This window comes from Letharia lupina, assembly GCF_014066315.1.
Source record: "Letharia lupina isolate WasteWater1 chromosome Unknown contig_24, whole genome shotgun sequence".
NCBI classification, from domain to species: domain Eukaryota; kingdom Fungi; phylum Ascomycota; class Lecanoromycetes; order Lecanorales; family Parmeliaceae; genus Letharia; species Letharia lupina.
The window spans coordinates 475033-703031 of NW_023502993.1; the positions used below are offsets into that span (position 1 = coordinate 475033).

At 46.8% G+C, this 227999-nt stretch overlaps 64 protein-coding genes across 64 annotated transcripts; 31 read left to right on the top strand and 33 right to left on the bottom strand.

The window, feature by feature from the left end:
• Positions 1-406: 406 nt before the first annotated feature.
• On the top strand, positions 407-2165 carry HO133_006374 (uncharacterized protein; the record flags this gene model as incomplete). The annotated part of the gene is made up of 3 exons (XM_037297272.1): positions 407-608; positions 666-778; positions 828-2165. The coding sequence occupies 3 exons, from the start codon at positions 407-409 to the stop codon at positions 2163-2165; spliced, it is 1653 nt and encodes a 550-aa protein (XP_037147397.1).
• A 3900-nt stretch (positions 2166-6065) lies between these two features.
• HO133_006375 (uncharacterized protein) lies at positions 6066-6674 on the top strand (the record flags this gene model as incomplete). Its single annotated transcript, XM_037297273.1, has 1 exon — positions 6066-6674. The coding sequence occupies one exon, from the start codon at positions 6066-6068 to the stop codon at positions 6672-6674; it is 609 nt and encodes a 202-aa protein (XP_037147398.1).
• Positions 6675-8398: 1724 nt separating this feature from the next.
• Positions 8399-11731, bottom strand: HO133_006376 (uncharacterized protein; the record flags this gene model as incomplete). Its single annotated transcript, XM_037297274.1, has 4 exons — positions 8399-8588; positions 8655-9479; positions 9534-10347; positions 11404-11731. 4 exons carry the CDS (start codon positions 11729-11731, stop codon positions 8399-8401), a joined length of 2157 nt encoding a protein of 718 aa, XP_037147399.1.
• A 4824-nt stretch (positions 11732-16555) lies between these two features.
• HO133_006377 (uncharacterized protein) lies at positions 16556-17733 on the top strand (the record flags this gene model as incomplete). The annotated part of the gene is made up of 3 exons (XM_037297275.1): positions 16556-17509; positions 17580-17631; positions 17720-17733. 3 exons carry the CDS (start codon positions 16556-16558, stop codon positions 17731-17733), a joined length of 1020 nt encoding a protein of 339 aa, XP_037147400.1.
• A 625-nt stretch (positions 17734-18358) lies between these two features.
• HO133_006378 (uncharacterized protein) lies at positions 18359-19019 on the top strand (the record flags this gene model as incomplete). The annotated part of the gene is made up of 5 exons (XM_037297276.1): positions 18359-18565; positions 18637-18723; positions 18801-18849; positions 18899-18932; positions 18995-19019. 5 exons carry the CDS (start codon positions 18359-18361, stop codon positions 19017-19019), a joined length of 402 nt encoding a protein of 133 aa, XP_037147401.1.
• A 971-nt stretch (positions 19020-19990) lies between these two features.
• On the bottom strand, positions 19991-20584 carry HO133_006379 (uncharacterized protein; the record flags this gene model as incomplete). Its single annotated transcript, XM_037297277.1, has 1 exon — positions 19991-20584. The coding sequence occupies one exon, from the start codon at positions 20582-20584 to the stop codon at positions 19991-19993; it is 594 nt and encodes a 197-aa protein (XP_037147402.1).
• Positions 20585-21011: 427 nt separating this feature from the next.
• Positions 21012-22479, bottom strand: HO133_006380 (uncharacterized protein; the record flags this gene model as incomplete). Its single annotated transcript, XM_037297278.1, has 2 exons — positions 21012-21511; positions 22269-22479. 2 exons carry the CDS (start codon positions 22477-22479, stop codon positions 21012-21014), a joined length of 711 nt encoding a protein of 236 aa, XP_037147403.1.
• A 1053-nt stretch (positions 22480-23532) lies between these two features.
• Positions 23533-24575, bottom strand: HO133_006381 (uncharacterized protein; the record flags this gene model as incomplete). The annotated part of the gene is made up of 2 exons (XM_037297279.1): positions 23533-24080; positions 24398-24575. 2 exons carry the CDS (start codon positions 24573-24575, stop codon positions 23533-23535), a joined length of 726 nt encoding a protein of 241 aa, XP_037147404.1.
• Positions 24576-29628: 5053 nt separating this feature from the next.
• On the top strand, positions 29629-32155 carry HO133_006382 (uncharacterized protein; the record flags this gene model as incomplete). The annotated part of the gene is made up of 2 exons (XM_037297280.1): positions 29629-29831; positions 30157-32155. 2 exons carry the CDS (start codon positions 29629-29631, stop codon positions 32153-32155), a joined length of 2202 nt encoding a protein of 733 aa, XP_037147405.1.
• Positions 32156-32625: 470 nt separating this feature from the next.
• HO133_006383 (uncharacterized protein) lies at positions 32626-35039 on the top strand (the record flags this gene model as incomplete). Its single annotated transcript, XM_037297281.1, has 5 exons — positions 32626-33311; positions 33361-33664; positions 33723-34307; positions 34356-34466; positions 34590-35039. 5 exons carry the CDS (start codon positions 32626-32628, stop codon positions 35037-35039), a joined length of 2136 nt encoding a protein of 711 aa, XP_037147406.1.
• A 1845-nt stretch (positions 35040-36884) lies between these two features.
• Positions 36885-37793, top strand: HO133_006384 (uncharacterized protein; the record flags this gene model as incomplete). Its single annotated transcript, XM_037297282.1, has 2 exons — positions 36885-37299; positions 37708-37793. The coding sequence occupies 2 exons, from the start codon at positions 36885-36887 to the stop codon at positions 37791-37793; spliced, it is 501 nt and encodes a 166-aa protein (XP_037147407.1).
• Positions 37794-38549: 756 nt separating this feature from the next.
• HO133_006385 (uncharacterized protein) lies at positions 38550-39965 on the bottom strand (the record flags this gene model as incomplete). The annotated part of the gene is made up of 5 exons (XM_037297283.1): positions 38550-38866; positions 38932-39383; positions 39437-39560; positions 39608-39734; positions 39801-39965. 5 exons carry the CDS (start codon positions 39963-39965, stop codon positions 38550-38552), a joined length of 1185 nt encoding a protein of 394 aa, XP_037147408.1.
• Positions 39966-40515: 550 nt separating this feature from the next.
• HO133_006386 (uncharacterized protein) lies at positions 40516-41263 on the top strand (the record flags this gene model as incomplete). The annotated part of the gene is made up of 2 exons (XM_037297284.1): positions 40516-40564; positions 40662-41263. The coding sequence occupies 2 exons, from the start codon at positions 40516-40518 to the stop codon at positions 41261-41263; spliced, it is 651 nt and encodes a 216-aa protein (XP_037147409.1).
• Positions 41264-41789: 526 nt separating this feature from the next.
• On the bottom strand, positions 41790-42702 carry HO133_006387 (uncharacterized protein; the record flags this gene model as incomplete). The annotated part of the gene is made up of 2 exons (XM_037297285.1): positions 41790-42400; positions 42462-42702. The coding sequence occupies 2 exons, from the start codon at positions 42700-42702 to the stop codon at positions 41790-41792; spliced, it is 852 nt and encodes a 283-aa protein (XP_037147410.1).
• A 4248-nt stretch (positions 42703-46950) lies between these two features.
• On the top strand, positions 46951-49642 carry HO133_006388 (uncharacterized protein; the record flags this gene model as incomplete). Its single annotated transcript, XM_037297286.1, has 3 exons — positions 46951-49072; positions 49135-49544; positions 49595-49642. 3 exons carry the CDS (start codon positions 46951-46953, stop codon positions 49640-49642), a joined length of 2580 nt encoding a protein of 859 aa, XP_037147411.1.
• A 1506-nt stretch (positions 49643-51148) lies between these two features.
• Positions 51149-51811, bottom strand: HO133_006389 (uncharacterized protein; the record flags this gene model as incomplete). The annotated part of the gene is made up of 1 exon (XM_037297287.1): positions 51149-51811. The coding sequence occupies one exon, from the start codon at positions 51809-51811 to the stop codon at positions 51149-51151; it is 663 nt and encodes a 220-aa protein (XP_037147412.1).
• A 3866-nt stretch (positions 51812-55677) lies between these two features.
• Positions 55678-58221, top strand: HO133_006390 (uncharacterized protein; the record flags this gene model as incomplete). The annotated part of the gene is made up of 5 exons (XM_037297288.1): positions 55678-55802; positions 55859-56231; positions 56296-56436; positions 56486-57055; positions 57115-58221. 5 exons carry the CDS (start codon positions 55678-55680, stop codon positions 58219-58221), a joined length of 2316 nt encoding a protein of 771 aa, XP_037147413.1.
• A 743-nt stretch (positions 58222-58964) lies between these two features.
• HO133_006391 (uncharacterized protein) lies at positions 58965-60893 on the bottom strand (the record flags this gene model as incomplete). Its single annotated transcript, XM_037297289.1, has 1 exon — positions 58965-60893. The coding sequence occupies one exon, from the start codon at positions 60891-60893 to the stop codon at positions 58965-58967; it is 1929 nt and encodes a 642-aa protein (XP_037147414.1).
• A 1104-nt stretch (positions 60894-61997) lies between these two features.
• HO133_006392 (uncharacterized protein) lies at positions 61998-64795 on the top strand (the record flags this gene model as incomplete). The annotated part of the gene is made up of 4 exons (XM_037297290.1): positions 61998-62289; positions 62346-63160; positions 63266-63709; positions 63773-64795. The coding sequence occupies 4 exons, from the start codon at positions 61998-62000 to the stop codon at positions 64793-64795; spliced, it is 2574 nt and encodes an 857-aa protein (XP_037147415.1).
• A 513-nt stretch (positions 64796-65308) lies between these two features.
• On the bottom strand, positions 65309-67094 carry HO133_006393 (uncharacterized protein; the record flags this gene model as incomplete). The annotated part of the gene is made up of 2 exons (XM_037297291.1): positions 65309-66874; positions 66930-67094. 2 exons carry the CDS (start codon positions 67092-67094, stop codon positions 65309-65311), a joined length of 1731 nt encoding a protein of 576 aa, XP_037147416.1.
• Positions 67095-70652: 3558 nt separating this feature from the next.
• HO133_006394 (uncharacterized protein) lies at positions 70653-74230 on the top strand (the record flags this gene model as incomplete). Its single annotated transcript, XM_037297292.1, has 6 exons — positions 70653-70655; positions 70709-70761; positions 70811-71120; positions 71191-71644; positions 71889-72551; positions 72603-74230. 6 exons carry the CDS (start codon positions 70653-70655, stop codon positions 74228-74230), a joined length of 3111 nt encoding a protein of 1036 aa, XP_037147417.1.
• A 4822-nt stretch (positions 74231-79052) lies between these two features.
• HO133_006395 (uncharacterized protein) lies at positions 79053-79976 on the top strand (the record flags this gene model as incomplete). The annotated part of the gene is made up of 4 exons (XM_037297293.1): positions 79053-79367; positions 79423-79545; positions 79606-79683; positions 79746-79976. 4 exons carry the CDS (start codon positions 79053-79055, stop codon positions 79974-79976), a joined length of 747 nt encoding a protein of 248 aa, XP_037147418.1.
• A 1674-nt stretch (positions 79977-81650) lies between these two features.
• Positions 81651-83533, bottom strand: HO133_006396 (uncharacterized protein; the record flags this gene model as incomplete). Its single annotated transcript, XM_037297294.1, has 3 exons — positions 81651-81925; positions 81991-83119; positions 83177-83533. The coding sequence occupies 3 exons, from the start codon at positions 83531-83533 to the stop codon at positions 81651-81653; spliced, it is 1761 nt and encodes a 586-aa protein (XP_037147419.1).
• A 3273-nt stretch (positions 83534-86806) lies between these two features.
• HO133_006397 (uncharacterized protein) lies at positions 86807-88213 on the top strand (the record flags this gene model as incomplete). The annotated part of the gene is made up of 1 exon (XM_037297295.1): positions 86807-88213. The coding sequence occupies one exon, from the start codon at positions 86807-86809 to the stop codon at positions 88211-88213; it is 1407 nt and encodes a 468-aa protein (XP_037147420.1).
• Positions 88214-89514: 1301 nt separating this feature from the next.
• HO133_006398 (uncharacterized protein) lies at positions 89515-90862 on the bottom strand (the record flags this gene model as incomplete). Its single annotated transcript, XM_037297296.1, has 4 exons — positions 89515-89817; positions 89891-90190; positions 90253-90653; positions 90715-90862. The coding sequence occupies 4 exons, from the start codon at positions 90860-90862 to the stop codon at positions 89515-89517; spliced, it is 1152 nt and encodes a 383-aa protein (XP_037147421.1).
• A 5472-nt stretch (positions 90863-96334) lies between these two features.
• HO133_006399 (uncharacterized protein) lies at positions 96335-97759 on the top strand (the record flags this gene model as incomplete). The annotated part of the gene is made up of 6 exons (XM_037297297.1): positions 96335-96499; positions 96563-96941; positions 96996-97113; positions 97167-97234; positions 97294-97324; positions 97384-97759. The coding sequence occupies 6 exons, from the start codon at positions 96335-96337 to the stop codon at positions 97757-97759; spliced, it is 1137 nt and encodes a 378-aa protein (XP_037147422.1).
• Positions 97760-99475: 1716 nt separating this feature from the next.
• On the top strand, positions 99476-101605 carry HO133_006400 (uncharacterized protein; the record flags this gene model as incomplete). The annotated part of the gene is made up of 3 exons (XM_037297298.1): positions 99476-100124; positions 100189-100797; positions 101472-101605. The coding sequence occupies 3 exons, from the start codon at positions 99476-99478 to the stop codon at positions 101603-101605; spliced, it is 1392 nt and encodes a 463-aa protein (XP_037147423.1).
• A 909-nt stretch (positions 101606-102514) lies between these two features.
• Positions 102515-103387, top strand: HO133_006401 (uncharacterized protein; the record flags this gene model as incomplete). The annotated part of the gene is made up of 1 exon (XM_037297299.1): positions 102515-103387. One exon carries the CDS (start codon positions 102515-102517, stop codon positions 103385-103387), a length of 873 nt encoding a protein of 290 aa, XP_037147424.1.
• A 624-nt stretch (positions 103388-104011) lies between these two features.
• HO133_006402 (uncharacterized protein) lies at positions 104012-105155 on the bottom strand (the record flags this gene model as incomplete). Its single annotated transcript, XM_037297300.1, has 5 exons — positions 104012-104064; positions 104126-104263; positions 104343-104537; positions 104600-104749; positions 104831-105155. 5 exons carry the CDS (start codon positions 105153-105155, stop codon positions 104012-104014), a joined length of 861 nt encoding a protein of 286 aa, XP_037147425.1.
• An 836-nt stretch (positions 105156-105991) lies between these two features.
• On the top strand, positions 105992-106321 carry HO133_006403 (uncharacterized protein; the record flags this gene model as incomplete). Its single annotated transcript, XM_037297301.1, has 2 exons — positions 105992-106074; positions 106114-106321. The coding sequence occupies 2 exons, from the start codon at positions 105992-105994 to the stop codon at positions 106319-106321; spliced, it is 291 nt and encodes a 96-aa protein (XP_037147426.1).
• Positions 106322-106337: 16 nt separating this feature from the next.
• Positions 106338-106823, bottom strand: HO133_006404 (uncharacterized protein; the record flags this gene model as incomplete). Its single annotated transcript, XM_037297302.1, has 2 exons — positions 106338-106520; positions 106587-106823. 2 exons carry the CDS (start codon positions 106821-106823, stop codon positions 106338-106340), a joined length of 420 nt encoding a protein of 139 aa, XP_037147427.1.
• A 730-nt stretch (positions 106824-107553) lies between these two features.
• On the top strand, positions 107554-109576 carry HO133_006405 (uncharacterized protein; the record flags this gene model as incomplete). The annotated part of the gene is made up of 4 exons (XM_037297303.1): positions 107554-107605; positions 107669-107773; positions 107953-108733; positions 108790-109576. 4 exons carry the CDS (start codon positions 107554-107556, stop codon positions 109574-109576), a joined length of 1725 nt encoding a protein of 574 aa, XP_037147428.1.
• Positions 109577-110316: 740 nt separating this feature from the next.
• Positions 110317-110934, top strand: HO133_006406 (uncharacterized protein; the record flags this gene model as incomplete). Its single annotated transcript, XM_037297304.1, has 1 exon — positions 110317-110934. The coding sequence occupies one exon, from the start codon at positions 110317-110319 to the stop codon at positions 110932-110934; it is 618 nt and encodes a 205-aa protein (XP_037147429.1).
• A 209-nt stretch (positions 110935-111143) lies between these two features.
• HO133_006407 (uncharacterized protein) lies at positions 111144-112768 on the top strand (the record flags this gene model as incomplete). Its single annotated transcript, XM_037297305.1, has 2 exons — positions 111144-111670; positions 111721-112768. The coding sequence occupies 2 exons, from the start codon at positions 111144-111146 to the stop codon at positions 112766-112768; spliced, it is 1575 nt and encodes a 524-aa protein (XP_037147430.1).
• Positions 112769-114069: 1301 nt separating this feature from the next.
• Positions 114070-114627, bottom strand: HO133_006408 (uncharacterized protein; the record flags this gene model as incomplete). The annotated part of the gene is made up of 1 exon (XM_037297306.1): positions 114070-114627. The coding sequence occupies one exon, from the start codon at positions 114625-114627 to the stop codon at positions 114070-114072; it is 558 nt and encodes a 185-aa protein (XP_037147431.1).
• Positions 114628-115942: 1315 nt separating this feature from the next.
• On the bottom strand, positions 115943-116740 carry HO133_006409 (uncharacterized protein; the record flags this gene model as incomplete). The annotated part of the gene is made up of 1 exon (XM_037297307.1): positions 115943-116740. The coding sequence occupies one exon, from the start codon at positions 116738-116740 to the stop codon at positions 115943-115945; it is 798 nt and encodes a 265-aa protein (XP_037147432.1).
• A 758-nt stretch (positions 116741-117498) lies between these two features.
• On the top strand, positions 117499-118482 carry HO133_006410 (uncharacterized protein; the record flags this gene model as incomplete). Its single annotated transcript, XM_037297308.1, has 1 exon — positions 117499-118482. One exon carries the CDS (start codon positions 117499-117501, stop codon positions 118480-118482), a length of 984 nt encoding a protein of 327 aa, XP_037147433.1.
• A 166-nt stretch (positions 118483-118648) lies between these two features.
• HO133_006411 (uncharacterized protein) lies at positions 118649-123102 on the bottom strand (the record flags this gene model as incomplete). Its single annotated transcript, XM_037297309.1, has 7 exons — positions 118649-121829; positions 121883-122063; positions 122111-122285; positions 122332-122625; positions 122677-122736; positions 122780-123020; positions 123095-123102. 7 exons carry the CDS (start codon positions 123100-123102, stop codon positions 118649-118651), a joined length of 4140 nt encoding a protein of 1379 aa, XP_037147434.1.
• A 1634-nt stretch (positions 123103-124736) lies between these two features.
• Positions 124737-125228, bottom strand: HO133_006412 (uncharacterized protein; the record flags this gene model as incomplete). The annotated part of the gene is made up of 2 exons (XM_037297310.1): positions 124737-125202; positions 125224-125228. 2 exons carry the CDS (start codon positions 125226-125228, stop codon positions 124737-124739), a joined length of 471 nt encoding a protein of 156 aa, XP_037147435.1.
• A 17784-nt stretch (positions 125229-143012) lies between these two features.
• On the top strand, positions 143013-143924 carry HO133_006413 (uncharacterized protein; the record flags this gene model as incomplete). The annotated part of the gene is made up of 3 exons (XM_037297311.1): positions 143013-143046; positions 143102-143157; positions 143208-143924. 3 exons carry the CDS (start codon positions 143013-143015, stop codon positions 143922-143924), a joined length of 807 nt encoding a protein of 268 aa, XP_037147436.1.
• Positions 143925-145042: 1118 nt separating this feature from the next.
• HO133_006414 (uncharacterized protein) lies at positions 145043-145640 on the top strand (the record flags this gene model as incomplete). The annotated part of the gene is made up of 2 exons (XM_037297312.1): positions 145043-145337; positions 145438-145640. 2 exons carry the CDS (start codon positions 145043-145045, stop codon positions 145638-145640), a joined length of 498 nt encoding a protein of 165 aa, XP_037147437.1.
• Positions 145641-147775: 2135 nt separating this feature from the next.
• Positions 147776-148459, top strand: HO133_006415 (uncharacterized protein; the record flags this gene model as incomplete). Its single annotated transcript, XM_037297313.1, has 1 exon — positions 147776-148459. The coding sequence occupies one exon, from the start codon at positions 147776-147778 to the stop codon at positions 148457-148459; it is 684 nt and encodes a 227-aa protein (XP_037147438.1).
• Positions 148460-153926: 5467 nt separating this feature from the next.
• Positions 153927-154654, top strand: HO133_006416 (uncharacterized protein; the record flags this gene model as incomplete). The annotated part of the gene is made up of 2 exons (XM_037297314.1): positions 153927-154077; positions 154152-154654. The coding sequence occupies 2 exons, from the start codon at positions 153927-153929 to the stop codon at positions 154652-154654; spliced, it is 654 nt and encodes a 217-aa protein (XP_037147439.1).
• A 1182-nt stretch (positions 154655-155836) lies between these two features.
• Positions 155837-156946, bottom strand: HO133_006417 (uncharacterized protein; the record flags this gene model as incomplete). The annotated part of the gene is made up of 1 exon (XM_037297315.1): positions 155837-156946. One exon carries the CDS (start codon positions 156944-156946, stop codon positions 155837-155839), a length of 1110 nt encoding a protein of 369 aa, XP_037147440.1.
• A 1790-nt stretch (positions 156947-158736) lies between these two features.
• On the top strand, positions 158737-160407 carry HO133_006418 (uncharacterized protein; the record flags this gene model as incomplete). Its single annotated transcript, XM_037297316.1, has 1 exon — positions 158737-160407. One exon carries the CDS (start codon positions 158737-158739, stop codon positions 160405-160407), a length of 1671 nt encoding a protein of 556 aa, XP_037147441.1.
• Positions 160408-161071: 664 nt separating this feature from the next.
• HO133_006419 (uncharacterized protein) lies at positions 161072-162406 on the bottom strand (the record flags this gene model as incomplete). The annotated part of the gene is made up of 4 exons (XM_037297317.1): positions 161072-161366; positions 161658-162037; positions 162100-162170; positions 162217-162406. 4 exons carry the CDS (start codon positions 162404-162406, stop codon positions 161072-161074), a joined length of 936 nt encoding a protein of 311 aa, XP_037147442.1.
• A 1403-nt stretch (positions 162407-163809) lies between these two features.
• On the bottom strand, positions 163810-165080 carry HO133_006420 (uncharacterized protein; the record flags this gene model as incomplete). Its single annotated transcript, XM_037297318.1, has 5 exons — positions 163810-164054; positions 164113-164135; positions 164263-164512; positions 164601-164960; positions 165068-165080. The coding sequence occupies 5 exons, from the start codon at positions 165078-165080 to the stop codon at positions 163810-163812; spliced, it is 891 nt and encodes a 296-aa protein (XP_037147443.1).
• Positions 165081-165522: 442 nt separating this feature from the next.
• HO133_006421 (uncharacterized protein) lies at positions 165523-166147 on the bottom strand (the record flags this gene model as incomplete). The annotated part of the gene is made up of 2 exons (XM_037297319.1): positions 165523-165921; positions 166118-166147. 2 exons carry the CDS (start codon positions 166145-166147, stop codon positions 165523-165525), a joined length of 429 nt encoding a protein of 142 aa, XP_037147444.1.
• Positions 166148-167767: 1620 nt separating this feature from the next.
• HO133_006422 (uncharacterized protein) lies at positions 167768-169668 on the bottom strand (the record flags this gene model as incomplete). Its single annotated transcript, XM_037297320.1, has 5 exons — positions 167768-167956; positions 168015-168140; positions 168197-168636; positions 168692-169121; positions 169180-169668. 5 exons carry the CDS (start codon positions 169666-169668, stop codon positions 167768-167770), a joined length of 1674 nt encoding a protein of 557 aa, XP_037147445.1.
• A 2473-nt stretch (positions 169669-172141) lies between these two features.
• Positions 172142-173067, top strand: HO133_006423 (uncharacterized protein; the record flags this gene model as incomplete). The annotated part of the gene is made up of 3 exons (XM_037297321.1): positions 172142-172180; positions 172379-172861; positions 172885-173067. The coding sequence occupies 3 exons, from the start codon at positions 172142-172144 to the stop codon at positions 173065-173067; spliced, it is 705 nt and encodes a 234-aa protein (XP_037147446.1).
• Positions 173068-178892: 5825 nt separating this feature from the next.
• On the top strand, positions 178893-179660 carry HO133_006424 (uncharacterized protein; the record flags this gene model as incomplete). Its single annotated transcript, XM_037297322.1, has 1 exon — positions 178893-179660. One exon carries the CDS (start codon positions 178893-178895, stop codon positions 179658-179660), a length of 768 nt encoding a protein of 255 aa, XP_037147447.1.
• Positions 179661-180366: 706 nt separating this feature from the next.
• On the bottom strand, positions 180367-182567 carry HO133_006425 (uncharacterized protein; the record flags this gene model as incomplete). Its single annotated transcript, XM_037297323.1, has 2 exons — positions 180367-181374; positions 181425-182567. 2 exons carry the CDS (start codon positions 182565-182567, stop codon positions 180367-180369), a joined length of 2151 nt encoding a protein of 716 aa, XP_037147448.1.
• A 2111-nt stretch (positions 182568-184678) lies between these two features.
• On the bottom strand, positions 184679-186733 carry HO133_006426 (uncharacterized protein; the record flags this gene model as incomplete). The annotated part of the gene is made up of 5 exons (XM_037297324.1): positions 184679-184752; positions 184815-185967; positions 186024-186226; positions 186281-186521; positions 186575-186733. 5 exons carry the CDS (start codon positions 186731-186733, stop codon positions 184679-184681), a joined length of 1830 nt encoding a protein of 609 aa, XP_037147449.1.
• Positions 186734-188196: 1463 nt separating this feature from the next.
• HO133_006427 (uncharacterized protein) lies at positions 188197-190280 on the bottom strand (the record flags this gene model as incomplete). Its single annotated transcript, XM_037297325.1, has 3 exons — positions 188197-189996; positions 190192-190199; positions 190256-190280. The coding sequence occupies 3 exons, from the start codon at positions 190278-190280 to the stop codon at positions 188197-188199; spliced, it is 1833 nt and encodes a 610-aa protein (XP_037147450.1).
• An 821-nt stretch (positions 190281-191101) lies between these two features.
• Positions 191102-195190, bottom strand: HO133_006428 (uncharacterized protein; the record flags this gene model as incomplete). Its single annotated transcript, XM_037297326.1, has 1 exon — positions 191102-195190. One exon carries the CDS (start codon positions 195188-195190, stop codon positions 191102-191104), a length of 4089 nt encoding a protein of 1362 aa, XP_037147451.1.
• A 1073-nt stretch (positions 195191-196263) lies between these two features.
• Positions 196264-197877, bottom strand: HO133_006429 (uncharacterized protein; the record flags this gene model as incomplete). Its single annotated transcript, XM_037297327.1, has 1 exon — positions 196264-197877. One exon carries the CDS (start codon positions 197875-197877, stop codon positions 196264-196266), a length of 1614 nt encoding a protein of 537 aa, XP_037147452.1.
• A 2226-nt stretch (positions 197878-200103) lies between these two features.
• On the bottom strand, positions 200104-200874 carry HO133_006430 (uncharacterized protein; the record flags this gene model as incomplete). The annotated part of the gene is made up of 2 exons (XM_037297328.1): positions 200104-200739; positions 200866-200874. The coding sequence occupies 2 exons, from the start codon at positions 200872-200874 to the stop codon at positions 200104-200106; spliced, it is 645 nt and encodes a 214-aa protein (XP_037147453.1).
• Positions 200875-203745: 2871 nt separating this feature from the next.
• Positions 203746-204572, bottom strand: HO133_006431 (uncharacterized protein; the record flags this gene model as incomplete). The annotated part of the gene is made up of 2 exons (XM_037297329.1): positions 203746-204442; positions 204493-204572. 2 exons carry the CDS (start codon positions 204570-204572, stop codon positions 203746-203748), a joined length of 777 nt encoding a protein of 258 aa, XP_037147454.1.
• A 595-nt stretch (positions 204573-205167) lies between these two features.
• HO133_006432 (uncharacterized protein) lies at positions 205168-206726 on the bottom strand (the record flags this gene model as incomplete). The annotated part of the gene is made up of 7 exons (XM_037297330.1): positions 205168-205187; positions 205291-205736; positions 205791-205828; positions 205877-206066; positions 206128-206264; positions 206395-206507; positions 206717-206726. The coding sequence occupies 7 exons, from the start codon at positions 206724-206726 to the stop codon at positions 205168-205170; spliced, it is 954 nt and encodes a 317-aa protein (XP_037147455.1).
• Positions 206727-206929: 203 nt separating this feature from the next.
• HO133_006433 (uncharacterized protein) lies at positions 206930-207907 on the top strand (the record flags this gene model as incomplete). The annotated part of the gene is made up of 4 exons (XM_037297331.1): positions 206930-206932; positions 207096-207309; positions 207480-207667; positions 207749-207907. 4 exons carry the CDS (start codon positions 206930-206932, stop codon positions 207905-207907), a joined length of 564 nt encoding a protein of 187 aa, XP_037147456.1.
• Positions 207908-208700: 793 nt separating this feature from the next.
• Positions 208701-211460, bottom strand: HO133_006434 (uncharacterized protein; the record flags this gene model as incomplete). Its single annotated transcript, XM_037297332.1, has 3 exons — positions 208701-210667; positions 210727-210837; positions 210893-211460. The coding sequence occupies 3 exons, from the start codon at positions 211458-211460 to the stop codon at positions 208701-208703; spliced, it is 2646 nt and encodes an 881-aa protein (XP_037147457.1).
• A 167-nt stretch (positions 211461-211627) lies between these two features.
• Positions 211628-212911, bottom strand: HO133_006435 (uncharacterized protein; the record flags this gene model as incomplete). The annotated part of the gene is made up of 1 exon (XM_037297333.1): positions 211628-212911. One exon carries the CDS (start codon positions 212909-212911, stop codon positions 211628-211630), a length of 1284 nt encoding a protein of 427 aa, XP_037147458.1.
• A 1132-nt stretch (positions 212912-214043) lies between these two features.
• Positions 214044-214862, bottom strand: HO133_006436 (uncharacterized protein; the record flags this gene model as incomplete). Its single annotated transcript, XM_037297334.1, has 1 exon — positions 214044-214862. One exon carries the CDS (start codon positions 214860-214862, stop codon positions 214044-214046), a length of 819 nt encoding a protein of 272 aa, XP_037147459.1.
• Positions 214863-214908: 46 nt separating this feature from the next.
• On the top strand, positions 214909-217007 carry HO133_006437 (uncharacterized protein; the record flags this gene model as incomplete). Its single annotated transcript, XM_037297335.1, has 6 exons — positions 214909-215213; positions 215763-215899; positions 215992-216097; positions 216155-216320; positions 216379-216469; positions 216529-217007. 6 exons carry the CDS (start codon positions 214909-214911, stop codon positions 217005-217007), a joined length of 1284 nt encoding a protein of 427 aa, XP_037147460.1.
• Positions 217008-227999: the final 10992 nt, after the last annotated feature.

Sequence of the window (227999 nt, forward strand, 5' to 3'; positions counted from 1 at the left end):
CGGATGCTAGCGGAAGTAAGATATCTTACCTACTTTACATTATAAGATGGTCCCAGGTTCACATTCGTAATTAATCATCTGGAGAACGTGACTTCAACTTTTGCTAATCCATCATGGAATCACGGGAATGTTATCATGAATTGTATCCGTGCCGCAAAGAGCCGTTGCTAAGAGATGGATTCCGTATTACGGAATACGTCATTTCCCCAGGAAAACGGCACGGATCTCGCGGTTTTCATAAGTTCCACTCTCCGCTCTCCACTCTCCATTCTCCACTCTCTTCACCCTCCACATTTCCATACTCGCCACAACAACCCCAAAATTCAACTCCCATGAGAAGAGCAACCACTCACTCCAACGAGCAGAATTCTTAGACAGACGTTAAAGCAACATCACGTAGCCCATTATGGGGCTCTTGTCGCGATCCAAACATACGGAAAACGCCGATTCGTTGGAGGATAACAGGAATGCAGGCATCCAGGTATCCCCGGACCCGGAGAAGGAGGCCGGAGTGTACGATGATTCACCCGTCAAGTTCTTGAGCATGCGATCTTTTGCCATGGGTATCTTAGTGTCTATGGGTGGCTTCATTTTTGGCTACGATACCGGTATGAGCTTTTGAGCGAAACCCCAGGGCAGAACGCAGGCTCAACAAACGACTGCAGGTCAAATTTCCGGCTTTCTTCAAATGCAAAACTTTCTCCAACGTTTCGGCGAGGACCAGGGAAACGGCAATTACAGTTTTAGTAACGTCCGCTCTGGCTTGATTGTTGGCCTGGTCAGTCTTTCCCCTTAGATTCACGGTAGATCGTGCTAAGACCTGTCAGCTCTCCATTGGCACCTTGGCCGGTGCTCTCGCTGTCGCTCCGATTGCGGATCGCATCGGCCGAAAGTTCTCCATGTGTGTTTGGTGTATCGTCTTTAGTATCGGCGTCATCATACAAATGGCCTCGGAGACCTCTTGGGTACAAATCGCTATTGGCAGGTTGATTGCGGGTGCCGGGGTCGGCGCACTCTCAATCATGGTACCCATGTACACCAGCGAAACCGGTCCTCGACAAGTGCGCGGAGCGCTCGTGAGTACTTACCAGCTTTTCATCACAGCGGGAATCTTCACCGCGGACGCCATCAATTTCGGTACCGAAAAACGCCCCAATTCTGGCTCCTGGCGTATACCCATGGGCGTCGGTTTCATCTGGCCTCTCATCCTCGGCTTAGGAATCCTCTTCTTCCCCGAATCTCCCCGCTATGCCTATCGCAAAGGCCGCGTGGAGGAAGCCAGGACAACAATGGCCAAATTTTACGGGGTCTCCGAAAACCACCGCGAAGTCCAGCGTGAAATCGGCGAAATCAAAGAAAAGCACGATTTAGAAGTCTCCCTCGGTAAACGTCCCTGGATCGAATTGATCACCGGCCCGCGAATGGCCTATCGAACCGCTCTCGGCATCGTCCTCCAAGCACTACAGCAGCTCACAGGCGCCAACTTCTTCTTCTACTACGGCACCACCATCTTCAAGGCCACAGGCATCAAAAACAGCTTCGTGACAGCCATGATCCTCGGCGGTGTCAATTTCGGCATGACCTTCTTCGGTCTCTACGTCGTCGAGCGTTTCGGTCGTCGCAAGGCTCTAATCGTTGGCGGTATCGGCATGACGGTCAATTTCCTAATCTTCGCTTCCGTCGGCGCCTTCGCACTCAATAACGCGGATCCCACCGCCACTCCTGCCGCCGGCACGGCTATGATCGTCTTCGCTTGCCTCTTCATTGCCTTTTATGCCACAACATGGGGTCCCATCATCTGGTGCATCGTTGGCGAGCTCTTCCCATCCCACTACCGCGCTCGCAGCATGGCATTAGTTACCTCTTCCAACTGGACATGGAACTTCCTCATCGCCTTCTTTACGCCCTTCATCATTGGTGATATTGGATTCAAATACGGATATGTCTTTGCGTCGTGCAATTTCGCGGCCGTGCTGATTGTATATTTCTTCGTCTGCGAGACGCAGGGGAGGACGTTGGAGGAGATTGACACCATGTATATCAGTAAGGTGAAGCCCTGGAAGAGTAGTAAGTGGGTGCCGCCTACCACGGGCGAGGAGGCCGTGGTTGACAGGATGGCTTATGGAGACGGGGTCGCGGACGGTATTGTGAATGGGGGCATGTAGGATCGGATGTCCCGTTTTGTTCTTTCAGGAGAGCATATATATACACAGTATAACCCTTCGACCTACCTATCTCGAATACTCCCCTCTCTCCGCTCACGTTCCAACACCGAACACCAAGCCACTTCCCCCAGGTCCATAAGGTGCACATCCAACACAGTAATCCACATTTCATAAGGCAGGCAGGCAGGCAGGCAGGCCTCCATTCCTCACCATCAACCAGTGCCTACCCGTCCACCATGTATCAACTCCCCAGCTCCCTCCCTCCCTATCCACAACCCCCATGCTTCAGCCAAACATCCACCCATTCCGACACGAGTACTCTGTCAAAACTCCCCAAGATCCTCCTCCCCACGATCATGACCAAGACATGCTCAAGCCATCGACGTGGGACTAGTAAGCCCGTGCACGCACTCCGACGAACACCAGTCCAGGACTGTAATCTGAAGGCGATGCGCATGACATCGGACATGGTCTCGTGATGCACAAGTCCAGGTCCAAGTCCCCCACTTCCCAAGCCACAGCCACGAGACTCCACTCCGAGCCTTTGTTCGTTCGGCTCCTTATCATTTTACCAACCCTTCTTCTGCAAAAAGTCGCACGTACGTACACACACACACACACACACACACACACACACACACACGCACACACACACATACATACATACGAAACCCATAACGTGCGTCCTCCCACACGGACCCTCCCCCGACTCCAGAATTCCCCAGCCCCGTCTCGGCACGATGGAAACCCCCTGCGCGGATTCGTTTCCGATTTTCCCTCAGAAGTCCGGATGCAGGTGATGGGGTGGATGGCGTCGCGTTTTTCTTTCTTTCTTTCTTTCGCACGAAGGGAGGCTGAGCGTTTGCGTCCACCAGCTTCGACCAGACGACCGAGTCGTCGTTGACCGGCGTACGAGTAGAATGGGAAGTCTTGGTATGAGTGACTTGTGTTGTAGATGGGTAGGGAGGATAGGGTTTACGGCTGAGCAAGCTGTGCTTGTACCTAGGTAGAGAAACCCTCGAACGGCGCTTATCTTTCGGGGCTGGAGTAGTGGCTGCAGGAGTGTGGCGTGGATATTTTGAGGTGATAGCCTCCGGCTTAGTATCTGGTGATCAGGTAACCATGTATATCCTTCCTTATTCTCCGCGGATCCGTGCTGTTTGTCAACGTAGATCCGCCAGACATCAGTTGCTGCTGTTTTTCTTGGCAGTCTATAGAGGATTTTCCCGCGCCAGTCTCGTGTCGTAGGGTTTTGTACAGATTGAAAGCTACTACCATATACATTCGCCTAGAAAGTGGGAGTGTCAGGCCTGGAGCTCGCTCGAAGACATCACCACGGGTTGTTTGTATGGCCCCGTGGTGCCTTCGCTTGGTCTGGCCTCAAATGCCTAGCTGGCAATGAATTTGGGCTGTTCATAGAGAATCAGGAACGTAAATAACGCTAGTCGGGTAAGAAGATCGGGATTCACCATATTCTTGCATTCTAGCGACGGAGGAGGAACGACGCAACTATACTGTCAAGAGGTAGGAATGATGATTCATCTTCGGTCGATAAGCTGTCGTCTTCGCTTATGACCGCTTCCTGATCGTTTCAACATCCCCTCGGAAAGTACTGTGTTAAGCTTCGCCGCAAAACTGCGTCTTACAAAGTAAGGGTCTCGCTGCTGCTTCCCTAGATTCCGCTTTGTAACCTCAAACCTCCTCCACTTCGACTGTTTCTACACTGTGGCAATCCCACGACTCACTGCAAGCTCCCCGCCTGTCATGGCTTCTATTTCAGGTGTTCATGACATGCCAAATCTATGAGTACTGCCTGTAGAGATCAAGCTCGAAATCATCTCGTTTCTCGATACTACAACCTTGACAGACCTGCGTCTCACGCATACATCCTTCGTACACATCATCTCCAAAGCTGACATGCAGCGAAGCCGGCTTATTCGGACAGAGACGAGTTATTCGTATACCTTTTCCACGCTCGCATTATGCTTGTTTCAAATGCTCAAGGTGGTTACCAGCGCATAATTCCTGTGATGACTCAAACACTGGAAAGAAAGGCACAGGCGGAATTTCTATGAAGAAAAGGTTCTGTTCGGAATGCGGCGTCGAGAAGAGATTGTACCCGAAAGACAACCCAGTCCCTATTTGTGGTCGATATAGAGCACCATGTCAGCAGTGCGGGCACTTCTTTCTTGGCCGTGAGAACGAGATGTGTACTCCTGATTGTCCCGAACATGTGCAGCGGAAGGCACTTCGACATGCCAAAAAGTGGTGATGGAGAAGTCGGCGCCAATGGTAACTCTTGCTGCAGTAGCGTCGTTCCGAGAGGTCGATTCAGCATTGTCACATCATCGGCTCTCCAAATATGCCGTATATTCACGTTGACCCTTGCTCAGAGCGCTGAATTTGTTGTCCCTGAGCGTTAGCAGAGGTCACGAAGAGTACTAGACGCCCAGTCCTAACGTATTAAACAACAAATTGCCACCAACTTCAGTGTCAAAAACAAATAGACGGCCTACCACCCCTTCCAGCGTAACCTACAGAGCTGAAGCCGCATATGGTCCTGTATCTCACTCATGACAAGTTGCAAAATCTTGCTTGCCTCCGCAAGACGCACACATTGTTTTGGGACATCGTTCCCAAGTCGATCATTCCCAAGTCGATCATTCACTCCGAGCCTCTACCCTTCCTTCTTCGCAGCCAGCTTCTCGACTCCGAGTTGAATCATTCCTACCTCCTACTACCCCCCCATTATCCTTGCTCCAGATGCAACGTTATGCTACGCTCCTAGGACTTCCATCCCTAGATGGTGCGATGCCGTATTGTCATTGGGGAAGCTGCGCGTACAACAGACTCTGCTACCGCTGCGGATCCAAAGGAACATTCGTGCAGAAGATGATTGGAGAGAAAAGGACCAGAAACGAGTAGCTTCGTAGCCACGTCCAGCAAAGCGCACACGCTTCAACCCTCTGGTCTTCGATGACTACTATCTAAACGGATTATGATCCGCTTCGTGAATAGGTAAAGTGCGCCTCATAACCCTTGTATCATCGATGTGAGCTCCGCCTCCGTCTCCGTGAGTAGTTGACTGTGCCCCCCAGTGGTTGCTTTGAGACTAGACGGGATCCTATGAAGCTGGAATGTGCTATGAGGATCTTCGGGAAGGGCGGTCGGTGAAGACTGTGCGGATGACGGAATCATTGCGAAAAATCGTGTTCCGTGCGCTGGCAGTAAGAGCACAAGTGAGAGAGATTGCGAAAATTAGAGACGGTTCGTATTAAGATCTTGTATTTGAGGAACCAATATATATCTCTCATTCATGGCCTCCACTTCCCTTGATGTATTTGTGTCACTCCCAAACTGTTCGTCAGCAAGAGCAGTCCGGCTCGTCGTAGCAGCCTCACCTTTTTCCCAATAATATGGAAGAATGTAGGATATTGAAGATAGCTGTGTATTCATATAAGGCACACGGTCATCATTCCCGAGTCCCAAAAGACGGCTGCTACTGAAAATCCTGCGCATGGTAGACATAGGGGCGAATTTTCAATGACAAGGGAAGAAGTTGGGGAAAAAGAGGCATTTTAAAATAGCACAAACAAATTTTGAGTCTGAAGCTAGTCCCAATATAGCATTCCTCATACTAGCGTGACTCACTTAGCCCTACAGAGCTGGATTTATAGTTCCTGCTGACGGACAGCAGAACCATCCTCCTACACCTCTGTGTTCTCTCCAAAGATCTCATAGTACGCTAAATAGAGTCTCATAAATCGAACCCCATTCTCTCGGGTACCTACTGAGACTACGAAACTGATTCCTCGAATCTACAACACTACAAGGACCCTCTGTGACACCAGTAGTCTCGCAAGCTAGAAGAGAAGCCTCTCCCATCTGGCAGCTCAAAGGATGGATCCTCCATCAAAACTCGTCGAACAAAAGCTACCGCCTCTCCTCGCATTACCCGTCGAGCTCAAATGGCAGATCATCTCCCACCTCGATCATGATGAATATCCATCGCTGGCGTGTTTACGTCGCACACACTCCTCTTTCCTCAATGTAATCCCCAAAGCTCAGATCCGCTCCGAACTGTCTGACACCGAGCTCTCCAACCAACTCCTCAAAACCGAACTAGATTACGCATACCTTTTGCCCGTCGTCCATTACCCTTGCTACATCTGCGCAAGAGTGCTGCCTATATGGGAATTCGCCACCACACCTTGTCGCCGCTCGGACCGCCTTGACGATGAACCGTATTGGGGTCGCCGCTCTTGCGAGGACTGCTGCATGCTGAAGACGAGTAGCTACAGGAGGTCTTTTATCGAATCGCTCGTTTGGATCGGAACCACGCTCGAGGAACTCCCTACGCCACCCTTACGCCCTCGATTACGTTCAGGCAATGAGACTTCCGTGAAGGTGATGACGGAGGATCTATTTGAGCACATGCGGAACCTCAGGCAGCAGGCGCAGGATCACGGAGCCGAGACCTCATTGAGGCTAGCGAGGCGTGATTCATAAGTATCCTGGGTTTGAAACGTAGCCTTTGATTGTATCCAGCTCATATCATCGGAAGGGCCAGTAGCGTCGGGACAGCGAACATTAGTGGGCAGTCGAGGGTTTTTTGTCGGGCACTCTAATCTTGTATGGAAAATTCGCAACAGTGGGACTGTGGGTTAGTGGGTCCATTATGAGGCCATAGCGTTGGTGGTTGTTTGATCCACCGTTCCATCATTATGCGATATGCGATAGTAGGGAGACAGGTGGCCATGGCGAGTACTATTTGTATGGCCACTGCACCAGTAGTGGGCTCTTCATTCGAATTGTTCTCTTTCAGAGCCATATCAATGTTCTCCCTCCCACCCACACCTATATATAGCTTCATTTTCACTCCAGGGCATGTCGCTCAGACATGGGAGTTTTTCTAGCGCTGGGGGGCCTTTCTGGGCTATTTGCATGTCCAGAAAGGTCTTAGCTGCCCCAGTGTTGGATATGCCCAATCATATATCTGCATATCTACTTGTGCATGCGTCGTTTCTGTATGGCCTCACTGTTTGCGAGCACTAATGTACAGCATAATGCTGGGGAACCCTAAATGGAATGAGCCTATCGCAAATAAGCGATCTGGAACAGGGATATGAAAGCTTTTGTGAGCAGAATACAGTCTATTTGCTAATGCGAGACAAAATCTTCAGTACACGAGTGCTTAAAACACCACCAACCACTTGGTACTACCTATATTATTGCTGCATTCCCGCGAAAATCATTTCGCTCGTTAATATTCGCAAAATATCGATGAGAAGAAGTTCCCTCCAATTCATGCTGTCATGCCTCTCTCAACTATCCACACCCGAAGACTAAGGGTACAACACATCGCACCTCCACCCCCCTCTTGACTGTTCGGAAAACACCTCATATTATTTAGCAGACAGGGTCTTCCCTCGAGCATTGCGTCTCTCGATGCTGTCTTGATGCCGAGCAATGGCCCTCTATTACGTCGAGAGAACCACACGGCTCTCAGCTCTGCAGGATCCGGTCTTCCAGAGACGTGTCTAGAGTTTCCTTCGCGTGCATCTAGATATCTCGGCGTGTATGGGCACTCCATCCTCTTATCTGGAAGATGTCCCATGAAGCCTTCCCATGAAGCCTCCTCGCACAACCCTTCTGCATCCGTAAGAAGAATCCATTTCACCTGGAACCGGCGGAGTGGGTCCTTGTACGCAGAGATCGCTGGGCTTGGAGGCATCGCTGATGTTCGTATACCGCGAGTTGGGGATCGAAGATAGTCCCTGCAGGTTTGAGGTGGCCGTATTTTCCTTTGCTTTTTGGCATGCGAATTCGTTGGAAACGGGCACGACTATCATGCTCTAGGGACATGACGTGTCTGGCACTGAGGCTAGGATGTGGGAAATAGAGAATAGCGCATGAGTCGAGCGGCTGCAGATAGTAGAGTCAAGAATCTCCCCTCATTATGTCAATTAGAACACCATCCTTGTCTCGTTTCTCATTCCGACTTTCTCTGCGCCTTGACTTAAAGCGCCAACCAGTTTCTCATGTCAAGCCATCATGTTTTTCTGTTCAAAGACAGCGTTGGAGGAGGACTGGTGTTGGTCTGTTCGTTCAGCATGGAGTCTCCATGCTGTGACCTGTTGTCAAAGCGGGAACCACGTAGAGCGGCATGACCCTCGCACACTTTTCCATCATTTCGCCGGATCAGGTAGACCTTGAGGATCATATTATACGTCCTACGGATATCCCTCGCCTTTCTCGTATTTGTGTTGTGGATACTTCACCTCAGAATGGACCATGAGCGAGAGATTAAATAACTTGTTGGCCCTCTTGTTCACAGCGTAGTACCTTGTGCCGAAATTCTTTCCATGGCTTGCACATTTCATCATCTCTCCTTCGATGACCTGAGTTAACGCGTCCGCACGACTGTCATCCTTCAGTACGAGCACGAAATTCAAGAAGACGGGTTCAGGGGAAGCTCCTCGTACTCACCACATCTCATGCAACATCGTAGCGAACATCCCTTCGAGCGGCTGCCTGTACTTGCACAGGATCGTGTCCGCATTCAGGTTTATTGCACACTTGCTTTCGCCCAAGTATACGGTGGAGCCCCATGTAGTACACCGATGTTCAGACCAATCTGGCAGCCAGCGGACACAAACGTGACCTCGAAGCCGACCACGGAAGAAGACAATGTCAAGGTCGCAGAATGCTTTGATGATGAGATCAGGACCCCAGGAACCACCACGCCCTGCAGCTATTGCTTTTTGAAGGCGCGCAATGGCTTCCATTTCCAAATTGCCTGGTTTTCTGCGCGAGGTATTGTGGTTGTATATGTCCAAACATGCTTGCCTTGGGGAGACGAATGGTCCGTCGTTGAGTTGAGGGAACCATTTCTTTCCACATGCCTCGCGACCTTCACGGCTGTCTGTCGGGCACTCTCGTCGAGCTAATGCTCCGGTCACATCTAGATCACTTTGTGTGCATTCAAAATTGGTTCCTGAATCTCGGAAGACTTGTCTGAACGCATCGTCGTAGCGTCCTTTTGGAGACTTGGGAGAGGCTGCTGCTCTGCTTGGATTCAGAGGAAAGGGTTGGTGGGGAGGAGACTGCTTTGGAGCTGGACGAGGGTCGTCGCCAAGGGCATACTCGTGGCGGGGGTATGGCACGTCGTCCCCCTTCAAGTTAAGCAGCTCCTTCGCTCTTCTATTTACAGCATGGATCATCGTGCCGAAGTTTTTGCCATGGCCACCAGGTTTACCCGCCTGCCATCCTGCAGGGCCAGAGTCCAGAGCTCGAACTTGCTGGTAAGCGTGGCTGTCGTGATTCAGTAGTGAACTTGGTTAACTCTCTTGAAGACAGAAAGCTTACCACATCTCATGCAGTAGAGTAGCGAACATCTGATTGAGATACGAGTAGTAAACAGGATGAAAGAATATGTTGTCGGCATTCAACTCGATCACACACTTCCCGCCCCCCAGGTAAATAGTGTGTCCTAAGAGGTGTTTTGCGAAGAAGCGATCGGGTTGCCATGTCAAGCAGACATGTCCTCTGAGCCTGCCGCAGAAAAAAACCTCGTCGAGATCACAAAAAGTCTTGATAGCTAGATCTGGGCCCCAAAATTTCTGGCCAGCCATTTTGAACCCAGTAATCAGACGACTGATGGCCTCACTTTCAGCAACCGACGGCGTTCTTGTCGGATCATTATGGTCAAAGACTTCTTGTGCTGCTATTCTGATATTGCAAAACGGCCCGTTGTTTGCTTGAGCAAACCATGGTCTCTTGTCTTTTGAATTGCGTGCGCTCGAGGCCCTGTACCAGTTGACTCCTCCAGAAGCATCCAGCTCTGTTTGCGTGCACGGATAGGATGTCCCAGTTTCTGAAGTAATTTTGTAGAAGGCCTCCTCGATTAGGTCCTTGGCGCTTCTTTCAACAACCTGGAGCATATCTTGTTCCTGGGATGGGTAGCTAGTGCGTGGACCGTGTAAGTCTGGAGGTTTCTTGCTGCTATTGACAGGTTTGGCAGGATCAGAGTCTTGTATGTGAGCCTTCTTGGGAGGCCGTCGATCAGAGCCGTAAGACCGGTGTCTTCTTGTGGGATCAGAGGAAGATTGGTACGACTCCGATCCATGCGCCACTATCTTGCTCGTTCCGCGAGCACGCGAAAAGTGGCCCATGGATTCCCCTGTAGAGTACTGCTGTTAAAATTCGAAGATGAGAGAATTTTTTAGGGGGCGTGTATTGGTAGAGATCCCGTGGTAGCACGGAAAAGGCGAAGGTGTAGTTCTAATATTTGTAGAGAAGATGAGAAGCAGCACAGAAGAACCCGTAGTAATTGAGACCAGAAGTGCCAAGGATTTGCTACCATGTCAGGCGAAACCTGCCTCCTGAGTCTCATTGGCTGCCAAATGCCGTGAAACGGATGAATGAAACAAATCACCATTACTCAGCAAATAACACTTTCTCACTTTTAATCTCGCTGAGCAGTGTAGACCAGTCGTTTGAAAACCATTGCCTGTCTCAGCTCTCCGAAAAGTAGGTCTCTGCTATATTCGAGAAACCAATCGAATGACCGCGATGCAGGCGGCAACTGCCAGCTATGGAAGAATGAGTAGATGGGGAAGTAGGTAGGGAGTCTTAACCGGTCTGGAAGGAAGAGAAGCCGGATGGCGCAGCTAAGGAGACAATTCGAGCAATTTGTGTTTGATTCGTCAAGCAGCCACAAAACAGACCTCGTTGTTTATTTTTCAGCATGCACGCTTTCGCCGTGCCAACGAAACGGCACGTCAAACTTTGCCCCGTATTTAGAATGACCATTTTGTCTGTTGTGGTAAGGAAGGGTGGAATCTGTCATGACAAAAGAGTGATTCTGTAGAAAATTGCAGTCCCAATGAACCCGAGGGACGCCCGTCAGTAGTAGCATCGAGCAACCCCACAGAACTACCTTGATCGAGTTCATGAAAAAGAATAAGCATCGAAACCCTGGCCTCTATGCATCGCTCCCTGGTGTATCTCCCTCCGTGCTCTTTCGTGTACTGCCCAAATTTTGGTGCCAAAATGTAGGCCGTGCGCGTTTTCTTCCCTATTGGGCTTTGCAACCCGAATGATTTCATAAGCATGGCTGCCACTTGTTAGCATAAAAAAGACATAGGTAATCCCAAGGTAGTCCCTCCTGAGGCTACTGACCACATTTCGTGCAGCATGGTGCGCCACATCTCCTTCCAAGTGGTCAGTTGGGTACTAGCAAATATAGCATCGACGTTCAGATGTATGACAGCTTTTCCGCCGCCTAGAGGATTTGTCAAGCCGAAGGTCAGGCTGCGTGGGAGTGGCGGAGGAAAGTAGGAAGCAGGTTTCCACTGGACGTAGACCTGGCCTCGAAGAAACCCATCAAAGAACACAAGATCCAGGTCACAAAAAGCTTTGATAATGAGATCAGGACTCCACTCCCGGCGGCGAGCGACAACTTCAAGTACGATGTTTTCAAGGCGGATAACAGCATCGTACTCTTCAAAGCTGAGGTTCCTTCCTAGGGCGTTATGGGCGAAGACATCGCGAGATGCTTGCATGGCGCTTACGTAGCTCCTTTGATGCTGACTGTTGAGAGTGGTCGCATCACGCAGTTCATTTTCAGTACATGGATAGGCTGTCCCACGGTTTAGTCGAACGGGCTGGAGGGCTAGGGTGCGTACGGGGTGCGTGGTCTATGGACGGGCATGGCTGCGTGAATATCAGGGTGTGCCTGGATGGTAACAACTGTGGTTGGAATCGGGAATCAAGAATAAATAGAATGGAAGACAGATTCTAGCATGAAGTTAGGAACCGCGCAATTAGGTAGAACCATGACAGAAAAGACATCCCGCAGTATTGCTACTTTGGCCACATACACAACAACGCTAACACATAGTGCTATGCCCCAACATCACATCATCTGAGCTTGGGGCCCAGGTTTTGACGCACTGTTTTACGTAGTTCCAGTAATGGTTCCTATCGCATCGGAAGGTGGGATCTCGTGGCGCCTAGGGAGTGACGAGGTCTTTCTGGCCCAAAAAGGATTCCTTTCGACTGCAGTCCGGCATGGCCTGCGTTCAGATTCAATGTACTCTCGCAGCGGCCCTGGTGATCCGTGGACGAAAGCAAAGCCGTAGGAGCGTAAGCCAATCTTTCCTGCATCTCGGGTCTGCTCGTACTCATAGTGAGCTGTTATGTTATTGTGTTAATGGTCGAGAGGGTCACGGTCATGGGATGATGAGAAGGGCATTTTGGTCCAATAGATGACTTTCTATGTCTCAACCGGCCCACAGCAGATTTGTATGGTGGCCTGATAGGTTCTGAGTACTATCATCCCGCTCCTGCTTGATTGGCTTTGATCGCCCAAGATGCGCAGTGAGCTTGACCATGTCGCAATTTCCAAGGAGGGGATTTCTGCAGATGCTTTGATCAGATACAAGAGCCGATAGGCTCGGCACTGGGCAGGTCTTCGTGTGTTGGATTGCTTGCGAGGAGTCCATATCTCGCGCAGTCCCATCTCAAGACGACCGACCAGTGATTGAGGCGGGAAGCATACGATCAGATGACAGCGGAAACGAAGAAACTATCTTTAACACATTTCGGTTTCAGCCGAAGGTTGTGCAGCTCATTTCACTTTGCATCGTGTGAATGTGTTAATGTTCAAACACTAGAGAGCCTCTTGGCCAGCTGATCCTAGGGCGTAAGCGGTTATAGGGTACCATGATTCGGATCTGGGCTGAACACCCTAACACGTGATTGCGGCTCCTTAGAGAAAATTGGGCGACGACGGCCTCCGTTACTGGACCTTTTCATGAGTTGTTCACTACACGGAGAAAAGTATCATTTACTGCGTGATGTGACTTATCATAAGCCGAGCGGGCAGCTTCCTTCATAAAGATTGCATGGTTATCAGGGGAAGTGGGGCTGCTTGGTATCACAGAAGATATGTCGCACGGCTTTGTCATCAGGGCTTTTAGCGTATTCAAAAACGTCTGGAATGCTTGGCACCGGAGATCTTTGAAAAAGATGAAGTTATATTGAAGTCTTGACATGTTCTTTAGCCTCTTAATCGCTATGCCTGTTTCCCTTAGTACTTCTACTCAGGCGAAGGCTAAGTATCTTCTTTATTTCTATTGAAAGCCTTCGCAAGTAGTTAAGCGTTATTGATGCGTTTAGAAGGTATAGCTGAGGTTTGTATAGCTTGTAGATTGCGACTATTTGCGATGTGGCTACTTGATTTGAATGATTTTGCGGAAAGATTTCTATGCTACAGTACGAATTTGGGTGTGTGGTGTGAAAGATCTCCGGTGCCAAGCATTCCAGACGTTTTTGAATACGCTAGTTGGAGATCTTCTGTGATACCAAGCAGCCCTGATGACGAAGCCGTGCGATATAGACTTGCTTAGGAGCAACACTACGCTTCGGCTGAAGAGTTTGGCCTTCCGATACTCTCTGTCTGGTCTTTCCGGAACGTGCGCGGAAATAAGTATGGAAGCCACAGTCATGATGAACAGCCGACCTTGAACTGTCTGATCCAACGCCTTGTAAGATATCTGAACGCCGTATCTACAGCTAATGTTCAAACGACCTTCGCCAAATCTCCAATTGCTCGGTTCTCACACTGAGGCACACTCACAGTATCGATTTGCCGTTGCTGAGACGAAGCAAAGTAGCTCGAAGCGACATTGAAGGTTACAGATACTCGGCATCTAGCTCAATTCACCAAAACAGATGACGCGCCCTCTGAGTACACTCTACCTTTACTGATATCTGCAACGATCAAGCGCCATGCTGATTACCTACACCGAGCCGTTTGACAGACACGGAATATCTCACATGGCCACACATTGAGAAGGGACGCAAGATCGGCCAGATAGAATTGTTCCAGGTCCTCTGTCTACCGCTCGCTCTGGATCTCAAATTGAAGCAGCATCATTCCTCCTACCTTCAGACATTACACCCAACATCCTACCAAACACTCGTCACACCTCCCTCGTCATCCCTGGACCTGCGCTATCCTGGGGGGCTCCGCAGGGCAAATTTACTGGACAACACCCTATCTTGACAAGCACCCAACAAGTCCTTCTACCTCAATAACTTTTTTATCACATTCGCGTCATATGGTGCTTGACGGATCAGGATACCTTCAAAACAGATCCAAAGGGACATAGTCCGGAGGCGAGCATACTACAGCCGCGTGAGCTATGGTGATGGGCGAGTGAATGAACAGAGAGATATCCTCAGGGAGTGGGTGGCGAATAGAGGCATGGTGATGTGTCCTACACTTATTCGTTCAAATAAATATGGTGATACGCTGAGCACTAGCAACAACCTACATTGTACACCTGCGGGAACTCCACTCACATACAGCGATCCCACGAAGTAGGATCTGGAGAAGCTGGCGAACAAGAAATGTCTAAATGGTGAGCAGCACCAGAGAGCCAAAGTAAGTGGTTGCTGGGCGCCAGAAATTGCGAGGCTGACGGCAAAGTTGAGAAGATTTATTTAGGGTCCTATCCTTCGATATTGGACTTTAGCAGACTGATGATCAACTTTCCTCCGAGGTCTGTGAGGAAATTATAGGGCGATAATAGTACAAGAAGTCTGGACCAGGGACCTCTATGGTAATCGAAGTTTGTCATGATTATTGGGCATGCAGCCGAGGAAACCCAAGCTCCGGGATTATACAATTGGTTGCAGCAGGATGCTGCGGCAGTATCGAGAGTGTCAGATGGGGCAGACCTGTCGCGGCGTCTACCAACCATTTTCGGATAACGAATGGCATGGAGGGCATGTTTGAAGGCAATTTTATAGGTTTGAGGGCGAGGCCTTCTCTGGCTGATCTTGTAGGGATCAATGTGTGTTGGGACAGCGCACGCAGGTGTTTGATATACAATTGACATGCAAACGCGCAAGAGCGGCATCGATTCCAGATTACCGAGATGGGAGTTGAGTGTCAAAGGGCATGGAGGATTTGAGCCAGATGTTTTAGATGTGGTATAGAGCTCAGCAAGTTGCTACCGATTCTCTCGAACGAGTTTTAACCACGTTCCACGGATAGTGCATGAGAAAAGCAAGATCTGACAGGCTCATCAAGATCTGGAGAAGCTAGTAGCCCTACAAGGCTGGGGTCGCGACGCCAAAAGTCGCCCCCAATTGCTGTGTCGCGATGTACATCTTTCTGCAACGTCATAGCGTACCATTCTCTGCGTCAATGCTGCTCCACCAATCATCAAGAATGATCTGTAACTCTTGACCAAGCTCTCCGGCTGTGGCCGCCAGTTGCACGTTTTTCCTTCAACACACTATACGAAACCTCAAAAAGATATTGGAGAGAATTCGCCCCTCGGTATGTTGTATTTCAACGCTTTTCAGGGGGCCTCGGGGCTTGGACAATGTCGGGTATGACAAGGCCTGTATGCGGTAGGCCCACTGACTGACCCACTTTTCAAGTGGTCCCGGGATATTGTGAGTAAATCTCTGAGGAATCAGTCTCCGAGCAGGAACGATGGCCGTCCGAATCAGCATGCTACGTGCAATGGCCATTGTTAGTGCTACCGGTTTGTTACTTTCTTCCCATGACTACTCAGATTTGTCAAGCAACATCAAAACGGTACTGACGTATGATGTAACGCAGTGTAGGTCTCCTTTGCCCCTGGCAAGAAAAGTGTCACAAACTCATTAAATGTAGGCCGTAGGCGGTATGACGACCGCCGTTCTTGGCGCGGGAGGTAGGTCTATCATTCGGGGGAATTTCCTCTCGTACTAAAAGCCATTCATTCTTCGGCACAAAAGGCCTTCCCTTTATCGTCAGCGCCGCTCTCGCTCTTGGTGGCGGCAAGGCGGTGTACTATGGTTTATGCCTCAATCAAGCACTGCTAGCACTAGATAATTATCCCAGTCTCATGCTCCTGAATTTAGATGGGAAATAGCCAACGCATAGGTAGAACATGGGCCGCGTGAGGGCTCTTTTAGACGGGAGGGATCATGGGTGGATTAGGAAGAGTATGCTTGTCACTGCCTGGCAGAGTGCTCGGCCGGGGTTAGATGTGAGTAGCCTGGATCGTAGAAGCTGGCTGATTCTCTTGCAGGAGGTCCACGCTCAGAAAGAGAATGCGATTGTAGCGGGTATTGTTCAGCAGACAACCCGCAAGTCTGGGGTAGAAGAAAATGATTTGATCTGATTGCTCAGCATTTGTACCCCCTCATCGATCGTGAGGGATAAACACGAAACAGAAGCGCATATTTCGCATATCGCTTGCGTTTCGACATAGTTCAATTGTCCATCCGCTATCTCGACCTTCAAAACATCCGCCAGACGAAGATGAGATTCTGCAGACTGCTATTCTCCAGCTGGACTGTCAGTGGAAGCCTCGCTTGTCATGAAGATATCGTTTGTTTGTTTCCTCGCCCTGTCTACTCTATCATTTAGCCGAGCTCTAACAGCCGCAACTGCTCTCACCCTAGGCAGTGATTCCTCCACTCCCATCGCTCCAACGGCTGGAATGAGCAATTCTACGCTCGGCATCCCTATACCACCGCAAAGCTTTGGCCTGACGTACGAGATAGGAGGGCCCAAGCTTCGCATAACGTCATGTCTAGTGAACACCGTAGCCGCGCTAAAGGAACTAGCACTTAGAGACTGGGACGACAAGATTATTGACGGGACAGAATACGAGCTTGACGACTATCCAGAAGTAAGGATTATTATCACAACTCCCAAGCGCAAACGCAACGTACAAGTGCGCTTCGTGTTGTGGGCTGCCTGCCTAGGAGTCTACGACATGATTTTGAAGAGGAAGTTCGAGTTTGCGCAATTTGAGATGTCGTGGGAGAGACAAGTGCTTGGATGGGTGCAAGTCGTCAACCATCCAACCAGTGCAAGCTTAACAACAGAAAAAAGGCAGGTCAACGGGACTCTAGATGTGGGGAATATATCAGCGACTTTGCTAAGTACGGACCGCACAATCGGACTAGAGCCCATCAGCATCACGAATATCGTCACCATGGACAACGCAAATGATCCAGCCGAAGCGCGCCTGAATGTGACCATCACTCCTTACGGCGACACCCTCGGCGTCTACGACGTCTTCGTCCCGATCATGAGTGGATTGACCGACATGGCGCAGTTCCCCAGCACTCACCAGGTGGCTGGTTTGATCATAGGTCTCGAAGGCTTCAAAGGTTTCATCTGCATTGTGCCTGCAATACCCTTGCGTACTAGCCCACCATTCATGGAGTATGCGTGGCTGATTAGAGCGATTGCACGGATTCCGACCTACATGCTGGAGAAGGGTCGCTTCGGCGAGGTCAATATTAGAATTGAGGTTGATGGAGTAAGTGTGGGCTTCGGCAGGCTAAGTACGAGGCCAGACTGCGATCCTGATGCAATGCTCCCGGCATCAGTCTCTGTATCAGAGAGCTAAAGAGCTATGGATCTATGAGGATGAGAACAAGGGTAATCGACACCTTCCTAGGTAACCACGTACATGAGTGCGAGCAGATGATGAGGAGTCAAAGCTGATACATGGTATTGTGAGTCGTAGGAACCCCATTATAGATCAGGCATCCTTCTCCAAGAGTTTTGACTCCGTGGTCGTCAGCCATTGATCTAACGAAACGCCTGTAGTTTTGTACCGCAGTACACAAATCAATTGCCCGTCTTATTTCGTTAGGCATTGTTCAGTACCTGCCACAGCGCTATTACTGTCAATCTCGTTTGCCGCCCACATGAGCGGTCAATCGCGTTCCAAACCTGCTTCATTGCCAGCGAAGTACAGGTACCATTGTTATCAAGTTTTTGCTGGGAGAATGGCAGGAAATCTCATATATTTGACTCCTTTAGTGGGACGATTTCACAATGTTACCATATACATATAACAATGGTTGGCGTTCGCGGCTTCTGGCGATAGTCAAGCCCACTCGTAGTCTGGGCTTGGCCTCTTAGCTAATTCGTTTCTCTCTTTTGCTTCATTATTCACTCATATTCTCGCAAAATTATTTTCGACCTTCACAGACTCACATTGTGCTCCGCAAACTTTAATACCTCAACTCGTCACTTCCTTGTATCACTTTCAGAGTCTATCTTCTCACTGCTCCTGCAAAATAACGTTCACTCATCAACATCATCTATTTCGAATATATCTCTACCCCCAGGCTTCCGTAAACCTTGAAAGAAAGTGAGCATGTTCCGAACTCCTTACTACGAAGGATGGGAGGAGGATATCATCTGGCAGTTAGCGGAGCTCTTCGAGTCTGCGATTGGAGCTCCAAAGATCCTCGACGCCCGGCGAGCTCTTGCAAGTTACCCACCTGTCCAGATCATCTACGCGACGCCTCGATTCTCCCAGTGCCGAGACCTCGTGGACTGGAACAGCGTGCGTCCAGAGCTGGTATGTACTTCTGGACATCAGAGCTGCTTGTGTGGAGATCTGGACTTCATCCGAGCTAATGCATACCTTAGATGCACCTCTTTGAGAACCACGGAGATGTTTACCTCGAGTTCGGTGGGCACGACGAGTATCGAAACACCTGGTTCCATTGCTTGAGGGTAAGTACGCCCTTCTGCTATGGCTTGGTATTCATGGCTCACGTAAAGCAGAAGCATAACGTGATCCGTGGCGACAGGGTTCAGAAACAGTTGGCAGCCATATTTCTCGTCACTGGGTCTTCACAGGTATGCTTGCCACTCCATGATGCGAAACAGAGACTGACGTCGAGGCAAGCCAAGAAGCAGGCTGTAAAGTCTATGGCAGATGGGTATGGAATAAGGCAATCGCGTCTAGTATTTGGAATGCTTTGCGAAATCAGAATCGGAATAGGACGGGCAAACGCAATCCATTGTAGAGGCGGAAATTATCAGATAGTCACACCAGGACACAGTTGCTAGATTACACGAATTATGAGGTTCAATGCAATCAAATTATACGCCAGACAGGTCCAGTGCAGAGGACGGGTCTGAATATGGGTCCTAGTTGAATCAGTCAACAATATAGGTCTATCAGAAGAACGCTGATGTCTATCGCATTGAAGGCCCAATCTGGTTGTTAGCAAGTTAGCAGCGCATCAACGTAACGTAGTGGTAACGGCAGCGCCCACTACGTTACGCAGTGGAAAAGGTGAGGCCAATCTCAGAATACTACGGTGCAACGAGACAAACCCTTTTCATGCGAGCTCGCAAGAAACGAATGGCTCAGATGGATGAGTGCCGTGCAAAGACTTTGTATTACCTAGCAATGAACGCTGGAGTTGTTGATACGGTTCAGGAATGCTCCGGGAAGCTCACGACAAACGGGGACGTTCAAAGCAGAACAGGACTCACTTAGTATGGTAGGTTTCTCCACATCTGTCCTTGTAGAAAGGCTCAATACGAAAGGTTGAATGGTCACTAGACAATCAGCTTTTCGTAGAAAGGTACGAAGTTTTGTCATCCACGGATTTGATCCTCGAATCATTGACATCAAGCTCTTGCTAACAAATCCTCACTCTCCTCGAACGAAGCCTTCGTTCTTCAGCTCGAATCGTGTACTAATATCACCAATTTCAATATGCTGGATGAGGCCACAGTCAGGTCATGGACTCGGAAGACTGGTAGTGCTGATAAGACGACTACTCCTTGTCCTCTTTTTCCGTCTTCTCATCCTATTTTTTTCAAGTTGACAAGCACCGCGCTCTGTTGTGGATGAAACTTGAGGTGCATGCCGTTCTCGTCTTCACACCACACTGCACTGCCCAACGTCTGCTCCAATACGCCTGCAGCCCATTCGTACCCCAAAATATCATCCTCATCAATCTCACAGTGCATGTCTAGGTACATATCACGGTCCCGATCCGGCTATGATTGATCCGTGAAGGCCGTCATCATTGTGGGCGTCCTGGTCAGCGTTCACAGCGATCGCCAGCGTCATCTTCTGCAGGGCCACGAGGGTTTTGATGGCCGTGATAATCTCTGGTTCGTAATGGTAGGCAGGTCCAAAGTCAAGGCGAATCTTGCATGTCTTCAGGTTTGTCATGGATGCGCTAAAGCGCGGCAGCCATGTGTTCAAATAACCGATACAAGAAGTATCGTGGTATTTGACGGTTTGTACCCGGAGCTCAAGATTTTGTATGATACCCCAAGGCACTCGGCTCGGACAGATATCAAATGGCAAGTAGCAGTTGAATGCGAGACGGCAAACAGCATGTTCGCAGGACTTGTCGAACGCTTCCTCGTTAGTGGCTCGAGAAGTGCGGAGGACGGCCGATTGGCCTCGCTCTATGAGGAGGCGGTAGATTTTGAGGCGTAGTTCGATAGGTATGATGATGAGCGTGCCGAATGGTGTAGGTGCAGGGAAGCTTCGAGCCTGCGGTGGATGCATCTCGTTGCCGTGTTGTCCACCTGCTGTGGCAGCTGATGTTGCAACATGAAGCATTTAACTCGCAGAGGATGAAGACGTTGTAATTTGTTTAGCGTTGGGACTGGTGTGAAGCATTCAAGGAAGATGGCATGTCGGAAGTATCCGGAAAGGGGATGCTATTACTCAAGTGTTGATAGATTCGTGTTGGGAGTGAATTTTCAAGCGAGACATATCCTACATGCACGTAACGCATGACGATGCTGCATGCCCCATTCATGCAGGAAAGGGGAAAAGTTCGGGTAATGTCTCATGCTGGCGACTTTGATACGAAAGTGCGGCTAACAGATTGTAATAGTACGCTGCTTGCACGCAACTGTCAGCAGAGACAGAGAATCAAATCCCCTGCAATCATTGCCGGGAAGCAAAAAGCAAAAAGTATATGATCCATCTCCAAAGTACTCCGAGAACCCGCAATGGTAGTCCTTTTGTAACCGCGTTTCCACTACTGCGCCCATTCTGCTTCCTCCTTCTTCGCTCTCCTCTTCTCCTTCCTCCTTCGAAGCCTCTCTTCTCGGTGGCTATCGGTTTCCTTGGCCAGATACTTTCGATACTCGGCTTTTCGGTGACCTTTTGGCTGCTTTGCCCGCCATTGGTGCTGATACGCAGCCAAGTATTTTCTTCTCTCCTGTCGCTGGCTGTCAGCCCCACTGGCTTGATATTTCTCGTGAGCTGGAGTCTTTTTCGACTTGCGGATAGATGCAGCAGGCTTGTCGGTACCGGGAGCACTGATTTCGACCAAGGTCAAAGCAGCCTCGATATCGTCCATAGTCAGATTGATGCCCGCTTGGGTATTGATTAAGGATAGGACGGCTTTCAGGTCTTCCTCACTTAGAGACTCGATGGCGTCAGCGGTAGCTGCGGTAAACGAAGCAGCAGTCATACCGTTGCGTTTTACTGAGTCGTAAGGAGCCTCTCTTTGGTGTCGTAGCTCTGCTGTAGTGGCTGATAGGTTTTAGTACTATCGTGGGTTGGAAAAATCAGAGAACGTCAGAGAACGTAAAACAGGAGGAGCTTTTGGTGCGATTTGGAAGATCCGGGAGTGTATAGTCGATAGGAACCAACCACTGTTGACGCAGGGTTCTTATTCGTTTCCCTGGACGCAACAATGAACCCGAAGACGCGAGAATTTCACGCACAATGAACCCAGACTTTGCCAGTGTTCGCAAAGTGTTCGCAAAAGTGTTACACATGGGAGACCATACAATGTCTGGCCCTCTGTGGGCTAGCATCCCTTTCAGAACTCAATGCATTGTGTCTCAAGATTGGGCTTGTTTATGTAATCGATGACTAGGGGTGCTCCTACCAGGTTGCGATGCTAAGATGGGCAACCGGCTCGTCAGGTGGATGAATTTTGAGTATATTTGGTAAGAATTACGATTGAGAGATGGAGAAAATGCGGGAGAGCGAACTTTGAGGTCTCTTCAAAAGGCATGCTAACGACGCTTTCCACTTTCGTGACGCCCGTATGCTGTATCGACGTCTTACTCGCTTTGAGGCCTAGTCTTAGCGACTTCCGAGATTTCTTCTGTCCGTAGTAAGATGAGGTCGTTCCCACGTCTCATTTCCACCCCAAACTGAGGAAGTTCCTAATCCTCATGAGTCGCCGAGCCCATCTATGTGGAAAAGGATTTTTCCCGTGTATTCGGATTCTCAAGCTTCAAACCCTTAAGAGTGTTCTTCCGATCTCTCAGGTACAAACTCCAGTTTTTGTCGCTGGACTCCCAAATCTCCATTTCGCCCCGCCGCTTTTCCAACAGCCGTTTGTTCCCTTCAAGCGCTGTGTCAGCGCGCTCAACCATAATTCGAAGCTGGTGGGCTTTGCGCTCTTTTTGTTTCTTTTCTTCCTCCTCAGTCATAACAGACTTCTTGATGCACCCCTCCAGGTCTGACCACTTCTGTGTGTAGTCCATTGCTGCGACCGAGTGATTTGCGATACCCGAAATATTATGTCAGGCACGCGTTGATTGCAGATGGATCGGATGTTGAGGGTGTGTTGCAGTAAAAATGGCTCGGGCATGGATTATATGTATGCTTTGCGGTGCAACAAAGAGCGAGAATGTGCGAGAATGCGCACAATGACCCAGGGCCTTGGTCATTGTTCTAACTGTTGCCCATAGTTGGGAGCCCTTTGTCTAGTCGTCCGTGAATAGAAAATTGTCATTCTGAGATCAATGCCTTTGTGTCCTGAGATTGGGTGTCTTGTCGTAGAAGGCAAATGTCGTCTGGTTATTGCAGATGAGTTGATTGTCTTCCGGATTTTCAACACGTGCGAGCCCCAGACAAATACGGCGATGTACTCCATATTCACCGACCGTGAAGAATTCGGGTCTTTTACGTTCGCATAAGTCCCGAGCCCCTAACGGAGTATGGTGTCTTGACTAGAGCCGTTGGCGTGGGGAATTCAAAGAACGTTTGAAGCTTTGGGGTACTGAAATCTGAGTCAATTTCAGGCTATTCGAAGTGCGATTCCCTCGAAAATGTCGTCTATGCGATTGCGACCTGGCACATCTGGTGATGGCTTTACCATTAACGCAACAGGAGTACCTACACTGTAGGTAAGATTGCAACATAGTAACAGCAGAGCAGGATAATCATAAAGGAAACTTACGACGTTACAAGTAGCTCCATATTTTAGAAACCCAATCAGACCCCTCTGATTAATACGAGGTGCAAGAGCTCATTCTGTCGCGATTTGCCCCATTGCTCTTCTGTACAAAAGGATAAGAAACATCCATTATGAACCCGTACGTTACCGGACATACTCATGCAACGCTCATGGAAGTCTGATAGAAGGCGAACTGTACCAAATCTCTAGGTCACCTTCGGTAGCCACCACTTTTTTATTCGAGTACAGCTCGAGCCATCCTCTCGCAGTACTTGAATGTTCCGTGGTTTCCATGGTCATCTCCTCGAAATTGCGCTTCGTCCTGGCAATGTCGCTGTTATAGCCAGAGAGCTGCTTTTCACTCCTCGTACGACGTAAGGCAACCAAGCTTGAAGGCAACGTCGTAATGTTGCCTCAAGATCCCGTTGTCCCATCGATCCTTACGTTCCACCACCGTAGCGTTGTAGTCATCACCGTCCTCATCATACTCGGCCGGCGTAAGAACTCTGGGCTCATCATCGTCGATCTCCTCGAAATCTTTCTGATCTGTGAGGAATTCCGGGAACCTGGAACTCTTCCGTTCCGGTACTACTTGAATCGTCTCCCAATTTATGATACCTGTAATTTCGTAAGTGTGGGGATTAACTGAGATCTTTGCGAGGCTCATATTGTGATGATACAGAACGTAGGGAGAAACGTTTTTGGCAGCTGGGAAGACCCAAGGTAGCACGTCTTGATAGTCGCTAGATAACTTTTCCATGTCTGGATCTTCTCCATCGCAGTCACTGCCCCAGTCGTCATCGTCGAAATCTGCGTGATTCGTCGATGCCTTAAACATGGGACCAGTCTTGACCCAGCTCATTTGAAGCCACTGCCATCCACTCACGTGAAGTTCTGAATGGCCCTCTGTTCCCAGGCAAGTATTGGTGACGATAGAGAAAGAAGAGTGGGTCAAGCAGCGGGCCAACGATATAGCGATTCTGTTCGCACCATTCTCCTGTCGTGGAGTCTTCTGACTTCTCAGCAAAGATTTTCGTTTGGGTGTGATTAACATCGTTTGCCGATGTAGTGCTCAGAGTTCCCATGTCTAATTCCGGAGGCGAATGTTGCTTTAGGGCGACTACGTCGGCTAGCTCCACAACTGTGCCTTCGCTAGCTAGTCGCTCATGTTAATCACCGTGTTTTTCATGGTTGCTTCTTGAGGCAATTTATAGGCTATCGACTCGAAAGACTATGGGCTAGTGAGGCAGCTTTAGACTGCTTTTCAGGATCTGGACGTCTTTCACGACCCTTGAAGTAGAGGTTGCCGACGCGGTCGAATTTGTAATCTCGCAACTGCCCTAGGAGCGCTGCGAGCGCGGTGACAATCTCGAGTTTTGGTCCCACGGCGCTTTCCGCCATACATCGTAAAGAGTGACAACTTCTATCTTTTCCAGAAGTGCCCACTCGAACCCCAGGCCGATCACCGCTGATAAATCCCAAGCAATGACACAGGCAACGGGATTGCTCACATTTTTCATAAGGTAAGACAGGACCGCTGCTTCACTTTCAACCCTGTAGTACGGTACGAGACGGTAGAGCCTCACGGAGCAGATAACTCTTAGAGTATCCAGAATACGAGATGGGGTATAGCTTGTTGAAGCCACCTTGAACAAAGATCCGACTTCAAGCCCGTTGAGGTTCAGACTGGCTGGCAGCTCGGAAGCAAGGGGTTTCATCGCGAGCGACTTCATGATGATGATGATGGCAATATCTGGTTCCATGGGCCCGAGGGCGCTTCGATTGTAGTAGCCGCCAGCACATTTCAAGGAGTTCAATCGCGGTAACAAAGCCGCCATCTTGGAGTGTACCAGTGTAAAAATAAAGGATGTGTTAGTGGAAGTGAAGCCTGAAGGTGATGGCTTTGAGATTACAGGTTTAGTCTTTGGGGGTATTCGGCTTTTAAGTACCGAGAACTTGTGAAGCAACGCGGTATGAGGTGGATGCTTCAACGGAGTGTTGCGCGATGTTGACATGTGATTTTGTTCCTTCCGTGTGTTGCGTTTACGTTGTTTGTCAACTTGTTATCAGCGTTGGTCCCAGTTCTGGATTCTGGCTTGGCGGTAAGATAATATAGCAAACGTCGTGCATAAAGGGCGAAAACCTTTGATGAGACTATAGAAGTCCTGAGCAGCGCCCCAAAAACGTGATGGTTTTCGCCAAATTCCCCTCAAAACTGTCATACACCTACGGCAAAAGCCCTCTATAGATTTACAGAAGCCCCACAGTTCGGACGCAGTATCATAAAAAAGCGATAATTTCCACGGACCCTTCCTAAAAACTCGTTATTCGATCTGTAAGGAACTTTCTTGGTACGTTTAATCCTACCTATTCAATATCCTCCAACAAAAAGAGTTATCTCGTTTGAATTGATACCTACAAAAAGTTAATGCGTAAATGAAAAGAGAGAGAGATTTCTCCTATTGTGAATTGAGAGTCTCTCCATGCATGACTTTGCCACTTTCTCTTACCTGATCATCACATGCAGAATGACAGAGCCTGGAAATACGAGATCATCGAGGCACAATTCAAAATGCATAATGTATTGGAAGATTCTCCCTGATAGTAGCGACCATAGTAATCTTTCTTAGACATGGACCGAGAAGGATTTAGCTGGTAAAAAGCGTAGCATTGAACGCTTTAGCTATTCGTAGTTCTTGCCTAGCCTAGCCACGCCGGGATGCGGCTGCCATGATACACGTATGGCAATAGTCTCCACGGAGGCGTTCTTCCATGATGGATTATCTCCCCACGAATATTCTCTGAACGTAAGAGTAAGCCATGTTCCCATGACAAAGTTCGGCTCGCGAAGGAAGGAGGCCTTGGGAAAATTCGTTGTGTAAGATCTTAGCCCCTCTGCTTGTTCCCGGGCGAATATCAATCGGGATGTTGTACCCTCTCCCTCTTGGGCTCCATGGCCACGAAACTAATGTGTAGGCAGTCGTGGATTACGTTTCAGACCCTCGCCAAACGTTGCCCAAGCTCTGGACATTTTGCACTTCCTTACGAACACGTGTCTTCTACTCGATTCCACCTCGAGCTCACAGCCCACCATCGAGGCAGACTCGATCTCTACCACCACGCAGCACTCACCTGCCACATCTCCCACGCCCTAATGCTGAACTTCCCAACCCGAGGTAATTGCCCTGCATGGAGTGAGGCGTCAGTGTCTGCGAGGAGGAGTCGATATGTGGCGCGTGTAAGTGGTAGAGATTGGAGTTCGTTAGGACGGCCTCTATATGCGAATTTGACTTGCAATTCCTAGGATCGCGATCGGGGATTGCCATAGCATGCGCGACGTATGACATTTCCTTGAGTCATCTAGGCAGTCAGCGTAGCTCAGCTAGCTTCCTGAGCGGTACGAGCTCCTCCGTGCAAGCGCTCTAAAATGGTTGGCTGTCCCAAAAAGCTTGACGGTATCCTGAACACCAAATCTGCATGAATAGCGAAAAGTATGAGTACAAATTGACTGCGGGGTACATGTTTGGACTTTGGACGTCACCAAAGTCACCACCTAGGAGCAAGGGTGGAAAAGCACAAATAGCTGCGATGGCACGTCCAGGACAATGTGATCGTTCATATAGTTGTCCTTGTATAGCATCATCTTCCTACAGGGTATCTCTACTTACATCAACCATAGCCACACAAATGCAACATGATGCCTTTAGTCTCCGCCTTCTTGCTGATCGCTTTGTCCGTCGCCGCAGTCAAAGCCACAAACATCACCGGTGACCCTACCAACCTCGCCAATTGGCCCCCATGTGCTGTCAGCAAGATTCATCCCCGACCTGACTATCATGTGTCAACTAAAATACCCTTGCGAACAGCAAAAATGCATCCCCCTCGGCCTCACAGCCCCAGCTTCCTGCAACAGCCTCTCAAACTTAACCTGCATCTGCCAAAATCCAACCTTCAGCGTCTCGATTGCCGGCTGCGAAAGAACTTCATGCAGCACCGACGAGCTCAAGCGTAATCAAGCTCCATCTCAGCTGAATCAAAAGCCTCAATCACTGATAATTATCTCCAGAGATTGAGAACCTAAGCATCCCCCTCTGCGCCCCTGTTGGCGGCCAACCTGCAAGCGTCTTATCAGCCATAAGCTCCTATTATGTCACTGCCTCACTGACGGCATCTGGCTTGCCGACATACCCAGCTGATGCCACGGCGAGCACAGCTGTGAGTGCCGTCCTGGCGACTGCTACTCCGCAGCCTAATTTTGGGAATCCAACCAACATCTTGACTTATCCGCTGTGTGCTGTAAGTGTATAATAGGATGATTCCCATACTTCCTCTTTATTCACCTCTCTCTTGTTGCCTTCACAGTGCGGCCGCTAAAAATGGGAATAGCAAACCTGCGCGAATGAAAGCGTCATCAATGCCGGTTGCGATACCAGCAACGTCGACTGTGCTTGCGGGACTGTGTATCGTAGTATAACAGCAGCTTGCGAGGAAATTAGCTGTAGTGCTGGAGATAGGGCGAGTAAGGAACCCCCGGATCAAACTTTCGCCGTGCCATTCCATGTAGTAGTATTACTGATTCCAAGCCAACAGCCACATCTCTCCTAGCCCAAGAACTCTGCGGTCCCGTCTACCACAACATGCCCTCTCTCGGTTCGGCGGTCTCGTCAGCCATTGCATCAGCGACGTCTGTCGCCGCAGCTGTTGCGTCCAAGGACCCGACGAAGAGTGAAAGCTACCCGCTATGTGCCGTAAGTCATCCTGCCTCTCGTCCGTGCTAACAAAATGTAGCCAGCTTTAGCAGAATTAGATCCAAGGAACTGACAACGATCACCAATCAGCAAAAATGCCAAAATACATCCATTCCCTCTTCCGGCTGCGGCAGCCTTTCAAATCAGACCTGCATCTGCAAGTCGTCGAGCCTTAGCGACCTCAATTCCTGTGAATTAAAGACGTGCAGTGCCTCTGACTTTCAAAGTATGATGAACTCCTATTTCTTCTGTTCCTTTCGGCTCGAGTAAGCTACATCGATCCCCAAGTACTAATCCTTTGCCGGGATAGTCACCTCGGATCTCTCATACACCCTCTGTAACCCCGTCGGCGGCATCGGGAATAACGTGTCCAATGCGTCGTATGTCGCTACGGCTAGCACGCCTGCGCCGACTGTCTTTACTGGAGGTGCGGCTGCCGTGGTGAAGAGGTTGGTTGGCTGGAGTGTGGTTGGGCTAGTTGGGGCGCTAGGCTGGCAGGTTTTGTTGTGACGTTGCCATGCTCGAGCGGCGCTGGCCCCATTTACCTGCTCTCGCCCGCCTTGAGTAGGCAGCAGCTGTTGTGGTAACTGGACGTAATAATCGATGATTTCCAGGCAGCATGCCATGATACGTCTAGGTATGAAACAACGATAATGACCTTGGCTTCTGGAATGTCATGGCCAGAACACTCCACGACCAGCAATTGATTCTTGAAGCGTGTTCGTGGAATGGCACGAATTCAGTGGCGGTGCATCGGATCCATCTATGAACTCCTTCATGATCCTTCCCTTTTCCAGAACTCCTTCTCTCATCGAACAATCGCTTGCATTCATTCACGCGGTCTTCTTCGATGACGTAGATGGGTCCGTCCAACTCTATCTCCACAACTATGCACCTGATGAAGTCAAAGACTACACCATCGCTTTGGGATAATGGTATGAATCACATCGTAGATATCGAGGAAGGATGGAGCATGTGGCTCCCAAATTTACCAGTCTTTAGCGAGGCCGCGCGCTAGTCCGAAGCGATCTTGTCAGATAATATTGACCAATCAATCATATCGTTGATATCCTTGGCATTTCGGATATTGGAGACCTAGAATCAACCTCCTTCTCATCCCATCTTCCTACCACAGTCAAGGTCACAAAGTTTCCTACACAACGCGTCAGAACCAAGATGTTTTACTCAGAGAAAATCCCATTGGTCAGGATGGCGATACTAGACTACTCCTTAGCGCACAGAAGGATTTTGGTGTATAGTATAAATAGTACGCGCCGCTTTGCCTCACTGCCTGCTGTACTGCTACTACCGAGGTACGCTGGGATCTCGCAATATCGGGTCCTTCTTTGACCAGCTAGCTCTGCAATCTCTCAGCTCTTCTTCCTTCGTCGCTCTTCTTTCTCTTCTACCATGTCCTCTGTGCTCTCGGTCGGTCGGGCTCTGAGTTGGTGTAATGGCTTTCCTTTGGAGTTTGCGCTTGGTGCTTTTCTCACTCATAACCATCCAAGTGGGCTTTACCTCAGGTTGGTTGACCCTTTTTGATATCTCAAAACATGCGCCGTGAACCTATCGGATCTGAAATGCCCGCTGCGATCAGATTATTGGTGTTCTTCTTCTTTAATGGACACAAAGGCGGCTGGCTGTTTCTCTTCATTGCCCGGCCTTGTTTACGAGAATTTCTTTTCTGGTGTCATTTGCATGCCGATATGTTCGAGGCGTACAAAGTTTTCGAGATCTACATGCTGACCGATTTCGTGCGTCTTAGCGATGACGAAGCCATTCCCTACAAACACGACTTACATAGCCAATTCAACTCACGCTCTGTATTCACAGACGAGCGCTTGGGTGAACCCTTGGGCTTCAGGCCCATGCTACGCTCCTGGAACCGTTGCCTCAACATTCTGCTCATGTTCAAAATTATATAATGCTCTTGCGGAATTGCAGACAGTGACCACGACTGGGACTGCCCCCGACAGTGGTTCGGTTTGGACGGACACCTTTATGATGTCCACCATCACAGAAAAGTTGTACGAACCCCCAACGGAGTGCTGCTCGAAGACTTGCGAAATTTATGCTTCCAGCGTCCAAATAATATACTGGCATGTGGATCTTAATACTATGAATTCATCTGTTACTGCTGCACCAGTGTCGAGTCACTACAGTACTGTTGCCGGCAACTTCACATTGCAAGTTCCACCCTGATCATCTTTCAGCATCTTCTAACGGTTCTACAGCATCTCTCCTTCGGTCTATGTAGCCTATCACGGTCTGAATGCCCATTACGACTGCGGCTACTTCTCGAGCTTCACGACAGGTGCTATTTACGATACCACAATTGCCTATCCATCAGATGCGCTCTCAACTTATGTTGGTCCGTTGTGGATGCAAGCGCAGACAGGCCCAGAGCCAGCCTCAATGTTCCAAGCCATCAATTACACAGAATTTCAGGAGTACGAAGCTAACACTGCAAACGAGGGTTACTCAAAAAACCTCAAAATTCCGAGTGACCTGGGAGGGATTGATCCAGCATGGAGCACGTGCACTCCTGGCATGTATGGGTCCTGGGATCCCCCTCGAGTACTAACCGCGGCGCGGAATATGGTAGCTCCAACGCCCGCACAGCCGGACTTGGACCCATCAGCGACCGCAGCTCCAGCGGCTGGGATAGCTCCGACACATATTCCAGCTTCGCCCACACCACCTCCTAAAGGCTCTGCGAATGGACCATTGCAAACGAATCCTCCGACTGCGTCAGCAGATCTCGGCTCTGAATCAAAAGAAACGCAATCGGATGGAAACAATGATCCAGCTTGGTCCGTTGGCCAGGCAGATAATGCTTCAAAGGGTGGCAATGTTGGAGAGAGCCCAACGCCAGCCCCAAAGCCAAGCCAAGATTCCGGTCCAGTAGACCAACAAGACAACTCCCAAAAATCTCCGCCAAATCAAAGTTCACCTGGAGCCTCCAACAATTCTCCGCCTGGCGGTGGCAGTGGTGGCGACAACAACAAAAATAACAATGGAGCGGGAGCCCCAAGTTTGAACTTCGATCCGCCAGACTCAAGTCACAGTCCCCAAAGTTCTCTGAGGGTCGCTGAGTTGCCTTTGCCATTCATTTCAGTAGTGCTTGCCTCGCCAACCCCACTGATTGTTGGCGGCAGTACCATCGAAAAAGCCTTGAACGGTGGAGCTGCCATTGGAAAATCAACATATACAGCAGGCTATGAAGGGCAGATTTCCAATATGCCAATTTCGGTTGGGGTAGACAAGATTGTAATAGGCAGTAGCACACATGCACTTCCGACTTCGACACCTGTCCTTGTTGGCGGACAGTTGATGGTCAAAGCTGCAAACGGGGGTGTGATTATAGGTACATCCACATACCCGCCTGGCAGTCAGGCGCAGATTTCGGGCAAATTTCTGTTCGTGGGGTCCGATAGTGTTGTCGTGGGGGGGAATCCATATGCCATTCCAACCCCTGGCACGGCTGATACAGTCTTCATCGACAGCCAATCTGTCAGCAGAGCGCCCAATGGCGGCGCGATATTCAAAAGTGGTGCCATCAGCCTTGGAAGTCAAAGTGACATTGATGGCCATGCCATATCGGTCGGGTCTTCTACCATCGTTGTCGACGGCACATCTTACGCTCTTCCAAGCAGCGCTGGAGCAATCCTGCAATCCCCACGCCCGCAATCTAACGTACCGATCACCCTTGCCAACGGTGCCATTCTCACCCCAGGCGGAAACGCAGCAACAATATCTGGGACTACGTACGCCATTCCGTCCGATGACAGTGTGCTCGTCGTAGACGGTCAACCTGTCCCTTTCCCCACACAAACCGCTCTGCAATCAGTCTTCACGGTAGGTGGTCAGATCTTTACCGCTGCACCGACTGGATTTGCCGTTGGTGGACAGAGCGTGACGCTCGATGGGACTGCAGCGACGCTCGATGGGACTGCAGCGACGCTTGATGGAACTGTGGTCTCGCTGGGACCTTCGGGGGTACAGGTTGGGTCGAAGACGATCCCGTTGACGAGCGCGCAGACAACTGAGGCGGGATTGGGTGGATTGATCATGAGTGCTTTTGGCAGCGGTGGCGAGCCTGGAGCGACCGTGGGAGCTGGCAATGGGTCGAGCGTTGTGGCATTCACAGGGGGAAGCAGCAGGGTGGAAAGAAGATTAGGGATTGTTCTTTTGGGATTCTGCGTATGGTCATGGGAGTCATTACACTACTAGTGTAACCAATGGAGGGTTCTGCGGTGCATAATGGGTATATATTGTGTGTATATTGACTTGTATATATTGATGAAAGGAGCGATGATCGAGGCAATGATAAAGAACAAAGCCCTGGTCTCGAGGGTCTCTTAGATGTCAAATGATTGGTCGGACGCGGGCCGTTCCCGATCAGGCTACCTAAAGTACCTTAAGGTATCCCGGGATTCAGCCCTACCGGCCAAGACAACTTGGACCCCAGGCTCCAGCAAGTAAATAGCCAGTTAACCCGACTTGAGCTTCGCCACAAGTAAAGTATCGCAGTGTCACGTATGCTGACGGCACCAGCAATGATGCGCAAAGCATGCCTGGAGTTTTATCTGGGTCACCACGGTAGCACATAGTTTATTGTTGCCAGCTGCATGATAAGAAGTCAAGTATGAAACGTCTCGAGCTGGAGCCTGGCCTGACCGCGTCGGCCAGTCCCTTGTATGATGACGGAACCAATACGATCCAGTGACGTTCTCTACAACATTTTGGATGTCTTGCAGCGCATCGAAGTGAAGCTGGAAGGGCACGAAGATCGGTTCAAGAGCTTGGAATACCACACGCAGACCAGCAATGGAGGGAGAAAAGCAGAAGGACTCGGTGGCAATGCCGATACCTCAAGCGAGACTTCTCGGACTGCAGAGATATTCAACACCTCTGCCGAAAACTTGCGGTCTTCGAGGAAGGGGACACCTACGAGCGATGACTTGCCAGAAGACATCAGCACTGCGCTCAAAATTCCCTATAGTCAATGGAGCATCAACCAATTAGACCGCTTCTTCAACCTATCCCTTTCAAATTTACTTGAAGCCCGTCTCGGGGACTGCTGGAAGATGCCCGACGATGACCGTCTACCCCTGAAATTTTTCAAAACCAATATTCTGAAGAGCAGTGGTCCTTTCCGAGTACCGATAGACAGCTACCCTACATCCAGACAACCTTTTGAGCGGGATCTTGAATTTCTTTGTCAGTTCGACAATGAACTGAGGGCCCACCCAGGCAATGATTTCATGGTGGTTGATTTCGACGCGGCGGACGGCACGAGACTATACAGGCTAGGTGAACAGGCTTTTGGATCAGAGCTACAAGTCGAAGCTCAAGGCTCAAAGATTGCGCCATGGTCGAGGTTGATGTAGGTCGCAAAGATTTCGCCCTCGGTGGCTTTCGCTGACTTGTTCTAGATTGTATCAAGGGGCTACTACTGGCGAAAGCATCTACCCGACCGAAAAGAGGGCCCCGCGACAGCCTATACCATACTTTACGAGCACAGACAAGATACTGGGATTATGGGATCACTTGGATTACCACTTGCAGACCAAGCGGAGAGGTACCACAACGAATCCCTATGCAAACGCTTGGAACGGTTTTCACACCAATTTTTACGAAATACGTGAAGTCACAGAATGGCAGGTCAAGGAGTTTTGGAAGCATGGTCCTCTATACGGACATCCTCTCGGCTGGCATTTCCGCAAATGCGCTTACACGGTGAGTTGATGTTTCTATGTCGAATGTCATTGAAGCACTGACTAACCACCTTGACCAGATATACTCGCCAGTGGCTGTGGATGCGGTACAACATCCTGATCATGTTCTTAGCAAGACCAACCAATATTGGACTTTGCTTGTGCTTGCGCCAGATCGCTTCTTCAACGACAAAAATACATCTTTTCCTATGGGTCCTTCATCGCCTGGCAAAGCGCAAGCCTTAGGCTACGCCCTGGGTAGACTCACTCAGCCGGGCGCTGAGCTGAATCTTATTGGTCAGGGACTAGAGAGAATAACTGATCGTTGGGCGGAGTTTCTATCCTACTTTGACTATATACTTGATGGTGGCGACTCTCTTATGAAGCCAGCAGAGCACGACAACCTACTATTCGATGACGGCGCGTTCTCGAGGTCAAGACGTTACTTCTGGGCCATCGACTGCTTGTCCGAGTTCGAACTCAGTATCACGGACAACATCACCCAATGGGAGCTGTATAAGGCTGCTCGACTACCTTGGGTGAAAGATCTGCCCGAGCATGACCAGCGTCAATTAGCTTTTGCGGAAAGGCAGTACCGCGTTTTGCAGAACCAACGGGAATCGTTTAGGCAAAAGCTTGCATCGACGAAAGCCTTGAGGGACGCTGTATGTACCTTAGCTCTATATATGGGGCTGAAGCTAACAAGTACCAAGCTGTTTAACGCTAGCGCTGTAATCGAAAGTAGGGCGTCAACAAGGCTGGGTGAGAATGTCAAGCTGCTCACATTCGTCAGCATCTTCTTTCTTCCGCTTGCATTCACCACCGTAAGTCTGTCTTTCTCAATTCGTGCCTGCTCCATATTGATCACAAAGTCGGACTCTGGGCCACGAAGTACACGTCAAGGCGTGCAGAAGATACGAGCCGTTTTCGTACTGATAAAGCTTTAGTCTCTTTGGAGCGTCAACGATCAGTTCTCCATGACAGCACTCATATACGTTGTAATAATAGTCGCGTTAGTGACCTATTTCATCATGTTTAACATCAACAGCTTGGCTCAAGGCTTTGGCCGGGTATACGACAACAAGAAAAAGTATATTGTACGCGCAATGAAACGTGACCGCAAGCAAGCCTGGAAGCAGCGCGGTCAAAGATTCGAGGTCTTCCGTCCGAAGCACGAGAGTCCAGAGCCGTCTGAGTGGTACATACCGTTCTACGCCCTGCTGCATCCTGCAGTCGCGTTAGGTTTGGATCGCAGGGAAGGATTAACTAACAGCCGTCCGACGACTGAAATTGAGAAAGTATATGAACCGTCAAAGGGTGGTCTTGCTAGACTGTTTGGAAGACGGAAACGCCCGACCGAAGAGGAGGTGAACGATCAGCCTTGGGTCATTGAATAGACTATGGGTAATATGCCACAACGACATGAAAGAAGCTGTTCCAGATACGACCGCATCCAGACATTCACTGCGAGCGAGCATCCTTTTTCAGCAAGAGCATTTCTGGTGTGTTGCCAGCTATGGACGGACGAGGCCTATCGCTGAGAGCCACATCGGTGGGACTTCCGATGCGCAGCAGAAGTATGAGCTGAATACACAAGAGCTAAGCCGCAGCGGGCTCGGCTATAGAATACAAGCCACGAGTGGGGTGGGCGCATAAGCGACGAGAATGTCGCTGTACAATTCGCGCACTGGCACGTGGAGGCCGCACAATGAAAGCCGTTGAAATTCTGGCACGCACGTTTGGACAAGGCTACAGTCAGCCTATCTATCCTAGGTTTCTCACTGCCTTGATGTTATACTCAGGCTTCTAGATTGCAGGATTCTGATTCGATGACTTTCTCGAACGGTTGTGGTTGTGATTGTGGCGCAGCAAGGTCTACCCACGAGGTCGCAAAACTGCTCCCGAAAAGCCTTGCTGCGGATGCTACCCTCCATTCTCGATAGGCGCTGGCTCAAGACGTTGTTGAGTTGGCCAGTATAGATTATGGGGTCTATGTGCTGTTGTAGGAAGTGTGCGACGTCTAATGTCAAGTACGAATCCTTTCATGAGCTTCACACATCGTTCAGTTGATCTCTGTCTCTGCGTTGCCAGCGTGTCCAACGCCAAAGTCGGCCCTCCACCATCCAATCAACACCTCGACGTCTCAACGATGACCTCCCCAACCTCCAGCCCTGTCTACCCTAGCCCAACACACATACTAGGAGCCAAACCACCTGGCTACGTCGAAGCGACTGTACTAGAGGCACAACCCACAGATTCCGACGCTTCTTTACCAGTGTACTCACCACCCAGGCCATCTGTGCCATGGCCTGGACAGTCCGAAGCCGCTCTCTTCAATGTCGAGCGTACTATCCGACGAGCTCGCCTTGGCGAACGAAGAAACAGAACGCTAGCTTGCTTTATGCTGTTGGCTTGTTTGCTCATTGCGATATTCATCGTGGTGGTGATCATTGAGGTCGTTGGTCATCTGGATCAGTGAGAGGAATCGAAACGGGTTTCGGGTGCTGCAACACGACAGAACCTACATTCGAAGACTCTGACCTTGTCGAAGGAACCCCACAAGCTGGTCATCCCGCCTTTTTTCTCTCGAGAACTGCAACGAAGATTTCTCGAATCCACCATCCTAAAATAGATCATTTCTTTACTCCCGACCACCCATAATAGCTTCATCGAATCCACGCCGAGTCGACGACAAAAGAGGAAGCATTGGGAGACTCATTGCCGAAGTCAGGCCTTCCGCGACCATCTGTGGACCGTCGCGATAATTCTTCATGTGTTGATAGACCGCAGTCGCGACACTTCAATTCCAATACGATATGGATATAGACCTCTTTTTCACAACAAGCAGCGTTCTGGACTTTGATTGCGCCAAGTACTACCGCAATGCTGCACAAGGGCTTTGTTTCAAGCTAAAGGATTCCAGGCTGAGAATCCTAGGGCTGAGATATTTGGGGCAAAGGATCGTGAGTGGTGGCTTAGCCGAAGCTCGAAACACCCAGGAGAACGATGACTATCAATAGTGAGGCTTATGTTGAGCGATATTAATTTTACCGTATTCATTGCTGACTCTACATCCGTCATTCTGTTATATACCTGTCATGCTTACGCCTGATTTCCTTCTCCAGATATTCTTCGCATTGCAATCCATAAATTTTGATATCCTCAACGCTCGCTAGAAGCTTTCCCCGTCACAACTCAACATTGAATTACCTACCCTCGCCCCCACTCTTCTCAAACCCACCATGGCAATCTTCCCCCTTCCCCCCGGCCTCGCCGCCCGCCTCAACATCCCGCCAACCTACCAAACCGCGACCGAAGACACCGCACCACCCGCTTACATCGCGCCCCTGAACCGCATCTCCACCTTCCGCCCCGAATCAATCCCGCTCCCCCCGTCACCCGCACCAGCACCATCAACGCAACAAATCCCACCCCCGGAATACTCCCCCTCGGTCTACTCGCAACAACGCCTCTCGCACCACCTACCCGACCCGGACCCCGCCGCCCTGGGCTTCCCCAGCTCGCCCCGACGGCCGTCCGCGGGCAAAGTGGAGCAGCAGCATGCGGGCCACTTCAAGGAGAGCTGGACGGATCTTTCGATGCGGGTGGATCTGGAAGCTGGTCGGGAGGGGGCGAAGGGGGAGCCTGGGAAGAGAAGTGTCTTTAGGCTGTATCCGCCGGTGGAGGAGGGGGAGGTGGAGCGGCTTTATTGGAAGAGGGCGGTGGTGGCTTTGGGGATTTCGATGGTGGTTGCGGTGGTGGTGGTGGTGGCGGTGTGTGTGGGTTTGAGGGGGAGGAGGTCGTGATGGAGTAGGTAAGAGAGGGGGGTGATGATTGCAACAGGTGTTTGGATTCTGATCTTTGGGTACGGCGAGAGGTACATGTTGCGTGCACGTCGTCAGTGATGTACATATGAAAGCGTGGCGTTGAGGGCGTTCCGTTCGGTATGGGAGGGCCGGAATTATTTGGCGTTTGTGTAGGACTGTCTTTCTTCTCAATGTAAAAATGTATACCTTTCGAATGCAGCATCTGGTGATTCAGTCGTTCCAGTATTGCTACCATCAGGGATTCAGATTCGAGTAGGATCGCTTGCCTCCGACATCTGCGTCGGACGTTTTGAAAACCAGATCGTTGGTTCCTCCCCTCGGTAGTTGTCAGGAAGCCGGTAACTCAGTCGCGTTCCGTCACGGAAGCGGTGTAGTTCAGCAAGGCTGCTGCTCTCACGGCCGAGAACCGCTCCATCGATCGAACCTGTTTCTGTCGAGCCCAACGGTATCAATTCTCGAGTATCGAATCCTTGTGCCAAATCAGGAGAGTCGGGATCGATTGGGTCAGCGTAGCGTCATAGGACGTCTCCTACGACCTTTTGGTGACTCTTTTGGCCATTGGTCCTTTACCCGTAGACGGACGGCAAGCTTGTCGTAGACCACACAACCTAGAACATTCGTTAATGTGACGATGAAGATACACTTCACCGCCCAATGATCTTAAATCTCGCAACAGAGTGGCGAAGAGTGAGTTGTCAGCCGTCTCGATGGCCACTTCTGGCTTTGTAGCGCGGTCGCTGATTCCTATTTCTCGAGATGACTTAAACCTATGCTAGGTAGTGGCCGATCTCGACCAATAGAAGTATTCGTGGGATAGGAGGGAGATGAGATTGATGGGATGAAACACAAAATTTGGGACCAAACTGGGGGTCAATCAAATGTTACCTGGAGATAGATGAAGCTTGTTTCGATAGTAGGAGTTCGCTTTGGAGTGGAGCCGGCTAGGCTCTGAAATCTGTGGAGCGTCAAGGGGACACGGATGGCAGATTCGTAAATCTGCGACTAATACCGCAGACGTACAAGAGCTTGAAAATCATAATGCTAGGCGTGGTCTCCACCCAGCCCCAATGTCACTATTGCCTACACCTTCCTTACAGCCTCAATCAAACCCTCGACCTCCTTACCGAGGCTGTGGAATTTGACAATCTCCAAACCCACAGATCCTAGCAGCTCCTTCCACTGCGTCTGCGTACGTTCAATGCCAGAAAGCACGATTATCATCTGGATGTCCATGAGAGCCGGGAGGAGGGGACTGCCGGTATCGGGCAAGACCCAGTCATTGATCAGGATCTTGGAATAGCCTGGCTCCATGGCAGCGACCGTGTTGCTAAGGAGCTCGCGACATTTGTCGTCAGACCAGTCGTGGCAGATGGAGCGAAAGTAGTAAGCTCGAGCTCCTGTAGACTTCAGTCTCTGGGTACAGCTTTCATGATAAACGTAAAGTCTCCAGTCGAGTGCTTACCTTTGACTGGCTGCTCAGTAAAGAAGTCATACTTCATTCGAACGATATCTGGATGGAGCTCTATGACATTATCAATAATGGAAGGCTGGTCCTGTAGCACAAGACGTCCGGTCTGATTCGGGAAGCGATCTTTGAAGGTCTGGATGTCGTATCCAAAGCCACCAGCGACGTCCACAAGCAGGGCAGAATCATGATACTCTTCTTTGGCTCCTTTAAAGAGCGAGTCTTCAATGGGAAATATCTCGAACCACTGAGCCCTGCCAGCACGCCAACCCTCCAGCATCGTAAGAAAGTTGTTGATCTTTGCAGGATTCTGCATCAACCATGGGAAGAATTGTAGCTCAGTGTTTTCAGCGTGTTGGAAAACGCCCATAGGACCTTCGGGATTCTTGTAATCAGTCTGAGCGAGGAACTCGGGCATCTTATTGCAGCAGAGGGCCCCTTCATCGTGCCTGCAGGACAAACTCAGCTCCTGTACAGAAGTTTGGATGGGTGCAAGACTGACAGGAATTTGAAGCCTCCCGATAGCGCGGGAATGGCCAATGCTTTGGAGACGGCCCCGGCTACGTAAGTCTCATATCCAGTCTCGATGACCATATGCGTGGCAGCCAATGGCCTCAGGATGCGGACTGGAGAAAATGAGCTGCCAAAATCCAGGACAACATTGAAATATTACCAATAAGCAGCTTGTCACCGCCAGTGATACTCGCCAGCTCGGTGGCTGTCCTGGGGCTTTCGCTCTTGTTCAGAGCATCAATTAAACCCATTTCAATGGCAGTCCTGATAGAGGCACTCAGATGTGGCTTATCGTTGGTAGAATAATGAGTAACTTGTGCTCAATGTAAGGTTCGAGACATGAAGGGATGTACCTGCAAGAGGAGCTTCCAAATAGTCTCGGAAGCGGTCTCGAGCATAGCTGTCGCTTGCTGAGTCACACCAACAAGTCTCTGGCGTGCTGGTTCATCGTTGGCTACATCTTTTGATAAAGCTTGGAGCTCTTTCTCAACAGCATCGATGCGAGCTTGGACGCTCATTTTTGCTTTATGGGAAATTTGCGAATCGACTCTGCTTACGAAGACGTAGATATAAGGAAAGTGGAAAGCAAAGAGACAGAACCGGTAGAGAAGCGATTTCTATGCTTTCTATGTGCCCCAAATCTAACAAAGCAGAGAGACGGAGTAGATCAGGGCGGATACAGATTCGTGACGAGTAGAAGTACGCCACTCGTCTTTACCTGCCTCAAGGCTCCCCGGCCGTCCTCCGCAGCCGACAGTTGAGTCTCCCATTACGCGATCAGACCGATGTTACGTTGGTAGAGAGATAAACATACCGATGTAACTCTGACCGGCGCTGAGAAAGAAAAGACTGGTCTTGAGCTTCTCGGATTCAGCCCTACACATCTTCCGGCTGACTTCGGGCCTACTGTAGCCCTGTTCAGATACGCAAACCCTGTTCAGATACGCATGCCCTTCAAGTCGTCAACATGTTTTCACGATGATAATTGAGGCATGCTGCCTCTCTATCTACCGTGCCTTGAGCAGCTGCCCCTGCGCAGATCTTCCATAACCACATTTCCCAACCAGGATGTACCACCTAGCCAAAAGCGTGTACTTTTGGGCCACGTCTAAAGAAGGTATGTATCCCCCCCTCCTTCCCTCCTCAGCGCAATCAATTCCACTGGAACCCCTCGTCTTCCCTTACCATCATCCCCGCTCACAGGACGCGTTCAGAGTACTCCATCCTGCTCCTCGGCCTCGACAACGCCGGCAAAACCACCCTCCTCTCCACCATCAAATCCCTCTACAACGACACCCCGGCGCCCGCCAAACCCACCGTCCCCACCGTCGGCCAAAACGTCGCCACCGTCTCCCTCGACGACATGTACCTCAAGATCTGGGACGTGGGCGGCCAGCACGCCCTGCGCTCCATGTGGACGAGCTACTACTCCGTCTGCCACGCCATCGTCTTCGTCGTCGACGGCTGCGACATCGGCGACGACCTCGGCGGCGGCGGCGGCGAGGGGGCGGGACCGGTCGGGCGGCTGGAGGAGTGCCGGCGGACGCTCGAGTCGGTGCTGTCGCATCCGAGCACGGCGTCGATCCCGCTGCTGGTGCTGGCGAACAAGCAGGATCGGGAGGACTGCGTGGAGACGGTGCGGATCAAGGAGGGGCTCGTGCGGAGGGTGTTTGAGGGCGAGAGGGGCGGTGGGGTGAGGGACAGTAGGGTGCTGCCGGTCAGTGCGCTGAAGGGGGAGGGGGTGAGGGAGGCGGTGGAGTGGGTTCGGAGCCGGGTGAGGTGGAATAAGGAGGGGAGGGGGCCGGTGATGCGCTAGGGTGCGGTTCTGGTCGGGCGGCTTGTGGATGAGGATCTCCATCGCACCGTCGAGAGGGCTTAAGCGCACCTCGGGCGTTGAGAGGGCGAGGCTGGGGAGGGAGGAAAAGCGTCGGTGTGATAGAGGTCTTTTGGATAATGTGTTATTTATGATACAAATAGATACCGACCCCAAACACAGATTTGAGCTGCCTTTGCAGTCATTACCCCTATATAATTACATTGAAAGAACGGATAGAACGTTCATTCACAGAGGAATCAATGACACGCCGCCCTGCTCCTCGCCAAATTGTTCATGGTCGCTGAACTGTAGACAACAAAAGAATAATTTCTCAAGATAGCGTCGTAAAGTCTGACTCCAGACCACATACCCAGACAAGACCTTCCTCTACGGAATGCCTTGCGCTCTCATCCGGGCAAAGTCAATGGCTCAGGATACCGCCTTATCAATTGGCTCATGATTGTAGGTGCGCCGGCAACCGGGCTTCGGTTCATGAAGGAAGCCTACGGAGCCAGTAATTCCAGCACTAGTATCTCGGTGCCTCCAGCTCCCCTATTGTCTGCCTTGGCACCGGAACGCTATCCTTTTCATGCACCTTCGCATCACCCGGCATCTCCGACCACCCCGGTTTACTTGTAGCATATCCCGGGGCGTTTGGATGAGGCGTAGCAAGATTCTGATCGCCTCGATGAGATATGCCATTCTCCGTTCGTCTTGTACTTGAATTTCTCCGCCGTCGGAGCATGAAGAAGCCAGCAGCAGCGGCGATCAAGGCCAGAACTCCCAGTGCCACTCCAACCCCCAGGCCTATCTTTGCGCCTTGACTGAGGCCATTGCTCCCGCTAGCTTCTGCACCGGCTGTAGATTTGGGAGAAGTTGTGGAGGATGCTGTCGATGGTGGATTCGTGCTGGCGCTCGGACCGGTATCCGCAGTCGATGAAATTCCGGTGTTCTGGCTCCAAGTCACAGGCTTAGCGTTGCTTTCAACGGCGACATTGAAAGTTCCACTCAGGGCGTACGGAGGTCCCAACCCTACGGCTGGCTGGCGGGAGAGCTCAAAGTGGCAGCTGAACGGGTCGAGCGCATAGTTGAGGGGGAAGTCCAGACTACCTGTTGCAGGCGCTGTTTGATTATACACTGTTATGTGGGTGTTAGGTCTCGAATGTTGGGGCAAAAAGGAAACAGGAGTGGCTCATACGTTCGCCTAGCACTGGAGAAGAAGAATTGCCATTGATGACACCGCAGTAGAGATGGAGCCATGGTGTGGAAAAGTCCGACGTCCAGGAGGCGTTCAATGTGTCGAGGTAGTTAAAAGTGGGGGTTGTGCTAGGATCTGGATACAGCCAGGTGCCATTGGCACCAGAGTCCGCGCTTGCTATTCTCGCAATGATAGCGAGCGAGGAGACCAGAGCACAATGCGGACACAGAGAAAACATCATCCTTAAAGAGGTGAAAGATATGCAGATGTTGGTAGAAAGCGAAGGGAGTCATGGAGTCAGATCAAAACGTTGAGACCGGCGCTCTTGGCATGTGAGGCTGAGATTTCTAAAACCTGAAGGATCCCGCCGCCTGCGCCCGAAGGCAGTGTCTTCGAGCAAGCGAGCCACTTGCAACATGCCAGACAGGTGGAATGGCACGATTCTGTCGTGCCAAAATCTGACTGGCTACCTTTCATATTTCTTACACGATTATTGAATATTGATACTCGAATGTACTTTAAGTAGCCAGTTGACGACGTTGGAGGAGGCGCGCGGCTCTCAAGAACCACGCCTCGAGCAGAATCGGATTTCGGGTCAGACTTGTGTGGGACAAGGAGCTTTCGAGATCTGGGCAGAAGATGAGATCCCGGCTCGTATAGAAACTGTACACTTTACACCACTCTCAAGTCTAACATCACCGGCCCGAAAAGGAGTGAATGACAGCAGGGTAACTTGAATTTATGCCAGAATGATGCCAAGTGACGCGTGCCCAAGCTCGGTCGAGTTGGTGTCTTGGTGACGAGACTCACGGGGGTGTCAGAAGTCATTACCCCCGGGGTTTACCCGGCTACTGCTGGCTTCCCACCAAATACATACATTTCTACCTCCCAAATACATACATTTCTACCACAGCTTAGACTTAATAAGCTTGGTGTGATTGCCCTCTCGTAGCATTCTACATCGCCAAGGCATTTCAGCAATTCGGGCCTGAATTTCACTAAATTTAATTCGATCTTATTCCTTCTAAATCATCGTACGATATTTATATTAATCATTTTATTGCCGTTAATAAACCTATTCATTTAGAAGATTTTAAATAATCTTAATTAAATTGAGATTAGATAATTATATAGGGTGTTCTAGAGTCTCAATCCAATTATCGAATTTCAGCTGTGTGGCGATGTTTTCCATATTAACCTTAATATCCTTTTTACTCCGAATTATTTCATAATTTAAATTATTATCTTTTTATAGAATACTATAACTATATCTAATTTATAGTTAATTTATACTCTCGCAGTAGTCCGGAAGCTGATATTTAGTATAATACTTTATTATTATACTATTTCTAGTTAACTAAATATTAGGATTATAGAAAAGATTCGCTTTTTACTAACGGATACGCTTTTTAATATTCTTCTTCGTTATTATTCTTTGAACGACGATATAGTTTTAAGAGTTTTTCGATTATAATTTGAGGTTAATTAAGCTCGTTATAATAGAATTATAGCTTGCCTTTATAATACTATAAGATATCCGCGGATATATAAATTAAGATATCTTACTTTGGGGGTATAGACTATATATTTTAAGGGTTCTCAGCGATATCAGTATCTCGAAATATACGATCTTACTATGTAAATTTAACGTTTTAATACTTTTCGTTCATCTATATAATAAAATATCAGAAATTATTCATCGTATAATGCTCTCGACTATATTTATACCCATATTCTAATCTTTTCTCTATATTCGACTTTAAGACTTTTTTTAGTTGGCTATTACTTATATATCTAAGTATTCTAAATATATTTAAAAGCGTATCGTTATAGCGTATGAAAGGCGATTAAAATAGTATAATATTAAAGCTGGCGTTTAAACTTCTAATTATATATAGAATTATTAACACCGCGTAGAGTATCATATATAGATTAATCAATCTTAAAAAGACGTTTAAAACGCTATTTCCCATATCGTCTAGTACCGGGGAAACCTAAATACTATCTCATTTTCACCTAATATTTACCCGTATTATATACAATATCCTTTTCTATACTGATATCTTTCATTGTTTTTCCGCTGTCCTTCCGGGTATCAATAGCTTCATAGAATTTGGCTTTCTTACGAGTAGTAGCTTCCTGACGACGAGGCCTATGAGTAGGCGTATGTGGGGGTGTATTATGCTCCATGATGGACTATTTAGGAGTGTTTACAGTAGTGTTTTGGTGGGGAAGTCAGCAGTAGCCGGGTAAACCTCGGGGGTAATGACTTCTGACACCCCCGTGACTTCCCCTACGGATTGGTACCCGAAGATTGCCGAGGCTTGGCACTTTCGGTGGCACCAGTCCAGCATGGCATGAATGGTATCAGATACGTCGCCAAGCAACCCTTAAGGGAAACTGTAAGTTGCTATGCTGCAGTCTCGAGACCCGAGGACTGGGTGCTTGTAGTAGGTTGGTGCTACAATATAAATGGCAAGTGCCAATGGTGATGACCACAGGCACTGTCTTATCAGTTGAGACTATTCATGCATAAATTCAGATAAGAGTGCATGCGGTCCAACGTCTTTGGACCCGAATGACCGTGCATGAGGGGGATTCAGCAGATCTTCCGCTATCCAGTCATAAATGCATGAATGGGTCCCGACACTGCAGCTTCAGGGTAGAGAAAATTTATTGGTTGAAGTGCCCCCCGCATTTATTGATCATGTTCAATGTATGGAGTACATACAGATGAGAAATGTCATAATGCGGGAGTGGCGGATAGCAAATATGCGTACATGGTAGCTTTAGGTAGGTATATGAAGTCTAAGGTATGGATGGATGAAAGGAACGTGAGACACTTAGGTATAGGAATTGCAGGAAAGACCTCGGACTTCTAGACCCTCACCGAATCTTGCGGCTACCGCGCGCGAGAGAAGCATCACGACCACCAAAAGCTTTATGAGAGGCTTCATGAAGTGGACCCTGTGAGCCAGGAGATATTTGCATCGAGGAGGCGAGGGACAAAGTATCAAGATTTGAGATCTTAGCTTCCTTGATGCGAAATTGAGCCAACAAGGGTTGCTCTCCTGTACTCTAGGTAGGTACCAGTCGTCTGTAGCAGTTGTCGAGATTGCTTGTTTCGAAAGATGGTGCCAATTAGTGGTGGGTGGGGGAGAAGCTTGCATAAGTTTTGTACGCGGGCGGTCTGTGCGGCTCAGACTCACTGTACTCTAGAGACAGTGGGGTATAAAATGAAAAATAAAAAATAAAAATCAAAATAAAAATAACAGCGGTTTGAAGAATTCTGTGTAAGCAAGCTGAGGCCTCCAACAGGGTCATAATCCTGTAGGCTGTACATGACATTTTACTAGATAGGTAGATCCATCGGGAGTTTCATGTACGGGAGAAGAGAATTGTCGAGGTGTGGACAGTGGCTTGCAGGTCTGAGGTATCAAAGGCTGTACTTGCTGTAAATGAGGCCAACGAGCGAAAGTTGTGCGCCAAAATGAAAACGCGTCTTACCACTTTAAAGCAAGATTCACCATACTTGAAGCAGTCTAATCCCTGTCCATGCTGTGCTCTCAATCCCGGCACCGCCAATCAGCGATTCCTACAACCGACCCATGACTTTGGGCGCCCTGTTATTTTGCTTCAACTTCTCTCAATCTCGACCGAGTTATCTTGCTCTCCTCATATCTGACAGACGTGACGTGCAAGTCATTCAACGCTGACAGCGACTTCACACTCCACACTTTGTTCCTTTCCATCGACTCCTAATTCGCGTTTTCCATTCCAGTTCCAATTCTGTTTTCCGCTACGGGTAACTCGTAACCGTAATCTGTACGCTCCAGGGGTACCAACTAACTCAACCCTCCTCCACCATCTCTACGAATACCTCAAACAACTTCTCGACTTGCCAATCAGCTAGTCGAGATGATGAATGAATGATTGAGTCTTCTTCCTGTCCGAAGAGCAATTCATCTCGCCCATTCCTTGCCCTTTGCCTGGCCTGGCACATACCTCAACGATTTTTAATCTACCGCCGAAGAACACGGTACAGTCAGTATCTTTTCCATTCTTTTGACCAACCAAACGGCCTCATCGACCTTCACGACCTTCACGATCACGGCCGCTTCCATCCACGCCTTATCATAGTAGTCTCATGCCTTGCTATAACACAACGCTCCTTCAGTGATCACTTTGCCACCGCTCGTGTACGTGCACCCTCACCCAGAGAAATTATTCGAAACCCCTTGAAGCACATTCCCGACTTCCATTTCCACAATTGCACAGCGTCTACATGACTTGAGACTTCAAAGAGTATTTGGCTCGACAACTAGACTGCCATTGCTGACGCCTGCTCGTGTCTCAGACATATTCGACGACCCGTCCCCTTATTCACAACCAAATCCTCTACTCCTCAGCCAAGATACCTCTACATCGTCCTGTCAAGCTTTCATTGCTGTCATAGAGATCTCGAACGTCGTTACGGGTGTTGTACATGATGGCTGCTATGGTGCAGGCTTATCCTTCGCCAACATCGACGATGACGATGCTCCAAACGCGCCCTTCATCTTCGGAAGCGTTTCAGAGTGGGTCACAAGGCCAGCAACATCAACGAAACTCCCAAATGCCTAGAAACATCTACAACACTTCGGTCGGTGGAATGGCAGCTGGGAGCTATAGAGGACATACATCGACCTCGCCGGTGTCCCCATATGGCTTCTCCAGTCCATCACTACTGCCTAACGGTTCCAATCCACTCCGGCAGCACCCTACAGCTGTACCACCTCCACGGCTTGAGTACAGAACGGCATCTGCACCATCAGTACCTCTTGCTCAGCAAGCGTCACAACAGAGCCCCTCCATTTCTAATCGACCTCGCCCACCAGTACTCACCACAGCCTCCACACCATTGAGTGCTCCTAATAGCAACAACTCACGCCAGCAGACCCTCTCCGACGGCAACGCTCCAGCCATTACCTCTGTTCCGCCACAACTGGCCTCTAGGCCTCTCTCCACGGCTGATCTCAGCCTTCCGCCTCTACAAACAGCTTCTTATGCCACTGTGGCCAAATCGTCGCCAGATCGCTATCGACGGAATCACCGGCGTGCGGAGACATCCGGACCATTGACCACATCTAATCAAGGCCAAGGTGGATCTGCATTGCCGTCGGGTTCGGGCATGGCAACTGTCGGTCACCTCTATACACATCCTACACAGACAAGCAGTACTCCATCTTTAACATCGTACCCATCGTACCGTGGCGCTCAAACCGCTTCATCGCCTACTGTGAATGACTACAACGTTGGAGCACCGCCAAGGCTCGTTAGTAAAGATGATCTGAATTTGCAAAGGGAGCGCCAAGCTTCGGCAGACCTGGCAAAGAGATACCGAAGAAGGAGCATCAGCAGCATGGAAGCTAAAGACTTTGCAATCCCACTGTCAGAAGCAGGGCCACCACAGCAACAAGGCCCGACAAAGTCTTATGCAGCAATGCTTGCTGGTCCATCACCACAGGAACGGAAGGAAGTTCGAACAACACCTGCAGTAGAGAGACCGACCTCATCCCATGGTCGTAGTGGCAGCAATGAGAGTTCTGTTTCGGGTCGCTCTGCCCCGAAGTCATCAGGGGCTAAGCGATTCGAACTACCATCTTCTGCTCCTACCACAGCACAAGAAGCTACTCCGATTGCAAGGAACGAAGCCAAGGTCGTAACCATCCCTGCGCGAGGATCGTCTGAAGCAAACAAGAGGCTCACCAGCCCTTCACCTCTTTCGAAGCCGATGGCAACGAGCCCTGAGGTGCCCTCCTCTGAGCATACTTTTGCCGCTCCAGAACCACTGCTGCCAGCGGCACCGATCGTCGCCCAAACTAGCACGACTCCCACTGGAATACCTCAGAGTGCTGCAGCCCAGCACTTGGCTGCGCTCAATAAGAAAGAGGGAAAGAAGGAAGGCAAATCGTCGAGGTTACGGCGAGCCTTTTCTTTTGGTAGTGCGGCTGAACTTCGAAAGGCATCTGCCGAGAACAGTGCTGCCGCTGCCTCAAATGAGCGTGCTAAGCTACGGAAAGATCGTTACGCGGACGAACAAGAAGCTCTGCAAGCAGCTGAGATTCAGAAACAAGAGGCAGCTGGCCTTGGAGAAGGCATCTATTCCGGGCAAGGGCATTTTTTCACTGGATCGACAGATAACTTGTCGATATCCTCGACTGCTTCTTCAGCATCAGTAATGATCAGAAAAATGGGCAAGGGCATGAAAAAAGGCTCTCGCTCGTTGGTCGGGTTGTTCAGACCAAAGTCTGTTGTGGGCGTACCCGCTGCAGACTCGGCTGTGCCAGAAGTCAGCATGGCTCAAGTTTCGATGGTAACAGTCGAGGCTGAGCGAGAGAAGGTCAATGTCAACGCCGACCCACATGACCAAGCTGGAGGTGGTACTGGATTTCCAAAATTGGAGAGAAACTCCATGGATGCTGCACACATGGCTTCAGAGCCGAGGACCTCCTTCAGTGACCGACCAGGCAGTTCACGACCGGACAGCTCACGGGGAAGGCGTAGCCTCGTTGGGGGAGAAGAGGAGCGTGCAAAGGTTTTGGCGGCGGTCAAGAAAGGCATCCTTAAACGTAAGCTCAAGCTCTACCATTCCAATAAAACATACAGAAAATTGCTGACATGTCATCGGCAGGCACGGACTCAGGCCAGGCTTCTCCTGTCGCAAGACCTGTTGATACAAAGACCCCCGACTTCAATCTCCCTCAGATTCCTCACTTTAACGACAGTCCTCACTCTAGCGCTCCAACCACGCCCATCGATGAACATGCTCCACGGTCCGGACACAGAAAGACCGATTCAGTCAATATAGAAGGAGAAGAGTATTTTCTGTCTTTAGCGAACTTCACCAGTAGTGATTCGAAAAGCTTGCCCGGCACGCCACGCAGTCTTGCAGCCCGCAATATCAGCTTCAGCCCTCGCATACAATTCCACGACACCTGGCCACCAGGGGAGTATGATAGACGAGGTGAGATTGCTACATGCAATCGCTTGACGCCCCTCCTTGCTCAACAGATCAAGGAGGAGCTGAACACTTTCAAGATGGTATGTATCCTTAGCATGCTGATCATTTGCCATTGCTTACCTTACTTCAGGAAATGGAAGTACACGCCGAGTCTAAAGTCTACACACACTTCTTCTGATGAATGCATCACCTCTGGCACGGTTTTTCGAGCATGCTATTCGTATTCCTGAGGTTGGAACGCACTCGTCTGTTCCGTGCAATCACCACTTGACCTTTCATACAGCAACCAGGGCGACACTTTATATCTAGATGAGAACCGAAGGCCAATGTCACGTAATGCCACACAACAACCTCCACGTCCTCCACTTCGCAAGGACCGGGCTGGTCACGGCTCCTTGCTCTAAGATCAGCCATCTAAGGTCTGACGACTCCACACTATACACCTTTCCATCTCTCTACCCTATGCATCGATACGACATGCACTGGAGTTCGGATCATAGATTTGGTCGAAGCTACCGGCGGTACACTACCATATTCGCTCGTCGCTCTCGCACAAAAAGCTCGCTCGCATCTTTTCCTTTTTCTATCGAGCGTTTAGGGAATGCATAAGGTCTCCTCAATTCTTCTCCAAGCAAGCAAGCAAGCAAGTCAGGTCGTGTTATTACAGGGAAAGGTATTGAAATGAAGCAAGCGAGCTAGCGTGTCTTTGACGTGTGAGAGTTTCACATTTACATTTAGGGTGACGAGATGCGATGGTCCTTCAGGTCCGGAAGTAGGGAAGGAATTAATGGAAATGAAACATGACTTTTGAGCAATCCAATAAGCGTGCCAGAACGATTCGATTGTCATTTCTATGCCTGCAGTTTGCGAGTACGGGGCCACACTCGTGATTGCAAGTCCGGTCGTCTCGTGGGGAACGATCTTTCCTCGATGCACTCTTTACTGCTACAAGGATCCTCATTCGCTGCCAGATCTGGTTCACTTTCACCTCCGATGAGCAAAGCCTCCTCACCTTTCCCTCTCCCCTTCCTCTCCTTTCTCGCAGATGCCCTCTTCCACCTCCCTTCACTCGACGCAGACTCTCCTCCTCCGGCCCTCCCCATCCATTTGCCCTATCAACTGCCGTCCTCGTCCCCTACACCTTCCAACCCCCGCTATGCTACGAGAAGATGCCCATCCCATGAGCAGCGGCTCGGTTTTTCCTCTCCTCTACAATTTTCAAGCTAGGGGGTTTATGCTGTTCGGGCGCCCGTCCTACCCTTCTCGGCTGGATCTCTCGTGTGTGTCTTTTTTTTTTTTTTTTTTTGATTTTTTTGAGAGGTTGAGGCGGGCGGCTTGTGCACTGGGGTTTGAGATTGGGAGATGTGGCGGGGTGGGTGGATGGTGATGGGGGTGGGGGTGGGGCTGGGGTTGGGGGGCCAGAGGTGCGGATTTCTCTTTTTGCGGTCATCGATCGGTTCTGCAGGCATGCGCTATTTGGAGCACGCGGTAGAGAGAGGGGAGAGAGGGAGAGAGAGAGGGAGAGAGAGAGAGAGGGAGGGGAGAGAGAGAGAGAGAGAGAGATGGAGAGAGAGAGAGAGAGAGAGAGAGAGAGAGAGAGAGAGGGAGAGCTTGGGATGGTCGAAGAGGGTGGGGTTGGGCGTGTGAGTTGGGGGGGTTGTCCGTTTGGGAGGGATGGTTGGGTCTATGGATTACCAAGGGGGTTTTGGGAATGAGGGATGCAGGTCTTCTCCTCGACATCTGCGCCCTCAGTTCCCTGTGGAGCCATCCCAGATTCCTTATCCAAGCGCTTCTCAATCTCCACGACCTTGTTGTATATATGACGCTGAGTCGTCGTCATGGTGTTCCAATTCAGGGCCGTCTGCTTCCCGGCTTTCTCACCCGCCGCTACAATCGCCGGCGCTATATAGTAAAACAGATAAAGCAAAGAGCCACCCTTCACAACCCACCGGGCATAATCCGCCCAGCTCGGCATAGCGACGCGAGATGAGTGTTTCCCCCACGCCTCATCCTGCTTGTCGAGATATAGCAGCAGGAGTTCGCGATCGTTCAGATGGCTGTAGCGGTGATAGGCTTCGCTGACGCGCTGCTCGACGGGCTTCGCGCTGCCGGATGGCCAGAGGGAGAGGGAGGCACGTCGGGCACGCTGGGGTTCGGCAAGGGGGGTTGTGTTGAGGAGGAGAGGGCGTCTGGTTGCGTTTCCAGTGATGCGTGGGAGAGACGGGCTGCCTGGAGCGAGACGATGAAGGTTCGAGAGCGGAGATGAGCCACCGTGAGTGAAAAGGCGCGGTTTTGTCTCGTACGCCCTTCTGAAGGGAGAGGTGGGAAAGCTGGCGCGACTGAGCATTGTGAATAGGAGAAGCGGCTTAGATATGGTGAATGGCAGTACTATTGGCTTTATTGTTATTGAACCTGAAATTTAATGGAAATGCTTGGGTTCGAGGCAGAGAGATATAAGAAGGCGAAGTCAAGGGTGCGGTATGCAAGGGAACGCGTGAGATATGCATGTCTCGGCGCTTCCGATGCCCTCAATGATGGCATGAAATGCGCGGTCTTATTGTCGTCAGTGAAGCCAGTGCCCCAAAATTTTACAGTCACTGGATAGAGGCATCCGGGTTGAGTAGCTTGGAGGCAGATATAGCGGTGACACATGTTCCAGGCAGCTTCCGTGCATCTTCTGCTGAGATGAGGCTTTTTCTAGACAATCCCCGGAGACCAAGAATCAGAATGATGTACTCATCTTTATCAGATGTCATCGCAAAGTCTTGAAAAGGCTTGATTGGAGAATGAGGCGACTTTCAGAATTTACTGAGTGTGCCTTGGGCAAACTTGTGTCCGTGGCGGATCTGCTTTAGGGCTCAGCTGCTGTAATGCGAGTGGACTGACTGTTGTCTGGTTAGTGATAGATTAAGGTTTTGGGTGGGTATTTTAGACGTGGACATTCGACCTTTGGACACGCGGAGGGTGCAATGAAGTCAATATCTCTGATTTTCTGTGGGATGAAGAAACGTCGGGGATCATGGTAGAGTCCACGTAGTTCCTGTTCGAGCGCCTCCGATGGGCAAACCACCTCCGTGTCGATTGCGGATTGCAGCTGGAGGTTATTGAAATCATCTCCACATTCAAAATTGCATTCGACCAGCTGTTCGATGATGCTATAACATCTTAGGCCTACATACATATAGTATGATCGGGATAGTCTCCTAGCGATGAAGAACTCGGTGTAACTTTCTTGGCCGTTGATGAGATTGGTGGGTTGCTACAAGCTTGCTAAAGCTGATGAGTAGCCGAATCCAAGGAAGACAACGGCGAGACTGAATAGCAGACTATTCCGGGCGAGTTTGGGCAAGGGATCAGTGTAAGTGTTTGGTTGTTGTCCGGTTTGGCCTCTGACCTTCACGCTGAGATGGGGTGACGAAGTCAATTCCCATGGCTGGAGCAACTACATGCTCTCCGGTCCGAAAAAGTACAAGCTGTCGCTCCTTCAAGACATACTGAGCCAAGGTGTTGCATGGTACTGAAGTACTGCGATTGCTAGTGTCTTCGCAAGACAAATCGGTCGGTAGAGGAAAGTTTGGCCAGTTGCGCTTTGTTTTGACATAGATGATATAAGCTGGCTAAGCGTGGTAGTACAGCGACCTTGAGACCAAGACACGGGCGAAGAGGGATACACGAGAGTTTTGCAGCTTCCTGTCTGCTCCATCAAGCCCACAAATAATCGAATTGACCACGAACCATACAGGATCACCCTGATCTGCGCAGCTGGCTACGTTCAGACCACTGAAAGCAAAGTGGAACCCAATCTGTGAGCTTTTGTCCCAATCCAAGGCTGCTTGTACAGATTCGACGCAGAATTGTGCTTGGTATTCAATGTCCGGAGTACTGTCAAGCTCTGCTCCAGTCGCGATGATCCTGCGAAGTTGAAAAGGAAATTTTTGCCGACACGAGCTCTCCAATCCTTATCCCCACTGGAATTTTTACGTCTGAGTTGCCATGTCATTGGCCGGTGCCCTGTTCAGATTGCTGGGTTCTAACTGGCGTTCCGGGTCGATAGATGCCCCAAGCTCTTCGATCTCCTGCACTATTCCTTTCGGCCGTGTTCCTGTGATCCGAAAATGTTCCATACTGCGCTGCGTCCATTCTCACTTGCTTGGGACGGCAAGTCATCTGAAGCATTTGATCAAGGTGAAGGGACATTCAAGGACAGGATCTCCGTCGGGCCTGCGAAGGGGAGGGAGAGTGCTGGGCTCCAGTGTACGGTCAGGATCTGGAAGGAAAAGATGGGCACTCTTCTCGGGCACCGCAAGCAGGAAGCTAGGCAGGGTCTGGCCTCGGTTCAGAGCATCCGTGGAATACATATCGAGTGGAAGGAACAAATCTCCGCTCTCACGGCGCGGCACGTAGTGGTCAGGGCTAATCTAGACACGATATCACAAGTTGAGAAGGTTGCGACTGGATTTCCCCAGATTGGAGGATAATCTGCGTTATATCTGTTCTTATTTGACTGTCATGAAATAGTGAGGAAGGCTTCTAGAGTCTTTGTCAGTACCTATACTATATTAGCAAACCGATCGGTTTCTACACCAAGTATACTGCCTTCTTAGAGCCTTCTTAGAACCTTGAGACCACCACGCAGAAGTAAAGTATGTCCCCGTAAATTTTATTGCATTGGTGAAGACATTTGTTGCTACGCCGAAAGTCATTGCCATTTCGCACTCAGCCTTCTTCAAGATCGATGAAATCTGAACATCTATGACTCTACTATTCTTTCCCTATTCGTTATGGACTTGCATGTGCTTCGTGTTAAACGCTGGGAGAGACAATGTCGCAGCAGCGACCAAACATCTCCCCTAAGTTAGAAAGTGATTTCGATCAAGTTTAAGCCAGACTTCACGGGCAAACGAGACTAAAATGACAGTCAACAGCCTTGTTGCGAGACTTTGCTTGTTTGAGTCAGTCGTGCGGCGCAGCAGAGAGCGGTATGAGACACAGCAAACAGTCCGGTACAAGAACGTTCGAAAAGTGCAATTGAGCTATGATACCAAAGACAGCGTCAGCCTCGAGGGACAACACGATCTTCGAACAGCAAGTTCTATGGTCAAGGACACCGTCGGCCTGGCCGGTGGGCACGGACGTCTTTAGCAAGCAGAGTTGCATCAATCCCGATGAAAGTATTCGGCTAAGGAAATTGCGTCAGCTTCGCAGGATTTATTGGTCTCGTCAGTGGTCACGGCTTGATTCAGAAAGCCGTTCTGTGTCGATATCACAGCAGCTCATCGGTACCGAAGTTGACCTTAGTCTCGAAGGATGGCTTCGGACTCGTGAGATGAAGCCATCTCGTGATGGGCTTTTGGTTTGTGGAGAATCGTATCAGCCCCGAAGGTCCATCTCGGTCTCGAAGGACGGACTCGGTCTCGTAAGAGAAAAATCATCTCGAGATGGGTTTTCGGGTTGTGGAGAATGGCATCAGCCGTAAAAGGTACATAAAGCCTCAAAGGAAAACATGGTCCCGAAGTGGAAGGTCAAATTAGAAGGATTACATCGGTCTCGGCTATGGAGGCTTCTCAGTTTCAGATTTCCCAGTCCCAATGCCAGTTACAATTGAGAGGATTTCGACAGCGTTCATTGATGAGTATTTTGAAGGTAGAACAAGTCGTGGTTGTGCGGAATCTGGAGTCTTGATAATGATGCGCAAGAACATGCAGGGCTGAAGAATGCCAAGTTTCACTAACGTCTGACCAGCTTTTGGTGAAGTTTCAGATATTCTTGTCTCCCATGCGAGCACGCTAGTGTATGATACGGTATTGCGCTAGAATTCAGGGGCTGGAGGCTGGAACGGCACCTGCCTGGCGAACAGACTACCAACCGACCGCGTAAGCACGAGATTCTAACTCTACGAGATTACGGTACGAGAACAGCAAAGACTAAGGATAGCCGGCCTACTTTTCCTTACCTTAGATACGAACTGCACTATGTTTAATCTGACACTAATATTTCCCGTGCCTCTCTTGGCGTTGGCGCTTTTGCCGACTGTTGCTACGACTTGTTGCTACCTGGGAAGCAGTGCCGAAGGAAGCACTCTTTCGCCTCTACCAACATCTCTCTAATACTCTTCCTATCCTATTATTCTGTCTGTCTTTATACTTGCCCCTCAATGTTTCAATCTCACTCCTTTGTATATTGGATCTTTTTTACTGTCATTTGCAGACAATAATGTTGCGCTCATCTTTGTCAAGTACTGTGGCGGGATGGAGTCCCGCCTATGCTGCCGCACTCGCTCTCGTCGCAATCCAGGTTGGCATTGGAATAGTTTATAAGATAGCACAGAAGGGTGGAAGGTTAGTACTTCCGAGAATGGAACAATCGTGTGAGCGGCCTGCTGACCAGCCCACAGCTATACCTTTTCAACCTCATCCTCCATCACCATATCCGAGTTCCTCAAATGTGCCTTATCAACATTCCTGTTCTATCGAGAATGCCGGAGGCGGCATGCTGCTAGGGGTTTTGCGTACCAGGTGGCAGCGGCCACGCCGGAGCGATTATCGCTGGAAGAGAAGGATGACTCGAGGACTTTCAGTGAGACATCTACTTTGGAGGAGGGAAAAGAAGGAAGCGAGGACCATGTCAAGATCCCACTGTCGCCAGATGCTAGAGGGGGAGAATTGACACTGGAGGAGTTCTGGAATTATTGCAAAATTGAAGTGCCTGTGGATACCAAATACGGCTTTTTCACGCTGGCTCTGCTATATGCTTTGATCAACAATACGGTATGCAACCTACAGGCAATATTAGAGACCGAGAAGGAGCGTCTGCTGACGTTGTGATATGCAGATATTCGTGGCCTACAAGCTCGCAGATCCCGGAACCATTCAACTCTTAAAGTCCGGAATCACATTGGTCACAGCGCTGGTCATGCTCTTTGCTCTCGGAACCAGAATTGTCAAACTCCAATGGATCGCCATAATTATACAGGCAGGTGCCCCACAAGCATTCACAGAATCATCCACTAACGGAGCGACAGATCTGTGGCCTCATGGTGACCCAGTATCACCCTGACACTGGTGCCTCATATCCACTCTCAACCTATACGCTACTCATCTTTCAGACATTCCTCAGTGCATCCGCGGGTGTCTATAATCAGAGTCTTTGTAAGAGGGGAACTGCGTCTTTGCACGGGGATAACCAGACTCTGTACGCCTCAGGAGCCGCCATCAACCTAGTCATCCACATAATCATGAAGATCCTGAAGCCGGAAGAACCGTCCTTCTTCACCGGCTACAACAGCATTGGAGCCATCATGGTGGTGCTCAGCAATGTCTTCATTGGCCTTGCTATCACTGCAGTTTACAAGTATGCGGATGCGATCATTAAATGCTTCGCTACTGCTGTATCAACAGGAATCCTTCTATATCTCTCCCCCATCCTGTTCGGAGCTGAGATGTCTTTTTTGGTTCTGCCAGGGACTCTTGTTGTCTTTATCTCTACGTGGCTTTATATGGAAGCGGCACCTCCAAAACCATCGCCACATTCGATTCCGGAGCAGACTCCTCCAACAATGCTAAGCCAAGCCTCTGAAAGGGTCTCCGCAAAGGTACGTCTTCTCTAATGAGTACAACATACTTAAACCTGATACTGACTGCGCGATGTCAGCATTGGAACCGCCATATCACCACAGGCTTCTCCACCTTCTTAACGATCATCATTATCGTTTGGCTCTCTCTTGGCAACTCACAAATGCCTGACAAGGGTGCGTCCAAGGCACCAGAAGTGGATGCCCTCAATTCCAATTCGACTGTATCAAAGTTGGAATCACCTTTTAAGAACAGCATGGCCTTCATTCGAATCAACGGAGATCGCCCGGAGCGAATACCGACGGTAATGGGCTACGAACCATTCTTCCGAGAGACACACATCAGCATGCCAAATCTCACTCCAAATAAGCACCAGTTAAACCTTACCCACGACTCCTTCGAGCAAACTTTCACCGCATACAAGGCCCTTGGAGACACAATGAAGCTGATACTGGACGCACCTGCTAACGACAGCGCCTCCAAAATAGACGGCATCTTTTTCTTCCATTTCGACATTTGGCTCGACCCCATGGCTTTCGCTCACGAGGACTTTGAGAACATATGGCTCCCTGACATGGATGGCCCGAGATACCTCTGCATGACCGAGAAAACTAGGGACAAGATCATGGGCGACTGGTTCTGGTTTGACCAAGGAGCCCAACGCCCAGCCATCGACGCCGCCCGCGAAGTCCACGACCGCTTCGGCCAGGATTTCAGAATGAAAGGCGACGAGTTCTGCGCCGGCTGGGCAGATCTCTACTACATTCCCCGCCGCTTTTTCGCTGAATGGATCATTCTCTCCACAATCTACGCTTCCCACGATGTCTTTCACGAAATAGCAGTTGCAAGCATGGCGCGCATTATCGATGTTTCTCGACGCAGTCACCCGACGCTGCCTGTTATGACCCATTTCGGAGACTGCTGGGGTGGATGCTGCAGTGGGTATCCAGAAGGGCCGGAGATCCTGTGGAAAAGGTGTGGGCATCATCTGAACTATCTGAACCAGGAGCATGTGAAGACGCAGTATGGGCGCTTAGAGCGGGAAGCTAAGATGCTGGGGAGTAACATAACGGAGATAGTGAGGGGCAAAGAAGATGACCGGAGGATGTTGAAGGAGTTGGGAGGTCTGATGGAGGCTGTGGGTGGGGACACAGGGACTGGCGACTCGTGGTCGAAACACTGGTGATCGCAATGGGGAACTGCTCACCCGCCGGTCGGACCATTAGGCACGATGAACCAGGCCGACAAGAGAACAAACGAAAGAAAGCCCCAGAAGACAAAGCCGGGCCTGCAATCCAGCAAGCAAACCTCCAGTCAGAATGGAGGGCTGTCTTCAAAACAGCACGACGACCTCGTTCTTCGAACCGACACTCGCTTGTCAGAGAGGACATGGCTTTCGCCAGAGGAGGCCGCGGTCAAGGACCCGCGCGCCGATCTCATATATATCTTTGTGTATATATGTATTTATTTATTTGTTATATAGGGATGGAGCGGGGGCAATATAGAACCAGTGGCGGCGTCTCTGTGGATATACTCTGGCGGGATATATATTTTCATTTCTACACTTAGCGACGGGAGTATTTAGATATTTAGCGATGTGAATTGAATAACAAGCTTCACTTCTTCGGTCTTCGTGCATGGCGTTGCGTATCTTGCTTGTGTTCGGTGTACTTTTGGTACTCCGATCGGATGTGGAAGAAGGCGGTCAGGCTTCCATAATTTTCTGAGGTGTGATCCACCCAGCGCATTCAAAGTACATGTAAAGTACATACAACTATCTATCGAAGAAGTAAACACTAACAGCAACACCGAGCTCACGGAGCTGTTAAATGGTAATACATCGGAAGTAGATCCATCTATATAACAACCTTGGTATATTTCCCATCCATCTTCAGATCGTCTAGCTAACACAATAACAGAAGCATACGATCACAAAGACAGCATATGTGGCAAATCCTCCGCATTCCGCGGTATGTTGACACACTCCGCCGACGGATACGGATTCGTTGGTGCATAGTCGTTGATGACCACCCGACTCGCATGCAGCATGCCAAATAGAACCTGATCGTACTTAACCCCGTATTGCTCCAACTGCTTCACTGTTGCGTCACTGAATTTCTCTAATCTTGATGTAACGAGGATAATTCTGACTCTGCCGGTTGCATGCAGCTTGTTCAGATGGTCGACGTTCTTCGTCAAAGGGGCCGTGGTGCCCCAGGTGGGAAGGAAGTATTGACCACTATTCTTCATGAGCGTGCCGTCAATGTCGACGAAGAGCGTTTTAAAGCTATCGCAGTAGGCGCGCCAAGAAGGGAGGGTGCCCCAGTCCTCGTAATTTGCAGCTGGGATCGAGAAGAAAGGGGCGCCGGTTGCCATTTTCAGCCAAATCACATCCGAGACCGCTAGCTCGACGCCCTTGGTGGCAGACGCCATGATCTGGTATTTCCTCGCCTGAGCGACCCGGGAAAGGAAGTCTTGGGCGGATTTCCACGCATAGCCGCCGATGCAGAAGGTATTACTGACCATCATTTTCTCGACGATGCTTGTCAGTTGGCCTGTTTGGGAGTTGACGGCTACATAGCCTTTGGACGCAACGTTGGATACGCCTGATTCGGTTTCACGCGTTATTTCAAGGGTAGCTACGCCATCGACTGCTGGGACGGGACATTTGAATTGGTTGTCGCAGTCTTTGAGAAAGATGGGGCCGGTTACTCTGGCGGCGTTCAGGATGCATTCAATGGTTTGGGTTTGATCGACTGTTTCTTCTGCTATTACCACAATGGAGACTTTGATTTCTTGAAGACGTGGTACACCGTCTTCGAAGATTTTGAGAATTGCGTCTACGTCTCCACCGCAGTATTTGTCTACATGCTCCTTTAGCAGTCCGATGACGACATGGTTGACGTGGGTCAGGTCCAAAGCTCCCAGTGCATCGACGACCATCAGACAGCCGCTGGGCTGGGTGAGCATCCATTTGGGCTTCACGCCTGGAAATCGAGAAGAACGGCCGGCGGAGGGAACAACGAGAGTGACTGGTTCGCTCTCTGCGCTAGATTCACCGTTCGATTCGACACCGTTTGTGTGTACGCCATTGGTATGGGCACCGTTTTTGACAACGCCGTTCGAGTAATGCAAAGGAGGACGTACTGTAACTTCTGAGGCAGGCTGAGCAGCGACGTCCCCTATAGCCTCAATCGGCAGGAAGCTAGTCGGCCAATCCTTGATCTTTGGGTCTGAAGGCACTGGTATGACTTTTATGACGCCTTCCACCTCTTGTAGCTCCTTCTGCAACTTCTCGAGGGCGACGACCTGGATGACACCTACGGCATAGAATCGTTGCCTTGCAGCCTCCTTGCCATTTACCCATCTTTCTGACAACCTCTTGTAGATTCCGTCGATGACAATGAAGGTGTTGTTGATGAAGCGTACGCGGCTGTGCTTTGGGTTCTGAACAGACTTATCCCAGAGAGTCGTAGCAAGTAGGCTGGCGAGGAAGGACGCCACAGCTGACAACGGGGACGTCTGCTTGCCGTCACCGACTGCTTTCGAGGAAGGTAAGTCCGGGAAGAAGAGGGTCCGGTTCTCCAGGTCCACGCCCACATGCTTCGGAGAGTAGTGGTCTTCGTCTATCGGGAGAACAGGAATCCAGACATCATGGGCGTGTTGGGGAAATTGGCCGAAGCGTTGTGTAAGGTATGTGGACAGGCGAATTGAGCGGTATGGGTCACTGCGGGCCAGGAGAGCGTCGAAGTGGTCGCTCACGGAATTGATGTACCAATTGAGTTCGGGGAGAGAACAACGCTCGAGGAAGCGTTCATAGGGCGTCAGATTCGGCGGAGAGGCCAGTATAGAGTCCATGATCGCTGCGGCTGTATCGCTGTTAAGGATGACCAGCGGAGGAGGGCAGCTCGGCGCAGAGACTCGTCAAGGAGAGGGTTCTCTGTGAGTGTTGTCGGTATGTGAAGGTGGTAGCTGAGGGATGTCAGCATAGACTTGTCGTCGGCAACATTGTGTGAGGTCAGTGTCGACTTCGGACGAACAAGTCCTCAAGACCAAGACAGGTAAGCGAAAGCGAATGATGATTTAAAAAAGGGGTGAATGGGAGGTATGTCCAGATTTCGGACTTCAGTCGCATGGCTTCACACTAGTACAGTATTACGAAGCTAAGTTCTCGTATTGTAAACCCCACATAACCCGCATACCCGCAACTGCAAGGGCACGAGTGGCAACTGGCAACGGTTCTAACGAGCCAATACGGAGCGGGTCTCGGCACGCGAAAATACGGAACTGTGCGAGCGCAATTCAAGTGACCCAGCTACTCTTTTAATCATTTTGATCATTGCTGCTTCCATCTTCTGCTTATAAGTCAACATTTGCAGTTTCGGCCACCGACTCACTTTTTCCAACAAGCATTCCAAAAGGAGAAGGAGCCACGCGGCCAAGAGGAAGTCAGACGACTCAGCCAAGGCCTAATTTTAGAAGTCTGATCATCCCATCTTCTTGCCGTTGCGCCGCCTGTTATATTACACTTCTAACTTACACTTACACCTACCACAATTACAACGTGCTCTTCGGACTGAAACGTTTGATCATAATGATCGGGCTGGAACAGGGGCCAGGATGTTCGGAAGTTCTTGCTTACCCGTTCTGCGCTGCAGATCCTGGCGTTCCTGGCTCTCCAAATCCTCTAGGATTTGAACGTCTCTTTTCTTCTTTCCTATCTTGTCCATGTGCATTGAACATACCCTCAAAAGGTTCCTCGGCCGAAATTATATAGGACTCTGTATATATCCTTTTGCTTCATATACTGCAGTGATCAGCTCGCAATTGCTTCCTACTTTGCGTCATATTTGACTGCTATTTAACATCCTCACGACCACTTGAATGACGGCGCATCTATCAAAAGGCTAGATTGTGCCTTGGATAGCTACTGACGACCGGAGAATTATGACACCCGCAATAATGTCAGATAATGGAGACGTCTTGGGGCATTTCAATCAATCTTCCCCACACGAATGGTCTATCCCTACCCATCACAAGTTTCCTCTTAAGAAAATCCCCGAGCCATTACAAATCGACTCCATACCTCCCTATGAAAGCAGTTCTGATCAAGCCGAGTTGGAGGCACAAACGCCGACGGCCCACAAACCCACACTTAAGGGCGTGGGGAAATCGGATTGTGAAGTCAAGATCGTGAGCATCTCCGAATGCGAGAGCGAGGTCCCACCCGAAGCCTTCGCCGATAAGAACAGTCGTATGTATGCTGCCTAGCTTGGCTCTGGAGCGCTGGAGCTGATACCCTGTGCATAGTCTGGACAAGCGATGCCATGCAGGATATCTTTGCCAATGCGCGCACACTCACACCAACGAATGGGGACTCGTATTCCGTCTTGGGCTCTCGCGCAGCTCAGGCCCGAAAAGCACATCGAAGACCCTTCCTTGCGCGGAGAGGAAACTCGTCGGCGCCCCGTCTGGCTCGTCAGCCTACACGTTCAACAGGACCCAGCAAATATGTCAGTGGGGCAACGATCCGTCGCCTGACGTCCGACAAATGGGCAGTCCGAAAACAAGCCTTCAGTGGTGGAAAGCAAGATGGGTCCAGACTGCTCAAGCAGATCCAGAAACAGCTCATCTTCTCTGCAACATGTCGGACAAGCCATATGAATGCCACAATTAGTACTCCGGAAATATACGGACTCAAAGTGCCTCGGGCGGGTGAGGAGTCAAATATAATTGTGGACATGGAGTACATACCCTTCCACGATGTTGCTTTTATCATGCTGGAGCAAGACAAGGCCGTCAACGAGTGGCTGATCAATGCAGCAATTTCTGTCGTCGACTATGAACTAACGAATAGCTCAAGCGTTCCGCTGAAGGAGGTCATGCCAGAGTTCCACAAGAAGGCCGACAGCATTAAGAAAGCTATGACAAAGTCGCATTTGCTGTCCGAGGAGGAAATAAAGAACACCAGCGAGCAGATCGATGCTCTTCTCCAGCACTACGACGGGTTACCAGATCTGCATATACCCGTAGGGACGTGTCACGGGGATCTTACTTTGCAGAACATGCTTGTAGATCCCATTAATCGCGAGCTTTGCGTTTTTGATTTCTTGGATTGCTTTGTTGTAAGTCAACTTCGCGTTGTCGCTCCTGCTATTGTGTGCGAAGTCTCCAGCCATGGACTTTATGCCAGCCCAGCGTTGCTGACCCGTCCTTTTTGCTTTCTTTAGGAATCGCCGTTGCAAGATCTCGCCAAGCTGCTGCAAGATGTGCGCCACCAATGGTTCTTTACACAGGTCGAGATACCTGACGGAAAAGAGGCTCGAGCTGTAGCCACCCTGGCTTTCTTTTATGAAAAAATCCGCTCAGACTATGAATTTTACGAATTTTGGGAAGCCTTGGCGCTCTTCGAGTTTATGTGCCTCGCACGCATCTTACCATACATGACCAATGACAGAGAAAAGCATTGTATTCTCCACGGTCTGCAGAGAATTGGCGAAGATCTGAAATCTTTGAACACACCATTAGTGGAAAGTTCCAGTGATAGCTATGATTCCGAACCAGAAAGTCTCGACGCGATACCGAATGATAAAACCACCGTCATTGTGCCTGCTCTGGGCCCTGACTTGGCACAGGTGTTTTTTGACGGCCAGACCAAGCTTCTGACAGTCAATGTAAGTCGGCAATACTTTTGGTAGATAGGAAGAAGTTGGCTAACCAATTCTCTTGTGCTGCAGCCCAACGGTCGGCCACTAATAGTGGACTGCGTCTCGAGTCTCGGAACCGACAAAGTCTCTCGCATAATCATCGCGGTACCAAAGTCACTAATACTACAACACTGCGATAGCCCCGCCGCATTTGAGAAGCTTTTTGACGCTTTAGGACCCGACAAACGCAGCAAACTTGAATTCTTCTATTCCGAGCAAAAGACAAGAGATGTCATCGACACCGTGACTGCAGTAGTACAAGAACGCAATGTGTCCGGCTCGATCTTCGTCAAAGATGCCAACAATAACTTCGCCCACTCTGTCGACGCAGGAAACTACACCGCCTTCCTCTCCATCGTCAAAGAAGAAAACCCAATCCGCAGCTCCAACCATCGTTCTCACCACCGCTCCTACTCGAAGGGCGACCTCCGCCCACTCCAAAAGCGCGATCTCCGCCCGGACCTCATTGACGCGACGAAGAAATCCTACGTCTCCTTCTCCTACGATAACATCGTCTCCAACATCTCCCACGCCTCCTTCGTGTCCTCCCAATTCTGCTGCGGCGGCTACGGATTCCTATCTGCCTCCGACTTCCTAGCATCGGCTCAGAGACTGCGCACCGCGCTGCAAGCGGCCGACATCGAACTCTCGCCCGGGAAAAGCGGGCTCAAAATCATCGACGTGATCTGGGAGATGATCTGCCAGGGGCATCTGTTCTTCGGCGCCAAAGTATCCGAATACGACGACTGGGGCTCCCTCGCCGCCTGGACGGCCTACAAAGGCACCTACACCACCCACTGGGTCGACATGGCGCACCTGGAGCGCGTCCTCCAACGTCCGGATCCGAGCGCCGGCTTGCAGGACATCCTCGACAACCCGAGGAGGAGCGTCATCTTCTACACGAGCAAGGGCGAGGCGCACGTGGGTCAGGTGAGGGAAACGGTGGAGCGGGTCGGGGGCGGCGCGACGGGGAAGCGGTTGCAGATGCTGCATAGTATCGTCAGTCCGCATTTGATGGGCGTGGAGACCGATTTGAGGGATTTGGGTCTTTGATCGTTGTACGATTGTGGTTTTTGATGGGTAGGGTGTGTGTGTTTTTGGATATGGTGGGGAAGAGGGAGTAGAGGTTTGTGAGGCGGTGTTTATCGTTGGGTTTTCAGGGGAGCTTTGGATACGCGGGCTCAGGGCGTTATATACTGGATGTATTCATGGGTTTGGAAAGGGGGTTGGTTTGGGGTTGTTTCTCGGAGTGTAGTCACGCGATTTAATACGCTGTGCTGTACTCTACCCTCCACGCTCTGTCTAGAATCAAGGGTAAAGAAAGGCTTGCGCATGTCGTGCGTAGAATGTAAAGTTATCATAGTCATACCGACTTTGCGAGAATCTCGCAGGATGGCGGGTATGAGTTGCTGTTGCAGTCACAATCTGTAATATACACACATCTATTCTAGCTTCCCTACGAACCACAAACCGAGTGACGAATGACGTACCAAAGGACGAGTGTCCTGAATGGAAAGAGGGAGACACCCATAATCCTAGCACGCCCTAGCAGCGACGAACGCCGTCTCATCCACACACCATACTCTGTTTCGGCAACTCCCTCCTTGCCAACCCATCTTCTGCGTCAACTTTTTCTCTCTCCGTCATCTCTGCCCGTTCTCTCTCGGGATGCTCAAACACGTTCTTCCCTTCCGCTTCTAATCTCTTCTTTTCCACAACCGCCTCCGCCTCCAACCGCCGCTTGTCCTTCTTACTCATCGTCAGACTGCCCTTCTCCAGCGCTTCTTTCAACAGCGGTCTCACGTACGGCTGGCACACCCACCAGGGCCGCTTGCAGGCTTTGACCGTCGCGACGGAGCTCGAGTCTTTGTTCGGGTTCTCTTCTTCTTCTTCTTGTTCCTTTCCATTCGAATGGAGGTCGGCATCTTCGTATTTGGCTGGATCGGCCTCGTAGTCCAGGAGGCCTTCCTTGACGGCAGCTTCCACCATTTGCAACACGTTTTCAAAGGCTGGTATGTCGCCTGCGCGAGACTTGCCTAGTGCGTCGCGGATGTGGTGGTGCTTTGCGACGAGGGGGCGGAGGAGGTGGAAGAGGTGGGGTTGCATGGCGAGGAGGTTCGGTGAGGTGGTTCTTTGCTGCTTGTTGTCGCGCTTTTGCTTTTTGGTTGGGGGCTGGCCATCGGTGTCTTCGCTGGCAGGGCCGTGGAGGGTGGTTGGAGGATCTTCGACGGGAGGGTCGGAGGGGAGGAAGAGGGGGTTTCGCTTCGGTGTGGGCTTTTCCAGAACGTATTGGTAGAGGATGTCCATGTACCTCCGGAAGACGGCGTCCATACGGTAGCCACCCTTCCCGTTTCTGCCTCTCCAATATTCTCGAGTCTCTGAGCCAGAACGTGGTGGCTTGGCAAAGATTGTTGGGTCGTACAAATTCCCCTCTGCGCTCATGACCCCGTCGGCATGCGTTTCTTCAAGGCATCTATAGATATCCTCGTGCCGTAGGATGTTGCCGTTTGCAAAGATGACTGTATCCGGAGGTAGCCTTTCCCTCAGATACCGCAGCACAGACCAGTCCGCCAAGCCTGTCTTGTGTCCCTTCTGATCTCTATGCCGTCCATGCACAGTGATAACGCTTGCGCCAGCTGATAGTATCATCTGGGCATATTCTAGCGTCTTCTCCTTCGACTCCAGTATGCGCATCTTTACCGTGACTGGTATGTCCAGATTCATATGTAGCTTATTAATCAGCTTGTAGATCAAGTCCCAATCCTCCTGCAAGAACGCCCCATAGTTTCCCCTCTTCGCGATGCCCTGCGGACAGCCCAAGTTAAGATCAATGGCGTCGCAAAAGGGCTCAACGTAGCGTGCAGCTTGAAGGAGCTCATCTGGATCATTGGCGCAGAACTGGACGAAGAGTGGTCGGTCAATTGTAGGGCGGCCGTCGAGGTACAGGTCTGCTGAAGGTTGTTCAATATCGTTCTTTGGAGGAGTGGCAAGCCCTGATCTCGTTGGCTGGAAATGATGGTCTCGGAATTTCGGTGTCTCGGTGAACATGCGTGAGTGGATCATAGGGGTATAAGCTAGGAGGTCTTTCGAGGCTTCAGGGCTCATGAAGGATCTGGTGAGCATGCGCCATGCCTAGTGAGCCTTGTCAGTGCCGTCAGCGACAGGAGAGGCGAATGAAATAGCATACGAACTCTGACTGGTCCACCATTGGCGCCAGAACCATCTTCGGGCTACCCAAGTTTTGAAAGAAAGCTCGACCCGTCAGCTTCCGCCTTTTCGCTGGCGATGGAGGATTGGTAGACGCTGGCGTTGGGGGCTCGTTGGCCATGGATTTAATCTGGGTGCTGGTCATGCTTGCTATGAATCTTGACCAGAAAGACAATCCGTAGCGTGCTTTAGGTGAGTATGCAGGCCGAAAGGCTCGGCACAAAATGACACCCAGTCCGAGGTAATGGTGGTCCGGGGACAGCCACTGCATTTGCTCATGGAGAGAGGAATTTCTGTGAGGCGCCAAAAGGTGGGCCTGCAAACTCCGGTTCACTAACCCCGGGGCAGGCAGCCTAAGAAGAGCTACTCGTAAAGGCTGCTAATGGCTGTGACAGGTCAATCATCGATAGTCATACTCTGTCATGCTTCATTCCAAGCTGCCAATGAATCTAAGCTACACAGCTATGCTGCTCTTGATCGACCAATAGCATCGTTCTGGTACTCTCCTCTGTCGCAAGCCTGGTTACGGGGCTCTGGCCCATTAGCAAGGCGCGCTGTATTGCCTGCTCTGGTCAATACTTCGAGCTCAAAATCTGCACGGCGCTCTCCATGTCACGAAGTCACATTCAAGCAGTTCGGGCCCTTCAAAGTGAACAAATAATTCTTCACATAACTCCTGCGACGCTGGAATTTGAAGACGTCCTGCCCGGCAGACTGCCAGAATGTCGTTATCTTCTACCACACCAGAGCTCGCTCTTAGGCGTCTAACAATGAGGTGCTTGTAGTGTGAATCATAATGCCTTTGAGACAAGAGGCGAACATTTCGTTACTGTGATGCCAGTTTGTGTGAACAGCAGCCATTCGAGGCGCTGTTCACCGCTCCTAGAAATGCGCCCTCTCTTTTGCTAATCCTTAACGACCGTTCTGCTCTCACATCTAGATTCTAGAGGCTAAATGTCTATGATGCTTCAACGATGGAATGTCAACGCCCACGAAATTGGCATCTTGGAGCGGCTCAACGCCTCCAAATACTGACAAGATCGACGTCTAACAACAAATTTTCATTCTCAAATGCTCAACTCGAACGACTCTCACGCTACACTCTCAGATATCTCCGGCTTGACGTTGACTTGGGACCGGTATGACAGACTCAAAAATCTGATCGCTCCGCCTGCTATTTTGCCACTGTCATCCTAATCGGATTCATCACCTTTTGGGTAGTCATGCACCTTGTCGCTGTTGTCTAACTGCTTTAAGGTAGCCTTCATCTTTGGATGATTCGACGGCATGGCAGCCCCTACTCTTGGGCTGTTAGAGTCTGCTGCGATCTCATGGAAGGCTGTTAAATGGCGGAATTAGAAACGGTCAACTATAGGTGGCCACGAGCAAACCAAATGTAAGGATGTATTACTCGGAAATCTCTTCATATAGGTGATAGCCACGTGCAGGGACTTACAGCTGCGGCTAGATGATATGCTGGCTGTAAATCTCCCATGTTGGGGGTGACGATGTCATGGTGACATGATCACTAAACAAGTTTGTCGCCACTACTGTCTGTCTCTTTTGAAGGTTTGGACGACGGACCGGTTTTTGAAAGCCTGTGTTCGATCCTACAGCCGCAAATGTACTTTTTCCCTTCCGTTTTTTCTTCTGTTCTTCTATGGTTCCTACGCGCATGTCGATACTCGTACTTACCGCCAGTGCCTATAGGTGGTCTTTCTACCCTCACAGACAGCATCAAACGCGACCGAAAACAAATCCTTCTTATTCACTTCTAGTTCAGTAGCCTATCGTTATCAATACTGCACCTGCTCTCGAGTCTTCTAGAATAGATTTCTACCATCGTTTAGCGAGATTCGTTTTGCAACTTCTCATAACCGCGTTCCACAAAGCTGGACAGCATGGGCAATACTATTCTTGAAGCAGCGGAGATGGATCCGAATTGGTGGCTGAAATTCTCGCTATCACACCTTTTCGCTTCCTCAATCTGCTTTCTGAGCTACGCCTTGCAATCTATCCCCAGGTTCTGTTTACCGATGAGCCTCTGCACTGGATAAGACCAGATCTTACATCAGAACACACATCTTATTCATCCCCTGCTGCGTGTCTAACAAACTTGCTACCCGCGAGAAAAAGTTGGCTTACAGCAACAACACGGCCTGCAGTGAGCGCATACATCTCAACAACACGAACAACAAGAACAACATCATCAACAGCACTTCTGTTTACCTGCAAGACAATCTATCACGAAGCCATAGAGCACTTCTACCGGAGCAACATCTTCGTAATCCGGGCTATGACAGTCGGCTTCCAGCCATTCCTGCGACACCAACCGTTTCTTTTGCTCGTTCAGCGGCTGTGTAGCCAGTTGAGAGACCCTTACGACCCTTCCGCCATGAACGTCGATGACCTTAACAGCCTTGTCGATGCCACCGTCAGCTCTTGCCTGTAAGATACTATCGACTGTTGTCCCAACCTCAAGAGTCTCACCATCTGCGGCATTCCAGGTTCGGCGCAGGCGTTTTGTCAGGCATGGCTATACCCACGAGGCGCGTTCACCACTAAAATAGACGACTCATTTAACTGACTTCCTCCAGTGTGTCTATGCTTCCATCATCTCATGCCTTCGAGTTGTCGTGGTAAGTAATGACGTCTCTATGATTGGCACTCTGGCTTTTGATGGGAGACATGGAGAGGAATGGTCGCCGGCGTTGAGAGATGATGGATAAGCTTGTGGGAGGTATAGCATGATCATTCGAAAGCGTGTTTCCTGGCTTTGTTCAGACGTTTTATTTAAAATAACTGCGTCATAAGTTATGTGGGATCGTGCTCGTCATCCTCATGTATCAACGTACTGGAACTCCTCTTCGAGTCGTTATCACATCCATGCAACACGCTGTACCAAGAGCACTCCGCAAAAAACACAGTCGAAGAAGATGAGTACATGAAAACAGCCACCGTGCTTTCAATAGGGAGGTGAGGAAACATGCCTGGTATCAGTGCGTTGAGTTCAAGCGGTTAGAAGTCTAAGGAAAGTTCAGTCATCAACCAACTGTGGGCAGCCCGGAGAAAGAGGTGTAGCATGGCTTAAAGTGTATGTGCATTGCCGTCGGTGAGTGATAGAGAGTCTCATAATATTCAATATTGGTCGCTGGCTTGGCAAGGGTCGTCCTTCTATTGCATCGAGTCCCAATGTCTTGATACAAAAGCGAAACGTATCATAGAAGAACGCGTATAGGGAGCGAGGCATCAAGTTATCATAGCTTAAACCATATATCCGGTTTTGTGAGAGAGATCACCTAACCTCTTCAGAAGCAGAATGCGAGCATCTGCTGTCATGTTTGCGAAGGATCGCTACCCCATGCCAAAAAAAATCCCCTCCGTGATGTTTTAAGGGCAACAACGCGACTACAGTCTGATGTGTCTTCTCATCGCCCACAAATTATCTATGTAAAGTGCATTGGGTTATCGATGTTTTCCAACATTGGTCTGCGTTCTGACGCACAGTGGTTGCCACGCCAAACCCTTCTCGACTGGTTGCATGCTCGGCCTCGATCCTACTGCAAGTCACCTGCGGTATTGCCGCGTGTGGTGGGGTCCCTGCCCTCGCCATCAACAGCCAGGTGCCACGCAACATCTTTCCAGCTCCGCATTGTAGCGAACCGTTCTACTAGGAATGGCCCCGCATTAGTCATTGCAAATCATGGTTAGTTCCTCCCACCTGCTTACTCTTTCCTGTCACTGACCAGGCGAGATAAGCCGTTGCGACAGCTTTACCCCGCCGAGGATGTTAACAAGGAATCCCAGGTTGAGTAATTTTCTCCATACGCCTGCACTCACATCGTCGCTAATTCAATTCAGCATTATAGCTGTACACGGTCTCAACCCGCGTAGCAAAGATGATGAGGAACACGCCTGGGACACGTGGAGAACGCCCGCAGGCGACGACGGGCGAATTTGGCTGAAAGACGATCTACCCAAGAGATACACTAGCCAGGCTCGTATATTCCTCTGGGTCTACAACTCGACGCTGGTATATGGAAAAGACAGAGGCCAGTTCATCGACAAAGCGAACGACCTGCTAGAGGCATTGCGAATTGAGCGCCGGCAAGACCCTAATCGGCCCTTGATATTCCTGGCTCATAGTCTTGGAGGTATATTAGTGCAGCAGGTAGGTCGCTCGGTTTCTTCGGGCTCTGTAGCTCAAGGAACTTACTAATCTTTTCGCTATTGTGGCATAGGCTCTCGTGAACGCCCACAACAATGCGAGATACACACCAATTCGCACTTCGACGACCGGTCTCGTATTCTTCGGCACACCGCACGATGGTGGCAATAAATCTCTGGTGGCGCTGGGATCAGTCGCTGCCCGCGTAGCTTCTACACTGCATTTGCAATCTTCGAACGCTGTCATCGAAACACTGAAAAGCGGCTCGTTGTTCACGGACCTCCTCGATGAACAATGGAGGCATCAGCTCGAATCGTATCAACTGGTCTCTTTCTGGGAAGGCATTGGCAATACTGTCCCTAAGAAGAGCGCCACTTTTGGGCTCTCTGGAACCAGAGAGAACATCATTGAGCTCAACGCAGAACACAGTGACTTGTGCCGCTTCGGTGGAAGCAGGCGAGACCAAGACAACTTCAAGCTTGTTGCAAGTAACATTCAGGACTTGTATGACGCTGCGCTTGAGAGAAGTGAGTCCGTCGATGTTTCTTCTAGAGCGGAGCAAAGCCGTGAAGCAGCTGACGATCCCCGAGGGATTGATCAGGATCTGAAAAAAAGATTTGCGTCTTTGTCTGCCCCGTCTTGACAGATATTTTGCTTTCAACCTAGAAACGAACAGATTTGCTCATAGCTTTTCAATTACTCGACTCCTTTGTCTCGCTCCTCGCCCTTCACTTTTAACATGATCAAGCAGCTGACGAAGTCTACGCTCAGCCCATGTTTCTCTCGCAAATGATTCCAAACACCTGCAAGGACAGGAACAATTCCAATTGGTGTTCTCCCTCGCTGCCGCTCCCGAAATTGATTATTTTGTTGGCCGAGCTAGCAATCTTGTATCGATTGAGTCGGTGCTTCTTCCTTTCACTGCTGCAGAGCGAAAGGTTGTAGTACTTCATGGATTAGGAGGCATTGGAAAATCGCAGCTGGCCATTGAGTTCGCAAAGAAGCATCGAGATGACTATTCTGCAATACTCTGGCTCAATGCGAAGACGGAGGTCACATTGAAACAGAGCTTCGCCACCAATGCCAGACGGTTGCCCAAGGAACACCTTAACCAAGAGCTTCTTAATGGGTCACAGAATGAAGAAGCTCTCAATGCTATCCTACGTGAAATGAAAACATGGTTAGGCCTCCGAGGGAACGACAAGTGGTTACTGATCTACGACAACGTCGACAACCCTAAAATTTCCGACAACAAGAGACAGCACGCTTATGATGTTCGATCGTATTTCCCCGAGGCTCACCAAGGCTCGATTCTCGTGACAACACGCTGGAAAACTCCGAGAATAGGACGCCCCATAGAAGTCACAAAACTATCAGAAGATGAGGAGAGTGTTTCACTTCTAGTCCAAACTTCAGGTAGATCCATCGAGGAAGGTAACTTTCCAGCGATAATTTTTGCCAAGCCCACGCTTACTTTGAAAACAGATCCCAGAACCAAGGATTTGATAAGGAAACTTGATGGCCTTCCACTTGCGTTGGCGACTGCTGGTGGTTATCTGGGGCTGACTGGTATACCTGTATCAGCGTATCTTGACCACTACGAAGCATCGTGGCTTGAGCTTCAGCGGACAAGCCCTTCACTCCCTTCTTACGAGGATCAGACAATATACTCGACTTGGAATCTTTCGTACATCTATATACGCAAAGAGAATAAGTCAGCAGCGAAGCTCCTTGAGCTCTGGGCGTACTTTGACAACCGAGATCTGTGGTATGATCTGCTAAAAGCTGGAGAGGATGAGGCTCCCGACTGGTTTGTCGATATAATCGGCACAAAGTTGGCTTTCAACTCTGCAATAGGGAAATTGCGGAAGCATGCCCTAATTGAGAAGTTGACAGAGTCTGACGGATATTCAATGCACCATTGCGTACACGCCTGGGTGAAGACCTTCTGGTGTACGCCTGTTGAGGGTCAGAATGTGAAGTTAGCCCTTACTTGCGTTGGAGAAAGTTTCCCTTTCAAACCAGCACCAGGTGATTGGATAAAAAAGCAGCGTTTATCTTTACACTTTGAAAGATGCTTACAGCTACTGCCTCAATGGGTCAACAAGAGCAAAGACTCCAGAAAAAGCGAGGATTGTATTTCCACCTTCTTTTGCAGTCTAGGTCGCCTTTACCATGACCAAGGCAAGCTGACGGAGGCTGAATCGATGTACCAGCGGGCTTTGGCTGGCTACGAGAAAAATTCCAGTCACAGATATATATTTGCCACGGTCAACATTCTAGGCATCCTTTATTGGGATCAAGGCAAGCTGACGGAGGCTGGTATGATGTATCAGCGGGCTTTGGCTGGCTATGAAAAAGCTTCTGGATCGGATCACTCATCTACATTAGACACGGTCAATAATCTAGGTATTCTCTATAGTGATCAAGGCAATCTAACGGGGGCTGCATTGATGTATCAGCGGGCTTTGGCTGGCTATGAAAAAGCTTCTGGATCGGATCACTCATCTACATTAGACACGGTCAATAATCTAGGTGTTCTCTATAGTGATCAAGGCAATCTAACGGGGGCTGCATTGATGTATCAGCGGGCTTTGGCTGGCTATGAAAAAGCTTTTGGACGAGATCACACATCTACATTAGACACGGTTAACAATCTAGGTGTTCTCTATGATAATCAAGGCAATCTGAAGGGGGCTGAATCGATGTATCAGCGGGCTTTGGCTGGCTATGAAAAAGCTTTTGGACGAGATCACACATCTACATTAGACACGATTAACAATCTGGGTGTTCTCTATAGAGAACAAGGCAAGCTAACAGAGGCTGAATCGATGTATCAGCGGATCTTACTCAGCTATACCAGAAATTCTCCCCCCAATCCCAAGGGGCAACTAGACCTGTTCTACAATATGGGTTTGTTATCTCGAGAGGCGAAAAACTTTGACAGAGCAAAAGATTTCTTCCATCAAGCTCATGAGGGCTACGAAAAGCACTTGGGATCTCAGAACGCTCACACTATCAACGCGTTGGAAGAGCTCAATGCAGAGATTGAGCGAGACTCGCGAAGAACCGAGAGGTCAGATGGAGAGGGCGAGTCCATGGAGACGGATTGATTGATGTTGTCCGCTTGGTCACCGCGACGAAGCCATTGGATGGCTCTCATATCAGTGCGTTGGACCATTGACATCTTTGAAGGAGCTTGAAGTGGGGGATCTGAGGAAAGGATTCAGGAGGCCAAATATTGCGGAGAGTGGGACTGCAGATAATATTGCAATCAAGATACAACTTTCTGTTTGCGGAGTTCTACCAGTGAAGCCCTAATGATCCACCTCTCCTACCTCCAGGAAAGCACTAAGACGTTGCCCGATGTAATCTTTCCCTTTTCATCCACGGATGCATGGTTGTCGCTGACTCCCAAATTCTTGCACTATCTCCTTTCTGCGCGAAATCACATCTTGACTGGTCATCAGAAGATAATCTGGGGTCCATACCACAGGCGTTTGGACTCTGATGGAGTCGTGTTGGGATGCTAGCGGAGTAAGACCCTTGCCGGCTATCGATACAACCATCTCATGGTATATCTCGGAGAAAATCCCGTCCACAGAATTAAATCGTAGCCCAAGCAACCCGTTCGACTGCTTTGCGTATCAAAGTCGATATGTGGCTAGTTTCTCCCTCTTTGTACCACTGCCGTTCTTTCCCTTCCTCTCTTAAGGCAGCCTGTGGCATGATACGAAGAAAGGGAACAACTCATACAAAGTTCCTTGACGGTCTCTTGCTCTCCAATGGTTACGATTATTGCTTAGAAAGTAACTTCTGACATCTACTTCGTGTTAAGTGGTGCTAGTTACAAATCTTCCTACGGCGCAGCCTGATCATGAGTATAGCCTAGTCGGATAAGAAGGATGAACCCTTTCACGAGAAGACTGAGCATTTGCGCAATATTACTCCCATCAATAAGAAATAGCAATCAAGTCCACGCTAGAATCTCTCAGGCTTTAAACGCTGGCCGAGTGTAGATACGTAGTGATTGTGATTGTAGGGAAAGAAGAGCAACCATACACCAGACTCGCACAGTCAGTCTGTCGGCCTACGATATACGATAGGATCACTGATTTGTGGACGAGGACGACGGCAATGGTTCACACTCACCAAAGGAGGGCGCCTTCGATATCGGCTCGTAAACATGGGAGTCTTGGGAATTGCGGGACAGGGTGTTGGATGGCTTGCGCCCAGGCTATGTTGCAAAAAGCTATAATTGCAGTATTCAGGCCTAGAGAGCAAATGTCGATGAAAGGAACAGTTGGTAGAGTAAAAATGAAGATTCGTGGAGGTTTTGTTAGGATCAATTGCAAAGGATTTGCGCCCTAAGGACGAGAGCAGTCAAGACAACACAGTGAGCCTGCGACAAGGGCAGCAAACGATACGAACTCTTCGATGAGCAAGCCGGCAACAGGCCAGGTAGAGCCCAGGAAGCTCTACAGGAAGTGGCAAAACAGTATCCTACAGTGCCCAAGCTCTGCGCGAAATTAGCGAGGAAACCCTACGAATGAGGTAGGCAGGAGATCCTGCAGTGAGTAGGCAGAGAGAAGTGCTATAGCGCCCATGTACGGAAGCGCTGTGAGTGAAGTGTGCGCGGAATCTCTACGAGTGAAGGAGCCTCGTAAGCCCTAGGGGAGGTAGGCAGGGATATCCTATGGGGGGATGGTCGACGAGTGCAAGAAAAGCGAAGAGAAAGAAGAGATCTAGGTTGGGTGTTTATATACGCTCGACCGGCGCCAGAGATTCGGAAACCCGCAAGATGAATGCCTTTGAGAATGCTGTGTATCCAAAAACGAGTGAATGTGGCAAAGAAGTGTTGTCATGGGGTGACTCCCTAGTCGAAACGAGTCATAGACCCTCAAATACAAGGACTAAAGAACTCGCGTAAGGATGATTAGAGTATTTTAGAGGTGTTGATGTTGCGGATGGGAGCATCGGTATCTGTATGGCAAGGGCCCTCGTCGCTGAAGAGGATTCCCTTTGGCCCCCAAGACTTCATTGTCCCTGATTGGCTTTCGGTTCGACCATCTCAGCCCGTTCGATATTGCAGCTATCGTGCCTTCGTTGGGAAGCAGAACTGTACGACAGGGATGCTACTGGCCTCGCAAAGTGTCCGGTAGGGATTTCACTCTCGATGTTTTAGATGAACAGGAATCACAATTCTCCCTCCCTCCCCAACTGGATGTCAAAACCTCCAATGACGGTCTAATGCCCGTGCGACGAGTCTACAGCTTAGGGAAACGCGAGTGAATGGGAGAATGCGATGGGTTCTTATTTATTATCCGATCGGGATGCGTTTCTGTCTCTGTTGAAATTACTTTGCGCAGACCAAGTTACTCAAATTCTGTCAGTGTCCCTCAACATGCTACTTGATTAAGGGTGGAACTCTTTGAAGGGTACGATTCGCACGTGTCAGGGTCTGAATGGGTGCTCATAGCTTGCATTGTAGTATCACGGAGTAACAGCCACTAGGAGATCTGTGTGCAGCGAAGGCCATTTGTGTTGCTGGTGCTCACGCTAAGCCCTTTTGGGAGGTGCTGTGTTCGAGGCTGGAACCAAGACAGCACGTTGGGAACCGGCCTTCACCAAGGAACGCTCTAGACATGCGTGAAAAATTGGAAGATGAAGCCTGGTAGCCTAGATACTTGTATAATCAAATTGCTATTTTTTGCGTCGCTGATGGAGCGTGGTAGTGTGAAAGAAAAAAAAAGGAACAGGCAAAAAATTATTTGTGAGGTCACTCGGTTCGCTGAGTACATAGTACCACAGTTATGTAGCCGGCACCACGGACAGGTGGACCTCGTTGCCGGCCGCGAGCACAGGCTCATCCACAGGAGACACTGTTGGGCGATCTTAACCTGAGTCAGGTGTTTACCCGCGAACGTCTCCTGCTTCAAAGTCTGTGCTCGCCTCCCTGGGATTTTGTCAGCATGTTAACCGGTGGGCCAAAGAAGCGGGTGGGACTTAACGGGAGGAATTTCCTTGTTGCGCTTTGAGAAACCCACTATTTTCTTTATGTAGTGAATTAACAATTAATCCAATCGGGTAAGGCGGCTCAGGCAAAGCAGCAGCACCGACAGCCCCCCTCTGTTTCCCACCATACACAGTTGATGCTCTTTCCTAAACCAAATCTAGTCAATGCGCATCTTGGGGTGACAGAGGAAGCAAATCTAGGTCGCCGAGTCTTCTGTCATCTTAACCCACCGCGGAAGGGGTCATCTTCGGAAGTCCAACAAATGATCGGCATTTCTATCCATTTATCCATCAATCTTGGGCGCATGACAGTACTTGCACAACAGTGGGTCTCCAGATAGAGGAATAGCATCTTCATGAGGCGCTCACTTTGCAGCAGGAGATCTCGCACTACCTCCTGAGAAGTAGCAGCAAGAGCAGAAGATCGACGGGAAAGGCGATGAGGCCAAGCATCACGAGTACATACATACAAGTGATACGTCTTAATAGAAATGATATCACATCTAGGTTATGATAGAAGATTCACGGATGATGTGGACAAGCGGGAGACGACGATCCAGGGACGCAAGTCTTCGATGGAGAGCAAGATGCAAGGGACTATTTCAGACCAATTTCAAGATACCAAATCTGGCAAGCTTGCTGCAGGTCTTTGGGCAAGTCAAAGGATTAGAGAGCCTGCTGCTTCTGAAGAAGAAAGGACGGAGAAAGACATGTCGTTGGGACAAGATTTTGCCTAGGCTTCTCCGTCCGAGGGTCCTCGAGGTATGATATTTAATTTCGCGACATTCAGGATTTGGGGGACATGTGGAAATGGCATCATCATTTCACAAAGGTGGAAAGCATTGATTGTCGACTATTGCTGTTAGCCTTGGCATGATGCGATTTCCTTCAATGCCTATTTATTTCACTCTATCTGCTATTGCGTCTGTCTTGTCCTCACTGCTGTCGAGGGTGCGGGAAGAGCAACGGAAGAACGTACGACCGATAAGGCTAGGCTATGATTGGAACAGCCATGTGGCTGCCTTGACTACCATGAAGAACTTAAGGAAGAAACCATGATGGTGGTCATACCGCAGTCCATACACACGAAGTTATACAAGGGACCTTTTATTAATTTCACCCGATTCCAGTGGCAATGCCTTACAAATAAAAGCAGTGAATCTACGGGGCGACCCTCGAATCTTGTTCTGCATGAGTCAATCACCTCATACTCGCAACACTTACCAACTCTTATAGAACCGAGCAGGTATAGGGTGTTTGGCAAGTAGTACAGAAAGTGGCTAAGGACATCGTAGCTAGAAGATCAATCAACTTATACCTCTGCACCAAGTCTCCTAACGTCAATTGTGATGTCCGGAGACGGGGTCAGAAAGAGCCATTTGCTATTAATTGATGAGCACTGCCAGGACCTGGAAAAAATTTCGGGCTATAATCCATTCTAGAACATCTTCTCGGTCTCAAAGACCTTGAATGTGACGCATTTTTATGGGTTTGAACCCCTATGGTCTACCAAACCTATTCCGGTGTCTTTGGTACACCGATTCAAGCTCTACTCCGTCATGAAACTTTGACTCGTTGTATCTGGCCAGCTTTTGCGGTTGTGAGTGGAGGCACCGGTTCATTTTGGCTTCAAAAATTCCGACTACGATGAAGTTTTACGGTCTTTACCTTACGCTGCTCATCCTTGGCTTTAAACGTCTCCCCGCAAGACTGAAGTGAAGAAAGAGATTAACGAATTCAAAACGCAGGCAGCCGAGGCTCACGCCAAGAAGTTGGTCACCTTACAACACAGCGCGGCTTCATCTACGCTCATCCACAACCAAATCAGTTTGACTCGTGACAAGCAACCTCCAACTTGAATCATCCACTCGCAAGTTGCAGCTTTACTTATCCTTCCGAAACGTACACCTTGACTCCATCATGTCTCCTCAATTCCCGTCCAAATCGGCAGAAAATCTGAAGGTGGCAAACGTCTGCGGTTACTGTCAGAGACAAGGTATGCTCTCACTGCCGGCACATCACCCAGGGACTAATGGAAGCGTGACAGGACCTTCCGCCCAATCAGCAGCCAACAAACTTAGGGATGGAATAGTTCATCTAACCATCACGCAACTCGAGGAGTCGAAGGATGATGGGCACCATCCCACCTCAGAGGATGTGGCTCGTCTATGGGAGGAATTAATCAGCGCGGCATGCGAGCGAGACTGTGGGTGCGCCCAAGTGCTTCGACGACACGTGAGTCTGCCCCACCTCAGACCTAAACTTTAGAGAGCTGAGCGCTTCCCTGTAGGTTCATTGTGACGAGTTGCGGAGTTTCTGGGCAGCAACGAGTGTCGAACACTCAGAAGGAGAGCCGCTGTCGAGAAGACAGAAGAAGAGCAAGAAGAAAAACGCAGAAAAGGCCGAGGCTAAGGTACTCAACTACGACATTGAGTCTGGCCGCCAAGAGTGAACTGACGAGAATGTGATGCAGGATGACCAGCCTCCAGCTCCTCTCGGGAAGCTTCGCTCAGAGAACAGGCGCTACAAGAAAACCAAGGCAAGGGCAAAGGTATGTAATGTCTCCAGTCGTAGGACCTTCACCATGACTTGCCGCTGATCTTTCGAAAATAGCAGGCCGCAGTGCCTACTCCTACCGCTAGTACCGCCCAATCCTCTCTTCCTGGCCAAGCAGCTGCCACCGGGTCCAGCATTTATGACATTGAGGGGCTACAACAAGCGCTCCCAAGCGTGCTTTCGGCCGCGCCGCCCGCCGTGTCACCAGCCAATTCTGGCCAGACCATCCTCGGCTTGCCTGTTACGTTCGTGGCTACGCTTGCTGTCCACCAAAAGATGGCGGAATAGTGAGGTCTCTACAGTGGCAGGTCAGGTTGTGTAAACCAAAGAGCAGGATCTTACACTGGCAGCAGTTGGAGACGAAGGGTAGCATTCGGGTGCGGTGGTAGAGACTTCATTTCTGTCCACTCATGGAAGATAAAAGCGAAGGGGGATGTTGGATCGTTGGGACAGAAGATTCTGTATGCTAGCAAAGCGCTGATTGTGTCTTTTACTCTATTAAGGTACCTTTCGTTGTACGCACTCAGCGTCCGGCTGAGGATATCCAATTCAATTTCGTTGTAATTCTAGAGAAGAGCGACCCCAATAGCCGGTTGTGATCATGCTGGCGTCAGCAGTATGAGCGCTTTTTCTCTGATTGCTCCTCAGGCGGCAGAAGGAGACTTCACAATCGAGATATGTGACACATTCTGGAGAAACAACAGCCTTCTGGTATCTCAATCCCCTATTGTTCCATACTAAGCTTATGGCTCTGTCCAGACCAGTGACAAGAACGAGCCGCTTCCACAAACCGTGACGACACAGCGAACTAAAAATACTCGTCCAAGCGGTCTAAGGACCTTTTCACTGAGAGAATTCGCTTGCCTTCAGGGGCTTCCGTTGAAGCACCACTTTCCTAGAATGGCAAAGGCCACGGACACCATGATGCAGATAAGGGGTTGCTTTCCCGCCAACTGTTGCCGCGGTGCTGTATGAATGTATCAAGCAACGACTGCTCATACGAGATGGCTTGAAGCCGCAGTGACCTACTGAGGAAGAAAGGAAATTGGATACTCTTTCGTGAGAGCTCCGATCTGGTGAGAAAGAGTCCATTTTGGCGAGGAAAAGCTGTTTTGATAGGAGGGCGCCGATTCTGGCGGGGAAAGCTCCTTGACTACGTTTCGGAAAGTGCGATTTGGTGACGGGGAGCCTGAGTATCTTCGAAGAACCACCGTGTTGCATGCAGGCGACACCGTACAAGGATTATGAGATCGCTGTTGTTGTGGACCTTTATACGTGTAGCGTTCCGTGGTTCCTTTAGTGTGCTAAGGCCGAGAGATGTCTTGTCCTGTCCAGAATGTAAGTACGTTAAAGTGATTCTGTACGAATGCAAATTGCTGGCGGTGCTAGACTTCGAGCAGGATTGGACGGCTGAGGGAAAAAACCTCAGGATGATACCGATCAAGTGAGAGTAGACGGCCGAAGCCAAAAGTCATCATTTAGTATTCCTAAAAGAAATCATGTTCTCTAGCGCCCTCTCAACGTGGGGTTCTCCCTCGATCAGGCTGGATTTCAGGCTCAGCGCAAGGCGAACCATCAGTCCTACCTGCTCGCTAGAGCACAAGTGATTGGAGACAGCAATTTGTGGAGTGTTATAGGTTCAGAGTACTATGTGCGAGAAGATTGGGTGGCTGGCACAATGGCAGAGGGTCACTGGCATGCACAATCATCTTGTGGTGGTGTAGCCTCGAGTTTGATATTTGGGCATGCGTTTGATTTTAAAGTATATACTGACTGTCCTGTCTAGAAATCTGAATGGCTGCGTGCTTTCTCCTCTGATCCATAGCTGGAAGCTAGAAAAGAACGATTAAAATGCTCGGACTGTACCGGTTTTCCACCGGAATTGGGTTTGAGCCGATCCCTGCAAGCCCTGCGCCCTCTTTGTGAGTAATTGCTGTCTCAAATGGCGAGGACTAAGCGCTTCTAGTCGGATTCATCTTCAGGATCTTCATCTTCAGGCTCTTCATCTCCAAGCTCATCTTCAGGCTCTTCATCTGCATCTGGCTGGGTGAATTTGGCCAGCTTCACTCTCTCAATACACTGGTTGTCTAAGCACCCGTGGCGGCAGTAGAGCTCAAGAGCGTCAGAACCAAGGGTCTCGACCAGTCCTCTGATGCTGTGAAGTAATCCCGCAATATACTGCAAGCAATCTCTTTGAAATTCGGTCCACTTTGTCTCCACGTAGTGGTTTCCAATTCCTAGAAAAGGTTAGAAGAGCCCCATTCCTCGCCAGGAGTACGTATTAGTGAGGGTCATGACTTACCTGCTGTCACGAATACCAAGACTATCCCACTGCCACGAAACCAATCGATTACCGCCGACCACTTCTGCCCTGCATAATACTCATGGAGGTAGCCAGAGATCATATAGTTTGTCTCTGCCTTTGACACTGAACCCGCTTTCTTGAGAGCCAACTCCTCCAATATCGCTCTGTGGTTCAAGCGATGGCCAGAAACGGTAGACTTGTATCCTCTGGCGACTTGGGTATTGACCAACGAGAATAGCATGGTCTGGCCATAAGCCCGGTGAATTTTGGTATCGGCAGTATTCGTCTTGACGGTCTGGAGTGCGTCAAGAATCTCGCCAGGGTCAGACATATTCCAAATAGTACGAGCCTGCAGCTTTTTGCCTGGCATCTTCACTCTGTCCTCTAGATACTGGTACAGCTCGCGCCTGACCTTGTAGAATTCTAACAAACGGGACTTGTCCAGTATCTTGGCCATCTCATCATGGACATCAAAATGCGGTCGGGTCGCAAAAGGCTTCAGTTTGAGGCAATGGGCTTTAACACAGGCTTCGATTGCGGGGGTCTTCATAAGGAGACCGACTTCGACCTGATACTGGGTCGGCAATGGTACTATCTCACCCACCTGGAGTTCGTGGACAGAAGTAGCGGCCACGTTCGAAGGCTTGTTCTCCGTAGGCTTCGGGTTGGTATCTTCGTCCGAGTCCTCAACTCTGCTCTCTCCAACCTTCTTTGAAGCTGATGTGTGTAGAGGGGTCATGTCAGAGCAGTACGACTTGCTTCGTGGAGTCGTTGTTTCGTCCCCATTGCTGTTCGCGGATCTCATTTGCTCGACCATATCGTCTCGAACGTCCAACTGTGCTGTTTGGAGCTTCTGCTGTAGCGTGATGCGCTTTCCAATGCTAATCTTGCGAATGGAAAGACCCGAGTTGACAGGTCCTGTTAATGAATTTGGGACTTCGTATGTGCTTTCTGGGACGAGCTGTCTACTGGTATCATCGTGCTCATCGCTATCGTAGACCACTAAGGTCTCATCCATCATGTTGGTCCAGTCAAAAGGCTCTTGCTCGCTTTCCAATTTGATGGCGATGCCATTGTCGCAGGCAGGAACAGTGTTACCCGACCGCTGAAGAGCGTCGGCATGTCCCTAGCACTCTGAAATTAGCATCTAAATCCCTTGAAGAGAACCTTATTGATATCGCACCTGCGCCATCGAATCCATTTCCGCAGCCCGCTGGCTCGGGATTGTCTCTTCTTCGGTTGGATGAGTGATCCGGAGGCGCTTGGCATTTTGATCATTGCCATTCGGCGGCACTGGCCTTTTCCTGGCAATCCGAGCCTCTTTCTCAGCACGCAGAGCTTCCTCACACTTTCGAGAGGCGGACTTCAATAGACCAATCATTGACGACGGTGCTCTTTCCGACAAGTACCAGATGAAGCTCTTAAGTTCGGAGCTTCGTGCTATCTTCTTGTCGTATCGTGAGGAAGTTTGCTCGGAAATCTGGCCCATGTAGGTCATCACGCCTGTTGCGAGGCGAGACTCTTCGTGGGAGGGGGCCATGACAAGAAAATGGATGCAAGGACTCGCTGAAGCGAATTAGCTGATTCGGAGATGAGTGTGAGCTGAATGATGGACGCTAATATCCGCCAGACTCAAATCTGGAAAGTCTTCTGGGGTGAGGGCAATGTGCGTAGTGAGGTTGAAGCGTGAGAGCTTAGAAGAGAAACTGCAAATATCTCAGAGGTGAGCAAGAACAAGTGAGGTCGATAGGGACCAAGTGAGAAATGAGGATTGTGTGGTTTGTGGCAAAACTAGTAACAGATCAATGTCCCATGAGCAGTCATAGAGTAGCAATGGGAGGTAAGGTTACTTCTAATCTCTCCATATATCAAATTAGATTCCGAGAGACTATGAGAGAAGTTGTGAGATCTAGCACTCCACGAAGATCCTAGGTGGTGTGATGGCAGCAGTGATAGACCAGGCTCCTGGTTCTCGTGGATTATTGTACTTGGAAGTTGGAACGACGAGAAGCTGTTCGCTGTGGTAGGAGAAGAGCAGCAAGGTGGAGATTCGTGATTATGAGAGACAAGAAGGGAGGTGGGGCGGTAATTTAGCGCCAGACCAGATTAGTTCACCGCTGAAATGTTTAGTCCAGTCGTCATGAATATCACGGATGCCAACTACGTTCCTCATATGCCGTGCTAGAACGAAATGTAACAACATTGAATTATACTGGCACACATTAAAATCAGGCGTTCGGGACTGTCTGGCATTCTCTGACCGCTCGGATGGCTGGCTGCCAGAAGGCAGGACTCGTGCAAGCATGCCAAGCTTTCGAAGTTGAGCATCACCGTCTTTCGATGTCCGGGCTGTCTGTCAACCTGAGATCGCTGACTGCACTCCCTTAGTATCCTTCGAGACCAGCTTTCTTCCCAACTTTTAGAGCCTGAATATACCGCACGGTGCTCAGTGGCAGGAAACCAGCGTCACACATGCGTTATTCTATGGTGCCCATGTAAGCTGCGCCAAGGAATTCAGACAAGATCCGAACCACTGAGCTCGGGGGGCCATCTCAACGAGTGGCAGAGCCGTCGAAGATGGCGGGTCTGGATCAGCAACTTGAGGTCCTGACATCCGATAGATCTCATACCTCTCAAGCGCTCAGAGAATTGACCACTACCTACTACGGACTCAAGTCCTTGTGGAAAGCTGAACATACTACGGTAATTTCTCATAAATCATAGGGACCTTCTGATCCGTCCCATTGTCTACGTTGTTCCCCTCCGCTCACTGAAACTTCGCCAAGATCAAGTCCATCTCCACCCGCGCCAGATGATTGACAATACATTCCTAGATCCCATTTGGAAAAGCTCGAAAATGATTCTGTCATCGTTAGCGTAACGGGCATCGGCGTTTGCGGACCAGCGCTCAGAAAGGAAACTGTCAACGTTGGTCGATGTGGAGGGGAATTTGTATGCCTTCTTGTTCATTGAGATCTGGAAAGATGTATGACGCAATTTTCAAAATAGAATAGAAGGTCTTCATGGTGAAGTGCCCGAGATCTTTGATCAGGTAGCACCGATCCGAAATATATAAGGTTTTGGAAAGGGCTTTGAAGATAGATGACATCATGGGTTATGGTGGATAGTCGAAAAGAATGCTAGGTAGGAAGCAGCTGTGAGCTAGCAGACTGACCGAACCTGATCTTGGTATCTTAGTACTGTAAAGTATACATCCCCTCTAATGCAAGGCTAATTTCATAGCCTCATCTTTCTCTTTCAACTATAAAAGTCCGAACACAGAGCCCTCTCACGTCGGTTGAACCATAAGCTCAGAAAAAATAATCGCAGATATGATTTTGGTGCTGAACAGAGGTGGTATTCCGGGTTTCGGGCCCTATTCTCTGCCGACTTGCAAGGTATACGAGTATGCGTATTCTCTAGGAGCTATTCGCGATGTATTTTGGTAAGTCGAAGCCGAGCGTCCGTTGTCGCAAATATTCCTGGCCAGCGCATCAAAACAGCAAATAGAAATCGACGCAATGCAGTGCGATGCGACGCGATGCAAGTTTGACGCGACGCGAGGTGACACAATACGATACGCTGTATATGTGGGGAAAAGCTACCAGCAACCGTCATCTTGCACGTCACTCTCTATGGATAATCAGACGCAAGTCCCACTTCCACTCAAAGAATTAGGAGATGAACACTCTCTTCATCCTCGTCTCTAAGCTCAGCCTCGCGAAATCTTAACACTGACCCACGAACCAATACCATATGAATGCAACTGCCCAACTTACCGCGATCCGTCTGCAGCGCCTTCGCAACTCGCGTCTCCCGTGCCAAGACTTGCCGCAGATCCGCCCGGCCCGACAGCTCGTGCAGCGAGACCGGCAATGCTGGCCCTGCTGGGCTTCGTTGGGGCAAATCTCGCGTTCGCGACGCTCGGTTTCAGTCGGAGAGGATGCGAAGCCTTGGATAAGCTGCACGGGCCATGCGTGCTTCATTTTTTCTTCTCGTCCCTCTGGCGATGATGTTATGATAAGATTTCTGAGCATAGGGACCTTGTTTCCCTCATGTCGACGGGGACGCTCCGTTGCTGCAAGAAATCCGTGATTGGCAACGGCAACGTGTTTGAACTCGTGCTGCGTTTCTTGGTGATGCATTCTGGTGTTACGAGTCGAGCTTTGGGAATCATGATTGTTGATCTCTTCGCAGTCTTCGTTTCAGAATACTCCGCCTTTTAAACGCCTATCCCATGATTGTCTGCAGTTCTTATTCGACAGGAAGACTTTCCCCATCAAGGTCATTCTCAAAGAAGAAGCGCATAGAGAACATGCAGAGGTTGGAAAGATTCGTCTGCCTAGCGATGGTAGAACATTGTAATCCCAAGATGATTCGATCGGTGCGCAAGCAGATGGCAACAGATCGATGAGCCAGGTTCTACCTTTCCCCAGCTCTTCTCTGACAGGTCCGCTGCGGTTCACCGTCCTCGAGTCTGCCGTCACATCGGAAACGCAGCAGCGCTGGTGGCGCTTGGAGACTTTTGACACTAGGTGATGTTTACAGCACGCCCAAGGGCGATGGCAAGGGATGGCAGAGTAAGACCTCCAGATCTTAGTCTAGACCCTGTTGCCCAAAACAAGTTAGACTGGCTTACATTACCTTAGCTTCTCGCTAGTTTTACGCTAGAGTAAGTGCGACCGTAACTTACCTTGCTTGGACTTGACTCATAGTGGGACGTAGCAGAGGCAGAGTTAAGTGGTTAAGTCCCATCTTGGAAAGAGCGCCAACTGCCGTAAATATGGTCTTTGGGCACTTTCAACTGCCCAACATGCATGGAGCGGCTATAGTAAAGGACCTGAACGAGTATCTCGATATTCTTGGACAACCGTCATTATTCAAGCTATATACTCAAATATGCTTTTGCTTTTCAGTGGCCGATGCTTCCTCACATTTAGCAATCATCAACATGTTGACGAGTGGTCTCGAACGACTGTCCGCGAGCTTTCCATGGCTAGCAGGCAAGGTCGTCAACGAAGGTTCAGGTGAAGGCAACTCCGGCATCTTCAAGATCAAACCATTGGAGGAAATTCCTCGTCTGGTCGTGAAAGATCTCAGACACGACCCCTCAGTACCAACGATAGACGCCCTCAGACGAGCTAATTTCCCCTTCAGCATGCTAGACGAAACCATCATTGCGCCTCTCAAAACCCTTCCAGGAAGCTCCGACGAATCCGCATCGGACTCGGCACCAGTCTTCGTCCTCCAAGCCAATTTCATCACCGGCGGTCTCCTGCTCACCTTCGTTGGCCAGCACATCACAATGGACATGACTGGCCAAGGTCAGATCATCCATCTCTTCTCAAAAGCTTGCCGCAATGAAAAGTTCACAAGCGAAGAACTGTCATCCGGCAACCTTGCCCGCGGCAACCTCATCCCCTTACTCGACGACTCCTATAAACAAGGCTCCGAGCTCGCTTATCAGATTGTGAAACCCACGCCATGTCATCCCATCTCCAACGACACCAACAGCCACACGGCTCCACCTTCTCCTCCAGAATGCACCTGGACCTACTTCACGTTCGACCCAGGCTCGCTCGCCGCTTTGAAATCATCAGCCACGAAGAACATCACCCTCCACTCAGGCTACATCTCCACCGACGACGCCCTCAGCGCCTTTATCTGGCAATCCGTCATCCGCGCCCGCCTCCCCCGTTTAAATCCCACAGCTGAGTCAACTATCGCCCGCGCCGTCGATGTACGGCATTATCTGGATATTCCAGGGACGTATCCAGGACATGTGCAGAATATGACGTATCATACGTACACTTTTGAGAAGTTGGTTGAGGAGCCGCTGGGCGGTGTCGCATCACAGCTTCGCTCGGCTTTAGATCCCAAAACATCGAATCTAGGGTACAACACCCGTGCCCTCGCCACCTCACTTAACCGCTCACCAGACAAAAATATCCTCTCCGTCACAGCGACGCTTGACCTATCAGCGGACATCATGTTGAGTTCGTGGGCGAAATTAGACTGTTATGAACTTGATTTCAACCTTGGATTGGGCAAACCTGAGTCTGTGCGGAGACCGCAATTTGAGCCGGTCGAGAGTTTGATATATCTAATGCCCAGGGCGCTGGATGGCGAGATCGCGGTTGGGATTTGTTTGAGGGATGAGGATATGGAGAGGTTGAAGGCGGATGAGGAGTTTGCGAAGTATGGCAGGTATATCGGGTGACGGATAGCTCATCAAATATTGAGAGGTGAGAACAGCAGTGGCAACGCGTACTTGTGACCGAAACGACGAGGATCTTGACCACATGTGAGAACGCATAAAACGTTCAGCTATAAACACAGGCAAGGTGTTGTCAGCTTACATAGCCATACCGTATCATCCCATATGCCACTTGCTTGCTTTTGCAGTCTGCAGCTGTCCAATCAAGATTTGCTGGAGGCCTATGATTCCTCTCTCCGCTGTCCCGCCTGGATAAGGTGTCGCAGAGCCAACCCTCGTACTCGCCAGATACAGAATTGTCAAGCTTCGAGCACCGAGACCAGACGCCCGCTCAATCAAGGCGGTTCGATCAGACGTGCGTTGTCTGCCCTCTGTGGCCATCATCTCGAAGCTTGTGAGTAAACAAACAATCGAGACTTAACCCGTGGAAAGCTTGACGAAAAAAGCATCGCCCCGAATGCTAGCGACGTGGTGGCCCTGTAAACAAGATCTATAACACGACGACTGCTATTCGAGTTCCACCCCAACGGCGACAGCTGTTCTGAGAGCCGTCAAGATGCGGATGACGTTCCAAGTACCAGTCTAGTTGACACTCGCGCCCGATTTGCGAAATGGGAATACCACCTACGCTACAATCCACCGCGCTCTCAAGCTTCGCTATCGGATGACTGGATTCTGGACTGCATTTTGTACTACATTCCGCCAAGAGGTGGAAGATGATCGGTTAGATCAAGGATGACTGGCAGCAGTTTACAAGCACCGAGTCGACGTTGAAGCATTCCTATAGTGCTATAAGACGTGGACCAAGAGCGTCCGACGCCTGCTTCTCACTTACAACGCACGCCGGGGAAGGCAGGGGATTGAGACGCTGATGAGGGTATTGGCGTGGCGTTCGTGTCTTAGGATCCATTTTGTATGCGTGCGCTTGAAAGTAGTGGTTGATTACCATGCGCGATTGTAAAGGCGGAAGCGTTCAGGTGACGGAATCATGGTAGGATTCGTTGGGTGAGGGTACGTACTGGAACATAGGACTAGAGCATGAAGACGTACGTTTGATTGGGGACAAATTCTATTGCGCTACTGGGTGTGTCTTATTATGATGTGATGATGAAGAGTGTGAAATTGTTTCCTTTCGTGATTGTATGCTTTCGGACTAAGTACACTACCAGTTCCTTGAGGGATTCGATGAAGTAGATAGCTCTTCACCGTGTAACTCAGTTTAAAGCAGCAGCAGCAGTTCAGGCCGGTAACCGTAACTGGAACCGGGGAAACAAACATCTTATACTCGACTATGGAGGTATCATTCACTTGCCATTCGGCGCACCGTTCACACCGACCGCAACTCCCTGGGAATACCCCGCTTCCATGGGCACGGAATGGGGCACCATCTTCTTCATCGGACGTACATCCGGCTTGGGCTCCGTAAGCGGCGCCGACAAACCGACACGGTCGAGAGTGCTATAGCTCCCCACATCGCCGTTGGTATCGGCGTGCGTGATGAGTTCTTTCCGCCGTGTATCGACAAGGAGGCGTATCAGATCCGGACGCATGTAGTGGCCGCCGAAGTCGGCGAGGGATTTGGGCAGGTGGGCCTCGTCGAGGTCGATCTGGTTACATTAGCGGTTAGGGTTTGGGTCTCGACGATTGCGTGCGCAGGGGGGAATGGTTCATCGTGCTTACGTTCACGTATACCAATCCCTCGAAATCCTTGGGCGGTCGGGCCAGTAGGCTACCGTCGGGACCGTAGATCCTGGTGTGCCCGTTGTAGCACTCCGGTGTCTCGACTTCGACGCCCGGAGGTGTGTTCTTCGCAACGCCTTCTTGGGACAGGCGCTGGAAGGGCGCGAGCACGTAGGTGCAAGTTTCGATGGCATAGGCTGGGCTGACGATGTCGGAATTGGGGTCGCTGACGTTAGTGTACGGGTCCGGATAGTTGAGAGTGGTTTTGTCTGGGTAGATGGGCCATGCTGCGATGTGGACCTGGGAGATTATCGTATTAGACAAAGCAGCCAATGCACTCGCTTGCCAGATTCGAGATTTACCTGCTCCCCAAGACTGGCCGCATAGGCCTTCAAAAAGGGGTTCATGTTCTCCCAGCAGTTCAGCTGTCCAACCCGTCCAATATCAGTGTCAACGACGGACTCAAAGGTGTCTCCAGCCCCATCGCCGAAGATGAGCTTCTCAACATGCGTTGGCTTGATCTTTCGTCGATGGTTGAGGATATCTCCCGTTGGTCCGATGAGTACCTGAGCAAGATGCAGAGTTGCCATGTCGATCTCGCTGTAACCCATGGAGACGTAAATGCCGTTCTCACGCACTGCGGCACGAATCCGACGCATTTCATCGGAATCAGATGGCAGACTGTTCTCGCGGTAGGCTTTCAGGAAGGGAAGAGACTGTTGGTAATTGATCTTCCACATCCAGTAAGGATAACCCGGAATCCCTACCCCATTCTGTGAGTGGTGATGAACCGATCACAGGTTGCGAGTTTCTGGGAGCAATACAAACTTCGGGGAAAGCAACAAGCTTGCATCCTGCCTTGCCAGCTTCATTAATCCAGTGTATGGTTTTCTGGACTGATGCTTCCAGGTCGAACCACCCAGGCTCGGCGGTGACGGCCGCAGCTTTATATTTCTTGATTTGGGCGGGCATCTTGAAAATTCAGTTGGTGGGTGAATCGTCTATCCGGTGCCTTTGTGGTATATTTCGATGATGATTATTTTGTTAGAATTGATGATGGAAGCTTGGGGGCTCTGCCTTTCTAAAGTCGTGGAAAGCCTCTTGGAGACGGTGAATGGAAGATAAGAAAATCAAGTGTCATTGGTGCAGAAGAACACTTCCACGGTCTTTGATTCATTTATCTCTTTCGTCATGTTCGCGTATACCTATACTGAAGTGATATGCAACTGTCTGATGCATAATGATGAAGTCGGCTATTCCAAGAGATGCTCCGCAGCAGAGCATTCTCGACATGGAAGCTCTCATGAAGATCTTGTACGGAAGAGGCTTTGCATGCTGATCCGGTAGTGAGAGAAGCTCAGTGCCCCTATGACATTTGATCAGACTATCTTCCCAGAAAGACACTCGCCAAAGGGGTATTTGATAAGGCGATTGTCACCAAGACGCTGCCAATCAGGGTTTCGCAGGCCAGGTAGAGGCAACCAGTCAGGTTCGCATGAAACCGGATCACGTGGAGTGCATGGGGGAGACATGCGTTGTAGGAAGGTGTTCGCCCAATCATACTGGGAGTGCATATCAACTTATCAAGCACCATTCCCCCGGATCTGCGAGTCTGACGTTTGGAGCTAAGCTCAATTCAATGATTCGTGGGGTTTGTCTCCGCGGAATTCCTGCGTCCAGTAAGTGAAGGACGTCGATAAACCAGAAGTCCATCAAAAGTGCGTGAGAACTGCAAAGAATTCGCTGTTGCATGAACCACTCCTTGGCCGATGACTTACCCCGCTCGCGTCAATTGGGCCTAGTCCGGTACAGGTATAGTGCCCGTCCGTGAATTGCAGCACTAGCTCCGTAAGGAAACAGAGAGAGAAAATTGCCTATGTATGTCATGGAAAGCGCATCCATCGACGCACGCTAATCGCCTGTACTTAGAGAAGTATCGGCATGCAGGGTGCTCCTCTCCATTCGAGACTGCTTGATTTAGGAGGAATCCTGTCAGAAACTGCCAACCCAGCTAGCCGTGGGGGTACCACCCCACTTAGGACTCTTCTATGTGTGTACCTTGTGCTATCTGCTGGGAAGGCGAAGCTGTTCAGATACTCGATGTGCCACTGCGGTATCCATCGTCTGTGCTAATTTCACCATGAACAATGAGCAGATCGCTACCTTTGTAACGGTCTGGGATGATCCCACTCTATCATTGCTTTTCAAATTCGGCATCCTCATTGATTCGATGATGAGCCATAGCGTTAAACCGCCGCGCCTCCTCCAATAGTCAACTTCTGACTGACCATCCACCGTCCCGCCCCGCGGGCTAGGAATAAAACAACGTGATCCACGTTTTGAGGCTCTCCAAGGCGCTTCGTTGGACATATGCCCGCAAAGGCTTACTCCAATTTATCGCCCAACATGTCGTCGTCTTTACCATCTTGGATGTAATTTTGTCCTGACAGCCCAGCATGCCCATCTTGATGCCACCAGGCGCAACAGCGTTTATCAAAATCTTCTTGTCTCGAACATCTGACAGCGACGCATCTACTATGGGCTTGGATTTGGGGATTCTGTCTAGCGCATCAAAAAGAGAAACGAAGTGAACTTATCATTCGCAAGCTGGCGCACAAAAGATTCCACTGCAACTTAGCTGCCCGCATACTGGGAACGTCCCGAGTTCCCGTTTACCTGCACACTGATACTGCTCATCGGAACTAGTCATCCGCCATCTCCGACATGCTTATAAACTTGCTGGGTAACGAACAGATGGCCTCGGCAACTTTTCCCAAACACAATATCGAAATCCTCCTCTGCGGCGTTAGAGATATGCTTGAACCCCTCCGTCCCAGCATTGCTCACTCACTGGACCCGACTAACCCATCTGATCGCAGGTGCAATATCGCAGACCGGATCAAGCAATTCCAGGTTGGATCGCGTAGCCTTCAAGTTGAATTCACGCTATCTCGAAATCGTTCTGATCCAACCTCTTGTGGGTTCAGCAAACATCCTTTCATTCCCAACGCGGATGGGCCACCCAGCCGCACGAAAGCGAAATCGACGTACCGGGGCTTCTTCACGCACAACAAACCACAGCTTACTGACTCGCCGACTTGCATCATCCAGCCTTGAGCGCCGCTCAGTGACACGACTGCGTATCCACTGGAGAGGTGCAGCAATAAGAAAGCGTTTTCTCCTTCTTTCTGGCTGTAGCATGTGCTAGATACCGGTGGTGCCGGGTTTGACTACCTTACCTCAGTATAGTACCTCTATTTCCCTCAAGGACACGTCCTCCTCGTCTTGCTTTCCTGCAACGTAAATGGGTTCGGTCCTTCTCTACGCTTCTATCGTCCACGCGGGCGACGGCTTCGGAAATCAGTCTTGGGACTAACAGTCCAGGAATTGGGGGCGGACTATTGGGAGCATTGCCACCAAGAAATCGTTTCTAGCTGCACTTTTTACCCTCTTGCCCATTATTGAACCGCTCGCTCAGCATAACTATGACTTCGTTTTTAGCGGACCTAGCTAATAGCGTTTTTCTTCTTCTATTCCGGTCACGTTTCCTTTCAATACGGGTAGGTAGGTACGTAGGATTCACCACAGCTAAATTTATACGCAAAGTTCACGGTCAGTCTAGCTCCGACCTCTCCAGGCGCGACGTCAGCAGCAACTATCCCTTCGAAGCCATTCGCCGGCCTCGATCCCATTCCGATTGTGTCAGAGCAACATAGCTCGTAACACATATGATCCGATACAACGCCTTGTCTGCTCTCTCTTTTTCCATTTTCTCCGACCAAGGTAGCCCTCTCAAAGTCGCACACCCTAGAACATGAAATTATCGAAGAACCTTGGGACTACCCTCGTAAACACTTTTGAAGCGGCTCCGTGGACAGTTGTGGTGAATGGGCAGTGGCCGCGGGAGATTTAGGGGGAAACAGAACGGGGAAGAAGAGCATGACAACTCCATAACGGCCAGTTGGAGCAAGGCACAACTTGGGTGAAAACAATCAACTCCCAACTTGAAATCTAATAGTCGCGGGAGCTTCTGAAGAACAAGCCTTCACAGACGACAGTCTTCTGTTCAGCCATGGGAAATGATCGAAATCTCTTCCATTCCTTACTATAATCACATCTTCAAATGGAAAATCTACGAGTTCTGAAACGAATTAGCCTTCCTGATGGAATACATAAGGAACGAGATCGGCGGTAGACTCGATGTACGTTCAAAATGGCAATGCAGGCATAGTGCTCTTTTATGGTGAGTCTTTCCAAGAAGAATCATCGCCAGCTACGGTAGGAAGGTCCAGGAGAAGGTAGGCGACAGAACCCGTCTCGCGTTTGCAGCAAGTGAAACCGTTCACATGCTTAGCTTGAAATTTCTGCAAGGTTCGGGCCTCGTCGCTTGAACGGTTCCTTTCCTTACCCCTGATTGCATAATCCTTAAGAAAAAAGAAAAAAAATTCCCACAGTTCTGGCACACCCCAAAATCAAAAATCAAAATCTCAATTATTCTTATATAGATTCACAACCTGATAGTCTAATAATTATAAAATATATACTTTATACACTCAAATATCTATTATTAAAGTATTTAAAAAATTTAATTTCTACAACGTAAGTAAAATAATAAACTACTGATTTAACATTGCGCTAAAAAATCATCTAAATAAATGCTAAGATTTTTTTTTTACCTCGACTATTCTAAAGCTGTCAAGAGTATCTCGTAAAATTTACTATTATTCTATTTTACAATAATATAACGAATAATTTAAATCTTTTAAGAATTTTATAATCTAATCTATACTCTATTTATTAAATTTTAATAATTTTCTAGATTATAATTAATTGTGGTTGTGAACCTATACAGAAAAATTGAAATTTTTGATTTTTGAATTTGGGGTGTGCCAGAACTGTGGGAAATTTTCTTTCTTTCTCAAGGATTATGCAATCAGGGGTAAATGTTTCATACTTTCGCCATCTCGCCCCCACGGTTGTCAAAGATGTGGCGCATTCAATGTCCTATTGCGCAACCAAAGTCGGCCATCCATCGCGCCGGATCTGAGTCAATCAATATTAGGGAGTTTCAGACCACTTTTTTTAAAGCGTGGATTTTTCAAGTTGTGGGAAAATCAGCGATTTGCCACCAACTGTTGGTGGCAAATCGCTGAAATTCCCACAACTTGAAAAATCCACGCCATCCATCAAAGGTACCCTGGGATACCTTTGGTGAAGAAAATCGGCCTATTTGGTGGATTTCTTGTGTCGATATTCTACATCTCTTAGCAAATCTATCCAATTAAAAGGCCTTTCTTCTTATCACTACTACTATTATCTCTTATAGCTATCACCTCTTATACGTCTACGTCTTTTCTACCGTTCTTTCTATTACGCCGTCGTAAATTTCCCCCCCTTAATAGCGCGAAAGAAAGTCTCTACGAATAAGTTAGGGTTAGAGTTAATCTCTAAGAATTAAATACGGGGAAAATTATACGATTTTCTCGGGTAATAACTAAGCGGATCTATCACAGATTTACCAAAGAAGCTTATTTGGTAGTGAGGGTTTTTAGATTAATCTATTTTGTCATAGCTGAAAGTCTGAATATTCCACGATTCCACAGCAAAAAAAAAAGTGGTCTGAAACTCCCTAATATTTGATTAGTGACGGTACTGGATTGATTAGTATGCGGAATCATCAGCCACACCAGCCACGTCTCCAGTAGGGTTTGGCTCCGGGCAGTCTGCTGTGCCACATGTGGGAAACCTCGAATTACGGAGTACCCCTCCTTTTCCCTTGTAGGAGTATCTACTTACATTACTTTAGATAGGCCAAACTATCGGCGGGCCTTATCTTCCCCCCACCGTATCAGCTATGAAGGTTCGGGAGGCAACCGAGTACGAGTAGTGCCGGCGCAATGACCACGTCTGCTGCAGGTACGCCCCACGCCTGCATGGCATTTCCTCTCATCCAAGGAAACCCAGCTTGTGTTCCCGAGAAACGGAGGGGATGTAGTGAGCTTACCAGGCTACCTATTGCGCGCAGCCGAGACTAGGTAGGTACGAATATGCAAGGTCATGAGCCGGTGTCCAGAAGATGATGGCACCACCGATTTGCGTCTTCGACACGATGATTCAACTGGTGACAAGCATCCAACTTTAGGTCTTCGGTCCTAAATGTGAACCTTACTTTAGGACTCTAGTCTTGATAGAAGTGCGTTCAACTTTAGGACTTCAGTCCTAAATATGTAAGGTCCTATTGGCATGGGTGGCTTGACTAATATATACTTTATCTTTACCGTGCCCCTGGTGCCATCACAAGTGCAATTTTGGTGGCCCCGCCTCATTTGGCCGCAACCATCAGATGAAGCATGGAACAGAGAGCAATTGACAGCGAGGTACTTGTTAGGGGAACATTCCTCTCACCTTCATTACTGTTTGCCCCTCTAAAGGCTTTCTGGAACCATGTCGTCGCCAACAGGATCCAACGCAAGCGCCGGCAATGTCTTGGTTGCGGTCAGTTGGACGTTCTTCGTCGTCTCCCTGGTTGTCGTTGCGCTACGCTTCTACGCCGATATCTTCATCATACATCTCGTGAGGATAGACTCATACCTTACCTTTCTGACCTTTGTAAGCCACGCTTCCCCTCAAGTCCATACACAAATTTGGCTCCATACTGATACCCACGCCCAGCTGTTGGTCATTGTGTCGCAAGTTTTTACGCAAATTAGCGTTCACTATGGAATGGGGACGCACATCGATGCCTTGACCCCCAATGCCGTAGTATTGGCCCTCAAATATTGCTGGGTCGCGCAGCCCTTCCAACTGCTCGCGCTGGCATTCGGGAAGATCGCAGCAGTGACATACTTAGCTACGATCCACGGACCGCGCAACGCAAATATCAAGCTAGCATTCCTGTGGATAGTCGGCCTGGTCCAGCTATTGAGCGGCATTGTGATACTCGGGTTCATCTACTCGCAGTGCTCGCCCATGACAAAGCTCTGGAACGTAGAAATTCCTGGTACATGCAATGGTCGGGCAAGGAATGTATATATGGCGTATCTGGATGGAAGTGAGTCGACTATCGCTCTGGCACATGGCCCAAGGAATGATGCTGAATATCTAGGCCTCTCTGCGTTCTCTAATCTGTGTATCTCCCTGTATCCAACTTTGATATTCTGGAACCTGCAGATGAAGACAACGAAAAAGGTCGTTCTTTGTCTTTTGTTTGGAACGGGGGTGATGTTCGTTCGCAATATGAATTGGAACGTCAGACTGTAACACTGACACTATGCAGAGCCGCTGTTTGTGCTGTGTTCAAGACGACTAAAGTTAGCACGCTGGGGAAAACGACCGATATTACATGTAAGTTATCGAGAAGTCATGCCAAGGCTAGGCATGAGAAGTAGACTGAGTTCGCATAGATGATATGACGGGTCTGATGACCTGGACCGCGTAAGTCTCGGCATCCTCGGTGCGCTTTGAATAGGGAGCACTCACCTGACAGCCTATAGTGTGGAACAGTACACCGTCCTCCTAGCCGGCTCTATCCCACCCCTCCGTCCGGCCATCAAAGAGCTCTTCAACAAAGCCTCAAGCACGACCTACTACCGCAGCCGCAACACCAACACGCTCCGCCTCGACGATGAAGCCACACTCACCTCATCCACAGTCTCACCAGGCAAGACCTCAGCATACACAGTAGGCACCAAGGGACGGTCTGAGGCTTTTAATGGAAAGAGAGATAGTACGGAGAAAATACTCAGCGAGATGGGCGAGGGCGGAATCATGATGACGACGAGAATTGAAGTAGAGAACAGGATTTATGCACAGAGGATGAATGCGAGTAGGGATCAGATGGTTGCGAGGAACGGGAGGGAAGGGGTTTGAGTGAGCTTGTTCTCGCTGCTTGTTTTAGGTACATACATGTCTTCACTGATGATGTCACTCTTGCATCGCAAATGAGAGGCTGTACAAGAATCCCTTGATGGGCAATTGCCATGACTGCGAAACTCTTGAGAGGTGAGGCACAAGGCTATCGTCGACCCCTCTCCAAAGGGCTCTCCAGGCTCGTTGCAGCAGGACGAAACCGCTTTGACTAACCTGCACTGTGTGGCTACTGTTTCCCCGTTTATGGATGCGTTAGTGCACTGTGTGGCTTCTCGCAGGTGTCAACGTCTCGCTTCGTAGCCACAAAGGCTATCTGTGATCCCAAGACTCTTCCATAGCTCTGACAGAATGCGTTAACTAGACTGTCGGCCGAGCAGCTGATAGTGATGATGAATTATCTTACTGATAGGATCACTCTGGACGTGGTTTTTCGATCGAACAAGCAGATGTTGATCATGTAAGAGGGGCTTGAGATTCCCACCGCCAGGCAGTTGTGATTGCCTGCCGGATTAGAGGACACGTGAAAAGTCGCAATCAGACAACGTAAATGCTGTCAAACTGTGAGAGACAATATCCCCTTCGCCCAGTGGGAGACCAAGGTTCCTCAGGTCAGGATGAAGATTGGAAATTCAGCTGGGGGCTGTGCATGAACTCGCTCCTATGGGAAGCACAGCCTAGAGGACAGGATCTGTCGGACCAGAGAGAACACCAAAGGGTATGCCACATTGTACTCAATAGTCAGAATTGCCGATCCCCTTCACTGGCATTGATCAGAAGGTCTCCAGGTATCGAATGCAAGACTTCTCAACTTTCCAAGAGCTCTTAACGGTCTCGCAGGCCCAAAAGAGTCATCCACCAACCGAGATGATTCCGAGCGAGATACTTGTAAGATGATGTTTTTTTCTTACCCGTCCCTCATCACCAAAAACCTGGCGAATTGCCTGGGATGTATCGCGAGACAAGAGCTGAAAAGGAGTGGAAGAGTCTTGCGATAAGCTGACGTAAGCCATGAACCACGTGATCGGAGAATTTAACGACGGGAAATTTTCAGCATCGATCCTTTTCTGCCACCTTGAACATCTTGAACTCTGTGACACAGATGGTAAGGCGTCAACGTTCTCTTTGTCCCAACTGAACAACCATAATTCGGTTGTCGCACCGATCGCATTCATCATCGCAGGGTCAATACGCGATTGAGTCAGGCAATGCTCGGAGTCCTAATCATTGTTGGCAACGATCAGGAGTCCATGTATTTGGCGCGCGCCATAATGGGTCGGTTGCCAAAAGCTATTTTGGAAATTGCACCAATTGTATGACAGGCGTCTCATGGCGCCCTGCTGGGAACTTGTGTTCCTCTAACCGCAGCAGATCCTGCGGCGCAAACCCTCAGCCCAGTCGTTTCAGGCTCTCATTGGTGGCTTGGGCATCCCTTGACTCTATCAGACGGCTGGTGGACAGCATATCATCGAGGTCGATATTGTGAACAGGTAGAGTCTGCTCGCCTGCTTATGCCTTCTTGTTGCTTGCTTCACTATATAAAGACTTCCGCCATGCTGCCAATTTATTTTCCTCCCATAGTTAAGAGCTCCTTTAGTATATACTTCTTGGCCCGCTATATATTATACAATTATCAGTTCCTCTAGGACCCAGAACAATTTTTGACTCCGATTTTCGTCGCATCTCATACTACTTTTGCAAAGCTCTTAGAAAGGCACCATGTCGCACAACATCAACATCACCAACCTCTCCGGCCATGATCAGGACTTCGAAGTCCACGGCTGGAATAGTAATCAGAATATGACGGTCCCTGCGGGTCAGACATTTGTTATCAGCGCAGCGGATGGGTCATCGGGCGCAATAATCGCGCTGCATTTTGGTTTCGAAGGCGAGCAGGCCGAGATCACCAAAGATGGGTTTGGTGGTAAGCCGAGACGGGATGAGTACCGGCTGTTTATCTTGCTAAATCCTCGAATAGGGAACGACTTCATCGATATGAGCAACATCATGGGAGCCGGCGGCAACATGACAGTCCAACAAGTCAATAACCCATCCACCCGCAAAGGTGACCCAATCTTCATGCAAAACCTCAACACTGCGTGGCAAGCAGCGGACGGTCCCACCAAGCAATCCTTGCAGCCATGCGTGCAACTTGATGGCAATGGCAACGTAGTCAGAATCGCCGCTATCAAGGATTACCCCCAGCTGGAGACGTTCGTCCGATCTTTCGCCGATGGACAAACCTATATTGGCAATGGCGCATGGGGTGGAAGCTCAGGAAATCCTAGTGACAATAACCAGTCATCAGCTGCGCAGGGGGATACGGATATCCAGGTAACCTACAATGATGGCGATGCAACACCACCAAGTTAGATACACTCTCCATCTTAGTAGCAATATCATTCTTCCTGATTCTGACAATGATCATATAGCTACCGCTGTCTCTCAATTCAAAAAGCCCGGATCCAAGCTCGTGCAAACTCATCAACGCGATGCCTCCCCCTCCGGCCCAGGCATTATCCTGAACAACCACACCAGCAGCCAACAAACCTACGCCTTCTACAACAACTACTGGAACGGCAACGATACCGCAGGCGCGAACTTCGACCACCAGGATCCCACCGTCCAAGTCGACGCCAACGGCTCGCTCTTCGTAAGCCTACCCACATCCTTCAAAGGGCGCGTCCAGCGCGGAACGCAGCTGCCGGCCACGTGGGTCGAGTTTCAAATCGCCGCATCCAACGACAATGCCGCCCACGGGGACATCAGCCTCGAGCAAGGGTGCGACGGGGCCGCTACCATCAGCGCAACGGACGGAAGTGGGCAGTCGAACGGGTTCACGAACGATGTCTTGTCCGGGGCGCCTGCGGCCGCTATACAGGATAAGCCCGACGGAACGCCCGCGTTGGCGACGACCGTGGGTAATTGGATGAGTGGGCCTAATCAGGCTGCGATTGATTGGGAAAACCAGGCCGTGGGGCAGTCGAAGGCTTATATCCAAGGAGGTACTGGGGTGCCGGATGTGGCGAGCACGAACCAGTGTTTGGCTGTTGATTTTTATTGAGATCTCGTTCAGTCTGTATGAAAGATTTTGGACATCTGGACAGGATTGGTAGTACGGAGTCTTAGCTTTTTGGGATTTGTGGCGCGTCCGGTAGAGTCATGCTTTCATGCATAGGCTCTAGGGATTCCCCATCGTAGAATCAAGCCTTTGGGTGCTTTACCCGTGTCCCAAAATTATTCTCGCTTTCAATCACTCCAGTGTCCTATGAGCCTCATCACAGAAATCTAAAACTCACCAGGCGCCTTGGCAATCTCCAAAACCTCGCAATTGCCTTTCTCGGCTCGGCCCATTAGTCCTGACAGGAGCTTGCCGCGTGCCATCCGACCACGTCCGCGACGCAGCAGATATCACACATCCTAACAAGTAGCCGGACGGTTATTAGACTCCTGGACGGCCTACGTCTCATATTCAAACAGGTTTGCTTCCTCATCACCAAACAAGTTCCGGTTGTGTCACGCCTGATGTTCAACTCGATTTGCTAAAGCTTTGTGGTACACAACTCCACAATCACGAACCACACCGAGTTCTTACCCGTCTCGGTGGATATACTTGGTAAGCAAGTCTGTAGTTTTTCCGGACCTTTGACTCAATTGCGTGCTCTGCATGTTAGCACTCGGAGTTCGATTATCAGGCTGACTCCATGTTCTCTAGCTGCCAAAGGTTGGGACGGTCTCATCTTCCAGCTCTTTGAAGATGCGTTGGCGCCTGGGGTTGTCAGTGTGACCGAAGCTGGGCAGACGATCACTGGAGGCGAGGTACTGGAGAGGAGAGGCTGGGGCGCTTGATGCCGAGCTTAGAAGGCCCGAGAGCAAGGCCTTTGTCTTGAACTCTGTGATCTGTTAACTTCGACCGTGGGCTGTTTGCTGGAGTGGTAAAGGGTCTATTCACATGTTAGCCCTCCCTCGTGAGAGATCTAAAGGCAATCAACTTCTTTCGAAAACGTGGACTCATCCAACATTAATAGGTCATGTGGTGAACTTCAACAATCAGATACACCCTGAGCACAAAAGAGAACAAATAAAATTTAAAGGCTTTTTGTATTTGCTCAGCAATGAGAAGTAAGAAGAGTGTCGTCAAGGTCCATTTCCTTTCCTGTGAATTATCAAGCTGGGAAGAAATGGTTCATAGGCCTGCTCAAGCTCTTCTCCGATTCCCTGCGTTTTCACTCTAGCTCAATCGTCGTAAATCCACCTTCCAAGGTGGTCAACCATATCTAGGCAGCTTCAGACGACAACACAGATAAGACGATCGTCTGTTGAGCTGAATAGAGTGACCGGAAAGGTGGCTTAGATTCCATATGACAATATCGGTTTCATCCATCCGCGACAGCAGTATCTCTCCCGAATGCACGGCCGAAACATGAACCTTGTCAAAGAGCACCTGAAACGCTCCAGTCGGTAACCAATAAACAAAGGCTACACACACTAACGACAGCGGCGATACTTCGGTCACACAAAGCGACATCATCATATTTAAAACATTGGGCTATTAAGATTACCCACCACGGAACGAATATCAGAAACCTTAGAACACCTACCCTATAACATTATTCCATAGATTCTTTACATTCTGGTGGAAATACCACATTTCGTTTAGTATCGACATTCTTCCCCGTCCAACCCTTCGACGTATTCGGTGCTTTTCCTTAAGCCAGAGGTCATACCGACTGAGTCGTACCCAGTGCTCTGCTGAAAATGGAAGAAGAGGACCTCAATACCTGGGGCCGTTTACGGCGGGTGGAATTCCAAAGAATACGCATCCCCAATCTAAGGGGGGAATCGACGGACTCATCGACCGAAGTCGAGATTCCTTTCACCACTGTACCAGACTTCTCCTCCAGATACCCCTGGCAACTCTCAACGACTGCTGCCTTTGAATTCTTACGCCACCTCCCTCTAATCTCCGTATCTACCCTCCCAGAAAACACGCGGGCTTGTGATATTTGCCTCGAGCCATACATGTCAGGCGAGGACCCCGAAAAGCCCACCAAACTTCCGTGCCAACACGTACTCGGGAGGAAATGTATTGGCAAGTGGATCTTACCTCGAGAGACGCGGCCGAATACCACCTGTCCCGTGTGCAGAAGCGAGCTGTTCAGCGACGAAAGATTCAAACCTACACTCTTTTCTCCGCCCGAAGAAGGCGACGTCGCGGATTGGGTGGGAGAGACAACGCTTTCTTACGAAGGAGACCCGAATGCAGAGGAGCGAATGGAGCTCCTCGTGCAAGAGCTACAACGCGTCGGCAGCGTGCTTGGTGGAGAGCCAACATCGTCAACCGCCGAGGTTATGCGGAGTGCCTTGAACCAACATGACGAGTTGATGCGACGACTCGACGGCAGGTTGGCTGGGCATCGCAACCGAGAGCGACTCGCGGAGGACGGCGGCGAACCCTTGAGACCGTCCGACAGGGCCGAGCTTAATTCACTTCAGAGACGTCTACCGCATTTGCTTGAGCTTTCACAAGAACTTCATACCGTGGCGGAGCGGATGTTGGCGGATCGTCAAGAAGATGCGGAGGAAACGGCAACGGCGGGTGATGGAGTGGGTGGAGATGGGGACAGTTGAGGATGTTTAGATGGTCAGCATGGTTACTCGGAGGCGCATTCGGTTCGTTCAGGACAGCTGCAGAAGCATTGAGACGATCTAACCTCAAGGTGGCGGCGATGCTTTGTTTTTCGGGCTCAGTCATTGCCAAGAATAGTCACATGTACTGGCTGGGATGTTCGCACAAGATGACCGGATTCGGAGTGTTACAAGTCCCACCAAGACTTCATAGCTGTCCAATGGGACAAGTTGTCCAAAAATAATTCACAGTCATAGGAGCTCCAATCTTCCCATTTTTGCACAATTTTGTGGATACCAACCGGAATGTGTTGGCTATTTATCTTGAAAATCTTAAAATCGAGTGTACTCAACGTAAGAAACGCAGTATCCCTTACTCATATTGGTACTCATTCGAACTTCGCTCCATTACTGTTGTCGCCTCTTTCTGGTAGCGCACCTCTTAACACTTAGAAACTAGGATTGTCTCTACGCATACTTTTTGCTGAATTCCCTTGCGGGAAGTTGCCAAACATCAAGAAATGCGTAACTCCATTATTTCGCAGTTGATAGCCGAGTAAATACTGCAAACGCTCGATAACCTCGACCACTCATTCGACCGTCTCATATTGACTGCGGCACAAGAGCTCAAAAAAGCCCTACATGAAAGTTGATCTCAAGAAAGAGCCTCCTGAAGGCACCTGAATCATCTCGTAAGCGCCGAAGGTCACAAGATAAGTTCCCAACGACGTGAACACTTACCGATCTCCATCGCCTTCCCAACCCTTCCAAACCTCATGCACATATCATCAACCGCCATCACGGCCGCCCAGACCTCATACCAGGTGGCGATATCTTCCCGCCCGATAGTATCAAGAGTGACTATACACCTTCCGTCTTCTGTACATACATCAGAGTCCATCAGTATGACCCAATAGGCACGGTTTCTCAGACGAATGTCATACAATCGGGTGCTTACGTGATTCGAAACTGTCTGGTATCCTCACATTCACATGGCCTCCCGGGCTACGACTGAACAACTGTTGTTCCTTCAACGCGGGCATTGTGGCTATGATCGAGTAACAGGAATCCCGTGGAGGGCCGGTGGGGCCGGTACATTGTACAATTTGGCGGTTAGAGGTCATGATTAGGCCGAGACTCAGTACACCAGGTCCTTATTCCCTTGATCATCAATCAAGTGATCTCTACTTACATTAAAAAACATGGAAAACGCACCTAGGTTACCAGCGATCCCTCCTTCCGTTCTACCATCTGCGAAACATGTAGTCAGGAGCATAAATGCCGCTCGCTCAAAATCCCGCAAGGTCGCATACGCCACCGGAGTATCGGCGATCTTTGCGATCTCGAAGATGCACAGTCCATCCGCTGCCAGTCGGGGTAGCGATGTCAGCCACCTAGCGAGTGGTCTGGAGGCAGCAAATGGTAGAGAAAGGAAAAATTTCTTACAGCTTACCCATCTGTAAGGCAGAGGGACCTCGAAGTCTCCATCTTCCCTATCGCCGAATGTGAGTAGTTTGGTTGTCCTGGGGATTGTACGGTAGGCATCGGCGCAACTAGCACTCAGGAGATTGCTTTTGTAGGTAACTCCATCGCAATGGACCGTTGGGAGGGTCAAAGACGTGTTGGCACCGAAAGGGGTGATCGGCAGAGAGGACAGGGTCAGGTTGGAGGTCAAAAAAGTAGTGTTTGGGTTGTGTATCCGATTCATCGCAAACGAGTCTTTGAGACTGATAAAGAACAGTGAAACGTGGAGGAACGATATGAAGACCATTCTGTGCATGGAATTCGACGCGATCTCGAGCCTACAAGACCAATGGCCGGAACATAGAGTCCAAAGAAAATGAAGAGAAATTTAGAGGATGTAGATATCTCCCCTCAAGAACGTCAAGCGTTGCGGCAGAACGCTTTACTAGCGATAAGCCTACAACCATACCCCACTCAAAATATAGTCAGGGTGCTTCCTGCGTTCCAAGCACACCATTTGCAGCTATCCGCGCCATATCTAAGCGACCAACAAAATTGACTCCTCGGATATTATCGACGCCGAGTAAAAATATAAGATATCGCGCCGGTGGGGAAAACATCACGTGCCTGCCAATTAAACATCTATGGGATATGAGGCCGCATGAGTTAGAGTATATAGTATGTCACTTCTTGACCTTGCTCGTCCCGAATCAGCTCGCCAAGGTGCCCCGTCCAATCCGCCGAGGGCTTTAAAAGCGGTGTCTGCGGCGAGTAGGTCCATTATTGCCGCGGCTTCCCTCGAGAGACCCCCATCGAAAAGTATCGATGGCCTTGTCAGCATTCGCCGAAGCGAGATGGGGATCTGTGACAGACCCACTACACCAGAAAAGCCACCACTAAAGGCGGAATATAAGATCTTTGAATACATGGAGATGAAAGAGCCTGGCTTTCGCACGATAAAGCCTACCTTAATAGATCAACGAACAGTCGGTGTCAATCAGACCCCAACGAGCCTGGACACGTAATTTCAACTTTGCCAATTTCTGGATTTGACACAACCAATTTGTCGTTTGTTTTCTTGTCCTCCACTGTCGATGAGTGGATCAGATTAACCAGGAAGCACCAGTAGCTTGGTCGCTCACCATGTCGCCGGTGTTCACAGCCATCCATGAGCTTACTCCGCCTCTTCGAAGCCTGATTCAGTCTCGAGGAAGAAGCCTGCACACGTAGGATAAAGTTTTACAGCAGTTCAAGGGACTGACTAGGCCTGGGAAAGTCGAACGAAGAATGACAGACGAAGATTGCGCTGCAAGCGAAAGTAGACAGCATTCCGATGAGCGTATATGGTTGGCTTGGGTGGCAGAAAGACGTGAAGCCCGAGCTGCAGGCGAAAGGCATAAAGCACCTCCCTACGCAGATGCCGATAAGTCGGTCTCCGTCAACGTTGTGCGTGATCTCGACGAAAAAGCGTAAGAGCAATGCGCCATGACTATAAGGAACTATGGCTTGAAGACACCACTCCCTTCTCCCGTAGTTTCGCAGCCAGCTGCTGAGCGTTACCTCCACACTCCCCCAACTCCTGTCTATCCATGACGACTCGTAAATCGCCCTCCCCTTCACCGGCCAGTATTATGGGGTACGACAGCTTCTTTTCCTGTACGAATGACTTGATCTACGCGCTTCATATAAGCCCCAGACAGCTTCATCTCTTACAAAACAGGAATGTCAATCTGCTCACCTCTGACGTCAACTCATCCCTATGCATCTGTCTAATCTCCACGTGACCCTCTTTCACCAACGTCACTTTCGCCTCCTTCCACGCCGCCGTCTCCTCTAAATGCAGCCCACCGTGCGTGATATCGCATGCGGAACACGCTGGCTTGTCCTTTGGCGATGTGAGCTTCCGGTAGCCGTAATTTAGCTTTCCCATCACGGAGGCGTCGGCATTGTAGAGGATGTAGAGGGTCGTAGTCATGACTGAAATGAGCCATAGGTTTACTCATTTGAATGATGCTGGGAGTATGCTAGGTGAAGGCTGTTGATGCCTGTGAATGTCTTAGTGGGCCATCGAGCTCCGGTGTTAGCGTATGCAGAAAGCTTAAGAAGTCTTGGCACTGTGAGAAGGCGACCTCTATTTGATACCTGAGTACTGCACACAATCTCAATCAAAGGAGAAATGATTCAAAAGCTGCATAAAAGCTCTGACCATAATCAGAAACGTGGATTTAATTGAAACACTTAGATTCGATTATGAATTGCGAAGGTTGACATATGTTGATTGTTAAAATTCGACAGAGCCAATCGCGATTAACGAAAATCCCATTGAAAATTAAGACAGAAAGGACATTGATTATCTCGTAAATGTTCGTATCGACTTATTCTATGTAAAGATATAGACAGGGTGCAACAGGTAACAAACGGGCGGCGTGGTTTTCTCAATGCCAAGAATCCAAAGCTTTCTGCACACGCTAATAAACGCCAGCCGAAGCGCCGAAGCGGACCTTACTTTACTTTAGGCTTCAGGCCTGAAATCGTCGTCTTGCTTACCTTACCTTCAAAGACATCTCCCTCAGAACAATTCAAATTCCACTGCTCTCTCGAATCTAGCTCACACCAAACCCAGCGACGACCCTAATGGCATCCATCATCCACATCTACAGAACATCCGCTTCGCAAGCCATTTCAACCAGTCGGTAACAAAGACAATGAGCGACAAAGATGAGCGGGACATCTACGACGTCGTCGTTCTCGGAGCCGGTGACTCCCGCCTGAGAATTCCAATCGGGTCGGGTGAAGGTGCTAATATGAGAATTACTCTAGGCCTCTATGGCATACAGGCAGCTCGATGCTATCTGGATATACAACCTACGGCGAAACTGGTGATTTTGGAAGGTGACGACGTAGTGGGCGGAACGTGGAGCTCGAGTATGTCATTCTGATCTCTTTACAATTCTTGACTGGCGTAGACGTTGTGTGTTTTGTGTAATTTTGTGTAAAAGAGAGGTGCAATGTTTGTTTTTGGACCTTGTATTCAAGGTTCATGGCTACTTCATGCTTCATCCAGTGTTCTCAATCCTACAACTACTCGTAATGACGTTCCACAGAGCGTATCTACCAATCCTTCTGGACCCAGACTCCCATCGGCATGGCCGAGTTCTCAGACCGCCCCATGACACCCCCTCCATTAGAAAACCAATACTACGGTTTCTTTCCTGCCAAATACGTGACCGAGTATCTAGAATCCTACGTCGACGACCATGCATACAACGCCCAAACTTTGCGCTCCAGGATCAGCTTCGGTACCCAAGTCGAACGCCTCGAGAGATATACTGAAGGCTCCTGGACAATCACTTGTCATAGGGGAAGGATTCTCCATGCAGATAAAGTAATCGACTGTACAGGCATGACATCCGAACCGCACGTCCCTGATATCCCAGGTAAAGACCGATTCGAAGGCCTGATGATTCACCACAAAGACTTTGGCCAATCCAGCTTCCTCTCCGATCCTTCAAGACATCACATCGCGGTCCTGGGCGGCGCAAAATCCGCCTCGGACGTCGCATATGCCTGCGCGAAAGCCGGCAAGGATGTTCATTGGATTATTCGGGAAGAAGGTGGAGGTCCAGGAGCTTTGCTGTCTGCGGAGGGAAAAGGAGGGTATGCTAGCTCAATTGACGGCTTTTATACTCGACTCGTTGTTCCCCTTTTGCCGAACCCGTTCTCCAAGAGTTCTTACTTTTCAAACTTCTTACACCGTACCAAAGTAGGTAGATGGTTCTTTGAAAAGCTGTGGAATATTGTAGATGAGGACCAGAGGGCGAAAGCCGACTTTCATAGAGACGAAGGGCAAGCGATGGGGTTTCAAAATCTCGAACCTGATACAGCGTACGTTAGTGGACCGGCATTCTTTCAACGACAAAGATATTGATTGAGTGAGACAGCATGTTCTGGCAGAACGATAGCCCCGGAATCAACCAACGCCCAGACTTTTTCTCCACCATTGCGCAAAACGTCAGTGTTCACCGCCAATCCATTGAACATCTTTCGCCCCGTTCCATAACTCTCGAGCCAAATGTCGCAGCAGAAAATAATGCTCGTCACATTCTGGTCGATGTTGTTGTCTTATGTACAGGCTGGGACCCCGTGTCTCGAATATTCCCGCCTCGTGATGCTGTGAAGCTAGGCCTTGCGGTGCCTCTGTCAGAGCAGGACCAAGAGGAGGAAGCAAAGTGGCGGGCGCTGGAGGGGGCCAAAGACCAAGATATACTGCGCCGCTTTCCGTTTCTTGCACGGACTCCACCCTATCGCCCGGCACAACCCTCGCATACGCCTTTTCGTCTTTACAAAGCCATTGCCCCTCCATCAGATATAGACAATCACTCTATCGCTTTTCTTGGTATGATGGTCGTGGGTAACAACTTTCGCGTGGCAGAGGTGCAAGCGTTGTGGGCTGTGGCCTACCTCGATGGCAAGTTGAAGCTCGATAGGTCGCGCATGGAGGAAGAGATCGTAGAAACGGTGACTTGGTGTCGTAGGCGATATTTAAATAAGGGGCAGCTGGGAAGCTGGTTCCCGCTCGATACTTTGGCCTACACAGACATGCTTCTAGACCAGCTACGGTTGAGCAGTCATCGGAGGAAAGACTGGATAAAGGATTTAGTGGCGCCATGCGTGGCTGCTGACTTGCAGGGCCTCATTGATGAGTATAAAGAAGTGTATTCTGGGTGAGATTGGCAATCCCGTTCCACCATACTTCCCGTCTGACTTGGTCTCCGTCACCCAATCCGGGGCGTATTTCCAGCAGTTAAATTAGGAGCTGGTAGTATTTGGTCCAACCTATATGATGGGCATTGCGTCTCTTGCTCCCAGCTGTCCAACCGGCGGTCAAGATCTTGTTATAGTTCCATTCTAGATCCATTCCCGAATGTATATCCACCAACAACCGCTAATGCGATGCTTTCGCCGCCGAAGCTTGGGTATGAGCTTGCTGTAAATGCCCTCTTTCTGGACCTCCGTTGAAGACACGGATTGTGCGTGTACCTGTAGGTGTAGGAGACGTCAATAATGGCGTAGCAGAGCACTGTCCAGAATGGTTTGAAGGTGGGTGCGCGGTAGACGGGTGTGTGGTATAGGTGGGTACAGAGCCTGATTAGGATGCGTTGGTAGGGGGAAGGGTTACGCGATGGCATTGGTAAGGACGAGGCCAAGGATGGCACGCAGGTATGAGATAGAGGATGGCATCTTGACTTCCAGGCGCAGTGACACACAACTCCCGCTCTCTGGCAGACAATAGCAAAAAATATACTCGCCGGAGCTGGAGTGCGTCATAGTCTTGATTGGATGAGGACATTACTTGGGAAAGGACGACCCGATTACACGTCACGTGGCTTGTGTTGGCATTCTCTCTGTCTTCCTTCTTTCTAATCTCCTCGACTTCAACATTCCCCAACCCGGTCAAAATTGTAAACATGTTTGACATTCGACTCCGCTCTTTGAAAGACGACTTCTTCGATCCATGCTGTCGCTTTATACCCAGTCAGATTACCCCTTATCACGTCACAGCTGCTGCATTCCTCGCTGGCCTTCTTTCCTGCTACTGCGCCTATCTGAATTCGCCTCTATTGTCCGCAGGCTTCTGGGCTCTTAACCGCTTTCTTGATTGCCTAGACGGCGCGTTAGCTCGTCATCGTAATACAGCGTCAGACTTAGGGGGCTTTCTCGATCTTTTGGGAGACTTCATCGTCTACTCGATCATTCCAATTACCATCTCAGCCGGACAAGAGTCGACAATCAGATGTTGGCAAGCCGTTGCCATTCTCGAAGCCACGTTCCATGTGAACAATTTCATTTTGTTCTACATAGCCGCCATCTCAGAGAAGCGGCAAGCGAAAGACAGTGCATCGGGAAAAGAATTGACAAGTGTAATGATGCGGCCTGCTTTGGTTGAGGGGTTGGAGAGTGGTGTCTTGTTTACTGGGATGCTTGTGTTTCCAGGCTATATTGAAGGGCTTTGTTGGTTGATGGCTGTTCTGGTAAGCGTGGGAATCGTTCAGAGGACGGCTTGGGTTATTCCAGCGTTGGGATGATTTTCGGGAGAACAACGAGACATGACGGCCACAATGCCCACCATCTACGAGCCAAATGCGTTTCTCAACTACGAGTGGTAAGGACGACAAGAGTACGAACACGACAATACAATTAACGACAGGACTACACAAACCCCGCATTTGAAGACCATCGGAAAAAAGAACGTTAGAGACGCCATCGGTCGTTGATGAGTGGGTGAGAACACACCATGGAGAAGACTACAAAAGGAGAAGAGATCAATGTTAGGGAAGATGACCCGACTCCCGCGATCGAAGTCTCCTCACAGCAACTACAGCCTTCTAAACCTCTTACAACCAGACCAACAGTGCCCGCTTGGCGCATATTCATCTCTTTGGTCCTCCTCTTCCTCAACTATTTCCTTGCCCAATACGATAAATTTGTCCTTTCCTACTTTCAAGATGAGGTCATCACCTCCCTCAAACTATCAGAAGCCTCCTATGGTATCTTGTCAGGTTATGCGACCGGCATCGTCTACGCGCTGCTCGCATTGCCAGCGGCGTATATCGCTGACTATACGACAGCCAGGGTTTGGGTTCTAACAGTGTCTGCAATCTGGTGGAGCTTGTGTGCAATCTTTCAAGGGTTGAGTCATAACTTCTGGCAGATACTGCTTGCCAGGATTGGTATGGGCATCGGTCAAGCACCCGTCGAATGCTTGAGTGTGAGCCTGATCAGCGATCTGATGGGGAAAGAGTATGTGTTCTTTGGAGAAAGGTAAGGCTTCATGGTGCCTCCCTTTCCCCTTGCACTAATATACATTTCAGCGTACTATATGTAGGCGTCTACATTGGGGAAGCGGTATCCGGGCAAATCGCTGTCGCGTTTGCTAGGACCAACACGCCTTGGAATACCGCTCTCATCGCCATCGGCATTGTCGGTATCGTGGTCGCTGTTTTCATTCGGCTGTTAATTCGCGAACCCCTTCGACAAACCTCATTAGTCAACGATTCCTTTCCCGATATACCGGGCGATCATACAATTTCCCAAACCGCTACGAGGAGCGCTAAGCTTTCTATGGCCAGCAAAGACCTGACAGCGACCCTGGACTACATTCTCCATATGCGATCTTTTTGGCTTCTAGTTCTCGCAGCTTCCTTTCGCCAGCTCGCAGGCAATGTTTTTGGCTACTATATGCCGACTTATCTCTCAACTCTCTATCCCTCGAAGTCCAACCTACTCTCGGACTACGGCATTATAGTTGGCGTGATTGGCTCTGTAGCAGTGTTGCTAGGAGGTCTACTCACGTCTGCGTACTGGCACAAGACGAAAATACTGCCCCTCTACCTCGTAGGTGTTGGGGGCATGATCTCTTCGGTCTTCGTCCTCTTGATGCTCTTCTCGCTGGAAGCCTCGGGAGGCAACCAAGACAGCGGCGTGAGGGTCCTTTACGGTACCATGAGCGCAGCATACATCACAGCGGAACTCTGGCTTGGGGCCATCAACAGTATCATTGTCCTCCTCTTCCCGCCACGCTATAAAACCTTCGCACTCTCCATCTGGGATGCTATACAGGTCATCATATACTCGACTGGTCCGGAGATCATAGGTCTTGCCCTGAGGAATGTTGATCCGAGCAGCCAAGCCTATCTTGATGGCACGAAGATCGCGCTGGCAGTGATGATACCGGTAGGGTATTGGCTTGCTGGGGTGGGCTTTTTGTTGGCTATTCCGTTAGTGAGGAGAGATCTGGACGGTGATTTTGTGGTAGGGAGACTGGATGTAAAAAGGAAGATTGGTTTCGGGATCTTTGCGGCTGTGAATGCCGTTATGGTGGTCGTGCTATTTACAGTCAGCATCGTGTACAAGGATTAAGTCAGGTCTTCATCTTTCAAAGAGGACGTCTATAGACGCCCCACAGTATTCTGAGTGAGATTAATTACTCATTCAGCAGTTCACAGATTTCAGCTTTGTTGCCTAATCATCTTCGTAAGATCTTACCTACCTAGTGCCTACTAGCCTGCGAGCAACTTCTCAGACCCAACGAGAATCGCAGGTCTGCCTACCCTCACGTATTGTACGATAGAGACCTGCGACCCCTCATCAGTTTCACCGCACCTCATTCCGACTATGACTGAAACCCAACCTAAGCCTAGTGCTGCGGACAAGGACGTGCTTTGGAACAGGGCAACTCCGCAACCAGCACGAGATTTGCTAGAGAAGTACAGCGATACACGTCCGGATCGCCTAATAGATCATGTCAAAGCAGTGGTGCGTTTAAATCGCACCGTTTCTTTCAATTGATTTCGCGGTCGAGGTTGACAATTCCCATTTCCATACCACTGCATCGGCTCTTTCCTGTTCCTCCTGTTGGCCATCCACCTCAATACCCTCTATCCATCAATCGTAACGCAAATTAAAGAAGACGAGAAGCTTTTGGATCTGGGTTGATGCTTCGGCAAGATATCCGGCGGATAGTCCACGATGGTGCGTCATCCGAGAACATATGTGGCCTACATCTGAACCAGGGATTGATGAATACTGATCACGATCTTTTTCTGGACAGAAGATGGCTGAAAAGCACGTTTGTCAGGGCGGCTATCCTGCAATACTCTTATACCCTGGCAAGGTTGGAGGGTATTTTTCGATATGATTTTCGCCGGCTCCCTCTTCCATCTCTTCGACTGGGAGAATCGCAAGACAGTTCGTCGAGCTGCTACGCAACATGTCAGATTCGTTACTTTTCAGACACCAGCTAGGACACATTGAACCTGGCGTCTACCCATTGGGTTTTGAGACGGGTGAGGTGTAAGGACAGGATGGATCTTCATGGCAACGTGTGTGGGAACTTGCCGGCGAAGAGACGAACTTGAAATGGAAGTGCGGATTGACAATAGGGGATACGGAGGAGCGACGGCTTTCAGGAGAGATGGGGGATGAGGGGATGAGGGGATGAGGGAGGAAGTTAATGAAATTTACAATTGTACGGAAATGAGGCGAACGAGTCAACAAGGCGGGTTCACTACTTATGAATTAGACATTCTTAAGAGAGCAGTGACTACGAACGAAAACCAGGCGCTCTTACACGGGGTTCCCTCGGCTTTGTCAATCCGCTGCTCCACCTTTGTCTTACAGCATGAACCCCAAGTACCTGCTCATTGACTTTGTCCCAACCCTCATTTGCCAGCTGCAGAACCATCCCCTGAATCCTCTTTGCAGACCATTGCCCTCGTCCATTCGAACAGCTTACCTTCTTTGGGAATCGTAGCAAGCAACCGAGCCGCTTCAGCCTTGACCGCTGCGGACTTTCTGGTGCTGACACCTTCAGTCGTATCTTCCAGATCTTCCTTGAGTCTGTCCACGTTCCTGCGAGACATTTCCTCGCGGTCTTCTTCCGTGCCCCACTCCGCAAGCGAATTCCAGTACTGATCAATCTTAGCGTCTGTTTCCAACCCCTCGAGTGATTTACATGCTCGAGACATTACCTTGGGACTCTCCATGACTTTGTCCTGTTCCGTGTGGTTGAGATCGCCGAATGAGCTGAGGACGGCGTTGGTGGACTTCATGTTGGGATCGTCGCCCAAGTTGGCCATTGCGTTTAGGAAAGACGAGGCCGTTCCGTCATGTATCTTACTGGCTATCTTAAATGAGACGATCATCTCTAGTACTCGATAAGGGTCGAACAGGTCCTCGGAGTATGGGTGGTCAGGTCCTATTGAAGGGTTGAGAGCCATGGACAACTTGCAGCGGAGAGATATGAAGTGTTTAGGAACGGCGCTCTGCTATCTTCAAGTTTGAATACACAAACTTGTCCACGTTGCGTGTCTCGGGAACGCACTGATTTTCCTTTTTCGTTTCATTCGGTTTGCATGATAATATTGATCAGAAGTTTCCGACGCAGCATACGCCTTGATTGCGCAGACTTAGCCAGACTAGATGGTGAGCGGCGGTACACATGCCCTTAGTGTCGGCGTGTCTTGTTTGTCCGTTAGATAGCGTGCCCGAGACTGCCCCTGGTCCAGCACTGCGCTCTGGGAAGATTATCCAACCAGCATGAGATGGATTGTCTTCTATAATGATCTTGACATCTGTGCTGTTTGTCTGAGCGGCCCCACGCGCACTTCAAGTTAGGCTTGACGCAAATAACCTTCCATCCCGTGGAGGCAGAATCCACACCTCGATGCCCTTTTCGCCAACCGCAGGATCACATGAAAGACGAATTACTGCTTTACCCATCCTGGTACCCGAGCAAATCGAACCCCAGTATAAATATTCGATTTCGCCAAGATGAGAGCCAAGTGTCTGGCCTCCCGAGAGCAAAGTGAGACGGCATCATTCGCAGGAGCGCTTGCCGGCGCTCTGTGGTTCTTCTTCTTTGCAACCCATGCGGGTGCGATCTGGCAATTCGTCGTCCGGGACTTGCTGAAGCGAGAAAAAGAATTTCGTTTGCCATAATGAGATATGAATGTTGGATAGGCTTTGGATCTGAAAATCTGGGACAGAATGATGTATGGAGAGGCAGAAAGAGCTGAAGCTGTTTGACGCCGCGATAAGGCCAGCATTTGTGGTACGGTTGGGATATATCGGACAAAGCCATTACTGACATCATTATTCCATTGTCCGTTTCGGAGCGATGATCGAAATCTACCTTGGTCAAACAAAGGATGGTTGGCGTGCATGAACAGCAGGTAGTTTCAATCGAGTGGATTTTGGGATGTAGAATGGGCTTCTCGGGCAATGTACTGTGGTAGGTCATTCCGTTTGCACGGAGGGATATATCTTCAGCGCAGACTAGAACATTTGCTGCCCCACGGTCGCGCTCTCATCGTTTCAATGTGAGTCTACTACTTGAGATTCTGGTACGCTTTGCATATTGGAATGTTGTGAAAGACGTATCGCAGAAAGAAATAGAGCAACATAGAGCTAGGTGAGAAAAATGATTGTGAACCGCTTTAACGTTACAACAGCACTGCTATTTCTTTATGGACATCGCTTCGCTTGACCACTAACATACTTATAGACTTAATACCTCTTGAGGTTGACAGACATCTAATAAACGTTCGAATACCAGACCTCGCAAGTCATATCCCAAACGAGCCCTTGTCCACGAAGTATGTCCCACTTCTTGCGCTTGTTAACAATCGACATCAGAATACTACGAAACGCTCCGGAACGCTTGAGTTCCTTGAAGAGCCCATCTTCCTGATTCTTCGAAATCGACCCGTCAGGCGGAGTTTGCAAGTACCGAGAAGAACCAGCGGCGAACTGGTTGTAGAGGCGGCATTCCCTAAGGCGCATGATCTGAAGAGATAACGCGACCTCCGCAATTGGCCATTCGGTTCCGAGTCCGTCGAAGAACCCTTGCGACAGTCCAAGCTGGGTCCGAAGCAGGTTTCGTGCCACTGTCGCTGTATCCATGCTGCCTTGCTCCAACCGAGTGGCTGCCGTGTTCCAGTCTCTCCGCCATTGTAGCCATTGCGCTTCGAGGGCTGTATTGCCATGTGTGTTACGTGTCCCTAGCATGACGTCCCACTCCTCTCGCCACAGGCGGTAGCGCCACGCAGGTTCATCTTCTTCCTCGTCCTCATCGTCGACATTTTCCCCTTTTTGGGTGAGGGCGAAAAGCTCGCATCGACAGTAAGGGCAAGAATTCTGGTTTCTGTTCTCCGGGGAAAGCCATAGTGTGACGCACCTTGAGCCAATAACGTGACCGCTGGGTAGACGGACGGCTTTCTCGGCAGCTCTGTTCTCCGAAAGGGTAGCGCCGTGTGCCTCCATACAGATTATGCAACTTTCGTCCTCCGGTAATTCGATTGTGACAAGCTGAGTTAAGAAACCCCCAGCCATACTGATAGGCAAGGAGTTCAATCTACCGCTTGGTTGAGGATAAGGCTTGGGCCAATGATGCGTTGCAAGAGTTGCCTACGCGGGTTTATGGTGCTAGAGATATGATTCCTTATCTCTCAGATCACTTTACGGTCAAAGGTACGTAAGTGCTCCGCGGCCCAGCAAATAGGAGCTGAGGCATAGCGGCAGACTAGAGCACCAGACTAGGCTGCATGGTAGATGCGGACTGATTGAGGTGGGGGCACAATTTCTGATTTCGACTCCGCTCCAAAAATTCCGCTGGCTTTGTGGATGATACCGCATCAGAGTGTTTCCTACCCTTCAATCCAAACATTCTTGGGAACACATTGGTAAGCTTGGATGTACCTTTCCACATGCATGTTTCGTGGATGAGAACGCCTTGGGCAGTCGTGTGGATAGTTGGGGAGTGAAAGCTTTGCAAAATGCAGCGCATGCCAGCCGTAAGGCTTTTGAGACTGTGAGAAAGGGATGAGATGTTGTAGAGTATTCGCTTGCGTCTCTTGACTTTTCTCTGGGTATTGGGAGTTGCTCAAAGGACTGCTGTACACTAAGTCTTGGCGCTGAGAAGATGCTATTCTTAGGCTCTGTGCAGCTGGAAATTTTAGCCTTCCGGCGCCCATGAGCGACAAAGTCATGCACGTCATTTAATATCTTGTTATCGACACCAACCTAATCAAGAAATCACACAGTACCTGCCCTCGCCACAAAGAACAATTTGAGAAAAGGAATCTTCAATAATGGCCAAGACTGGACCTTTGATTACTCTCGAAGAGCACTTCTTCTCCGAAACCACTCGTGCATGGGCCTCTGATGCAGCTCCGACCGCTATCCAACACTTTCCTCCTCCAATCACCATCAAGCTATCGAATCTCAGTGATGAACGACTCAGAGACATGGACGCTGGCTCGGTGACGCTGCAGGTGATATCCCACGGCCCCACGAACGGCTCGGCGCCCAGAGAGATCTGCCGCAAAGCCAACGATGAGCTCAAGTCCGCGGTGGAAGGGAGCAAAGGGCGCTTTGCGGGCTTCGCCATGGTTCCCATGAACGAGCCTGCCGCTGCCGCCGAGGAACTGGAGCGTTGTGTCAAGACGTTGGGATTCGTGGGGGCATTGGTCAACAACCATGAGAAAGGTCGCTTTTACGATGACACTTTCTTTTGGCCCGTCTTTTCTCAATGCCAAGCCCTCGACGTGCCCATCTATCTGCACCCGACAATTCCGGGCCCAGCAATGGCGAAAGGCTCCGGCAATTATCCCGAGATCGTAGCGCAAGGCCTCGACAGCTACTGCTGGGGCTGGCATTCGGAAACCGGCGTGCACATACTGCGCCTCTTTGCCAGCGGCTTGTTCGACAAGTATCCCACGCTGAAGATCATCATTGGACACATGGGCGAGATGCTGCCGTACATGCTGGATCGCATCATACGCTTTACCAAGAAGCAATGGCCGGAGCGGCAGCGAGATCTACAGACCGTGTGGGATCAGAACATTTATATCACCACTGCTGGCATGTTTTCTGTGCCCCCTATGGCGTGTCTGCTGAGAGTCTGTAAGATTGAGCACATTCTCTACAGCGTTGACTATCCATTCTCGAGCAACGAGGAAGGGAAAGACTTTATGGATGAGCTTGGGAGAAGTGGGCTATGTTCGAAGGAGGATATGGACAAGGTTGCCTATGGAAACGCGCAGGAGTTGCTTGGTGTTAAGGCTATGCAGTAGATTTTTTGTAGATGGAAAGTCCAGTAGGTACACAGAAGGAGAACTGTAAGAAGACCAGACCAAACGCCCCCTACACATTGAATCTGAAATAGCATTTTCCCTAGCAGACTAACATTCCCCAGCATATACGAATGTCGCACTTGCGATCAATCTGACAGTTACCTCTTCACCAGCCCCAGTCAAACTGCGTCATCCCGGCATTAGTATCAAATTCGATGTCTTCGTCCGTTTCCTCCTCCATATAATTGTCTGAACTCCCTGTATCGCTTTCATCCGATGCGTACCCAACGTGCATCGATCCTGGAACTTTGGCAGAAAGCTTTTGTGCGAGCTGATAGATGATTTCCAAGTTCCCCAGGTACTTAGCATACGACTCGGGCGACATCCGCGCCACAGCCCTGATCTTCAGTCGCAGGTCCTTCGCTTCCGCTTCGTTGAGTATCTCCTTCTTTTGCGCAAGGGTGAAGAAGTGTGCTATTGCACTATCAACGTTAGGATCTGCGATGCAGCTGAAAGAGTCAGGTAGGCCCAAGGCCCGAAGTCTCGATATGTTGTTCCGAGGACGTTTTTGTTCCTGTGACTGACGCTGAGATGCTGCTGCCTCCAGCCGAGCTTCGATTTCTGCGGCGGCATTTTGACTTTTAGCCTCATGTTCTTGAAGCCGAGTAGACTCGGAGGACGCCTCGGATACCCCTGAAGTGTGCGAAACTTGGCCTGCCATCAAATCTCTGGCCGCCTTGAACAGTCTTGAGAACAGAAAATGCCAAAAGACCTCTTGGTCATTGTGTTGAGGTGTGTACGGTGGTGGTGACGATGCATGTTCTTCCACACTAGCGACTAATTCAGCCTCCCATGGAAACGCCTTCGGTGTGCTGCAGAAGCGCAGCACGTCATCACATGGTAAAACCGTCACAAGCTCACGTTGAAGCCTTTCCCAGTCCTCCAGATTCGAGTATATGTTCATCAAAGAGTACCTAACGCTCAGATCCGCGAAGTATTTGAGAAACCGCGCATCTGTAACCGTTTGATCACCTTGGTCAGCACGAAGACGTTTGTAGATTTTGCTAACACTTGAGACAAGATGAAGGCTCCATTCACGTTGGCAAAGATCCAGAGGCCCGATGTGGGAATCACCAATGCGCGAAGTCTTCCACCGTTGCCTAGGGTCGGACGTCACTTGGGCAACCGGGAGAGTGATTGCCCATATATAGCTGAGCGGAGTGATGAGATCTCTATCTACTTTGTTCTTGCTTTTGGAGATAACGTCCCTTCCAAAGCTACCGGAAATGTAACTACTACGGGACAAAGCATGTATACATGCCCGGTCTCTTTGCAGAACAGTTGACTGTCGCGCTTTTATCCTCATAGATAAGCATTCGGTAATCACAGTGGAAAAGACGTTCTGCAAATCCAGGAAGTACCTCGGGCCTCGGTATTCCCAAAGCAGTTCCGCTATGAGACACAAATAAGCCGCTTTCTCATCAAAATCAAGGGGACCTAGTTCGTCAGAGGACAGCTTCTGCTTCATATCAAACCACTTCTGAGTCGCAAACTCCTCTGGCGTCATGACTCTTAAAAGGCGACGCACGATCACCGAATTAGTCCTGCGTAGCAGGGTCGATAAAGGTTCCATGGAGGAGAATAGACGTCGAAGACTCTCAAGAAGACGGTATCTTATGTGCCGGCGCTGTTCCTCTCGATTCGGTTTTTCTTTTGCAATATCGGTTGTTGCAACGGCAAGCTCTTCGGCATTTGTGTGATTGAGAGTATCACATACCTCAACAACAGAGCTTGCCAGCAGCATGAGAAAATCGTCCGGGCGTTCCTCCAGTGAAATTTTGAAACGCAGCGTCTCAAATGTGTCTGCCATCTTGCTGACTGGGGTTAGGTGGTTTCTTTGCCTCAGGTCCCCTCGGAGCCACAAAACGACCCTGCGAAGAAAATATCCCAATGGCATTTGGTCGTGAGATAGCCTGCTGATAACCAATTTAATGATACGATCCAAGTCTTTCGATAGTGCAGTGGATATGTCGAACGGATTAAATAAATGCCTCGAGAAGCCAGCCAGAAAGCAGACCTCGCACAGCATAAAACATTCCACAGGGATGGCAGTAGCATGCATTGCATAATCACCAAGATTGGCGAGTACTCCTCTAATATGATGGGAGACCTGATTGATCCGAGGGAGAACGGTTTCTGGAATGGACGTTGGGTGATAATCCAGCCAAATGACCATCTCTGAAGGTAGATACTGATACAAAACGAGAGCGGCAACGATGGCAAACTTCGCTTGCTGCTCGGGATATGGATTCAGTCGAACTCGTATCCATTCGTGAACTAAAGGGTGAACATGCAGAGTAGGCCCTGACAGATGTCTCTGGACCAGTGACAAAGACACCAAGGTACCTATGGCAACTCTGAACCCTACATCATCTTCCAAAAACGCCATTTGTGCCTGGTACTTGGAGGGTAGCTGTTTACCAACTAGATTTGCATCAAACATCCATGCTATCCGCTTGGGACCTGTGGTGAGAAGCTCTTCGGATATGTAAGAATGGTCTAAGAATCCCAAAAGCTGAAGTATCCAGCCAGATCGTGGTTGGGTACGTTCCAGATATTGTAGTGAGATCTCCCAAGTGGTCATTACGGAATCAGGATAAGTCGGATTTGCTTGTTTGAACCTCAGAAGACGCTCTCTGTCTACACTCCGAGGTTTGAGGTAAGTCAGATACTCGCGAAGGGTCGTGGGCGAGTTTTCCCGAATGAAAGATGCCGCCTGATCGATTGCGAGGGGGAAGCATTGCAGCTCTTCAAGAATTTGCTTTAATTCTTCGCGTTCGAGACCTGAGGTAAATCTTTGCACATTAGGCTCAGCACCGAGGCTCTGAATTCGAACAAAAAGGCGCTCTGCATCCAAAAGGTCCATTGCTGTAAGGGGAAACCCAGATGTTGCAACGGATCCAATAACTTTGCGATCTCTTGTCGTGATGAGAACACTTCCAGAAGCTCCTATGGGGAGAAAACGATCAATTTTCACTTTTATGTCATCAAAGTTGTCGAAAACAAGTAGCCAGTCTTCATGCCCAGGCATCAGCATCCAACCCTTCAATAGATCGACACCATCATGTTGAACCATGACTTCGGCGGCTGGTCCGGCTGTCGCTATGAGACCTGGACGTGCATATCCCACACCTCCATTGGCTTCGCGGACCAGCGACAACTTATCCGCGATTTCTCGAAACCCTGTTTCTATCTCGTCCGCGTTCCGCGCAGAAACCCAAAAAATTGATGCACTAGGCTTTCTGATTTTCCGATCATAGACGAATCTGGTCGCAAGTTGTGTCTTCCTAGTGATATTGAATGGTTAGCGGAGCTTACAATCCAAAACACACGAATTTACCCAACCCCTCCAAGACCATGGACTGCCACGATGGGGTATGTCGTGCATATATCGTAGTCCTGAGCACTCAGACAATCTTCCAGTAATTGCATTTGTTCTGTGCGCCCTACGAAATAGGGGTTTGGAGAGACTGGTACTATGAAATGCCCAGGTACGACCGTAGTTGTAGAGTTCGTCACTACTGCTCAACTGTAAGCAACGACAACGACTAGTATAATAACTCATTACCTTGCGCCTGATCAGCTTTGGTGATTTGAGCCGAGCATCGCTTTATCTGTGCTAGCACTGGTAGAAAAAGCGGGTCAGTTTGACTTTGGAATTTACAAATTCGTCGGTGCGTGGCATCAATCGGAATCAGCACTTCATTTTCCAGTCCTAGCTTGGATGAGGTTTCGTCCACGATCTTCATATTTTCAGTTAGCTTGCATATCCGAAGAATAAAAACGTACCAAAGAATTCAAGCCAGGGGTCTTTCTTCTTTCGTAGAAGTTGATTATGTCGAAAGAAGAGTGGATCTCCTGGAACTCGTTTGACAACCGAGTCAATACACCAGAGTCATGTTTGAGTGTTTCAAGGAGCTGTTTCGACGGACTTTGAAACGCTAAGGATGCAACATGCGATAATAGAGATCCCATATTTGCGCTCTTGCTACCTCCGTGAGGTGTTGCCAGAAAAAGAATGGATCGTGTAGCAACTCTTATGCTATGATATCGTTCAGGATCTGCATGAGCAGAGACAAGTGCCTGCATTGAGTCTTAGGGGGAGTATATATCAGGTTCAAAAGAGGCTTCTACCTGCTTCACCACGATACCCCCCAATGAATGGCATATAAAGATCAAAGGCCGTGATTCAACCTAAATTATAAGTATTGATCCCAAAGAAGAGAGCATAACGGACTTGGTCTGCCCTATCGTCTATGATCCGCTGTAAGAGATCGTGTGCAAAGTCCTTAACACTGCTCACAGAGGTGTTGGAACCCAGCAACGCGGAGTTGTAGCCATAGACCAAAATTCGTGCTTTTTTGACATTACCTGGAAGGAAGTCTCGAAGCCACATAGCCTCGAAACCGGATTGTCCATCTTCGTGGTGAGCCCAAGTCCCGTAGGCGTGACCGTTGAGACCGTGAACGGCGATGATGCTGCTCGAGTGGTGATCAGCACGTTCACGAAATGCTATGAATGCATGCTCGAGGGTGTCGTGGCCAAGGCTTACTCTAGCATTGGATCTTCCGGTGCCGCTAGCACTGTAAGACCCATGAAACCTCGTTCTATGCTGACATTGCGACCGGCCAGCACTCTCCCGTTCAAATTCAAGGCCTTTTTTGCGCTTGATTGGGATTGGAAGGTCACCGTCGCAACTAGCGAAGAGTCCTTGGCAGATCCGTGTGAACAAAGAGATATATTCGACGTCGCATTTACATTCTGGCGATCAAGGAAGCTGTGAAGCCGGCTCACTCCCAAGCTAGGGGATAGGTTCGATACCCGTACCGTTGCCAAATCCTTCGGCTGCATCGTGGATCAATCAATGTCATTTCAGGGAAAACGTGAATAAGTGCCTACTGGGAAATATTGAAGAGATGAGGTTGGAGTGCGACGAGGCTGCCTACCTCAGAACGATATGCGCGCGGAACCCGAGCGCTAACTTGATCTAATTTGCCAAGACTAGTGCTGTCTCGCGTAACGTCTTATAAAAACTATACGTATAAATGAGTTCTAAATAATAATTAGCTAGGTCTTAAAGTCTAGTAATATATAAATAGCGATTTACTATATAGCTTAGCTTTAAAAAAGAATTCTCTATATAAAATAGAAGATCTAAAATTTAAATATAAGAAAATATTAAAAAAATAAGACGCGAATAGATAGAAAAAGTGTAAAATCTCTTTTTATAACGAGAGAAATAAGAATAAGAAGTAAAAAATAGAAGGGATATAATTTATTTAAAACTCTTTTAATATAGTAATCTCGACTATTCTATTATAAATATATAAGTAAAGGCCTATAAATTAAATTTATAAAATTAGATTTTTCTAAGTTAAATCGAATTTTAGCTTTAGTTCTAAGTTAAATCGAACTCTAATCGCTTATTATACGTTTTTAATCTATATATAAATATATATATACGAAGAGAGACGCGCTAAGATTTAATTAGAAAGATATATCAAGTATAGAGAATTAATTTATAATAATTACTTATAAAAAATAGAGAAAGACTATATTTTTATAGTAAGAAGTATCGAAATATCGAAAAGAAATGAAGATAATATACTAATTAGTAGTATAAATTCTATATTATTTTCTATCGTAGTAAAATCTTTCGAATAATAAAATAGCTATTAGAGTAAGATATCGAACGATTTTAATTCGTCTAAATATATATCGTTTAATATTTCTTCTATAGAGATCTAATTAGCTATAATCGTCGTAATAAATTCTTCTCTTATAATGTTATTATAGTAATATATTATATTAATATAATAAGAATAATAAATTAAGTTATAGTAATATTCTTCGCTTACTAAGTGTTAAGGAATAGTCCTAAGTGGAATCATATGCATGAATAATGTGTGTGTGGTGTGATAAAATGATGAACTATGTAGGCCTGCAGTGGAAGAAGTCTCTGCAGTGCCGCAGTGCCAAGGCACTAAGCCCAATCGGGACGCCTAGTGGAGGAATCCGTAACAAATGCCACCGAAGAAGAAAAATGACAGCGTCCTCGCTGCAGATATGGAGACGCCAGAGATACATCATATGCCATAGGCCTGCTTCTCCTGAATCTTCCCTAAAGCCCCATGGTCAAATGCTGAATCCCCAACCGGCTACATAGAGCATGCGCCATTCACATATCCATGCACCTATCCTTGGCCTGTAGCCTCTATATCCTTCGCATATCGAATATAGCCGAGCGGGGAGGCGAGTTGAGAGGTGAGAAAAGAGGCGAGAAGAGAGGCGAGAAGAGAGGCGAGATGGGAGGCGAGAAGTGGAGCGTTACTGAGGCGAATGGCAGACTCTCCGCAATAGTGCATAGTAGCATGGTGTGGAATAGTGGAGAGCGTGCCCGTATTGTCATTGTCGCTGCTACTGGCGATGCTCTGCTTCTCCGCAGTTTTCTCCGTAGATTTCTCCGCAGTTTTCTCCACAATTGACTGTTGCTGAGGGATAACTTGATACTCAGCAGGGCGGAGTTTGGCTTCAATGGCTGTCAGTCTGGTCTCGAAGGCTATTATTCTGGTCTCGAAGGCTGTCATAGCCTGACTGATTGCGTCATCGATCATGGCTTGTAGGGAGGCTGTTTGCTCTGCTGTAAAGCCAGGTATAGGGCTGGAAATGTGGCTATTGTACGCCATGGTGGTAGGACGAATGGCCTAGTGAAAGGATCGCCGTAGACGAGTGTGGTAGGGTCCGATTAGGAGCTGGACTAAGGCGAGGTGGGCGTCTTAGAGACTCTGGAGATACTGCACCCGATAGGAGTGGTATTCTCTGTAGATTTCTCTGATAGTGAGTGTTGTAGGGTCCGTGTAGGTGCTGGACGAAGGCGAGGTGGGCGAATGTAACGAGGACAGCTAGTGCTAGGCCTGAATCGACCGAGGTGTTGCTACCATTGTTAAGGAATAGTCCTAAGTGGAATCATATGCATGAATAATGTGTGTGTGGTGTGATAATGATGAATTACAAGAGGCCTGCAGTAGAAGAAGTCTCTGCAGTGCCGCAGTGCCAAGGCACTAAGCCCAATCGGGACGCCTAGTGGAGGAATCCGTAACACTAAGTAATAATTTAATATAGAATCGTGAAGAGTATATGACGTGGGATCTTGAAGAGCTAAGTCGTATTCTTAACGATAGTGGTCTTATTACCGCTTAATTTCTCCGCAGTATTCTCCGTAGTATTCTCCGTAGTGTTCTCCGTAGTATTCTTCATAGTATTCTCTATATTTATCTATTATAATTTCTTCTCTTACTTCTTAATATAGTAGAAATGATAGATTAAGTTATAATAATATTCTTCGCTTACTAAGTAATAATTTAATATAGAATTATAAAGAGTATATAACGTGGGATCTTAGAGAGCTAAGTCGTATTCTTAATAATAATAACTTTATTATCACTTAATTTCTCTATAGTATTCTCCGCAGTATTCTTTATAATTATCTATTATAATTTCTTCTTTTATTTCTTCTCTTATAGAGTATTAAACTAAGTAACTAGCTAAATAATTAATTAAGTAAATAACTAAGTAATTAATTAATAATCTAATTAAATAAATTATTAAACTAATAGAATAGATAGTATTAATTAAGTAATTAATCGAATATCGCTAACTTAAGAGAAGTATTTAGAGAAGAACGATAGCTATAAATTCGTTTAGACTCTTTTTAAAGACTTTTTAACGCGTTTATAAGTAATAATAAGTAGTTATTAAATTACGGCCTCGATTACTAGTAATAGCGAATTTGGTAAGAGATAGCTTAAGGGCGTTAATAAGAGATTTAAAAGATAAACGAAAGAAAAATATATCTTAGATACTTAGTAATATTTAAGCGAGAGATATTAAGAGCGAATATATTTATAATTAATAGATTAATAGAATTATAGAAGAAATATAATTATATAAATAGTGAAAAAATTATTATTCGATTTTGAACGCGTCTAATATAATTATTATAACTATTATATTTAAATATTTATTTAATTTACTAATAGTAGACTAAACTTTATAATTTTTATAGCGTTAGAAAGCGTAAAGCGAGCTCTATAATTTGAGGAATTATAAAGTAATTATATATATTATAAGCTAAGTACTTTAAAGTATAAAATTTCTATATATAAATTTTTAATAAGAAAAATATAGAAGGGCTATTAAACTAACTTAGTCGATCTAATTAAAAAGCGTATAGAACTCGAATTAATAATTAACTATATATATAAATTTAAGATTTTCTAGTTTAGTTCTATCTTATTCTTTTATATATATTAATTATATCTCTCTTTTACTAGCTCTTAATTAAGCTATAGCGATTAATACTATCTTATATAATATTCTATAAAAACTATATATATAAATAAGTTCTAAATAATAATTAATTAGATTTTAAGATTTAATAATATATAGATAGTAATTTAATATATAATTTAATTTTAGAAAAATTCTTAAAATAGATAGCTTATACCTAATAGAAATTTATTAATTTTAAATTATATAAGAATATTAAAGATAATATAATATAATAAGAATATAAATTAAATATATTTCGATATATAAGCGATATAAATTAGACTTTTAACGACTAAGTAGTTAAATCTTATCGTTAATTAAATCGACGTTTTTCGCGAAGATAACGATTTCTCTATAGAAAGAGTATTCTAAGTAATAACTCGAGTAATTAAATATATATAGAGTATTATATAATATAGCGATAATATATTATTTTATAAAGATCTTATTCGAATTAAATAGCGGCGATAATCTATTAATAGAAAAGCGAGTAAATAAGTTTTATAATAAATAAATAGAATACGCGTTATTATTTATAGCGATAATAAATAGTATAATCCCTCTTTTAAATAAATTTATCTTCGAGAATAATAGCGATAACTTTATATAATAATTATATAACGTAATTAAATATCTTATAATATACTATTATTTAAAGTTATTATTCTCGAATTTAATTTAGAATTATATAAATTCGCTTATATAAAGAAATATAGTAAAAAGAAGATAAAAGAAAGTATATAAAGTTATTCTTTTTAAAGAAGTTTTATCGAATTAAATAAGAATATAGAGTAATAAATCTCGCGTAATTAAACGATATTCTTTAATATTAGTCTCGCTATATAATCTATAAATATTAATAATTACCCGCTATAATAATAAGTAATAAAAAATCTCGAGATTCTCGAATTTTATATTTATATAAACTAAACGAACGCTTATAAGATAGATCTTAATAAATTTAATTTAAATATAATAATTAGCTAGATATACTATCTAATTAATAAATAATTAAATAATAATAAGAAATATAATAATTCTCGATAGAGTATAAAACTCGATATAAAAGACTTTCGCTATTTAATAACTACTTCTTATCTTATTAACTAGATTTTATTAAAAATATCTTATAATATTATAATTTAAAGAAGTCTTCTTATATTATAATTTAGATAAATCGCGATTTAATAATTTCTACGTAGATTAAAAGCGTTTAGCTATAAATATTTCTTTAAATTAAATATTCTTCTTATAATAGCGAATAGCGAAGTATATATTAAATATATTATCTAGTTTAAGATAAATAGCAATATTCTTAAGAATATACTCTTCTATTCTATACTTATTAAAAGTATTTATTTATATAAAATAGTAATAATATATAATTATATAGCGAAGTAATTATATCTTATTCTATCTAAATAAAAAGATATTTTATTAATATAGATTCGCTATAATTATAACGATAATATAGTAATATTCTTATTTTTTAAATAATACGAAGTAGAGTCTTTTTAGAAAAGTTTTATTAGAGATTATTACTTTAGCGAAGAAGAATAATAGATCTATTGCTAACTTAAGCTCGTTATAAAAGATACTTCGTTTATTTAGAAGGGCTTTTATCGACTTTCTTACTCTTTTTAACTTATTAAAAAAGAGTTTAATCTTTATCTTCTCGCTATTAAACTGAATTTCTAAAAATTTAATTAAAGTATTTTTTTTATCTTTAATATAATTTATCTTTAGATTATAATTATTATAAACGATATTAAAGTTATTATTAAATTAAATTATATTATTAATATATTAATATATATAATAGAATAAGATAGAGTTAAGCTATAAAATCTTAAATTTATATATATAGTTAATTATAAACTCGAATTTACTACGCTCTTTAATTAGATCGATTAACTTATCGCGGGTAAATAAATTAGCATTCGTAATTATTAAAATCTCGCTCTCTTACGTCTCTCTTATTAAAAAAATAGATATATATTATTAATATATAGAATTACTTTTTTGTTTTCTATTAAAATTTTAAGATTTTTTTTTTAATTTTCAAAGCGCTATTTACGCTTTCCGTATTTTTAAGAATTCTAAAATATAGTCTTATAATTAATAAAGCGTAAGGAATTCAAATATCGCTTATTAAAGCTCGCTTATTAAAGATCGCTTATCTACTTACTCGATAGCCCTAATTAAAAAAATGATTATAAATTTAATTTATAGGCCTTTACTCGTATAAAAGAATAAGATAGAGCTAATCTAAAAAATCTTAAATTTATATATACAGCTAATTATAAATTCGAGTTCGCTACGCTCTTTGATTAGACCGGCTAAGTTAGCCCGCTAGCCCTCTCGCGCTTCCTTATTAAAAAAATAGATATACGTTATTTACACATAGAATAACTTTTTTATTTTCTATTAAAATTTTAAGATTTTTTTTTAAATTATAGAACGTAACTTGCGCTTTTAGATAAAAAAAGATTTTTTGAATTTAGTCTTATAATTATTAAAGCGCAAGAAATTCAAATATCGCTATCAAAGATTACTTATCAAAGACCGCTCATCAAATTTACTCGATAGCCCTGATTAAAAACAACGGTTATGAATTTAATTTATAGGCCTTTACTCGTTATTAGATAAAAGAATAGCGAAGAAGTCGTCTAAATAGTAAAAAACGATATTTTAAAATGAAATAATAACTAGTATTTAATAAAGAATCTTAGCGAATAAATCGAAAATAAAGAATACGATATATAAATTAAATAATAAAAATCTATCGATATAATAAAAGCTATTCTAAAAGAAATCTAATAGTTAAAAGTTTAATTTAGCTATAAAAATATATCTAAATATATTAATAAGATCTCGCTTACTTATAACTATATTTTTATTCTAGATAAATAGAATATTAATAATATTATTTAATATAATATATTTAAATACTTCGTAGATCTCGTAAATATAGTAATTAACGAATTATAATCGTAAAAAAAAAGATTATAAATCTTTTTTTAATTATTATTATACTTTGAAATAAGATCTAATAAAGATAAAATAAAGTTACTTAAGAGTTCTATATTTAATCGTATTAGATAATTATTATTCTTCTACTTTTAAAGATCTTTAGATAGTATTTCGAGTATTATAGCGATATTAAGATAAGATTTACTTAATAATAACTAATTAAAATCTTAATAGCCTATTTTAACGCCACGAGTAATAATTATAAATAAAATATTAGCGAATATCTAGTCGAGATAATTCTTAAGCTATTTCTTTTAATCGTTTTTCTTTAATAAATTACGTCTTTTTAATAAAGGCTTACTTAGCGAGATAAGTATATATAGAAATAACTCGACTATCGACTTAAGACTTCTCGATATTAATTATAATTAAGAAATAAAAGAGAATTTTATACTTAGCGAGATAATATTAATAGAGATTTCGTTAATATAGCTAGTAAAAGAATATAATTATTTATATATATTATATATATAGATAGCGATAATCTCGAGAATTATATAATTTATTATAATTAAATCGATTATAATAGAATAATTAAGAGTTTTAAATATTCTAATAAGAAGATATAAGAGTTATATTATAATATATCTAAGATAAAGTCTAGCTTAAGCGTAAATTATATAATAGATAGACTCTCGATTAAATCGATAGAGATCGCTATCTTAGAATTCGATTTTCTAAGTAATTATCGAATATTTATTATATATAGATATCGTTTTAATAAAGCTAAATTCTACTATAAACGAAGATCTCGTAGAAATAGCGTATCGATTAAAAGATATAGGTAGTTAATAGGTTAGAAATATAGCAGCGATAGTTCGATAGGGCTTCTTAAAGGGGTAGAGCAACTGTTTCATAGGCAAAGAAGCATATAATTTGGCCATAGACCTCTGTTAGAAATAGCCCCCACGGGAGCCCTACGAGGCCTCTGCGGGCAGGTATTTAGGTCCAAATAGGGGTATCTGGCTGTCAAGCGCAGACACCCCCGGGACCAGGCTTTTTTAGCTGAGTTGCTAACACCTCGAAGCATCGAAGAAGCTCCTTAAGTCCCTTAGTCTCCTTATCGCCGCCAGCGAGGCGGTTAATAAAGCTATTAAATAGCTTATTAAGATATTTAATATCGAACGTCTTATAGTAGATTTATTTAATATATTTTAGATTTATCGCTTTGAAACGAAGAAGAAGAGAAGTTATTATAAGATTATTATCTTAATATAAGAAGAAGTAACGCGATATTACTTTCGTCTTAGACGATATTAATATTCTTTATTACGATAGAGTTAAAGTTAATTATAAGATTTAAAGAGATATAGATAACGACTAGAGAGATAGAGCGAAGAGAAATAATTAATAGATCGATAGTATAAGAGTTTATAATACGAGCTAATATATAGTAGAGATAATCGACTAGTAACGGATATAGATTTTATTAATCTCGTTCTATATACGGGCGAGTTCGTTATAGTTTTAAAGTATATTATTTTTATCGATTTATTCTTATTCGAGTTTTTAACGAATAAATTATAATTAAATGATATAGAGATTAATTAAATTTAACGAAGTAGATAATTATATTAAAGAATCTAGCTAATAAATAAAAGATATAGCGAGAATAGAGAGAGGTAGAGGTTTATTAGAGGGCCCTCTTATAGGTTTTATAGACGATTTCTATAAAGATAATAATCTAATAGTAGTAGTTTAACGTATAGCTATAGCTTTTACGATAAACTTATAAGAACGCTTTAATACTATTAATAGTAACTAAATAATAGTAGTATAAGTAAAAGAATAATATATTTTTAAATAAAAATTACTTTCGTCTAATATTAGGAAAGGAAAAAGTGTAAAACCTCTAGTCTTAGTATTTAAACTCGCTTAGCGAGATAGCCTATAATTAGTTCTATACTCGTTTCTCGCTTCGAGAGCTAATTATATCGTAAGCTTATTACGATATACTCCCCCTTTAAAGTCTAAATAGAAAATTATAAAATCGCTATATTAATCGTTATTTTATATAAGACACTTATAATAATTAATCAAAATACGAAATTCGCGACTTTTAACGATTTTTTTACGATTATTATATAATTCTTTAAAGTTAATCGCGAGGAAAATAGATCTATCGAGGTCGCTAATTAAGTATTTAAGTCTTTTATTAAAATTAAATAACTTATTATTATCGTATAAGCTAATCTAAAATCGCGATCTTCGCTAACGCTTATAATATTTATCTTTAATAAATTAATCTTTATTAGAAAAATCTTAGATAATAGTATATTATATTTAATATTATTAAAAGATTATATAACGAATTAGATTAAGAAATTATTTAAATAAATTTATTATATTATCCTTAATTAGAAAGTCGAGTACTCGAGATATATTCTCTATAGAAATATATATTAACTCAAATACGCTTCGCTTAGAAGTTAAAGAAATTATAATATATATATTTTAAATAATATTAACGTAATTAATACGTCTAGAATAAGTTTATATAAATATAAAATATATTAAAAATATTTAGATATCTAACTTTCTTTATAATAGTAATAGCGAGATATCTTCGAATTTTAAATATTAATCTCTTTATATCTTATAATAATATTCTTTCTCTATATAATAACGAAGTCTAAAAACTTTTAATTATTCGAATTAAAAGAAATTTAAAAATTTATATATTTAATTCTTCGCGTATAAAAGTAAAGCGGATATTACTTCGATAATTTTATAAAATCTTAAAAAACGAATAGCGAGTTAAACTTTTCCTCGCTCTTATTAGAATAAAACTTTAAATATTATAAAAGTATAAAAAAGTAGAGTAGTTATTATAACTTTAATAATATTTTATATACTATTAATAATATTAATATCTTCTTCTATACTACTTATAAATCTAATTTTTAATATTCTACTTTTAATACGACGATAGCGATTAACTACGATATTATTAATATTTCGAGATATCTAAATAATACGAATACTTAGTAATATTATACTTTTATTAAGTTATAAAATTAATAATAATATATAAATCTAAGTGAAATTAAAAATAGATTTAAAACGAAATAGATATAAGCGATTTATTATCTATTTAATAGTAAAGATATTATTTTAATAGTAAGAATAAGCTTTAAAAAAAGTCTTATCTTTTACTTTTTATCTCTATTAAAATTAAATAATATAGCGATATTTATTTACTTACTTAATATATTATAGCTGAATTAATAAAGAAAGATTAATATACTATTTAATACTAAAGCTTTTATTCTAAATAGCGAAAGTAATAATAAAAATAATCTATATAATATCGCTAAAGAATTTTATATATATATACTTATTAGCTCTAAAATCTTTATAGATAATAATATATTTAAAATTATTATAATAGAGAATATCGATTTTATCTCGCGACTTAGTCTTATTACTATTAATAAGATATATATAATTTATTAATAAGATAATAGCTTTTATTCTAAATATAATAAGCTTTATAATATAAAGATATTAATTTTGAATATATTTTAATTCGAGATCTCGACGACGTTAGATAGTTAATTATTAGATATTTATCGATATCTAATTAATTTCGAAAATAATAAACTTATCGAGATTATAAAGACTTTTATTAATCGTAAGAATATTATACTTAATATTAAAACTCTATAAAAATTAAAGAGTTCTTTCGAGAATCTTCGTTTCTTAATATAAAGATTAAATTTTATATTTAATAAGATTATTATTTACGCTAATATTATTTACCTTAACTATAAAATTATTAACTAGTTAATTTAATAATATATAAATATAGATTAAATAGTAAAAGAGATGAAAAGACTTTTTTAAATTTATAATAGCGAGATAAATAAAGAGGAATTAAAAATTATAGCTATCGAATTTAAGATATTAATTTCTAAAGTTTAATTTCTTATCGCTATTAACGCTTTCGAAATAAGTATTAATAATTTAAATATATATTTTATCGTATAGTAGCTATTATCTAGAAGTATTTATTCTCTATTAAATATATAATAATAAGCTAGCCGTATAGTTTATATATTAAATATATATAGTAATTTTATTTAGTTTATCGATAAAGATCTAATTAACTTACTATTTATAAACTTAGCTATCTCTTTAATAAAAGAATAAAGAATAAATATTAAATAGCTTTTAAAGATATTAAGAGAATAATATATTATTATTAATTAATCTTAATCTAAGTATATTTAAGAGATCTTTCTAAAATATTTCGACGAGACTAAATTAATAATAACGATTTATTCTATTAAGTACTATAATTATTATAAAAACTCTAATTATATAGTCTAAAGAAAGAGTTATTTATTATATATTACTCGCGAGATTAGATAATATATAAAAGAGGTTATTTATATAAAATTAAACGAAATATATAGAATTATATTATAAAATTAATATTAATAATATTATCGAGGTAAATATTTTTCTAGACGTAAAGATTATAAAGAAATAGACTAATAAAATTAACTCTATTCTTATTATAGAGGATTTTATAAATTTATATATTAAGTGAAATTCTTATTAAAAAAATTAATATAAATATAAATTATATAGAATTATTAGATATTAATCTAAAGGAATTATTATCGCTAATAATAAATATAATATTAATATAATAAATAGAAGAAAGTAAATTAAGATCGTTAAGATATACGCTATTAGAGTTATAAATAAAGAGAATAAATATAAATAGAGAATAGCGAATTTAGCGATAAAGAAGATAAGAGTTATAAAAGAAAATAAGAGAATATATATAAGAGAAATAAAAGAATAAGAGAATAGATTAAATAAAATTAATTTAATTATAAAAACGCTAAAAAGCCTTTAAAAGAGAAAGAGTTTTTTAATTAGAATCGTATTAATCGTAAAGAAATAAAAGTAAAAGGAGAGTAAATCTTTATTAATTAATATTTTAATAAACAAATAGAGAATTAATAAGAGAAAAGATAAAGGCGCTATATATTAAGAGCTTTAGAAGTTAAACAAATTACTTAAATATAGCTAGAATAATAATAAATAGAGAAATATCGATATAGAGATAGAAAATAAGAATTTAACTATAGCGAAATTCTAGTATTATTTCTTTATAAAGGTTTACTATACTTATTTATTAATCGTTTAAACTATCGTAAAGACTATTAATATTTTAAATACTATTCTTTTAAGCGTATTAAAATTCGCCACTCTCTTAATTAAATAATTATAAAGTTATTTAATAATTTATATTTTTAAATATAGATAAAGAAGAAATCTTCTAGCGAGGTTCTTCGATAGTAATAGCGATAGCGATATTATTTTTTCTAAATACGCTATAACTCTCATTATTAGTATAATATTATAGTATTATAAAGCTTTAATTTTAAAGAAGATTAAAAAAAAATTAAATAAATAATAATTAGATAAATAATTTACTATTTAATAGTTATTTAAGATTATATTACTAGATAAAGAAAAAATTATTAAATAATACGATTTAATTAGTTTAAATACTTTCGAGCTATAGATATTAAATTCTAAATCGATATTATAAGAGCTTCTAATAAATTTTAAATATCTTTCTTTATAGATCGCTATATATAAGAAATCGTTAGATAATTTAAACGATAATAGTAAGATTTAATAATAACGTAATATAACTTCGAAAGTAGTTCTTAGATATATTAATAAGAAATATATATTTAATAGATCTTTTAAAGTACTACTATTAATTAGTAAGAGCTTAAGCGATTAAATACTAATAGCTAAAAAATAAGATTATAATATATCTTATAAACTTTGAAATAGACTTTAAATAAAGCTTATTCATTTAAAAACGATATTTATTTATTATATATATTTAAATAGAAGTCTTTTATATTATTATTATTATTTATATTATCTAACTCTTAATTTAACTCTCTTTTTTCTTCTAATAAAATTTTATCTATAAATAAATTATTAAATAATTACTTATTATATATATTAATAATCTTAAATATACTCGCTACGTTATTAAAGAATAGATCTAATATTACTTTTATATTAGATCGATTATTATCTTATTATATAAAATTCGCTTATAACTCTTTAATATATTAGAATAAGTTAATAGCGAAATTCTTTATCGAGTAATAGTTATTCTAATAAATCTTAAAGTATAATTAAAACGACTTTTTAATATTCTTAAAAAATCGAGTATTAAGAGAGATATATTTAAATAGATAGTCGAAATCGAATATAGAATTATATCGCTTACGAAATATAATTTTTATTTCGCTATTAAGATACTTATTAAATAGATTAATCTCTTTTTATATATCTTATTCTCTAGTTATATTAATAAGAGAGTTAAAAAGAATAATCTAAGCTAGCCTTTCATCGATAATAAAGTTATGGCTATTATAATTAATATAATACTTTTATTAAAGTATTAATTTCATCTAATAATAAAACCTCGATTTATAAAAGAAGAAATATATTTAATTTAAAGTATAAGAAATTAAGCTAATATTATCTTATTTAATATCATACTTTAAAATAAAATATAGCTTTATACTCTATAAGAACTTTATATAATTCTAATAGACAATATTCTTTTTATTAGCTAGTTTTTTAATAAATAGATTCTTTCGAATAGAGATTATAATTTTATTTATCTTTTCGACTATATAGATAGTAAGTTAATACTCTATTATAGTATAACTCTACTCGCTATTAAAAGACGAGATATATATTTAAAATATTATAATTATTTAAATCTAGAATAAGTAAATAAGAAACTTATCTAATATCTAGAAATTATTCTTTTTTATTAGCCTAATATTCTTTTAATTTTAAAAGTTCTAAATATATTATAAATATAATAAATTATTAAATTTATAATTCGTTTACTTAGTTTTCTAAGAATAACTATCTCGATTAATTATTTTTAAATTAGCTTTATTAATCTTTTCGAGATTAAATAATAAAGTATTCTTTTAATAGACTTTATAAATAATTATTAAATAGACTTTATAAATAATTATTAAATAGACTATTTTAATATAAAATAAAGATAATATAGATATTAATTAGATTATTCGATTAAAATTAGAAATCTCTTATTTAATATAATATTATTTAATACTTTATAATCGAGCGAATATAAGCTAATCGCTATATATAAGATATAGATTAACACTTTAATAGAGATTTTCTTATAAAATTCTAATTTACTCTATATAAATATTCTTAATAATCTTAAGATTTTCTTTTATAATACTCTTATTAATATTAATAGAATTAAAAAAATAACTCTTAATCTTATAAAGAGATAGTTTATTTATCTTTAGTATATAAATAATCGATTTATTATTATATAATATATATTATTATATAGAAAGATATAATAAATAGCGAGATAAATAAGATAATTAATATATTAAAACGATTTAATTAGTCTATATCGCTTATAATATAATATACTCTTATTAAAAGATTATCTTATTTATTAGCGAGTATTATCTTTATATAATCTAGACGAGTAAAGGCCTATAAATTAAATTCATAATCATTTTTTTTAATTAGAGCTGTCGAGTAAATTTGATAAGCGGTCTTTAGTAAGCGAACTTTAATGAGCGATATTTGAATTCCTTGCGCTTTAAAAATTATAAGACTAAATTTAGAAACTCGCTTTTTATTTGAAAGCCCACATTTCGTTCTATAATTTAAAAAAAAAATCTCAAAAATTTAATAGAAAACAAAAAAGTTATTCTATGTATTAATAATGTACACCTATTTTTTTAATGAGGGAGCTTGAGAGGGCTGAATATTTTGATGGTTGCGGACGCTAATTTATTTACCCGCGGTGACTCAGCCGGTCTAGCCAAAAGGCGTAATAACCTCGAATTTATAATTGGCTGTATATACAAATTCAAGATTTTCTAGTTTAGCCCTATCTTATTCTTTTATATATATTAATATATTTAATACGTAATATAAACTTAGAGATTTTAAGTAATTTATTATAGAGGTCTTTAGTTTATTAAAAGATATATTATCTTCTTTAATAATATAATTAATAATTATTAACTTTAGCTTTTTATTACTTTTTATTCTCTATTTCTTAACTTCTTATATTTACTCTAGATTATTATACTATATATAGTAATTATTAGAATAATCTATAAATTAAATTTAATTAATATCTTTAACGCTAAATTTTCGAATATATTATAGAATTCTTTAATAGAGTATAATTAATCTAATCTTATTATAAAGCTTTAAAATTAATTATTTAACTTTATATAAATATATAAGAATATTTAATTAAATAGAAATCGAGCTAGCTCTAGTCTTTTACTATTAAAAATATATAATATTAAATAGTATAGTAATAAATTCGAATTAAGATTATTTAAAGTTCTTTTTTTTATATACTAAAATTAAATAATAATCGATAAGAAATCGATAAAATATAATACTCTATTCTTAATCGTATTATATAATTAATTTAAATTTATATTATAAAGTCTATTTAAGTTATTTATTACTTATTATTTAAAAAGATCTAAATTATTAATCGCGAGAACCTTATTACGTAGTAGATTTAGAATCTATTCTATTCTTTCTAATATAATCTTTTGACGACTTAGCTAAATATACTCGATAGATTTATTAATTAAACTATTCTTTAGTAGAGTATCGAGTAAAGAATTATTTTTAATATAAAGTTTTATAAGAAGATTACGCTATAGAGAATAGCCAGCTATAGAAGTTCTTTTTTTACGTTTTTATATATTTTTTAATAAGTTATAAATACTTAGCTCTTTCTTTAATAGTATATCTATAATATTCTTAATCTTTCTAGCTTTTATTTTCTTTAGCTTTCTCTTTTTAATTGTAATAATTATCTTTAATAAGATATTACTCTCTTATTTATTACTTAAGTACTATACTAGCGTAAAGAAAATAGAAAATTTTAATATATATTCGTAGATAGATAAGATAGACTTTATAGCGATAATAGATAGATTAAATATTAATTAGTAATATAGAAAATAATTAAAGATAAAGTCTACTTAATAAGATCTAAAGATTCTTATTAAGATCTCGTTAAGATCTCGATAAGATCTCTTTTTAATCTTTCATATTTAAACTAATTATTCTTTATTAATTTATTTTTTTATTTTATTAATCTTCTAATTAATTATAATCTTCTTTCTTTTCTTATTTAATATTATTTAAATTAGAGTTATTATATATAATAAACCTATTATACTCTATCTTATTATATTATTTTTCTAAATAAATCTTACGCGTAAAGATTTATTAATAAATTATTTAATAACGTATTTCTAATATAGTTTAGTTATTTAATATATTATATATAAAGAGTATAATTATAGAGCTTTATTATTATCTTAATTTTTTTTATATAATTCTATATAAAGAGATTTTATTAAAAAATTTTAAAGTGAAAAGAAATATTATTTAACTTTTAATCTTCTTTAATAAGAAATATACTAATTACTAATAGATTTAAAATCTAATATTCTTTACTATTTTCTTAAAATTATAGCGTTAAAATAACTAAGCGATATTTAATTAGATTATTTATAATAATAATATAAACCTTTCTATATTTAAAGACGTCTTTTTTTATATTTTATATACTTATTAGAGACTTCGATATTATACGAGATATTCTTATTTATTAATATCGCCGCTATTAATATTTAACTTTATATTAAAAGAATAAATTATCTTTACTTCGCTCTCCGCTCTACTCTTTATAAATTCGATCGCTTATTTATTTATATATATCGTCGTAGCGATACTCTATTTACTTACTTACTTACTTATATACTTATTTACTTACTTACTTACTTACTTACTTACTTACTTATTTACTTATAAAAATTACCGTAGCGATAAATTATCGCGATAATAGATATAAATAAATAAATAAGTAAGTAAGTAGAGTATCGTCGCGATAATTTATCGTCGCGACGACTCTTATAAGCTTAATCGTCTAAAAAATAGAGAAAGATTACGATATTTAATTAAAGTAATAAATTAATTAATAAGATTATATATTTTTCTTAATATATTATATTATTAGTTCGACGAGTATTATAGCGATTACCTCGAGAATTAATATATTATAGAGAAATTTCTATATAGTACTACGCGTCTATTAAGATATATAGCGTTTTTAAGTATTAATATCGCTACTATAGCTAAGTTAATTAAGTTTTTTAATAAAATAGAATTAGAAGTTTACTTCTTAATTACTATATTATAGCTTCTAATTTAATAAGAGCCTATTTAACTATTTATTCGACTTTTTTTAAGAATTTTAAAAAAAACTATATCACGTAGTTACGTATTTTTATTAAGGATTATATATACGTAGAGTGTGAATATTATATATCGGGCAATATACCAAAAAAATAAGTCTTGGCAGGGTTTCCTGCTCAGACCCACTGCGTGGGGCCTTTGTGAGACTATAAAACCTCTTCTTGCGACGAGAGGAATAAGAATAAGGAGTAAAAAATAGGAGGGACACGGCTTATTCAAGGCTCTTCCAATATGGCAATCTCGGCTATCCTGCCATAAGTGTGCTGTGCCTCTCCCTCACTAGCCCTCAGTCAAGCTGTGGCGACTATTTCCGTCGCTGCAGAATCCTTCATGCATGACCTGGCTTTGTTTCAATAAGAGTGTTGTCAATTTAGTTGAGTCCTGCATACTTGATCGACAAGGATACTTTCTGGGCACGGACGTTGGCACGCCCAGATATTGCTGGGTTTTGGGGTCGATAATTCAGCAAAAGTCCTCGCTTCAATATGGAACAAGCCCATTGCGAGAACGTAAGCTAATTCACCTTCCACTAGTCTTTTCCACCCTTCTGCTTATTCTGAAGCCCCACTATCGTAGTGAACCCATAGGGCACCCCTGGATACGCCCAAAGTCTTGTCAACACTTCAACCATGTTCAAAGCCTCTGCATACGCAATACCCTCGTCTCTCAGGCAGTCTTATTTAGGAGCAGACGTCACCTGCGGTGAAAAGCCTTTCAACCTCCTCAACAAAGGCGACGTGAAATCATTGCTGCCGTCAGATGAGTTGGGCGAATAGCAGTCCCACAACAAGCTGTGAGAAATAATGGATCCTTCATCTGCAGGTCTGATTTAAATTCATGCAATCCTTCTAGCGAGTGCAGCGGATGGCAAACAATCAACATGTTCAAAACTGGTCCACTGATCTTCAGATTATCAGCACGTGCCATAAGGGATGCTGCAGCCGCCACGTTTGCTTGTGAGCTCGACCCGATAAGAAACACAGGGTCGGCATCGGCAGGAAGGCGCTCAGATTGACCAATAGCCCGAGTCAATACATATGAGCGATTGTTCGAAGGAGTCTTGGAAGCATGTTGGAGTATGAGCAGTAATTCATGCTGATGACGCAAACGTTTAAAGTCTGCAGAATGGGCCATAGGAGGTACACTTCCTTGGCGAGATAATTGCCACTTATCCAGACACCACCATGGATGATGAAGAGCAGTGGCGATTTCGCGCTCGGTGTCGCGAGTTAAGGTGGGAATGGTCATCCCCTGATTTGACGGTTTCGTGATGCGCTATGGAGTCATATCTAGTGACAGGGACTTTTGCTGCCTACTGTTTGCTCTGGACCTGGAATCCAAAGCGGGTGGCTACAGGATTGAAAGATGCCCTGATTCTTTCCAAGCCTTCGGTTTCTGCCTCGACGCCATTTGATGAATCTTGCTGGTAGGCGATCCAGTCAGGAGAAGACTTGAATTAATCACTATTTTTGAGGGCCATGATCGGTGTCTTTCAGATCTGCTGCTTTCGGAAGACTACATGAAGTCTGCTCAGGTCGACGTGCTACAGCAGTCTTGCACGCTCTTTACGCTGGTACCTGTTGCTTATGTGCATGTGGACCGCCGCGTCGGTGTTGCTGGCTGGCAGCCTCACATTAGTGATACTATACGCCATACCATCGTATCCTTGCAGGCAACCTCAACTCGAATTCTCCAACATTTCCTGCAGCTTCTAGCAACTGGATTGGTAGTAGGCGCCAGCGGAATGCTCGGGGGAATACCATTTCGCGCAACGGTTACCCAGAAGAGACGCTAGTTCTACCCACATATTGCTCAAGGTGTATACGGATTGTAGGGTTTCTATTCGTTACTGTTCAGACGTCAGTCTTCTTTCGAGGTGACCATCTTAACCGCTGCAACAGAGGTTCCAGAAAGTCTGTTCCTAGCCCGGATTTAATGCATCAAAACACGGTACGAGTACCTGCAGACTTGAATACATACGCCTATAGGTATCGCAACGTTTCAAAATTTTCAAGACTAGACAATCAACGAATATACAACTTATCATGATCTCAACGCCTTAGAAATTCGTTTCGTTGAATGGTACCACTGCGAACGCAAAAAGTGGTGTAGAATTCTAGTCTTGACGCCAAATCCCCGCGAAAAGTACGCGAAAATCGCTAAGATTCGACTTGAACTTTTCAGTTCAGATGTAATTCACGAATACCTACGAGGTTTTTGGACACAATGTAAAGGAACAAATATGTTGCGATTATATCTATTGAGTTTAAAGATATACCAAAATATCTTCAAAATGGTTGATTATACCGTAGTTTACTTACCTAGTCGTAAAGCGAAGGTCAATTTAGTGGGGACCCGGGAAACTCTAATGTAGAGTAATCTAGTGGCTAGCTTTGAGTGCGAGAGTGCCCACGGTAACGTGGTGACTCCACCAATCCCAACTTTTGGATTGTCCTGCAAATCTTCTCCAAAAACAATGCCAATCAGGGCCGATATCTACGTTGGAGACGGATAGCTTGAAAAGAATCGGTGCCCCGAAGATCTTCGTTGAAAGGCGATGAATGGTCGTCTTCTCGCCATGCGATCCTCGGTGACCGATCTTGGGTGAGAATCGAGTCACCTGGTCTCTCTGTAATAGAGAGGCTCGATGGCTCTGAATAGAAAACCAGAGTCCTTTTAGCTTTCTCCAGAATTACTAGGTACGCTTGAGCCCTTAGCTACCACGCACAGCACAGCTCTCGACCATGCCTCTCGTACCAGAAGAAATCTCGTTCTCAGGCAAGTACGCACACCTCTGCATCCTCTAATCTCTCCTGCTGACAGCGCTACACAGACTACCTAGGCCTTAATGCCGCACTCTTCGAATGGGCGGAAAGCTATGACTCCAAAGTTCGTCTCCCTCTCCATGTGCTCTACAAACCCACTGACCCATTTACCAGAACTGGGCCCGCCTCCGCGCCTGCGTCGCCCCAACCATGCGTATCGACTACCGCTCCTTCCTTGACAAACTCTGGGAAGCCCTTCCCGCAGACGAATACGTAGCCATGGCCTCCGACCCACACGTTCTCGGTGATCCTCTGCTCAAAACCCAGCATTTCATCGGCTCTTCGAAATGGGAAAAAGTGTCAGATACCGAAGCCATCGGATGGCATCAGTTGCGGGTTCCGCATCAAAGATACACAGATGAGACGAAGACCGCGGTCGCAGTGAAGGGCCATGCACACGGCACGAACCAGCATTGGTACAAGAAGGTAGATGGAAACTGGAAGTTCGCTGGACTGGCGGTGGAAATCAAGTGGGGCGAGTTTGATCTGGATAAAGTATTTGCGAGTGGCAGGGATACGTTTGGGGAGTCGGAGAAGGAGAAGATGATGGATGAGGCGGCCGTCATGACTGGGATTCCAGGAGACGCTGCCGACCCACCAACTCCTGAGTCAATGGACATGGAGACGAAGCCTGTCGCTGCTCAAGGGGCCGCGGAGCCTACTATGGAGCAGGCTTCATATCCTAGTGTGATTGGCAATACGAGTGGGATGAGAGACTTGGCTGAGTCGGCGAAGACGCCTATGGCTTATGAAGATCAGGTTGAAGGAAGTATGGTCGGGGCGCCCATGGTCTACGAAGGTGAGATGAAGGGAGGTATGGTTGCGGTATGAAGGGTGTGTCTACTTGTCTGAGCGTAATCTACACCCACGATCACAATGAAAGCCTCTTCCCAACACCGTCGAGGCTCCATAACTCCTCGCGCCTAATGTCTAGAGCGTTTAGTTTGATTCTCCGCCAGTCGCTCAAACACGCTGATTGCATGAAACTGTCATCATCCCAGTAATATCCCGCTGTGAAAATATCCCTTCGGCATGATTGATGACCGATCATGGGCCAAATGATACGCCACCGCCGTCCTCGTCACCAGCTGCGGCAATTTTAAATCACCGCGTGGGCAAGTCTAGTTCTAACCCTGCCACAGAGCCGACAACGACCTCCCCCCTCAACCCACCACTCCTCCACGCACGAACTTCTCCGTGCTCCGGAGACTCAAAAAGCCAGCGTTAGTGATGATCACGGATAACGTGGTGTCGTTGCCGCGCGTAACGTACCTTACATTACATTATACATTTCCAGGCGACCGAGACCTGCATATTCCCCCGGCCGGCCACGTCTTGCACTAGCGGGACGAATCCTTCAACGCCGTGAAGGCCTTCTTTTTCAATGGATGATAAATAACAAGAGAACGTCATCTGGAAATCCCTTCAGGTCTCTCCTGTCGTTCACGTCAACAAGGGATCTCCGACCAGGAGCGTGCCGGCCCGGACATATTCGCTTCGGTTGTCCCGAAACGGCAATGCGTCAACAGGAACGTTGAGGTGATAGGTAACCGTAGCGGACCAGTGTTGGCATGATGATCATAGACTAGGGGACTGGGTGCGAGTATGCAGGTCATGGTCGATCGTTTGCAATCTAGCTCGGAAAGACGATGTGCCTCCAATGCAGGTACCCGTGCCTAATGTTCAAAGGCGCGCGAATCGAGTCCACCCGTGGTGAAATCGTGTGCATCATATTCTTGCTCTTTGCAACGGTATCCGAGCTCTGCATGTTCGACCATTGCATCATATGCTCCAATTTTATAGATATCGGGGATATATATATCCGATTCTTCTCCCGTGCAAGCACACTCATCCCGCAAACCCCACAACTCCACACGCAGGGCCGAATCAACCCCACCCTAACCACTCTTACTACCACTCTTACTACCACCCCATCCCCCAGAATCAAAATGCGTACCTCAATCCTCCTCGCAACCCTCGCCTCCATCCCCTCCCTCCTCGCTCTCCGAGCACCAAGTCTCTATCCCCGCACCTACACAGACATCAGCGCGAACGCCAGCTACTGCCCCGGACACCCGGCGCCCGAATACATCCAACGCCAAATCTTCGACGGCTTCGTCAACCAGCTCTACGGCGAAAAAGACGTCATTGGCGCTTTCAACAAGTACATCGCTCTCAACCTGACCGAGCACGACCCCTTTGATGCGCAGGGCAGAATTGCGAACGAGGAGAAGTTGTCGTACAGTGAGTGAAAGAATCCTGCATCCTACCTCGCCTGACAAAAAATTGTGGATGTCCGAATGGCGCGGAAACTGGAAAGGCTGACTCGGAGTTCTATTTGCAGTTATTCCTTATGTGCCCTCCATAGTCCTCCGCCACAGCTTCGACAACAACATCGGCTTCATCCACGTGCGTGTCAACGAGGCGAACGAGGAGCCAATTGCGCTGGCGGACATCTACAGGATGGATGGGACGTGCCTTGTTGAGCACTGGGACGTGACGCAGTCGAGGCCCGCCAACGCCACGAACCCTATTGCGATGTTCTAGGGACGGCTGAAAGGAGACAGGACGGGACGAGGGGATGAAAATGACGATGTGGCATTTGCGGAAAGTAATGAGATTGTGACAGGCGTACGGACTGGAAGATCTTTTGAAAACGATGATAGAGACAATCGTAGAAGTACATAGGCAATGAAGAAACATACTTTGCCCTATGGCATGTCGCAAGGCGCCAGAACGAGAGAGAAGCCAACCTTGACATTTTCAACCGCATCGTTCTCAGTACCCTCCCCCACCTGCACTAAACCCCTTTGAACTCGCTGCAGCACCAATTTTCGGTTAATTACTTCTACTCCTCCTTCTCCTCGCCTCCAGCATCGTTAGTCCGGTCACGACAACCTCGTCCGCCAAAACCCCACTCACGAATGGTACTAATTCAAACTTTCCATCCTTCTGTAACGCCCACATGCTATTCTCATACCTTGCACACACCTTATCGTGTTGATCCAAACATATCATGTCGCCCCCGTTAAAGAGGTTGTCCGACTTCCACTTAAAGCACATCCTTCTCCCATCTGTTGTAGTGGCCAAACTGGTCCATTCGTGAGCGCTAGTAAAGATGCTCGAGGCAGAGAGGGCAATGGGGTTGTTGTGGATAACCATCTCAATGTCTCTGGAGGAGGAGTGGAAGGTGGCCGTACCGACAACGGTACCGGTGTTGGCTTTGTAGACTGTTACATGTGGCATGGAGCCAAAGAGACCTCCGGCATTCATTTTAACCGTGTAAAGGACGGTAACTTTGTCGGGGCCGAGAATTTGGGTATTGTGGTGCGTCATACCTGAATGGTAGACGTGCAGGAGACGGGAGGATGAGGGTGGATCGGCTGATGCTGTGTACGAGGGAGGAGCTGCTGTCGAGGCAGGGCTGAAGGTATAGGGAGGAGCGCCCGTGGAAGGAAGGGGTGCTGTGTAGCCAGGGTTTTCTGTGTATGGCGGCGTTCTTTCATAGGGGATAGCTGGCTGCGCTTGAGGAACGGCTTGTCCCCTGATGTTGTTGGGGTACAAAGAGGGAGGGCTTCCTGTGTGGGGAAGAGCTGGCTGTCCATAGGGAACAATTTGGCCTCTCATGTTGTTAGGATACCGAGTGGGTGGAAGTCCTGTAGATGGTAGTTCTTTGGTGACGGCTTGCGACATGGTGTTGCAGAAAAGCTTCAGATTAAGGATACTAATTGTAGAGAAGAGAAGTTTGAGGTTAGTTGCGACGAGAAGCGAAACGACGTTTCATGCATGCATGCATGGAAGGGATGAAAGAGAAGGAGCGACGGCTCTAGGATCTGAAGCAGGTATGAACCGTTGGAAGGATTGAGCGCATTACTCTCATCAGCGACCCGAAAAAGGAATGCTATCGTAAGACTTGGGACTATGCTGTGGTGCCGTTGCGGGGCTCCGCAGGCGCAGATCCTCGGATGTGGAGGCGCAGTCCAAACTGCAAAAGTCCTCTGATTGAGCGATGAGCATCGAAAACACCTCACTCACATCACATGTTTGTACTCCATCAATGGTGACTACAACAATGCAACGTGAGCGTGGTACTAACTGAAGATGCACTCAACCCGTTTGATCCCTGCCTAGCGAGAGAGATGAGTCTCGGAGTTCCTGCGCAAACTGTGGAAATCCTTCGAGGCAACTTAGCCGGACCAATCCCAGCCACAGCGCCTACAACAGTAGGTAGATGAGATGCTGAGACTCGGTCTTTCTGCTCTTGTTCTGCACTGATATTAAGCAACGACAATGAAAGCACGGAATGCGAGAACCCCAGTACCTGGCAGTATCTGGGAGCGCGCAAATCAAGTAGAGAGTATTATGCAATCTGCTGCCTCGTCAGTCCTGACAAATGCCATGAGGCAGCGATTGAGGTCGCATATTCGATTGGCGACTGCCTCCACTGCTCACACCGTCTAAATAGGTCGTATCTCAAGCCTAGAGCAGCGTTGGCTCGTTCTCGAGAAAATAGATTCTAACTACGTTGCGTGATTTCTGGCGACAGCAGAATTGGCGCACATCTATTTCACGACCACCATGCATGCCATATGTGGCAACATTTGTGCTTCTCTCTCTCTTTCTCTGCTTTCGAGCCTTCGCATAATTGAAGATCTACTGCTTATACTGCATTTGAGCCTTCAATGCTATCTCGCGCTTTGATCATCTGCTTCGCCTTTTCTCTACTAGTCACTACATTTGCCATCCCTACAGAACGCATTCCAACTGTTGGAACGTCAAAGGATGCAAACCCATCGACCTTCTCACCTCCAACCTTATCAATAGTCATTCCGACAAACAACCTCACGATCACCGCGACCTGGCGCCCAGTATGTATACCCGAACACCCGGGCCGGGACCCCACAAAAGAAGCCAGCCGGATCACTCACCCAGCGGACTGCTATCAGGCCGTCCACAACATGTTCATCGAAGGATCTGACCGCGAGCTACTGGTGTGGGATAGGCAACGAATATGGGAATATGGAAGCTGTGGCCTGTGGCTTGTGGCCATGCAGGGGCTGCCAATTCACCGTGACACTTTCTCTAGAAGTGAAATTGCATATTCTGCAGAGAGCGTTCGGCAGGAATGTGTGAATGCAGAACACGGATATAGAGGGGGACTCGTACGGATAGCCGCGGGCGTCTTTCAAGTCGGGATATCTGGACCAGTCGAGCCATCGTTAGGGAAGTGGAAGGAGGGCACCATGTTGAATGCGACAGCTTCGGAGAAGAGAGCTGAAACCCTCTCAGTGGAACCTCTTGGGTCCAGCGGTCTTGCCAAAAAAAATCAAGATGAGGACAGCGAAGTGGAAGAGGCGGAATTGTAAACAATGCTTTTTCGCTGCTTCAGAATTGCCGGTACGGTTGCTGCTCTGTACGAAAATTTTCGATTCAACTCAATTCCGGCCAAGCTTTCAATTTTATCCGGCTGCGGAGATCCTCACTTCCCTTTTAAATCATTGACATCCAGATGTCTTATATGCATTCTCCGTATCGTACTGCTGGTTCTGGGCAATGCAATCTGCGCCGGCAGAACCCGACCGTAGAGCAACACAGCCACGTGAAAACAAACATACTCTTGCTTAAAGCTCGTTGCTGATATTCAAACACTACGAAAGATAGCGCTCGTATGTTTTCCCAAGGAACAAGTCCCATGTCCTCGCCAACTTCCCGACTTTCTCTCTTCATATCGGGCAGCCTATTTAATCCACGAATCTTGTCGTCTCTCGATCACTACACATGGAAATGGAAATGCAGGTCCACTTCTACATTACCGTTGGTGGTGCCTGGGAATCAGTGAGCAATAACGCCCACATACCCACTCCCGAAGACCGAGAGACAGAGAAGACGCACCAAGTCCCGTTGCGTTCCCAGTATATCCTCCCTTCACATACCTGGATACGATCACATCTGTTTCTTCCAAGAATAGTCATCAACTCATCGATTCCGTTGATCCATTGTCGAAAACTTGCACAACACTCTATCATGCCCTGTTCACTCACCAGATCAATCATCTTGTAACCTCACAAAGCCGATCACCACCACGAGAACTGTACATCTACCACCAAGGAACCCACTGGGCGACCCGACCGCAACCCCTGGAGTTGAGGGCGGTCCCAAAACACGTGCTGCTTGCGTCGGATCCGTATCTTCCACAAAAGCACCGCAGCGATGGCGGATTTAACCCCTGCTGGCGACCGTAGGCGAAGGATCAGATGCTTGCGGGCAGACAGAATCGGGACAACGGTTGGATTTCATCACGATGGCGAGGTGGTTATCCCCTCCTGTTATCATCAGCTCCTCGTCGACCTAGAGCCCCTTACTGTTCGAACGCACCGTTCTTCCATGTGCTTAGACCTCACTATCGATGGGACGCTCGTATCTCTGAACACAGCTGCTCAGTTAGTGGTTGGCTCGAAAAGAATTCCGCTCAAAAGCGGGAGCGCGGGCTCAAATTGGCAGACTGCAGACTTAGTTGGTATAACAATGGGAGAATTTGGGTCGGGAGGATTGTTTGGACCCTCTACTACCAGCTTGCCATCGCCAAGACAAGGTAGTCATTCAATAGGGGCTGTCAATGGTACGAGTAGCGGTGTGCAAGACTTTGAAGGTGATTCCGCGCGTTTAAAAGGCCACTTCCTGTGGAGTAGGACGGCTGTGTCAATATTTGCAATGCCTGTTCTGGCATTTGTATACTAGATATTGATTTGTACGTCGCTATTTCCTACCCTTATAGATCCTCGTAGCAAAGCAGCCTATCGACATTATCAGCCCGTAACGCTGCATCAAGGGTACAACAAGCGTAGATTGCGGACAAGATCCTTATGCGAGGCTAGAACCATCATACTCCTCGTCAGATCCGCCTCTCTTTGATCACAACTGAACACAGACTCCACGACTCATGTCTTCGCACGTGGTACCATAGCGCAAAGTCACGAGACTGTTGACAGGTGCAGAACTAGCACAAGCGTTGACGATTACGAGCAATCTAGAGCAGTATGTTCCTCATTCGAACCGTGGTCTTACCTCCAAGCTAGATTTCCAGTACAACAGAACCTGCACCCATTCACGAAATTGGCAAGGTTTGAATTGACATCCTCACTAGACGCATCGTTGCTGCTTGAAAGATGTTGCACAGCTTCTTCGAATTTTTGCACACTCTCGAATAACATATCAGTCACTTGGTTGACGCCAAACAGTGCAAAGTCTGCAGCTTTTAGGGACTTATGAGATCTGCTGTGGCCCTTCGCGCTATCAATCCGTATCAGTCCTTTCAGCCGGTTATTATGACTTCTCTGTAGACAGGAATCGCACCGTACCTCTCAAGCCAAGCTTCCACATCCCGGTGTAGCGTGTCAAGGTAGGGATTGATCCTGCGAGGCCAACCACTGAGCTTCGCCTTCAGGTCGGCTATGGCGATTTTCTGGCTCCGTAATGAAGCTAGAACCGCCTCTCGGTCGTACGGACTCATATTTAAGGAAATGTCAAAGATTTGCTAAAGATGTTGAAGATTAATTCCACTGTGGGAAAGCGGATTCTAGATTTGCGAACTGTTGCTAGGGGCACGTTAGCATACAATGGCATAAATAATTCTCCCTGATACATGCCAAAGTTGCTGTGCTTTCAGGCAATCCTGCAGAAAATGGGGTCTGATAATTCAATAAGTGTTAGAGGTTTTCTTCGATGCGTTTCCAAGACAGTCCAGGTCCATCCACTACTTGAATGATTAAAAAGTGTTAAATATGTTCTTCGATGCAGGTTTAATTTGCCATGTGTTATAGCTATTATGCAGAAAATGGCTCTGACTGCTCCTTTCAGAGTTGAAAAATGCTTAAGAATCTCTTCGGTGCAAGTTGAAGTTGCTATGTGTCAAAGCACTTTCGCAGAATAAACGACTCGAACGCTGCTTTGAGAGTTGGAAAATGTTAAAGATATGCATGCTAGAGTTGCTACGTGTTAATGTAATTAGGCAGTTAACGGGGCCAACTGCTGCTTTCGAGAATTGAAAAGTGTTAAGAAATTCTTCGCTGTAGGTCAGAATCTCTGCTCCTTTGTTTCTTTGACCTGTTCGGTAGGGTCATTTTTTAGGTATCTAGTAGAGAGGGCGACAAGAGTCCGCTTTTGTAAAGACAAAAGACTTCTAACCTCCAAAATGTGAAGATTTGCTCGCATGTACAATCGCCTGCAGCTCGTGAAATCCTCCGTCGTCGCGTTCGGCTCTGGCGGTTCCGGATTTCCATCATCATCATTGCCCGATCTACGAGGATACCCCGAATGCCTGATGCAACTGGGACACCAATCTTTGTTCGTCGGGTTGCAGTTGGCCTTTCAAAAAAGGGATAAAGAGGCTCCGTTGCTGGATCGGACTTGGCCGACGCTGTTCAGCTGGCGGCGGTGGAAGAGAGGCCATGACTTCTGAACCGTAGCCGAGAGCGGCAATATATAAATGAAACCGGTCGTCTGCGTGTTAATGGCAACACGGTGAATGCAGTCAGTGATACACATCCTCTTCTGAAAGCCCACGTTCTCAACTCGAGATGAATGCTCCGTACGCTCCCTTTGGCGCTGAACCAATCGGTTTCAGGGTCCCAGTGGATGGTGCAGGGCAGGATTGTGTCCTACTACATGGCCAGTCTACCAACCACTCGAGGGAGCATCGCGCCCGAATCCACAGATCCGAATATCCCACCTGTTATCGACCCGAAACTGTGCCGCAGAATCTGACCGTTTTACCATGCGCGGGGGATGTCGCGTGCAATCACGGCCGGTGCTCGGAATACGAGAAGGCAAAGAATTGGTAGGGGGCGAGACCCTATCAAAAGGGCACAAGTGTCTGCCGTCCGCTCTGTCAAATGAATAGATCGATGTGGGCTGGAAGCTCGATGGTATCAGTTGTACGCATGGGGCCGCTTCGTGTAGTATGGGAAAGATGGCTGATGCCGGACCTAAAGTCTTTGGCTGGGGTTTGTGGATGCGGTTGTGATCCAGGCCGTTGGCGCCGCACCGTCAGATTCCAGTATTTGCGCTTGCTGAGCAGGCTGTCGACATAGTTTTCGCTAAAAATGGATCTCAGAGTGAGTCTGTCGTGGTCCTCAGAGCCACTGGCAGCTACCGCTCTTCGTGTCACGAGTGAGACTGCGGAACGGACGATATTATTCAGGCGAAGTCTTAAGATTGTATATAGGATAGACGACAGGAGATACATAGACATTCAAGGTTCACGGTTTAAACACTCCCGAGGAACCTTGCATGAGAATTTGGTCTTTACTTCCGTTTCCATCTTAGAAAAACGAGAACAGCTTTGCAGACATACGAAATCCTTACGCCGAACGCACTGCTATTCGATCGCTTGACCGTAGGCAACGACGATTGGGGTTTTAGCATAGTGCCCGCTTTGTACAGATATAGCTCTTAGAGGTAGGTCCAACTTACAGAAGGAAGAACAAGGTAACGACAGCTCTAGGATATGAAGTACAGCCCCTGAAAGTATCAAGACCGTAGCAGCCCTCTACGGTGGGAGAAGCTCACGGTGGCGACGCTGACGCTGCTGTAACGATGCTCGCTGTCCTACAGCCGCCGATTGGGAGGCGCAATCCAATCTTGGGCAAGGCTTGCACACCTCGTATCTTATCTAGGCAACAATACTTCCCAGTGGTTGCATACAGGGTTGTGCTTGCTACAGGTTATGTTGTAGAATTGACCCGACGTGAATGGAAATTGAGTTAGCTCGTTCCCCAGAACAGATTAGCCGAGGATTGCCCGGAAAATTTTCTTTGTGCCCCTCTGCTAGCATCTCTTTCTCTTTATCATCTCCAGTCATCCCAGCAACAGCAACGAAGAACCTGGCATATCTAGATAAACTAAATCTATGAGATTCTCATACCTACTAGTTGTCCAGCACTCAAGATCGAGTAGGAAATTAGAATCTCAAGTTGAAAACGCGAGGCCAGATGTGGCCGCGAGCGGTGACCAATGCATGTTTCGGTCACTCCATGATTCTTACGCCAGATTGATTGAGTTTCATTGCAGCGCGCTCACACCAATCTAGCGGCGCATTTAAGCGCTGACGTGCGGTCTCGCTAATCTCACGTCGAATCGGTAACCATACGAGTAAATCGATGATGATTATCACGAACAATGCCCTTGCCCCAGTGCCATCTATCTCGGTAGGCTCAAAGTGGCTCCGCGGTTCTGCCACCGATGGAACCCGTCGAATGTCTGGATACAACGCATACGTCTGAGACTTCTGCTGTGGCTGCGCAAGGTAGGGAGATTGCTTCTTGACTATTCCTCGCGCCGCGGCGGATGAGACCAATTTGCTTGACCGATTGACCGCATTGCCTGTTCGTTCAATGACCATGCCAAAGGAAAGCCTTTATACTATCTACATGAGGAAGCGGACTTGCTTCAGTCATTACAATATGGATCCTTGGCCTAGTTTAGGGATCGACGAGATCACCGAAACCTGCATGACCGAATGCGGATAGCTTCAAAATCCGCGCAACGAGGAATTCGGTCATCGAGAATTATCCCACGGGTCTAACGCAATATTCCGTTGTAGGGAGCACGAAATTCACGTTGCAGTTCGTACCTGCGTAATCATCACTAGACATGAAATCAAACCGTCCTTCGGTGAGCGTTGCTGCACGTATAACACCAGCATTAAATAGCCATGCGCATCTTCGCGTTCCTGTGTTCTTAACCCTTTGACACACATTGCTGCACTTTGGGTGCACGCCGTTTCCTTCTCTACCTTCGAAAACCCGCTCACTCTAATTCAAAACCGCAACTACAATGCTTTCCTTAATCGCCGCAGCGGTGTGTCTCATCGGCAGCGTCCTGACCCAAACACCCCCCAGCTATACATTAGCCGTCACCAACCAGACGTTAGGCCTATCATACGGCAGTGTCTCCGTAGAAGCCGGCGAGACTCTCCCCTACAAAGGTCAGCACCCCCCCTCCCATTCCCATTCCCATTCCCATTCCCATTTCCACTTCCCTACTAACCCTCAAACCCAGTCCCCTCAACCACCCCCACCCTCAGCAGCACCCTCCCCCTCAACGAAACCTACATCGCCATCATAGTCGACACGACCGCAAACCTCAGCTCCCCAATTCCCGCCGACCTCGTCTGGTTCCAACAAGACGTCACCTTCTCCTCCGCCGGCATCGGCAGCGCAAACACCAGCGCCCAAGTCCCCTACGTCGCCCCTTCGTCCGTCGGCCACGCCTACCTCGCCCTCCTCTACACGCAACCGCCCGGCTTCATCATCCCGTCCAATTTCCCCTACAACGACACCTTCCGCGTCGCGTTCAACGTGAGCAGGGTGGCGGTGGATTTCCACTCCCCGCTGCTCGCGGCCAACTGGTTCGTCCTCGGGAGCAATTGTTCGGCGCCGAGTTACACGGCGTCCTCCGGGTATGGATATGGGGCGAGCACGGGGTTCGCGTCCGGGACGCACGGGCCGTGGGCGAAGAAGACGGGGGCGGTGTATGCTAATGGGGCTGCGGGGAGGTATTGAAGGTGATGATTGCGGGAGGAGAGGTCTGAGGATCGGGGTAATGAATGGAAACAGTAGAGTGTGCAAAAAGGCGTTGGTGTGCCTAAAGGAGATAGAGCAAAGGACATACACCATGTCCCAGTCTTGGCACTGAAAATCAATAGACCTGAGCTTTTGCAATACTACCTAAGCCATCTGCTCTGATCCGGAGTACTCTGGTGACTAAGAGACGCGCTCCGCATGTCTAACATCCAATCCTGAACCCCAATGCCTCCGTCACCCTACCCTACACACCCTCATCCCGGCCGAATATCTTCCCACCTCATCTGAGCTCCACAGCGTTCCTCCCGAATTCAACACCGACAGCACTCAAACCCCTTTCTCAAACAGGCGTAGCGCTCAGTCCCGACCAACGAAATTGATTACAAGACCGTAAGATTCGACACAGGCGATTGGACAGATAACAGTCACGCCATCGAAGTATTAATTGCAGTCGTCAACGGCATATACAACAACAACGAGTCACAAGCCAAAACGGAGAATCTCATCCTTACAACTCCAGAAATACCGACATCCGACACAGTGGTGGTGGTCAGGAGTACCCTGTCATGGAATTCATCAAGAGTGACACGTTTTCCGACACGGAGGTCTGAGTGACTGACTACCTTACATAACACGTGTCGTGTCGGTCGCGGAGCCCGCCAACGGTTTGCACAGAAGGCCTACAGGTTCACTCTTGTCTAGGAAAGGAGAAGGCTTCGGTATATGAGATTTGTGTTCGCGTTCGGGGTAGGTGATGGAGGAGGAGGCGGCACGGCAGCCTCGTGCCGGGGTCATTTGGTTGGTCGAGGTGGGTAGGGAGGTAGGTAGGTATGGAGGGGGTGAGCGGAGCATATCTTCTTTTCACCGCGTAAGAGGCGGTGAATCGTAAATGGACATGCGTCCATCCATACATACATCTATCTAACTATCGGCGCACCCGAATGATGTACTCGAGAACGATAGCTTGACGGCGAGCTATGTGAAAGAAAGAAGCGAAAGTGTGAAGGGAGTACGGGAACCAACATGCATGCACACCAAGCTGCTCCTCTCGGCTGGGTAGACCTCATGCTTGCATCCCACATGCAACGTTAGAAAGGTTCTGGGTTACATTGAGCATATAGATAGGCACAGGCAGAGAGGCCAGACGACGGAACCATCGTCTCACGTAGAGAAATCACAAGTCAACATCCCCGGGGCGCCATTCCCCGGCGACCCCAACTCCTTCGCCTTTTCAATGTCATTCACTGCGTTATCCGCCTTATCCGCCGCCGCCACCGCATCCATGAAGTAGCACCCGAGGCTATTCGTACCCGGGTCTATGATGATCATCGCATGGCCACAGGGACAACTCGGATCGGTTAACAAATCACACCAGCAGTCAGCGTCACCGCCGGTGCTGTTGATCGCAGTGCACATGTCCTGGATGGCTGCGTTCGGCCTTTCACAGATCCACATCAAAAACATGGCTTCGATGGGCGTGAGGTCCCCGACCGATTCCGTGTTGTTGCCTTCGGCGATACACTGTCCGTCGCTGCCGTTGAACAAGTGATGGCCCATGACCCAGCCTCGGCCTTCGCCGTCGGGGGTCTCGGTGGGGTTGCCGTTCGAGTCAACGCCGGCGGTCCAGGTGGTGCTGAGCCAGGCCGTGTTGTGGGCGTTTTGGGCGAGGCCGGGACTCCATGCGTAGTCAGTGAGGGTGTCGTTCCATGTCTTACGCAGATTGCTCATTTTGTCGAGGGCTGAGGCGCCGGAGGATCCAGTGCAGGGAGGTGAGTACCATGCGTCCCCATCGGTGGGGTTGCAGGCGCCGCTGGTGCTGCCTGAGGATTTGGGGGCGGAGGAGGAAGATGAGGCGGGGGGTGAGTCGACTGGGTTGGCCTGTATGACTATGGGGGCGGGTGGAGTGGAGGAGACGACGGGCGATGCGATGACTGGGGAAGGAGCTTCGGGAACAGCGGCCGCACTTGTCATAGGGAACGAAGGGCGCTCATGCAGCTGTCCTGCCTCGCCTGCCCAAGAGTAATGACCTCCCTGAGGAAAGGCGTAATCTGCCTTGACCTGAACGGCGGCGGCGGAGGTTGGAGCAAGAGGAGGTGCGGTCCCAACCACCTTGTTCTCGTTGATGAACTCTTGGACAAGAGTGTGAGGACCTTCTTGCCACTGGGAGTAGAAGACGACGTCTTTCTTCTCGTGGAGGTGTGCATGCTTGTGTTGAGGGAAAGCAAGGGCGCCAGCGCCGAGGAGGGTTGAGATGAGGACAGAAGTATGCATTTTGACGTCGTTCAGGGTACTTGTCAAGTAGGTGAAGTTAGGATCGTGAGGTTGTGTATGTTTTGCTTCCTAAGACAACCGAAGCAGCGGATAAAATGCAAGTCTTAAAGGTGTAAAAAAGGTCTGTAGTCTCACAAAGAATGTACTTTCGAAAGTATGATTGTAGCAAGAACCAAGCTCGCAAAGGTCAGAAGCGAATGAATGAGTGACTGTCTGTCCAAGCAGATGAAAGAACGAAATCTGCTTTTAACGACGATGAAAAGAAAGTAAAGGATCGGTAGAGAAGTGGGAGAGAAAAAACACAAGAGGAAGACTCAGGAGTTACCGAATGGATGGCAGTTGGGAGTGAGTGGAGCGGGGCTATAAGATGGGAGGGGCTTCATGTAACTAACGCAAGGCTCACCACACCACCAATAAATTCTTTCTGTGTTTCAGCGTTTCACAAACCCCTTGATTGATGCAAGGCAATAGACGCCGAGCCTTCTACCATGGCCGGTGAAAAACTATCGTATCTGATTGTAGTTACGCAATCGATTCCTCTGAATGCAGGGAGCCAGGGACTTGCGAGGACGCTCTCTCTCTCCTGAAATCGGTGATCCTGCATGCTCGATGCTGATAAAAGTGAAACATGAGCCTTGCTTCCTTCAATCATAGTATCATGGGGGCTCAATCACACTGACGCCGTAAAAGGATTTTGATGACTTTTCGCTTGGCGATTCATGGTTGAGGGCGAAGGATAGGAGGTGGCATAGAAGTTGAAGCAAAGATGGAAAGTCGTCGTAATCGCAATCCCCACGCAGGATGATCGCCCCTGTTTCGGGCCAGGTGGGGCGGCGGTTACGCCCGCTGCTAACCCCGGAGGTCGGCCAGACTGCGCAATACATACCAACATTCATACAGTCATGATGCTACCATGAGTCGACCACATATCCTACGAGGCATGAGTCTATCATCATATTGACTCCCCCGCTCTCTCTCTCTCTATTCACATTTTGATGCTTCCACGAGACAACACTTTTTGATGAAGGGATGGAATTCTACTCGTGCCACACGGGCACACGCACATGAACCGTAGCAGAATACTAAGGCGCGGGGTCCTTAGTGAATCCCCCTGTTTAATTATAATAAGAGGTCTGGCGGTCCACTGCATGGGTCCTTCAGCTTCTATTCTTACGTGCGACATCTTCTTTTTATGCCTTCGTGTCATTTTGGGCATGTTTTCCTCCTTCCGCTGCTCTGTCCGGGTTTGTCCAGCCCAGGAGTTCAGGACTTTCGCGGCCAACGTCGTCCGCCTCGGTCCATGACTCCTACAGCCTTGCCATGACTCCTACAGCCTTGCCATGACTCCTACAGCCTTGCCATGACTCCTACAGCCTTGCCATGGTTCCTACAGCCTTGACATAGTTCCTACAGCCTTGCCATGAAGGTGGTGTGGGGCGGTATGGATCCTGTCTAGACCTGCTTACTACTTTAGTATAACGAGAACTATGATTGGAAAGGTAGCTGCCGGCCCCCCAGTGGTGTGCTTGCTCCGCCTCCGCCATGGGCATGCGTTGGCACTTTGGCATCTCACACCCACTTTATTAGAATCAAGGGCGAGCAATATGAGATTCAAGAGAGGTTCCATCACCTTGTACATCTACTCTCTTTCCCAGTGCCAGCTGACAGGATCTTTCCAGTGTCACTGGTAATGCACCCATTGAGTTTCTTATTTAATTAAGAAGATTCATTCCGTCCATCATCGCCTTTGTTCTCGCATCGTTCTTTCTAGTCTCAGAATCTTCAAGCACATGGCTCCACTTGACTTTGACAAATCGGCCAATGTTGCGTCACTGGCGGGGACTTGGCTGGGAACTATTTTCACCGGTGTCGGCCTGCTTGCTGTATTGACCCAGCTTCGTAGCTTGCTGCTGTATGTGACTGCGGAGAACCGACGATGGAAAGAAAGGGCCGCTGGCGCGTGGGCAAGTTGCATTCTGATGGACCAGTTGCCCAGCAATGGGATCCAAGAAGGCGTAATTCCTACGTTTTCTGGCTGGCTACAGCATTTCTACTTGCAAGAGAAGACCATTGCCACATCGCAAGACGATCATGGAGTATGTGGGAAAAGTTCCTGGAGTAATCTCTTTGGTCGGATGGATATAAAGGCTGCTGATCTAGACGCATACGGTGGGTTGAGACCACAGCTAGCTCCAACGCGGAAACGTGTCATTTCGGGTCGTAACCTCTGGATCCGCCCTTTAAGGTCGGGACTCGGAGATGCGTTAGTTGAAAATGGGAGCATTTCCTACGGCTTCTCGGCGCCAGAGTTTGCAGCACTGATCATCCTTTGCGGTTTCCGTCCTGGAGACTTCGCGCCGCAGAGCTCACGACATTCGACGTCTTTCTATGGCCAGATGCGCGTCGCCGACTACGGACCGTTCTCGCAGATTGCGAATTTCGACTCTCATCATGGATTCCGTGACGCCATCAGGAGCGTTACGACGGGTATGCGTGACGTTCCCGTTGCTCACAGCCTTGACCTTGCGTTTGGTATGATTCCTATCGAGGGTCGTCACGGAAGGGGATGGGTAATTCCCCGTGAATGGAACACCGTGCCGGATATGCAGTTCCATAGGTCTTCGACGGAGGTCTGGAGTGGATATGCGTTGCCACAGCAACTCAAAACGATTCAGTACTCCTTTGAGCGCTTTGTAGGTACCGGAGAGCTGGCGGTTGCGGATTACGCGCAAAGGAATGACGTTTTTGAGGCCGATGATGTTCTGGTAATGGAAAATCTGATATCTTCGAGTGGACTTACTTCGGTAGCGCAATGGTCCGCTGGAAAATCTGGACCCAGGTCTGCAAACATAGCCAGGGAGCTGTTAAATGCTACGCATGCAATAACCGCCATTCAGCCTTGGGGTTTGTTGCCCGTCCTTCCAGAGCATATGGTGGTCGCTGTCAAATTGATTTTGGATCCTTTTTATAAGACGAGAGAATTCACGATTAGGGTCCTGCAACGTGAACTCGAGTTGATACCGGACAAGACGTTTCGGTCCGAGGGAAGAACTGGCGAGGAACTATCGCAATCGCTCAATCTCGTTACCGGCGATAAGGAACGTTTCTTCATTGACGAAAAACACAGCTTTCTGACCTCAACATACCATGAGGCGATGTCTATGGTCTTCCGACACAAGAACATCAAGCTGGAGGATATCAGAATCTCACTTGCTGCCGCCGTCGGATCGAAATTGTTCTGGCTCCGAGAGGGGGCGGAAGAAACCGAGCCTTTCCAGAGAAACGTGAGACTATACTTAGAGCGTTGCTATCTTCAGGCGGAGGAAACGGAAAAATCGCGCAATGCACCCGGGTGGGCTGTTGACATATATGCAAACTATCTTTGGGGCTGGATCACGGATTCCATACCTGCGGATCCAGAGTTGACTAACTATTTTCGAAGAAGGGTCTTTCTTGCCTAACACTGGATTGAAGACCCTGGCCAATAATCGTCACAGTGGGACTGTGGGTTAGTGGGTCGCATATGAGAGTCCAGACTGGAAAAGTCAAACAACAAGCTCTATTTATACTCGGTCCTTTACCAGCATTTGGCTATTCATTCGATGTATCTCTTTCAAAGCCATAATTGTCAAGTGGTGGGTCCCATGTATGGTGGAGAGGAGCTGGGAACCTTCATCTTGACAGGATGTGCCGGTTCAGATTTACTAACGCCGGCGTTGAGAGGGCCCGACCGCAGATAATGTCATTTGATTGTGCCTGTGTGCCTGTTCACTGTTTCCACATACGATTTGTGTTAGTCCAAATCAGCATATCACGCTCTCTCATACACATGTTGCACGCTGAGGGGCAACTAACTGATTTTGGGTGTTTGTACGAAGTTTTTTGCTTGCACTCGTGGGGTGTACTGCCCCAAGTCTACTTTCACTTGCTTCGTCCGGAGATATGAGAATATTACTACCGAGGAGCTAAGAGCTAGCTATGTGCGTACCTCGGCGCAGACAGAGCCGTCGATAGTTTGACTTTTTTTATGCTGCATTTATTCACAAACCTTATATCCTGTCTATGACTTCGCTTTTCGTTGCAAATTGTTGCTTCATAGTATTTGCTTGAAGCCTCTTCGCAACTTCAAACAAAAGACTCCTCACTCTTCGCCCTGGCCATGGTAGATCCCCCATCATCCTGCAAATTGTGCTCAGTCCTCTCGCTCTCGGCTTTCTCCAAGAAGCTAATGCCCCCCGGTATCCGGGCATTGGCCAGCTGCTCAAACCCAGATAGTTCCATGTCACTCTTACGACGTTCCGACGGCCATCTCATCGGCTTCTTCTCAATTTTCTGGTCGCTTTCGGGGTCAATCCCCAGGTCTGAGCGGCGTCCGTTGTTCTTCGCGGAAGAAGATGATGCAGTACGTCTGCTAGTCCAGCTGAGAGAAGGGAGGAAGTTGTCAAGTCCGGCGAAGAGAGGGGGCAAAGTGGTGAGGCAGGCACAGACGATGGCCATGGTGGGCTCGACTTGAGACCACATGTAGCATGTGACTACGGTATCTGTACCCACGTCAGGATACTAAAGCTCTGAAATTTGACATTCCGTACAGGTAAGATCCCCCCCTTTGACCAGTTTAATCGTAATGATGCGCATTAATCCGGCGACACAAACCCTGCCACGCTTTGTTAGCCACAGCAATTTTGCGAATCAACCAAGTCATTCCACTCACAATGTGCCCAAGGCGAAGGTGCCAGAAAGCCATATCTTCTGATGAGTCGCAAGTTTGAGGTTCCACACCATATAAAGCGGCATGCACAATATAACTAGATCGAGAGCCATGTTCGAGCCAGTGGTAGCAGCCCAGTAAGCCTTCAGATCGATACATTGGCTTGAGAAAATACTATCCGCATTGTACCTCTCGGCATCAGTGTGACATTGAAAAGCGAGGCAGAAAAGCGCTGCAATGAGCCAAGAAATGCACGCGATGCCGACTACCGTGGTTGCTCTTTTGAAGCTGGGGGTGGTGAAGATGCGGCGGTAGAGGAGTAGGATGGAGATCTTGACCATGGTGATGGTGAGAGTGTAGGTTATTAAAGATGCGTCGAGTGTCTAAAATGTACAAACGAGTCAGGAACTTCCCCAAGGAAAGGTTTCGAGGTTCGTCTTCCTACCTTCAAGAACGTTGCCATCTGGCTCTCAGTCAACGTGTCAGCATGGTGGCCACCTTTACCACTCGTAATCACTGTATTCGTCAGCATTGAATGGAAACGCTGGAGCATAGGACGAACTGATCGAGCCCACTGCCAGCATGCAATACGATGGGATCAAACTTGCGGCCATCCACCAGTCGTCGGCGCCGAATGTAGCTTTGCTCCTCCATCGTGCCACAAAGCGGAGGCATACCGCCAGGGTCGCGAGAATACCACACGCCACGGTCACGCGGACGACCTGGTCACGTCCTGAATTGTTGGTTTCCATGGTCGTAAGTACGATGAATTCGTTCGTTGTGTGGTCATCTATCCACTTCTCATCGAAACATTGTAACGGAAAGAGCAGACGCCAAGCGAAGCCCGACCGCACTGGGGCTAGGGGGACTCAACACATGCGTGGTGGAAACAGCGAGTGCCGAGGGGAACTCTGGCAATGAAAATCGATTTTGATCGATGCTTGGCGCTTGAACGTACCATAGTAGGTAGTCATTACCGCCCACCAAACTCACGGGTATTCGCATACAATAGCGCCGTCCTTCCAGGATTCCCGGGACGAACCCAAGCTGTCAAGCTATGACACTCAAGAACGGCCGTAGCGATTTTCGAACCCCCAGCCAACCAGGCGAGTATAAAAGGTCGAAAGAATGGCCAGCGCTAACGATAGAACGGACGTAGTTCCCAAAAGGGTGGCAGCGACGGTGGAGTTGCGGGAAGCCGCAGCCATCATCATCATCACCAAAGCGGCCCGTACTGTCACGGAGACCTTCCGTCAACGTTCCTGGAATCAAAGAGCCCAAAGCATAGTCGAAGAGGTTGAGTCATGATAGTCGTAATGAATTTGCACGCAAAGCACCGTCTACGCTGTTCTCCCGCCTTGCGATCAGCTATTTGGGAAGGGACAATGGAAAGAGGCCCAGATGGAAGGAGGGAATTTAAAAGAGGTGCAATATCAGAGGCTTTTATCGATTCCAGAATTCGGTCAATTTTATCGTTTGACTGTAATCGGTTGGTGCATCAATCCACGAGCTAATGCAGCATCTGCCCGCTGGATTGCAAATGGGCTCTTACTACCTACATCAGCTGCGCATTGACGAGACCCCAACGCAGGTTGCCGTCGGTACTCAATCCCCGCTCCGTGATGTAGCCCCGCTTCGGCCCTTTTCCACGTCATTCTTTCATGCCCGCTGTTCAAGCTAAAATACCTAGTCGAATTCGTCCGCTCATCGTCTAGGATACGACCCATGCTGATGAATTCCAGCGGGCCACTGACCGTCGACTCTGCGAGTTGAGGAAAACACACCGCAATATCCGACCGAGATGTAGAACATCGAGTCTTCCAACTACATGCTGTCGGTGCGCCGCCTCATACAGCGGTAGAGGACCGCATGTGGTGGTTAACCTCTACTCTTCGTGGGCTCCTCTCGTCCAAGGCGCCTTTTTGATCTCGAACTTTTAATCCTCGGCCCATTCTCTGTCGAGGCATTCATTGAGAAAGCAACGCCCGCGGGCGCAGATACGATCCGCATGGTAAGCGGGAGGACAGATCGAAGCGGCCTTGGTGGCTCGGCAATAGAGACGGCACAACAAGTGAGTCAATCGCTCGACTTGGTCATAGAAAGCGGGTATTGATCTGTTACTGACGGTGCCTTCCAGAGCCGCATGTGCTTGTGTTTAGAAACCCCAAAGACGCTCCATTGTGATTCCTCTGTCGATGGCCGTACCGTTCGGAGGGGTCCAGTTGCTCACGATGTCGGCTTTGCCTTTTGTTGCGGGATGGAACCGGGTATGATGACGCTTGCCCACTATGATGATAGCGATCTTGGGCATGTCTTCAGGATTGTCGAGATCTCCGCATGCGTTCTGTACTCCCTTGAGCTCTGTTTTCAAAACATCATCAGACTGGCCTTCAAATACCCCTGATGTATGAGTCTTGTATCAGCAATATATCTCAATCTTGTCTTTTACATCACTTACCATCGCGGTAGACGATTATTTCTCTGTGCTCACCCATTTGCGTTCTTGCTCATATAGACGTTCAAGCGCTCTTTCATCATCTCACGATGATCTTTGACAATTTCCTCTTTGCTTTCTTGACAACGCAGACTTCCAGGTAATCGACAAGACTTCGAATCGATACTTGCCACAACACTAGCGATACTTGGGACGCCGTCCATACTGCCAGGAGCCTGATGTGTCACATCAATGCCAACAAGCACAGTTCCCCCTTCTACGGATTTAGGTAAATCCAAATCTCTAGTGGTAAGAGCTTGGTTTATCCTGCCGCTTTTGACGTTGTATTTGAAGGCAATGCCAGCGCTGATGTCTGAGCTTCCTTTTTTGAACCTGGAGCTTGTGATGCAGATTGTACGAATACCTGCAAGTTGACACCAATGTGGCTCAAGATACCTTGGGTTGAATAGCAGACGCTCAGATCCAGCACCACTCATCCCACACAAGCCAACCGCGAACATAATCACCACCGCCTCCAGCCCTCGAGACCGCCGTGCCCCAACCGCCACCAACCATTTCCCCAAACTCCGCAAACGTGTCCGCCGTGCTCCGTAATTCGACCCCGAGGACCTGCTCCGCGGGCGAGCTGTCCGCGCCATACGCGTTTGCGGGCAAAGAGCTCGTGCTGGGGGTGCCCTCCGGGGTGCGGCTGGCCAGCGCCGGTAGATTATGGCGGAGGAGAGCCGAGATCTGCTGGCTGCCGATCTGGCCTTGGGAGACGATGAAGCGCCCATTTGAGGCTTGTGGGACGGTCGCGGCGCGGAGGTGGGCTGTGGCGATGTCCTGTGGTTTGATTTGATTGAACTTGGGATCTTTCGAGCAAATGCCGTTAAAGATGGGGATTTTTCGATCCGGTAGGTGAATGATGATGATGATGATGATGATGTAGAAGGAACCACTTACCTTCACGTCTACGTACAGGTAAAGTCCATTTGGCGGCAGCTCTACGGTTCGGGACGAACTGACAAAGAGAATCTAAATGCACGCGTTGGATTCGTTCAAATCTGCAAGGCTGGGGATGTGATGGGCCGGAGGTCCACAGATCATTGGCGGACACAAAGTGACCAGATCGAAAGCAGGTTTCTCTCATTCCACGTCGTTCCATGCTGGGAAACGCTGTCGTTAGGGCCTAAAGCATATAGGGATCAGATAATGCGATCTCGAAAAGACTGACCGGCTCTCTCAGCATACTTCTCGCTCGCCCTATATCCCACGCCCTTATCACCCTTCACAGCATCCTTCCCATGTCGAGGGATTCCAGTCACCCGCAGTATACATCCTGTCGTTATCGCCAGCGGCAAAATCAAACACAGCAGCACAACTACTCGCGACAACTACCCTCTTCACACTCGGCGCATGCGCCTTAACCGCTTTTCAGATCTCCTCAGTGCCTTGCTTAGCCTGGATAAGAAAATCTTTCAAGTTGTCCGAAACCGCTTCATAGAAAAAGGGGGAAGCGGTATAAATGACCAAGTCAATAGGGGGGTCAGCCTTGACAACAGCATCGAACGCACCGGGAGCGGTGATGTCGGGCACGATGCCGAATTCGAGATCTTGCCGGCTGGCTGCGGGATGGTCGGAACGCACCTGGTCGGCTTTGCTCTGGGAGCGGACTATAGCGCGGACCGAGAAGTTGGAGGCGAGGAGTTGAGAGAGGATGTGGGTTCCGAGGAAGCCGTTTGCGCCGGTGAGGAGGACGCGTTGGACCGTTGCTGTAACATAATTGTGGAATGCTTCTGGGCCTCGAGCCAGATAGTTGTGGAAATCAAGGAGCTAAGAATCCGAAAATGATCAAGGACATTGACGGAACGTGAAGGAATGAAATTGAGTATATAGTACATCGCCTACCCATGTGCATCGACCGTTTCGATGGGCCAGAAGTAAGGGGATCTGTAAGAAGCTGCAGCCGCGGAAGTAACACGATGACTGCACGTTGCTGGAACTTGCAGTGGGTCTATCGTACACACACGTGTTCGGAGACTCTACCCATTTGGAACATGATCAATGCAAGTCGACGCCTGGTCACTCGTGGCTATTTGCTACCGGGTTTTCTCTCATCGTGATGCATCTGGAGATGTATGTACATCAGAAGCTCAACGTGCAAGACGGTCGCCGAGCGAGCATGATGTGCTGATTCATATCGATAACTGATTCTTTCGCCGGCAAGGCCTAGCCTCCCCCTCTCTCGAACAGAACAGGCGGCCGGCATCGCTTTCGCCTTCCGTATGTGCCCAGTATGAATATAGCATCCGTCCATTCCCTTCAGAGAATCTTAAGCCCAGTCCCACAGATGTAATCGACACCCAGCCAAGAACCCTCGTTAACAACAACGCCTTCTTCTCAAGACAAAGGGATGGAATTTCTGACGAAAGCCTCAGGCGACTGCATAACTATGCACGCAGCAACAAAACGCAGCCACCAAACAACAACAACAACGACGACGACGAAGACTCCAGACGGAAAACCAACACCAATCAAAAACCGAGACGCCCACCAGGCCTTCACGACACGCCAAAACCCCGCCACGAATCCTATCCCACAGAGCAAGAAGACAAAGAGGCATACAAGCGGCCATGACGCCATATATACAGGCAGGGTATCAGCGACCGCATACCCAACGAAGCCACAACCACACCAACCCAACCCAAGCCCCCCATCCGAAACACACACACATACCGCAACGAGACCTTCTCAACAACGCCAGCACCATCCCCCCCCTGGTTCCTCCATTATACAAGAAAAACCTAAACATCAAAGTCTCAAACGCAAAGCGCGAACGCATATACATACAAACATTCATACATACATACAAACATACAAATAAAGCACCACATCCACCATCCACCATCCAACCCCCCGCGCCGCAAATGGACCAATCCCAACAACGTACTCGTACACACACATATACGCGCGTACCCACCCACCAGCCTGACTCGCCTCGGCTCTACTGTTCTAGTCGCCGAACCCACCACCCGTCACAAGCGAGCTTGGTGTCAAACCCCGTCAAACCCCGTCGCGCGTCACGGTTGAAAAGGGTGGGATGTGATGTGATGGGATGTGATACAAACATCCAAACAAACAAACAAATCAAACAAAGGACGAAACCAAAGACGAACAACCCCTCTGAGACATTCCGAGGAACCGGGGGCAGTATCCGGAACCGGGGCTGGCGAAAGTTTTTTTCATGTGTGGCAGGATTTTTGGCGACGGGGGTGGATCGCTAGGGGTAGGGGGCGGATGCTGCCTGCCTGCCGGGTTGAGGATTTCCGTGGGTGGACTTGCGACCTGTAAGGGATGTAGGCTGGGCTGGTTGGTTGGTGCCGGAGAGAGAAATGACCAGGGGGGGGTGCATGGAGATGGGCAAAGGAGCAGGGACGGAGGGGTTTCATGTCTGGTTTCAGGGCACACGCTGGTGACTCGGGGTAGCGTTCATGGAAGCATCGTTGGGGTAGGTATTGTTGGAGATTGCGTCTTTGTAGTACGGAGGAACGAAAAAGATGTGTGACGAGAGTAGGGCAGTAAGCGTGACGGGCAACTAGGGTATACTACTCGACTATTTACAGACGCGTACCTCCCATCGGTTTCCCCCTCTCCAAGACCAAACATGTGAAATCGATTCTCAAACGGCCACCTTTTCAACAACGGCAGTGTGGACATCCTCCGGTGCCACGTCCAGAGCGAGACCCTTGTGCGTGAGACCCATCTCCTCGGCGAAGGTGGAGTGGGGCTTCCAGGCGGCGGAGTGCCGGGCGTTCGTCTCTTCCATCATCTTGTCGACCTGTTCGAGGGAGAGACCTTTGGTTTCGGGCTGAGGAGTGACGTGTCAGCTTGTGCGGCATGCTCATGGGGAGAGTATGATAACTTACAACCAGGAAGTATGCATAGGCGGTGGAGACGCAGCAAAGGGAGCCCCAGAGGAAGAAGACCTTGGCGCCGAGGTTCGCGTCACCTTTGTTGGTACCGACCAAGTAAGGAGTGATGACGGCAATGATCTGTCATGGTCAGTATCAACGACATCACCTATTCGTAGATAAAGGCTCAAACTTACGCAATTCCAGAACCAATTGGACGAAGTAGAGATACCGACACCGCGGGATCGAATCGGAAGAGGGAAGATCTCTCCAACGACCACCCACGCACACGGGCCCCAGCTCGCGGCGAAGAAGGAGATGTTGAAGCAGATGAAGGCAATCATAGCCGAGACAGCAGCACTGTCATGTCTCGAGCTCTTGCCGGCGGTAACACCAATGATACCAACGATGAATTGCATGATGATCATCCCTGTGCCTCCGATGATGAGGATCTTGCGGCGACCGAAGCGTTCGACTGTCCAAAAGGAGATGGGAGTCGAGCAGACGTTGACGAGGGTCGTGATGAGGGAGATGAGGAAGGGGTTCTTGATCGTGCCGAGGGAGGTGAAGAAGACGGTTCCGAAGTAGAAGATGAAGTTGATACCGGTCAATTGCTGCATCATTTGCATGAGGATGCCTAGCACGTGGGTGTCAGTCGTTGCGCTTATCAAGAGAAGGCCATGGCGACTCACCAACTACCGTACGACGGATGTTGCTGTTGCCGTTTGTGATATTGCCGGAAAAGCAGTTGGTCCAGCTGCCTAGCCATGTGGTTTGTGGGATGATCTGTAACTCGTATTCGTGGTTGGCAATGATCTCAGCCAGCTCATCCTGGATAAAGTCGGAATCGATTGGCTGTCCACGGACTTTGGACAGAGCCAGCGCGGCAGACTCGAGCTTGCCCTTCTTGACAAAGTATCTAGGGGACTCTGGCAGGATGAAGAGACCAATGGCCAGGATGATAGCCCAGAGGAATTGGACAGCGATTGGGATTCGGTAAGAGCCGGTATCGTCGCGGTTTTGTGTTGCGTAGACAACACAATTGGCTAGGAGGATACCGATTGTAATACAGAATTGGTATCCTGCCACAACCGCACCACGGACAGCTTTTGGTGCGATTTCCTAGACAGTTTGTCAGGATCTTGGTGATACGGTGGGAGCTGGTTGGGGTTTTACTTACGGACATGTACAGGATGACAATGGCAGAGATGAAGCCGACACCAAGTCCGCAAATAACACGGCCAGCGCACATGACACCGAGGCCGGTGGAAGCAGTCTCGAGAATGCAACCAACGCTGAAAATGAAACAGCCCGAAATGATGGTGGTTCGACGTCCAACGAAGTCGGCAATGTCCCCGGCGATGAGAGCGCCGAAAAAGGTGCCGCAGGATAGAATCGAGGTGGTCAAAGACTGATCGCTTGCAGGCAAATGAAAAGCCTTGACAGCAGCGGCATCATTTGGGTCGGGGTAAGGCAGGCCGGTGTATTGACGGATGAAGTATTTCATGGCCAGAACACCACCCATCCAGCCGGTGTCGTAGCCGAAGAAGATACCACCAAAGGCCGCGAAGGCACAGATCAAGTAGGCCCTCATGGTGATGGGGGCCTCGAGGCGCGACGTGTCCGCCGTGCCAGTAATGACAACGGGTGCTACTCCTCCTCCAGGCATGATGGCGGTGATATTAGTTGGAAGTACCTTGGAGCGGTAAAAGTTTAGAGAGGTGAGGTACAGGAGAGATTGAGAAGGTCGACGCAGGGGGGCCGACGGTTCTTATTATTATATGTGTGTGGTGGACAAGACACTAAGGTACTTATTTATCAAACGCCTCCCGCACCCCGCATACTGCTAAGGGGGTAAGTAGTACAGTCAGTACCTTAAGAATTAATCCGTTGGTAGGCCGAAGAAAAGCCAAAGCGAGCGAGGTAACCTCGTCAAGGTGAAGTCCGTGATGACTGCCGCCGGTTGATCATGTGGTGCAACCATGATGATCAATTGGATGATCCACTCGTATCGCTAAGGTACTTTAGTATCGCCGACTGTAAAGTATCACTGCTTGACACCCTCGATACACGTGATACACGTGATACACGACGCACAGATGGATTCTGGCAGAGGTTGGGGGGGGGAAGTGTGGGTGGTAATTAATTTACATTTCACGCCCCGTTTTCTAGCTCGTACGGTATTGAGCTGTGATTGGATGTCAGCTGGTCTAGGTGCAGGAAGTAATTGGAAAAGTGAATGGTCGAGTCAGCAAAAGCCGACCTTCTAAAAGTCGAACCCCCGCGTCTAGCCCATTTCCCCGCTTCTTTTGGGTCACTAGCTCAAGGAGATAACATTGAATCCGGCCTTGTGAGTGGTGGAAATAATAAGCGCGCCGCAGCTGCTCGCAAGCCTTTGGAGCTTGATTTGCTACTTTCAAGAAGATCCAGACGCACGCATGACGGTTTTCTAGCTCCGTCTCTTCATCTGGACCGTCTCGTGTAAGATTCTACAATGCTGAGGGGCGTTGTCAGAACAGTAAATTGCACACCTGCCCTTTTGAATTCACTTCTTCCTGCTCATACGTAATAGGAAATGTGCCGACAGAAAAGAGAAAGATGAGTTTGGGCTCCCTTCGGAGAACGATGTGATTTCCTGGTTTCGAGCTTGGTCCCTGAACCCCGAATTTTAGCGCCCGTTTCGGCCATCTCCGCGATCTGCGTGGTTTGGTGATCTTGGCAGTCTTGGCGCTCGGTAAGCGTCGGGCAGGAAGTGGAGTGAACCTACATTACCTTAGTTTCTTTAGCTGTTGGGTGAAGCAGAGTCGCTGCAGGTCTGGGCCTTTGGTTTCCCCGGATTAACACCTTAACCCTATATGGAAAGTCAAATTGAAGATGGAAATGAAGTGAGGAAGGGTCCCAGCCTCTCCTTGACGCCAAACCCTTGCCTTTCAACCTCCTGCAGTCATTGGCCGATGAGAACCGACAGTGTATAAAGTAGAGTAGATCGTAAAGGGCCCAAGTCTCGAACAAATCGGCGATTGGTCGCCGAAGGATTACACCTTCCACGTGGTAAGATCCGACATCTGAACCCATGTCTGATTGTTGCTTTAATTGGCCGAACCGAAAAAAAAGTCGCGTGCTCGATGCTGGCTACAGACATGGAGACTTTAGCCATGCTTTTGGCTAATTCAAAGGCATGAAACGCCTCCGGAAAGTATACCCGAGTCAGAAGACGTGCAAAGGACCGGGAGAATGGAAACAATCAAAAGGGGCGACCTCGGCTTCATGTTCTGACTTGTCCCAGCTTTTGCGACGTGCTTCGAGACTGGTCGGACGGCAAAGTCAGCCAGTAATCCAATAGTGCGATGACGGTGTCCTTCCGAAATACGGGGTACCGCCATCCACGCTGACAGCCTGACAGTACTCAGCGACCCTTGCCTGCCGAGTACGAAGAGGACAAAGGATTTCAATGATAGCGGAATGAGAGCCCCTCATCCACTTCTAATTCATAGTGATGCTGCTGCTTGCAAATCTGCGCGACTGCAGAAGAAAGGTGAGACAAAATGGCAAAAGAAAGAGGAGCAACCGCTAGGAAGCATTCACCCACGTCGAAATGCCATTAAAAGTGCTCGTCACTGCCGCACTTTCTGTTCCTCCAACCTCCTTCGTCACCTCATGAACAGCCTCATATCCTGACCCATTCGTCGGCGAATGACCACCCTTTATTTTCTCATACTCCTTCACCACCCCAAGAAGCCTTCAGCAATGCGGCCTCTTTTCTGTCAGCACCTCTGTACCAAAAAAACGTCATGGCATAATTCGAGCGAACTTCAATCACGTCACGAGTAGCGAAGAGTGGACTGATAAACAAGACAAATGATAGCGAGCAACAGACAAACCAAACTACAAAATATCGAATACCGAATGCATACTCGGACCAGTCCCGAGCACCCAGCAGAGGAGCATTCATGGGTCAGGATCGAAATTGTATGTCAAGCACCCAGCAGTGATACTCCCTCCCATACCGTCGTTAGAGTAACCTGGAAACCTATCAGTGTTCAAGTTTGGACGGGGTCGTAGCAGCCAACTACTTACATGTCTCCCAAGCATTGTAAAGGAGCGTAGTGCAATTGAACTCGAGCGTTGTAGGTAGAGGGTACATGACGGTAGCATTGTCAACGGAGCAACCGGGTGTCGCAGTGACTGTCATGTTATATCCACTTTCGTCAAGTGTTGAACCCTGGTTGTGATTGTCTCCTTGGCTGCTTCCGTCTAGAATTCCGTTATCGCTCTGGATCACCGTCAGTAGCACATTCTTGTTGGCGCTGCAAAAGCCGTCGGTTTTTTGTTGGACCTGAGTAGCGTCATGGTAACTGCCTGTGGGACTCGGCCTGCAGCTAACAGGGGCGGGCGGACTGTTAGGAGTGCTCGATGCTGTTGTACTCGTTGGTGGGGCAGACGATGGGGGTGGAGGGGGACTTGTGGAAGTTGCTGGAGGAGTCGATGAGGGCAAACTTGTTGTGGAAGTCGTGGATGAAGCCACCGAGGACGAACTGCTCGTGGTGGTGGTAACAGTAGAGGAAAGCGTCGAGGACGGAATACTGGTGATAGCTGTGGATGGCACTGTGGATGAGACACTCGTGGAAGTCGGAGAGGTCGACGTGGATGAGACACCTGTGGGAGTTGAAGAAGAAGCCGCTGTGGACGAAGCGCTTGGGGATACTGATAGAGTCGCCGACAGTGAGCCGCTTAGCAAAGGGTTGGAACTCACTGGAGAGCTAGCAGAAGTGGCCAAGGTTGTCAAAGTCGGAGCTGTCGCTATTGATGATGCTGCATTAGACGCGGGCGTATCAGTAGCGGGTTGTCCATTGACGGGAACGGTGAGTATTTGACCGACGAACAGATCAGTGGCGATCACACCGGGGTTTGCGGCTTCGAGGGATTCCACGGAGATCCCAGCACTGTACGCAATGCCCAAGAAGGTGTCGCCGTCTTGAGCGGTGGTGGTGTTTGTTGCGAAAGAGCCTCGAGTAATGAGTGGGATTGTGAACAGCAAACGTACTACCAGGGCACTGCTGACAAGTGAGCGGCTGCGCATCTTGATGTAAAGGGCCGATCAGAGAGGAAAAGGGAAGCGAATCGATCGCTATGAGGGTGAATGCTGAGAACTGAACCACGATTTTTTTGATGGGATGTAATTGTTGGCACTGGGACAGTAAGGGTATGTATGATATTTATGCACAGATGGACCGAGTCTGTCGTGATGCTTGTGTTTGATTATGGCTCCTTATCTCGAATCGTCTCTTCCCAATCATAGCGAAACAAGAAAGAAATGGCATTGATACATGAGCTGAACGGGTTCGTCTATCTCTGATTGTTTATCCGTTCTCTTTATTGAGCTTTCTTGTTTTTCATTCATCGTAAAACAGGCGGCTTTATCATACTAGATGAATGTTTACGAGCACAAGGAAAGATAATGAATGGCAATAGAAAGGAAGAGTAGTGACTATACTGACAAAGAAGCTTGGGACAAAGTGCGCTGCCGCGGCGAAGCGCTTCCCGGAATTCCTCAAAGGACTTTGGGCTGGTTCTGAGAGCTCCGGTGGTCATATTCATGAATGGAGCCTGCGTAGCACCAATTCTGTGACCAGCAGACAGGATGTCATACTTCCTGCGAAGCAATCTGCGTGCTTGAAGCTAGGGCATTGTATCGCACCACAGCGACTTTGGAGGCTTACAGGTATCCAAGAATCACAGATAGCAGTATGGGACAGAGGAAGCGGCGCGGATGAATTGGCTTTCTGCTGCTTGCTCCGCTTCAAGTATATGGAAAATCCACCAGCTCCCATTCGAGCGGTGTTTTCTCATGGAGCCGGAAAAGGCGAGTTCTTGGCACTGGTCCGGCAAAAGATGCCTCGGTGCCAGAAGTGCCTAAACCTACGGTACAATACTTTATGGTGCCTAGTGGTGCTAAAGTGCTGAGTACTATACTACGCTGTCTTTTTGCAGGGCGTCAGATCAATCATGGTGGCCAAATGCTACTTATACAGCTGAAAGCCCCTCGCGTCACCAAGCTCATGCGCTCAGCAATCTTCCTCCGTGTTCTCAGTGACCGCATGTCTCGGTATGCGATATACGGTGGACCCGTATTAAGCCATGTATGCTCCATTACCAGGACCGGGCATGTAAATGTCGCTGATTGAGATAGGCCAGAAAGGGTAGCACAACATGATTCCACAATGTCACCGTCCTCGCCGTCTAATACCCAGAAGCTGTACCTCCAACGGTAGACCCAAGCATCGACAGGCACGCTGCCGACATGATCGAGGGGGCTATTGTCTTGCCTCTCGGAGGACCATGGTTTCCGTACGAGCAAGAGCGAACTCTTTTTTGCCTACGACTGGCCAGCCAATCCACATCCAATCCATACCATCTGTACTAAGCTTGCGAAGTGATCCCTTCAAGTGTCATGAATGAGAGGGCTAGGAAGCAAAACATTCTACAAAGACTTCGCTTAGCCGAGATTCTTGGCTCCCGCTTCACGGCGGCGATGGACTCGCAGGATGGCGATGAGGAGACCCTAGAAGGACCATGGCATTGCGAAGGTCTCATTGAACTCATTCACTGGCTACAGAAAGTCTACCCTCGCGACTAGAACCATCACCTGGTCCCATAATTTTTGAGGCGTCCGGAGAGTCGTGCCGCCCAGGTATCCGAATAAATATGGGTCGTCGTTCCAAACAGCTGGCCCTATGGCTATTGATTGCGCGAGATATTGCAAAGAATGCAGGGTATCATCCCAAACAGGTGGTCCTGCCGCTGATGTTACGCCAGATATGGCAAGCAATGCAGGGAGAACCGATGAACAGCCAAATAAAGCGGATTCTGATTTGATCGCGAAGCCTCTTATCAAGCGTCCAGTCCAGAATCTTGCATCATGGTCCCATGAACTGCCCTCAGGACACCCCACTCGCGATCTTGGTGCCGATCAAATGATCTCTACGCGCGATGCGAAGCCCCCGTGGGACAGCGCATGAGGGGCAGCTATCACCCAGCATAAATAACGCTCGAGACTGCATTTCTGGATGTAGCAACTCGATAGGCATCGCTGCCACGATGCTCGTGACCATTGTCTTGTTCGCCGTTGTGTTCACCTGCCTTGCCTGTGGTGCGAACATACGCGCTTTACCTGTCGCCCCTTCTTGCCTAAAGACTGGAGGACTTCAAAGCCAATCACATTTTGAATGTACTACATCCATTGACTGGGTTGGCGATGGTTATAACAATGAGGATTGCCGTGCCACAGTTCAACGCCTCTACACTGTTGAGGTAACAAAGCATCATGATACCGAATTCGAGTTTTTGTCACCCGGGGCAATGCCCTACACTTCGAATCCTGTAATGCAAACACCAAGGAGATACAGTGTCGGTCAGTCATGATCTGAGCTTCAGAAATTTCGCGCAGGCACTGACGGAGAGCCCGTCAGGCAAATGCACCCTTGCTATCGTCATGCTGGAGACCTTCCCTCGTGGCTCACTGCCTGGCCAAGATCCCCTCAGTCACCACGACTATACAGATACGGACCTTGCGTCTTTTCAGGACCTTTGGCTCGCTGCCGATTACATAGAGTTATGTTGTCTCGAGTTTCAGCACACCCCTGGTTGGGCGATCATTGGTGAGGCACTTCGTTGTCTCCTTTGGTGCCTACATGGTCTGACCAGCAACAGGGGAGCGTGACTCCATGGGTGTGTTTATATGGACTACCAACTCAGCTGAGGACCGAGAGGTTCCACAGGGAGCCCCCACGCTTCCCTTCTCGTCAAATCTCACGAGATTGCTTACTTCTGTAAACGAATCTGGAGTTCACATAATCCTGGATGACTGAAGTCGTTCAGAGTCTGAAGCCGTGCTAGCTTTCATCTTACTACATGGACAGTTGTGGGTCAAGCGCGTTGTCTGGTTCAATTGCAATCACATTCATGAAATACGATTCAAAGAACTAATCGTCTCGGGAGACATGCGAGTCGTAGTGCAGAGAGAATAAAAGCAGACTGAAGTTCTGCTTCTAGATGAGAGACCGTTGGAAGAAGCAAGTGTTACTCTTATGTGATAGTCATTCTGTCGCACTCTGAGTATCTGCTCTCATGTTCCCATGCATCATTTTCGTCTCTGAACTCACTGTCCTTCAATAATCTACCGCGATTTCAGTGACAAGACAAAAGGAATGATGCCTAAAACACGACCTTTGCCTCGAAATATATTCGCACGTTGAGAAGTTTGTCCAGGGGTCTGCAGACAGTCATGGCGGCAAGCGCCATCGCAACGGCGGTGTCCAAACACCAATCGCTTCGAGGACAGATGCGCTGCTAACCTCATCAACTGCTGTCACTTACTGATAAAATTGAATATATGTAGCAGCCCACAGCAGCACACTCGTAGGCTATCCTTTTTGGGTGCTTGGGGGGTAAGCCTGGAGACATGACCAGCTGCAAACATAGATCGACTTCTTCGCTTTCTGTTTGAACCGCCCCTAATGGCTGGATCCGGATTGTAGCAACCTCGGAAGCTCGATGATTGTGTCCGCCAATGAGGATAAACCCCTCTGTACTATACCGGAGACCAATGCTCCGCCACGCAACCCCCATCCTCATTACCATCAAGCCCTCAAGACTGTCAAGTCTAGTTCGACGAGTATTCAGCTCCATACTAGAGAATTATAGCGAAATTCGAAGACTCATGAGGAAGATGACAAATGTTGTTGCGATGAAGATGAGATATATACTGGCTGCGACACTAACTGGTCGCACGACCTGGACGAGGACAAGCTCGCACTATCTCTCAACGCGGCGGCAATAAAAGATCAGAATGGATGTTCGTCAGTGAGTCTCTCCCCTCAGTCTTTGCTTCGTAATATACCTCTGAGACGTGTACTCATCACGGTCGAACCGTCGGCCTAGATGGTTAACCAGATCACGAAACAAGTCTTCACCTGCGGAGATCACCTGCCAGATTGATGCACCGATCCCCCCAAAACTCGTCACTTTACCTGTACGAAAAGTGTTTTCGACGCGCTTGACCATTTTCGTTAACATCCTTTGACAGGAAGAGCCGACTCACTTTGATGAATACCCAAAAAAAAACATGCGCGAATGAAGATACAGGGAGCGTAGGGTGTGAGACGTGCGGCCGTCGGACTCACAGTTAAAAGAGGAAAATCAGAGCATTTGGGATGATTTCTTGAAAAGTGTCACTTTTACTTGGCGACGCGCCTGGACTGTAGGACTTCAACGGGTGCGATCCGAATTTCGACGCTTTGGATCCGGAGTCCTGGGGCGGATTGGCGGCGCGGTTGAAGTGGGCGGGGGAGGGTGGCGGATTCTGGGGAGTTGAGGGAAGGCGGGGGAGTCGTGAGTGGGAAGGGAAGGAGTTGGGGTCTGTTGAGGGGATATTGGTGGGGTTGAAGGGTTTTTGGAGGGAGTGAAGGGAATGCTTACGGGTGGAGGGCCCAGCTGAGTGAGTTATTCTCGGGAAGAGGATCCGTATCTGTGTAAGAGGATCGAGCAAGAGTGGTGCATCAAGGGGAGAAAAGAACCCTAGAGGCTTCTTCTTTTCCATGTTGACACACTTTGTGGGTATTAACCGTAAAAAGTTGACTGTTCGTCTCGGGGAATTCGGAATAACGGCCATTCGAAGCAGGGAAAAATTATTTTTCCTTCACTAAAAGGAACACTTATCTAGGGTTCATTCAGTTACAACTGTCATTTTCCCTTGGAGAGTACCCATCGAGACCCAGAAAACTTCAAGATTGAAAAGAAGCCAAATCGGTCAACGCGCCACACAGCGCAGCCCCGAAGTCGTGAAGGATGTGGTCGCAGACTACGTTTGCGACAAAGAGCCAGGATCGCACAGACACCTGAAGGCCGTCCTCAATCGCAGATACATGTTTCCACCCATTTGAAAAGCCATACTTTCCAGGACGGAGACGTGCGGGCTGCTTCACAATGCTGATTCCCCCCTGTATGCGGGAACGCTGCCGATTGGAAAGAACGGAAATGAAGGAGGCGCAGGATGAGTCTCCCAAAGTTACCGCGAAGGGTAGCGAAGCCTCCCTCGCGGATGACTTGGAAACACCCGCCGAGCACGACCATGACCATGAAACGCTAGAGGAGCTAGTGGCTCGGGGAGCGGCCATCTGACTGCGGCTTGGTTTGAAACGATTCCAGAAGGCGGAGTAAGCGCTTCGGAGGGGGATCTCTTTCCTGGATGGGCCCGGGCAGGTGCAGCGAGGCGGCAGTGTTCGTCTTGGTCAGCCAATCAGGGAATATTTCCCCGGAGCGAGGCACTCGCGGCTGATTATGCAACAGGCTCATGGAAGGTCCAAACCGCGCTACGGATCTTGGGCAGATGCTGTTCATGTTTCGAATTCTCGAGGGGGGAATGCGAGGCAGTAGCATTCTTTCGAGTGGCGCTAAGGTGATCTGTCTATACCTTGCAGGCGAGAAATGAACCATGGTGAGCTTCGAAGAGACAGCCCCGCTTCCCGAGTGTGCGACGAAGTTGTGGAGGAACTGGGGAAGGTTTCGGCCGTGTCCGTTGCAGGTTGGTCTCTGGTCTGTTTCGGTTGCCACAGCCGAACCGCCCAAGATGATGTGAGTCGGCGCTACGAGCAAGTCACGAGTACGAGAGGTTGAAACCGACTGGATTTCTCGCGGCTTGCGATCTTCAGTGCAAACGTAAACCTGCGTCCCTCGTTGCTCGAAGATGGCAGATTAGGGTCTACCCACTTCGTATCGTTCCCAAATCCGCGCTCCACGAGAACGACAATCGGACTCCTGGGTCGCAGCTTGGCTCTAGGCTGACGAGGGGACAGGCCGAGTCCCTGTCGCCTGTACCGTCCTCTTTGAGAAATCATGCCTGTTGCGAATGTGCTTGTCACGCAATACATCGTGAGCCATCCCAAAGGCAACGGACCATGCCTTCGCCAATGCGTTCATTTCATCACCTTCGGTCTCTCTTACGGATCGGCGGAGGTGCACGGCTGCCCTCTCATCCTTGAACTGGACTTGTCCAAACATCAGCCGCCTCAAAAGCACCTCTGTGAAGAATTCACGGGGCGGAACAGAGAGGTTGCCGAAAACTTCTTTTCCGTCCCCGCGAACGAGGAGGAGTTTCACCGGGCCTTGGGAGAGCTTGAGCAGAGGATGAAGCGCGAACCGCGGGGAGGTTGCGTCGCGGTCCTGATCAATTGCACGGCAGGCATGCATAGGAGTGTGGCGATGGCGGAAAGGCTGGCGGAGGCGGTGTGGAGCTGGGGTGGCTTCGGAGCCGAATGTTTGCATCTGGACCTCTGGAAGGGCATGACGATGCAAGAGAAGACGGCGGCAAGGGTGGGTGACACGGGGATGTCTGAAGGAAGACCAGCGCGAGGACATCGACACTCGAGGCACGGGGTACAAGCAACGTCAGAAACACGAGCGAGCGAAAAGAGGCCGAGAGGACCAGCCGCGACAGCGGATGCGGTGCTACCCCCGAGAGAAGCACCTGTACCTCAGAAGACGGTATCGTGGGCGACAGCGAGATCTGTGGGGGAACTGCACCTTCAGAAACGCCAAACCGCTGACAGATCGGCTGATACATGGGGAAAGGATGAAAACCGAGGCAGGAGGCTTACTCCATGAGCAGGTGTGGCAGGGTCAGGCTATCTAGCGCTTTGTTTTAGTTACCGAAGTCTTTTGAGCTCCGTGGTCATGTAGTCTTGACTTTGTCAATAGCATATGTTGTTGCAGGGAGAAGGTGGAAGAGACAAAAGTCATGCGTAGCGAGAATCTCAATTCACAACAGGAGAAAGCTCTCCTCCTTTATCAATCAAAACAAATCGACTCTTGCTGTCAAAGGATCTTAAGCAGAAACAGTTGAACACACAGAAAGAAAGATTTGTGAAAACCGTCGCTTTCTTCTGGTACTGCGTCTGAGTTGTAAGAGACGACTTTAGCGGATTCTACGATTTCATCAAGGGTTTTCGCCCTCTATGCATCACGTTTGCTACAAAATCTTATCTCACCTTCAGCTGAAGGCCTCGATGAATTTCTTCCTCGCTCGACGCAGCTTGTGTCTCCCAGCGCTTCCGTCTCCTTCGTGTGAAAATGATGCATGGTTCACGGTAGACTCTAATCAATATCGGACATTTCGAGGCTCATGCTTCTGATAATTCAGCTAAGCTCTTGGCTGTTCTTACTGTCTATCGCGGGTAGGATAATGTGCTAGAAAGAGTGGTGCATGTTTGGATTTGATGGGACTCAGATTCGTTACCAGGCCAGGGGATGTGACGCTACTCCCTCTAGTCACAAGATCCTCCTCACTTCCGCTCTTGACACTTGTAGAGTACTAGTCTCCACTCTCCATGTCGTCCCCGTCTTCACTCTCGTCTTCAAGGCTACTCTCACTCGTCACGCTAGAACCCGACAGGCTCCAGCATCCTACACTGTCAGCACAAGATTTGCTTGTACTAGAGGTTAGCTCGGAGGTGCAAAGCTCGAGCGTTTTGCATGGCGTAGTGTCACACGAAGTATCTAGCCAGGCATCCGTAGCGGATCTCTTCTGTACTTCAAGCACAGAGTCGTCTGGATCTAGCTGCTGTCTTCCTACCCTACCAAGGCTTATGTTGTCCTCGTCTTCGATCGAGGTGGGTATAATTGAGGTGTTTGGCGAGACATGACGTGTTCCGTTTGCCCCCGCGATCCATTTGTCCAGAAGCGGCCTGCATCCTGCACTGACCCTAGAGATAGAGATCTTGCCCCGTTGCTCGATTTCCTGCTGTTCAGCATGCCGCTTACAAACAAGGATTCTGACATGACGGCTGACTTTCTTATACGGCTTGCCCGTCTCCAGCTGCAACGTGTCCTGCACCATGTTCCAGAAGCCCGAAATATTTCCCCAATCAACCACATCTTTCAACTTGAGGCATATCTGAAGTAGGATGATTTCGTCTTTCGGCTGGTACAACAACTGAGTTCGCCTAGATTTTGGCACATTGTCTTTCCTTTTCACATCCTTTCTCATAAGCCCAGTTTGTGCTGATCTTCTCGATTCGTTTGGAGAAGCCGATGCTTTTGGGTCTGATACGCGAGATCTTGTGCCACGTGTTCCAGCCAATTCTTCAATAGCCGTTGTTGGCTTCTTGTCGTTTTGAGAAGCCGATACTCTTGGGTGTGATAGACGAAGTCTTGTAGTACGTTTTGGCGCGACTTCTTGGACAGCCAGTGTTGGCTTCTCCTCAGCTATGAATTCCGTTCTATCTTCGATGTGCGCTTCAAAACCAGTCGGTTCTGGAATTGCAGGCTCAATGGCTCTCGCAGGGTCCTCATTGCCGTTCATGTCATGTATACAACGACGCTGTGGCATAAGTCAGCTAGCCCTAATTGGATCGTAGGTATACTGCTGACATGTCTGTTGTGGCAGTCATTGCACGCTTTATGTATATTTTGACCCAGCAGCATATCATTGATTGGTTTGTGTTCGACACGTTTCATGGGTTTCGTGAGTGCCACGGTTTCGGCCGTATGATCGATCTTCTCCGCTGTTTCTGTCACTGAGGCCAGTTCATTCTTCGCTTTCTGCACAAGCTGCTTCTCTTCAGGCATTTCTTGGCTGACTTTGACTTCGAGAGCAGAGAGAAGCTCGCGAGAAACTATTGACGGGCTAAGTCCTGGCACGGCAGCATCTGTCTCATTTCTCCTTTTGTCGTGAGCTTTCAAGCGGTCCTTAAGTGATGAAACCAGACCCTGGGACGGGATACAGCGGCGGACGCAAAGACTGCAAGTATCTTCCGGACTCAGTGTATCGTAATTCTCGGCTGTCCTCGGCTTGGCTTGGAATTCGTCGTCTTTTTCCAAGCGCTCGACAAGGTCGGAGTTCTTACCATGGCAGAGTAGGCCACGTGCTCTGAGTTCTTCTCTCATGGCACTCTGAGTCAGGTTCTTGTAGCGTATGGGGAATACCTTGATTGGTTCTTCTTTGCTGCAACCTTTGCGCGTGTCTTGCCTCGGTGCTGCCTGACCAATCGGGGTTGTAGGTTCATGGATCTTTTGCGGAGCACAAGCGGATATTGAATTAACGATAGGTAGTTGAAATAGAGGAACGAAAGGCGAAGGAGCAGTAGGTACGGGGAGTGGATTCCTAGAGATAGCAGATCGAGAGGCAGTAGCAGCAGGTGGGACGTTCTTGTTGACATTGGGGTGATCGGTATCAGCTGCAGGCGGTCGGTCCTTGGTGGCATAGGGTCGAGGGCCAGCAGCTGGGAGCGTTAGGTGTTTGGAGACATAAGGTCGAAATGCAGTGCCTGCAGGCGGTATATTCCTAGAAGTATAGGCCGCAGGGTCAGCAGCTGTGGACGGTAGGTTTCTAAAGATACATGGTCGAGGCGCAATGGTCTGTGGTTCCTCGAATGAATAGGAAGGGAGAGGGGTTGGCGGTGTCGCGAAGTGTTGAGTAGGTATAGTGGGATGTTCGGGCGGGTGGGAAGGGCGTTGCACGCTCCTCTGACAGTCTGCCATGAGTCCGCCAAGGTACATGTTGTAGTCCGTCATGGTCTCTGCTGCCGAGAGGCTCGAGAGTCTGCAGTCGACGCGCAAGAGGGTAAATTTAGCGTGTGAATGACTCTTGCAAAAGCTTGGCATCACGGTTTGTCCCCACCGCAACACTTATAAATAAATTTACAAACTCGAAAGACATGATTTTCGAGCTTAATTTTAATTTTTGAGACAGAACTATAGCTTATTCCTGAATAAAGATACACAGACAGTACAATTCGTTTCGACTAGAACTTTCATCAAGAAGTCATGCAGAACCCTCCCGCAAAACTTCGCTCACGATCAAGCAACGCCATCGACCTCTACGCTTGTTTATGCGCACATGATGGACGCCTATTGCATTTTGAAACACACGTTACTCCAGGGCAGCGGAGCTTGCGCTTGGGGGGGCTGGAGTTGAGTAGATTGCCTGTTGTGATTTTGTAGGGGAAAAGTCCGTCTCCGGTTGCTGATTCTGGAATCGATTTCGTCTCGACAGTTGTCTCACTGGTTTGGTACTGATGTAGACTCCTGCCTTGCGTAATGGTGGGCTTCGAGTCTCCATGAGCATGAATATTAGCATGAGGAGCCATAACATACTCATGGGCTCCCGCGTCAGTTGTATATACGCGTCAAGCGCATCCCTACTGTGATGACACCGTCTGGTAATTCTCCAATGTGCCACATTGCAAGAGGTGGCAGATCCTTGAATGTTCCCAATTTTTTGATGACCGCACATTGGCGGTTATCGAAATCGGTGCTGTCCCGTTCTTGCTCGACATATGCTTTCGAGTACAAGTATGCTTAGGTCTACCCTCAATTGTAATGCCGCTACTAATAAGTCTCAATTCTCAACGATTCATCATGCCTTTTGCGCTGGGAAGCCTTTTTTTACCATTCTGTTGCCTCTGCTCTGTGCGCAGACGAGCAACGTGAATGATTACAATCCGAACACGACAGGAGCGGAGAGCATGACATGAAGAGACCGCGTCAGTCTCGCCGAAGTGCCAGCGACAACGTGGACGTCTTCCCGGACAGCATTGCTGTGTTCCGACTCGATCAAGTCACAGAGAGCTTCTTCCGTCCCTTCGATCGTGACGCTCCGCAACTTCTCCAAATAAATAAATGCATACGATCGCGCAGAGCCCCGTTCACCGTAAGGTGACACGAGGCCCTTTTTGGTCCGTACTCCACCATCACCCATCGGCCACATCCCAACACTCACGTGCGTCACACCATATCCCCAGAAAACCCCCCCCCCTCCCCCAATCTGCTCTGCTCCGCTCTACCCCTCCGCCCCACTCTCCCCTCCCTGAAACCCAGCAACCTCCACATCCCCATCCCCACCGCCAACCGCGCCTCACGCAAGAACGCCGGCGTCAGTCGCTACAACCGTGAATAAAGAACAATGATAAAAACCAACCGCTCCGCTCCGCTCCGTACCCTTGCATCTATCTTGCCCAGGCCAGGGCCAGGTCGGGACGGATTTCCGCCAAGGAGTGGGAAAGGGGTTCGGATTAAGAAGTGGGCCCCGTGTCGACGGGGGTTGGAGGTACACGTCGTCGCTGGGCTGTGCGGTGGGTCGGAGGGAGGGAGGGAAGTCCATACGAGCTATTTTCATGCATCATCAACATTTCCGCAGCCATGTCTGTTCAGTTCATTTAGTAAACGACGCCATAAACGAACGACATCGAAACAAAGTCGAAAGAGGAACCATGCAAATCCAGTACTGCAGACCCCAAATACTCCCACCACGAATCCTCGTCAAGCGCGTTGAATGCAGAGCTCGCGACGCCGCTTCGAGCTTTCGATTAGGATATCGCCGAATGAGAAGCACACTGCGAATGAATGGTAAAGGCCGGAAGGAGAATGGTTTGGAATGGTGGGGGGGCTTTTAGATCTTAGGGGGGTCTGGCTAGTTGATGGAGACACTAGGAGGTAGAGCGAGTTTGAAGTGTGCATGGAAGGAGCAAGAAGGCACCTGATCGCTCCGATATGAAGGTGTGAATATGGACAATGAATGCTAAACGAGCTATGGACATAAAATAGGGAGCGAAAGAATTAGGGATATAGTGTACATGAAAACTCTCATCAAAAACTAACTCCGTCGCCGCAAGCGTCAATCAAAATTAGTAATTAGCAGACGAGTCGCCCGCAACAGGCACAATCGTACTCGTCACAACGCTTCCTGGAGGCGCATAGCCTATACGTGACTTCAGATCAGCAATTTTCGCAGGACCGTTTCAATCTCGAGGCATCACTCACCGCCTAAATTGGTAACTGCAGCGGCCACCTCCCTCCAAAATCCGCATACACTCTTCGTCGTCTCACTATCACTAATCACACTAAAGCCCAAATCCCCCGCATTCAAAACGTTCGTCAACTCATCGGCACTGCTACTCCCAGCTTTTGGCCAGTTGATCGCGGGCGGTATATTAAGCAGCTTCGCATAGGTATTCGGATCTCCACTTCTCGCATGTGACACGAGGTAGGACTGATAAGTTTGTGCGAAGGAACCAAAGCCGGGGATGAGCGGGAATGGTGCATTGTCGCCGAGAGCTGTCAAGTCTACGTTGAGGTCGTAGAATGTGGGAAGGAGATCTGTAGCGTGGAAGCCTGGCGTGACCGAGTATTGAAGGTTGTAGTTGATCCCGTTGTACGCATCGCTGAGGTAACGGACGTTGCATTGGAACGAGCTATCGGCCAACAAAGCTTTGGTGCGGTCGAACTCGGTAGTGTAATTAGAGCTTCCGCTCATGACGGGCGGGTAGCGTGCTTCGATCACAGCGTTCACGCCAGCACTTTGCCCGTAAGGTGGAAAGACTTCAGAGACGAAGGTTGAGAACTGGGCGTCGGTTGTCACGTCCGACGGGACGAATATGAAGGCTTCATCGGAGACGTGGCTCAGGATCAACGAGTCGATGTCTTTGTAAAAGTTCCCTGACGCGTATTCCAGCACAGCCAACTGCCGAATCAAACTCCCATCAGCAGCCGGCCCAACGGCAAAAGTCCCCTCGGGGCCCTGCTCGTTCAATTTCGTATTAGCGCTCTGCAAAGTCTCCGCGCTCGCAGCCCTCAGACAAGCAAGGCCTTGACCAGCGCATCCAGCTAACGTCGTAAAATTCTGGAATGTCTGCTCCAAACCTCCTTTGCGGTCAAATAAGAATTGAAAAGCTGGGCTCTGAATTACTGCTTTGCTGAACAGAGGATCTTGGCTTCCGCCAAAGGAGACGAGTTGGTGCAATATGGAGCCTGCACCGGCTGATTCGCCCCAAGCAGATACTTGGGTTGGGTCGCCGCCTACAAGGGAGATGTAAGACTGGATCCATTGGAGAGCAGCGCGTTGGTCGTAGAGGCCGGCATTCGGGAGGCCGTCCGATTCCATTGTCGTACCGGCGAGCCAGCCGTAGGCGCCGAGCTGATTTCTTGTCAGAATTGACAGGGGCGAACATTGGCTAGGAAAGGTGAATCTACCCGGTAATTACTCGCGACAAAAATAACATTCCCGCCTGACTCCTGCAGTACACCGGTCCCATCGTACAATGGCAGTATGTCTCCAAAAGAATCTTTGCCTCCAAAGATGTAGGCTCCTCCATAGAACCAAGATACGACCGGTAGCTTCACCGATGGGTTCTCCACAGCTGCGGCTGGAACGTAGATATCCAGGAACAGACAATCTATGCTTTGATCAACACTCTTTTATCTACTGCGGGACAGAAACATGGACATACCTTCACTAGCATTGGCAAAGTACGGGACTGGTATCCCCGCCAGAAATTGATTCGCAGCCTCCCCAACCGGACTGCTGGCGCCAGGTCCCGTCAATTGAGGCCCTTTCAGAGGTGCTTGGATACAAATGGGGCCGTAAGAGCCATCTTGGACTTCGGTCTCCGTCTCCGGCGCTGCTGGTTTAGCCCATCGAAGATCTCCGACCGGCGGGGCGGCGAAGCGGATGTTTTTGAAGGTGTAGATCTGTGAAACAGATTAGAGGTAGGCACGAAAGAAGTGTGAAGAGAGAGGCAGACGTCGCCATCGGGGTTGTAATTGGCGGCCTGGTATGTCGCATATGGTAATTTCAACGTAGGCAGGGAGCCCGCTCGCTTATCGAAGCTAAGGCCTAGACCTGCTGGAGCTGTACGACATAATGCCGCCAAGGATAAGGCCAAGGCTAGTGTTTGCTTCATGTTGGATCTCCGAAGTGGTCATTCGAGGTTGGTGAGATTGCAGGCATGGTGTCGGGCCCCAACATAGCTTTATGACGGTCGTGGCTGCCATCAAAAAAGGAGTAAGGAAGGGCAAGAGTGGATGCCCAACCTCGGCACATGATTTTGGGCGATGAGATGCCATTAGCGTGGATGGAAGAGCAATGTAGTCACAGCCATACAAGTCGTTTGAGATTGTAAAATCAGCTGCAGTATCAAAGGTAGATGCCATGTTCGGATGATCAAGGAGGCACCTGGAGGAATGGAAATGTGGAGTGGGATAGGGAATATCGGTCGTGGTGCCAGATGCAGGGGCCCGACCGAAGCTACTCTCGGTACTCTCCCGCTTTCCCGCCTTCTCCCACCTTCTACTGGCCGCGCCTATGGGCCTCTCTCACGCGAGTCATACAAACATACTTTAATCCCAGTCACACACAAATCCAAGGTATCGCCGAGCCCCTAAATGAGGCACCACAGCCATTGGTAGAGCTATCATGCATACCTGACATGCATAGATCAAATGATGCATGAATTAAGTCGGCAGAAGGATATGACACGCCCCACATGCCAATGCCGTCCACCTATTATTGTCTCCGCCTTCGAGGTTGGTGATAGAATCGTTCCAATGGAGATAAAACGCCCGTAGCATGGCCAATAATGATGGTAGAAGGATCTAAACCAATATCCGTGCGAAGATGGGATAATCCAGGCACGCCAATAAGCTGTTGTATCGTGACGTAAGAGCGTTGATTAGCCCCGCACACACACACACTTACATACACACAAAAGCGGAGCCCCGGTCAAGTGGCAAACGGGTGGGAAGGGAGTCCATTTGATTACCAAAAGTCGAGGTGCCGGCCAGCCTCATGCAACAGATCTTAGTGTCGTGATCTTGCGACTCAGCCGCATTGCTGATGTAGGTACCTCGGAAAGTATCTATCTTGCACGGCAGGTACTCAAGAGGCGTGCAACCATTCATGACTCCTCGTTGCTTGCTCCGAAACGTTCGAGCGAAGAGGGAAGTTGTCCTCGGTCATTCACCAGGCCGTGCCACCCGGCGGGACGGTTGAACGGACATGGGGAAGGCGAGCTCTCTGCCAATGATCAGATACATTTTCTGAGCGAAATGAATGAAAACACCCCGATTGGATGGAGGTCCGCTCTCGGAGTACATCTACTAAAGCCGAAGCGTCCAGATGTCTATGGAGATCCAGCAAATACCGTGATACCTGCCACAGACACGATAACGCAGGAGTCAGGAGTATTAATGGGTATGAACCTGTCATACTCTCATGATTCTCTTGTAATTCCACAGGCTTCCTAGCCGACCCGACTCTCTTGAAGCCAGCTGAATAGTATACTAGTCCACGCAAGACTTGCCTCTCCGGGCTTGCCCATTGGCATAAAGCCCGGGGGTGCCTGCACTTGATAGCCCGACGACCCTATCATGCTCTATATACTAACACAACATCTGGCTTCTGGTTCGCAAGACCCCACGTTTTCCCCAATGCCGCCATTTTACGCAATACCCATTCCTTCTCTTCCGGTTTATCCAACATTCTGCCGATCGCTTTCAATGAGAGTATGATGAAGATGGGCCCCAGAAATGCCGCGGTGGATACATTTTCGACTGATTTGCAGATCTGGTGGGCGCAGTGTTTGTTTTCGGCCATGTACATTGCCCGTCGCTTTGCGGTGTCGTTTGGGCTCATGGTGGGACAGTCGGATGGGCTGGTTGCTGCTGGTGTTGAAGATCCAGTGGATCTAGTCCTCATAGGCACGTCTGCAACTGGGGAAGACGATGTCCGATCTGGCAAGATTTGCGGGGTTTCTCCGCTGCTCGTGACGTTGGTCTTTCTTGTAAGAGCAGCGCTTTCCACATCTCGGGGCGGCGTAGACTCTTCGACGATGACACTGGTCAAGGTCTCGCGAGAAAACATCATGTTGCGCGCTGCAAGCTTTTGGGCTGGTGTCATCTGTTCCCGGGACATTTGGAAGGTCGATTCCATGGCTGAAAGCTTAGCTTCTAGCCCAATCAAAGCGATGTTCAAGACTTTCAAAAGCGTCCAGTAACAGCAAAAAAAGGAGGCGACAAGAATGCCATGGTACTGATAGACGGTGGGAAACACCTTGTCGTCGACAGAAGATGGTACTTCTGTGGGTTCTTGTCCGGCCTCCGTCAATGCCTCAACGCATTTCTTGTGAATGGCTTTGTGATTCGACCTGTGCATATGCCCTCGGCGGACCAGATCCTGCAGCACCGAGCGATCCCGACCCCCACTCGCCATGTAGTGTACCGCGTCCATAACGTACCCAGGCTGCTGCACAATCTCCTGAAAGAATGCCTCTCGCGCGTCTTCAAATGCACTTTTACTAGCCGAGGAGTCGTGAATCTCTTGGGATAACTTCCGCCATGGCGCCAACGATAGGAAACATGGCTTCCCTGTATGGTACGATTCCAAAACTATCGAGTATCGGCAGGCTAGAAATACAGCTTTATCAAACTCCGTACGGTGCCGAGCCACTCCACGGAGCTGCATTAGATGGGCCGCCCCGCCCGCATGGCGGACCCACGAATTATGTTCCGTGCAGTTCAGCAGTTCGTAGAATGTGAGGAGAACCGTCGCACTAAGAGTGTCGGAATCAAGCCCTTCTGTTGGGTCTTGGAGAGATTTGTTCAATTTGAGTAGTGTTTTACCGTAAATCAAGCGGGAGTTCTGCACCAGATTTTTGTCCCGTGTTTGGCGGCCCAAAAATGAGAGCGATATGGCGCGGATAGCGTGGTTAAGGGTTGAAGATACTTCGGTACGACTTGCCATTTGAGCAAGCCAAATGCTGTGGCAATTGAAGGTTGGTGCGATGTGCACGGGGTTATCCGACACAACTGTACCGAGGAACAATGAGAGCAGCTGGGATTGGTATGCTGTTGGTGACAAGATGGACACCAAAGCGGATCTCTCGACGTCTTGGGATCGTCCACTGTTATCCGGTACCGGATTGGTGCCACTTTCACGAGAGACCTCCTGGGTCAAATACTCGAAAGGCGCAGAGTTGACAGGTCTACTACCGGAAGAAGTCAACAATGATGGGGGTGACCCCCTATCGATAGGTCTTTCGCCTTTATCGTCCGTCTTGTATAAATCCCGAATTGATGGGCCCTCGTCTACGAAGCTTATAGTCTGGTAGCCAGGACATTGCCGACCAGCTTTTCGGCACCGCAGACAGGTAGGTTGCTCTTGGTCGCACTAGACAGCAAGTCAGCGCATGCGATAGGCTGCAGGCTAAATTATCTTTGCGTTTCGATGAGGCTCTTGATTTTAATGATCCAAATCCGGCAAAACCTGAGGGGTGTTGCCCCCTAAGCATGTGGGTTGAGACATGCGCGCAACAAAGTCGGCTAATTTGGACTTGCTTACCTTGACACGGCGTTGTACACATACTCGGCAACCTTCGCGAGGGTGTCAACCAACCAAGCGATACAAAGATTTGAGGGCCATTAATCACCTTTGCTTCTTGGTGCTTTTACCATTGTGGGGTTTTGAGTGACGCTCTCTTGCCTTCCTTTTTGAGTAGGATCAAGATCGGTCTGGCATTAGGAGCGCTTGGGATGACGCCTTTTGATCGCGAAGTGTGTTTAGGTATATATATCGATGCAACTGCCAGTAGCATATATACGATACTTCATTCGGTAGTGGCCGGTTTCTCTCACTGCTCAGCCTCAAACCTGGGTTAATTAACTTTTTAGTCAGCATCAGCCACTCAGCTGTCTCGCGAAACACCACGAAAAACGTTAGCCTGGAAACTATACGAGATCTACACCAACAATGCTTGAAATTTCTTTTATCTTGCTCTACCGATATCAAGCTAGAAATCCTAAATCTACAAGCTATTTCAATTCTCTCAGGGTTGATCCCAATACAAGGGACGAGTTCTTGCCATAGTCTGCACGCTGCATCAACATCTGTTGCTATGTCCTTCCGTCTCTGTCGATATGTGAAAATCTCTGCGTCTATGTTACGCAACTCGTCTTCGGTCTTCGGAATCGGCGTACAGGCCCAGATCAAATTTGTACAGATCATTCGAAGACTTTTTGGGCGCTGCTTAGAACGCAAACAATCCACGACCAGAGAATTATTCTATCATAATCAAGATCAAGGGTATATGAGTCTCGTAGACGGCTCTATATGTTTCGTTTACTGGAGGTGGAAAACAACAAATAGATAGCTCGACATGACTCATCTGGAACATCCATCAACCGCTCTCAACATCGGCAAAGGATCGTCTATACCAAACAAAGGCCATGATTTGTACCATTGGGTCCAAAGTACCATCACATTGACAGTAGCACGATCAAGCATACCCTTCTCGGTAAACCGGCGCTTGATTCGCAAGATTTGCCGGCGCAGAAGGGCCAGGCTCATACACCGGCAGACGCTCATCCGGAACATCAAAATCAGGATGGCAGTACTGCGGGTTCGGCGCTTGTGCTTGCTGCGCAATATACTCCGGATTTGGGGAGTAGCCATGCTGGGCCCTGCCCCACGGGGCATAGCTAACAGAACCGGCAAGAGGTGGTATCTGCGCTGTTGATGGGTTGTGATATGGCTGGTATAACTCAGGATGGCTGGCTTGATGGTTGCGAGCGTTAGCGTGTAGAGCGTTATTGAGTCTGTTGGTGACTACTGTCCGAAGATATATTTCCACGGCTTGACCTTTTTCCTTGTTGGGACATTTCGTACACTCGTCTATCGGACTTCTGCCGTATGAAGAGCCGCTTGTCCGGGCGCTGTCATCCGCGCGATGGCGGCAGAGTTGTTGAACGGTTTCCAAATCTCCCCTTCTGGCTGCAAGATGTAATGCAGTGATCAAAGTACCTGGAACTTTAGCATTCACCTTGGCCCCCCTCTGGAGCAACAAATTGGCCAAATTAGTATCCTCGGTCTCAACTGCCATCATGAGCGCTGTCGCCCCTTCTGGAGTGGGAGCGTTGACCAGAGCCTCGTGATCTAAGAGTAAGAGGGCCATTTCGAAATCGTGAGTGCAGCATGCATAGTGTAAAGGAGTCATCGAAGACCCTTTTATCCTAGTGTGAGACAGCACCTGCGACACGCCGAAACTAGGCCCGGCCCAAGGATTGACGTCGACAAGCTTCGTCAGAAGATATTTCGCAAGTTCCAGATCTTTCTTCAGACAAGCCAGGTGTAGCAGCGTCTCGCCTGATTTAGTTTGCTTGTCAAGGTCTGCTCTTCCTGTAACAAGTGCTTCGATGGCAGATGGGTTTCCTCCCCAAACAGCGGAGTGAATAGGCTGATTACCATTAGCATCAAAGTCCCATCGCTTTGCCCCGTTTTCCAGGAGGGTTTCGATCATGTTTGCCTGTCCAGCTTGTGCTGCCAAATGCAATGACGATGCAGACTTTGCGTCCACTGCGGCTATCTTGGCACCGCTTCGAAATAGTGTGTCGAATGAATCGCGGCGTTTCGAGATGATTGCTCGGTGAAATGGTGTTCGTCCCCAATTGTCCTTAGAATCGGTGTCAACGCCTGCTGCAATAAGTGTCTTCACCATACCTCCTTTGTCCAATTCAGCGGCTATGTGTAATGGCTTTGAGCCTTCTGCATCAGACGCTTCTCGCAAGTTCTTCTGCGACCTAACGCCTTTGACTACATCTGTTGCCCGAAATAGTATTGAAGGTCGGTGCCTCATCTGATCAGGTCTAGGCGGAGGATAAGCTTCTAACAGCCATTTTACGGCAGCCAATCGATTGCTTGCCACTGCTATATGAAGGGCGGTCCTTCCGTTAGCATCTACGGCAATCTCGTCGGCGCCAGACCGCTTGAGCAACTTCATACACTCGATGTGCCCATTCATTGCCGCTCGCATCAGAGGGGTCTTGAAGTTGTCCGATCTTGAGTCGACGTTCACCTTTTCTTTCAAAATCTTTTGGACCGAAATCGTATTGCCAGATGCCGCAAAATCGCCGAGCGTCACACCCTTTGTTGAACCAGGCAGAGATGGGAAGCGCATGAGGTTTGATCGCGCTTTGCTAAGTCGAGGATTCGGGGAGTTTGCAGGTGCATTGATGTCCTCAGCTGGTGATCCTGCCAAATATGTACGTCTGATGACTTCGATTGATCGCTGCAAAGAATCTTGCACTGTGCGGCTGTCGCCTCTGACTTTGGCTGTAGCAAGCTTGTTCTGTAATCTGCGTAAATCAGACTGCGCTTGATCCCGATCCAATCCTGGCGCGTGAGTACCGATAGAAGTTGCTGTGGTGTTGCAGGTAGAGTGTTGTAAGCTCAGGATTGTGCTGTCTTCAGGCGCCTCGGAAGAGGATATAGTGGACGTTGCATCATGCGCAGACGAGCCTCTGTTGGAAGATAGCGTAGATTGCTCGCTTTCAGGATTCCTGGATTCCGTGGATGGGGAGAACACAAGAGCTGGTGGACTTTGGGAAGATAAGACTTTCGCGGGTGCAGCGCGTCTAGGAGGAGGTTGCATGGTTAAAGGCAATTCTGTGATCACCTGAGGATGAGGGTTGCTCATCTCTGGTGCCTTGACATGCTGCAGGCCAAGGCCGGCAGTGGACCGCGACGTCTCGATCCGCTCGATTTCTTCAGACCCCGGCTTGGCAACATTGTCTACAGGAGGAGTGGAACGCGTTGCGAGATCCCCAACGTGCGTAGGTTGTTCGACGCTTGTGACCTTTGGGAAAACGGGCAAGACACTCGTTGAACGCTGGGACTGTGACTCATTCGAAGTGTCAGCACCGGCACTCACTGGGTTCTGTTGACTCTGGTCCAGTATACTGGAATTCATCAAATTTCTGTCAGTTGCAATTTGTTGTACATCGGCGCTTCCGTATTCTGATTGCGGACTTAAACGGACAAGATGATGTATCTCCGCCTCCAGTATATCATTTTCCAAAATGTGGTCTGTTGCACCACCATCCCTGCAGGAGACACAAGAATATGGAGAAGACGTCCTAGTACTTTGCTCCTTCGACACCGCGATTATGCTGCATTCATAGAGACTCGAGTGTGTTGACATCGGCCTCTGAATTTCTTCTCGTAAGCTTTTTTTGCCACCGAGATCAAGACCCAAGTCTTCAGATTCCGGCTTCTTATGGCGCCTGAGATCTTTCGAACGTTTGCGAGAGACAGCTTGCGAAGTCTCGTCTCTTGTGACAACAACTTTATGGCTCTCCTCACTTTGGAAAAGCATGGCCGTTCCATACAAGAGCCCCAAATCACGTTCACCGTTATGGGAAGGGCTCTTCCCTTCAAACGCAAGATTCAGCTGGTTCCTAAAACCCTCGAGAGCAGAAATTTGCTCTGTGTCATCGACTGCGGCTGGGAGCGCTGTTGAGACAACCTTCTCGGCCTGCATCGACAAAGATTTAACCTCCGAAACACTGTCCTGGGAGAACTCAGCGCCGGTCGTTTCCACTTCGCTGTTAACGCTCTCTGTTACTTCTTCTTGACGCTGCAGCGGGACATCGGGCTCTCTTTTTGACTCTTCATTCAGTTGCGATGCAGCAGCGCTCCCCTGCGTCTCCCCTGGAAGCTCAAAGACATCGCTAGAGTCCGCCATGATCGTCGCATCAACATTGTAGTCCTGCTCTTCTTCGCCAGGATAAAAGTCCCAGACATTGATCCTGCCTCGACTCTGGGGCATCGATTTCCGAATTGGTCGTGAGGGCAGAGGTGGCGGTTGGAGCGTTTTGTTTAGGACAGGTGTGGGTCCTGGACGGGCTTCCTGTTCGCTATTTCCAATGGGACTCGCGCTAACTACAGGTGATATACGCAGCCGCGCATCTCCATACACACGCTTGTAGGCAGGCGATTTCATGAGTATAGAGTCGATATCGAGGGTCACGGATGGATTCAGTGACAATACAGAGGCCGCATCTTGGAAACCCATGTTGTCCAGCGCCAGGGATGCTGTCTCTGCCCGCACTTGCTCTATTATAGTTCGACTCTCCTCGTTTGCAAGCTTTTGCCTCTTCTCCGTCGCAGTCCTGCATTGGAAGATGGTCAATAGAAGCTGTAGAGCCCGGACCTGACCTTCGAGGTTTGATATGTACTCTTTGAGAATGTCTTCCAGCCAAAGGTACTTGATCTTTTGTTTCAGCCCAGGCATATGGCCAGAGTCGTCCAGTTTGCCATCGATAACGCTGATCAGGATTGCACAGCAGCTCAGGGACATACCCAGGTCCTTGTCGAGTTGCCTTGAGGGTCCAGTCGAGTCTCGGTCGCTTGCTCGCCATTCATAGAGAGCTTCTAAGGCGGCTCGAATTGTAGACAGCTGGCTGGCGACCAGGGTAGTGTTGAGCGCGACATTGTTGTAGCTCTCTCTAACTTCGTTCAAACGCTTAGCTACTTTGGTGACGCTTTCGATAACTTGCAGAATGGAGCTGATGCCAGCGATGGCTTCCATACCTTCCTATGCACAGGCTGTGGAAAGTAAAGAAACAGCCCGGATGAGCCCGGCAGATTGAAGGACTGCGCCGATCCATGGCCAAATCGTCGAGGGCTGGGCGAGGCGAGCTCTCTCCGAGCACAGCCGCACAGAGGATTACAATCCCTGTTGTTGCCAAGCTTTTTCGGGGACATATTACTCCTACTCCGATTATCTTATCGTAGACACACTAGACTAAGGTAGGGAAGAACTAAAAATTTTTACGCGTAAAAAATTAGCTCCTTATGGTGTTTTTTGAATTTTTGTTTTTTTATTTTGATTTTAATTTTAAATTTTGGGGGTGCGATTTAATTTGAGAGCAATTTCACAATCCAGATCGTAATCCTCCGTTAGCTTTTCCAATCTTCCAAGCGACAGTCGTGGGAATATAGTCATAGTAATTGAGGTCAAGACGCTCGGATGGCGGTCACGACAACAGCTTTGATGCCTTGTTGAACGCTATCGTGCATTGCTAAAGGAGATAGCCAGCTGGTTTTCTGACTGCCAGTCCAATTCTCTGCAACATCAAGGACCAAGATTAGTCCTCGCCAATATCTTGTCTTTAACTCATTTCTTATTTAACCTCCGGTGCTCTTCGATCCCGTCGCCAGCCTGAACTAAAGATTTGTTGTTACCGTACACCTTCATGGCTTTTCAATCATGGCGGACCTCTCATTCACTCGGGCATCATGCTTCCTTCGACAATTGTTTTACCTTCGCCCTACGACGAAAACGCTGCTTTGCCTATTCATTCAAAAATATCTTTCCTATCCTCAAATATTGCTCTGTTACATTTAGATCATACAGCACAAAACCCTCACGATCCTTGGATCAGGCGACCGCTTCTCCCGTACATGCCGTGATTCAAGTAGAAGAGCCTTCAACTTGGATAATCACTTTAGTGAAGCCTATGGAATGGCAAAAGGGCTTCTCGAGATTCGCAATCTCTTTTCATGGATGACTTGGACAATTTCTCCCAAAGATGGCTTCATGTAAGCCAAAGGGCCGATGGCTAAACAGAGCATCTCCAGCTGAGTAGAGCTCGCACAACATCAATACGGTTGTGGGACCCTCTTTGGGATTACGAAAGCCTCATCGTAGGTTGGTGGGGGTGGTGTTGCAATACCTTGCACCAATGGTTCTCCAAGTTCGAAGTTGGTGTATTGAGCCAATAGACTTCTTACCAATTCGTCATCTGATGGTTCGCTGGCGAATTGCGGCTCGGTCCATCGCTGGCTACCAGGACTCTCCCCTTCGTGCTGGTGGACCGGTGGCCTTTCTATCATTTTGGTCCTGCGAATACTCGTCTGTTCTTTGCTCTTCTTCTCATCGATGTCCTGCTTTCGCTCCCACTCATCCGATCTTCTTCTCCAAAAAGAGGCCGTTGGGTATGCTTGACTTGGACGCCTCCTTGTCTCGAGAGAGGGCACTGGAGGTACTCGAGCTGGACGTCTCCTTCTAGGTCTTTCATTACCCCCTGCAGGCGGCGAGGGGCTTGGCTCAGGCTTATCCGCTTCTGTCCCATGGATGCTGTCAGAATCGGAATAGCTAACGTATGCATGGGGGTCAGAATTAAACTTGTAATACTGCGCCTCATGCATTGCATATCCCTGTCTGTGGATGGGGCCAGGCGATTTATGTTTTATGTTGGTCCCTGAGGATTTGGATATGCCAACTCGTCGTTCGATTATCAATCTGAACTTGCGACTAGTGACGTTCCCAAACAAGTCATGAGAGCCTGTCCAGCTTTGAGATGAGATTGACCGCATGGTTGGGTCATCTGGGTGTGATCGATTGTTACCTAGGACCCTTCCGAGTATGGCGTCCCGTTCCGGAACGGACAAGCTATCTATCATCGAAGCAATCTCACGAAAAGCTTGTGGCGAAGTTTCCAATGCTCTTTCAATTTGTTGCTGAGATATCGGTATTGGCGTGATTAGGAAATTTTGGAAGCTTTCGTCAGACGAGGTGTTGGGAGTAACAGACCAAGCTTCTAATATATTTCGAACTTCTGAAGAATCCCTGGAGTCAGAGTCCTCGGTATCGCCGGCGTCTAGATCTTGATAGCCGCCTCCACCACCACATTTTGAGATCAGCTGTTGCCGCCTCATTGCAGCTATCATCCGAATGAGATCGTTCTGCTCTTCCCGGTCGAGGCTGGCTGTGGTGTGGGCATGTCGTAGGTGAACGACTTGAAGTATCAATGTCAGCGTGCCTTTAGCATCTCTCAGTGCTCCCTTAAGTGACTCCATGGAAGGCTGCAAGAATGGCCATTTCATGCGCTCCAGTCTCGACAATTTGATCTTTGCAGATGCGTCTTGGCTCTTCGTCTTTGTCTTATAAACGTCCCGCAGTTGCTGACTAGCTTTGCCCAGGATGTCTTTGAGCTCGTCGAATATTTCTTTGCATCTAGTGGAGGAAGCCACAATATTCTGGACTTGATCGGGGTTGAATATCGCGGTCGATTTCTTAGTAGGCATCTTCTTGTTCATGAACTCGCCTAGCTCTCGAAGCGTCCCGGCCGTGACCGAGACATCTGTACCAACATCTTGGATCCTCTTGGATGCCGTTCCGATCTGGTCCGCGAACGCGATCAGCTTTAGTGATATTTGGATTCCTGCTCCTGCAATGGCAAGGATAGAAGCAGCGCCTCCAACGGCCTCCATATGTACAGTATAGTACTGGGTTACAGTGTTCCAAGTCTGACGGACCCAGCAAGGACTTTGATTAACGCATTTACTTGGTCACCGATACTAGGTGCGCAATATCTGTAGACCCTGTCGGTGAGGTATTGGTAGCGTCAAAGACACAAGCGCACTTTGCGGAGTATTGTGCTCAAAATCAAGAGCAAATTCGTCGAACAATTTTTCTTTGAAAGCGGTGAATAAAGGTCAGCCGAGTTAGAGGTCAACATCCTTAACAGCGATATCCGTCCATATAAGGCGCATCTCGTCTGGGAATGAGCCTGCTGGGTCGAGGCTAACAATCGGGTGCAGTCGGGTGAGGCTGTCTGTCCATGCCCCACTCTTGGCTGTGGAAGAAAAAGGCTAGCAAATGAGAGCGCGGCCTATTTTCTGGCTGCGTAAGGCTGGCGGTCACTCATGATCTACAACAGGCTGTCATCTGATGGCGGTGTCGATAGAATGCGCCTTAGGCTGATTGTTTTGCGCGACGAAAGCATTGGTCAACATCGGACATCCCAATGGACCGCCCCTACATGTCAATAGGGGAAGAGGCAGGTGGCTACACTGCATTACTGTGAATACCAGAAAAGCACCAAAGGCTGACATGACTTTGCCTACCTAGACGACGTCCCTATCGCAATGGTAGGTCAAGTCCCCTTTCGTCCTGCTGCATTTTGGCGTAAATGTCTCCGTTCATGCCCTCTAGGCTTGCGCAGACTGTACCAATTTCTTTTCTTGAATTATCAGGCGTGAGAAACAAAGGACAAGTGTCATTAGGTATGAAGATCGTGGTGTCCGTCAACAAACATTCGAACAGGTCATTGCCCGCATAACCTCGCCGACACACGATGCGAGAGCAGGCCTTCTATTTCGATAACAGCCATCTCAGGGGAGCAGCGAATGGAGCTTGCTGCAGCATCTCTACAGCTCAAAGTCTGACGCGAAGTCAGCTCACACTACTTACTCCGCTTCAAGGCTCATGAGTGCCTGCGGCACTTAAACGAAGGCTCAAAGTCTGGGTAAGAGAGAACGGGAGACACTGAATCACTCAATTCTAGCGAGCGATCTTCTCCACACCATGATATCAGGATTATCTTCAAAAGGGGACCGTATGGCACCGGCATCAAATGCAAATTCAAATAGGATGTATAGATCCTTACAGGCTGCTGCGGCGCCCTTCTGGTATAAGCCTCAATTTAAAGGTTTAAGAGACAATCATTTCCATCATTCTACTGGATGCAGGAAAGGTTCGCTTTTTCCACAACTTCCCGTGCTTCCTGCTCCATGAAGGTCATGGACACTCCCTATTGGGACTTCACCGTCCGTGGCAATGGCCGTCAAAGCCATACCGCCGATCCAGTCCGAATTCTCTACAATCTCTTGAGGTACGGTGATGGCGTCGCATGCAGAATCGATCGGTTTCTCGGGGCCTGTTGTTGAGATGAAAATGACCGCGTTGTTATCCAAAACAACCGCAAAAGATTGCGCGACATTTGACCACCGTATCCCTGCACGTACTTGATATGTGAAATAAGTTTCGTGGAGACCTTCATCTGTGACAGCGGCACTATCTCAACCTTGGCCTCCAGGGAGTTCGTCCATTGGTAGGCTACCTTGCACAGACATTAACGACTTCGGTGCCCACGTGAAACCTAATTCAACGGACAAGATGGCAGCTCTTACGCTCACACGGTCTGGGACGAGGACACTGAAACTGGTACAACCAATATTTGCGATCCGTGGTTCGACAACACCAACTTCTCCAGCACTTCGGACATGTTGAATAACTGCAGTGATAACGATCTTACCGTTGAAGTGTTCGAAACTCCAGCTGCAACTTTACTACACGAGTTTCTTTACCTTGGCATCTGCGACAATACCCAGGCACCTTTCAATCTGCGGGTGAGAAATATGGCTCTGTGGAATGGTATAATTTGGCCCGCAACGACGAGAACCAGGCTCCGGAAAACGCAGACAATTGAATGCTTGCAACCATCGGCACTTATTGGGACAAGACGTGCAATCGCCGCATCTTGACGGGGGTACCCGCCCTTGACAACCCACCCACCACGAATGCAACTGCAACTGCTGGCACGCAGGCGACAAGCGCGGCTCCTGCACCATCACCTCCTCCTCCACCTCCCCCACCTTACGCACGGGCACATGCTCCTTCCCTTTGACAGAAATCCGGTATCACCATACTTACCCTCAAGCACGCCACCAATCAATCAAGTTCTTCACTCTGATCCTCTCAAAACCAGGACTAGCTGCCACCTCAAATTCGTCTCCAGGAGCCACCCACACAACACTCAACTGCACATGATCAAAAGTCTTTTGATGCTGAATCGGCAGCCCCATTTTTGCCATTGCAATCCTCTTTGCTTGATCTATGTGTCCTTCCAACACGATTGCAACGACTTCCTTGTCGAAAACAGCGACTTCTTCCATCCTGCGCGTTTTCCCCGGGGTGGCCGGATCTCTAGGGTCAAACAGAAGCCGGATTCTCGTGGACCAAGCACCATAGTGGCCATGTGATATGATGACTCCGATCTTGCCATCGGCTCTGACGTAACGCTCTACCGGTTGATGTGTTATTGAAGCTTCAGACTCAGCGTATGGAGGTGGAGGTGTGGTGGCATTCAACTGTTCTCTACCTGTGCCCAGGGAACCTTCAATTTCACTGGCTGCATCAGCATCGCGGGCTCCGCTTGGCGATGCCATCGCGTCAGTTAACCTCCTAGTGGCGTCCATCGCTCCAGACAGGTCCGGTGTGTTCCCTCGACCGCCCCCAGCTGTCCGCAGACGTGGTGGCATTCTCTCAAAATTGGCCAAAGTCTCTGTGAGCTTATGTTGTAGATAGAGTTCAAGGTCATTTTAATGTCGAAATGGAGTTTTTCATTTAGCAGAAAACATACTGTTAGCAAGCAAACTTTTTTAGAAGCTCAATTGGACATATGCAATGCCACGTACTTGGTTCATGTCGTGTCTGTCAGCACACTAAGATCAAGTGCTTTATTTGTGATTCGCTTGGCCAAGTTGCTTGCCGATCCTCTTGCCTTCTACAGCAATCCAGTACCCTATTGAGTGTCCTATCTGGAAGGGTAGATGAAATGACAGCAGCGCTGGTTGCATGTCATCGTGCTGCTCATGGAAGTAGAAGACTTAATGAAGGCTCCAGCGTTATCCATTGCTTCTCCTTCTGTATCGAGGGATGACAGCAGATTGTCGGCAAAGTTTAGATTAGAGCCATGTTCTACGGTCCAGAGGGATCTTCACCAAAACAAGAACGCCAAAAAGATGTGGACCAAGGCCGGTATGATGTGGCAATATGATGCCTTGGAAAATAACAGATTGTTAGAAAAAATGTACGCGAGCAGCGGTACGAGGTGGCAGAGTAGAGATTTGGCAAATAGAACTCCGTTCCAGGAAAGAGGATGAGAGCCTGCGTCGAGTGGCAGGATGAGACTTCAACATAAAGAAATTGTTGACAACGACTGGGAAACAATCAGTGTTGTTAGCAAACCGGAGCTTCAACAGGCAGAGTCTGGGTGGTATGAGTGGTCTTAGCGTCGTCTGTTCGAATGTAGGTAGCGCTTGGTAAGTTCGTTATTGAGTGGTTCTTACAGATATAGTGAGATCGCAAGCAAGTCAACCAGCCTCAGCTTATTGTTCTCCGGCTCTAACATTCCCTGAACCAGTCTCAATATCAGTCTCTCCTCGGTTGCTAAAGCTATACAATACTAGTCTCGGGCAATAATGGAAGAGAACCAAAGATAAGGGATATTTCACTGGCAATGCTCTCCATGGTCCGGATCGTCGGTCCAAAGGCCTGGACATGTCCAAACTGAAGCCGTTGACGTGGTCTGCAATTCTTCCACCGTCTGTACATGTCCAGACCAAATGGAACCGTCCGTCCTGATTGTCCAAGAGCCTAACATCACAACATCTAGTGAAACTCTTAAAGAAACTATGCCCATGATACTCAGATATCCAACCCAAAATCAGGACATCGGACCATTGGTCCTGGCCGTCCATCCGCGTCCTCGTACATTGCCATGGCCGTCCGTTCGAACACCTGGACATGTCCATCCTAATGGTCCAAACGGTGGGGGCGGACCATTGGAAGCCTTGGATCATACTTGGCGGTTATATGGTTGGCCCAGAACACTTTCCGGCAGCCCAGCTTTCCTGCACCAAGATGAATGGGTCTCCTACCGGTCACGCTTGCAATGCGTGAAGTAATTCCATTGTCGTTGTTGTTAGGGTCCTTGGCCACTCATCAACACACTAGTTGCCATAGTGTGAGGAGTGACATCTGTATCTTAGCCTCAAACAGGACGTCTTCGCGCCTCAGCTACCCCTTTCATCCTCAATCCCTTCGCCGACATAAATCACGCCAACCTCGCTTGGTATGCGACTGTGACGGCGCCCGAGACGAGAGAACACATTCTCGGACCGAAGCTTGCTTTTCGGAGCCATTGCACCTTGGACTGCTCTCTACCTGCCGTCAGACCTATCTCGAGGCTTTCCCAATTTTATGGTCAACCAATTTCTTCTGCTTTGAGGACAGCCGTGTCATGTTCTTGAACTTTCAATCGTTGGCGCCACACCAGGTATCACTGATCAAGAACCTTCGCCTCGACATAAACCACTTCGTTGAAGGTTGTGAGTGGGAACTCAACCTCCAAAAGTCAGACTTGGCATCTTTGCGGGGCCTGCGAGAGTTACAACTTTTTCTTTAACACTTACGAGTCGCCCTCGACGATGGTGCGATATCGGGACTCACAGCTGGTCGACTCGGTCCAGAAGCTGTCAGCCCTACGACGCTCCTCCGCAGTGATCTCTATCAGACATGGACATGTTTATCACGCTCACAGTCCGGGTGAATTGGCACTGAGTCTCAAAACAAAGGAAGGCCTTCAACGTCTTCAAGAAACGCTTGTCGATAAAGCGCATGCAGGCCGGGAGAGATGTTGACCTGGGCCGGTCTTCGGTTTCGGATGCGCCAGAACATTCACCTTTTCGGACCAAAGATTGCGAAGAAGTTGCAGGAAGGGGAAATTGAGAGGAATGACTGGTTCTTTGCTAAGTAGTAGTGAACGTGGCAAGACTTGAGAAATGGCTGGCTGGTCGATGCATGATCGAGAATTTGGAATAAAGTCATAAATAGCCCGACACATGTATGGCGAATGCAAACTTATTCCTTCAGCTGCTCACACACTCGTAACCTCAACTTCTCGATGCTTTCATCATGTTATTCAGTACACGCACCCCCCATCCCTCCTGAAGGCGACCAGTCCAGAATTTCCTTTCAAGGTCCACATACGCGAGTTCGTGGACGGTCGTAATGACAGTTCTAGAGAAAAGGAAGTCGCTACCTAGCATTTGGGTCGGCTGTTGTTTGACCAACTCGAAGGTCAACTTCGGTTTCTGCTGCCTCGAAGCAGTTCTTCTAGGATTGCAGCGCAGCACGATGTATGGACCTTCCATGTCATAGTCAAACAGGAACAGAATACTGTTTGGTAGAGGAATGATTGGGTCCACTCAAGTCTATCGATGTTTCTGCCGTTATATAAAAGAGTGATTAGGTCTGCCCATGGTTTGCCATCACCTAGATCACCAAGGGCATCCTCAAACTGCGACGGGACGCGGAAAGGACAGTGGTGATGCCAACATCAAAGTAACATAAAGTGCGAGTCAATCAAAGAGTGTGATGCTTCCGTTACCCAATCATAGAAGACTCGCTTGTTCTCCACCCTCCCTTGAGAATAATCCCTCATTCTCTTCCCCTAAGCATGCCCCCGGTTAGGTACCGTGGCAGTCGTGAGAACCCACCATTCCCTACACCCCCTACGCACCAATGCTACTGGACCCTGATGCTTCGGCGTGGGATGAAGCTGGAGCTGGCTTGATTGCTCGTGCGGCCTGGCCGGGAATTTTCTGCCCCTGGTGCATGTTCTTGTAGTGGGCTGTGAGCTTGTCCTTGCGAGTGAAGCCGTTGCCTTCTCCATGGTACTTGCATCCGATCACAGAGCACGCGAACGTGTTGGGACTGTTGCAGTGCTTGGCGGTGGTGTGGCGGCGGAGGTCCGACCAACGCTTTGAGCTGAAGCGGCAATTCTCGACGAGGCAGTAAAAGGGGGTTTGCGAGTTTGCTGGACCTCGCCGGTAATGGGGCCTCTCATGCTTCGCCCGATACTCGAGCTTTTCGGTGACGCCGGTGTAATACCTAGGATCCCAGCTGCAGCCTGCAAAACGACATAGATACGGGGTCGGGCCAGGACTGTTTGACTCAAATATGCCTATTCCAAGGCACACCATGCAGGCACATTCCTTACTAGGGTTTGTGCTTGATGACTCTTGACCCAAGCTTGGAGTGTCGACAACATCTTGTGGTGGGATGCAGGCGGCGGTGACCTGGTCAGTATCATCATTGGCGGTGTTGGCACTGTAGCCAGGTATCGCTTCTGCTAGTGGCTGCGCATGCCCAAAAGTCGCACTTCCAAGCGGGGTTTGCGTCATGGGCCATCCGATCGGAGAAAATGAACTGGGCACCCTTTGTGCCCTCCGGTTAGCCAATAAAAAAAAACCTCTCACCCATCATGCGCGGGGGACACGTTATCGGGCCAATTGATGAAGGCGTCGAAATCAAAGTGATCGTCCATCGGGAAGTCCATGTCGATCTTGGCAGGTGAACGCCCTTTCGCTTGCAGGTTGGGGGTAGGATGTGTTGGCAATGGCCCCACTTCGGACGAGGCAGGAAATGCTGGTGAAAAGCTGGTAGCCAATGAGAGCTGCTGACGGGGAGGACTTGGTGGGCAAGAGTACGAGGGAAAGGGTGAGGGAGAGCGTTGTTTATGTAAAGGTGCTCTACGCTAGCTCGCTAAATTAGGGCGTCTTGGAGGAGGAGGAGAGTAGGGTAGCTTGATGTCAGCTTGGGTATGGTATTCGATCCTGATTTTCAAAGTCTTCACCTGTACTTGTGCTAGCTCCTGCCACCGCGAATGCCGTCATCCAAGAGGCACATAACTGATCTTGTATCAGAGGGCTGACAGAGAAGGCCGACCCTTAACGCCTATGATCTAGTTCTTCGATCCTGGCCGCTGGATGTTTGACTCACCTTCTATGGTTTTCAACCACACTACTATCACGGACAGTAGACCTAGCGTCATGGGCATCGTAGTAACGAACATTTGATTGTAGTAAATCTACATCGTTGCAGAAGGGATTTACAATCGCCGAGCTCCGGCGCCTGAGAAGCATGCAGGCTTGTCACCTCCCATTCACATATCCTGATATTGTTCAAGTCATAGAACGCACGTATCTGCCCGTCACAATGCAATGATCTATAAAACCGTGTCAGTCTGAAGCAAAGCCATGAAAGGCAGCACTCACCCCTCTCAAAAGGCTCCAATGTCAACTGTTCAAATGGCTTGATCCTCTCTTCCTTCAGCTTCTGAACTTCCCTCGCGAAAACGGCCTCTGGGGCTGCCGTACTGTCGATACAGTTGGCTTTGACTGAGACCACGACTCCTCCCCCTACCTTCAGGTATAGATGGGCGTTCAGCCCAACTATCCTAGCCTGGTCAGGCTGCGCCACATCGGCAAATATGACGTCGACCATTGATACTAGCATGCGGTAGCGGAGAGGGTGGCGGGCGTCTTCTATGATTGGGATGACATTTGTGCGGTGTGTGGCCATGTTGATGAGATCTCTACCTGAGCGGTGGGAGAATTCGACCGCGAAGACTGTGCCTGTAGGGCCAACGATATCGGCAACGTGAGAGACGGATGTGCCGCTTGCTGCTCCCAGATAGAGGACCTTCGCGCCTGGGCGGATGCTACCGGAGACGTCAGAGGCTGAAGATGCCAACCAGTCGGGAAGGATTACTCACAAGATCTCATCAAGACCTCCGAGGATACCTGCGGCAAGCTATGGTTTGTCACTATATGGTTTCTTTCTTGCCAACAGCATTCATACCTTGGAGCGGAAAGGATTCCAGACACGGTATTCCGTCTTGGTGGCTGGCGCAGCGTCGCCGTTTGTAAGACCAGTTGTTGCGCTAGATTCCACTGAGATTCTCTTCTCCCCGTAGACTGACTCTCCTGGTGTGATGTTCTTCGTTACCAGCATGTCTTCCTTTCCACGAGCGACGAAGACTCCCGGATGCCTATGGGGCTCCTGTACAAACCCTGAGCTCTTGTCTTGTAAGGGAAAGCCCCTAAACGTACGATAATAGTTTTTGCGCCGCCTTTTGCGCCAAATGCGCTTCCTCCCCTTCCACCTCCACGGCCGCCTCCTCTAGGGGCGCCACGACCCCTTGGTGCTCCTCGCCCTCCACCTCTACCTCCTCGGTCGCCGAATCCACCTAGGCAGAATGCTTTAGCAAGAGCTCCCTAGACACCGCGTAGCTGTCTGACTGAGTGCAAGCATGGTGACATGAACGTCATGCAGCCCAGCAGCACCAGGAACCACAGGGACCATACGAAAAGACTAACCTCTACTGCCACCGCGAGGCGCACCACCTCTGCCTCCACGAAATCCACCTCGATCTCCTCCTCTCGATCCTCCACGGTCTCCACCGCGACCTCTGGGTGTAAATGCCATAATCCTGTATGTTTATGGATGTTCGAGAATTATGGCAATAGCGTAGGTTTTTGGGAAGGATCTGTGGTTATTGTAGTAATTTTGTTCCCAATTCTGGAAATTGCAATTTTTGTGACTAGGATATCCAGCATGTGGTCCTCAATTCTGCGAAGCAAAAGCTGGTCAGCAAGCTTGGGACTCAAGAGAGGCCTTGATTATCCGTAGGAAACATACCTCGCGCCATGTCGCGGGCTCTGATAATTATTAGTAATTGGATATTGTGAGAGCTCGAAGCAAAAGTTCGCGGACGATCATTTTCCAGATCTGCTAGTCTCTAAACAGACTAGCGGCACACAAATGCTAAGCGACTCTGAATTTGGAGCATCGTCAACGCCCGCCAACTCCAGCAGGACCACCAACAACGACAACAGTCAAGGCACCATCAATATGGTAAGCTACTCTTGCTCCGGGCCTGATGACTCCTACCGTTTACTTTCCACTACTCCAAACGCACCAAGCACCGCCGAATCGTCTGGCTTCGATCACGCATCTCTATCATCACCTGTGTCTCATTCTTGATTCTACGCCGACTAATCCGCTCCTCCTCTTCTAGGTCCGCTACGCAGCCACCACGATCGAGCAAGGCAAATCCGCCCGCGCCCACGGCTCCTACCTCCGCGTGTCCTTCAAAAACACCCGCGAAACGGCTCAGGCCATCAATGGCTGGAAGCTCGAGCGCGCGCTGACATACTTGGGCAATGTGATCGATCATAAAGAGGCGGTGCCCATGAGGCGGTATGCTGGGAGTACGGGGAGGACTGCGCAAGGTACGTGGGATGGTGCCATCTTGGTGGGATAGGGCTGGGAAGGAGGACGCCGGTGGAGTGGAAATTGGGTTGGGAAAGGGAAACTGGGACTCTTGAGCTTCGGATAGCTCTACATCGCTACTCTGGATACAAATATGTGAATGCGATGCTGACGTTGAGGTAATGGACAGGCAAACAATTCGGTGTCTCCAAAGCCCGCTGGCCCAAAAAGTCCGCCGAGTTCCTCCTCAGTCTCCTCAAGAATGCCGAGTCAAACGCAGACACCAAAGGCCTTGACACTGGCAACCTGATCGTCAAGCATATTCAAGTCAACCAGGCCCCCAAGCAGCGCCGTCGTACCTACCGTGCTCATGGTCGTGTATGTCACCCCCTACTGCGCACTCAGAGTCTGACACAGTAGGATCTTTGGGACCATCATTGCTAATTTTGGCGATTACAGATTAATCCTTATATGTCAAACCCGTGCCACATTGAGTTGATTCTGACGGAAGGTGAAGAGGTCGTGCAGAAGGGCCCTCAAGTCGCGGAGATCGAGAAGAAGAGATTGAACAGCAGGCAGCGCGGCGTGAGGTTGAGGAGGGCTATTACGCAGGAATAGATTGCGGGTGTTGGTGCCGAAAAGGTTCTGATCGTTAGGTACTTAGCTTAAAATGCTCTAGCTAGCTAGTCACAATCATATCATTGCAAGCCGGAGAGTATCTTATCAACCTAGAATCAAGCACTACGCTCTGAAACAGTTCTCACTAGAGGAGGCACAATTTCAATGAAGTCTATTTTGGTTTGCAAACGCTATCTATCAATGGGCTGAGTATCGCTGGTAAAACGTATGTACAAGCATGAAGCTCTCTCACAGAGGAGCGGTAAAAGAATACTCTACCATCATCCATCATAAAAAGATATCTATCGAATTGGCTTTGTGTTCAAGCTCATCGATAATCTCAGCATGAAGATATGCTGTATCATGTAATCTATATCCGTCATAGCGTCTCTCATCTGGCTCGCTGAAATAGGTTAGATGATGCTGCTGAGGACATAATGCGGCTAGGTAAATAATGCCGGATCACGTCAAAGACGTGGGGATCTTAAGACAAACTATTGACAGGCCTTGGTGTGGAGGTTTCATCGGTTGTGCCGGCGTTGAAGTCGTGTGCTGAGGTATGGAATGAGGTGGTGGGCTGGGAATGCTGCTCGTGTGGACCGAAGCACGTAAAGCGAAGCAGAGCTCTTCGAAAGCCCATCAATGTGTTGTATTCGCATTGATCTATCTGTCGAACTTTTGTAACGTTGAGCGAGCATGATAATCGAGAAGGTCGTCGGTTCGGGAGGTTGGGCTAAAGGTCATACCAAGTGACAAGGGTCCTGTATTTTTGGCATGAAATTGATGGAGACGATCAACACTCGGTAGGGAAAATCAATTTTTTCACATGGCCACTGAAGCGACCGGATCCGCCGATGGGTTGCCCGTCCTGACAGTTGTCCCATTCAGTCACATCCTTCCAATTCGTCTCCATGGGGAAGGCAGTCTGAAAAACCTCCAGCTCGTGGTCGTGCAACAGTGGGATGATTTGTCCCAGAAGAGGGTCATCGTTGCGATGCATCATAATAGGCATCAAATCGAGAGCACGCTTGCGAAGGCAATGGGGAGGATTGTTGTTGACCTCGCCGAGGAAGGCTTGGTTGAAGTCCTTCATATTGACAAGCTTGACATAGCCGCATGAGACGAAGTTAATACGCTCAAGTGGACCTGGGTTACGCATTTTAGGCACGTCGTGGAGGTGTTGATAGGCGTAGCGCAAGAGGTTGACGGTAGGCCCTGGAGTGATTGCGTCGATGACATTGCCCCAGGAGCCGATGCGACGTGATTCGACCATCCATCCAGTCCCGTCAGATCGTGGATCTGGGGCACTGCCTCTTTGCTGGAACAGATTTCCCACAGCAGGATCGCCGAATCGTCGTGGAGGTCCATCGGGAATACGTAGCACCCCATTATCAAGCGGATTAGGCTCCATGTTGTCCAGGACCCCCGAGTGACCTGTGAGCGATACTGAATCTAGTGTGAGGGTACGCAGATTGGCTGCACGCATCTGCGCGACGAAGGTCTTGAGTGCAGGTGGAGTAATCCAACAATTGGTGAGAGTTAGGTGCTCGACATGTGGTAGCGCAAGCATGTCAGCATTGACGCTCGTAGCAGCATGGTGGTCGGAGAAATCGGTCAGAGGCGCAGGAAAGATATGCTTATTACGCCCAAAGATTCCAACTTGATGCTCCCCACCACCAAAGTAGCCTAGGCTCAAGGTTTTGATCCCTGGAACAACAGCAATACATGTCGCAAGAAGCTTGTGGAATTGCGTTGTAGCGCCAGAGGGGCGAATATCTGGAGCTTCAACAACACCAGAGTCTGATTTGATAATGTTGCGCCAGTCGGCGGAGACGTTGATGGTCAGGGTGTTTAGGTTCGGAAGAGCTTTCCAAAAGTCTTCGCGTTGAAGAGCTGACAGGTATCTGCTAGACAATTTGGCCACAGTGAAAGACTGCACATGTTGAAATGTATGCGAATTGTCCGTCAAGGCCATGCAGTAGCTTGAAAGGAAGGCACGTTGAGCCCATTCGGTCTCTAAGAGCCATTCCTTCTGTGCAGGCGTGAGGTTGTTGGGAATCAACGCAGCAGTATGAAAGGGGCTCTTTTCCCGCCCCTGGATTGAAGCAGGGTCATGAATGTTCACATCTCCGATTGTGAGGGCCTCCGTCGCTCCACCAGTATGAGGAGTGTAGGCGAGGTTGATACCTTGAAAGACGAGAGGTCGATCCGTAGGCCTGTCTCCATTTGCATCGACGAACACGACGCGAGGGCCTCTAAGTCTCGGAGAGCCCACAAGCCAGGAGTCCGAACGAGGGTTTGGCGGGAAGTGGAGGTGGACTTCGAAGTATCCCAATTCATTTGGCATGAGCGAAGTTTGATTGGCCAGGATGGTGTCCCCTTGAATGACATAGTCTGTAGCAGTGGCGGGACCGAGCGAGCGTACGATGCCGTTCCATAAACCTTGACGCTCGAGAAGTTTCAAGCTCTTTTGAGTTTCTGAGACACCAAAGATCTTAGGCTTCTCTTGGAAGAGCTGAGCATGATCAGAGATGTCTGGTCCACAAAGGTATCCGAGACCACTGTCGATGGATACACCAAGCTCACGGACTCCCTGAAGGTTGGAAAGTGCCGCAGACATGCATCGGAATTCGTCGGCTTTCTTTTCGAGGCCTGCGCAGAAGTCGAATCTACTGTAGTATGGATGGGGCCATTTGTACTTGCCCCAAAATTCCGAGAAGAATTCGAATTTGCCTTTGACTGGAGGCTTCACCAATTGATCTGTGGATGGGTCAGCGTAAGATTTGGAGATCTTCAGGAGGAGCACGCCACGAGCTTACCCTCTTCCACATCGAAAGCCATTGCAAACTTCTTGATGTGGGGCCCCCATGCTTGGAATACCTTCATTCCGTCATGGACAGTCCTTTCTTGCTCAACCGGTCCATATATTTCTGGAAGCAATGAGTCAGCACATCGGTTCCGGCATGGGATTTGGGTCGGTCCTACCTGTGGCCTTTCCTTTGCCCTTGGTGTCAATTTTTGTGTCCAGAGCAGGACCATCATGAATCATCATGCCATAGATCTCTGGCCGAAAAGGCACGACCACTGTATGAAAGACGATGTTGGATGTCTTCCGCTCAAATTCAGGGTTTACCAAGCGCATCTGCAACAGGTCATCGCGAGAAAGATGACCCGCGATGTTATGGAACACCTCGAGAGGCAGGCTATCCTTTGGCCAACCCAGCCTATTTGGTCCAAGTGGTGCATGATAGGGCACATTATCAATTGGAGGTTTCTCATCAAAAACGTGATACTGCATCCTAGGCATACCAGGAGCAATGTTGATGCACGCTGGTATGTACGGTGCTTTTGTCCGGAAAATGTTTAGAATAGCCCGGCGCTTTTGGGCGCCAAACCTATGAGGGAGAAGCTCAGAGGTAAAGACGAGGCGGCGGGTACGAAGGTATCTGAATGGTGGCAGGTAGGATGATGGTCGAGGAAGAGAAGGAAAGTAATTGGCTTGGCGATCCATTTGGCGAGCAAGGGTTAGCCTTATGGCTTCTAGCGCCGCCATGTCCTCGGACGTTCGTCCACTCGTCGCTGCCAACCCATGTACAGATACAGGAGCTTCAGCACGCAAAACGGAACGTTGCTGCGGTTCGGAGGTTCCAGTACTAGCACGTCGACCATGACTTGCGGGAGCTGGAACGTGTTAGTGGGGATCCGCTGAGCTGATATGTGTTATTGCTTGCCTTGTGGTAGGCCCGCAGTCAGTGTAGTGTCTTCTGTACTGACATCTTGAGGTGATACGGCGTCACGCCTCCTCTTTCGATGTGAGCTCTGAATTGCTTCCGCTCTTCGTGTCAGTCTCCGTACGGCTTGGGGTTCCCAACCAGCACGAGTCCTAGCATTTGTTGAGCTCATACCCATAGATCCTCGAGACCTTAGGTTGAAGGGACGCGAATTCTGAGTGGTCTGGGCAACGACGGAGGATGATTCGCTTGACGAAGACGCATCAGATCTGCCTCTTCTGATTGATACAGGGGCTTGCGACTTTTTCTGCGCAGGATCTGTCTCGAGCTTCACCATTAGTGAAGGCTTCGCCAGTCGCTTCCTCTCTCTTCCAGTTGATGCTGGACGTGTCTGTCGTGGGACTCCCAATGCAAAAATCCCGTTTAGACTTGGCGGATCCAGCGATGAGGTAGGGGGGCCCTGAATGCCAAAAGGGCTTTCCAGGTTAGGGAAGACAGGGTCAGGAGCGGTACCATATGAGCTATGTGAGCCGGCTGGAAATTCTCCGGTATCGAGGTATGGGAGCATAGCAGGATAGTCATCATGGTATTCTTCTTCGCCTAGATCCTCGGCGGCCGTACTGCCATCGTAAGGATGCTCGAACCATGACGCTTCATGTGCAGCTGGTAGATCGGCATTTACTCCTGGACGATTCAGACCTTGCCTGACACGGGGGCGAGGACCCGGCGCCATCCACGATGCATGGCTGCCGGCATGAACATGAGCTAATGGTGGACCAGGGCCGTTTCCAGACAACGGCGACTGTGCAGGAATCAATGGATCTCGAGGTATATCCATCATCTCTGGGTCCATCCTCCCAGCTTCTATCTCTTGCAACATATATTCCTCGGAGGTATGCGGCGCATACGGGTTGTACTGATTTCCATCCGAACCATACTGGCTGTCCAAGGGGCGAGTCCGCATGTTTGTGCTTTCGCGACTGACATCTGAATCGTTTCGATTGTGCAAAGCGCGATACCGCGCGAGGGTCCTTTCTTCGTGTTGAGCCCAGACATTAATAAGTCTAGAATTTGACTCCGAATACTCCTCTGGGGTTGTATGTGCTCTGGCTTCATCATCAAGCTCTATTAGGCGCTGAGCAGTATCTGCAGCGTTCCATTCATCAACCGATCTTTCGGGGAAATTGACCATCGGGGTAGCTGCTAGGTGAGCTAGCCAGATGTCCTGAGCATTGGGATGGCTGTCAGGCCCGCCGCAGTGTGCATTGGCCATAGTGGGGAGCGGCAGAAATGTCTGCTGAGATGAGGAAGGAATGGATGTGTTCTATTTGCAGAAGCTGTCAGCGAACCCTTGATGTTGACTTGCCATTGAATTAGCTTCTCTTCCTACTTCATACGCACCACAACGCTAAGTTACCATGCTTGCTACTTCAACTGAACCCCTCCGCTGTAAGGCGATGTTGTGGGTAAATCTGTCTGTGGTTCCTTTTTCAGGTTGTGCATCCACAATCAAGCTTGAAGTACTAGACTAGAGTCTCTCAGCACCAAGATCAAGCCAGAAGAATCAAGTCATATGTATGGCTAGTCTTACCTGATGGAAGTTAGAGAGGTTGGAACCCCGATCTGGACTGCGCGGCTTTGCCCACTTGAGTTGGAGCCGGACCGGAGAAGGGGTTTATTAACAGGTACACGTTGAAAAGAAGCAGCTATAAGAGGCATACAATGGAATGAGTCTTGAAGACATGCGGGTATATGCATGTTCGTTGATGGACGTTTTTGTGCTGCATGAACTGGTCCCACTCCCATAAGGCGTCAGTAGCGCCTTGGCACCAAAACAGGGGGCTGAGCTCTTGAGGAAAGACGTCGTGGTGGGACACATACTTTCCGTTTGCAGAGACCTTGAACTTTGGGAGGATAGAATTTGGACAAATCTCTACAGTTATCTATCTCGCTCAGCTGCACCATTGATCATTAATTTAGTGTTGGTCTCGAATTGCAACGCAGGGCAATCAGTCCCACCGTTCTTGGAGTACATGCCACCCCAGCCTGCTGGAGTTTATCATCGTGATGTTATGCCGGGCAGCGGAAAACTCCGAGCTTCCCTCATCGTGCTCTAGCACTCACTGATGCAGGAATCAACAGCTCTTCATCCCTATCTTATGGTCCGCCGTTCCGTCATTCGACGTCTAACTCTAGAGGATCAACTACGAGGTTCATGAGATCCAGCGGTCACCACAAGCGTCCTTGAATGATCTGCTTGTCTGCTCATCCGACAAAGCTTAGACATATTCCTAAAGCTCCTTACCCAAAGTTAAATGCTGGACGCGACGGCAACGATTCTATTCGAAAGTACTGCTACGAAATCTTGGTAAATCAGCGGCTTGTTGGTTCGAATTACGTACAGCCTATCTGTACACTTCTTGGGAGAGCAGATCAGGTTCCAAGGTGTCAATGCATTCTTCTCCCTTACACGCGACCAGGAGGAGCCGCTCGAATGCTTCGGCTTGGATAGGCCGCCTCTTGTCTGACATCAGCACGAAATCATAGTACGACACCACCGGTGGTGACTGAGATTGTTCGACGCACTTCAGTGTGTCTCCCACTGGATTGTCCCATTGCGGTGCTCGTGCAGTGAATAACGACGGTGCCAAAGACGCAACGTTATGACAAAAGCCCAGCTTGATACACGAATAAAGCCCTCGGAGTAGGTGCGACATAAGAATGGTGCGGCGGAGACTCTCAGCGAAGATCCATGATGGCCAGACGGGCGAATTGGACGCGACCAGCTCATTCTTCGTTCGCATGTGAAGCTGGTCAGTCCACCGGACAAGAATGACCTCATTCTGCTCAGCAAGAGCTCTTTGCCGTATGTCCCCGTCAAAGAGCTGGATGATATGTACCAGTATCAAAGCTTGAACGCCTGCCAAATTGTCGGCGATTGGCCACGTTGCTTCGTTGCTCTTGTGAATCAGCTCTGCCACTTTTGCTTCCATAATGTGGAACACAGCGAGCTTGTTGGTCTCGGTCATCGTCAAATCAAGCGCATAAATGGCGAAAGCGTCTTGCATCATCTTAGGCAAGGCACTATGATACAGGCGTGAATGAATGAACGGTGTCTTGCTTTGAAAGATGAACATGGCTGGATAGTTTCCGACGTTGGTGATAAGGTAGGCCCTGCTATCCCCGTTGTGAGCTCCAGATAGTTGTGTGGCTGGTGGGTTCATTGGCGTCGTCAGTCCGGATGTGGTTGACAAAGATCACTGCTCCATGATGTCAGGGACCAGGAAGGATGCAAAATCGATGTCAGACAGAAGGTCATCGGAAGGCAAGTCAAACGGCGTCTTCCAGCCATGGCCAGATGTAATCTTCGATGGAGAGGATCCTCCAACCTGGGGCTTCGAGGGCGAGGACAGTCGTTCATTGGGATACGAGCAGTCAGTGGCTCTGGTCAAGCACCGAGAGCATTGCGGCAATCGCAGATCACAACGCCCTTTCGCAGTGGCGCAAGTGACACAAGATCCGCAATGGGAGGGCGGCGCCAGTATCATCGACATGACTCCAGATGTTGGGAATGTGTGCGATCTCTTCCAGTTGTCCTCTTTGCTTGTTTGTCCGTCTCAAAAGGATTCGATATGCGCCTCCCTTTCTTGCTTTGATAGCAAAATACTCATCCAGTTAACGTTCCTTCTTCCATTCTCTTCAAAATCGGGTTTTTCCCTTTGAATTCGAATTCCTTGATCAAGGTGATGCTGACGCAATCGACTCTCGAAAGTAAAGCAATTTGCCTTTTCTCCTTTCAAGCTAAGTCGGAGTCTAAAGTATTCCCTCTCGAACCCTTTCTCCACCGTTTAGACTTTGCTTTCTGTAAAAATCAGTATCTCGCGGCTTCGACGTTGCTGCTTACCTTGCACTCTCCCCACTCGGTGTCATATGCATATCTACAAACCTGGAGGCTATCTCTCATATTACTCCGGGCTGTAGCCTCGAGTAATGCACATTCCATTACTTTCTCCTCACAACACACCCATTCTATTCTCTGGTCTTCTCAGCTTGACATACAGACCTCAACATGAGCGAATTGTTTCGCGAAACGCTTTTCGGGCAAGCTGTCCGATTTTTAACAGGCAACAAAGTACTCCAGTACCCGAAGAGCGCACAGGCTTCGAGTTGCCACCTGGATATTCTGCCTCGGGCAGCTTTGCGGCCCCTCGCGGAGACGGACAATCTTCACGAGGTGCGAGTCCACCACCTCTTGGGACTGGTGAGGAAATAGAGGCGGAAGACCGTTTAGACTTAAGAGGAGCGTTCCGCAACTCCCATTTGACTGGGAAAAGCATACTATTGTACCGTCAGTATCAAAAGACGGAGCTGTTTTTGTCGACTGGTACTCATCAGACGATCCTGCTAATCCGCAGAATTGGTCGAGCAAGAAGAAAGCATTTGTCGCTATGCAGATATGGTATGCCTTCAAATTCTCAACTGCCAAGAGCCAGCCCCTGTACTGACTTGCTTGTAGCTTCTATACATTTGCAGTCTATCTCGCATCCTCAATCTATACACCATCCAAACCAGGAGTAATGGGAGCCTTTGGGGTCGGTCCCACAGCAGTATCTCTAGGGCTCGCACTATACGTTCTTGGCTACGGCATAGGACCTCTTTTGTGGTCTCCTATGAGCGAGATTGTATTTATCCAGTTCTATAGTACCACTTTCGGACCAAGACTGACGGATTTACGTGTAGCCCATCATTGGCCGCAACCCGCCGTATCTCGTAACCTCCGCCATCTTCGTCATCCTATGCGTACCAACCGCCCTCGTCAACAATTTTCTGGGTCTTCTAGTCCTCAGATTTCTTCAAGCTATTTTGGAAGCCCGTGTCTCGCAACCGGAGGCGCGAGCATGGGTGACATGTACTCGCTACTCAAACTTCCGTATCTTATGACCTTCTGGGCTGCCGCTGCCACGTCTGGCCCTGCCCTCGGACCGCTTGTGTCTGGTTTCAGTGTTCCGCCGGAGAAGTGGCGATGGTCTTTGTGGGAGATCCTTTGGGTCTCGGGCCCGGTATTCCTGCTCCTTTTCTTCTGCTTGCCGGAGACGTCGACGCCGAACATCCTACTACGCCGGGCCCGAAGGCTTCGAAATCTCACTGGGAATCCACGGCTGAGAAGTCAGAGCGAGGTTGTCCAATCAAAGTTAACAGTCGGAGAAGTTGCCAATGGTGCTGTATGGAAACCGATGCAGATTCTCATTCAAGATCCAGCTATCATGTTTGCGGCAGTATACACCTCTTTGGTCTACGGAATCTACTACTCCTTCTTCGAAGTGTTCCCATTAGTTTATATGGATTTCTATTACTTTAATTTCGAATAAATAAGTCTAACATTCTTATTCATTACTGTTATTACTATTCTAGCTATTATTACTTATTTTAACTTAAAAGTCTTTATAGAATCTAAGAAAGAACTAACTCTCTTAGCTTAATTTATAATAAATATATTTATATATCTATTAAATAATAGATAATTATACTTCTTATATACTATTTAAATAATTTAAAAAAATATCGACTATAGAAAAAGAGTATTATTATTATTTAATAGAAATATATTAACTAGTTTATATTACGAGCGTATTCTATATTCTTAATATATTACTTAGCTCTTTTATCTATTTAGATTTAGCGTATCTTAATAAAAGCATTATCTACTATTTAATGCCTTTTTCTTATCTATATAGTTCGATATCTTAATTATCTTATTTAATATATTTATATTTATATAATATCTATATTAATTTTTATAGTTTATTTTCTAAAGCGCGATATAATATATATAAATTTAAAAGAATTAATAGAATAACTATTATTATTATAAATTAACTTATTTTATATTATTAATTTTTAATTCTTAAATATATTATAATATTATTTATATTAATATTATTAAAAATAAATAAATTTAAAAATTTAATATTAAGTAATTATTTAATTAATTTTATATTAAACTTAATATTATTATAAGCTATAATATTACTTATATTAATATATTAATATTATATATATTATATTAAAAACTTCTTTTAAAATTTAATTCTTATAATATATTTCTTATATTTAAAGATTTAATAAATATAAATTTACTTTATATATCTTAAAGCTTTAATATTTTTTAGAGATTTTATATTCTATTATTAACATACGAGTAAAGATTTATAAATTAAATTTATAATTTTTCTTTTAATTAGAACTATCGAGTAAATTTTAATAAGCGATCTTTAATAAGCGATATCTAAATTTCTTACTTTTAAATATCTATAAGACTAAATTTAATAATTCTTTTTTTATCTAAAAGTCTATATTACGTTCTATAATTTAAATAAAAAATTCTAGAAATTTAATAGAAAATAATAAAAAAATTCTAAAATTAAATAATATATATCTATTTTTTAATTAGAGCTATCGAGCGAACTTTAATAAGCGAACTTTAATAAGCGATATTTGAATTCCTTACGCTTTAATAATTATAAGATTAAATTTAAAAATTCTTTTTTTATTTAAAAGCGTAAGTTTTATTCTATAATTTAAAAAAAAATTATAAAATCTTAATAGAAAATAAAAAAGTTATTCTATATATAAATAATATATATATATTTTTTAATAAGAAGTTCTAGAAGGGCTAGCGAACTAACTTAGTCGATTTAATTAAAGAGCGTAATAAATCTAAATTTATAATTAGCTATATATATAAATTTAATTTTTTTTAAATTAACTCTATCTTATTCTTTTATATATACTAATTATTAAATCTTATAATAACTTTATATCTTTTATAGTTTATATTCGCTAGCTAATTATTAATAAACTATACTTTTATACTTTTAATCTCTTTATCTTTTAAAAAGTTTATTATTATTATAATATTAGATTTATTATTAAACTATATAATAAATATTAAAAATAATATTAAGAGACGCTATAGTATTAATAATTTATTTAAGAATTTCTTATTAATAAAAGAATAAGATAAAGCTAATTTAAAAAATCTTAAATTTATATATATAGTTAATTATAAATTCGAGATTATTACGTCTTTTAACTAGATCGACTAAGTTAACTCGATAGCTCTCTCGAGACCTCTTATTGAAAAAAATAGATATACGTTATTCACATATAAAATAACTTTCTTATTTTCTATTAAAATTTTAATTTTTTTTTTTAATTATAGAACGAAATCTAGACTTTTAGATAAAAAATAAATTTCTAAATTTAGTCTTATAATTATTAAAGCGTAAGAAATTTAAATATTACTTATTAAAGTTCGCTCGATAGTCGAATAGCTCTAATTAAAATATATATATATTAATATATATAAAAGAATAAGATAGAGCTAAGCTTGAAAATCTTAAATTTATATATATAGTTAATTATAAATTTAGAGTTATTACGCTCTTTAATTAGATTAGCTAACTCATCGCGGGTAAATAAATTAGCGTCCGTAACTATTAAAATCTCTTATTCTACTACGCCTACTTTTAACCCTTTAATAACTTTACTATTTTCTATTAAAATTTTATGATTATTTTTTTAAATTATAAAGCGTATATTACGCTTCTAAACGCTTTAAGAATTTTAAAATTTAATCTTATAACAATTAAAAGACAAGGTATTTAAATATCGCTCACTAAAGATCGCTTATTAAAGATCGCTTATCAAATTTACTCGACAGCCCTAATTAAAAAAAACGATTATAAATTTAATTTATAGGCCTTTACTCGTATAGAATAACTTTTTTATTTTCTATTAAATTTTTAAAACTCTTATTTAAAATTATAGAACGAATTTTAAGCTTTTAGATAAAAAAAGAATTTCTAAATTTAATCTTATAATTATTAAAGCGTAAGGAATTTAAATATCGCTTATTAAATTTACTCGATAGTCGATAGCTTTAATTAAAAAATAGATATATATTATTTAATTTTAGAATAACTTTTTTATTTTCTATTAAATTTTTTTTTTTTTTTAAATTATAAAACGTAATTCGAGCTTTTAAATAAAAAAAGAATTATTAAATTTAATCTTATAGATATTTAAAGATAAAGAGTTTAGATATTACTTATTAAAAACTTATATACTCTATTAAGAATATTCTTTTATATAAGCTTAGATAGTCGAGTAGTAATAATTTTAATAAAATTCGAAACTATTTCACTTCGTTCTCGGTTCGAATTTATTAATCTCCCTCGCTAAAAAATCGTAAAACTATAAAAATCGTAAAATCGTAGAAATCGTAGAAATCGTAAAGTTGTAAGAATCGTTAAATTAATATAAATTCTAAAAATTCTAAAAATTGTATTAATAATAATAAAAATAAAAATATCTATAATATATAATAAATTAATTTCTTATTAATGAAATCTAAATAAATTTAGAGAATTAATTCTCTTAAAATCTATTATTAATATAACTTCTCTTTTTTCTATTATTTTTTTACTATTATTTTTTTAAATTATAGAACTTATTCTACGCTTTCTAATAATTTAAAATTTATAAAATTCGATCTTATAATTCTAAGTAAATCTTAAATTAAAGTATTTTTACTCTTCGAAAGTTAAATTTAATCTCGATATTAGAAAAAAATAAATTAATTACTTTTTATAAATTTAATTTATAGATTTAAACTTATTTATTTATATTAATATTAAATTATTATTTTTTATATCGTTATTATAAATTAATAATATCTATATTTTTAAATATTAAAATTATTTTCTAAAAACTATATATAATAAATAATTCTTACTTAATTAATAGTAAAATATTTAAGATTTATAAAGAATTTAATTTTAAATTTATAAAATTAGCGTAAATACTTTTTCTTATAAAATTATAAAAGTATATTTATTTAAAATAGAGTATTTTTATTTTTATTAATATATTTATTAAAAGTATAATAGTAATTAATATAAATAATATTTTATTAATTAATATATATAATAAAATAAAATAGAGTTAAATTAAAAAATCTTAAATTTATATATATAATTAATTATAAATTTAAGATTATTATATTTTTTAATTAGACTATCTAAATTAGCTCGCTAGCTCTTCTAAGCTCTCTTATTAAAAAAATATATATATATAATTAATATATAAAATAACATTTTTATTTTCTATTAAAATTTTAAGATTTTTTTTTAAATTATAGAATAAAACTTATTCTTTAAAATAAAAAAAGAATTTTTAAATTTAATTATATAATTATTAAAGCGTAAGAAATTTAAATATTACTTATTAAAGCTCGCTTAATAATTTAATAATATAAGATAATAAGATTTCTTTTAATAGAACTACGTAGTAGCTATATTATTACGAGATTTAAAAGCGTAGTTATAAGAATAAATAGATTAATTACTAGATAAACTAATAACTAAAGAAAAAAGAAGAGTAAAAAGAATTTATAAGTATTTAAAACTTTATTAAGTATATTAAATACTCGCTTTAATTATATTAATATATATAAAAGAATAAGATAGAGCTAAGCTTAAAAATCTTAAAGCTATATATATAATTAATTATTAATTTAAAGTTACTACGCTCTTTAATTAGATCGACTAACTTATCGCGAATAAATAAATTAGCGTTTATAACTATTAAAATCTCGCTCTCTTATACTAGATATATATTATTAACACATAGAATTACTTTTTTGTTTTCTATTAAAATTTTGAGATTTTTTTTTGAATTTTAAAGCGCTATTTATGCTTTTCGAATTTTTAAGAATTTTGAAAATTTAGTCTTATAACTATTAAAGCGTAAGGAATTTAAATATCGCTTATTAAAGTTCGCTCGATAGTCGGATAGCCTTAATTAGGTATATATTATTTAATTTTAGAATAACTTTTTTATTTTCTATTAAAATTTTGAGATTTCTTTTTTTAAATTATAGAACGAAATATAAGCTTTTAGATAAAAAAAGAATTATTAAATTTAGTTCTATAATTATTAAAGTGTAAGGAATTTAAATATCGCTCATTAAAGTTCGCTTATCAAAGATCGCTTATTAAAGATCGCTTACCTACTTACTCGATAGTTCTAATTAAAAAAAAAAATTATAAATTTAATTTCTAGGCCTTAACTCGTAATTTATAATCTAATAAGCTATATAAGCGAGCCTATTAATTCGCTTTAAATACCTTTATTTTTATAATTATATTTTCTCTTAAAAGATTCAACTCTTAAATCTTACTATTATTATACTTTATAATTAAATACTTATAGATTTCTTAATATTATATACGCTATTTATTATTAGCTTAAATATAGCTTAAATTAATAGCTATTATATTTTTAATCTCCGCTTATTTTAGCTATTATATTTTCTAGTTATTTAATTTTATATTATATTTAAAATCTAATCTTAAAAAGATTTTAAAGAATTAATTCGTTTATTTTATATATTATACGAGTAAAGGCCTATAAATTAAATTCATAATTATTTTTTTGATTAGAGCTATCGAGTAAATAGATAAGCGATCTTTGATAAGCGAACTTTGATGAGCGGGCTGTTTCGGCTGTCGAGCGAACTTTGGTGAGCGATATTTGAATTCCTTGCGCTTTAATAATTATAAGACTAAATTTTAATATTCTTTTTTTATCTAAAAGTTTATATTACGTTCTAAAATTTAAAAGAGAAATCTTAAAATTTTAATAGAAAATAAAAAAGTTATTCTATATGTTAATAACGTATATCTATTAATTTAATAGTTAATAATTATAGACGCTAATTTATTTACCCGCGATAACTTAGCCGATTTAATTAAAGAGCGTAATAATTCTAAATTAATAATTAGTTATATATATAAATTTAAGATTTTTAAACTTAGCTTTATCTTATTCTTTTATATATATTAATATTTAATATTTTAATAGCTATTACTATTATAACTATTACTATTATAGTTATTATTATTATAATTATAATTATTTATTATTTTAATAATAGCTATAATAGTAATAATTATAATAATAATAATTATAATAATAATAGCTATAATAATAATAGCTATAATAGTAATAGCTATAATAATAATAATTATAATAATAATAATTATAATAATAATAGTTATAATAATAATAGTTATAATAATAATAGTTATTATATCGAATTTATTAAATAGATATTAATAAGAATAGTCGTTAGCTAGAATAATAACTAAAATAGCTATTTATACTTCTAAATATAGAAAATATATTATTTTATAATATTAGTATATATAAAAGAATAAGATAGAATTAAGTTTAAAAATCTTAAGTTTATATATATAGTTAATTATAAATTTAAGTTTATTACGCTTTTTAATTAAATCGATTAACTTATCGCGTATAAATAAATTAATATTTATAATTATTAAAATCTCGCTCTTTCGCGCGACCGCGCTTCTCTTATTAAAAAAATAGATATATATTATTAACATATAGAATAACTTTTTTATTTTCTATTAAAATTTTAACATTTTTTTTTAAATTATAGAATAAAATATAGGCTTTTAGATAAAAAAAGAATTTTAAATTTAGTCTTATAATTATTAAAGCGTAAGGAGTTTAAATATCGCTTATTAAAGTTCGCTCGATAGTCGAATAGCTCGCTTATTAAAGTTCGCTTCTAATTAAAAAAAAAAATTATAAATTTAATTTATAAACCTTTACTCGTAATATTATAAATTTATTATCTCGTAATATATATCGCTAAGATTTTATATTTATATTAAAAAAAGATATAATACTCGATTCTATTTATATTATATTCGAGTCTCGAATATCTATTATATAATAGTAAACTATTTAAATAATAAATAATAGTAACTATAATAGTAATAGCTATTAAAATATTAGATATATAATATATAAAACGAATAGATTAATTTTCTAAAATCTCTTCGAGACTAGATTTTAAATATAATATAAAGTTAAATAGCTAAAAAATACGATAACTAAGATATACGAGAGTTATATTTGTTAGGACCAGTATAGGTGCGATATTAGTATGGGTGAGGTAGAACGAGGATAATAAGGCTACCGAACTATGTATGTAGGAAGGAGGCATGATATAGTAGGGGATGCCTCCTGCCAAGGCACTAGGCCATAGGGCTGAGTGGTGTGTCAAGGGTACGCTCGTAACACTACCCCCCCCTCTCAAATAGCCATGGCCCCCCATGGCTGGTAGACCGGAGATGCACGCCCATTGCTTGCCTTGTGTTTCCAAACATCCATAGTCCCTGCAGGCCTTGACTGGAGAAGATTTGCTGAGGTGTAGCGATAGCAGTCGAAAACATCTTGCCGGATCGCATGCTGGTCTTGACTGTGCCATGCCTGCCATACCACATTGTCCTTCAGAGATCCTGGAGATATTGGCCATATCTTACCTGCGTACCAGTAAGATTCTCCAAGTTCTTCTCCTTACCTAGTCTTCTTATCATAGTCCTCCACTTTTTTTTACCTTTAACACCTACTACTAGCCTAGCCTAGGAGCTTCACTATAGATTTACCCTACGTCTTTTATACTCTTACCATCAAGTCCATCGGTAGAACTAAAGAAAATCCAACGCATACATATGTTATAAATCCAACTCCAACACCTATTGACAGCCTGGCCTGAGAGCTCCACTGTAGATTTGCCCTATATCTCCCATGCTCTTGCCATCAAGAATCCATCCATTCCATCCTTTGTCTCAACTCGTAACCATCTTGCTCCGTAGTGCTATCCATTGCATCCATCCGCTTTATAAACCTACCGCTTCGACTGCCGATACCCCGTAGGCCTACCCGTCCTAAGCTGCCATAGCGAGTACTCAGCAGCCAATAACCTGACTGACATAGACCACTTCCGTAACTCAAGCACTTGTCGATTCGTAGGTGTGGTAGGTGATAAGAATCGAATATGTTGAATGCCATTTAGTAGCAGGCTCACTATATATATTATCGACATGCTCAGTGAAGAGGTCGATATGTGTCGTTTCGGGGCTGTTCCCGTCACCATTGCAGCAGGCTCACTGTGGTGGGGTGGTATTGTCTGTCAACTTCTTTGTAATTCGCTTGCAGTACGAATAGTCCAGCGGTGCTTTATCCCTCCTGCTGTCTAAAGGCCATTCCGTTATATCGAAACGAATTACTCATTTAGTGGGCTGACCCAAGGATACGATACCTCAAGTTCCTATCTTAATCTCAACCGGTTATGATATTTTAATCTCAAGTTAGTATCTTAACAAAGCCCTTACCAACGCGTTTATTTATTAACCATTCATTCGCTAATCCGAATAGGCGTGAGTGTGCGTTGATTGGCCCGTATATGTTTCTCTTCGCCGAGTGTACGAAGGAGTCTTATTATAATATCAGGACTAGTATAGATACGATACTAGTATAGGTGAGATAGAACTAGAGTAATAAGGCTATCGAACTATATATATAGAAAGAAGATATAATATAGTAGAAGATATCTTCTATTAAGGTACTAGGTTATAGGGCTAAGTAGTATATTAAGAATACGCTCGTAATAATATTTCGATAGTAGCTATAATAGTATTAATTATAATAGTATTAGCTATAGTTAACTAGAATAATAATTAAAATAACTACTTATAATTCTAAATATAGAAATTTTAATCGAGATATTCTATATATATATTATTTTATAATATAATATTATAAATATATTATCTTATAATATATATCGTTAAGATTTTATATCTATATTAATAAAAGAATATAATATTTAACTTTATTTATATTATATTCGAATATAATATAATATTACTTTTTATAAAATATCTTATAAAATATATTATATCTTTTCGACTAATATTCGAGTATAATATTATATTACTTAATATAAAATATTTTATAAAATATACTATATCTTTTTAACTAGTAACTATTTATCTTTTATTACTATTATCTCTTATATATCTATATCTTTTCTATTATTCTTTCTATTATTCTTTCTACTACGTCGTCGCGAATACTCTTTCTCTTAATATCGCGAAAGAAAAGTCTCTATAAATAAAGCTCTCGAAACGCTTCGAGCTTCTATTATTAAATAAATAAAGTAGAATATTAGTATATATAATAGAATAAGATAGAACTAAGCTTAAAAATCTTAAATTTATATATATAGTTAATTATAAATTCGAGTTCGCTACGCTCTTTAATTAAACCGACTAAATTAGCTCGATAATTCTCTCGAGCTTTCTTATTAAAAATTTATATATAGAAGTCTTATACTTTAAAGTATTCAGCTTACGATATATATAATTAATTCATAATTTCTCAAATTATAGAGCTCGCTTTACGCTTTCTAACGCTATAAAAATTATAAAGTTTAATCTACTATTAATAGATTAAATAAATATTTAAATATAATAGTTATAATAGTTATATTAAACGCGTCCAGAATCGAATAATAATCCTTTCACCTATTTGTATAACTATTATTCTTCTATTACTCTATTAATTCTATTAATTTTATTAAACGCGTTAGAAGACTCTTAAAAAGAGCTCGAACGGATACGTTCTCCTCTATATACTTCTTTCAAACCAGCGATAGATGAGTTAAACTAATATTCAAATATTGTAGTCACATTAAACGCGTTCGGGATCGGATAATAATCCTTCCACCTATTTATATAACTATTCTTCTTTCACTATTCTATTAATTCTATCAATTCCATTAATATAAACACATTTACCCTCGGTACCCTCGCACTCAATTAAATAAGAGGAGGATCTATAATAGGCGAATGCGGAGAATACTGCGGAGAATATTGCGGAGATAGTCATCAGCAGCAGTGATATAATAGGCCTACTCTCCACGGTCTCACACCAATCCACTCAGCCAGTGTAAGAGAAGTCAATACAGCAGGCGAATGCGGAGAACACTGCGGAGAAACCAAGCGGCAACAAGGCCCCCAGCACCAAGAACACGGCTCAGCTCTCCAAGATCCCACGTCATATGCTCTCCACGGTTCCACATCAAATCATCACTCAGCAAGCGGAGAATACCACTGCAACTTGGCCTATCATCCCCACTACATTAATATAGTATATTACTGCGGCCTCTGCAGGAGGAACATCGGACGATGCATATTTGGACGAATTGAAACTGTTCGATGTCTATAGCTATTTCATTATTCGAAAGATTTCACTGCGGTAGGAGATATTGTGGGATTCACATCACTAACTAACACGTTGTCTTCATTTCTTTCCGGTATTTCGATACTTCTTACCATAAGGACATAGCCTTTCTCTGTTTTTTATAGGTAATTATTACGGATCAATTCTCTACACTCGATACACCTTCCTAATTAGGCCTTAGCGCGCCTCTCTCCGTACATATATATCTATATATCACATAGATTAAATTAATTTTATAGTGATGAAAGTAGGTCAAAAATGTACAGTAAGCGATTAGAGTTCGATTTGACTTTAGGCTAGGGCTAAAATTCGATTTAACTTAGAAAAATCCAACTCCATAAATTTAATTCATGGGCCTTTACTTGTTAATCTTATAATATAATAATTTTATAATCGTAATAAGAAAGAAGTTATAATTAATTATAAGATATAGATAATAAGTATATATACGAATATAGCGAAAAGAATACTTAAAGATATGAGATTAATTAATAAGCTATTAATAATAAAGAAGAAGATTATTAATAAAATAGATACTATAATTAAAAATTATAAAAATATAAGAATAAAGGCTAAAGAATCTAACTAAGATATTAATATTAATATTTATAAGATATATAATTTAAATAATCTATATAATATTATAATAAAAGACTTTATTTTTAAGAAGTATTTATAATTCTATAACTTAGAAGATATTTATAATTATTATCTCGACGTTAATTCTTTAATTATTATTAAATCTAAATAGTCTCTATAACGTAATAAATAGATTATCGAGAAGATAAATCTTAATAAACTTAACGATAAAGATATAGAGGATAATACTAATAAGAAAGCTTTAGAAGAGTATAAGAAATCTATAATTAAGAAAGAGAAAGAGATTAATAACGTAAAAGATTCAGATTTTTAATATTTAGCTTATTCTTTAATTATAACGATATTAGATAAAACGAAGATAGCGAAGAAGATAATTGAGAAGATTATTCTTTTTTCTCTTTCTCTTTTAAATATTAATTCCTATAACTTTCTTAACGAGTCTCCTTCGAAGCCTCTTACTTAGCTATTTAAAACGCTTATTCTATATTACTCTAAGATAACTCTAATTAAAATTATAGAGTAGTTCTCTATAAAGATATTAGAATAAGTTTTTATATAAATTTCTAAAGCTCTTAAAG